Source organism: Atractosteus spatula, chromosome 2 (assembly GCF_055471065.1).
Source record: "Atractosteus spatula isolate fAtrSpa1 chromosome 2, fAtrSpa1.hap1, whole genome shotgun sequence".
Taxonomy (NCBI): domain Eukaryota; kingdom Metazoa; phylum Chordata; class Actinopteri; order Semionotiformes; family Lepisosteidae; genus Atractosteus; species Atractosteus spatula.
In genome coordinates this window covers 11,045,723-11,311,625 of record NC_142707.1, presented here as the reverse complement: position 1 = coordinate 11,311,625, position 265,903 = coordinate 11,045,723, and the positions used below count along the sequence as shown (strand labels likewise).

The window sequence follows — 265,903 nt, the reverse complement described above, 5'->3', positions numbered from 1 at the left end:
TTTTTCATATGTGCTCTCTATACTGTATGCCCATTTGTTTTCTAGCTGCTTTCTCTAATACAGGGCAGTCTGGGAGCCAGTGCCTATCCCAGCAAGCAATGTGCAGCAGTCCATCAAAGGGCTCACACAGACCCACCAGGGCCAATTTTCTCAAATGCCAGTTAACCTACTAGTATGTCTTTGCACTGTGGATGGGAACCGGAGCTTCTCTATACATCTATACATGTGTAATATAATATGGAACAAACTGGGTTCTATACTAGAATTCGGTGTTTGTTTTTCTACTACTTCCACTCATCCTGTGATAGAGTGAATGTCTATATGCATGTATACTTGAACATTTTTGTGGTAAGTCAGTGCAACAGCTGCTTGTATGAATTTTTTGCCATACTGCCTTCTGTGCAAGGTGTGTAAAGCAAGTTAAGTCTGCAACATACTGGAGCTCACACAAGAGTGGAGTAACTGCAAAAATATTACATCCAAGGGTTTAAATAGCTGGCATGATTGACTGCTGATGCTTAAAAGAATTTTCATATGGAACATGTCCTTTTCTGTTTATCTTCCTGTATTGCTAGTTTCATTGTTTAACTTCCTGAAACATTAATCATTGTTTATTTATAGAAATGATGCTTCATTATGCAGACTCATCATTTTCTATATATTTTCTATATTTTGCCTGGAATAAAAGCATCAACTAAGTACAAGAGCATTTTTTAATGAGTAGATGCAATGTGATTGCCACTGAAGACTTGCGAGCATGCTAGTCACATTTGGGAGTTAAACTGCTCTCTTTTCGGTGTACACTAATGCTTAAACTATTCTGGAAGCTGCAATATGGAAATGCATCTTAGCTGCAGTTTTAAATTACACTAGTTTTATAAACAATTTTTTTATCTGAAATTAAAGAAATGTAATTAGATAAAAATGCAAATGAATACACGGTTAAGTATAGTTTTTACAGTACTTTTTATCGGATTTTCTTTTTCATGTTTTCTCAGTGTTCTGCAGTTGTAAAAGCATATTCAGCGATGTCCTCTTTCTTATGAGATACAAATATAATATTTGAAGCCAAACACTTTCACTGATATGACTTACAGTTACTGAATTAATGTTTTTTTAAACATTTTTGAATGCAAAGAACATTAGGAAGAAGACTTCAGTCTAATAATATATGTATTTAAATAATTCTGATTATGGTTCTTTTGTTTGTGGCTTTCTTCATGATAGCTTAAAGCCTATTATGACATCATCATGACATGATCAGTTGCCACTTGGCTAAATTTACACTACTGTGTATGGCACTCTGTGATGTCATCGGTTAAAAGCAGAATATCCAGAACTGAGTCAGGCAGTGCAGGTCCAGAGAGAGAAGTGTCTTTCTTGACCTTTTTTTTTGTGGGTGGGGGCCAAAGAATGAGTGGGGTTCTGGATTTGAACCGATGCACTGCCAGGCAGCTCACACTGATGTCTGGAATTTCTGTAGAAAATGCCAGAAGGCTGGTTAGTTTTAGGAAAAGACAGCACAACAATGCTAGACAGATGGAGGCCAGGCAAACCGTATTGAAAACAAAGCGAAGACTCAAGCCAAAAGGTCAGAGAACAGCTAGAGAGAAGAAGAAATTTCAAGTTATAAAAGAATCCCCACCAACTCAGGCAGGTGATGACCATTCTCCCAAGTCTGCAGCTTTGGACCCAAATGTTAATCTTCCAAAGAGGAAGACCTTGAAGGAGGCCAAAAACTCAAATAATGAGAGACAAGACAGAGCTGCAAAATGTACAGAGGTTCTGGAAGAGGAGAAAACTTGTGGCGAAAGAGCAAGCCTCCATGGTCAAGCAGAAATGGAACGGTCTCTGGCAGTCGCAGACCCCATTCATGATCCCGATCCCTGCTTGAAAGTCTGCCTTCAGGATTCAGCCCAGCAAAGTTCCAAGATTCGGCTCAGAAGCCTCTCAAATGCACGTCTGCAGGCAACCAGTAGTGATTCAAGTCTGCAGAAGCAACGGGGTAGTTTTCGGTCTTCTCCTCACTCCAGTGCTGACCTTTCTACAATCCAGGCACCAGAAAGTTCTGCTCAGTCCTTTCTGCAACCTTTACCAGAACTCGGACATAAATGCCCTTCTGAATTGCCCTCTAAATCTTATCCTGGACTGCCCCCGCACATTAACCAGAACAGACTGCTGAAGGAAAGAGGAAAACAGGACACCTGGGAGTCATATTGCATGATTTGTGGAGCTACTGAAAAGTACAGGATGAGAAAGGGGAATGCCAAGGGGGAGGACATGGTCTGTTTTCAGAGTAATTGCAGTCCTCAGGAAAGAAAGGTAGACCACAGGAAAGGTAGGAAAAGAAGAATGAAAAGAACAGTGCCCCCGGAGCCAGAGATGGAGTGGATCCCTACTGTTAAGGAGATGGAGAAGGAGTCAGGATACTGCACCATTCTTTAATCTTGGACACCATTTGCACATCCAATCTGTGAAAGCTAATTGAAATAAACTCCAATAACATCAGAAGACCAAGGACCAAATGCAATAGAGTAGGATTGTCCCTTTCTTCAACAGTTAGAGTAATTTGTGTCATTTTGTATGTCAGCACAAAGGTGCATGTCATATAAATAGCGAGTTTGGGGCAATTAAGGCAAATGATTCACAAAATCTGCACTACAATTGGTATTCTCCAATTAAACTGGTGTGGCCAAATTATATGATGCTACACAGACTGTAAGTGAGAAAACATTTCTCCAGTGGTGTCTAAAGGATTAAAAGTTAATATATTAGTTTTGCAAAATGAGTTTTATTAACATATATAAAATATATATATCATCAAATGTTTATTATATTCTTAATATACAGTATACCACATTGCTGAAATCTAAATTGTAGAGGGGAAAAAATGCATGAATAGATGTGTACACTTATTATAAAATGTAAACAAGTGAGAACCATGTTGAGATGATGACATCAATATCACTAGATCACAGGATAACTTGACTCTTGGGTTTTTAACTTCAAGCTTCTCTAGTCTTAAAAAGGCATCTGTGGGTCTCTTGTGTGAGTGACCTTTTCAGTGTAGTGTGTGAAAAAAGATGAGACTTGGACACTACACATGCTGTACCTAAAAAGTATGAATTAAACTTAAAAGACCTAAAATGATCAAGTAATTTCATTCTTCAAAGGAAGTGCTCACAGTGTTAAACACAGTGTTTTCGGGAGTTGGATTTCCTGAAGGTATTCCAACGGTAATTCTGCTATTATAAAATCTCAACAGGATACTGAGTTTAAAAATTGCATCAATTTTCCTCAGAAACCTGTTTCTGGTGTTTTATAATATATAATCCACTTTCTTAAATACCTAAGAATAATATATAAATATAATTGAGAAAAATAAATAAATTGAAAACTAATAACCAGTACCTTTTTGTTTGTATCCCAGTTAGGACACCGCTATTCTCAAGGAGCAACATACTTCATATAAACATCTCCAGTAAATATCCTACTACATAAATTGTTTCCAGGTCATCACTGTAAATGAGAAATTTAGTAAAATACTGGAAACTGGCCAAATAAAATAACTGTTTTCTGAAAGTCATCAGATAAATGTTTTCTGGGTTGGGCATCCAAAAAATCTTCAATACTTGGAAAAAACAGAAGCACGCAGTTCAGATGTAATGAAATATGCCATAATTCATTAAAAAAACACATGGCATATTCACAATTTTCCCAAATTAAAGTGTATTAATGTATTACAGAACACCTCATTGTCTATTGAAATTTGAATCTGAGTTGTAATGTGGCACAATGTGAGTCTTCTGAAATGAAAGTGAGTTCTTCAGGGTGTGTGCTCTCTCACTATTAAAGCTGTTTCACACAGTGACAGATGTTAGCCCTCCTGCCAGTGCTAATTTAGTTCTACAAGTCATACATGGTTCTGTCTCTCTGAAGCTTTGCCAGCAAGTCTAAGTCAGACAAAGTGAGCGCAATACAGGCTGCACAAAGCATCACTTACCCATAGTTAGCTTTAATCTCTGCAGGAGGAGTGTAGTCGGGCAGCTGAACATGCTCATCATTACAACATGCATGACACAAGCTTGCTCTGTTTCATAACCACTGCTTCAAGGGAGTGTGAAGACAGTGCTGTCCAATATTAGGACCAAAGTTCAGTCAATGGTTTAATATGACGAAAGAAATGTCAGACATTTCTAGTCATTTATGTTAAAAACAAATCCTATTTTTCTTTTAAAAAGAAGCCTTACTTTCGTGCATGACTTTTTTAATTTGGTGAAAGGTCTAGGCATCTTATGCTAGATTTGCTAAATCCAGTTCCTGCTGCTAGGCAATTGCTTTAGGAAAACCCTGTATCTCTGGTAGAGAGTGTGGGCTATTTTGAGTATTCTAGAATATAGTCCAGTTTCGTACTATATTTCTTACGAAAGAATGAATATAGTGTACCTTACACTCCTCTGTGGCTATAACCCATACCAGTTTTTAAATGATTTGAATGCACATTAAAGCTAATTTCTAACTTGTTGTTAGCAATGATGCTTGAATACTGCCGTCGCATCATCCAGGTGGATGCTGCATATTGGTGGTGGTGGAGGGGAGTCCCCATAACCTGTAAAGCGCTTTGAGTGGAGTGTCCAGAAAAGAACACTTGTATATTATTTTTCATAATTTTTTTTCAGTCTACAAGTGTTCAGAGTCAGATTGCATTTTGTGATTGTATGTGTTGAGTCCGATAACAATCACTGAACACTAAGTTTACTTAAAGGGAAATGTTTTGGCCACTCCCAAATTCCCTCATGTGCTTGAGAGACATAAGAATTTGGACACCAGGTGGAGCTGCTGTATTAACAAGATTTTTTGCATATTTAATGATTTATATATGTAGAAACACATAGTCATGCATTGTTTAACAGAAAAAAATCCTTCATCTTTATTCAAAGATGATCTTTTTCACTACAGGTAGGAAAAACACAGTTTTACATATGAACCATATTAAAACAAATATTTCCAGTACACTAAATATATAATACTTTCCCTTAAATAAATCACACTTAATATTCTACGTATGTACTCTACCAATTATAGAGCTGTCCCAGAAAATTGCACTCTTTTGGTTTAACAATATAGTCTACTGCATAGTAGACTATATTAGTGGCAGTTTAGTCACATCTACTGTACATCTAGACAATGGCAATAAGATACTGTGTGTGACACTGTGACACAAAGGCTAATTTTGAAAAAGGCTGTTTATAAAAAGAAATGCCTATATATGGCATTAGAAACAGAAAAAAGGCTTTTAGGAAACAGAAAAATGAAAAAGCAAATAACAGCCAATAATGGTAAACTGTGTGCCAATGAACAAATTCATATGTCAAAGGAAATTGGAGTGTAATTTCCAAACAAGTCTTATTAGATAAAGAATACTAATGACTCAGTTTGAAAAAAAAAAGGCTGTTTAGACCTGAAAAAAGTGGAGGTTCTGAGTTACATGTGACTAATTATAGCATACCAGAGGCAGCCTGCCAATAACTGACTCATGGACATCTAAGATTATTAGCCATAGCTGCTTGTGAAGAGCTCGCTTTGAGGCATGAAAATGCTCTTGACATTGTGCAACTCAATAATCCAGGATATTGGAAAATGTACTACCGATGGTGTTGTAGATCATTTTTGAGTGTTTTCTTCTGAAGTGTGCACAACCGACAAGAGTCTTACTTTTAGATCTGTTTTCCCAAGTGTATTTCAGGAAATGAAATCACAGACTTACAAGGCTGAAATAGGTTATATTCTCTGAAGAACACGTTTAAAGCAACATATGCCTTTTTAGGAACAAGTAATAGGTGCTAAAAAGAGAAGAAAGAAAACGCAACGTTTCGGCCGTGGAGCCTTCTTCAGGCACACGTGACTTCAGACATGAACAACAGTTCCGCGGAATTGCGGAAAGAGTAAAGAGGAAAAACATTTAAAAGTGAATGTCTTTGTTTTGTGGAGTTACCAAACAACCAAAGTGTCCTCTCGTACCTTCGATGTATACATGAGACAAGAAGCCACGCTCTGTACTGTACAAGTGAGAAATCCGTGTCGGTAAAGATAACTTTCTCACAGTTGAGAAACACTAGGCGAGTCTCGTGCACAGTCATTAATAATAATAATAATAATAATAATAATAATAATAATAATAATAATAATAATAATTAATAATAATTGCTTACACTTATATAGCGCTTTTCTGGACACTCCACTCAAAGCGCTTTACAGGTAATGGGGACTCCCCTCCACCACCACCAATGTGCAGCATCCACCTGGATGATGCGACGGCAGCCATAGTGCGCCAGAACGCTCACCACACATCAGCTATCAGTGGGGAGGAGAGCAGAGTAATGAAGCCAATTCATAGAGGGGGATTGTTAGGAGGCCATGATTGATAAAGGCCGATGGGAAATTTGGCCAGGACGCCGGGGTAACACCCCTACTCTTTTCGAGAAACGCCCTGGGATTTTTAATGACCACAGAGAGTCAGGACCTCGGTTTTACGTCTCATCCGAAGGACGGCGCCTGTTTACAGTATAGTGTCCCCGTCACTACACTGGGGCATTAGGACCCACATGAGCCGCAGGGTGAGCGCCCCCTGCTGGCCCCACTAACACCTCTTCATTAGATAGCAGGTCTTGTAGCCTGCAGAGAAGAAAGGCTCAAAAGACAAAGGGCCTTGCCTTCACGGCAAGTGTTACCCCTAGTCCTGTTACTCAAGCACAGCACCAAGCAAGAAGCCATCAGGTGTTTAAGACCTTTTCCTGATTTGAAAGGAACTGAAATCCTGGGCTTCCGATCACAAAACACATACTTTAACCACTTGAATGGCTAATAGGTACTGTATATTACAATTACTCTCAACTTCAAATTGAAATGATACCGAAATCATTTGTATTTATGCTTAAAGAGCTGAAACCAGGTTACCTCTCACCAACTCCTGATTGCCGTGATTACTCCACATCCTTCTGTTTCTTCTGGGAGAGGGTTTAGCTAGAGGATGTGCTGACATGCAGGGGATCTGTGACACTGAGAAGCAGGGGGCTGCTGTGCTTTTTGGAAATGCCTTGGAAGAGGTGGACCTGAGGGAAAGGGTTCAAGGTGTGCAGCTCTGACTCCCAGGCCACCCTGCTCCACTGGTGCGCGCCATCTCCCAGCAGGCTTTGCTCACTGCGGTCCCGGAGGTGGAGCGAGTCTATGGCCGAGACTCCCACACGGGCCCGGCCTCCCAGCCTCCCCGCCAGCCAGCGTGGCCTGCCCCTCTGGAGGAAGATGGCCAGGAGGCCCTTCTTGAAGTTTTTGTTGAGGACAGCGTATACCACGGGGTTGCAGATGGAGTTGCCGAATCCCAGGATCTGGACTGCGGTGAAGACCAAAAACTCCTGATCCGGGTCCAGACTCAGTTTTCCTGTGGATCAAAGGTACTGTCATGACTGGACTACAGTAAGTACAGTTTTCCGAGTTCTAAATGCTGTGTACTATGGTTTAGGTTACACAGAACAATGTTGAAAAGAACAATTCTACCTATTTATTAAAAATTTGTATAAATAAAATAAAATACAGTATAAAGCAAATAGCCTATGCATCAGTTGGTTAACTGCAAGACTGAAAAGCAAATGTAACTGTTTCTGGGATAAGTGAGATCAACACCACCAGTAAACTGTTTGAGTGATCAATCAGCTAGGAGTCTGCAAGCTGTGGTGCTTTTTTTGTAATTGTTGTAATTTATGTGTGTTTTCAACAGAGAAATTGAATAGGCCAACAGCAAATTTAAAAGGAAATCACAAGACCAAAAAAAACACTTGTAGAAGGGTTTTAAATGGTAGAACACTGCTTATGATTGATATTAACCGTGTTAACTGAGTTTTGGTTTCTAAAAAGTTCACCCCGGTTGCGCAGCTAATATAAGGGACGGATCAGACAGCTTCAGTTTTCATGTTTACCATAGTCAGAGAGCACGGAAACCAGATGAAAAGGAGCCCAGCAGACAGCAAAGAGAAGAACGACCGTGGCCATCATTTTCACTGCACGTCTCTTCTTCCTGTGTTTGTAAAGAAAACAACCAGTGGGATTAGCGATGAGTCAGTATAATCAAGACATTCTCATCTGCAGCCTGTGAATTCAGTTCACTTCACAAGGTAAGTGACTTGTATTGCAGAGGAATGAAAACAAGTGTACTTCAAAGTATTCTAATTTATGCCAGATATAATAATGGTTATGTGAAAAGAATGGCTATGTGAAGCAGCCGCTTATTTCATACATTTCTAAAATGGAAGTAAACTGAGAAGCACAGTTATGATATCACCCAATTTGGAAAGAGCTAGAAGTTGTGCCCCTTTGTGGGCTTAAATCCAACATAAGCTTGATTTAAGTATTTTATTTAGATCGCTGCATGTGCATCCCCACTTGTATAAATAGATTTAAATGTAAATCAATAATAACATGTTTTAAAGATATTTCTGGAATGCTGGAGTACATAGTATTTATTCCTAAATTGTTTTTAGTGGTACAATGAAACTTTGACTTCTGATCTGTGGTCAGTGGGACTATGGCCTCTAGTCTAGGCTAGGACTTCTGGCCAGGGTTGTAGGACAAAATAGAAGAGACTGGAAACTATCTAGAATCAATTCAAACTTGCAAATCGTTGGATAATACCTCAAGACATAAGGATACCACAGTGGAGTATAATTTTCTTTATAAACATGACCTGCTTTGAATTCCTTTTGCTCAAGAGCTCACCTGGTGATCTTGTTTATCTCTGAGCCAGGTAGTGTCTGAAACATGACATCATGGACACGATGTTTGCCCCACAGTTCCCGCATGATTTTGCCATATAGCACACTCATAGTAACCATGGGAACCAAGAACACCAGCAACAACAAGAAAGTGGTGTATGCTTGTCGTTGCCAAGTATGAGGCCATATCTCCTGGCAGCAGGTGTAGTGCACATCAAACAGGAAGTCATACTTCACCTGCAAAAAAATCACCATGTACCTGTATGAATACCATGCAAGTTCCTGTGAAGGTATAGAATACAAGAACACAATGCAGTAGGTTTTTGGTAAGAAATGAAGAAATACAAATGTCTGAAACTGAAGAGTTTCTTTCTTGATTTTTTTAAAAACAAATCAGTCCTGAATTTTAGAAAGTAAATTAAATACATAAAAAACAACTCTTAACCTAAACATCCACCTCCCTCTTAGTCCTGTTTTAAGTTAATTTGACAAACTGTTTAAGCATGCATGACATCTTAAATAAACTATCACATTGAGCATAGCAATATAATTTACAATAAAAAGTGGTATGCATTCATCCAATGCTAAAAATCCAAAAGACATTATGACAACCCAGAGGTCTTTTATAACATTAAAATATATTTTTTATACTTTATCCTGATTTGGTTTTCAGCATTTCTGTTCTGTGTTTCTGCTCCTAACTGTGTGTAGCACATAAAAAGCAGACAGATAACAATGCAGTATTTTGATAAGAGTGCTATTCAATATGACTGAAAAGGTATTGTAACACATTCGCCTCTGTACATAACAGGGATCTTGGCTGCGCAGGCTGAGGAAGGTCTTCTTTAGCTCAGCCGGCAATACCCCTGTTGAGCAATGCCGGAGAGCTGGGTTCGTGTCCAGTGTGGTGAGGGAACAAACCCTAGAACCCGAATCTGTTACAGTACTTTGAGGCTGAACTTGTGTTTAATTTCTTTGTCGACACCATATTTTCACCATTGTGTGTCAGCAGAACTTTTAAAAGTTTTAGGGATTCTTCTTCTTAATAATCTTAATTTCTGTAAAGACTGATTCAGTGCACCATGTACTTTGAAGAGATAGTTACGACTAAGAGGACATTGCAAGTCATTTGTGCAGAAATAAAACACTATTCAAAGAATAATAATGATTCCTGAAGCCTTACTGAATGATCGGGAGCTCTTGATGTACACATGTATATTTATGTTGGCTATCTCTAAAACATACAGTACCTTTGCTTTTTCAAATTTGTGCATCACTAATTTGATTACGCTAAAGAATATTCTTTACCAGAAACATTATTTGTCTTGGTCACTGCAATTCTAAATAAGTAACAGTAAGGGAATCATAATTAAAGATTTAGGACACAAAAAAAGAGAAATGAAAAGGACAAAAAGTATAACTTGATTAATTGAATTTGAATTTAATTTAATTTGATGAATTATAACTTGAGGTTTAAAAAAGCGGGAAGTTACCTCCACTTTGTGGGCATACCACATAGGGCATGCAATAACCAGAGCTGCCAGCCAGACAGCAGCTGGAAGGAAAAAAAATGGTCATTTAAGAAACCACTTTAAAAATACATTTACAAAAAACGAGCCCCCTGTTTCTCTGTTTAATTATCTGTGCAGTTTCATTGTATCACCACGAAGTTAATAGTTAAAAAGAAAGTATACCTCAAAAGACCATTACTGTTTGGAATTGGCACTAGTGTGCCTGACCAGGGCCCTCACAAAGCACAATATGTTTGTATTTGCCCTAAAATGAAACAGATTTTGTCAAAATAATCTCATGCTTTGCATAACAATTGTCATGCAGGCATAGTTGAAATGTGCGTTACTTCAGTGCAAACAAATATTCGTGTTGTCGTTTGTAACTTCACAGTACATGACACATGTACTGTATGTAGAGAGGATGAAGTAGGAGCTGTGTCAGAGTGTGAGCTGCAAAAGAGTAAGCAAAGGTTAATTTCTTGCTAAAAAACAGAAACAAAAGTATGATTCAGCTGTTGGCTCTATTTGACTGTTACTTCTTACTCATTTAGACATTTCTGGCTATGAACACTCCAAACATATTGAAGGCTTAAAGCAATTTTCTCTTGATAAGTGAGGCTTATTAGTTACATTCTGTTTCTCTTCTTGATTTTCAACAGGTCTGATCACCTCATCCCCAGTGCCTCATCAACTTCCTGAATAATGAGGTGATTTAAAGCTTGTGCATCAGCCATCCAGGTGATTCAGGTATAACAGGGTCAGTTGTAAATGTTCAATTAATTACAATGACACCAAAACCATTATAATAAATCACCAAAATCTTCACACTGTTTTTTCCTAAAAATATACATTTATAAATAGTAATAAGTAAAAAATAAGTTATGTACTGTATATCAGAATTTTCATACAAGCCATATTGTGTAAAATTCTGTTTCCATGGATACAGTTAGCATTTCTAAATGGCACATTCCATGTTCCTGCTTAAACAACTAAGCCTATGTTAAGAAAGGAAACCTACATCTCAAGACACTGGTGTACAAAATTGTGGGGGCGCCAGGAAAATCTTAATAAAATCCACGTTAGAAAATAAGAATGAACAAATTTAACAAGGAACTAACAAAACTTTTGAGTCACAGGATGGTGTACATATCTTCCCAACAAAAAACGCATGAGTGAAAAATCAAAGGTGGTCCCCCTGACTTGGCTCTTACCCAGCATCTTGATGGCATGACTAGGGAAGTAACCATTCTGCAACTGCAGTGGGTACAAGATGCCCTGGAATCTCTCTGCTGCTATGCAGATCATGGTGAAGATGCTAGCTGAGATGGCAGTCACCTGGAGAAATGCAACCAGCTTGCACAGAAACTCTCCTGCGAGAGACAGAGAGGAACATATCACATTTTGTTGTTGACATTTTCCCTTGATTTACAGTGGTGCTAAAAAGTTTTTGAACCCTTTAGAATTTTCATGCAAGAGAAACAAACAACATCACTGAGTTGAAGCAGTTCTGTAAGGAGGAATGGGCCAAACTTCCTCCAAGTTGATGTGTGGGACTGATCAACAGTTACCGTAAACAGTTGGTTGAAGTCATTGCTGCTCAAGGGGGTCACACCACTTACTGAAAGCATAGATTCACATACTTTTTCAGACAAAGACATTTAACATTGGATCATTTTGATCAATAAATGAATGAAAAAGTATATCCTTTTGTGTGTTATTTGTTTTCTTTTATCTATTTTTATGACGTAGATGAAGATATGATCCCATTTGAGGTCAAATTTATGCAGAAATTCAGAATAATCTAAACGGTTCACAAACTTTCTATCACTACTGTATATGCAGCACAGAACACAAAACAGATTTATACACTCTGTCATTAACAACCCAATTTCACCCAGCACAACTCACCTCTTTTGCCATTTATAAAGTTTATATGTAAATCTGCACAGATGTGTTCACTGCAATTATTACACATTCAAAATAAATTACTGGCTGCAGCTTGACAGTAAAACACAAAATGAGTGAGCGCTAAACCTTCATATACACTGACAGTAAAGGTCAAGAGTTTTTTTATTAAAAGGCCAAGAAATATATAAGAATTGGACTCTTCTAGATTGTTATCCCTTTATATATCCTGTCACAGAAGTCACAAAAAAATGGAGCATTCTTCAATTTAATAATAGTAACTTCAGTCAGTCTACACTATTTTATAAAGTTATGGAATGGTATAATGTCTTGTGGTCCACTTCAGATGTCAAGAGAAAATCTAAATAAAAATTAAGTAACATTTTAAGGGTTCCTGCTATGTAACATCAGTTATGTTTCAATAAGTAACATTCTTTACAGCTTTAAAAGTAAAATGTGTAACAGCTTCTTGTGACATTAGCACTGAGTTGCTGGTCATGTAAATGCCTGTTTCTGTTATACTTTTAATATTGAGTGTACTGTTAATATATACATTTGTTAATATTAATACATATTAATTGTCTTGCAGTGTGCTTGCCATTGGGAAATAAATGTGAAGTATTTACAGTGTAATAGGCTGAAATGAAATCAAGGGTGTTTTAACACAATGGCATGTGATGGGTTTCACTGGGCCATTTGAATCCCATATTCTGTACTGTTACTCATTGAATATTATGTGGTCACTACAAAGGAACCACAAACTGGATTAGTGTCAATATCTGAGGCTTAACTGTCAGAAATGTGATGAATTTCATAAGTATGTACAGCAAGACAGGAGACCTACTGATAAACAAATGCCAAAAAGTTGTCAGGAAACAGAAATAAAAGTGCAGATCTGACACAAAAAGCCAATTGAACATAAACTGAGAAGTTGCAAATGAATCACTGCTGAAAGTTCAAAACATGTCAAACAAGTCAGGTAAAACAAGTTTGCTCAAGTACATCTAGAAATTTTGTTTTACAAAAACAGTTCAAGTTCAGCTACAGATTTCCGGCAGAAGTGCCATTTCAAATGTGAAGTTCATTTAGAAATATCAAGAACATAGTGTCACTTTAGTGTCAGAAGTTCAGTAGAAGCTCATCATACAATGTAAAGCTGATGTAAAACTGATTATAATACCTAATGTGAAGCTGAATTTCAGAACACTGAAAGCGATACCTTAATCATCGTTACAAAACTATTATCATTATTGCAAAGGAACCTGTTCCTTTGCAGCCTCTGCATGCTAATGCAGCTACTGTACCTACTTGAATTATTATCAGTGTTGCTGAGACAGGCTGTTTTTTTAATGATCTAAACAGAGTATATGACTGGTTGAAATAAAACAACTCTAATGAATGGCAGCCTTTCTAAATGATTCATGTGAATCTGTTAATATGAGAGTGCCTGGTGAGTAAATAGTCTTTAAATGTGTAAGCTATTAAACATGGAGCCACTGCATTTTAGATGCTAGGCCATTTCAGCTGGTATCAAAAAAGTTAACAGTGGCTGAGCCATTATCCCTTTTTCTCTGCCAAGCATAAGGAACGACGTCTTATGTGTAAATTGATTTGTAACCTATCCACCTAAACATAGAGAGGACATCTTAGGATCTAGACGACTAGATAATCATTGGTGTAGCATGTACTATCAGATGTTTTACTAGAATGAGTACAACAGCTTTCTTAAAGGAAATTCTTTATTATCTTGTTTTAACATGTTTGGGAAATGTGTTCAAGCTAAAATCTCTGTGGCCTTCAAAGCTTGCCAAATACTAACAGCTCCACTTCTGAAAGATATCTTAAGGCTGATTGCCAATAAATGTGATAAGTAATCATTAAAACATCAGAAGAGTGAAAAACTAGAATGAGGACGTTGGTCCATGGGTGTGCTTCATGGCCCAACAAAGGAATTGCTGGTAACAACCTGTCTCATCTCTTCTGGCAGGTCCTAGAGTACAAATTTCAGCCTCAGCCACATGGCTGGGTGTAACCTATCCACCTAAACATAGAGAGGACATCTTAGGATCTAGACAACTAGATAATTATTGGTGTAGCATGTACTATCAGATGTTTTACTAGAAAGAGGAGTCTGTCATTAACAAAAGGGGGAAGGTGTGATCCAAGTTTAAAGACAATTTTGGTTCTGGATGTCTATCTACAATAGGAGTTGCTCTGCAGAAATAGAATAAATGCACCCAGTAAAACAGACTAACTTCTCCACAAGTCCCTAAGAGGAAGGGAAGAATTGATAAGGAATATGCGAAAATGCCTAATCTGATCCATTAGGTGAATTTCTCAGATAAATGTTTTATGGTAGACAAGGTTCAAATCCTAGAGAATGCCATCGTGAAAAATTGAATTTGTGAAAGTTAAATTCATAGATGTCCCTACTGTATTTCTTTTTTTTTATTCGTAGACCCTACTGCATTTCTTTCCTTCACTGTAATTGTTACCCGTCAACAGGCTAGAATTTGTAAAGAAATGAGAAGAAATTGCTGAAATGAGAAACTTTAAGTTATTCTCATCCTCTGATTCTAGCTCAGTGTCATGTGGAACTTCCTGTCAAGGCGTCTGTCTAGCCTTTTCAACAGCTCCTTGAAAGTGTTTATGAACAATGTACCTACCTGCAAGCCAGTTTGTGAAGAAGTGCTGCAGGAGGGTAGCTGGGACACAGAAAATGGAGATCAGGAGATCGCTTAGGGCCAGTGAGCAGACGAAGAACGTGCTGGGAGCCTGAAGAGCCTTCCTCCGACAAAGCAGGAACAGCACAGCTGTGTTTCCGGCCAGTGCCAGAATGAAAATCAGTACATAGAGGATGCTAAAGATAGGCTGAAGTGCAGAAGGCAGCCGGGGCACATACACCAGTGGACTGAGCCCAAACTCCTGAATAAACTGGTGCCTAGAGACGTTGGAGGCCTCCAGCCAAAAGGTTAACATCTGGGGTGTGAAATTCATCATGTAAAAGCTGTAGGTGGGAGTTTCTCTTGGTGAGTATAGTCCTTACCTTAGAGGATAAGAAATCTAGGCTTGAGGACTTGAAAACATTCAACACAGGTTCTTCGAATTTGAGTGCTGATTCTAACTTGTTAGGGAAATTGTAAAAAGTAGCTTTAAATCATGTAGCCCTTTGGCAGAAAGCCCCATCGCCATCATAAGGGGACTCCTTGAAATTTTGAATGTCCACTTGATCGTTTTTTCCAGCTTCAGATACAACATACTGTAGGAGCTGAATACAAAAGTATAACCTTCTTAGTGTACATAAAAGGAACACTGAATCTCTTCTTATTGATCCATTTAAAATATTCAGGTGGCTCCCTTCAATACCACATGGCTCTGTTCCTAGACCTAATAACACTTGATTGAAATGGTCTGGTTATAAGTGACTGATGTTGTCTGGTGCTAGCATGACAAAAATGGCTGAAGAAAACTGTTCTGCCATTCGCGACTTATCAGGGCTCTTACCATTTGTCAGTCATAAGGACTGTTGATAAGAAATGTTGATACATGCCAAGCAAAAGGCTGTATCTGTTCACTCATATTATTCTACTAATAAACTTCTGTGACTGGGTTTATTATATTGACTTTATCACTGCACTGCATCATGGTTGCCCTGTACAATCTGCAGTTTGTGGAAATGAATCATTATCAGTGTCATTGAAACAGGATGATTTTTTGTCTCTATAGATTTTCAAGCTAAGGTAGAAATCTCCACCACAAAATAAAACTGTTATTTCAGTTACTCTCACACTGGATAAAATCCAACCTGATAAAGCTGCAAAATTTTAAAGAGGATTCCATGACACTATTTTGTTGTGCCCTCACACCTATTTTCTAGATAGCTCTTTATTTTTCATTTGGTCTTCTTTTGGTTTGTGCACAGCACACACAATGAATAGATCTCATGTAGCTCAAGAGAGTACAAGATTATTAAAAAGTCAGAAGTCCTCATCAGAAGTCCTCCTCACACAGCGGAGGTCACAATGCAGTTGACTGGTTTCTCAGACTGGCAGACTTCCTGTAAATCGTAAGGGCTGCATAAGTAGCAGTTTGGCAGATGTGAATCGATGTGGATCCTAAGGAAAGAAAATGCAAGAAAAAAACACCAGTAACTTTAATAGTTCTACTGTATATTAGCTAAATCATTGCTGTAACAAAAGAAGGAAACTTCCCTATACACTCTTTCCCTAAAATTTCCCTATACACTCTTTCCTGACATACTGTAGGCTTTGGAAAAAAACCCAACTTGGACCTAAACTATTAACATGGTCACATGTCCTTTATTTTTCCTGTGAGCCCCAATGTGATCCAACGGGATTTGACAGACCTTGCAGATTTTCATCGTCTTTGAACCATTCTATACATTGCTCAGGATAATAATATGATCCATCTAAATATAATACACACAAGGTCATCCACAACCCACCAGATCTTGCAAATATACAATAAAAGTAATGGAAATTTTATACAAATGGATATACAAGTTTAGTTTTAAAACATGACCACCAGATGACTATAGCAAAAAGAAATGAGCACATTGTCACTTAAGATTCCGTTACAGCCAATATGTAACTCTCTAAAAAGTGAACAGCTATTTATTCAAAATAAAACTGAAGAAGTTAAGGTTAATCACACACTGAAGAGTGGAAAGAAGAAACACATCTTGTCGGTTATGTTTTCTTCAGCTGCCATCCAAGAATTAACTTTTAAGTTTTCCTGTCCATTCAATTAATGCTGACACAGCTCCCCCCTCAAACCTACTCAAAAATGTTTACTAGCTTTCCAAGCATCTTAGGCCAACGGTGATTTAAATGATTTTTCTTTGCCTTGTTTTTAAAGCTTTCTTATTTTTCCCAAATTCCAGTCTGGCCCTGATTAACCCCTGATTAAACACCATGTAGCTGATCTGCTCCAAACATGGCAAGGATAGTGTTGGAGACATTATAGTTTATACAGTACAGTATGTGGACCCATACTGGATTATCAAATTATTGTCAAAACGATGCGTTAACAGTTCAAAAGTTGTTTGGCTATTTAGCTCCTTGTTTTGGTAGGTATTGTTGTGGTGGCAATAAAGTGCCCCCACAGTGGCTGTGACTAGACTGAACTCATGAGTAGCAGCATCACTCTCCAAAAAAGCCTATTAGTGTGTGTACTACATGTGTGTAGTATAGTTTAATCCAAACTGACTGTATCTGACTGATAGTAATCACACTGAAGGGAAATGTTCTAGAAAATTTCTACAAAGAATTGCTTATTGCCCCCTTGGGAGTTCTGATGGTTCTGAAAGACAAGAAGTAAACTGAAGTCATTATGTCAAGTCTTTTTATAAACTGTTAGTTGCTGCTGGCAGATTGACTATAGAACCAAACAAAGGTTTGGGAACGTATAATTAATTCAGTTTTCCCACATAATTTTTAACTCAGAGACAAAAAACATCTTTTTTTTTCAGTGATTGAGAGAATCTATGAAATTCCAATGAAGTCGGTTAACTTTTACTGGATATTTTTCTGGATATCCCATAATACAATGTATACAAACTACTGGAAAGCAGTAAAAATACAAGTCTAATTCTATAACTTGAGTATTTAACATTTTCTTGAAAGATTACAGTACGTAAAATAATTAAAGTAATGTGTGAACGTAAATTTGAACGGGCTCTTCTCCATTATTACACTACAAAAAATAATATATACCTATATTTATTGTACTTTCTGTAGGATTCTCTCCTAAATGAAAAAAAAAAATTAGTGGTTTTGTTAAATCCCCAGTTGTATAGTACAATAACGTACTTCCATCCCTCTGTATTTCGCTGTAGCATGAAATTAATCTAATAAATTCGGGAGATTTCTGTCATTTCCTGTCTAGGCATATTAATTCCATAATTTTAGGTGGTGCATAAAAATGAATTAAAAATGATAATGCAGCTACAATCGCTAATGTCACATTGTTCATTTTCTGAATACATGTGTGGCAGACAAAACCTAATTATGATATATTCTATTTGAATACATTTTCTTAAGAATAGGCTGTCTTATAACTATATACTTGTGGGAAATAATTTCTATTCCATACAAAGTAATTTATTCATATTTATCTAATTAACGGTAAGAACGATAGACGCTTTGTGAATTGTTTCTGCCGTTTCACTAGACCCTAGCCGGTGTGCCGGTATTCTGTAGTACAGCAGGCATAATTCATGGGGTATAACAATACCAGACCATCCAGATACCCTCACAATTATTAATGAATTATTGAGGTTTAAATATTAATTCCAATTCAAATCGCCATTCCAGTTTTTAAACTAAAAATCAACAGAATGTATGCGCGATTCCCCTTGAGCTTGGCTTGTTAAAATGCCATTTTTCTGGCTCTCTGAATACTTCAGTAGTAAAGCCAAATTACTCACATTTCCGTTCTTGTGAAGCTAGAAGGAAAAACGCTTCTTTCTTCAAAAGCTTTTTTAAATACACTTGTCGAAATATCTGACTTCGTCGTGTTTTCATTGTAAAATTAAGAAGAAAACCGGAATTATTTTCTTTCCAAACACGTTTCACTGGATCCAACATTCACATGATGCGCGTTAGGTGAAGCTCGCTGGAAAAGTTCTCTCATAGCTGCTCTGCTGGCAGCCAGAATTTCCTGTGCATTATATATACAGTACTGTACCCTGACTGTTTTCCCTCCAGGTCTTTCCAGGTTTGTTATGTGAAGTGTTGGGTGAGTCTCCTGTTTCATGTGTATCTTTGACTGACATTGCGAGATATATTCAATCTATTCAGACATCTTCAAGCGTGCTCTGTGTGGGTTTTGGAAAATTGCCGCGTTCTGGGCGTTTATGTAAATGGCTACCGTAATCATAATTGTGTTTTTAGATTCTCCAGGTGTCAAATGTAAACACAACCAGGTACAATATCAAACAAACATAAAGAACAATGTCAATGCCTAGAGAAGTTAACATTTATGCAGCGTAGATACACCAATAAAACTGTAGGCATTTTTACAGTACATAATATCAGATTTTGTAGCTTTTTATCACAGCGGGGTAAAACTGTAACTGTAACTGTGATAAGAAAGGGTAAAATTCTGTTTTTTTTGCTTCTTAAAAGAGCTCTGTTTTGGTCATTTAGTCTCGTGTTTTGGTGATTTCAGCTATAGGGCAGAGGAAATAATAAAAAAGGACTACGGTTAATTGTCTACAGATATTTTTTAATTAGCCGAGAAGTATAACGGTGTAGGATCCAGCAGATTCCTTTAGACAGAAACAACTACATGCCCCAGTAGAGCAGCAAATTAAAAAAAAAAAACTTTGAGAATTCTTATCATACAATATTGATTTGATGTACAGTAAGCACACTAGAATCAAAATGTTGTTATGAACCTGTGTGTGAAATAAGCAATGAACAGCTTCTTGGTCAGAAATGATAAATTAATAGATTTTAATGTATAGTAATGTTGTGAAAGAAACAACCTTTTCATTCAAGTTAGCCTTTGGAAGGAAAGGTTTTGTGGGCACAAAGGGATGATAAATACAGATATCCTCCTTCTCATTCACCCATCACATTACTTACACACCAGCTTGTGCAACCTTTATACTCAACTTTCAAAACGAAGGTGTCACCCTGTCATGATAAAAAGGGTAAAATAAAGGGTAAATTAAATTTCCTCTTAAATTGTGCTTCAAAGAGTTCGGCTTTGCTTGTCCTCCTCAGGGACTGGTTTCCAGTTGTGCAAATCCATTTATATTATCTCTGTGATTGGATTTGTTTAAAATGTACGTGCTAGAGTTTACGTCTGACATATCTCACTTGCCTAAAGTGTGGCCTGGGCAAATAACATCCCACATTTTTAGCCCAGGCAAACATCTGGGATTATCATGTCTCACGTTTCCACCCCTGACAGCAGATGGTTTTTCTGTCTCTAGCTAATAACGCTGCTGATGAGTGCTTGCTGGGCTCTAGCACTTCAAGCTTCCAAAGGAAAACACTTTCTGAAAGACTGAAATAGAGACAGCAATGCTAAATTACAATGTGTGGGAGAGTTCCATGATTTTTGAACCTGCTTCTTGTTTTTATCCTCCTTCTGTCTTTCTATTAAACCTGTCCTTACCTGTATTGCTCTTTTGCCAGGTGTTGCTGTTTTTCCACTCTTACACTAGCTGAAAGGTAGAATCATTTCAAAACATTCTATGAGTTCAGTTACTAATTTTAGTCCTACGTAGCCCCCACATTGATATTCTTGGGAAAGTTGGTTTGATCATAATGATACTGTGGTGGATACACACACACAAAATAAAGTGTGAGAAACAAACAGGGGAAAAAGAATTGATTGGATCATAGAATACAAATCCAAATTGTCAAGCACCGTGTATATTAGATTCCTGGGATCCTTCAAAAATGGGTACCATTAAGCTCTGCTTTCATCTTTATCTTTCGATGTTCTTTATTCCTTTTTACCTATGCTTTGATGTCATTGATCTTGTATATCTCTGTCTAATAATTATTGTGAAATAATCCAGTCATTTAAAAATGCTTTATTGTGGGACAGATCTTCGATATAAAAATGTATACAGCAAACTTAAGAACATGGTTAAATTAAGAACACTGTTTATCATTTTTATATATATACAGTACTGTATATACCTTCCTAAGTGATTACGTTTTTGAAGAATGGTTGAAGGTATTCATATCTTTTTTCTTTAAAGCAGTTAGGAACCCCTAGATAAGGTTAAATAGTTCAGGTTGTATAGTAGCTGAAATTAAGTCCACCATCTTTTTTCACTTGGTGTCTGGAATTTTTAACAAATTAACATGAAAGCTGAGATTGATATTTATTCATGTGTACTTGCTTTAGTGAATAATAAACAATATACATTTGAATATGAAACAAAATATTTTTTGATCATGTTGGTCACTACTGGAAGACCCACTTTGATAATTTAAAGCTCTCAAAATGCAATCACTGTGATGCTCAGTAATACCATACACACTTAAGCTTAATAATGTTTGTTCCACGAATTTTAAATGCATGATTTAATTTTAAATAGGCGATTGCTAATTATGAATACTGTTTTAGTAATCTATTTAGTTTTTCTTCAAGTGAAGCTCTCACTATTTGAAATATAGCACAATATTCACATCAACATCTGGTAGTTGCTTATTTACTAATATACAGCTTAGAAAAGGACCTTAATTCGAATTATTCATCTTAAAACAACAAGAAATACTCAAAGTAAAACAGCTGATCTCCTCAAAATGTATATAAAACATTTTTATATACATTATAATATGAGCGGGTTGGTACAGTGATTTTATCTGCTAGAGCTTTGAGCAATTAAGTATATTAGTGTTTTGAACTTGAGATACAGATTTGCTTTTATCAGACAACCTGACCAGAAAGATGAAGCAATCAGACCTTCAACCTCCCCATACCCACAGAATGCACTTTTGTTTGACAGATGATGGGAAAGAGTAAAGATTTATCTTTTGGCATTGCTGTATTCTTGTAGTGCAGATTCCTGCAATTGTAGTCTGTAAACTAAACTACTTTATTAAAGGCAACAGGGTGATATTAAGGAGTAGAATTATTTTGAAAATTATTTTGACACATGTGAACTGTTAAATTGATGAATGGTTCAGGAGTTACCTACTGACCAAATTGAAATGATTACCAATGTCCACTTATCAGTTTAAAATGATAATTTTAAAAACAGCTAAATGGACTACAGTCGCTACAATACAACCTTTAAATCCTTTACATAGTTTGAGTTAAATTAACTTTCAGTTCCATCAAGAACCTGAAGGCAGGCCAAAAGCGGTCAAAGACATACAGAATTATTCCAATTCAATTAGCACCTCTGATATAAATAGAAACATTCAAATGGTTACTAAACCTAAAGGATCTTTCCAGATTTTTAAAACAACATTTGAATGTCTCAAAACATTTGTGCCTGGGTAGAAGTATGTTATGCATTACTGCCTAAAATTGGCATTTATCAAATAGTATTTGCTCAGAATGTCAATTCCAAGTGCTGTCTGCAGCTGTCAGCTGATAAGGAGAGAAACCACAAACTGAGCAGAGATAATCGATGGATCTTCTTCAGGCCTGCTGCTCTGTATAGATGTATAATCTAAACTCCATACCACCTGGATGGATAGTGGGGAATTATGCAATTTGCAGATGGCACAAAAATTGTATGGGAAGGCAGCACGGATACCAAACACTGTGGGAAAAATGAAATATGTGACCTGTTATATTTATTGCAGACATACTGTCTGTAAATTCTAAATATCAAATGGATGGAGGTGAACTTGAAAAGAAGTAGTTTTCATTGATGATTATTAATATCTTCATCTACAGATGTCTGGAGACATTACAGACCCTAATAAATGATCTGTATATGAAATAAAAAGTTCAGAATTTGAATCAGGGCAAAACTGGCAATACACAATACACCAATAAGACCACATTTAGAATACCGTTTTATTTTTGTTTGCCATAAAATTGGTCTGCAAAATGTACCATACACGGATAGGAATTTAATGTCTTTAATCTTGAAAAGAGGAAAATACAGATGCAAGTATTTGAAACCCTGGAGAATACTGAGTCAGCAAAAGTACTGAAATACAGTAAAACACTGTACTGACCAAATTTCCAGCCTGATGAGTGGATCAGCTTTGTGGTCTCCACTCACATTGGGGCTGTTATTTTGCAAGATACATTTGCACATGTCCAGATGCCTCAATATCCTCTGTGTCTAGCAATGTCGGTCATGTTGGTGCCTGTGGTGGTGGAAGTCCATTTTGTAGGATAAGGGGCACTAATTAATACAGGCATTTTTAATACCTGTACCACAAAAGTGGAAGTTATTAACCGCAGATCGGGAGAGATAACAACGAGAAGTCAATCTCCCACAAATGTACTAGGCCCCATCATTACGTCACTAGAATACATATACTGTACTGAGCTCAGACGCCTCCCTTCGCATTTTGATCAAGCATCCCTCCACCTCATCTTCACTGTGCGGAGTGGGTTGAATATTTTGGAGCTGTAAAACTGTAGAATAGAATGCATGTGATAGAAGGTATGTGTTTCATAAATGTATTGACTGGGTTTTTAAATTAGTTAAAATAACTAAAAATATACTGATTGAAAAATAGTTTGAAATATTTTTAAAATAAAATCAGTTCAAAATATGTCCTAAGGTTTGTTGGTTACTCTGTGAAAGTATTTTTGTACTTTGGACTGATGTGAATATCTTCTACTTCATTAGATTTATTTTTAATATTTTGCTTGTATCTAACTTCTGGAGGTCTATTGGACAGCCCTCTGATGGAATTACAGTCTGGTATGTGAAGTACTTTGATTCACTACTATATGAAAACAGTAGATTTAAGACTATGAACCCTTTTCTTTGAATACTGCATCATGTCAACCAGCCACAGCCCCTCTTCCTCCATTTCAAGATAATCTGCATAGATCCTTGTTCTCCCAATGGCAAATAATCCAAAACCCTGTAGAAAAGAGTACAGTCTTCTGATGGCATATACATAAATGTGACAGCATAAACCAGGCCAACACCTTTAAATATTTTAATTTTTACATTATTTACAGGAAGTATTTTATTTTACCTGTACATTATTTAAAATTATGTGTCATGTAAGCATATATAAGATAATAGAGTTTACAACAGAAGTTTGAAAGGAAGGTTAGAGCCTAATCTCACACTCTTCTGCTTGCCTATTTATATACAGTAAATCTCACTAGTTGACTCCACAATAGTGAGGGTGGATGGGCAGTATATACTAAGGGCTAGGGTGCCATTCCCTCAGCTAGGCAAATCTCAGAAGATGACTTTACATTAGGTTAGTGACTCTGGAGAGCTTTGACAGATCAAGTAGAAGTTCATTCTTGTGCTGGAAAGTAAAAAAGTAAAAACAACGATAGGAGCACACAATTTCTTGGTTGTGGAGCCTTCTTCAGGTGTATCAGTTGAAGGATCAGTCACAGCATAAGCTTTTTGGAAAAACAGATTCTGATCCTGCACAAACCCGGTAAAAATTCCAGGTCCTTCCCTATACCTGCATATGTCTTGCATTAAGATGTCAGGCTAACAAGCCCCTCTCTTCTATTTTCATTTGTTCATCAGAGAAGAACACAGAATTCTGTGTTAAGATTGCAGGCGTTTTTTAATTTTCACTACACATCGCTTCAGAGATCCCGTGACACGATGGCCCAAACCTCTACAGAGACGGAAACCAGCAGGAAGCTGTGTCTGGTGGTGAGCATGTATTCCTTCCTGTTCTGACAGACTAGATTTTTGTACTCCTATGTCATGGTGCAGGTAGACAGATTGTTGTCTGTTTGTGTGCTTTAGGCTGGAGCTTTCCTTTAGTGTGTGCATTATGATTTGGGTTTCCATTTTTCCTTCATTGCTGGATGTTAGATTTTCTGCAGCAGGTGTCGGCTGCTCTGAAGGGTACTTCTGAGTGCCTGTATCCTCCTGATCGCTTGTGATTTGCATTTGTAAGTACTCTTCTTCACTAGGAGTGTGCAAACCTGTCTCGGGTTGTTGGATGAACGTATGTATTTCACTGCTCTGATGTTGAGATCTGAACATTCTCTTTACACAATCCTTCCGTGTTCCCCCTGAGCGGTGCCTTAGACTTCTGCAGCCTGTTTTCTGATGATGACTAGAAGTTTGAGTCCCAGAGCTGGTTTGCTGGTTGTTTCCTTGTCTCTGGATATGCTGTATCTGGTAACGGGTTTGTGTTTCTGTGTCTTGCTGGTCACCAGAGCTTTGCAGCTTGTCAGCTTTCACAGAGGAGACTGCAGTATCCTCTAGATCAGATGAATGGTTTACATCTGTTTGCTGCTGGGGATCAGCGTGTTGCACTTCTATTTTCAGGATGTGGTGATGACTTTCTTGGATCTTTCTGTTTCCACTCTTCTGTGTTTCTATGTCCTGCTCCTGGCTGAAAGAATTTGACAATCCTATGTCTTGTGTTTGGCTTGAGGTTTGTGTCAATCTACCTATAGATTGAAAGGACTTTTCTTTTGCCATTTTATGTCTGTGCCTTAAATCTTTTCTCAAACAATGCTTCCATATACCAGTTAAGCGGTGTATAAGACCCTTGCATGAGAAGATGTTAGTCGTGTTTGTATGTTTATTTTCAAAGCCGTGCTGTGCTGTATGTGATTTTCTTTCCATATGCTCTTGGAAGCTAGCCTCCTCAACACCTGAATTTAAATGTACTGACAAGGATTCTTTAGTATAATTTTGTAATGATGTACCCTGTCCTACATATTGTTGGTATATATCTGTATCTGGGACTTTACTTATAGACTTTGTATGTTGGTCCTTTTGGAATATAAAAGATACATTCTGGTTTTCTGTGCTCTGATCCTCTGTAAGAAGTGTTTGAAATTGGAATTTTCTTTGCATGAAAATACGTGATTGCTGTTGTAGAGCTTTATACTTTAATATACATCGCTTCCATGCACCTCTTTGACGATGAAACAACCCATGACATATATCAACAGGTAACTCTGTTTCTATGTTAGTTTCCTTCTCCATCTCAGGAGTCTCTGTTGGTGTTTCATCTACTTTGTTAGATATATCTTGCTCATCCTGCTGTGTTGTGTCCTCTTCTGTATTTTGATCTCCATGAGAAGAGGATTCTATTTCAGTCTTGTCCTCGGTTGTAGTGGAATCTGCTGTGTCTGCTCCTTCACTTTCAGGTTTTGACTCTTCCTGCTCCTCCTGGTTAGATATGTCTGATTCTGTTTTGTCTTCATTTTTGTCTTCACTTGTATCCTCAGCTTCTGAGAGAGTGTCTTCATTTACAACCGGAGTGTCAGTTTGTGATTCTTGATCTTTATTGCTTTCGTCTTGTGTTGTTTTCTCGTCTGTGTCCTCTGATATGGTGTGGTCTCCTGATTCTGATTTATCTCCAGTCTGACTCTCTCCAGTTAACTCACCTTCTGTGTTGCTGTCCTTTTCTATGTCAGGAGTTTCTTCTGGTGTTTCCTCTCCATTACTGGAAATATCTTGCTCATCTTTAAGTGTTGCTTCCTCTGTTGTTTTCTGGTCTTCCTCAGTAGAGCTGTCTGTTTGAGTCATGTCCTCTGTTGTTGTGTCCTCTGCAGTGTCTCCTTCTTGAATGTTATTTTTGGACTCTGCATTGTCAGTCTGGTTGGATTCCTCTGTTTCTGTACTGCTTTCGTTCTCGTTTTCATTTGAAGTTTCTTCTTCTGAGATGGCTCCTTCATTTTGAGGTAGAGTATCCGTTTGTGTTTCCTGGTCTTTGGTGCCATGTTCTTGTGTTTCTGTATTGTCTCCATTTTGAATTTCACCAGGTAACTCTGTTTCTGTGTTGGTGTCCTTCTCCATCTCAGGAGTCTCTGTTGGTGTTTCATCTACTTTGTTGTTTATATCTTGCTCATCCTGCTGTGTTGTGTCCTCTTCTGTATTTTGATCTCCATGAGAAGAGGATTCTATTTCAGTCTTGTCCTCGGTTGTAGTGGAATCTGCTGTGTCTCCCCCTTCACTTTCAGGTTTTGACTCTTCCTGCTCCTCCTGGTTGGATATGTCTGATTCTGTTTTGTCTTCACTTGTATCCTCAGCTTCTGAGAGAGTGTCTTCATTTACAACCGGGGTGTCAGTATGTGATTCTTGATCTTTATTGCTTTCGTCTTGTGTTGTTTTCTCTTCTGTGTCCTCTGATATGGTGTGGTCTCCTGATTCTGATTTATCTCCAGTCTGAATCTCTCCAGTTAACTCACCTTCTGTGTTGCTGTCCTTTTCTATGTCAGGAGTTTCTTCTGGTGTTTCCTCTCCATTACTGGAAATATCTTGCTCATCTTTAAGTGTTGCTTCCTCTGTTGTTTTCTGGTCTTCCTCAGTAGAGCTGTCTGTTTGAGTCGTGTCCTCTGTTGTTGTGTCCTCTGCAGTGTCTCCTTCTTGAATGTTATTTTTGGACTCTGCATTGTCAGTCTGGTTGGATTCCTCTGTTTCTGTACTGCTTTCGTTCTCGTTTTCATTTGAAGTTTCTTCTTCTGAGATGGCTCCTTCATTTTGAGCTAGAGAATCCGTTTGTGTTTCCTGGTCTTTGGTACCATGTTCTTGTGTTTCTGTATTGTCTCCATTTTGAATTTCACCAGGTAACTCTGTTTCTGTGTTGGTGTCCTTCTCCATCTCAGGAGTCTCTGTTGGTGTTTCATCTACTTTGTTGTTTATATCTTGCTCATCCTGCTGTGTTGTGTCCTCTTCTGTATTTTGATCTCCATGAGAAGAGGATTCTATTTCAGTCTTGTCCTCGGTTGTAGTGGAATCTGCTGTGTCTCCCCCTTCACTTTCAGGTTTTGACTCTTCCTGCTCCTCCTGGTTGGATATGTCTGATTCTGTTTTGTCTTCACTTGTATCCTCAGCTTCTGAGAGAGTGTCTTCATTTACAACCGGGGTGTCAGTATGTGATTCTTGATCTTTATTGCTTTCGTCTTGTGTTGTTTTCTCTTCTGTGTCCTCTGATATGGTGTGGTCTCCTGATTCTGATTTATCTCCAGTCTGAATCTCTCCAGTTAACTCACCTTCTGTGTTGCTGTCCTTTTCTATGTCAGGAGTTTCTTCTGGTGTTTCCTCTCCATTACTGGAAATATCTTGCTCATCTTTAAGTGTTGCTTCCTCTGTTGTTTTCTGGTCTTCCTCAGTAGAGCTGTCTGTTTGAGTCGTGTCCTCTGTTGTTGTGTCCTCTGCAGTGTCTCCTTCTTGAATGTTATTTTTGGACTCTGCATTGTCAGTCTGGTTGGATTCCTCTGTTTCTGTACTGCTTTCGTTCTCGTTTTCATTTGAAGTTTCTTCTTCTGAGATGGCTCCTTCATTTTGAGCTAGAGAATCCGTTTGTGTTTCCTGGTCTTTGGTACCATGTTCTTGTGTTTCTGTATTGTCTCCATTTTGAATTTCACCAGGTAACTGTGTTTCTGTGTTGGTGTCCTTCTCCATCTCAGGAGTCTCTATTGGTGTTTCATCTACTTTGTTGGATATATCTTGCTCATCCTGCTGTGTTGTGTCCTCTTCTGTATTTTGATCTCCATGAGAAGAGGATACTATTTCATTCTTGTCTTCGGTTGTAGTGGAATCTGCTGTGTCTCCCCCTTCACTTTCAGGTTTTGACTCTTCCTGCTCCTCCTGGTTGGATATGTCTGATTCTGTTTTGTCTTCATTTTTGTCTTCACTTGTATCCTCAGCTTCTGAGAGAGTGTCTTCATTTACAACCGGAGTGTCACTTTGTGATTCTTGATCTTTATTGCTTTCGTCTTGTATTGTTTTCTCTTCTGTGTCCTCTGATATGGTGTGGTCTCCTGATTCTGATTTATCTCCAGTCTGAATCTCTCCAGTTAACTCACCTTCTGTGTTGCTGTCCTTTTCTATGTCAGGAGTTTCTTCTGGTGTTTCCTCTCCATTACTGGAAATATCTTGCTCATCTTTAAGTGTTGCTTCCTCTGTTGTTTTCTGGTCTTCCTCAGTAGAGCTGTCTGTTTGAGTCGTGTCCTCTGTTGTTGTGTCCTCTGCAGTGTCTCCTTCTTGAATGTTATTTTTGGACTCTTCATTGTCAGTCTGGTTGGATTCCTCTGTTTCTGTACTGCTTTCGTTCTCGTTTTCATTTGAAGTTTCTTCTTCTGAGATGGCTCCTTCATTTTGAGGTAGAGTATCCGTTTGTGTTTCCTGGTCTTTGGTGCCATGTTCTTGTGTTTCTGTATTGTCTCCATTTTGAATTTCACCAGGTAACTCTATTTCTGTGTTGGTGTCCTTCTCCATCTCAGGAGTCTCTGTTGGTGTTTCATCTACTTTGTTGGTTATATCTTGCTCATCCTGCTGTGTTGTGTCCTCTTCTGTATTTTGATCTCCATGAGAAGAGGATTCTATTTCAGTCTTGTCCTCGGTTGTAGTGGAATCTGCTGTGTCTCCCCCTTCACTTTCTGGTTTTGACTCTTCCTGCTCCTCCTGGTTGGATATGTCTGATTCTGTTTTGTCTTCATTTTTGTCTTCACTTGTATCCTCACCTTCTGAGAGAGTGTCTTCATTTACAACCGGAGTGTCACTTTGTGATTCTTGATCTTTATTGCTTTCGTCTTGTGTTGTTTTCTCTTCTGTGTCCTCTGAAACGGTGTGGTCTTCTGATTCTGATTTATCTCCAGTCTGAATCTCTCCAGTTAACTCACCTTCTGTGTTGCTGTCCTTTTCTATGTCAGGAGTTTCTTCTGGTGTTTCCTCTCCATTACTGGAAATATCTTGCTCATCTTTAAGTGTTGCTTCCTCTGTTGTTTTCTGGTCTTCCTCAGTAGAGCTGTCTGTTTGAGTCGTGTCCTCTGTTGTTGTGTCCTCTGCAGTGTCTCCTTCTTGAATGTTATTTTTGGACTCTTCATTGTCAGTCTGGTTGGATTCCTCTGTTTCTGTACTGCTTTCGTTCTCGTTTTCATTTGAAGTTTCTTCTTCTGAGATGGCTCCTTCATTTTGAGGTAGAGTATCCGTTTGTGTTTCCTGGTCTTTGGTGCCATGTTCTTGTGTTTCTGTATTGTCTCCATTTTGAATTTCACCAGGTAACTCTATTTCTGTGTTGGTGTCCTTCTCCATCTCAGGAGTCTCTGTTGGTGTTTCATCTACTTTGTTGGTTATATCTTGCTCATCCTGCTGTGTTGTGTCCTCTTCTGTATTTTGATCTCCATGAGAAGAGGATTCTATTTCAGTCTTGTCTTCGGTTGTAGTGGAATCTGCTGTGTCTCCCCCTTCACTTTCAGGTTTTGACTCTTCCTGCTCCTCCTGATTGGATATGTCTGATTCTGTTTTGTCTTCATTTTTGTCTTCACTTGTATCCTCAGCTTCTGAGAGAGTGTCTTCATTTACAACAGGAGTGTCAGTTTGTGATTCTTGATCTTTATTGCTTTCATCTTGTGTTGTTTTCTCTTCTGTGTCCTCTGATATGGTGTGGTCTCCTGATTCTGATTTATCTCCAGTCTGAATCTCTCCAGTTAACTCACCTTCTGTGTTGCTGTCCTTTTCTATGTCAGGAGTTTCTTCTGGTGTTTCCTCTCCATTACTGGAAATATCTTGCTCATCTTTAAGTGTTGCTTCCTCTGTTGTTTTCTGGTCTTCCTCAGTAGAGCTGTCTGTTTGAGTCGTGTCCTCTGTTGTTGTGTCCTCTGCAGTGTCTCCTTCTTGAATGTTATTTTTGGACTCTGCATTGTCAGTCTGGTTGGATTCCTCTGTTTCTGTACTGCTTTCATTCTCGTTTTCATTTGAAGTTTCTTCTTCTGAGATGGCTCCTTCATTTTGAGGTAGAGTATCCGTTTGTGTTTCCTGGTCTTTGGTGCCAGGTTCTTGTGTTTCTGTATTGTCTCCATTTTGAATTTCACCAGGTAACTCTGTTTCTGTGTTGGTGTCCTTCTCCATCTCAGGAGTCTCTGTTGGTGTTTCATCTACTTTGTTGTTTATATCTTGCTCATCCTGCTGTGTTGTGTCCTCTTCTGTATTTTGATCTCCATGAGAAGAGGATTCTATTTCAGTCTTGTCCTCGGTTGTAGTGGAATCCGCTGTGTCTCCCCCTTCACTTTCAGGTTTTGACTCTTCCTGCTCCTCCTGGTTGGATATGTCTGATTCTGTTTTGTCTTCACTTGTATCCTCAGCTTCTGAGAGAGTGTCTTCATTTACAACCGGGGTGTCAGTTTGTGATTCTTGATCTTTATTGCTTTCGTCTTGTGTTGTTTTCTCTTCTGTGTCCTCTGATATGGTGTGGTCTCCTGATTCTGATTTATCTCCAGTCTGACTCTCTCCAGTTAACTCACCTTCTGTGTTGCTGTCCTTTTCTATGTCAGGAGTTTCTTCTGGTGTTTCCTCTCCATTACTGGAAATATCTTGCTCATCTTTAAGTGTTGCTTCCTCTGTTGTTTTCTGGTCTTCCTCAGTAGAGCTGTCTGTTTGAGTCGTGTCCTCTGTTGTTGTGTCCTCTGCAGTGTCTCCTTCTTGAATGTTATTTTTGGACTCTGCATTGTCAGTCTGGTTGGATTCCTCTGTTTCTGTACTGCTTTCGTTCTCATTTTCATTTGAAGTTTCTTCTTCTGAGATGGCTCCTTCATTTTGAGGTAGAGTATCCGTTTGTGTTTCCTGGTCTTTGGTACCATGTTCTTGTGTTTCTGTATTGTCTCCATTTTGAATTTCACCAGGTAACTCTGTTTCTGTGTTGGTGTCCTTCTCCATCTCAGGAGTCTCTATTGGTGTTTCATCTACTTTGTTGGATATATCTTGCTCATCCTGCAGTGTTGTGTCCTCTTCTGTATTTTGATCTCCATGAGAAGAGGATACTATTTCATTCTTGTCTTCGGTTGTAGTGGAATCTGCTGTGTCTCCCCCTTCACTTTCAGGTTTTGACTCTTCCTGCTCCTCCTGATTGGATATGTCTGATTCTGTTTTGTCTTCATTTTTGTCTTCACTTGTATCCTCAGCTTCTGAGAGAGTGTCTTCATTTACAACCGGAGTGTCACTTTGTGATTCTTGATCTTTATTGCTTTCGTCTTGTGTTGTTTTCTCGTCTGTGTCCTCTGATATGGTGTGGTCTTCTGATTCTGATTTATCTCCAGTCTGAATCTCTCCAGTTAACTCACCTTCTGTGTTGCTGTCCTTTTCTATGTCAGGAGTTTCTTCTGGTGTTTCCTCTCCATTACTGGAAATATCTTGCTCATCTTTAAGTGTTGCTTCCTCTGTTGTTTTCTGGTCTTCCTCAGTAGAGCTGTCTGTTTGAGTCATGTCCTCTGTTGTTGTGTCCTCTGCAGTGTCTCCTTCTTGAATGTTATTTTTGGACTCTTCATTGTCAGTCTGGTTGGATTCCTCTGTTTCTGTACTGCTTTCGTTCTCGTTTTCATTTGAAGTTTCTTCTTCTGAAATGGCTCCTTCATTTTGAGCTAAAGTATCCGTTTGTGTTTCCTGGTCTTTGGTGCCATGTTCTTGATTTTCTGTATTGTCTCCATTTTGAATTTCACCAGGTAACTCTATTTCTGTGTTGGTGTCCTTCTCCATCTCAGGAGTCTCTGTTGGTGTTTCATCTACTTTGTTGGTTATATCTTGGTCATCCTGCTGTGTTGTGTCCTCTTCTGTATTTTGATCTCCATGAGAAGAGGATTCTATTTCAGTCTTGTCCTCGGTTGTAGTGGAATCTGCTGTGTCTCCCCCTTCACTTTCAGGTTTTGACTCTTCCTGCTCCTCCTGGTTGGATATGTCTGATTCTGTTTTGTCTTCACTTGTATCCTCAGCTTCTGAGAGAGTGTCTTCATTTACAACCGGAGTGTCAGTTTGTGATTCTTGATCTTTATTGCTTTCATCTTGTGTTGTTTTCTCTTCTGTGTCCTCTGATATGGTGTGGTCTCCTGATTCTGATTTATCTCCAGTCTGAATCTCTCCAGTTAACTCACCTTCTGTGTTGCTGTCCTTTTCTATGTCAGGAGTTTCTTCTGGTGTTTCCTCTCCATTACTGGAAATATCTTGCTCATCTTTAAGTGTTGCTTCCTCTGTTGTTTTCTGGTCTTCCTCAGTAGAGCTGTCTGTTTGAGTCGTGTCCTCTGTTGTTGTGTCCTCTGCAGTGTCTCCTTCTTGAATGTTATTTTTGGACTCTGCATTGTCAGTCTGGTTGGATTCCTCTGTTTCTGTACTGCTTTCGTTCTCCTTTTCATTTGAAGTTTCTTCTTCTGAGATGGCTCCTTCATTTTGAGGTAGAGTATCCGTTTGTGTTTCCTGGTCTTTGGTGCCATGTTCTTGTGTTTCTGTATTGTCTCCATTTTGAATTTCACCAGGTAACTCTGTTTCTGTGTTGGTGTCCTTCTCCATCTCAGGAGTCTCTGTTGGTGTTTCATCTACTTTGTTGTTTATATCTTGCTCATCCTGCTGTGTTGTGTCCTCTTCTGTATTTTGATCTCCATGAGAAGAGGATTCTATTTCAGTCTTGTCCTCGGTTGTAGTGGAATCTGCTGTGTCTCCCCCTTCACTTTCAGGTTTTGACTCTTCCTGCTCCTCCTGGTTGGATATGTCTGATTCTGTTTTGTCTTCACCTGTATCCTCAGCTTCTGAGAGAGTGTCTTCACTTACAACCGGGGTGTCAGTTTGTGATTCTTGATCTTTATTGCTTTCGTCTTGTGTTGTTTTCTCTTCTGTGTCCTCTGATATGGTGTGGTCTCCTGATTCTGATTTATCTCCAGTCTGACTCTCTCCAGTTAACTCACCTTCTGTGTTGCTGTCCTTTTCTATGTCAGGAGTTTCTTCTGGTGTTTCCTCTCCATTACTGGAAATATCTTGCTCATCTTTAAGTGTTGCTTCCTCTGTTGTTTTCTGGTCTTCCTCAGTAGAGCTGTCTGTTTGAGTCATGTCCTCTGTTGTTGTGTCCTCTGCAGTGTCTCCTTCTTGAATGTTATTTTTGGACTCTTCATTGTCAGTCTGGTTGGATTCCTCTGTTTCTGTACTGCTTTCGTTCTCATTTTCATTTGAAGTTTCTTCTTCTGAAATGGCTCCTTCATTTTGAGCTAAAGTATCCGTTTGTGTTTCCTGGTCTTTGGTGCCATGTTCTTGATTTTCTGTATTGTCTCCATTTTGAATTTCACCAGGTAACTCTATTTCTGTGTTGGTGTCCTTCTCCATCTCAGGAGTCTCTGTTGGTGTTTCATCTACTTTGTTGGTTATATCTTGGTCATCCTGCTGTGTTGTGTCCTCTTCTGTATTTTGATCTCCATGAGAAGAGGATTCTATTTCAGTCTTGTCCTCGGTTGTAGTGGAATCTGCTGTGTCTCCCCCTTCACTTTCAGGTTTTGACTCTTCCTGCTCCTCCTGGTTGGATATGTCTGATTCTGTTTTGTCTTCACTTGTATCCTCAGCTTCTGAGAGAGTGTCTTCATTTACAACCGGAGTGTCAGTTTGTGATTCTTGATCTTTATTGCTTTCATCTTGTGTTGTTTTCTCTTCTGTGTCCTCTGATATGGTGTGGTCTCCTGATTCTGATTTATCTCCAGTCTGAATCTCTCCAGTTAACTCACCTTCTGTGTTGCTGTCCTTTTCTATGTCAGGAGTTTCTTCTGGTGTTTCCTCTCCATTACTGGAAATATCTTGCTCATCTTTAAGTGTTGCTTCCTCTGTTGTTTTCTGGTCTTCCTCAGTAGAGCTGTCTGTTTGAGTCGTGTCCTCTGTTGTTGTGTCCTCTGCAGTGTCTCCTTCTTGAATGTTATTTTTGGACTCTGCATTGTCAGTCTGGTTGGATTCCTCTGTTTCTGTACTGCTTTCGTTCTCGTTTTCATTTGAAGTTTCTTCTTCTGAGATGGCTCCTTCATTTTGAGGTAGAGTATCCGTTTGTGTTTCCTGGTCTTTGGTGCCATGTTCTTGTGTTTCTGTATTGTCTCCATTTTGAATTTCACCAGGTAACTGTGTTTCTGTGTTGGTGTCCTTCTCCATCTCAGGAGTCTCTGTTGGTGTTTCATCTACTTTGTTGTTTATATCTTGCTCATCCTGCTGTGTTGTGTCCTCTTCTGTATTTTGATCTCCATGAGAAGAGGATTCTATTTCAGTCTTGTCCTCGGTTGTAGTGGAATCTGCTGTGTCTCCCCCTTCACTTTCAGGTTTTGACTCTTCCTGCTCCTCCTGGTTGGATATGTCTGATTCTGTTTTGTCTTCACCTGTATCCTCAGCTTCTGAGAGAGTGTCTTCATTTACAACCGGGGTGTCAGTTTGTGATTCTTGATCTTTATTGCTTTCGTCTTGTGTTGTTTTCTCTTCTGTGTCCTCTGATATGGTGTGGTCTCCTGATTCTGATTTATCTCCAGTCTGACTCTCTCCAGTTAACTCACCTTCTGTGTTGCTGTCCTTTTCTATGTCAGGAGTTTCTTCTGGTGTTTCCTCTCCATTACTGGAAATATCTTGCTCATCTTTAAGTGTTGCTTCCTCTGTTGTTTTCTGGTCTTCCTCAGTAGAGCTGTCTGTTTGAGTCGTGTCCTCTGTTGTTGTGTCCTCTGCAGTGTCTCCTTCTTGAATGTTATTTTTGGACTCTGCATTGTCAGTCTGGTTGGATTCCTCTGTTTCTGTACTGCTTTCGTTCTCGTTTTCATTTGAAGTTTCTTCTTCTGAGATGGCTCCTTCATTTTGAGCTAGAGAATCCGTTTGTGTTTCCTGGTCTTTGGTACCATGTTCTTGTGTTTCTGTATTGTCTCCATTTTGAATTTCACCAGGTAACTGTGTTTCTGTGTTGGTGTCCTTCTCCATCTCAGGAGTCTCTATTGGTGTTTCATCTACTTTGTTGGATATATCTTGCTCATCCTGCAGTGTTGTGTCCTCTTCTGTATTTTGATCTCCATGAGAAGAGGATACTATTTCATTCTTGTTTTCGGTTGTAGTGGAATCTGCTGTGTCTCCCCCTTCACTTTCAGGTTTTGACTCTTCCTGCTCCTCCTGGTTGGATATGTCTGATTCTGTTTTGTCTTCATTTTTGTCTTCACTTGTATCCTCAGCTTCTGAGAGAGTGTCTTCATTTACAACCGGAGTGTCACTTTGTGATTCTTGATCTTTATTGCTTTCGTCTTGTGTTGTTTTCTCTTCTGTGTCCTCTGATATGGTGTGGTCTCCTGATTCTGATTTATCTCCAGTCTGAATCTCTCCAGTTAACTCACCTTCTGTGTTGCTGTCCTTTTCTATGTCAGGAGTTTCTTCTGGTGTTTCCTCTCCATTACTGGAAATATCTTGCTCATCTTTAAGTGTTCCTTCCTCTGTTGTTGTCTGGTCTTCCTCAGTAGAGCTGTCTGTTTGAGTCGTGTCCTCTGTTGTTGTGTCCTCTGCAGTGTTTCCTTCTTGAATGTTATTTTTGGACTCTGCATTGTCAGTCTGGTTGGATTCCTTTGTTTCTGTACTGCTTTCGTTCTCGTTTTCATTTGAAGTTTCTTCTTCTGAGATGGCTCCTTCATTTTGAGGTAGAGTATCCGTTTGTGTTTCCTGGTCTTTGGTACCATGTTCTTGTGTTTCTGTATTGTCTCCATTTTGAATTTCACCAGGTAACTCTATTTCTGTGTTGGTGTCCTTCTCCATCTCAGGAGTCTCTGTTGGTGTTTCATCTACTTTGTTGGTTATATCTTGGTCATCCTGCTGTGTTGTGTCCTCTTCTGTATTTTGATCTCCATGAGAAGAGGATTCTATTTCAGTCTTGTCCTCGGTTGTAGTGGAATCTGCTGTGTCTCCCCCTTCACTTTCAGGTTTTGACTCTTCCTGCTCCTCCTGGTTGGATATGTCTGATTCTGTTTTGTCTTCACTTGTATCCTCAGCTTCTGAGAGAGTGTCTTCATTTACAACCGGAGTGTCAGTTTGTGATTCTTGATCTTTATTGCTTTCATCTTGTGTTGTTTTCTCTTCTGTGTCCTCTGATATGGTGTGGTCTCCTGATTCTGATTTATCTCCAGTCTGAATCTCTCCAGTTAACTCACCTTCTGTGTTGCTGTCCTTTTCTATGTCAGGAGTTTCTTCTGGTGTTTCCTCTCCATTACTGGAAATATCTTGCTCATCTTTAAGTGTTGCTTCCTCTGTTGTTTTCTGGTCTTCCTCAGTAGAGCTGTCTGTTTGAGTCGTGTCCTCTGTTGTTGTGTCCTCTGCAGTGTCTCCTTCTTGAATGTTATTTTTGGACTCTTCATTGTCAGTCTGGTTGGATTCCTCTGTTTCTGTACTGCTTTCGTTCTCGTTTTCATTTGAAGTTTCTTCTTCTGAGATGGCTCCTTCATTTTGAGGTAGAGTATCCGTTTGTGTTTCCTGGTCTTTGGTGCCATGTTCTTGTGTTTCTGTATTGTCTCCATTTTGAATTTCACCAGGTAACTCTGTTTCTGTGTTGGTGTCCTTCTCCATCTCAGGAGTCTCTATTGGTGTTTCATCTACTTTGTTGGATATATCTTGCTCATCCTGCAGTGTTGTGTCCTCTTCTGTATTTTGATCTCCATGAGAAGAGGATACTATTTCATTCTTGTCTTCGGTTGTAGTGGAATCTGCTGTGTCTCCCCCTTCACTTTCAGGTTTTGACTCTTCCTGCTCCTCCTGATTGGATATGTCTGATTCTGTTTTGTCTTCATTTTTGTCTTCACTTGTATCCTCAGCTTCTGAGAGAGTGTCTTCATTTACAACCGGGGTGTCAGTTTGTGATTCTTGATCTTTATTGCTTTCATCTTGTGTTGTTTTCTCTTCTGTGTCCTCTGATATGGTGTGGTCTCCTGATTCTGATTTATCTCCAGTCTGACTCTCTCCAGTTAACTCACCTTCTGTGTTGCTGTCCTTTTCTATGTCAGGAGTTTCTTCTGGTGTTTCCTCTCCATTACTGGAAATATCTCGCTCATCTTTAAGTGTTGCTTCCTCTGTTGTTTTCTGGTCTTCCTCAGTAGAGCTGTCTGTTTGAGTCGTGTCCTCTGTTGTTGTGTCCTCTGCAGTGTCTCCTTCTTGAATGTTATTTTTGGACTCTGCATTGTCAGTCTGGTTGGATTCCTCTGTTTCTGTACTGCTTTCGTTCTCGTTTTCATTTGAAGTTTCTTCTTCTGAGATGGCTCCTTCATTTTGAGGTAGAGAATCCGTTTGTGTTTCCTGGTCTTTGGTACCATGTTCTTGTGTTTCTGTATTGTCTCCATTTTGAATTTCACCAGGTAACTCTGTTTCTGTGTTGGTGTCCTTCTCCATCTCAGGAGTCTCTATTGGTGTTTCATCTACTTTGTTGGATATATCTTGCTCATCCTGCAGTGTTGTGTCCTCTTCTGTGTTTTGATCTCCATGAGAAGAGGATACTATTTCATTCTTGTCTTCGGTTGTAGTGGAATCTGCTGTGTCTCCCCCTTCACTTTCAGGTTTTGACTCTTCCTGCTCCTCCTGGTTGGATATGTCTGATTCTGTTTTGTCTTCATTTTTGTCTTCACTTGTATCCTCAGCTTCTGAGAGAGTGTCTTCATTTACAACCGGAGTGTCACTTTGTGATTCTTGATCTTTATTGCTTTCGTCTTGTGTTGTTTTCTCTTCTGTGTCCTCTGATATGGTGTGGTCTCCTGATTCTGATTTATCTCCAGTCTGAATCTCTCCAGTTAACTCACCTTCTGTGTTGCTGTCCTTTTCTATGTCAGGAGTTTCTTCTGGTCTTTCCTCTCCATTACTGGAAATATCTTGCTCATCTTTAAGTGTTGCTTCCTCTGTTGTTTTCTGGTCTTCCTCAGTAGAGCTGTCTGTTTGAGTCGTGTCCTCTGTTGTTGTGTCCTCTGCAGTGTCTCCTTCTTGAATGTTATTTTTGGACTCTGCATTGTCAGTCTGGTTGGATTCCTCTGTTTCTGTACTGCTTTCGTTCTCGTTTTCATTTGAAGTTTCTTCTTCTGAGATGGCTCCTTCATTTTGAGGTAGAGTATCCGTTTGTGTTTCCTGGTCTTTGGTACCATGTTCTTGTGTTTCTGTATTGTCTCCATTTTGAATTTCACCAGGTAACTGTGTTTCTGTGTTGGTGTCCTTCTCCATCTCAGGAGTCTCTATTGGTGTTTCATCTACTTTGTTGGATATATCTTGCTCATCCTGCAGTGTTGTGTCCTCTTCTGTATTTTGATCTCCATGAGAAGAGGATACTATTTCATTCTTGTCTTCGGTTGTAGTGGAATCTGCTGTGTCTCCCCCTTCACTTTCAGGTTTTGACTCTTCCTGCTCCTCCTGATTGGATATGTCTGATTCTGTTTTGTCTTCATTTTTGTCTTCACTTGTATCCTCAGCTTCTGAGAGAGTGTCTTCATTTAAAACTGGAGTGTCGGTTTGTGATTCTTGATCTTTATTGCTTTCGTCTTGTGTTGTTTTCTCGTCTGTGTCCTCTGATATGGTGTGGTCTTCTGATTCTGATTTATCTCCAGTCTGAATCTCTTCAGTTAACTCACCTTCTGTGTTGCTGTCCTTTTCTATGTCAGGAGTTTCTTCTGGTGTTTCCTCTCCATTACTGGAAATATCTTGCTCATCTTTAAGTGTTGCTTCCTCTGTTGTTTTCTGTTCTTCCTCAGTAGAGCTGTCTGTTTGAGTCGTGTCCTCTGTTGTTGTGTCCTCTGCAGTGTCTCCTTCTTGAATGTTATTTTTGGACTCTGCATCGTCAGTCTGGTTGGATTCCTCTGTTTCTGTACTGCTTTCGTTCTCGTTTTCATTTGAAGTTTCTTCTTCTGAGATGGCTCCTTCATTTTGAGGTAGAGAATCCGTTTGTGTTTCCTGGTCTTTGGTACCATGTTCTTGTGTTTCTGTATTGTCTCCATTTTGAATTTCACCAGGTAACTCTGTTTCTGTGTTGGTGTCCTTCTCCATCTCAGGAGTCTCTGTTGGTGTTTCATCTACTTTGTTGGATATATCTTGGTCATCCTGCAGTGTTGTGTCCTCTTCTGTATTTTGATCTCCATGAGAAGAGGATACTATTTCATTCTTGTCTTCGGTTGTAGTGGAATCTGCTGTGTCTCCCCCTTCACTTTTTTTGTTGTTGGCTTGCCCATTGACAGACATTTGTGTATAGGAAGTTTGTTTTCTGACTGGAATGTTGACATTTTTTTGCTTGAAACTTTGTGTTTCAATGTTGTTCTTCTGTTCACTAGACAATATATGTCTTTGATTGATATTGCAAAAGTATATAATTTCCTTTTGAAAATCAGATTTTTGTACATGTAAATCTTGTTCCTTTCTAATACACATTTTTCTCTTTTCTGTTTTTTTCATAGTAATCTGTGCTTTATTTTCAGTTGTGGTGCATATATACACTGTCTCCTCTTCTATTCGTGATTTTGTTTTTTTTATACATTTGCTTTTTGTTTCATGTTGTTGGTTGAATGTCTGGGTCACGGAGTCAGTGTTGTCAGTGTATATTCCCTCTCCTGTCTTCTGTATTTTTCTAGTGAATGTTTTTACTGACTTGATTGTTAGGGTTTTTTGTTTCTGTTTCAAGCAGCGAAATTCTAAGTTAAACTGTTTAAATGAGGTTTTAATTTCTTTTTTGTATCTAATGCACTTCCAGACCCTGGTCCCCCATACTCTGGAGGTGTGTTTTGTTAATGTTTTGTGCTGGATGGAGGTTTCCATTATTTGCTTGCTTTTTTGGTTCTCATTCATAGTTTTACTTGAAATTTCCTCTTCGGTGTCTGGGCTGTGATCCATATAAGAGGGTTCTGTTCCTGCTTCTGTGTTGGTGTCCTTCTCCATCTCAGGAGTCTCTGTTGGTGTTTCATCTACTTTGTTAGATATATCTTGGTCATCCTTCTGTGTTGTGTCCTCTTCTGTATTTTGATCTCCATGAGAAGAGGATTTTATTTCATTCTTGTCCTCGGTTGTAGTGGAATCTGCTGTGTCTCCCCCTTCACTTTCAGGTTTTGACTCTTCCTGCTCCTCCTGATTGGATATGTCTGATTCTGTTTTGTCTTCATTTTTGTCTTCACTTGTATCCTCAGCTTCTGAGAGAGTGTCTTCATTTACAACCGGAGTGTCACTTTGTGATTCTTGATCTTTATTGCTTTCGTCTTGTGTTGTTTTCTCTTCTGTGTCCTCTGATATGGTGTGGTCTTCTGATTCTGATTTATCTCCAGTCTGAATCTCTCCAGTTAACTCACCTTCTGTGTTGCTGTCCTTTTCTATGTCAGGAGTTTCTTCTGGTGTTTCCTCTCCATTACTGGAAATATCTTGCTCATCTTTAAGTGTTGCTTCCTCTGTTGTTTTCTGGTCTTCCTCAGTAGAGCTGTCTGTTTGAGTCGTGTCCTCTGTTGTTGTGTCCTCTGCAGTGTCTCCTTCTTGAGTGTTATTTTTGGACTCTTCATTGTCAGTCTGGTTGGATTCCTCTGTTTCTGTAATGCTTTCGTTCTCGTTGTCATTTGAAGTTTCTTCTTCTGAGATGGTTCCTTCATTTTGAGCTAGAGTATCCGTTTGTGTTTCCTGGTCTTTGGTGCCATGTTCTTGTGTTTCTGTATTGTCTCCATTTGGAATTTCACCAGGTAACTGTGTTTCTGTGTTGGTGTCCTTCTCCATCTCAGGAGTCTCTGTTGGTGTTTCATCTACTTTGTTAGATATATCTTGCTCATCCTGCTGTGTTGTATCCTCTTCTGGATTTTGATCTCCATGAGAAAAGGATTCTATTTCATTCTTGTCCTCGGTTGTAGTGGAATCTGGTGTGTCTGCTCCTTCACTTTCTGGTTTTGACTCTTCCTGCTCCTCCTGGTTGGATATGTCTGATTCTGTTTTGTCTTCATTTTTGTCTTCACTTGTATCCTTAGCGTCTTTGAGAGTGTCTTCATTTAAAACCGGAGTGTCGGTTTGTGATTCTTGATCTTTATTGCTTTCGTCTTGTGTTGTTTTCTCTTCTGTGTCCTCTGATATGGTGTGGTCTTCTGATTCTGATTTATCTCCAGTCTGAATCTCTCCAGTTAACTCACCTTCTGTGTTGCTGTCCTTTTCTATGTCAGGAGTTTCTTCTGGTGTTTCCTCTCCATTACTGGAAATATCTTGCTCATCTTTAAGTGTCGCTTCCTCTGTTGTTTTCTGTTCTTCCTCAGTAGAGCTGTCTGTTTGAGTCGTGTCCTCTGTTGTTGTGTCCTCTGCAGTGTCTCCTTCTTGAGTGTTATTTTTGGACTCTTCATTGTCAGTCTGGTTGGATTCCTCTGTTTCTGTACTGCTTTCGTTCTCGTTTTCATTTGAAGTTTCTTCTTCTGAAATGGCTCCTTCATTTTGAGCTAAAGTATCCGTTTGTGTTTCCTGGTCTTTGGTGCCATGTTCTTGTGTTTCTGTATTGTCTCCATTTTGAATTTCACCAGGTAACTCTGTTTCTGTGTTGGTGTCCTTCTCCATCTCAGGAGTCTCTGTTGGTGTTTCATCTACTTTGTTAGATATATCTTGCTCATCCTGCTGTGTTGTATCCTCTTCTGTATTTTGATCTCCATGAGAAGAGGATTCTATTTCATTCTTGTCCTCGGTTGTAGTGGAATCTGCTGTGTCTGCTCCTTCACTTTCTGGTTTTGACTCTTCCTGCTCCTCCTGGTTGGATATGTCTGATTCTGTTTTGTCTTCATTTTTGTCTTCACTTGTATCCTCAGCGTCTGAGAGAGTGTCTTCATTTAAAACCGGAGTGTCGGTTTGTGATTCTTGATCTTTATTGCTTTCGTCTTGTGTTGTTTTCTCTTCTGTGTCCTCTGATATGGTGTGGTCTTCTGATTCTGATTTATCTCCAGTCTGAATCTCTCCAGTTAACTCACCTTCTGTGTTGTTGTCCTTTTCTATGTCAGGAGTTTCTTCTGGTGTTTCCTCTCCATTACTGGAAATATCTTGCTCATCTTTAAGTGTCGCTTCCTCTGTTGTTTTCTGTTCTTCCTCAGTAGAGCTGTCTGTTTGAGTCGTGTCCTCTGTTGTTGTGTCCTCTGCAGTGTCTCCTTCTTGAGTGTTATTTTTGGACTCTTCATTGTCAGTCTGGTTGGATTCCTCTGTTTCTGTACTGCTTTCGTTCTCGTTTTCATTTGAAGTTTCTTCTTCTGAAATGGCTCCTTCATTTTGAGCTAAAGTATCCGTTTGTGTTTCCTGGTCTTTGGTGCCATGTTCTTGATTTTCTGTATTGTCTCCATTTTGAATTTCACCAGGTAACTCTGTTTCTGTGTTGGTGTCCTTCTCCATCTCAGGAGTCTCTGTTGGTGTTTCATCTACTTTGTTAGATATATCTTGCTCATCCTGCTGTGTTGTATCCTCTTCTGTATTTTGATCTCCATGAGAAGAGGATTCTATTTCATTCTTGTCCTCGGTTGTAGTGGAATCTGCTGTGTCTGCTCCTTCACTTTCTGGTTTTGACTCTTCCTGCTCCTCCTGGTTGGATATGTCTGATTCTGTTTTGTCTTCATTTTTGTCTTCACTTGTATCCTCAGCGTCTGAGAGAGTGTCTTCATTTAAAACCGGAGTGTCGGTTTGTGATTCTTGATCTTTATTGCTTTCGTCTTGTGTTGTTTTCTCTTCTGTGTCCTCTGATATGGTGTGGTCTTCTGATTCTGATTTATCTCCAGTCTGAATCTCTCCAGTTATCTCACCTTCTGTGTTGTTGTCCTTTTTTATGTCAGGAGTTTCTTCTGGTGTTTCCTCTCCATTACTGGAAATATCTTGCTCATCTTTAAGTGTCGCTTCCTCTGTTGTTTTCTGTTCTTCTTCAGTAGAGCTGTCTGTTTGAGTCGTGTCCTCTGTTGTTGTGTCCTCTGCAGTGTCTCTTTCTTCAGTGTTATTTTTGGACTCTTCATTTTCAGTCTGGTTGGATTCCTCTGTTTCTGTACTGCTTTCGTTCTCGTTTTCATTTGAAGTTTCTTCTTCTGAGATGGCTCCTTCATTTTGAGCTAGAGTATCCGTTTGTGTTTCCTGGTCTTTGGTGCCATGTTCTTGTGTTTCTGTATTGTCTCCATTTTGAATTTCACCAGGTAACTCTGTTTCTGTGTTGGTGTCCTTCTCCATCTCAGGAGTCTCTGTTGGTGTTTCATCTACTTTGTTGGATATATCTTGGTCATCCTTCTGTGTTGTGTCCTCTTCTGTATTTTGATCTCCATGAGAAGAGGATTCTATTTCATTCGTGTCCTCGGTTGTAGTGGAATCTGCTGTGTCTGCTCTTTCACTTTTTTTGTTGTTGGCTTGCCCATTGACAGACATTTGTGTATAGGAAGTTTGTTTTCTGACTGGAATGTTGACATTTTTTTGCTTGAAACTTTGTGTTTCAATGTTGTTATTCTGTTCACTAGACAATATATGTCTTTGATTGATATTGCAAAAGTATATAATTTCCTTTTGAAAATCAGATTTTTGTACATGTAAATCTTGTTCCTTTCTAATACACATTCTTCTCTTTTCTGTTTTTTTCATAGGAATCTGTGCTTTATTTTCAGTTGTGGTGCATATGTACACTGTCTCCTCTTCTATTCGTGATTTTGTTTTTTTGATACATTTGATTTTTGTTTCATGTTGTTGGTTGAATGTCTGGGTCACAGAGTCAGTGTTGTCAGTGTATATTCCCTCTCCTGTCTTCTGTATTTTTCTAGTGAATGTTTTTACTGACTTGATTTTTGGGGTTTTTTGTTTCTGTTTCAGGCAGCGAAATTCTAAGTTAAACTGTTTAAATGAGGTTTTAATTTCTTTTTTGTATCTAATGCACTTCCAGACCCTGGTCCCCCATACTCTGGAGGTGTGTTTTGTTAATGTTTTGTGCTGGATGGAGGTTTCCATTATTTGCTTGCTTTTTTGGTTCTCATTCATAGTTTTACTTGAAATTTCCTCTTCGGTGTCTGGGCTGTGATCCATATAAGTGGGTCCTGTTCCTGCTTCTATCTCTTTATTATTTGTAGTGTCTTGAAATTTATTCTCTTCTACTTCATATGATGGGTTTTCACCTTCATAAGAAGATGTGTCTCTTCGTGTTGTGTTATCAAATGATGTTGTTTCACCTCCTGTTTTTAATAACTCTAATTCTGCATGGTTTTCATTTTCAATTGAAGCTTCCTCTTCTGAGGTCACGCTTTGATCCAAGGAAGGAGTGTCTGTCTGAGAGTCTTGCTCTGTGCTGCTACTGTAATGCTCCTCTTTCTCTTCTGCTTCCTCTGTTAGACTCTGATGATCAGCTGTTGAAGCTTCTGTTCTTGTTAATTTTTCTGCAGATGTTATGTCTTCTTCTGTGGTTTCAACTTTTTTCCTTTCTGTTTCTTCTAAAATTATGCGATCTTGTTTGGTAGATGCTTCTGACCCCGTCTTATCCTCTCCAGGTTTTGTTTTAATGTTTTCTAACTTAAAGTCAGGGTTTAAGTCTTCATTCTCCTGCTGATTGGGTACATCTAATTCTGTTGTGCTTTCTTTCTCGTGTTCATCTGAAGTCTCTTTATGTGATATAGTGCCTTGATTTTGAGCAGGATTATCTATGTGTGATTCCTGCTCTTTTATGCTGTGGTCTACTGGCTCTTTTTCATCTCCATTTTGAATTTTACCAGATAACTCAGTTTCTGTACTGGTGTCTGTCTCCATCTCAGGAATCTTATTCTGAGTTTTGTCTCCTTTGCTGGAAATATCTTGCTCATCCTGCAGTGTCCTGTCCTCTTGTGGATTGTGGTCTTGGTAAGAAGAGGATTCTATTTCAGCCTTGTTCTCGGTTTGAGTGGAATCTGCTGTGTCCCCTCCTTCAATTTCAGGTTTTGACTGTTTATTCTGGTTGGATATGTCTGATTCTGTTTTGTCTTCATTTTTCTCTTCACTTGCATTCTCAACTTCTGAGAGAGTGATTTCATTTACAACTGGAGTGTAAGTTTGTGATTTTTGCTCTTGATTGCTGTCATCTTGTGTTGTTTTCCCTTCTGTGTCCTCTGATATGGTGTGGTCTTCTAATTCTGATTGATCTCCGATCTGAATGTCTCCAGTTAACTCAACTTCTGTGTTGCTGTCCTTTTCTAAATCAGGAGTTTCTTCTAGTGTTGTCTCTCCTTTATTGGCAATATCATGCTCATCCTTCAATGTTGCTTCCTCTGTTGTTTTGTAGTCTTCTTCAGTAGAGGTGTCTGTTTGAGTCTTGTCCTCTGATGTTGTGTCCTCTGCACTGTCTCCTTCTTGAATGTTATTTTTTGACTCTACATTGTCACTCTGGTTGGATTCCTCTGTTTCTGTACTGCTTTCGTTCTCGTTTTCATTTGAAGTTTCTTCTTCTGAGATGGCTCCTTCATTTTGAGCTAGAGTATCCGTTTGTGTTTCCTGGTCTTTGGTGCCATGTTCTTGTGTTTCTGTATTGTCTCCATTTTGAATTTCACCAGGTAACTGTGTTTCTGTGTTGGTGTCCTTCTCCATCTCAGGAGTCTCTGTTGGTGTTTCATCTACTTTGTTGGAGATATCTTGCTCAACCTGCTGTGTTGTGTCCTCTTCTGTATTTTGATCTTCATGAGAAGAGGATTCTATTTCAGTCTTGTCTTCAGTTGGAGTAGAATCTGCTTTGTCTCCTCCTTCACTTTCAACTTTTGACTCTTCCTGCTCCGTCTGGTTGGATATGTCTGATTCTGTTTTGTCTTCATTTTTGTCTTCACTTGTATCCTCAGCTTCTGAGAGAGTGCCTTCGTTTACAACTGGAGTGTCGGTTTGTGATTCCTGATCTTTATTGCTTTCGCCTTGTGTTGTTTTCTCGTCTGTGTCCTCTGATATGGTGTGGTCTTCTGATTCTGATTTATCTCCAGTCTGAATCTCTCCAGTTAACTCACCTTCTGTGTTGCTGTCATTTTCTATGTCAGGAGTTTCTTCTGGTGTTTCCTCTCCATTACTGGAAATATCTTGCTCATCTTTAAGTGTTGCTTCCTCTGTTGTTTTCTGGTCTTCCTCAGTAGAGCTGTCTGTTTGAGTCGTGTCCTCTGTTGTTGTGTCCTCTGCAGTGTCTCCTTCTTGAATGTTATTTTTGGACTCTTCATTGTCACTCTGGTTGGATTCCTCTGTTTCTGTACTGCTTTCATTATTGTTTTCATTTGAAGTTTCTTCTTCTGAGATGGCTCCTTCATTTTGAGGTAGATTATCCGTTTGTGTTTCCTGGTCTTTGGTGCCATGTTCTTGTGTTTCTGTTTTGTCTCCATTTGGAATTTCACCAGGTAACTCTGTTTCTTTGTTGGTGTCCTTCTCCATCTCAGGAGTCTCTGTTGGTGTTTTGTCTATTTTGCTGGAAAAGTCTTGCTCATCCTGCAGTGTCGTGTCTTCTTCTAGACTGTGGTCTTTATAAATAGAGGATTTTATTTCAGTCTTGTCCTCAGTTGAAGAGGAATCTGCTGTGACTCCTTCAATTTTAGGTTTTGTCTCTTCATGCTCCTCCTGGTTAGTTATGTCTGATTCTGTTTTGTCTTCATTTTTGTCTTCACTTGAACCCTCGAGTTCTGATTGAGTGTAGTTAGTGTTTGATTCCTGCTCTTTATTGCTGTCATCTTGTGTTGTTTTCTCTTTTGTGTGCTCTGATATAGTGTGGTCTTCTGATTCTGTATTTTGTCCAGTCTGTTTGTTGCTGTTGGAGTTTGGAAAGGGGATGTGGTTTGGGTTGAAATTTTGTTTCTTAATGCTGTTTTTCTCTCTGTTGGACAATATATTTGTTTGTTTAATATTGCAAAAGTATTGCATTTGTGAGTGTTTTTCCTTTCTGATACACATTCTTCTTTTCCCTGTGTTCTTGGTAATTGTCTGTGTGTCCTTTTCTGTTGTGGTGCACAAGTACACTGTTTCCTCTTCCAGCCTTGATTTTGATTGTTTTATACAGCTGCTTTTTGTTTCATGTTGCTGGTTGGGTTTTTGGGTCACAATGTCATTGTGCTCAGTGTAGATTTCTTTTCCTGGCTCCTGTGTTTCGTCTGTGAAAGCTTTTGCTGATTTGACCATTTGGGTGTCATGTTTATGTTTTGTGCACTGAAATTCTAAGTTATATTGGTTATGTGAGGTTTTCTTTTCCGTTTTATATCTAATGCACTTCCAGACTTTGTTCCCCCCTTTTTTTTTAGATGTGTGTGTTATTAAGGTTTGGTGCTGGATGGACGATTTCTTTGTTTGCAGGCTGACAGCCTTCTTTCCTATATGCTCTTTTTTGCTCTGGGAACGTATCCTTTGACTGGGAACACCCTTTGATATTTTCATAAGTCCGCTGGAACTTTCTGTTTTAGACTCTCGTTTCTGGTAGTTCTTTTGCTTTACCAAATATCTTCTCTGCCTAAGAGTATCTTCTCCTGTGTCTTCTTGTATGGTGTATATGTTTTTATGTTGTTTTTGGGTCAGTCTTTCCATTTCCAAATCTGGCTCCCTTTTTAACATTTCTGCTTCGTACCTCATTAATTTATTAATATCATTCTTTGTGTTTGCTTGTGTTTGAAATATTTCTTTTCCTGTGACATCCTGCCAGTCAAATATGTCAGTGACTGTGTTTTTATGCTGCCTTATCAGTTCTGTTTCAAACTGTGGGTCAGCTTTAGATATACTGGTTTCTAACCCATCTTTTAGCCCTGACATTTTGCTTTTTAGCTGTTTGTAGTTGTAGGGTAATTTTCTTGAATTATCGTTATCCTTATTGGATAAATCTGTGTCCTTGTCCTCTTGCTGGCTGAATCTATCCTCTCCTTTCAACTGGTTCAAAATGGATATTTCTTTTAGAATGCTTTTAAGGCTGAGAGGAGATTTTTCCATGTCTTCTTGTCCACTGAATTTGCCTACTATTATGCCCTTCTTGTTTTTATCTATATCTGCATCCTGATACTGATCTGGGGTTTTATTTAGTTGTTGTAGTTTCTGTGTTTTTGGTCTTACCCTTTGATTGTGGTCAAAGATTTTTACAGGTTTCCCTGTGAAAAACATCTTGGTCAGAATCATTTCTAGCTCTGCAACACTTATTGGCTTCAGATCAAATGGTTCAGTGTTGCTCCGCAGGATTGCTCCTTCTTGAATTTTCTCTGTACTACTGTAGTGGTAGGCACTCCAGGAGAACTTGGGTATTTTAATGCGGTTTTCTTTACGAATCCCTGTCCACTCTTGCAAATGGCTTTTGAGATCAGAAGGAATGATTCCACTCACTACATAGGTTACTGCTTGAATGTCCGTAATTGGTCCCCTTCTGTTTTGTGCCTCGCTTAAGCCGATACTTCTTTCTTCCTTCATGTAAGTGCTTAAGAGCTTAATAAAAAAGGAAACAAATAAATAACCAAACTAAGTTTGAGTGCAATACAAATCAAATAAAAACTAATGGACATATTACACACAGGCTGTTCAGATGTAGATGATCACAAAGAAGGAATTTGCAGTGCTGGGCGAGAGGCAGGTGAAACACAGGAACCCACAGACAGCTTGCAGACTGTGTAGGCAGCACACATGCAGGGAACTGCAAAGTGCTTTGCACACACAGGCACTGTGCTGGGCGGGCAGCATGCACAGAGGGGAACTGCGGAGGCAGCTGTGCTAAGCACACAGGCATCATGATCCTGTAGCCAGCCCGGGACTCAGAAAGCACTGCAGTGTGTGCAGACAGGCAGAGAGCAGCGGCAGATTAGGAAACAAGGATATGAGCACTGTCTGATATCATGGTCGAGCAGGCTAGGGTCAAAGCTGGTGAAAGCAAACTAAGGAGAGTCAAAAGCACAAAGCATAAATCTGGGAGACAAGTTCAAAGCAAGCCAGGGTCCAAGCTAAGATACACAGTGTAGAGAAACAAAGCCAAGGGAGAGATGTGGTACAAAGCAAACAGAGATTCTAACAAAGCACTAGGGAACAAAGCTAGAGACACACAGGGGCAAGGATTCGAAAGGCAGAGAGACAAAACTAAGGAACAAGACTCAAGGGACTCAAAGTCAAAACTCAATGACTATGCCCCAAGCTCAGTCAGATCTGAGTATTTATCTTGAGAAACATCTGGAACAGGCATGGTTGTAAACCATGCCAAAGATCTGCATGGTTGTAAACCATCTCCGTTTTCTCCAGGTCTACAGTTAATTGGTTTCTGCGGTAACCAGAGCAGAGACACAGGTTGACAGTGATATAATCAGTTTCCACATCAAAGTGTTTGCACCACTGCTTGTCAGTGGAGGCAGACGTAACGTGTTCATCATCAATCATAGATTTGGGAAGCAGAGTAGAGACGGTTAAGTTTATGTGATCAGGGGCAGGTTCTGGAAAATAAGTGTAAATCTAGAACCTTTCACATTTCCACCAGTAGGGAAAGACAAGAGCTTGGAATATTGTCAGCTACAAAAAGAAAACAAACCTTTATCAACTCTATTGGATATATTGGATATTGGATAACATTTAAAGATGTTCAACATTGGAAGTTGGTCTGGTTCTTTAAGTGACGATTTTGTATGTTAGCATTTTAAATAATACTTATAAAGATTCCAGTATCCACTGGAATCTGGATTTGGCATAATAGTTAATAATTAATTTTAAACATTTAAATAGCTATATTGAACTGGTTAGTTACAATTAATGTTATGTGGCCGACCCATTTTTTTCAGTACATCAATAGCAATATTCATTATAAATGAGTTAAAATTACGAACTGTGCTTCTCCACATTATCTCCCCTGAAATTGTTTAGGCTTCTCCAAAAATTTCCCTCAAAACTTCCCCTGGGGGCAATATTGATGAAACCACCTCCTACCCAAATGAAAATGAAAAATATGCAAGATGCTTTCCCCAGAAAACAAAAGATCTGCCACCCACCACCATGCTTTTGTCAAATCAGCCTCTGCTCCCACTAAACTGTTTTGATTAAACCAAACGAAACATGGACAAATATCAACAGAGTGGTCTACTGCAAGCTCAGCAATGAAATGCAAAGCAAGGAAAGTAGCAGGAATCTCAATTTCAAATAGGGGCTGGACTAAAAAGAAGAGCCACTTCATTACTCAAGCAGCTGGAAGAATGTGGGAAAAACGACACAGCCATTTGTTTTAAGGTAGTTCCATCTGATGCATTCATAAAATGGCAGTATGAAATTTGTAGATTCAAAACAAAGTTAACAGTTTGAAGTGGGCTTAAATGATTCCCCTCATTTGAAATTCATGACTTTCTGATTTGGAAAAAAAAATATTTCTTAAAGGAAAATTCTTTAGTCCTTCGGATTGTTCTTAATTTCAATATTTTCTATTTTTTTATCATTTTAAACAAAAAGTTCAATGATTATTAACAAAGGTGGGAATTGCAATATAAACATTCTCCTAATGAAGTATTCTTAGCTATGCACAGGTCCAGTTAGTAAATTCCTGATTTCTGGTAGAGGAATAAAATTAAAACTGTGATCCATGCACCATGAGTTAATTCCAAAGCAAAATTTCCAATTCCCAACTCACAACAAAGTAATAGAAATTATATTCCCATTCCCATATTTGGCAGGTGGGTTGAAGTCTGCATTTAAACAGCAGACTGGTCATTAAAAAAAGTCCTAGAGGCCTAGAGGAGCGTCCTGAAACTCCACAGTCCGAAAATACTGTATACTGTATGAAGCTCATTTCTAACCATTTTGCTTTTAAAACTTTAAAAAAATGTTAAAAAACAAGTCTAGTCTAGGGTCTTATTAAATAGTTTGTATTTGCCCATAAGCCAGACCTAGTTACCCTGGGGTTCAATCCAATAATAAAGCTTCGTGGACAGACCAACTTCACAGAGTTCAATAATAAAAGGTAAAATGTTTACATTTCAGAAAACCATTCTATATGAATCTGAAGTACTTTTGCTTTTAATGTATTTTCCTAAAAAGCTGTCCATCATTTTGTGGTCCACATGTTCAATACATAGAATTACAGGCCTTTTAATAATCTGATTTCAGAGCCAAAACATATTATTCTACTGAAAAACGTTTTCACTTCCTAGTAAAGAATTATAAAAAATAAAAAGCTCACTGCCCCAAAAGTATGATATTCTTTGCTAACGCTCAGTTAAGCAGGAAGATAATGTACATCTGTGTATTAAGCTATTTATAAATCTATAAACATTTCAAAGTAACTTTAAATATCATTACTGAAGTGCCAGCTGTCTCTGTATTTTTTATACTCTATGTTTTTTGTGCAAAGATGTCTCTAAAACATTTAAGGCCAATAAACAGAATCAATTAAAAATGCAGCAGACAAAATAACAGAATTAGAGCAGGTGCAAAATAAATGTAACTCCAGTAATTGACCGAAATCCTAAGAAAAGTGAAAGGATGTGTTAAGAGGAAGACACAATAAATGCTGAAGAAAGTGCCAAAAGAAGGAAGGAAAAGAGAGTTTGGAGCAAAGCAACATGAGGAATGAGAGGATGTACACAGAAAGGATGAAAATTTGTTAGATGGATACAGGGAGAGAGAAATTGGAATGAAGAAACCAAACTGTGCTCCAGCCAATTAAAGTCTAACTCCATAGTCCACAGAAAAAAATGAAGTAAATATGTCTACAAAGTGCAGGATGATTTTTAGACAGGTTTTTGTCTCAGAACTTATAGCTAAGTAGTGATGGACTGAGTGATGGACCCAGGTTTTAGTCCTGTCATGCACCCAGTGTTTGGATGATAAACTCTGGGTTGCTATGACCCTAACCAGGAATAAGAGACTTTCTGATAATAGATGGATACATTGTTCAGAGTACAAGATATTTAATAATTAGATTAGCCCATTGCTATGTAGCTCTCTGCCAAAAAAGAGACTTTGGTTGTTTTCATTCATAATCCTTTTTAAGACACGTTTTCCATGATTTCCAAAAAAAAAACATATTTAACTTACCATTGGATCAATTTGCCAGTTATTGATATCTGATAGAAATTCATGACTAGTCATGACTTCAGTGCTGTGAGCAGAGTATATAGGAATACGTCTTTCTTGGTCAAACAATGCAATGTAGAAGCATTTGTTGCCAAAACACTGGCAGATGCGGTCCATTTTGTTCGCAATTTGCTCAAAGCCTGAGGGTTCCTGGCCATTGAGTAAATGTCTTTTGCAAAGATTCCTGTCCGCAGATTCCTTGATCCATTTGACCATCTTTCCTTTGAGAAGCAGGGGGAAGGAGGTGGCGAAAAACAAAGCTAGCCACCAGAACTTCATTTTCAGCCTGGACAAGTGACCCGTCAGTGCACCAAGCACAAAGGCGAAACATTCAGTTTTATCTCTGTACGCTTATGAGCCTGCTGACTTTGAATATTGAAATCAACTGTCATGAAGTTTTCCACAAGGTTTTCTTCAAAGAAACGTTTGTTATTCCAACTGTAGGTGGCCAGTTTTACCCGGACATCCACAATTTAAAGGAGCTCCACGTGTGTTATGAAGTGGAATTAATCTGTTTCAAAATTAAAGCACAGATACCAGGGTCTCCAAGTTCTGAGTCTCTGGATACAGTCTCCTCCAAATTTGAATGAGCTGAGAGATCACTGATATGTACAGTTGAAGACATAAGTATTGGTACCTTGTAGAATAAATTAGATAAATCACTAGCAGTACTACCATTTGATGAGATGAATGAGTGTTCAGTCATGTCTGAATAAGCATTACTGACTACTAAATATTAGTATGTTTTAACAAAACTACTGTATATATTACATTTATTAAATTGTTATAATTGAAATAATTGTGTTTCAGTGACAGAGTGCCACATAAAATGTAAAACTAGGTATATTTTTCAAATCTACAGTTCATGCTCATTTTTCAGGTTTTAGTGCTGATTCTCAGAACAAGTATTTTGACTTTACGGTTTCAGTTCTAGAGGACGAAATTATTTTGGTACAGAATTTCATAGCTATAGTAGTAGTATCCAAGAAATAAAATATACTAAAAAAAATTCAGATGAGAGGATATAAAAAACCTGAAATATATATAAAAGGCTAAACAAATGAAGAGAAGCTAAAGACCTCAATTCATGATGTTTATACAGTATTTTAGAGAGAGAAATGAACGTGAAAGTGAAAAGTCTCAAGTAACTTTTAAATTTCAAACTGAAAATAACCAAGCTTTGGCTTAAAACATTCCAGAATGTTTTGTGTTGTATGTTTGTGTAAAAAAGAATACAACTATGTATGTGCTCAAATCAAAAACTGGAAATTGGAATAGTATGGAATATTTCATAGGAGTTATTCACTAGGACAGCATAATCTTCTCACGAACCTTCAAAACCACATAATTTCCATGTCAAACATATCCTTATTGTATTGCTTCCAGACATGTGACATTTCATCATTTTTTTAGTTTACATAAGATTTACCTAAACTTGCCTTCTAATTAATAAGAGAATGTGCCTTTGTCTGGTATGTTGGAAGAGAAAAATACATTTAAATTTGGAAATACAAAAATACACTTTAATTCAATTAAGGTGTTGTGGCTTTATTCTGTAATGTCTTCTCAAAATGAACTGAAACTTTTCTCTCTCTTGCTGGGAATGTTTCAATACTTCGATTAATTAAACTGCAGTAAATACAGTAATGGATGAATGTTATCCATAAATCTGAAATGCATCTTATTCATGCTTAAAGGGTGCTTAATCACTGACTGAATTCAAGATGAATGAGCTAAATAATACCTATGAATGATTAATTGTATGTTTGTTGACAAAATTATCTTGTCTCTTAAATATAAATGCTGTGTATGTTTCAGTGCTACTTGTTTGTTACACATTTGTAACATGTAACACTTCAGGTAAAGTGAAAACTTCATTAGCATGTCACTTACTTTTTAAAAAATTCTGGGGTAGAAAAGGTTTTTAAAGGGGATGAAAAGGAAAAACACTGCATTCTTTATAGTTGTAGAAGAATGCCCCCAACCATTGTTCTCTAGATTGCAGGTTATTTTTGGTCAAAACTGAATTTAAAGAGGCTAAGTGTGGCTGCCAATGAGAACAACAGATTTTCCAACCTTTCCTGTGTTTCTAACCACCTCTGGTCAGAAAGTCCATTAGATGTAGTGGCCTCAATCTGGAGCCCACTCACATTTACAGTAGTCACTGCTGGGCTTTTCTGGGAAAGGAGAAATCATGACAATGTTCACACTGAGGCACTGTTTGTTCTATGAGTAAATGGAGAGCCACAGAGAACAGTGACCCTTCCATCACCTTATACAGTCTTGTCTAAAATAGCTTTTCAGATAATTATACTTGTGGCAACCGAGGACGTACTGTGCTTTGAAAGGAAAGAATATTACTTTGTAGGAGGAGTGCCATTTAACAGTTTAATTGGATAGTATTGTAAAAGTGCCAAGTTGGCACAGTGTTTAGCATTGCTGCTTCACGGTGCTGGAGTCTTGTGCTCAATTCTCAGAGCTGGGGTGCTATCTGAGTGGTGTTTGTATGTTCTACCTGTGTTCACATGGGTTTTCTCCATGTTCATCGGTTTCCTCCCACAGTCCAAAGACGAGCTGGTAGGTTAATTGGCTTCTGGGAAGACTGGCCACAGGTGTGAATGTGTGTGCCCTGCAATGGCAAGGAGGTGCTGCTCCCTGTGGGGTACTACAAAGCAGCAATAGTCCAACTACACAGCAGATCAAGAAGAAAACTGACAAGATGCTTCACTGATTGATCAAAGGGGAACTTTAGGTAGACCAAGACTGTGCAAGTACAATGTGGAAATTAGCCAGGACAGCTGCATACACCTCTTCTTTGAACTGTGCATTCAATTAATGGCATTCCAAAAGACAGCACCTCCTACAGTACAGTCGGCCCTGTTCCTATACTGAGGCACTGGTTTGAGAAACCTTATCTAGAAGGAAGAGCAGACCTGTAAGTGGCACTGACACCAATGTTAGGAACAATCTGTTTTTCCTTTACAACCCATTACAGACCAGGCACAGCCTTGCTTTGCAACGAGGTCCGAAGAGAAATTGTCACACTGCTGTCAGACACCCTGCATTAATTGAACTACTTTGTTACTTTTAAGATTGTTAAAATTATTGATTCTTTTCAGAACCAGGAACATATCATTCAAACGGTGTATTTAACCTAAAGCAGTCTGAACCTGCTGAAATAGAAGCTTACTTTTGCCCATCTGATTCCTCCATGAATGTAGGCTTTCACATGGGTAAAATAAAATGCAAAGTACATTGCTTTAGTAACTGCTCACATGTTTTATCTTCCAAACATACCACACTGCAGTTGGACAAAAGGGCTACTTAAGCCATGAATGTAATCTAAACTATGAAAAGTAGACACCACTTTTGGTTATTTACTTCCAAGAGTGTCAACTGAGGGTGTTTTACCTGTTATCTTTATCCTAACTTACAGAGTCCGTCAAATAGTGCTAGAAAACATTAGACACTATGGGTCAATTGCAATGAACTTATGATTTAGTACGGAGCTGCATACTAAGTTGAACACTAGGTAGTACGGTACTGTCTTGGGATCATTCCCTTGCACAATTGCAAGGAAATAACCTGTGGAACAGAGCTGGAGACCAGCTGATCCTATTCTTAGTGCACTACTATGAATTCAGCTGTTGTTCTGTCAAGCAGAATTTGAAGGGGGGCTCTGATCTTGAATGTTTGAGTTATTCATACCAGTAAGCTAATATGTGAACCAACATTAATATACAGTATATATATATATCACTGTCGTATAAATAACTGAATGCTCATGATAGTTTAATGTTAGTTATAAATAAATAAATGTATGTATGCTTACATACTCCAGATGAAGGTACATAACTATCTGTTCTATAAATTTTAATACGTCTTAGAAATGAATCCAGCTGCTGTTGGATGCTGTTTGAATTTGATCATATGGCATATTACAGTGGATTGGAATTTCAATGGTGAGAGAAAACATTGGTAATTCATTTTTTTATGATAGACGTGGGCTTCATTTATGTGTACAAAATATTGCAAAGGTAAACCTCATACACTAAGTTTCAAGTCCTGTTTTTGTTGCATTTCAAGAGTATTTCTTAATTTATGTCTGTGAATCTTGACATGGTTTTTATAATGAGCCTGATTTCCTGAAGTTTAAGCTACTGGAGGCTTTATTTTATATACCTGTACTGTACATTTAACTACAGAAGATAGTCTATAGCTTAGTTTATTGCAAGAAGTATAGTAACTTAGTCCTGTACATTAGTAACCTCTAGAGGGCAGCAGCTGTTACTTTAAGTTTATTGCAATTGAGTACATCTTTAGCATGGAGCTGGGGACTAATTTCAGCCAAGTCCTTTGCAATTGGTATTAACCTAGAGTTAGATCTTGAGTACTGAATATGGGATCATCCCCAGTTAGTAAGTGCTTTTCATGTGTTCCAATTTACCCTAAAAGATTAAGTGCATTATCCTTAACAATATTATTTTTTCTATACAGTTAGAAGAATTGTAATTGTTTTTTAATATAAGCAAGTAAGATCACAGTGAATATTTAAGAAAAGGATATATAAATTCTATTTTAACTGATCACATGTATCTTTCCGTTATCAGTGTCAGTTTGTTGTTTATCATACTAGATGCATCCTCTGACTTTTTGTCTTAATTACCATGTTCACTAGGAATTTCTGTACAAATGACTTCTGATTACTAATTAATACAGGAGCATACACCAGAAGCATGTCAATTTGGAAAAAGTCATTAAGTCATTTGGAAAAAGTCCTCTCACAACAATTAATTGGCATGGCCAACATCATTCTCAATAGAAAATAAACAATTACACAGAATGCAGTTTAAAGGAGATTTTAAATTATATACTGTATTATACATATACCAGTATATAAACAAGATTAATAGATTATTGAAAACCTTCCAGTTTAAATTGTATATTTAAACAATTCAATATTGTGAGTACAGTATATTTGGCAAAACTGTGCCCATTGTCTACCAAGCCTTCTGGTTTCCCATTAAATTAAAGCATTTCTAAATGGCCATTTTGTAATTCTTTTGAATCCTTACTTTACCAAATGCAGTGTGACAGATTCTACAAAGATTCTGGTAAGTGTATTCTTTACTTAGGCAGGAGCAAATAAAATTGATCAGCTCCAAATCCAGGCCCCCATGTAAAAACCTCTATGCAGCTCTGTAGGGAGTTTTTGGCAAAAATTCCATAATTTCTCTAAAAAACTTGCTTGTCAGTTCTTAATGACAGTTAGGCTTTACTTCTTGAGGAGCTAATCAGGGATTTGTATATATCGCACACTGGAATTCTCACAGCAGGATACAGCTTTACAGGTTCATGCTCTTAGATTCACGTAGCCACGGAGATTTCATTTCCGAATCATGGGACCTTGTGGTATTGATTTGTAGTTCATCTTACTCCCAGCAGGCAGCCATCTCCATTACTAAAGGTACTCAAAGGTGTTGGTGACATGCTGTTGAGCCAAAGTTTCTTTGAGGAAAACTAAACCAAGTGAGGGGTCCCTACTTTGGGTTTAAGGTCAAGGACAAGGATTTGTATGTAGAATAGCAACAGTAGGAGGGTTATTTTAGAGTGTGTACTTTGTCTATGGATTGAAAAAGTCTTTCAGTTAACCTGAAGTTCTAAACTTGAAGAAGCACTATTTTATGAAGGGATTGTGCTGCCTTGCAATAATATGCAGAAATATGTGTATTATATTTAGGTCCATTGTACATTTTTGTGTAACCTGTGTTCCTTTGTGTTCACAATTTCTGTGCCAGCAAAATGTTTCTATAAAAAAGAAATGTAAAAGGCTGCATAGTCATGTAAGGGGTTAAATTATATTGATGTAATCCTGATTTAGTAATCGTTTAACGAACTACCCAGAGATTCTTTTTACATTAGCATTTAATTTACTTTTTACTTACAGTATGTTGTCTCAGCCTTCAAGCAACTAAATCTATTGCATTTAATTTACATGTGAATTGTACAGTATTTGTTATTGTATATTGTACAGTTAAGGTTTCAGAAACATGAGCAAATGTGGGTTACATATCTTAGAGACCCAGCAAAACTAAAACAAGGTAAGCTTTTTAGTACATCTGTATTGGTACGTACAGAATATCCTAACAAAATCCCAACAAAATATTTGAACAAAACAATCTCATAAATCAGTAAACATAACATTGTTTTGCACACATCACCCTCGCTAGCCAACTACAAATTACAAAACCTTTTCCTTTATGGTTTTTTGATTTGGTTCAGTCTAATTGTCAAAACAGTACCATTTATATTTGTTAGTTTTTTTCCTGCTTGTTTCTTTTATTAAAGTGAATTATGCCAGCAAGATAAACATCCATGCTTTCGGACTTAAAGGTTAATAAGGGGGAATTCTTTTACAAGAATCTTTTACAATCTCAACAAATATTATAAACTTCTGCAAAGACTTTTTGTTTTTAAAAATGACGTTCAGTTTATCTGTGTACCAAGCAAACCAACCAAAGAGATTCTAAAAGAAGAAGCAGCTTTTATTTCTTTAGGAACACGTAATAGGTTTATTCCATGCTGAAAACAGAAGAAAGGAAGCAAACTGTTTTGGCTATGGAGCCTTTTTCTGATGTTTTATTTCTTTATTTGTAGAAGGCTGTGTGATAACTGACATAACTTTTGGCATGTCTATTTTTGTGGTGTCGGATTAATAGAATATTTAAAAATGGGAACCCCAAAGGATACAGATAAATATTTGGATGGGTGTTTCAAATATACAGTATCACATAATGTTAGTCCATCAGCCTTTTTCTCAGAGGGACAGAAATATCAAGTTACCACCTAAAAATCCTTTGAGAAATCATCCATACTTATTAGTCTCATCTACCATTCCAGTACAGTACAGTACAGTGTACAATTTACTTTTGTTTAGTCTTTATTTTTGTTTCTGTTTTATATTAGTTTAAGCAACTCAAAACCTAAATCTATAAATGAAGTGCACAGAAATTATAATTTTTTAACATGTGATAACATAATGCCTGTGGTTTTAACATAAGTATGTAACTTTGATTTTGTAAATTAAATACAAAAATAAATTCTTCATGAACTCAACTTACTGTGCTCCTAACAGTTTTTAATATAGGACTTTTATACCTCTTAGGTTTTACACATTGTTTCGATTTTCAAAAGCACTTTTATTCATATTACACTTTGAATTAACATTTTGCCCTGTTCAGTTACAAAATTTTGAGACAATGTATCTAAAGATTTGTTCATTCTTTAACTGTATCACAATAATAACCGTAATATTACATTAACAGACTATAGTCGTATAAAATCATTTCAAAGAAAGTATCAAACAACAGCTAAACAGAAAAAATATTCCAAAACATTACACATAAAAAGTCTTGTTGCTAAACTGATATAATATATCAATTTCTCTTAAAAGTTAAAAATAAGCCTTTATTTAACCTTATAATTTCCTTGAGAACAGATTATTTACAATGACAAACTGACTGAGAAGCTAACACGACTGCTGCACAGAAAAAAAATCAGTCAAAGAAAGAAAAGAATTATCATCCAACCTTCTATAATATGACGATTACTTACTCCATAGCCTATCCTGACATCAGGGGGCACAAGGCAGGAATACACCTTACATGGGTTACTGGTCCACTGCAGGGCACACACATAGTTAAATGCTTGTTAACACACTTTTCCATTTTAAAAAGGTGACACAAAATGGATATAGGTCTATAGCAGTTAGGGTATGAGTTATCATAACCTATGATAAGAACTTGCCTGCATCACTCTCAGCAGAATCAGCATTATTTTAAGTATTGTAAATAAAGTTTATATAATTTTTATAAAATTTAAGTACATTTTTAATTGTGAAAGCTAGGGACACCATTTTGCCTTGCAGGCACATGTATAAAAGTGAAATAATAAAACATCACAGTAATCAGGGAATGTTGAGTGGGGTTTCTTTTTTTCTTGGCACTACAGTACGTGGTTTTCAGATTAAATGAGATTATTGTGTAAGACACAAGCATGTGTTTATGTACACAACTAATGTAGAGAACACATGGACTATTATTTACAAATATTTACAATATGTGTGAGTACCTGTACTCAGTATTCTACACAACCAAAACGTAGACAGACAGTCCCAGTGTCATCCTAATGAGACACAAATTCAGTAGGAGACTAGTAAAGTCACTTATCAACTAAGAGGCACAAACCTCCTCTCTAAACCGATGCTAGACCAGATGGAACTTTTTTCCTTATACCAAATACACAATTCAACATAGACAGGTTTTTCTCACTTGATAAGACCCCACACAAAGATACCTGGATATCATTTAACTGACTAACTGACTTTACCAATGAGGTGCTTATCTTCCCTTGCACTTGTGTCTGGTGATCCCGCTCTTGGTGCTCTCTTTGCCACAGGAAGGGCAGGTGGCCCGGCCCGCCGCCGTGTGCATCAGGGTGTAATGCAGACTGAGTCCTCTCTGGGTGTCGAAGGAGCGACCACAGCTGCAGGTGAATGAGGAGGTGGGTATAGGCGGCCTGTAGGGCTGGACGCCTTCAGACTTCCAAGCTGTGAAGGAAAACAAAGTGACATTAAAAATGAAATCTACCTAGCCTATCTAGCCAGACCATAGGAGGAGGTGTTTCCACTGCTGGATGCACTGGCCAACCTGGCTAGCCCAACTCGTAATCTGCTATCCATTGGCCCAGCTTACAACATACAGTAGCAACTACATCAGTAACATAGCAACTATGTCGTTAACCTAGCAGGAACTAGTGTGCTGGGAAAGTAAAGCAACAGATCAACAGAGGTACAAAGTCACAACAAAATTATGATTACATAGGACATTTAAGCTTTTAAATGTAAAAGACGTCACACAGTCTAAAAGCTAATAAAGAGTTTAATAAACTCCCTTTGCTTTTTGTAGTTTTAACAAACTTTGTTGGTTTTATACATTTCTTTTTAGTTGGGTTAGTTGGCCCTGCATATAATGATTTTTAAATATTAATAGAATTTAAGAAAATAAAGAAAGGAATATTATAAAAATGCTCTTATTTCAAGTACCGTCATCAACATATGTAGGGGTTAGTTTCTTGCATTTTTATATTTTTTCTGTACTGCATACATTTAAAGCTTTCTATATGCATTAAGCCTAACACCTTTAGCATACCCAAACATTAAAGTAACAAATCAATGTGTTTATACATGCACTATACTTTGATAATGAGTCACCTTTTTCATATCTATTTAATATATAATTTTCTTCACTGCTCCAGTTTCACTTTTCACATCAAATTTACACCTGCTGGCCAAGGTTATATATAAATTTATAAGAAAAAATAAATGGGCTACAAAGAACATTAAGTTGTTCTATTACATATACTACACAAATTATTATACATGCCTCTGAACTTTTATTTTTTAAATGGGTTGCTACCTAGGGGCTACTGAGAATATGTAAACCGTGTACTATGTAATTCAGTGACTGCCTATATACTGTTACAATTCCTTTACACTGAAGTCTGTCGGTTTAGCTATTCTAGCCATGGTCCTTACATTAATTTCACTGATGATAAGCAACACTAGCATTCAAAAATCTATCATACAAAATATAGTGAATATACTAAGTATCCCGCTCTGATATTATCTACAATTAAAAGACATATTTAATTTCTTCTTGTGATTCATGTTGTAGTAAATGGTAGTAGACCACTTTCCTACACTTCAAGGACTATATGTCCCTTGTTCTCACCTTGTGGTAGAGTAAATCTTGCACTGGTCTGGTAGTTCTGTGTCCAGTCATATAAGGTGGATGTGATTTGGGAACTTGTTTGAGAATCAGCACCAACTCTAGTTGTTAGCCATGGATTTCTGCTCTGATACAACCCCAGATCTCCTTGGCAGTATGGGAGGTGTCGGGTTATCCCACTTCTAGTGCTCTCTTTGCCACACTTAGGACAGGTGTCTCTCCCTTCTTCTGTGTGCATCTGGGTGTGATGGAGCTGCAGCCCTTTCTGGGAGTCGAAAGAGCAATCGCAGCCTGGCTCAGTGCACATAAACCTGCTTGGGCCAGCAGATTGAAGGGACTGGAAACTGAATATTTTCTCGTCTGAGAAAAGACAAAAGAACCACAAAATTAGATTGTTTGTCGAATAAAAGGAATACGGATATTGGGAATGGAAGTAGTCGGATGAAATTGACGGTATGAGCTACTTCTTTAGGTTTCCTAGAGGCTCAGTCACTTGCTCATCTTAATCTGTCAATCTGTCATTGGTGACAGCGAAGAAGCCTTCTACTGCATTTTCCTATTCATTCAAAATGTATTAAAGGTTAGGAGCCCATATCAAATCCAAGAAAGAAATAATGAATCCCTCCATTCCTCTCCTCTCACCTTGTGCTTTAGAGACTATACTTGCAGGCTGAGAAGTCTGGATCCTGTTGAATAAAGTTGATGTAAACTGGGTTAACGAAGGATTTCTGCTCTGATACAACCCCAGATGTCCTTGGCAGTATGGGAGGTGTCGGGTTATCCCACTTTTAGTGCTCTCTTTGCCACACTTAGGACAGGTGTCTCTCCCTTCTTCTGTGTGCATCTGGGTGTTATGGAGCTGCAGCCCTTTCTGGGAGTCGAAAGAGCAACCACAGCCTGGCTCACTGCACATAAACCTGCTTGGGACAGCAAATTGAAGGGACCGGAAATCAACTCTCGTCTCACCAAAGAAGAGATCTGTAATAAAGCAGAAAAAACATTTGACATTTTCAAGGAAAAAAACTTAGCAAGGTCAGAAAGGTCCAGGAAAAAGCAAATACTGCATCATTGTACCATAGGATTATTGCAAGATCTTTAGGAAGTGGTTAGGAATCTAATAATGGAAAAATAGAACTTCCATTCTCACCTTCTGTCCTATGAACTCCAGTTTGTGGCTGCTGGTGAATCTGGTTCCTGTCTATTAACTGTAAGGGTATTTGGTTTGATCTTGTAGGCTCAGCCAGATATCTGGCCCTTGTTGGAATGTCTGTAGATGCTGCCTGATGATCAACCTGTGGGTATTACTTATTGAATCAGAACATACTGTAAACCATTCACTTCCTAAATGTCCTATGTACTAATTCTCAAAGTATGAGTTCAGTTCATTTAAAATTACAGAAAAATATTTATGATGAGAGGAACATGGCAATTTTCCTTTTTGTTTTTGCTAAAATGCACAAAAAAGTTTCTGGAAGTAAATACAAAGGTTCAATTATGACTATCTGGCACTTCAGAGATATAAGGAAAAGAAATTAAATTAAGTTATACTTAGCAATACTTTTGGAGAGAGGGAGAACAATGCTTTCAGTTTTCTTTAAAACATTTTAATTACAGTTAAACAAAATGTGATGATACATATCCTTGAAGGTTTCAAACTCAACATTAACTGAAACTAAAAAAGTAATGGGATACGTACAGCAGCCTTCTCTGAAATGCATTTCAGAAGTTCTGTAATGCGTTTTTGTGCCTCCAGCACTTGTCCAGATAGTCCCTCTATTGTGATAGAACTATTTCTGCAATGGAGCCTGACTCTCAGCTTTTTCTGGATGGAGGCGAGTTGCTCTGGTCTCAGCTGAGCAATCTGGGGGTCTTTTACACATTGTTGTTGTTTGGCACCCTGGAAGTCTGTTTCAATGGCTGCTCGAGCTTTCTCCACATCTGGCATCCTCCCAGTCACATGGATCTTGTGTGCTAGAAAATGAAATGTATTAAAGCTGTAGGAAACTAAGGACGATATCCAGCTTTTTGTATAACAATTACACAATAGTATACTGTACTTATATATATGGATTCAGAAGTCAATAAGAAACCCTATTTCTGTATGCTATTCACAAGGTGTGTAGTAATTATCTTACAATAGTGATAGCTAACAGACTGACTATGGATGAATAGATACATTTGTTTGTGTCTAACCAAGAAGCGTTTATACTAATAAAACGGACCTTCTCCAGGACCATTCCTGACTTCCATGATGACAAGACATCTAAGGGCTTCACAGTACTCCTCCAAGGTAGCTCTTCTTTCCTGATCCTCAAAGTAATCCTTGGTCCACGGCTCAACCAGAGTCAAGGATTTCCTCACAAGGGACTCCAGATCCTTTGTCACAGTCTCCTGGGCTCTCTGTACTTCATCTCGTGGACCAGACAGTATCACTTCCAGCTGGGATTGTGACCCAGTCTTCATCTTCACCTAATGAAGACATGCAGTCACACAGAAAGTTACAGTATGGGGCTGAAGTGAAGCAGATAAGCACCTCACCTCACTCACTGCCAGTCTTTTTAAAGCCTTGGGGTACACACCATACCGTTCCCCATAAAACAAATCTGGTTTTATACAGTATAAATTGAAGATATATATGCATCTGTTATACCAGAATATAGCTTAATAATGATTAAAAGAACATTCTAAAAACTTCTTAAGATACCACCCCTCAGAATTATATGAATTTTACCAAGTGTTAGACTTAAAGTGTCAAATAACTTTCTCACCTTAGTTTGTATTGAGCTTTCCCAGTCCATGATTTTCTGAAGTCGAATTCCTGCTTCCATTAAATGTGGCTGCCGGAATTGCAGGACTCTCCTAGCAAGAGTATTGTGGCGTAAATAGTCTTGGATGCAACAACATGCAGCTTGCAACTCTGCTGTAAATCCCACTAGCACCACCAAGTAGTTAGTGTCATTCTTATCTCTCATCATGTGGGCTTCCACCTTCTTTCCATTCACATGGAACAATAGTTCTTGCCAGCCCCTCTTTTTAGTAGCTGCTTGGTTAGCACTACTGATTCGGATGGCTTTCTCCTTAACAACATCCTTCAGGATTTTCACCACTCTCTCTGATTCATCCTCATGAATCCCTGTAACCACTAGGGTGCCATCTTGACATTTCAAAGTAGCCAGCATCCCTGTGGGGTCAAAGACTTCAGCAGAGAAAGCTTCCAGGTCCAGTCCTTTTAGGAAAGAACACTGGTACTTTGAAAGTTGGTTTTCAACTGCAACTTGGAATTTCTGTTTTGAGATTTGCCCCTTAATTAAACTCATAGCCATGTTAATGTTCTTCAATGGCCCCTTGAACACTAACCTTGGTATATCCTTAAAGCTTAAAATTGAAACATACGGGAATTGATCTGACAGCATCTGCATGAACCTCCGGATGACTCCGAAAACTGTTTCGTCCGAAGAAGGTTTCCAATTTTCAGAAGTTATCTCAATGGCTACATTCCAGTTCAGAAACTCCTCCAATTCTTTAACCCTCCCTACCAATACTTGCAGTTCTTCATAAAACCTAACAGAGGGCAATGCACTAAGTGCAGGGGCATACACTTTCCGATTTATCCAGGATGTGAGTTCTACAGTTCTCACACCATACAGTTTTCTGGCTTGCCAGTAGATATCCATGACAGACAAACTGCTCCTCCCAGAGCTATCTGGTTCCACTAGGAGGCTAGGTAGTTGTGACCCATGGAAAATGCTAAACTTTAAACTGTTGGCAAAGAGGTGTCTGGAAATATCTGTGAAAGCCTCCGCATGGTCCTGAATGTACTGTATAAAATAGAAATCGTCCATAAAGCAGGTTCCAATTATTTCTAGAAAGAAAAAAATAGATAAATACCGATAAATATTTAAAAATGAAATCAAAAGTAAAATAAGTAGTTAATGCAATTCACACTTTGACTTCTTCCTTATGCAGAGCTTTAAGTGCAACAAGTTACTCACTTATGAAAAAGAATTACAGCGGGTGTTTTCATTCGCACAGCATTGACATATTTTAGACAATGTGGGAAGTAATTGAAAAGGCACATAAAATGCAGGATATATTGTTTAAAGCATAGACATTAAATCAAAGCATGGGATGTTGAAAATGTATAATGCACAAGTGAGTGATTCTTATTTTGTCATGCCCAGTACACCTAGAGGGTGCTCTACTTTCCTCCTGTTCCTAGTTCCCTGTGATTATTCTTGTCTTTCTGGTGTGTCTTGTTGTGTAGCCTATTTATTTCCTGCTTCTGCTACTCGCTCAGCATTGACGTTCGGATGTCCTGAAACCCGCCTAGCACCAGGTCGCCCCACGTCTGCTACCTGAGGGCATAGGTTTCTATACGGCATTTCCTGAACAGCTGAGCCCGGGCTAACCCCCGTCTCGCCGCTACACATAGGGTCTTTTCGCTCTCCTGTCTTTCCACGGTTCGTCCTTTCCGACATCCGGGACATATTTTGAATAATGTCTACAAAGTGTCTTATAGGTAACATATTGTTGCTCTGGAACCAGTCTAGAGAAGAGCAACCAGATACATTCAAGGGCTCCAGGGAATACCCTGCCACTGACAGGCACTGAATCTTTTTAGTCCTCAGCAGAGAAGCATGTGAGGGTACCTGACTACAAGAATTAAAAAGTGAGTATAGTAAACATAAAGCAGAGGACACAAATGGAGACTATTGTGGAAGTGCATTTAAAACTGAGAACAGGAGGCACTTCTCTACCCAGAGCACTGAGACTATGGTACAAGTTACCCGGCCATATTGCAAAAACAGAAATGCCCTTAGAATTGGTAAGCAAATTTTCTATATATAGCTGTTCCCCCAAAAAATGAGTAGCTTTACACTTTTTTGGGATATGACTCAGGATGATAAGCAATACTGACCACATAGAAAGTGCAATAATGACAACCAATTAAAATCCTACATAATGAATTGAGTATGTTTTAAAAAGAAGTTCATACCTGAAGGCTTTTCAATGCCTTTTAACACCTGCAAAACAGAAACACAAAAAACAATCTGTCTGTTTCTTTGTTTTGATTGGGAGGTGTACAAGTATTAATTAGTAAATCATTATTTAAAATTGTTTTGGGCATTTTCAAAGTCCACATCATTATCTGGTTATAAAGAAATTATTTTAATCTGATTAATCTGCATCAATATTTGCAACTAATTTACATGACATCTCATTTTGCTATATTTTAAAATAAGTATTCCCTTAATTTAATCTAAAAGCTTTATTGATATAAATTAAGTTTTTTGCATCTAGTGTAATATTACTATACAGTTAAATGATCACAGTAAATACACTACAAATGTCATTTTGTTTATCCTTTACTTACATTACATTGCTTAATGCACTCTAAATATTGACACAAACTGGTGCATCCATAAAACGTAAGAAGACCTGAGATGAATAACTATAGTCTTTAGGCTGAATTACTATTGAGGAGATGAAAAGAGAAAAGGAAAAGGCTACAAGGTGCTAAGTATTAGGAATTAGACATACATTGGATTTCTGTAACCAACAGATATGAGAATACCAAATATAAGAGAAAAAATATAAGCGAACAACAAAAAAGTACAGAGTATTGTATTTAGGAAAACAAAATACACTCTTCTTTAAAAGCATATGAGTAGCATCCTTATTTGTGTGGGTTATAATTAGTTAACATCCACAAGGGCAATCAAAATGATTAATTGTCTACAAGAGAGAAGCAAAGAACACGGACAGTTATAAATGGAAGTGTAGGGTCCACTCACATGAAAAGGACAGAATTCAATAAACGTCCTTTATTGAAAGCAACATTGACAATGTGTTGGGCCACAGACAATGTTTTTTCAATAAAGGACTTCTATTGATTATATGCATGCTTACATGAATAACCTTTGCCCTCTGTTTAGAATACACTAGAATGTTGCATGAAGGCAATGCATCTTGAAGGGATTTAATTTTTAACAGTTTGCACAGCAAAGCAGATAGCAGGTCCCTTTAGTAATAGCCAACCTCTAAACACCCTTAATGAAAACTGGTGAGCCTCCTATCCAATGATGACATGAGATAATTAAGTTTATCTAGACGATCAAGTTTTGTTTTAAAAATAGGAATTTGATTATTTTTTCTTTTATACCCTCTAATTTTAGGGTGACATTGTGATGCAAAGTACGAGGTATTGAAATGGTCCCTGCTTACCGTAGTTTCTTCCAAAGTTCCACACACCACTTGAGTCAAGATGTCTCCTTCTGGGAAGGGAAAGCCTTCATTGGGGAGACGATCAGCCGTCTCCTTTTGTATTTCAGAGAGGGGGTGCCAGCTTGCCCCCAGGCTTCTCTGTAGCTGTATGACCCCTTCATTTTCATCAGGAAAAACCAAGTGCACAGACACAGGTGCAGGTAAAGTGGAGAGTGAAAACCTGCTGAAAACCTCTAATTCTGATATCAGAGTTTCAGCTTCAGACTGAAAGCACTGTGTATTTGTTAATGGAAGGCAAATAGCCAGAGATGCCAGGCCATGGTGCTTCACATATTTTAGTACAAGACTGATTGCACTTTGAATCAGGGACACACAACTGCTGCACTCCACAACATTCCAGTGAAAAGTGATGACCCTCTGTCTTCTCCCTTTGCTGGTCAACCGTCTGTGAACAGTTAGTGTGACTGCTTGCTCTTCATCCACCACTTGTTCAAAGGTTCCCAGGTTTGTCTTCCTGCTGCTTGGCTTTACAACTACATCAGACTCCAGATGGAGAATGTCACCCACACAGATGGAGATCTTTAGGCCTTCTGGTGTCTGATAAATCCCACAGACCTGATTAGTAGCTATACATTCCTTTGGAAAATTCTTTTTCCCATTCTCTCTGATGCTAGCTTGTTTATGCCTTATTTCTGATGCTGTCTTAGTATTTCCTAATATGGTCTCTGAAAAAACACCTCTTTCCTGTTCAATGTTTGTAACATCTGCATTAAAGACCTTTAGTATCTTCAGTTTATTCCAATCAATGGAGTCTACCACATCTGGTGGTATTTTGCATTCATTTTTCAGTACCTTGTCACTGAGGGCTTGTCTATGTGAATCAGTGTCCACTCTCATACCTCTGATTCCCAACTTGTCCAAGCTTGGGCACAAACTTTTATCTGCTAGAGGCAGGGCCATATTACAAGACAGTTGGTCCAAGAGCTGTTCTGATTACTTATTTAACTGTGCTATTCCTCCACTGACAGGATTTTCCTCTAGGAAAAGAATATACAAGAAAATGTTTAAAAGTCACCAAAATAAGTTTAACATATTTTTGTATTACTTATGATTAAATTTAAAACTACAGAAGCGCATTGCTGCCACCAATGGGAAAAATCGCCCCCTTATTATCTCGTAATTTTGAGATAGCAATGCTTACTTCGGTGTAAGTACTGTACAACCTGGTACGCTGTGCACTGAACGCATCTAGAAACTACCGTGAACTTGGCTAAATCTTTCGGTTTCATGATTGTGCCAATGTCCAGCGCTTCAGAATTTGTACGGATTTACTTCCGACTGGGGTTTAGTCATAAGTATCCGAAAATTACTATCTCGTAATTACGACATGATTTTCTCGTAATTATGAGATAACTTTGTCGTAATTACGAGATGAGGGCGAGGATTGTTTCTTTCTTGGTGGCAGCAATGCGCTTCCGTATAAAACGAATGTCTCTTGGGCATTATATTTTAGTTTTGTCATCCTAGAATATATTTTATTACAGCACAAATCGAATTAAAGATGCTTATCATTTTGAGCAAACAAATAAATTAGTAAACTATTCTAACAAATTACCTACAGTTTGTCTCAAAATACAAATATCTTAAACGTAAACGTAAACGTGAAACGCTTGCAATAACCACTGTAAATAAATTGGAATTCTTTGGAACACAAAGAATTTGAAAAAGCAAAAAGTGCCTAGTATCCAACTTCTCATTCACATATTTGCTCAATAACTATGCTATTTTCATGCACTCCGTGAATACACAAATCGATTTGTTTAGGTATTACCTAGAATTATTCATTCATTGACATACTGTACATTGAAAACATATCTAAAATCATACACAGAAAGATATTTTTCTCTTACCGTATAAGTCTTCTTTAAGCAAAAAATCGAGGTATATTATCAAATAGCACGCAGAATGGATAAGATTTCCCTCTTCATATGCCAGTACTTTCAGACTTTCAGGAACTAAATAGTAACTTTCTTTCAGTTTCGTTTCTCGGATTCGGATTGCGTAAATACATACGTACAGTACTTAAACACGAAATAGCCGACTGTCCAAGTTAGAGTAGATATTTAGATTTAGATATTTAGATTATTGTGTGAGCATGAAATGATATATTTAACAAATGTGAAAGGGGCATAAATAAATGCATTTATTTGATTTTTCCAACAAAATCAAATGATCAAGTTTCACAGATCAAAGAAATTAAGGCGTACTGTGCTACTGTATATGAATGTGTCATTCATCACATCAAATGTTAAACCAAAGTGTAGACTGCTTGGTTGTAAAAGATCCCCATGAGTAGGGGTGCTAAATCCTATTGTCCTAACTAAATTCCTGGCCTACTCTAAAGCTTGTCCTTGTTACACTTGGTGAAGTAATTTCTCACTTAGTGCTAGCTGCTGTGCATTTCACTGGTGAATGAAACTGCTTTTTCTCAGGGGTGAGGTGATGCGAACACCCTCCTCTGCCCCATTCCAGTGGTGTTTTGCAGTGGCAATGTCATCAATGCCAGCTACAGATGGGCTGTCCTCTTCTTCCAGCCTCTCTTTTTCTCTCCAGTTCTGTATCAATGGGGATACAGCATCCTGTTTGCTCAAAGGCATTCAATTATTTCCCAATAATAAGTGAAAACAGTGAAACAATTAAAATTTCCATAAACCACGTTTCATCATAATGCCAGCTGCTGCTAAACTGCAAGTTTAAAAAGCATTGTTTTTTGCCACTTTTTTTTCTACAGGATACACAGGGCGATGACATATAAAAAGATCTTGGACAAAGCGTCACGAGGATATTTGAGATCACTAAAGGTGTGGCAGCATGTGAACCCCCCAAATGTCAGCATTTTCTTAATCTTGAAACATCATCTTGGAAGTGTGCTCAAGGCTAGTGCTCTGTTGATGACTCAGACATACAGAATACAGTACATACAATTTGAGATGCCAAAACGAGCTCAGATACACTTTTGAAGTATTCCAAAAAGTGTTTATGGAGTTAGATGGACTTTATCTGTCCTGCAATGTGCAAAGACTAAAGAACAAAATGTGCAACTTGATTAAAAGTAATAGTAATCTAGTGCCTGAAAACACAATTTCATGACAATTTGCATGATTTCTTCCCAGCTTTTATTTTTATCTGCATTTCCTTATTTAAATTTTGATTTAAAACCTTGAACATCATAATGCAAAATAAAAAATACTACATACTATTTTTGCTCAATGACTGAAGTCATATTACAAGCTGCAGGGAATTATGTTTAATGCAGAGACATGTTACCCAAGAAATGTTTTGCAGCACATACAGTAGATGTTACTTCCATAACCCTGAGAGCTTGGGTTGTTCAAATCTGGTTGTGAACTATATGATTGCTGTTGAGTGGCTTTTATTTTGATAATGTTGTCTAATTCTACGAAAAAAGGTTGATATGTCAAAAAGGAAAAAAAATCATATCATGCACTAAATGTCAAGGTTTATATAAATTCAAATGTATTAGATGTTATTCCTCATTCAAACCACCAGGAAGCACTATATTCAAGTAAAGGAACAAGTAAAGGTTTACTCCATGCTGAAAAGATTATTCCTTAACTTCTGCTGCAACCCATTATGCCTTCCGTATGCTGCTAAATCTTTTTCTAGATCTCTTCGTCATTCCTTCTCCTCCTCCCTTCTCTCACCAAACCCTTTTTCAGCATGGAATAAACCTTTACTTGTTCTTTTGCAGCCTATGCACGCTGACAGAGCTACCTACTAAAACTATGTTCAAGTAAAATAACCAGCGCTCTCCTTCTATGTAATAACCAACATTCCACATGATAATAGGATGAGAAGTGGTTTGTACTGTTAAAGTAATTTGTGTTAAATGATTGTAATAAAAATTCCATACATCAATTTTCTAACTGCTCCATCCAATTCAGGGGAGAGAGAGAAAGGGAGATAGACAGAGAGGGTGGAGAGACAAGCAAGACGTGGAGAAAGAGAAGATGGCGAGACCTCCATATATAATGTAATGCAGGACGAAACAGCTAAATTCAGGGTCAAGTGTCATTGGGAAGCAGTGCAGTTCACCTCCAAGGAGGGGTGGGGGGACAAGCTAAAGCCATTCGGATTGGGAAGACTAGCTTGCCATTAATAGGGAGGTCAATGTTCCTAATCCGGTCTTTTGTTGTATTACAGGGTAAACTTGCAAGTAGTATACAGAAAAACCTATGCAAGGGATTGCTCCTTGGTAAGTGGCCAAGAAGAGTTCACTGATGGGTTTAATGAAGGACACTGGCATTATGCATGTTTAGAACATACAATTTTTATACAATGATCAAATCCACTAGGCGGGTGGCACGGGGGCCTAGCAATCATGGCTGTTGTCTCATTACTCTTGAGCCCCAGGGTTGATTCCAGATGCAGGCACTTTTCTAAGTGGAATCTCTTTTGTCTGAGTGAGCTTTTCCCCGACCTCCAAAGACATACTGCTAGGGTTTCATTGGCTATGGTAAAATGCTTCTTTTGTGGCTCTGTTATGGGCTGGTATCCCCTCCAAGAGTAGGTGCACATTGAACTCAGCTTCTGTAATATTCTCTCATTTGCTGCCAGGCGCCGAAATTCCATTCTGAAAGGTTGACTGTTTTCATTTTGCAATTAACCTCTACTTGTCCCTTTATACATAGCACTGTTTTCATAATTAACAAACCGTAAGAGAATTAACTCACTAATATATATTTGCGGTGTGGCAACGTACAGTATGTGGTCTTCCGTACACCCCCCACCCAAAAAAGTGCCGCAAACACTGCAGTTCAGGTATTTCCGGAATTCGTTTTTTTAATTCTCCACTGCAAAGACAAATTGCAGTTCCAGCTTTTATGGGGAAACTCGAGAAATGGACCCGGCGTATTCGGATCTTTATGGAATTTACTGACAGAATTAGATGAGAACCTACGACTCCGTTTAATCTGGATTGCTGTTTTATTACACTTTCATGTCAGTGAAAACAAATCAGATCTGTTTCGGGACTGAATATACCATTTCTCCAGCATCAAACAGACACAAGGTTTGAAGTGACACATAAATGATGACTATAACCGATCATAAGAGATATAATATTCCTGTATTCCTTTAACTAAAAAAGGGGAAAATACACAAAACGTCTCTTATTATTGTTACCACGTATTTTAAGTAAAACGAACAGAACTGACAAACTTGTCATACAAACGTTTGCAAAATGGATGCTTTTAATGAAAAGGAATAGCTAAAAACGAACGTGGAAGAAACGTTTTATTGCTCTCTTGGCTGTGGAAGATGAAGTTATTATTCTCATTCGTTTATTATCCTTGGTTGTGTTGTTGTATTAATCCGTCTAGACCTGCGTGCACAAACTTCCGACATGTTGAATAACTTTTTTACTCAAGCTAAGTCATAGACACGTGGTATTTTGTGACCGCCTTGCGTAAACTTGCATTCCTGTGTTTTAAAGGGGCTACGTAATTTTTACTTTGGAGTTTATACAACACTCCATCCAGCGGGTGACTGCCGTTTACGAATTGTGCAAAACAGACAGCACACCATACTGCATTTCACAGTAAGTAATCTGCTTCTGTATTGTTGATCCTGTATTTTAATTTCTGTAGCATTCTTTTTAATATTTTAGATTCTGAAAACTTAACTTCGTTACAATTGTATATTTATACAAGGGTAAAATATTGAAATCTAAAGTGATTTCCTGGAAGACTACACAACAAGACATTGAAACAAAACGAGTCATAATGTTTGTGTTTAATTTCCTAGCTGAATGACTTGCTTCCTCATTCTAGAATCAGCAGAATCATCAATATAACGTTACTGTGGAGAGGTACAGTAGTATTGCAAATTGTACAGTCTCACGGATAGCACCTTGCGCCTGGTTATCAAACACCGAGTCAGCATAGATGTGACCTGATTGGACTGGCATTTCAGTTTTGTATTATGTACTGTAGGATTAAATATAAAATTAGAGATCACAGGATATATTTCCAATGGCACTACGTTGAAACTGTGGAATAATTAACTTGCATAAATAACAGAGAAGTGATGCACTTGAAACTATTCCTCACTATCTCACTTAATTGCATTTTAAAAACTACAGACAGACAGAAAATAGAAAAAAAACATTTGACTTGGCAAAGTTTAGGTGCTAATTGTATCCTGGAAATACCTTTTGTTAGATCTTACAATGTAAAAGATGCAAGGAAAAAAAAATTGGTGGTGTTGTTTTTTTGTGTTGTTGGATGCACAGCACTGATCTATTTTGAGCTGGATCAGCTGAAAGAACTGAAGGAAACCCAAAGCCTCAAATTTGTGGAGTAATCTTGGTCAGGCATCATGTCCTGTGGTCTACTAATTATGTACTGCATTACGTAGCAGTTGCAGTTGAGTTCTGGGCAATTATAAAATGTCCTTTTATAAGTTTGTGGACTAGTATTGAGGTATATTGCCACTGAGGTTTTGCCTTTAATGTTGGAAGCCACTTTCAGCTATGTCATCTCACTAAAGTATGACTAAATGGTCTGCAGCTGCCTTTGATGCATTTTATACAATATTTTTGCAATAAACACAAAACGGGTATATCATAGATATATGGATTGTTGATGCTCTTTCGACCAACTTCAATAAAGGACTTCAGAGCATCATGTAGAATTGAAGGAGAGAGGAATTACAGAAGATAGTTCTCCATTTGGATGGTTTGTAATTTTAGTGGTTTTCAGTTAAAGGTGGTTTTACATTTGAGTTAATTTTGGAAGTGCTTTGTTGTTACAGTGTAATTTATTACCCCAGCAAGACAAAGCGAGGTAGGCTGCGTTGACAGAAGGGTTACCACTAGAGGCCGCTAAAGTGCCAGATGCCAAAGACGTATGAAATTGTAATGGGATGTTCAGATGGGGCTTGTTGAAGGTGTGCCTTTGTTTTGCTTGAGGAGTCTTTGTAGAACAACTCTGAGACAAGCACACTTGACTGTCAGCAGTGGTAGTAGCTTCCATGCTTTATTTCCGATATTTTGTACTGAGTTTAGATACTATTTATTTCAATGAGTAGACAGATGTCAAAGGAAGTTAGGTTTTTCTTTCATGTTTGTTCAGAATAATAAAACCACGAACCAAATGGACCTTGTTATATCTTTGGGTGCAGAGTGTTATGTATGTGAAGGTGTTTTTGATCTCGAGCTTAGGCCCTCTGTAATTCATCTGGCAGGAGAGACCAGGACATGTTATGCCGAGAACATGTATTGTGGGCAACATACTGTACATGGACTTTTGTGGTAATATTGTATTCAGATATGCTCAGTTTCAAGAGGTAACTGCTAGCAATTGTTTCTGGCAAGTGTACTCAACCCACAGTAAACAAGTAATATAATCATGAAAGCAAGACAAGCAATTGTCAGGTTAACTTTATTTCAGCTTTCATGGGTACACTGTTATATCACCTCTGCCCTGCTTTTTTTATTTAAGCAGAGAATGATTATTTAGTTAAGTTTGCAAAGCTTCCATCATGCAATATATTTGTGCATTTTCAGATGCCTTTTCAGAAAACATGTGGGAAATAGGTGTGCTAGCGTGGAAGGCTGAAACAACAGCTGTGCATCAAAAGGACAACATAAGAGGAATTGCAAAGAAGAAATGAAACCAGTACAATACAGCTTTGCATTAATCCTAATACCTGTTTACCTTTTTCTTTAATAGTGAGGTGATGTTCTCTGTTTTTCAGTGCAGGCGATGCTGTGGTTTTGCTGTGATCAAGTGTACAGCAGGCATCAGTGTTAGTTAACCTCTGATTATTTGTGGAGTTCCATATCAATTTAAATGTCACGAGGTTTGCCTCCACTGCCAGTAGGTTGCAACGAGGTCTTTGTGAGCTACGACTGCCACATGACTCTGCAAATACTAACCTGACCACTTTTCTACGGTGTTACTTAACTCGAAATCTTGACACTTCAGAGTATAAGAGGGTGTGCCTCCTCTGACATACTACCCTGTCATGTGATCCTGTTCATTCCATAGGGGCAGGCAGTAGTCTTAACACTTTTTCGTGGTCACCTGCTGCTGACTGTGATGTTATCCACTGCTTGTTGGAGCTTGTATCCTCCCGGCTAGGAGATAGTGACTGTAAGTAAGTAGGATAACCAGAAAGTCAGACAGTCAGCAGCACTTCCATTAGGATTGCAGCCTGACAGTTGTAAAGTGGTGATGCCTAATATGTACAATATATAATTATGTGACATAACTTGTATTTTCACTAGTCTGATGCATGCCTGGGTTGTAGAAGCAGTTATGTATTAAAAAGATCCTTTCCTTAGCCTAGTCTAAAAATAATTATTGACAGCTTTTCAACTGAGAAGGAAGGTATAGTTCAAGCATGTAGCACTTCTATAAGCTAATGCTCTGCTTTCAAATGACTTTGTGAATATATCTTTGTGAATATCTTTCCTGAGTCTCCCTCATGATCACATTACACCTGAAACATCCTCACAAAATAATGCAATAAAGTTATGAAATGCTTCCACACCTATGGATTGCCTACCAGTATAACACTCTTCTGCATATGGTTGCATGTCCTGATCCAGGAGCCTGCCCTTTTCTGAGTCAGGGCATTTTAATGGGGTGGAAAGGTTCTTTTAGGTGCATTGGTGAGTGTTAGTAAGAGAATTTGGAAGCTGAACTTGGAGCTGGACTTGTGGATCTTTAGAAGCGAAGCCAGGAAGCTGAAGATTCACTTCCGAAACACTGCTAGATGGAACAAAACCTTACAAATAGATGGCCAATATTTATATTTATTAATAATTAATAATTAATTTAAACAACCATTTTATATACTTAATTATGCATGTATAATTAAATATAAAACACGATAATATAACAATAACCAAATTATTTTTAGTTGAGCTTGCATTAATGGGTTCTTTGAATTACAGTGGCCAGGTGGCAGTCACAGTTATGCCATGTAAACAGGAAGCAGGAGGCACAACAAAAGTGAGAAGACTACTGTAGTCCCTATGGAATGAACAGGATGTGCATTTAGGTGGGGAGAGGTAGTCTTCCAGTCCAGCTGTTCTTACAGGTGAATGATTCATAATTGTTCCAGTCAAGCCAACTATCCTGTAACCTAAGATTTTAGAAGGTTGAGCAGAAACTAGAGGGCTGAGCAGCCCTTGCTGGAATTGGGCTGTGCTGTTGGTGGCACTGAGCTTTGAGAATGCATTCGTGCTTACTTGCAGTGCAATTTGCTTTCTGCGCCTCGAGTGCTGGTTGAATAACTTTCCTCCACCCCAGCCAGCCACACTGGCAGCTGCCTGAGTGAATGAGGAAGCAGAATCAAATTTCGGTTCCCCGTCACCTGCCTCCCTCTTCCCTAGCGGGCCTGTTTGACTCGAGAGTGGTTGATTTCCGCCCATTCTGTCTCTCTTCATGCATGCTTATAAAGAAGGGAGAGCAGAGACTGGAGATGTTAATAGCGGCAAAGAGCTGACAGAGTGCAGACAGGGAGAAACAGAGTCCGTGGGTGAATGCGAAAGAGGAAGGCTGTGAGAGAGGGAGGCGGATTATGGGAAATAGGAAGCACCACAGAGAAGCAGAGTGACTGAGTGAGAGCAAGCAGGGGCGTTAGAAAGCAGTACCAGATAGCAAGACAAAGACTCCCTAACCGGAGGGGAATTTGTGTTGTGGAAGAGGAAGAGAAAACCAGACAGTGAATTCCGTGCCAAGAAAGAGAAGATACTTGAATGGGAGAGAGGTCCTGTGGAGTCTGAAGGGACTCTGAATTTCAGTGGAAAAGCAGATAAACCGTGTGAGTGAACAGCTGTCTTTTCTCAGATATTAGTTCACTACAATGTCTGTTTATTCTGGGGGAAGAGAAAGATTTTGGAAGTATATTTGCCAGGTTTATCTTGTCTTCTGCCTGAAGGAGAATTGTATATTCTGTTTAGATCACTGTTTTCTGAATTAAGGATTGCTGGATTTTCATCAGAATCTGAATATGAAATAGCTGTGACAGTTAAATTATTATTGTATGGTATTCACAACTAGACCTGGGTGTAATTCCATATTTCATGTGCAATTTTAATGTTGAAGTTGAACCTTGGCATTAGTTAATGTGCAACAGTAATAGTAGATCTTGGACAGGTAAATTCCAAACAGGCCCTTTCACCTCCCTAGCTTTCCATGGGGATTAAAATGCCTAACTGTTTTGATTATAGCACATTATATGTTTATGCATCATATGATGCATATGATAGTGCATCATATGTTTACCCAATTTATTTAATCTATTTGGCATTTATTTAATCTAAATAAATTTGCATTGACAAGAAATTGACTATCCTGTAGTTCTCGTAGTCTGATGATCTTAACAATTCTGATCTGCTGTAAATTGCAGTTTGATCATACTGTTATGACTATGGCTGACTATGGAAGTGTCTCTAAGAATCTAGATATAATGGGTAATACCTGGCTAGTATCAACATTTCCAGCTTCAAAGCAAATGGATGTTTGACCAAGAGGTTTGGCTGTGTAGGGAGTCCAGATTCAGTGATCACAGCAATCATAAAGTTTACCTTGGATTACCTTAGTCAATTTAGTTCTGTGTAATTGATTAAGTGTCAGTTAACAGTACAGGAACAGAGAATAAAAGGGGGAGACAAGAGGGGGAGGAGAAAAAAGAAGATATTGAAGATGAGAGTTCTTTGTCCAGGATCACCCAGAAAAAACAGACTGGAGCTAAGTATATGAACCGTTAAGAGAGCCTGCTATTCTGTAGGTAGCTTTTAGGGAACTTTGACTTCCAGTGTTACCAATCCCTCGGTTAAAAATTGCTTCTTCTTGTTATTGGGTACATTTTTAGAACAGGGGGATAGTTTCGCAGTTTTGTGGCATCCGGTTTTACAGAGAGAGATTTCTTCTTTGGGTCTTTGTAGGCATTTTAGAAGAGTTTGAATAATTGGTAACAGTCTGGGATTTTTCTGGGTCGTTAGGCTGTTAGGTCTCCAGGATGTTTTATTTGTAAATTTGCATACTTTGTAACCTGTGTGTTGTATGTTTATGTTGTGCGTAGATTAATGTGTGTATTATTAATAAATATTTAACTAAGTGTGTCTGAATTATTACTCTTTTCACCAATGCTGTGCCAAAGAACAAAGAATATGCGTGCCTCTAACTAAACCAGCCATAGATATATTATTGGTGAAATCATTTACAAGTTGAGGGTTATGATTATTTTATGTATTGATTAATCCGCTTGGTCATTTCCTGATTCTCCCCTTTTTTGCAATACCTGATTTGTAACAATACTACAACAGTGTATTACTCTTTAGTGATTTTCTTTACTATTTAATTTACTACAGCAGTTGGATTAGCGCTAACGGTTGAAACTGAAGCCAACCCAGCCAAAGGCTGTGTGGGAAATTACTGCAGTAGTATAATAAGCCCATATTAGAAGAGCAGCATTTACTGTATATGAGACAGTACAATACAACAAAGAAAATTAAAAATTCCCCTTGGGTCGTCCACTCCTCATGTGAACGTGTACATGAAGTATTTGTTCTCTTCCAATTGTATAAACAATAGACAATAGATGTGATCATGTCATGTGGTTTTAGGCCTATTACAAGTGCTCTTATACTCTTGTAACTGTGTTTTTAATGTCTCATATGTTCTGTGCTGTATGTGTTTGTTGTTTTTTAGCAGTGGTTCCATTTTCTCGCAATGTGGACTAAGTCTTTAAGATAAGACAACTCATTTGTATTTACTATCAAGAAATGTAAAGCAGCCAATTAAAAATTGACTAATGCATTTTGGGTTATTGTATGTACAGTATGTTGTACTTAAGTAAATATAATGATTTGTATAATTAAGACCCTCAAACCTTATGAACACCTGTATCGTGGACTCATATAGGTTTTCCAGTGCAAGCAATGTGATATTAAGACATATTTAGATAAAGCAATAGCACTGATGCTCAAAGATGAAACATCATCCTCAGTCCAGATTAATATGAACTTTCCAGTAAAGCTACTGAAGAAGACTTCACCACAATGCTCTCTTCTGGAAGAATAATTCATTATTAAGGCTGGTAAGACAATTTAAACCAACATTTTGTGAAAAAGTGGATTTAAAATAACATTTTTCAAGCTGTACCATTCACTTTAACATCTAAACTATCCACCCATTATCACAGAATCTGGGTGTGCTGGGAAGGGTTGTGTCAACCTGGAGTTTATCCCAGGAGATAAGAGGTGGAACAAAGTACAAGTCTTCTCTCACCCTAGACAGGACTCCAGTGGATCACAGGGTTGTGGAGAAAGGAAAAAATTAAAACAACCAAACCAGTCCCTGGAATTGAACACAGGTTCTGAGACCCATGGGACAGCAACACTATTTACCATCCCACTGAGTATCACACTATAAAAATAATGTTGAAAAACAATGCTCAAATACTAGAGTAATTAGAGTATGAAAGTGGTGCATTGAATAATTTGTTTAATTTGCACATTTGTTTCTGACTTTTTGTCTGTAGTTGAGATCTAATTGGATTTTAAGATGCATGTTACACTGAGATCTTCAGGATTTGTCCTCAATCATGACCCTTGTCAGAATGACACAGCGATTCTTTGATGCTGAAGCCAGAGCTTTCTGACTGACCAAGGGGATTTAGGGAAATTGCCCTTACTAATCAGGGGATTTAGGGAAATTGCCCTTACTACTCAGGGCTCAAGGCTTGGCATGAACAGGCTGGTGTTTAAGCCACACACTGACTCTTAGTAACTGTCTGCTCTTGCAAAGTGTGACACAGTATTAATGGAGTTTCATGCCTGGTTTGGAAGTTATCCAGTCCTCTGAAGAAATGTACTGTATTCCTTACTCTTTTTAAGAAATGAAGTAGGAGATCCATAATGGGCCATAGCCACAGCCATAATTTTCGTTGCTTCGGGAAATAAGGATACAGATTTCATTATACAGTATGAGGATGAAGTGCAACATACATGTATATTATGGCTTGCACATATTCAAGATCACAATATTATTGCTTAATTATGTTGTGGGAAGTATTACAGTAATTGCTGGAGTATGTTAACCTAGCCAAATAAAACAACAAAATTAAAACAAGATAAAAATTATCTCTGTCAGTAGCTGCAGCAATCAATTTCCTCCTATTAGGTGTTAAGAGAAGAAGTAATAAACTTAAAGAACAGGATGAAAAACACCCGTGTGAAACAAGCCAACCTTGGTCACATACCACAAGAAGCTGTGCTGTATAAAAAGGTTGAGAATCCCTAGTGTATTGTCTATCTGGTGGGGAAGTCTTAGCACTTTATTGCTGTGCATACTGATCTCAAGTAAAGGATAAAACTTTTCGGATCATTTTCTGCACAGACCCGCTGAACCATCTACTGTGAAACGCTTAATTGACGTAAACTCTCTCCCTCTCCTTTTTCTTATTCCCTTCCAGGTGGTGCACTATGAGTTCTGTACTCTCCTTCTATGTGTCCTACCTGCTGTGTCTGTGCCTGGGTTTCTTGTGTGTGGTTTTTGTGTCCTACTGGAACTCAAAGTGGCGTGGGGGTTTCGCCTGGGATGGCTCAGGGCAGCAGTTTAATTGGCACCCTGTGCTGATGGTGACTGGGCTGGTTGTGGTATATGGCAATGGTGAGTCAAGGATGTTTAACCTTATCTTACTGTGTTCGGGAGATCGCCAAGAATACCTGATCTGGGAACAAATGCTGTCTTTAGTTGTATTAATTAGAAGAGAACTATCATGCAAGTCTCATAAAAAAATACTAATTTATGTGGTTGATGCTTTTAACCAAAGTTACATTTGCACTTATTTATACAGCTGGAAATTTAAGCAATGTTGGTGAAGTAAAGTTCAATGGCACTTGTACTTTGCCCTACTTCAAATTTGACCCATAAACCTACCAGTTATAAACAGTTTGCTGTGTATTTTATCCTAATATAATTATTGGTCGTTTATGTGAATCAGAACACTTTCTCATTCTCATTTATCACATTATTTTGTTAAAGATTAATGTATCTATTATAGCATTCTAATCTAAAACCATATATCAGTTGTACATTAAAATGAACACCCCCAAAATATCAGAATAGTTTTATTTCCCCACAGTGCTTCTGAACGTCACTGGTCTTCTCCTTGATTTTCTGCCTGACGACGGAAAGGGGTGGTGTTTTTTGCTCCAGCTTTTCAGGACTGCTTGATAATGTCAAATCATATAATCAGTTTGACTCCCACTCTCCTTGTTTGCCCTTTCCCTCTATTACTGCACTACAGCGGCAGTTCTCTACCGAATTCCCCTTACCTGGGGTGAAAATAAGTTGCCCTGGAAGCTGCTTCATGCTGTTCTGATGTTCCTGGCACTGCTCCTGGCTGTGCTGGGGCTCTGCGCGGTTTTTGACTTCCACAACAAGCAAAGTACCCCCAACCTCTACTCTGTGCACAGCTGGGTGGGCATCTGTACTGTGGTGCTTTTTGCAACTCAGGTAAGGACACTGTTACTGTCTTTGGTATACCTACAGTACAGTAGTTGCACTGTAAGTAAAGAAACCAGTTGGTCTTGATCAAAGGGATGTTATACAGTTTAAAGGACTGATTCGATTTGTGGTTAGTAAAACAAGATCAATTTATTTAAGCATTTAAAAACCTGCACCGTGCTGACTAAAGTCAACACAATGACCACATTCATGTTCAACAATGGATCAAAGAAAATATGAGGAACTTGTGATCTCTTCTTCTTTTTACTTATCTGCATTTGACATGCCTTTAAGTCCAGAAATTGAGCCATTTTGTCCTATGCAGATTTCAAGTTAATTTCCCTAACAATCTACTTTTTAAAAAATTCAATTAACAATGCCTATAAAAATATTCCTTTCAGGTACAAGTTGATCTTGTTTCTCCTTAGTCTCCTGGAAGAGAAATAACATCTTTTTGATTGAGGGTATGAGCAAAACAGAACTTAGTGTTTTAAAAGCTGTCTTGTAAATATGTGCATAATGTAATTTTTCAAAATATTTCCCTAATGATTTACTTTGCTCCAAGTTCAGGCTTTTTTTTTCTAGGTCCTCTCAAAGCCCAGTTTTAATTTTTTGACTCATTATTGTCTTAATCTTCACCAACAGTGGGCTCTGGGTCTGTGCACTTTCCTGCTGCCCTGCTCTCCCTTAGATCTCCGCAAGTTTGTCAAGCCATTGCATGTGTGGATGGGCAGTGCCATTTTCATTCTGGGTATTATTTCCTGCATCTCGGGCATCAACGAGAAGCTCATCTTTTCTCTGTAAGTGATGACTTTGCCTAGAAGCAGGAAACACCTGAAAGTCATTGTGCGACATCAGTGTTTTTATTTGTGAACTTTGCATAGTCTGATTTTGCATCTCATAGTCCTTTAAAGTAAAATTGAGAGTTACTTTGGATCTGCTCTTATTACAATCTTGGTGTGAACAATTGGCAAGCATTGCTCGGGCTTAGCAAGTTCAAAGTTGTTGTAACTTCCTCAGGTCACCATTGACAAACAATCCCTGTCCTGCGCTCAGCTCTTGTATACCCTATTAGTGAGAAATGTATCAGAATGTCTCTAGACATTGCAGATGACTGGACAATGCTTCGGAGGATTGATTGATATAAAATACATGTATCCTCCAAAACAGAAAGCAAGGAAGGTTAAAAAAAGATCCAATTCTAGTTTGGGTTTTGGGCATTAGAAAATAGGGATCAATCGGTATCAACATTAAATCTACTATCTTTATTAGATTTTTTGTTGCCAATATATTACCAATATTGTTCTACATTATTTTTTAAAAGACCAAGTACCAGGGGTCAGAAAATATCTTTCTATGCAATTGTGAAATAGATTCTAAATCCCCTGTGTGTGAAACTGAATTATATTTTGTTATCTGGGTTGACTCACTAGGAATAAGAGTGGAAACAAGACTCAGCCATACTCCACCCTGCCCCCAGAGGCTGTTTTTGCAAACTCATTGGGCATCTTGATTGTTGCTTTTGGAGTAGTGGTCCTGGGTATTCTGTTGAAACAGTCATGGCGTCGACCAGAGTCAGGGCCTGAAGATGACAGCTCAAGGGTAAGTGTGAAGTGGCCTTCTGGCTCTAAAGCACACATAGTGCCATACATCCACTTAGGCACATTGTATTGTTTGCTTTCAATTTGAATACAATTAATCTAACATTCCATTTACCGTGGATATACAATGTTTTTCCATCTATGTGCAGATCGGCTCATTCACTGTATACAAGGTAGAGCAGTTTTAAAAGGCTGTAATTATTTGCCCACTGGTATTTCCAATATAGTTAAGAATTATTACTTTTAAAGAGCAACTAATGGGGTTATGAAAAAAAGTTTTATGTATCAACACATGTGCACTTAAGATCTTGAATCTTAAATATAAGTCCATTGCACACATTTTCAAGATGCCAGCATTAGTTTGGTCTGGGACAACGCCCATGATGCAGTGAAAAATGTCTGGAGATGTGCCAGACAGGCGTCTCACACCACATGTAGCATGTCTTTCCGTTGCCCCAGTTACAAGTCAGTACCTTGACAGTAAGTGTAGCGAACTGAAATGGTGGAATTTAAAAATGTGTTACAATTACAGAAACCTTTCTTGAACAGCTGCACCACCATGTGGAGACATGCGGCGGTGTGTTTTTTGGAACACTGCTGTTTGGTCTTTGTCTGGGAATATGTTTCTTTATCAGGTTTCCGAATTCTGTTTTTAACATGATTCTAGATTTTTTTTTATTGGTCCTAAGTGTCATCTTTGCTCATTAAGGATGTTGTCCACTTTAAGTACTATAGTTTGTGACTTGTTTCTTTTCCTTCTCAGCCACTACTGCATGAAGAGAGACAATAGCTAAGGAATGGAATGAAATTATTTCCTGGACAGCTCTTACCGCACAGATGTCCCTTTTGTGAACATTGCACTCAGGTTTAGGAGCATGAATCCTTCCTTCCTACACGGTCTCCTGCCTATATACCCTCTGTTTTAATCCCATTCCCTGCTACAAGATACAGACACTGTTTTCTTCATTTTTATAAATCAAGACAGTAGGTGCTCTTAACGAGGTCATTTAAACAGAAGATAGCTGTTAATATTCGTAAGTAAATTATCACAAAACTAACGAGAAATTGGGATATCTAGCATGATATTCATAATACAGAGCTATGACAAATACAGGACAAATACACAGTTAGCAGGGTCTGGATAAATGTGTTGCTGTTGGATGAGTGAATACAGTGTATTTCTATACAGTACATGGCAAACCAGAGTAAATCTCTAAGTTAGAACCATTTTATTTTTATATAAATGATCACTAGTATATAATATATAAAGTGGCTATCAAACTTTTTCACCCCCTTGGGTTTTTTTACATTTTAATGTGTTGCAATAGGGAATCATTATGTAATTAATTAGGATGTTTTGCAAGAAGGCATTTCGGAAACTGTTAGACCAAGTGGAAGAAGATTCCATTTGATGAGACCAAAATTGACCTTTTTGGCCTAAATGCTAAGTGCAATGTTTAGTGCAAGTGTAATCCTGAGAACACCATCTCTACCATGATGACGTATGGTGGTGGTAGCTTCATGCTACGGGGATGCTTCACTGTGTCAGGGACTGGTAAACCTGTGAAGATGGAGGGCAAAATGGGAGCAGCAAAGCACAGAGAAATCCTGGAGGAAATCCTTTTGCAGTCTGCATGACATCTGGGACCTGGGAGAAGATTAACTTTCCAGCAGGGTAATCGATCTTGACAAGGTGGCACGACTCAGTCCATCTGCTCGGCTGTAACATCTTGCCAAGGTAGAAATTGCTGACTATGATTATCCCAAAACCAAGCTGCCAGAACAGCCTAGCTTAGCCTTCAACATACCAATAGTACAAAAGTATTGTTCTCTTACTTGGGGCATGTTTGTTTTTATCCATATTTTCTTTATTTATTTTCCCCATGTTTGACATTCAGCTGATTGAATTACCTTTGCCCAATCAACTCTTTCACTAATGTGGAGATTTAATGCTTACTTTAATGTATCCCGGACACCTGTAACTGATCAATTAATGCCAAAAACTGTTAATAACTAAAAATCTTGAAAAGTGTATTGATACAGGAAATGTATGGGGAAAATGTTCCAAGTCTGACTTGGAACTAAAAAGTATTTCAGTACTACTGAAAAAGGAAAGAGTGAATTGCACTTTTGAAGATAGACACCCTCTATGATGATGCAGAATTTGCTCATTAAGAAGCTTTTTACTCATGTAACATACATATATTGAAATGGTTTTTAAGTATAATTTGACTTGGTGTCATTAAAATACTGACCTCTAAATGTTCAATAAATGTATTTTGATTATAAGAAAAGACCAGTGTGCTGCTTTACTGTATCACTCTGCCTGTCTCTGACTGTTTCTTCATTTGCTTGGAGTTATGTTTTACTTGTATTGTAATGTGGTGTGTTTAATAAAATTTGATCTGCGAATAAGCTGGAGTTCAGTAATAACCACCAATCTGAACTCTAAAATAATTTAAAAGTGGTCGAGCCACTGCAATAAATATGTCTTTATCAGCGATATTAAAGAAATCAGATCATCTGAGTCTTCATCTGTTTTTTGACAGACTTCAGTTATTCATACAATGGTGAGGCACTGAGGCGGTATGAACAAAACATAAGTAGAAAAACTTTATATTAATGAAAATTGTAGTTTTTGATTGTTTTCTAGGGATATTAGAGTGAAGGAAAATTAAAAGGGTTAAATGTTAAATTGTTTAAATGCTTTTTCTTTATTCTAATATGATTTCAAGAACATAACTGCTAATCTAGAAACAACATAATTGAAAGTAACACAGCGTCATTAAAAGTATCTTATTATTATTATTATTATTAATATGGTTGAGAAAAGGGAATGAAGTGTGATTACAGAAAAAATGGGAAGTTGACATATTATGCAGTTTATACAGAGGTTTCTGAACACACATTTCATTTGGCAAACCAAATATGCTAAGAAATGTAATTTTTAGCTTTTAAATTATGCTATTGATTGATAGTGTTTAGCATTTCCAGTGGTTAAGGATTTCATCTTAATTTTGGGGACCTATCAAGCTTTTAATCAGCAGGCAGCATTCTTTCATATGTCAAAGTGTAATCATGTGTTTAGAAAATCAAGAAAAAGGAATTGGGGAAGCTCTTATAACAAAAGATGGTCTTACTTTTTTGTTCCAAAGTTACTTAAGTTCCAAAGGCTGTTTTCTGGCTGTCAAATTAAACATGCCTTTTGATTAATAAAGCAAGAGATTTCAACTTCATAGGATCTCAAAAGCAAAGAGTATCTACATTTACCCAGGCTGTCCTTACCCAGGCAAATTCTGAGAAAAGGAGTTTGTTTCTCATCTGTGAACTCTTCACCTTTCTTAACTTTCTGTCTCTGGTGTCACTGTCTTACAATAAAACAATTATACCTTCAAAATGTTCCAAACATCCAAAAATGTTTTAGTTGATACTAGATTTGATTATGATGTACTGTAATAGAGCAGATTGATCAATGTTAAGAATCATGTGGAGCTTAACTGTTTTTTTAAAAGCCTGTGCAAATGTGTTATAAACTTGGCATTATTATGAAGAAATCTGCTCAACTTAGTAATCTGTTTTTCTTTCTTTGTTTCTGGAAAGTTCCTTTTTGGTTGTTCTTAATAAAAAACAAAAAGATTAATTGTAAAAATTCAGGAGGGTAGCTGCGTCAGCATGCATAGGCTGCAAAGGAACAAGTAATAGGTTTATTCCATGCTGAAAAAAAGAAGAGAGAAAACACAACGTTTCGGCAGTGGAGCCTTCTTCAGGTGTGAGAGAGACAAGGCAGTGGGCAAAGGTAATGTAGCGGGAGAACAAAGGCTGGGAGGGAGGAGGAGTGAGAGGCGGGAGCAGGGGACAGAAAGAGAGGCCAATCAAGAGGTGTGAAGTCAAAATAGGTGTAGAAAGGTGTGAAATGAAACTTCCAATGAATGGAGAAAATTTAAAAGAAGAGTAGTCTATCGTTAAGAGAAGGGGGAATGTGTGATCCTAGCTGCAGGATAAGTTTGGTTTCGGTAGTCTTTCTGATGTATGAGTTCGAAAAACCGTCTTTGAGAACACAGATGGAGAGATTAAAGTGGTCGTGGCCGTCAGAGGTGAAATGAGAAACAATAGGCTTGGAGAGATCTTTAATCTTCACAGCCCTGGTATGTTCTCTGAAGCGGTCTCCGAGTCTCCTTCCTGTTTCTCCAATGTAGATGGCTGGGCATTTACTGCAAGAGATACAGTAAATAAGGTTGCTGGAGGTCCAAGATGCCCTCTGGGTGATGCGGAATTGTCCTGAGGGGCCTTGAATGAGTGTGGTGTTGGATGTATAGTTGCAGGTGAAATAGCGAGCTCTGTTGCAAGCGAAAGTGCCTGGTGTGGATGGTTGCTGAGGGTGGTCAAGGGAGCTGTGAACAAGAAGGTTGCGCAGATTAGGTGCTCGGCGATATGAGATGATGGGGCGGTCAGAAAAGAGGGCCCCAATGGAGGGATCATCCTGTAGGATGGAAAAGTTGTCGTTAATAGTCCTGGGAATAGGAAGTGTCAATAACACTGCTGGGGTATCCTCAAGGCTAGATTGAGGATACCCCAGGTTGATGTCTAGAAACGGAAGAGAAGTGGAAGATATGTTAACCGTATATTTGAGGGACGGGTGGAAGTTGGTGAAATGGTGCAGGAAGCACTCAAGCTGATCGTTGGAGCATGTGGCGGCACCAACGCAGTCATCAATATCTCGCTTGTAGAGGTCAGGAACCTGTTTAATGTTCAGATGAAAAAACATTGCTCAACCCTCTGTTTGCGGCACCATGTCCAGTAATTCATTGCATTATCCCTTTAAGGTTTTACAGTGACAGCCTGCAACAAGCAAAATTACATACAGTATCACACTCTGTCACCTGCTAGATAATTTATGAAACTGCAGCTAAAAGTGAATTAATTGCTTTCCAACTGTGCATTTTATTGATTAATCATGAAACATTTTATTTCATTTTTGGGAGACAGCGCAATTAATCATTTAAAAATTATTTTCATTTTCATAGGGACATTTTTTCCCCAATGAAGCAATATGTTGAAAATATGAATATTATAATAATACAGATAAAGATGTTACTGTACATAAATAAATATCAATGTAAAAACCTATGATTATAGCAAGATTACTGCATACCTAGGACTTTTTTACACCCAGAAGAAACGTTACTGGATAACAGCCACATTTGGGTTATTAACTATGTATGGAATAGTAATTTTAGCCACCAACATTAATATATAATTCTGATGTTTTTTCTCGTTCATGCAGTCTTACACGGTTTTCAGCATCAGAATGAAAATTGAGATCTTTGAGACAAAATTAGAATGCTGAAGAGGACAGTGGAAAGGATTTATCCCTGATGAATGTCAGTATGAAAATTAGCTTTCATGCATTTCTTGTTTTTCTTTTAATAGTTTTTAAATAAAGTGAAGAATAATGTCTGCATTTGGCATAAAACTGTCAAAGCAGAATAAATATTTTTTAAATATTTTTTTAAGCCTAATTCAAACCAGAGGAAGGAGTGACATAAACCATTCCCTGAAATAAGATCACCGGAAGATTCCCCATTAATGGTGATGGCTGAGCTTTAGGGTGCTATAGGATAAAAGAGCACAGCTCCAGAGAGATTAACGGCATCATATCGAATAGCTTGAGGCAGAGCAAGAAAGACTACGTACACGAGGCAATGAGAAATTCTGTCAAAGAGTTGGAGTGCACAGAGAATACTTCATTGCTTTCCCGAGTGGATTTCATGAGAGTGCTAAAAAAATCTATATTTTACTTTAATTTTCTTTGAAGTCTCTTCTCTGAGATTTATGTCAAGAACAGACCTCAGTTGTGCTCCCTGATCACCAGCAGTACTTCTCAATGCTTCATTTTGAAGTAAAACTTGAAAGAGGATGTTTTGAATTCTCATAGTTTTGGACACCTCGGCAGCATTGCCAAAGGGGCCATCAACCGTGACAAAATGGTTCTAACATGAACATCACATTTACAATATACTGTTTACTATATATAACGTATAAGTATCACTGGAGTTATTGAAACATTATGGAAAAAAGAGGTTGCAGGCTGATCATTTTCCATATAACTGGTATACAGTATTCCTAGAAGGGAAACTACTCCACTGTTGAAACACAGCTCTACCAATACAAAGCTTACACTCACAGGACAGTTTCTATGTCTTTAAAGGATGATCTCTTTGTATAGAGAGCTATGAATTTTTTAATGTTATTCTCTTAAATTCTTCAAACAGTGTGTTAGCGTACAACACTCTTGCCACAGTTGCATAGTAAGAGCCATCACGCTTGATATTGCAGTGATGGTAATGGGCTGTGATGGTGATGGTGATCATTCTTCACAAAAGCAAGAGCCTTGTTCAAAACCCCACCCTCCCAACTCTGCACTGGACAGATCACAGCCCTCTCTGGCGTGACATCTACCCAAACTGTCCCATCATTGACACAGACTACACCTGTCTTGAGTTGTACCCGCAGTATCATTAGGCCAGCCTTTGGGGATGCAAGTCTGAAGAAATTCTTGCTGATCCACATTCATAAGTATTGTAACTTTTTTATCCATTTACAAAGATGGATGCGAGCAGTTAGGAGACCTCTCACTCAGAGAGTAAGGGTTTTTGTTGTGCTATTGTGAGCTGTGAAGATTGATTAAAAAGGTTTTCAGTTTGAGAAGTAATTTATTACTTATTGATGTTTGAAATGTTTGCTCAAGTGTCACTTAAATATAAAGTGTATAAATGTATTCACATAGATTTCTATCCTGTCATTTACTGCATTTTTTGTTTCTTCCTAAAGTCTAAGTCCCAAACTTATATAAATCAAATCCACATTTCAGATTTCTGGCTACCTGGATATAGATTTTGAACAAGCAGCAGAAACCAATCCTGTCAGAATTTCTCCTAAGATACTGTATACTGTGTGTACAATACATTTTAACTCCTGTCTAGTCTTTCATATATAAATAACAGGTTCTGTTTGGTTATTCATGCTCCTTTTTTAACATGAATGTGACAATATGACATTTCAAATTATCCATGAATATTGTATTTTTTCATTTTCTAATAATGTAAGCAATCTTTTCTGGATAACCAGAGGGCTTAAGTAAAGAAGCATAGGAAATTCTATTATACTGAGCTATCCCTAACTGTGAGTTGAGATTTCCATCCGGAGTTCAGTTGGAGTCAAAAAGCTTTCTGCTGAGCTTTCTGCTGTTGCTACATTAGTAAGAAACCTTTACATTTTCTGTCCTGTTTTATTTCCAAGGTAGGCTGTATATAGCTGTCTGATGCACAGCAACTCATTGGGTTCTCAGGGGGGACCCACTAGTATGAAGATATCCTGTAATAATTTTGTACCCTCAATGTATAATAAATGGTTTTCACATAAATTGTAGTTATTCATGCAAGTCTTGCTCTTTCCCTCATGAATCCTTCATGCATGGCTTTCATTTGCTGTTTGAGTCTTTCCCAGCACATTACTGTAGTAGTATTGGTCATAACAACATTACATACATATCTTTACCAGCAAAAACAGCTTTTTTTTATCTTCTATGTACCTGAAGTTCAAGAAAACTAAGCGTGCTTATTGTTTTCAAACTTTTTTTCTCTCTAGCCAAACAAATTTAAAGTTTCAGTAATACCATAAATCTGTAATACTACTAAAACCCAGTTACTTTCAAGTTATTCCATTCACCAGTTTAATTTTAATGAGATCACAACCTTGAAGTCTGAACGCCTGTTGTCCTGATGATTGTATTGGTACTGGTATGGACTTATAAGGATTCCACTTTGACTGATGAAGAATTCATTTCTTTTTCTTTGACAATGGTAATCCCTGCTCCGATGAATTCCCACTTAAAATCTTCTAACATTTAGAATTGCCCTCAAGGCTTCCAGTTTTTTTATTATATTTCATTGGAAACTTACTGTAGTTAATGGTGTCCCAGAGAATCTCAAACAGATTAATTCAACATAGAAAAGATCATTTAATCTTTTTCCAGTAAGAACTGAGCTAGTCTGAGAATAAGATGTAAATTGGATATTAAGCAGGCCATAAAGTGTGGATTCCAGTTTCATGAAAGTGGTTTCAAAACAGAATTAAAATAGTTCTTCAGCTTCCAAAGAGTGTTGCTGCAGTTCGCTGTGCTGTTTTGACAAAATGATCTAGGAGAAGTGACATAACTCTTAACAGTCTACTCTGTTTCAAGTCTAGTATGGTACTATGTGTTTGCCAGGAGCATCTGAGATCATAAACACATTTTCCAACTAGAGAAATTGAAGAGCACACCTACAGATGTCCTAAGATTGAATTCCTCTCTTCTTCCAACAGCTATAATATAATAATAATAACAACAACAACAACAACAACAACAACAAACAATTAGACTTTTCACACATATGAGAAGTTCATAGCACACATATAGCAAGTTTAACTATAGATGTTAAAATCTTTAAAGCAGTAAGCATATTCAGTTAACTTACATAGGAATGCATCATTACACATGCTGTACAATAGGCCTGCCCAAGTGATTTGTGGATTGTCAAAATGCTCTATTCCAGTTACTGTAAAAGTAACTTCATTTACAAATGTACAATATTTCACCATATTGTCTCTTCCCCCTTCCATTTGGAGAGATTGCCTTGATTTTTTCTTGTTGGAATTTAGTCTTCTTCTCCCATTTTAACTCTTAAAAAGTTAATACAACAATTCAGTTAAAATGAATAATAAAATGATATATTTTGCATCAAACAAATGTGTTTTTGATGGAAATTGATTTATTTTTCCTATGGTTACTGCACATGATAAATTGCTTTCTGATGTCTGACTACCTGGTTTGTACCACAAACATCAGTACTCTTTTTAATTCATATACAGTAGGCCTGAAGCTTAAATGAAGTTCAGCATTATTAATCCTAGTGCAAAAGATACGCTTCTTTTTTGCAGTTCATAACACTGATGTAGAATAACAATGAGGTTCATTAGAGATGACAGGAACAAGCCCTATTCAACGATTCTTTTACTAAAGTACTGTTGGATGATGTCCTGGTGCATTGTGAATTACTAATCTTGAACATCTAATTGTAATTGACCAAATATGTTGAGCGCAGCTTGAGCTCACAGTCACAGCATGTGCCTGTCGGTAAAGGGGTTTACTGAGCATAAATTTCAATGCAAACTGGGACAGAAGCTTTCAGTCAATGATCCCTGTTGTGTTTTAATGAACTGAGACTCTGGGGCAGACAATTCAGATTGGGATAACAGATAAGTCTATGTTTACTGGCTTGGTAGATTCTGAATCCCCCCCTTAACTCCCCTGACGAAAATGTTTCCGCAAAACAATCAAGTCAAAAACTGAGATCTCCCAAACAAATCATTATTCATCCCACAGAGTGTTTATTCAAAGTAATTAATTGAGTTAATTAGGGGTGATACATGCACCAATGACTGCTGCTTCAGAGCCATTTACAACAGGGACGTTTTACATCTCAACCAAAAGACAGAGGATAAGAAGGTCACGAAAATAACTCAATTAGTGAAACAACCCAGTCATGTAAATGTGTGCAGTAAACTGTCTTACTTGAAGAACATGTCATGGGTTTACAGGGTCCTCCTGTTTTAAAGTTTTTGAGCGGCCAAGCTTGAATTCGTGCATGACTGAGTTTCAAATTAGCTTTAAGTAAGCCTCAGTAAACTTTCCATGTCTGAAGGGAACGCACTATGTGTTAAAAGAGGTAATAGTTTCATGCAGGGAACTCATAAAAAAATCTCAGTAATGTATTAAACATATCCCCCATTACATTTTCTTGTGAAGCTGATGCAGTAATAGAGACTGTCTTTATCTATGTCTCATGAGCAGCTTCTATTTCTTAACAGGATATTATGTTGAGCTACAGTATATTTTCCCAATGTCTAAGACATTTTCTAGGAGTAGTAGTGTAATTAATATTAACTTTCTCATCAAATAGTAAAAATATATCTGACAATCAATATAATCCTGGTTTATAAATTGATCATATTGTGATAAATCTAAATATGAATCCCTCGTACCCATTTGAAAGCCCATTCCATTTCTCACCTGCTCTTCAGTGGACAAGTTCCAATTCCAATTATTTCTGACTATACCAACATAGTGACCAGTTAGTTAGTTCCCCTAACATAGCACAATTTCACCCACTTATTAGTATTTATAAATTCCACAGCACTTTTCTTTTTTAAAGAAATACAAATTTCAGTTTAAAATATTAGAGTGTAGCTAGGATGATGGGTTAAGAACAGTGTTTCCCAATACACCCACACATCCCTTCTGTATCCAGCTTTTCAATTCAGTCAGAACGTAACCATGCAGTTTTACATCTATACTTGATATGCATTTTGCATAATACTCTAATATTCCCATTTATTTGAAAATGTCAAACAAAATATGTTATATGCAATTCTCCTGTTTTGTACTGTATATTGGTGCAATTAACACATTAATTGCATTTAATTCTTGCTCTTTTTTCACTCTGAAATGCACTCTTCTGCACAGATTTGTCAAAAATTAAGAAAAAAGAATAGCTGATGCCCAGTTGTTTCTAAAAGTCGCTAAGAAGAACATAAAGAAATATATGTTCTCCTGCAGTGTTGAAAAGTACACTGAAGTACTGTACACTGAAGTACTGTACACTGAAATAAATGGTTTAGTTACATTGTAGATACTGATAATGCATTTTCTTTATATACTGTAGGATCTAATCTCTGAAGGTTCATAAAATGATAATATTTCATTGGATTTTAGGAACATGACCTGCTAATATGATTGTATTGACTGATCACATGACCTCATTTATCTGCTTTCTTAAGATCTTATCTTGCACAGCTTTTGGCTATTAAGTGAGTAAAACTAGGCTACAGTATATTGTCAAACTGGGGCTATGTTTTGGTGTAGAAAATTAGAGGGTTACTGAATCCGCTACTAAGCCTAGTCATAGATGTGGTTTTGCTAGATCTGTTGTTGGGCTTGTGGACTGTTTTACTGGGGATCCAGTAATTATTTGCACAACATTTGGAGTACCTGATGCATCGCAAAGTCACAAAACACATATAATGCAAATTTTGTCAAGACTTCTGAGTTTGGAGCAACTGTAGTGGGAAAAAAAGGCTCTGTCTTCCTTGTGACTCTGAATTGGATGAAGTAGTTAGAAAATGTTCAGATGGATGCTTTCAGATGTCTTTTAATGATTGTTCTTAAAAGTAAACAAAGGGGAGCAAGTAAAACGTTTATTATGTGCTGTTGATTTTGTCCAACTCAAAATCATTGCATATTCAGATTTTGTTACATGCATGTTCGATTTTGTTTAGATTTTGTTAGATTGTATGAAAACCTTGCACACTTACTAAAATCCTTAGCTATCAGTTACCAGATTATTTCAAATTAAACAAATAAAAGCAAGTATGGGCTATTTTGCTGGTTTAAAGAGGAAACTGAGGCATGAATTGATTTATTTAAAATGATACGCTTAGATTTGAGGACATATTTCAGGGTTGACTTGTGACACGTTTTCGAGAAGTTTTGTTTCTTGCTGGCTTGAATCAGTTCTCTGAAACATAATAGGAAACATTAACCAGCGAGAGCTTATTCAGCATCAGTGGACATGATTATTGGACCTTGGTTATTCAAAATTAAAAACTCCCTGCTGGAAGCTAAATTACATTAACCGATGAACCACACAAAGTCTTAGTTCAGATGAGAAATAGTTTTTCTACAGCTAAACCAGTTGAATTTCTACAGCTGATTTTAATACAGCTTATTGTTCTTGAAAATTAAAACTGAGACATTGTTTTTTATATTAAAAAAGGTGATTACAAAAATCTTCCTTCAATTCTATTTTTAAACTTTCATTTTCAATATCTCAGTAGAATATAAAAAAGCAGAGTAGTGTAATATTACTAGTCAATAACACTATCTTTAATCATTCTTGAGAAGATGTGTATTATCTGTAGAAAGACTAAAGCAAAATTAATAATGTGAACAAACACCACATGATAAAGATAAATTTCAAATACAGTAATAGAACAAAGTAATAGTAGTATTGCAGTAATAATATGACACACCTCTTATATTGAAGGTCTTCACACTAATACAAATCACATCAAAAGTAAAACCTCAAATGTGCAGATGAGATTGCAATGCCAAAATAAAAAAGATTGTATGACTTCAGATGAACCATAAAATATTATCCATGTTACACAATTATAAAATTAAGAAAACCTGCATGCTGAGTACCAAAAAACATCTTCCAAAATAAATTGTTTTATTGAATTAAACATCATCGGTACCTGCATATGTTCATCTATGAGTCTTTTTTACCTTGCTTTACTCTTCATTCACAAGTCCTTACTATCTGTTTCATGTAGATCCACAATAAAAACTTAAAACCTGTCATGTTAAAAAAACAGCTACTTCCTTGTTGAAACCACTTTAAAAAATGGCACAGCAAACCAACTGCTCAATTCAGACTGTATAAATAAAATAAACGTATGGATGATAGAGATGAATTCACAGTAAAAATAAGTACACTACCTGTATATCACCATCACACATGAAGAATAATAATATGTAACTGACGTGTTGTTAAAAGCTTGAAAAGTACAAGACAACTGAGAACAAAGAAAACATAAACCCAGGCATTGTTCATCAGTAAGAAGTATGTAAGCTGAGTTTGCAGAATTCATTTGTAGAGTTCATTTGTAGATGCATAATCAATGTGCTGTTTATCTGTAGTCTTCCAGCACCAATGAAGCTATTTGTAAAATTGAGACTGAAGGTTTTTAATACAGGTTAACACAAGCATGATGTAATAACTTTAAATTCTCTCCACATTAAGAACTATTTGTTTGAGGATGCCTCAGTCCTTTTAAAAATTTTGGATATGCAACTGACCATGAAAGCACCATCTACAACATATTTTGCTTATAAATTATGACATTGAAGTCAAAGATGAGGCCACTAACCTTAAAATAAATTAAGCCAGTAGTCCAAACAATGTTAATGAAAAAAACTTGTGAAGTCCACTTTCTGTACAGAATTTTCAGCATTCCGCAAACCTACCAAAAGTAACACAGTCTGCACAAGCATTTTCTACATGACCGTGTACAAAGGATAGCTCTTTTTACAATATCCCGTACCTGCACCAGAACCCTCTCTCTGGGTGTGGATCATAGACTCTGTTTAAACAGAACCAAGTTAAATGGCTGATCTCCAGCTGTAAAGGGAGTGATCTTGTCCAGTGACACATCAGTATCTCCATCAGCATGGACCATAACAGGGTGACTTCCTGCCTGATCCCTGTCCCTGCGGGTTGTTTGAGAGAATTGGGACATGTCATCAAAGGACAGCTCCTTCTCGCTGGGTGGCCTAACAACATGGGGAAGGAGATAGGGATAGCTGAGTGGCTGAATCTCCTGATGGTTGGTGGTATCATGGTGGTAAGACACTAGTTCATTGCTAAAATCCACTGTCTCGACTGCATTACTAGGACACAGTCTTCCACAGCCCAGTAGTGATGCAAAGGCCCGGCGGAAATCAGCATTGAAGGCATAGACTACAGGGTTGAGAGTAGAGTTGGCCCAACCAAACCAGACAAAGACATCAAAAGTGGTCTCACTCACACAGGGCAGCTGACCTTGGTGGTGGATGCTTGGGTTACAGAAAGGGACCATACAGTTGAGGATGAAAAATGGCAGCCAGCAGCAAACAAAGACACCCATGATTATGGAAAGGGTCTTGAGGACCTTGGTTTCCTTCTTAAAAGAGTTCTTCAGGCCACCCTCAGGTAGACCTCGATTTCCATGGCAGTTCTGAGCATGCTCAGCTGCTCTCTCTTGAATGGAAATGCGCCGGATCTGCCTTTGAGCTATGCGGTAGATTCGGGTGTAAGTGACAACCATGATGATCACAGGAATGTAGAAGCTGATCAGGGAGGAGGTGATGGCATAGGTACGGTTCAGGCTGGAGTCACAGGTCTCAGAAAGCTTAGCAGAGCTTGGTGGAGGAGAGCTACCATTAGCTTTGTGCCAGCTCAGCTGCACTGGGATAAAGGAAATGAGGACAGAGAGAGTCCAAGCCACTCCAATCATGACTAATGCCGCCTGACGGGTCATTTTGCGCTCATAACGGAAAGGGTTGGCGATCGCCCAATAACGGTCCACGCTGATGATGCACAGGTTAAGGATGGAAGCTGTGGAGCACATGATATCAAAGGCCACCCAGACATTACAGAAGCTCCCAAATGGCCAGAACCCAGCCACCTCTGCCACTGCCCTCCAGGGCATAACCAGGGTAGCCACAAAAAGATCGGAAACAGCCAGGGAGACTACGAAGATATAGGTGACTTTGGAGCGGAGGTGGCGGAATTTCACCACAGCTGCACACACCAAAGCATTCCCCAGAAGCGTACTGATGACAAAGAGCAAAAGCAGGCAGGCAGTGAGGGATCGAGCCAGGAGCCCTTGAATCTTGCTGCCAGTACCGTCTTGAAGCCAGGTATCATTAGTCATGCTTCAGCTCCGCCTTGTCTTCTTTTGTTCAAGTGAGGACCTCTGGCCTCTGGATTGCCCCAGGATTGGCTTCAGAGCAAATCTTTGGAGTTGTCCATGTTGTATCTGTGCTTTCTGTCTTTAAAGTCCTTTTAGAGTGTTAGATCTGGAGGCTGTTTATTTGCTTTCCCATTTCCGCCTCACCGTATGCATCCCTGTGCAAAGCTATGAAGAAAGAATGAGTGCAGCTAAGCTAATGAACTGTCGACTTGAAAGAAAGGGAGGAGGCAGAGTTGTGAGCAACAAAGACACAGAGAGAGAGAGGGGAAAATGAGGTCTATCCCTGGTTGGTTGCTTTCAGCTCAGTGCTCAGTTCCTATCTACTCAGATTTCTTCCCCCAACATCAAGTGCTATTCCTTCCTTTTATGTAGATTCTCTTTTTTTCTGTAATATCACACCTTTCATTTTATCACCATATAACGCAATACAGAAGTGGGGTTAGGAAGTGCTACTGTACATACAGTATATGTTTCAGGTATAGATCTAGGTGTCACAGAGAAAACAATGTTATATTCCTTTTAGTTTATCTGTTTTTTAAATTACATTTATGGAATCATCTTAATCTAACACAAATCTCTGAATAAGGTCTAAACTAAATCCACACTCCAAGCAGAGTATCTGGAGTCAAAAACACTGCTTGGAGTGCAGATGTTAATCTGTGTGAAACTGAAGTCTTTCTTAAAGATTGGAATATTACTCACCGAACTGGAAAAAATCCATGACAGATGAAAAAGAAGGAAAAGTAATAGCAACTGAAAGAAATGGTTTCCTGAGTTCATAGGTCTCTGATTGACAAAATGCTTGAAATATCTATTGTGCACAAAGGAATCATACTTGTATGCTCAATATTTTAGCACGACAAATTATTTGAACAACTTAACAAGGTGTGCAGGAGCTAAAAGGCTATGATCTACCTAGGCTAATACTTCAAATGGATTTGAGCACTAGTTTGCAAAAGGGAAAGTGTATTTCAGGGAGGCTTGCAAAAAAGCTTTAGAGTGTATATTACAAAATAGAATACTTTATATATTCAGGTTGTACCATACCGCACACTTTTTACCACTGTTATAAACTTACATTTTAGATGGTGCTCCAAGTTAAAAGGCGCTAATAAAAATGTTTTAACTGATTAATAACACAAACCCGCTTTTCCTTGTTCGTGTCAGTGAAGAGAAAGTGTTCGTTTAGCAAATTTGAAACGTCTCTTAATCTTCTGTTTATACCCGTTTAAAATCCATTCTAAAATATTTGTTGTAATGTTAATTCGCGTTTCTTAAAGTGGGATGAATAATTTTAAGAGTATTTTTATAGCGTGCATTGTGTTAATCTAAAGAGTACAGGTACTGAAAATTGATGGTATTTTTAAACAAAACTAATCACCAGAAGGTATAAAATTGTTTCGACTTCAAAATTAACTTTATATAATTTATCTTGTTATTTAACTATTTAAATTGTATCACTTACTTCACAAATAAAATTCACAGGGGCTCATGCATACACAATCGGAACAAACATGGCTTTCTTAAGGTACAATTATCTCAAAATTAAATTGTAAACTGTAATCTTGAGTGAATGTTAAAAGGATACATGTGGCATATTCTTTAATTTCCCTCTTAAACGTAGCATTATAGAACCCAGATCTCCTCATAATTAGTTTCATAAACTTTTCAAAAGTCTCGTGAGCTGTCTTTCATTTTAGTATGCAACATATGTTAATTAGTATGTGTAATAATGTAAATCGCTATCAAGGATAGAGACGTTCTAGTAGAGATTGATGTGATATTTTATGGTGCACAAGGGGGCAGTAGTTTAACTTGTAGAGGAAAGTAACCCTGATTGTAACCTTATTAGCGGTTAGGACTGCCACAGATTTATATCCTGTGTTCTGGATTTTCAGCAACGTCTAGCAGGAAAAAGAGAGGCAACAGGAAGTCTTATGGAAAAGATTGTGCAGTCTGTTTCAACACAATCTTGCACCTCTGACGTCGCGATACACGGTATGCCATTATTTTTTATTATATGAACCTTTTTTAAGTGATAAGTTATGAAATAACTTTCCCGATAGTTTCAATTTAAATTTTAAATTATTTTGTTTTATTACACCTAACTTCTTCATGCTGCATCCATCAGTGGTCATACCTTTTTAAATTTTTCTGTTGTAAAATTTTACTCATATACCCCCTACAAAAAAACAGCTGCTTTTAATGTAATGCTATCTCCCAACGTAAGTGACGTGATTTTTTTTGTGAACAAAGGCAACAGGAATGATTATGAATACGCTCTACCCTCCAAAATTTGCGTAAATGTTTCACAACAGATTAATGAAATTCTAAGATCCTCTAAAAGGAGTCCTCACACAAAGTCTCTTAAAAAAGTGGAGTTCTTGTTAAAATTAGTAGCACTTAATGGCCTCTGCTGACAGCTCTGGTAATATTTTTCTTAGTATTAACTATACTAAGTAATAGTATAGTAGAAGGAAGTAGTTAGTACAGTACAGTTGTGAAATCTTCCAGTGTTTTTGCAGAAATTACCTTGTAAAGACCACTTACATCTTCAAATAGTTTACCCCAATATATGCAAACTGAGAATACACGTCATGATTTGTCTAAGCTTCGACTCATTTTATAGGTGATATGTGTGTTTAGCAAAAAAGTTCTAGCTATGAGGATTAATAGTACGATATAAAGACTGCTTCATTTAAAACGTCTTTGTCTTCGGTCTGTTACGTGTACATAAGAATCCCAGAAATATTTAGCGTTGCAAGATTTGCGTTAACGATGAGGTCATTGTTGAAATGTTGTGAGGTGGGCGTGGAGGGGCCGTTCTGAAAGGCGTGCCTTTGGCTCAGAAACCCCAGCTCTCTTGCTGGAGGTGGTGAAAGTTGTTAGAGAAGCTCTACAGAATAAAGTAAAAAGAGGTAGTAATCAGGCGTTTTCAATCTTTTTTACAGGAACACTGTCTTAAACCTTAATTTATTCTACAAAGGAAATTTAAGGAGAGACTTCCGAAAGAAAGCATCCGCCTTCAGTTGTCAAAGTAAGTATTAATGCTTTGATGTGGGATAGTCTTAAATGAAACGCTTTTTTCTGCTTATTTATTGGTCTGGAGGTACTTTGAAATGCATCACAGCAAAACAGTTAAAGTTCTCGATTGCCTGTTGGAACATACACTAAATTGAAACATAAATTGATGCCTTTTTAACAATAACTGTTTGAGCCAAGTTTGCATAATTTTCATTATTTCTTAATCATTAACGTTACTAAAAGCCACTTTGCAGTGACAGAACGTGTCAATGATAAATTATTATTAGCGAATTTGGCCGCTATTGCAATTGGGCAAGAACAGTTCATCTCGACTTGCAACAGGGTGCGTCCGCTAGAGATCATAACTGCCTAATTTCCTGTACTGCCCTGTTCTTCAGAAGCGTGGCCAGTCCAGTTAGTTTTCAATCTAGGACTCGGTGAGGAATTCTGAGATGTGCACTTGCATACAGGACTGCATTAAAGGGGCCTGGAAAAATATTTGATAGGGGGGTGTAAGGAAATTAAATTAACCTTTTGGCTATAACATTCTAAAAAAAGACATCTAGGTCCGGTGAACCTGAATTTTCCCACATAATATTTATTCTGTTATAATCCCGCAAAATCAGAAAAGGCTTACGTCTTTAACTTTTTCTATTAATTTGAAGACAAATGTGTGTTCCCCTACATCGATCCAATCCTTTGTGTGGAGTGTCTACGTTCGCTGCCCTTTTTAATTAGCAGAATTAGCTAATTAAAAAGGGAATTAGCAGAACCCCACTAGATTAAAAAATAACTTTCTGCAATTAGTTATTGGATACCATCCTTTAATTAGCATTGTTTGTCAACAGAGAAATTTGGACCGATGAATAAATTACGCTGAAAAAAAGAAACTATGATAATGACTTGCACTGTTTACGTGGTTTGAACCCTTTGCTAAATAACCCTTTTGAAAACCAGTGGGTACACTATAGATTTGAAGTTTGTGTTAGATTGTTAGTTTATACTCCTTTAAAAAATTATGCAGGCCTTTTATTGTAGCCGGTGTTGTGCATTTTTCTTCTACTTTATGTTAACCCCGATCAACGAGCACAGCAGTCTGCTTTCCCATTCAACAAAATGAAGGTGAACGTGCTGAGTTTCAGGCTTTAGCTACTTGTAATAGGTACGGAAAGTTCAACAGGGAGGTAATAGGAAGATGAACTGCTTGGCTGTAAATTTAGCAGTGAAAACCTATAATCAGCTTGTCTCCCGACCGCTAACAACCTAAGGTACGGAAACTTTTAGAAAATACTTTTTTTCTGGCACTACATAAAACAAAAGTCAGGAGCAACAATTTGCAGCACCGTATCAACATCTGTTAGATCGTTTATCGTTCACCCATCTCTTGCCAACGGAAAATCTGAATTTAAAGATTTCACCCTTACCCGCCCAAACAGACACTCACATTAGCTTGCAATGCTAAGTGCTAAACCACAACTCTGTAATTAAAGGTTACGTCTCTTTATTCCAAGAAGGAAAAATGCGAGCACAGATTTTTCCGATATCCCCACCAGAGCAATATCATTTTTAATGATTTTGTTTCGTTTAGCTGCGTGCATTTTAGTAGTTAAATCAAATGGTTAACTTTCAAACCCGATTAACGAGTTGTATAAAACAGTAACAGATATTTCACAGATATTGACTTCTGTCCAATGAACACTTTCGTTTTTGCGTATTTATTAGTATTATGATGTTGGAGGGATAGACAGCCTTAATTGGGGACTAAATCAAGTTGGTGGTTCAGCTAATAAGCTTGTTCCTGCATCACCGATAGCCCTGGAGTGCCTGGCTAGGCAGGAAGTTGCACTTTTCTATGAGGCGTAGTGCAGAAAGGCTACCAGGAGATGGTGATGCTCAGCCCTGAGATACATCAGCGTGTACATGTTTCACCGCCTTTCTCTCAACCACAGCATGCCAACACACTGCACTGCACAACTGGCTGAATGATGGAAGCCTTCTGTTTAGCTCCGGCAACAATCTAATGCTTGATGGGTTGACGGGTCGGGTCTGGGATTGAACCCTAGTCAGCGATTCAACTGGCAAGCACGTTAGGACCAGACTACACAAAGACCCAGACCACCCTGGAAAAGCGACGACTTGCTCTTTTCGATTACGTGTAGTGCACGCTGGATTCCAGCAGATGGCGATCTCCCTGCAATGCCAAAAGCGTTGTCATGCACTAATTATGTGAACCTATACGTGACAAAAGGCATGCACAGTACAATATGAAACCATGCTCTAGTGGAATAGTATAATCTGTTAGTATGCTATACATTAAAGATTTAAACAGAAAATGCTGGGGTTAAACCAGTAAAGACTGAGATTCAAGGAGCAGCTTGAGTCCTATAAGGTGTAGTTTGTGTAGATGTTTGGCTATACTTTTCAGATTTCTTGCTAAACTGCATAAACAAATAGCTTAGCTTGTTGTGAATGACATTCTTGAAGTGGCAGTGGAGCTCTGCTGGGTTAGGTGGGCTTGGGCCTCCATATTTTTGATTTGTTGCTTAACAGAAGCTAATTGGGACCTTCCAGCTGTCTCTGAGATTGGGCTTAACTAACTGGGTTTATCTCTCTGTAACTGAGAGTTGTATTGTTCCTCAAATTTGTTCTAGTGGGCACGGCGGGACTTGTAAAATATCATAATGGAGGGTTTAATAATAACAGCACAATAAGCTCAAATCAATTCAAGCAAAATGTAATCTATTCTCATGAAGCTTATCAGCGTTCTTTATTCTGCGTGGTTTCTAATAGGTGTTTGCTGCTGTGTTATTGATTAGATTCTTAATAAAGTGTAAAGTCTATAGTAAGCTATTATTTTAGATTCCTGCACTCTGTGGAGCTATTATTATTTCAGCTGCTCATGTACTTAGATCTTAATAAGCAATAATATAATAATATAATAATAATAAGGTTTCTGCAGCATAAAAGAATGATATTAAATGTCTCCCTTTTGCTCGTCATGTAATGACAGGTGCTCCTTGTAAGCTATGCACATTCGTTTTCAAGCTGGGGCATGACAAATTCAGTCTTTAATAGTGCGTGAGATCAGTTAAGGCATTTCAGAAGTGAAGTAGGCTCTAGAAAAGCAAAGCCACCTTTTATAAACAATCATCTACATAAGGCCCAAAGTGCTGAAAGAGTCATGGTAGATTTGTGGGTGTGGGTCAAAAGTGAGAAAACACAGCTACTGTGAATGAATGAGCAATATAGCTGCTATAGTAACAGAGCAGATAACTTACCCAAGTGGTCTCAATCTCATTTCCTGGAAGTTCTACTGTGTTTAAGTTGTCCTGAGTAGTCAAGTAAACTACTCAGGATCAACCAATTATTTTCTTAGACATAATATTTTTCTTAAGGTCTTTTACACTTAATTACTCGAAGCAGCCTCTTCATATTAGAGGTAAAGTTACCTACTGTACAAAACACATGAGAGCTTTAGATTATATTACTGTATGTGATCTGATGCCTTCTTTCTTGTTCTCGTAGTGGTCATTCTATGACATCTCAGGGCAATTAAGATCAACATTCCACCATTTTGGTGGTTTTAATGCTATTTGTTATCTGTGTCACTTTCCAATGGTAAATGCATAAATACAAATTACAGATCAAATAGAAATCGCAGATAAAGTCTTTTGTTTTATCAAGAATTAATTTGTGATAGCCAGGTGTGGAGAACCAAAGCGTTTAAAATTTCTGCAAGTGATAAACAGTGCTTTGAATGACCCCATACATCATCTAATTGCCCATAGCTCTTAAACTACCAGAGATCCAATGCTGTAATTTTCTGTGCTTAAAAATTAGAGTCTGTGGAACATCATACTGAAAAATAGAAAAAACAAAACAAAACATAAATGTATAAATAAAAACATGAATTGTATACATTTAAATTTTCAATTTTTAACAAAAACCTCAAAGACAATTAATCTGTTGGCATATACAAAAGTCCATTGTCATATTTTTAGCATGTGTACAGTAGATCAGAAATTACAATGTCTTCCAGGAAGCCCAGGTAGGTACAAAAATGCCACAGAACATTAAATGGCCATATCTCAGAAAGCTGTTTGAAATGTTAATATGAAATTTTTACCCCAGATAATTTCTCCACAGAACAAATATTTACACTGAATTTCAGGAAAGGGGAAAATCCGGTTGGTTTTACACACAGTGATTCCATAATGTAGACATCTTCTCTGAAACTTTTGTCACCATATTCTTTTTTGTCCACATCTTTATAAAGGGGGAAAGAGATTGGGGTTTTCAGGATCAGATGTCAGTGTTAAAGGTTATTTCTTTGTAATATAATTGTGAAGGAATTTTAATTTAATAACGTCACTGCTGTGCTCGAGTTGGCCTTATTTGTATGTGTTCCATGTGATTCCCTGTTGTTTCAGCTGTCAAGCTGGCTAAAACAGTCTGCGAACAGAACATATGGAGCTAAGTCTGTCTATTAGGTCGGAGTTGAAAATGACTTGATTGTAATTGTGTATCCGAGAATGAAATGGTCACTCTGTTAACTTCTTGCACCTGCAGTAAGTTGTTTCAGCAGATTGCATACCCTGTTTTCCTGGGAGATGCAGAATTCCTGCCCCAGCTGGAGTTGTAAATGGTTAAAGTGTGGTTGGCATAGCGATGCTTTCCTATACCAAACCCAGCTGACCTGTGAACTCCTGCCAGCTCTCCCTGTAGCTTGGTGGAGGGAATCAAGCTATTAGCAGTCCTTCTCAAGGTTGTGAGGGAAGATAATTACTGTCCCACAAACAAGAGCCCATTCTCCTTAAGTGATCACAGAGCAGTAGTGAAGAATTCTGGGGTCAGGAGAAAGTTGCTTGGAAAATTGGGACTCCCATCCAGAGGAGAAATGGGCTGTAGCATAGTGTGATGTCATAAATCTCAACTAAATGATTTTGGTTTCCCCTTCTTACCAGGGGGAGTCTGTGCTTGCTGAAGGTTTTGTGTTGCTGTGTTTTATGCCTCTGTTGCTAGGTGATTGCTCTTTAATGATTTCAGCTGTTACCAGTTGTGATGAGGGTCTTTTTTCATTGTGGTTAACTGCAGAAATATCTTACCTTGCAGTGCTTCTCAATCCTGGTTCCTAAGGATCCCAGTGTCTGCTGGTTTTTGCAGTATTCGGGCTTTTCAAAATTCTGGACTCCAATTTTGAAAATACCCTAGGTAAAGCGCATTATTTCTAATATCAGCATATAGAACTCAGTGCAGTCTCTCTTCATCTTCCTAAGATTTATTCATATATTTCTGATTAGGATTCCTAAAAGGTAACTAGTTTGTGATGATCACACATAATGTACTGTAGGTACTGTATGTGTGTATATATGACCGTATAAAACACATTCCCCATACAACTGAATGAGGGCAGTTGTGAAATCACTCATTAGTACAAGTCTGTTACCAATTACAAATCCCATTCTCCTTTATAGGAGCTGAAAGCATATTTAAAAATAGGCCTGAAATATGAAATTGATATCAACTGGCTAATGATTAAGAACTAAGCTGGAGCAAAATTAGTAGGCACAGGAGTACTGTGTCTAGGACTAGGTGTGAGAACTGGTGCATTAGACAACCTAAGTGTTTAGTCTAATGTCATATACAGTAAGTCTCATGTGTAAGCCAGTGGTATGGTGTTTCCACGAGGTAGCTTTATCAATCAAAGACATTGAATCAGTGAAAAATCATTGTAACAGCCTGTTGGGATGATAACAGCATGTCTCAGGATTTACATAAGACCCACATAAGCAAGGAAAACGTTTCCTGTGGCACATTGAGTTTTGTGGCACATCAGCTCCTCAAGTTACTGCATAAAGGCTCATTCCATATGGCCTGTTCATCTCTCTCATCTGTCAGCTCCTCAAGCTGCTTCAGTTAAAGGCTGCTCAGCTCTCCCACAGAACTCTAGTGTATGGTTGTGCTTCCTCAACTTTAAGCTGACCGTGACAGGCTCCTGGAGGCACTAAGCCCTAGTGATGTGAACTCATGACATCTTAGTGACCAAAGGTGCATTCAGAGAAAGCAGTTGACTCCAGCTCCCTTGGCTTTTGAAGGATTAACTAAAGAAATTAGGCTCGTTCTTTAGTTTTGTTGCCTTTTTCAGACTTTTGCTTTTTCCACCAGGAGAAGGTGGTTGCAGAATTAATTGTTTGTAATCACAACAAACCATAATGACTTCACTTTCCTGTCAGAATATGGGGGTCACTTCCTCTGAGACCCCAGTGTAGCCAGTGTCATGCCACAAAACACAAACGCTCTGAAGAAATAACATTGCAGATATCATTCAGCACAGACTCTAGGGGTATAAGGAGTCTGAGGTTGTGAAGATCTGAAGTGAAAGACTGAAAAGCTTGCATGGGCAAAAAATATAATATGGGCTTAAAAAATAAGTATCAGAATCATTACAGACAACATTTTGTTTCTTTTTGCAATTTGTTTTATGAGGTTTTTATTCCATTAATAGGCCAATGGGAATCATTGGAGCTAGGATATTTGGTATACATATAGTACAAATAGAACCATGAGGAGTATATCCTAATAGATAATGACAGTATACCCTAGAAGGCTCTAACATCACCAGGATGCTCTATAATTTCCACATGGTGCTCCATGGATATAAAATCAGCTGTACACCTGCAATGTAATGCCTGAAGTGTTATGTTTACTGTATGTATGACAGATGGGGTGACACTTTCTCATGCACATGATGTTTACCACATCAGCTTCCAGGCTTTTCAAGAACATATGGATCTTCTGGAACATGCATTTCAAGCTTCCATTAGCCTTGTTCAGAAAACAAATCCCACAACCTCAAGGAACAAACCTCACAATCTGTATTCTTTTAGTATTGTTTTCCAAGTTGGTTCATTGCTCCAAATGAAAAAAAACAAACAAACAATATTTGTACTGTGGCTTGTCATTGTTTTCTGATTCAATGAAAAGATTTTAAAGTTGTAAAGTAACCTGAAGTTGCAGAATAAAAGCCCATCACTTTATATAAAAAATAAAAGATTGATTTTGCTAATGGTAATAATTTAGAATAAAGGGTTCTGTAATTTGTACAGTGTTTGAGATTATCCAGTCTTTAGTGGAAACATAAGAGGGTGTGTGTGTTAAGTCATTTCTGAACTATATTTCACCCTTGATAGTGGGCTGTAGTTTGTTAGATGTTCTCTGTAGAATACTGATCAAGGGTCTGTTTGGAGCAAAACTGTGTACCTGCTTCTACTCTTTTGTTCATTGAGCAGTTCATACATGGAAAAAGTCCCCAAACTCCTTTTTTAACATTGGTGTATTTGCTTAAGGGAATGTTAAGCCCATTAGGATTCAACAGGAAGGAAGTCTTCATTTAGGATTGCTTTCATTTGTGAGAGATTGAGATTTGGAAGACTTTTTCTCCATAGGTTTAGCTTTTATACATTTTAATGTTGTTAACAGATCTGTGCTTTATGCACCCCAAGTAAACAGGCACTCACAGTTAATTTTCACATTATTTTCTGTACTATAAATCAAAACAATCATGCTGTTGTCTAGCACCACTGTGAAGTGATTCAGTTAGAAATCTTAGATCAGACATCTCTAACCCTGCTCATGGTGACTATTAAATCGCCAGTTTCTAAAGTCTTAGAACAAATTGGCTGTGATTATTTTCAGGTGTTTTGTTAAATGTAGTAATTCAGTGATCATATGGAATTTCCTTAATCAATTGCTTGCTTAATTGATCAATAAGGTATTGTACATATGTTACTACTTTTTAGGAACATGAACATTTCAGGGTGAAACCTAAAAATGTGTTGGATCCAGACTCTCCAAGAACAAGGCTGGAGATCCAAGTATTAAATGTATATTGTAGAGTTGGCTTTCTTATCACTGAAGCCAACTAAACAGTCACAGTTAAAGCTACAGATGATTGAAGGCGTCCAGATAAGCTTTATATAATGATATAGCCAGCCCAGGTCATTCTACATTTCTACACTTTTACAGTGTTGTTACCTGCAGATGAATTAGTATCAACACAGCAGGTAACAACTGCTAAGACCATTGCTGTAACTATATTTAAATCACAATATACAGTATATTGGTCCTTTTTGTTTCAAGTCAGCCTTATCTTTAACAAGCTGACATTGCTGTCAAAGATGACCTTAAAGTTTCGTAACTGTGGCGAACTGAGGCAAGTTCTCCAGGCTCCTGAAAAGCCCTGTGCTGTGACATCAAGATGTCAGACACAATTCTAATTAGGCATGCAACAACCATATATATATACAAGGGGCTTTAAATACTTAGAAAGTGATATTATTTGCCTTTTAATGCCAGCTTGTATGTGCCTGTAAATCTTAAAAAGTTTCCGTGGTAAGTTAAACAGAACAATTATTTGTATGCTTATACATCACATAGACACTAATAAAATGAGTTTAATTTAAGATACTTGCTGATACACTTTCTAGAAACACTACAAGTACCTTAATTACCACATTGTACACCTACACGGTTCACTGACAGCATCTTTTATATGTTTTTCATTTTAAGCAATTATCAAATATAAACTTACTTGTAATGTTTAAACTGGAACTGTATCCTTCTAAAAACCCTGAACCATTCTACTGGGTCATTCTGTTTTATTTAATCTAGCTATTGCCATGTGTGTTCTGTGAATTTTGTTTATTAAATGTACATTTCACAGTATATATCCTGAGTACTGTGATTTGCACAGCTAAGTCCTAGATGTTTGTAGTAACTATTTTATTAATTACATCACAGGGAGGGGTGATGGTAGGGCTGTATTACAGGGGATGGTGTCTGGTGATAAAAGGGGGAGAGGCCCTGGTCCTCACACCCCTTTAGGGACAGCCCTGACAACTGTCATGTTCTTCTGCATTTAGACTTAGATGAACATTAGATGTTTGTTTGAATCGCAGTACAGTATCTTTTTAACCAAAGGACCTCAACAAGCAGGCTTGTGAAAAAATCTAATTTTCCAATAAGTGAAACTTACTTGTTAACTCTACAATGCAGATCACTATGGAAATTTTCTGCAGTGAGATGTCTGCTGCACAACCTGTACTTATTCGCTCGTACATTGCAATACACTAGACAACATGGTGACTTACAGTACTTTCACAAAGTTCATGATTTTGTGCTTAATTAGAAATTTGTAAAATTTATCTATACCGTCAATGAATTAATTTTGTTACTGAATAAGCTTACTGTGAGGTTAATAATAGAAGATTTAAAGACAGGTAGACACTTACAAAAGTATCACCAGTCATATATCTTATTGATGAGTATTACTGATAGTTTTTTTAAAAACGTTTTTTTTTTGTTTATCTTTCAAGAAACCTCCTGTTGTTTCTCTGAAGAACATCTACAGAAGGCCACAGAGCTGCTGCCATGTCCCCCCCTGCCTGCTTGATCTGCCGCTTGGCTGCTGTCCTTTGGCTCAGCATATTGTGCCAAGCTCAATATGAGCAATGGGGCTACCCAGAGGGCTACCCAGGGCCCGCGCAAGAACACTACCAGCCCCCCCAGCTGCCTCCTGACACCCCCAAAATCCAGCTGAGGCTCACAGGTGACAAACGGAAGCACAACGAAGGGCGCTTGGAGGTGTTCTACAATGGGGAATGGGGCACCGTCTGTGACGACGACTTCTCTATTCATGCCGCCCAGGTGGTGTGCAGGGAGCTTGGGTATCTCGAAGCCATCTCATGGTCCCCAGCCTCGAAGTATGGCAAGGGAGAAGGTAAGGCCAGACATCTGTAAAGCAGTCAAAAATCAAACTGTCTGGGAGCATCAGAGAAGCTCAGCCGGTTAAAGACGTTTTCCCTTAGCAAAGGTTGGGCCACTGTACTCCAGAGATCACTGACTGGTTAGGGAATTAGCTCAGTGTGACTGGGATTCTCTAAGTGACCAGGCATATCTGCTGAAATGTTGCCGGGGTCAGAGGTGATCTGGTCACTCAGTGTGACTCACAGGAGCAGTTCCTATGGCTGGGCATGCATTTGTAAGCTTTCATTGTCACAAATGGAAGCATGTTTCAGTGGCTGCTTACACTACAGCCATAGCAGTAAGCCAAGTTGATTGTCAGCTAGCATTTTAAAACTAGCTATAAAATAAATATGGAATTTTCAAAAGAGGCAATTTTGTTACATGCACTTTGTTTTAATCTGAAATGTACTAAGCATTTCTGGATGGGCATATTCAAAATCTGTTGTGGCATAGAAAGAAAAATGTTATTTCCAAATATAGTCAGTTAATAATCTGTGTTTTGATTTGATCGCTACTAGGCAAAATTATTCTCAGGGGTCTTTCTAGATATTAAGTGGGAGCAGACTAGAAACTGGAAACCTATTCTTGCACAGTGTGGAATTTTTTTGTTTTTTTTCAAAAACCCCTTTTAGGAGTTTATAGCATCATTAAGATCCAAACAGTTAGATTAATTTGATCATCTCTTGTAATGCTAAATCATATCCTTTCATATGCCATGAAGTTTTCTTCATAATGTTTCAAATTATAGTGCCAACTATATACACATTCTTTTTATTGTGTTTTTTCTCTCATGAAATGGTTTTCTTTCACAATACAACAATTTAACTAATACCATAGTAAGGTATCAAAAAAAAATGTAAATTTGACATACAGGTAGACAGCAGGACATGCATTTTGTGCTAACTTGAGAGTATATTATGTGCTACAATTTTCCCAACTCCATAAATCACAGCAAGAGCCATAAGTACAACACATAAACTTTAAGGCCTTTAGGCTTTTTCGGTAATTATGAATCTGCATTGTAATAAAACCCAGATGCAGATTTCAGCAGTTAAACACTTTTCCTGATCGTTTTGGTTCTAATGTAAACAGGGGAGACTTTCCATATACTGTACAAGTCTGATTGAATCAGTTCACCAGCATAGATTTGGACTGTTATGTTATTGCATTTCCTTTCTGATATAACACGTTTCACTTTCAAGACGTTTGAGTGCCACTGATAACCTGATTTATAACTTTGACTGTTGATCTGGATTGTCTATTGACAGAAATATTTTCAAGATAAATTCCTAACTTGGTCCAACAGAAGTATTGGGCAGGAGAGCTATAGCTGCATGTACTGTATGTAACTGAAATACTGCCCTGACTGCTGAATATAATACCACAAGAGTTATTTTTCTCCGGGAAACTCTACAGAGCTATTCTCTTGCATTCAGCTTTGAGATGTGTATAACAGTATAGGAGCTTTGTAAGCAACTACAGTAACTGTACAACGTACAAAGTATTTTGCTCTAGAAGAAATATATTTCTACTTTTTAAAAAAAGAGAGTATTTCACAGAATTATGTTTCCGTTGTAAGATATTATTTTTGTCTTTTCTTTGCCCAGTTGTCTCTTTACAAAAATAAAAATTTTCTGTAAAGAAAGTTTGTTTCTCAACATGACATGATTAACTGTGGTGGTGTTTCTTTACAACCAGCAGCTTTGTCTTCTAAATACACTGATGAACAAAAAAAAAGCAACAGGGCAAATGGATTTAATCCAACATCTTAAACATACAGTAAATATGAAACAAACTCACAGAAAATGTGAGCAGAAGTGCAGACTATACAACCATTTTCAAGAGATAAGTCATGTGATAAGCACGTTATAAACGGACAAAATGGAAGTATGAAGTTAGCATTGGATATGACCTCCCAATCACTATCTGCGTAAATGCATAGACTTGAGTGCTGTAGGATGTTCCACGACTTTTCCTGTCCAGCTGTAGCCTGTTGCAGGTGTCTGCAGTTGGTATTGGTTAGTCTATTGGACTCTCTCAGGGGAATAATCTGGCCATGGCTAAATTTTGACACTGATTTCCTAAGAGTGTTCAATTAAAATCCCAACAATGTGTGGTCTTGCATTGTTGCTGTAAAAATGGTTGGCTCAGTGTTTGTATTACTAAGCTATGAAGTTGCTGGCAGTCTGCACTGGAGTTTTAATTCTAGTCTTAAAGGAAATTCCTCCACCACACTTCCACTGCCACAGTCTGCCTGTTTATCTCTGGACTGTTGTTAATGGAATCAGCCAAGACAATGTGCCATGTGTTCTTAAACTTTCCCTCTCTGGTAGTTGGCTTTTTTCCTGTTATTAGTTCCCAGAGACAGCTAACTCATGCCATATGTCTGGAATGTGGAATATCCCACCCAGTCTATCACATTTTTAATAACTAGGTAGTGATGATATAACAGCTTGTGATGATGACCTGGATAAGGAATGTTATCTATGAGTAACTTGGAAATCTGGGCTATGAGCCAAGGATAGCCTTCTACCTATATCAGCCATGGATTCCCATTGTCTGCCTTTCTTTGTGTTGTAGGCCGTATCTGGCTGGACAATGTTCACTGTACAGGAAAAGAGAAGAGCTTGGCTCTTTGCTCTTCCAATGGCTTTGGGGTGTCAGATTGCAAGCACACAGAAGATGTAGGTGTGGTTTGCAGTGACAAGAGGATCCCAGGCTTCAAGTTCATCAACAGTTTGACCAACAACATCGAGGTAAAGCTTTTACATTTAAAGCCATTTTCCTAATGGCATTTCTCTGCACAGGCTTAACAGGCTCTTTTCAAGGCTTAGAACTGGTACAGTGCAAGAATTACTTTTCAGTTCTATTTTTCATAAACACAGGAGAAATGCTGTTGTTGAGGGTATTTACAGAAGGACTAAACTGCTTCAGTTGGTAAACTACTTGCTTTTTTGCTCTAGAAAATAATGCGTTGTGATAGCTCTAAAATTAATGATAGAAATGTAAATGTCTGGTAACAGTATAGGTCTGGAAAAGAGAAAAAAAGTAGACATAATTGTAAATTTAGGTGTATTTTATTTAAAGTCTTGTGAGAGGATTGCGTCCAATTTTCCATTGTGAGCAAATGCTCCAGTAAGTAAATTAGATGAGTAGTTCACCCACAGTAGGAAATAGGAAACATTTCATATTTTTATGTCCAGATAAAAAATCTGTAATATGTTTTATTCTTTTTCAAGACACAAGACATTTGTAGAATTAAGTCTACTTTACACCAAAGGAAACATGACCAGAATACATCCAGATGGTTGGACAGTGTCGTCAGCTATTTAAATACCACAAAAGGGATTTTGAGGTATTTATTTTGCCACAAAAAGAAATTCCCTGTCATGTTTCACAAATATTGTATGAATAGTAACTTTTACCTGGTGGTTATATATATATGGATTTGTTTTTCTGGTCATTTTTATTACGTTACTCTTCCCTGTAGACTGACGGGGCACAGGGGAGTGATGTTAACCAAACTGAAACAGGCTCAAGCATGTTTAGAGCTGTTCTCATAACTTTCTAAGATGTGGAAGTTAGACAGAGCTGCACACTGTAGATCTTTGCTACTGATTTTACATTAAGCACTTTTCCTTTCTTTGCAAGGGGGCTGTTTTCTTTTTTCCATCTGGATAATGGACATTAAAAACAAGTACAGTAAAAGCACAGGTTCCAAAGACTGGGACAGGATATGTGGGTGGTGGAAGACTTTGTCCGCAGTTATCTTGGATCTGAGGTGTGGGGGATATTCCATGGAAATGCAGCCCTGCAGTGCTTCACTAAAATGAAATGAATGATTCATCAAAAAGTCTCAGCTTTGTGTAAAGTGCAGTGATTCATACCTTATAGATTTTTAATTGAAAGTGTTGTCAAATACTGATACATTTACATCCTATGGGGAATATTGGATCAACATCTCAGTTTTAAAACCAAGAATAAGAGGCATATCTTTGCCCACAGGGTTGTGGGAAAGTGGAACAATCTACCATACTTGTTGAAGCCGATACTTTGGCTTCCTTCAAGAAACCACTGGATGAGATTCTTGAATCTCAACTCAACTACCAAATGTCACGATCGTAATCCCTCTTCTTAAGGGCGCTCCGGCTCTTTCGTATTTTAGTTGATTACATGCACCTGCCCCTTGTTCTGTCCCTCCTTACTTAAGCCTGGCACTCTCACTATTCTGGGCTCAGCATTCTGTAACAGGAAGCGGTCCAGGCTCCCGCGAAGCGTAGTTCAGGACCCTATGCAGACGGTATAATCCGGAAGTAAGTGGAGAAGGACAACAGGGAGGAGGCGACGAGGATCAGGACAGGTTGACAGACAGTTGACCAAATCCGGGGCGCAGTCCAAAGTCCAAAACCGGGTGAACCATCCAAGACGAGACAAAACATGATAAAAATTCAGAACGGGATCTGGAACAGGGCCAGGGAATAAAACCAGGGTAACGAGGCCAGGCGCTCCGAGCCCTGGACTCAGATGTTCAGGACACCGTGATGAAGCCTATGCCGTCATGTCTCTCCTGGACCCACTGGTAGGCAGGCTTCCGGGCATCCATCTCCCAATGCTGAGCCAGGAATAGCGAGAGCGCCAGGCTTAAATTAGGAGGGACAGAACAGGGGGCAGGAGCATGTAATCAGCTAAAATATGAAAAGGCTGGAGCGCCCTTAAGAGGAGGGATTACGATCGTGACACCAAACAGGCACGATGAGCCAACTGACCTTCTCCTCTTGTGTGTAACCTTTCTTATGTTCTTCCGATATATTTAATCAGAAGACCCAGGACAATGTGATGTGTAACAAACTATATAAATAACACATATTCTTGAATGACAGCACAGTCCAGTCCCATGGTATCTACCAGTCTTTCTGAATGAGTTTTTCAAGCTAATTAAACTTCAATAGTGAGTTATCATGGAGATGAGAAATATAAGAAAAAACAGAAATGAAAGTCTTGAGCACATTGCAGCACATGTACACTTCGTAAGAAGTGAAATGAGAGGTTAAACTGTTTATATAGCAGCACACTCAAGTGTATTTCAAATGTATGCAGCTGGATGTAGATAAAACAGGGAGACTTTATGGTAGGCTGAAAAACACAGAGTTTAAGGTTAAGTCTAGACATGGGGCAGCCACTGATGTCTACAGCTAAGGTATTTAGTGAGAACACGAAGCTCAGCTTTTCCATTTCCCCATGTGAACTGTGGGCTTTCCTAATGGCTTAAACAAACCAAGATTTGCCAGTCTTGTCCACGTTAGACATGTCTCACATGTTCTGGGAATTTTAATAAGATGAATTACAGCTGCATATCTTGCCTTACTGTCTTACTGTCTAATGGAACTAATGACAACAGAGTTCTGTGGTCTGTTGAGTGTAGAGGATAGGGAAACCCTGAGATTATAAAACCCCTGCCTACATTTTTTTTTTATCATGATTATTCAGACTTTGGGACTAAGGTAACATATGGAAGTAATTTAACAGTCTATACTGTACATAATCCATCAAGGAAGTTAGTCTTATATAGCCCTGGAATAGTTTATGGTATATAAAAAAATGTAACTGTGCTAAAATGTTTAAGAAGAATTATCAGACCACATTACATTAGATGTTTTTTTAGAAATGGTTCACTAATATAAAACAAAATGTTTAATCATGAAAGGATACGTTAAACTTTAGCAGTGATAAACATTTCACTCTAGAGTATAATATGATTTATTTAGGTTTATACTTAAATATGTTTTCCAAACAGAAAATTTGTATTTTGGTTTAAGCAAAGATTATCAAAACAATAACAAAACCAAGAATGTTGCAACAAATAAAAGAAACATTCTTAAAACATGTAAAGTAAAACCTTGTGCAAATGAAGAAGCCTGTAGTCCGTTTTACTCTTACTGCAGTATGTATGAAGTGAGCTATGCAGACGTATTGCAGAAACACCTCTTTTAATATTCTGTTGTCTTAGATGAATTTGAGGTGAGACTTCAGTCTAGAAAAGCCTCTTTGATGAGCTGTAAGTTCAGGATCTATTGCAAATTTGCTTTCAATTTGTGAAGTTCAGAAACACATGTAGTGTCCTGCAAGAAAGTAAAGGCAAAATAAAGAATTGCTCAGCACACTTTGTGGATTTTAAATCTTTGTGGATGTGACAGTTCTCTGGTGGTATGCTCTTCATATCACAGGGAGTATTAAGCATATTATAAAGGAACTACTGCAGTGACGTGCTTCTTTGAAAAAGAGTTTAGCATTATGAGTCCCCAAAGGAAGGGGCCCCTACTTTAGCAGTTCGCTTTCTTGATGAACATCCAAGAGGCTCCAATTGGGAAAAAATGAAGACTTACAGGGAGAGGAGACATGCCGACCACAGTTATTTTCACAGGCTGCATTCATTTTAATGTAAAAGGGGGAAATCTAAATATATATAGCTATTTTTTCAACTCTAATGCAGGATAAAATATGTCCCAAAGAGGGTATAAACATATAATTTTTAGCATCTAAATTTGTAATCTAAAGTTTCACCACAGGAGAACATGTTTTAAAAGCAGATGTGAAAGGCATCTCAACCATCTAAAATTTCAATTGTGGATTTAAAATGGTGCAGGACGCAGATCAGACCCTGCCGTAGATATTTTTTCCTTGTCAGATTATATACAATGTGTCTATATTAAACCTCACTTTCCCTGTTTATATTTGTATCAATATTTATGTCTCACAGCAGTTGTTTCAAATGGCTGCATTCCTGAGTTCAGTAAATATTTTCTCTTATTAATTTGAGGCTTTCAAGTATTGAGGGAGCAGGATACAGAGTGGATAATTTCTTTTTAGTACAGGTTGACCTGCGAAAGAGCACATACATAGCATTCTTTTGTAACCAGACTGAGGTTAGCATGAGAGGTGAACAAGAAAGGCTCTCTTTTCCTGAATTCATGAAATAGCTACATTTTTGGAAGGGCATATTTCCAAGCATACTAACCAGGTTGGATCACAGGTCTATCAATACATGGCTTTATGTAGATATACCCCTGCTTCAGTCTGGAGTAATTTAATCATCCATGTAGTCATACAAATGATATGTTTGTCTTTTCTGCACTTGGTTAAACATACCAAAAAAGAATTTCTTTTCTCAGCTTGTCTAATAAAGTGTCTGCACAGGAGCAGGAAGTATTTAAGATTTTAATTTTTAGAAGTCAGTTTTTCCCCATGGTTTATGAGTGTGTTACATTTCCATGTCTTTCCTGGCTCAGAGAGAGAACTTCTAGTTTTTTCAGTGTTTCTTCTAATTAGGGATATTTTATTTTTTTATTTAATCATCTGTTAAATCAGATTAAGGACAAAATATTTTTTTTACAACTATGACCTGTCCAAGACTTTTAATCTACTGTTCCACAGAAACACTTAATTAAAAGAAAGAAATAATGTTAACAAGCTGTTAACATAATGAGACAAGTTAATGTTAATTATACCAGTCGTTAGCAACAGTAGATCAATCATTAGGGGCTCTCAGATGTTTCAATTTTGATAAAAATTCTGCATCTTAAATTGTAAGATGGCGCAGAGCACTATAGTAAATAATAAAGACAAGAAGGTGTTTTTTCCAGTTCAATATCTGTAAAGTAACTTAATCCAGTGAATCATTCATCTAGAACACATAAGGTATTGGTGGTGGTTTAATAGGATTTTATGAACAGGATATCAAAATATGTTAAAACAATTAGGTAATTGTGGTGGGTGTTCAAAACCTAACTATGCCAGTAAATAGATTGTTAAGGTTTGTGGATCAGTGCTTAAAAAGCAATCAAACAAAGGAAATGACACATGTAGCTTTTTCACATTTGTAGTATATATATATTTTTTATTTTATGACCAAAGGTTACAGAACAACTACCATGACAACAAATCATTTAACTTGCATAGATGAGTCAAATACCACCTATGTACAGAATATATATTTCACATAACAAGGACATGATGTGCAGACTCAATACTGTATGTTGATAATTTGTATGAAGATCTGTTCTCAATCGATAAACAATGTAATCTACAAAGGATACTATATACACCAAAATGTAGTGATGGAATTCTGTGAATATCATATTTTAAGTATTGTTTGTGTAATTCTTATTCATGGGGTAAGACCTTTCATATAAAAATGTCTTTCAGCACATGAAATGCACATATCTTTAGATACATTAAAATATACATTAAATGAAGCCAATGCATATTTGAACTGGTAGCATTTGTTGTGTTTATAATGCCTCTCAGTTTACATGCGTGTTTTGCAAGTCTAGAAATTGATAGTATATTTTACCATAGTGTCCTATGACCTTAAATTTCAGAGGAATAAGAACTCTTTAAAATAAAATGGTTTGCCACACACATGGCCAGTCTATCAGTGTTTGACTCAGTTGCTATGCAGGAAAAATGCCCATACTCCCTCATAAACAAACATGAGAGGAAGCGTCTTACTTCAAGGGATGACACACTGTAGGGGATGGAAGGTCATTCTCTCTGGGAGTTTGGTTTCTATACCTTCTCTGTTCTGTTGCTCTGGGAGAGTGCTTGCTCATTCGGTCAATGGCTGTTAACCTTTACCCTGGTCAGAATGGAAAACCCAGAAATATCTTGTTGCCTAGCCTGTTTTAGCAAGAGAAGAGAGTGAGGTTTCTTGTAATCAAAAGGACTTCCTCCTGCACTCAGACTAAATTATAAAAAAACGATTTACATCTAAATGCTTACTGTTTTTCTCATGTTGTAGTCAGTCGCTGCTTATGTCTGTCTTTTTTACATCGTCTTGGATGAATTCAAAATTCACAATGGAAAATGTATGCAATGCCCACATCCCACCCCTAATATAGGGATTCAGATAAACCTTCACATAATTTGGGGTAACTGAGTTTTCCATTGGAGGGCTCTGTAAGCTGAAATCTTTTAAATGTTCTCATAGACCAAGAACAGCTCAAGAAGCTCCAAATTTATCTTTCTGCAACTTCACTGTCAATGTACCTTAGCCTCCCTGCCCTGGAGGGACCATTCTTTTTAGGAATGAGAGTGTCTTGGTCTCCAGATTCATCAACCTTTGACCTTCTGCCTGTATAGCAATTGTCAGGAGGTGGTGTAGATTCAAGTGATAGTGTGATGGTGTGGTTCAACCAAGGTGTCCTGGGCTAAGAAACCTACAAGTCTACTGTACAATATGTGGAATTATCAGCATGATCACTGTAACTGCATCCTAGGACACAAAACTGCTGCTATTTAATGAGTAGGGTGCCAGTGTGAATACAAGTGGAAAGCGTAAGGTACATGTACTGTAAGTGGGTTTCTTGTGTCCCTTGCATATGCAGGGATTGTAACGTTGATTTTGAGTGTTGGACGACCACATTCACAGCACTTCCTTCAATTTTGGATACTATTCTAGAAGTCAAGATCTTGTTCATGGATACACTTAGAGGTCAAGGAAAAGTATATTTGGGACAAAAAATAAGTCAGTTCTAGAGTCAGCCCTTTGACTCCAGAGTTGTTGGTGTCTTGAAGAAACTATGCAGTTGAATTTTGGAAACTCATTAGCTAAATCCTTGATCAGGCTTTTGGATTGTTAGTTTTCTAGCAACCAAACAATTACATTGGGCCCAATGGTCTGTCTTGTTTACTTGTAAAATGTTACATGCCTATGAAGTTTACAGAGACGCACCAGACTGTCAAGAGTCTGTATCTTTATTGTAATGTTAACAGATTTTGATGAATTAGAAGAACATTGTTGAAATATAACTTAGGAATTTTGTCACAAAGATATTTGGTATTCCCTTATAGTCTTTGAACAAAAATGGGTCATTTGCTTACACCGAAAAGCCAATCTGTAGCTCTCTGGGTTGTGTACGATGTTTTTTGTTTTAGTTACAAAAAGTGTTTTCAATACACCACTTAACAAATCGTGTCATCTACACTGTTGTTTTGATATTCCATTAAGTTATTGGAAAATAACAACCTTTGGCAACATGTCCACAAAATCAACAGTCTCTTAAACATTAGTTTACATTTTTACCATCTAACTGCTAAGTAAACATAATTTAATGATGTCAAGTCAAGCAGCATCTACTTATGACTGGGCCTAGTGGAAATGATAGCTCAGAACTCATCGACTTAATGCAGTTTCTCAGTCACCCACCTATGATATGAGCTTAACTTCCTACACCTTTTCCTGTCCATTGATCTGATTTGTTGCTATTTGTGATATACATGCTTTTTGTGGTTTCTTTTTGCAAAGATTATTTTCATATGCTGCATATGACCAACAGAATAATGAATAATAAAACATTATGATAAAGTAAGTGTCTGAGGGACAAAAATGGTGCAGCATCAAGGTTTTAAAGTTGTGGTCAGTGCACTGTGGATACATGGTACTGTAGCATTTCTTGTCCTTATGTATAGAAAGTGTGTCCTGACACTGGTTTTATTAATCAGAGAAATGTGAATAGTCTACTGAGCTTCCATTCCTACATGTGTCATGTGAGTAGCATTCCTAATCGTGTTTTTTAAGTTCTAGCATTTATTTCTTGGAAATATCCTGATTTTATAAGGCTGCAGTGGTAGAATGTAATAAAGATAAACTCTTTAACTCTTTAAGAGATTGTTAGTAACATTAATAAAGTAATACGAACACTTATGACACTGTCAGAGGGTATGGGCTTGGAAAACAAGTTGCGTCTCATTCATTCTTCAATGGCCAGGTTGCATCAATAACTTCCTTTCCTTGTACACTTCCAGACAATACTTCATAAGAAGTCTCTTATATTCCCTTCAAGGCTTCAATCAATAAGACTTGTGATCTTGTAATGCATTATGGCCCAGGAGACAAAGCCTACAAAACAGCAGGAAACCTGTTTTTAGATTTATCATTTCCTATTAGTTAGTCTCTTTTAAGTTTTTCAAAGGTTTATGTACTGTACATTAGAAATTGTGCATGTCTGGGGCAATGTTCCATTTCCATCCTGTGTTCATGGTAATCCCACTCCTATTAGTGTGATCAAGATGATGTTTTCCAGCTGGTAGCAACTAGTTTTATAACATTTGCTGTTTTCTAGGAAAGTACAAATGACATTATCAGGTCAAATGTGTATGGTAAGTATGTGCACTATCAAACAATCCAGTTCACAGGCTTATCCTTTGGTTCAATGCCAAGTTTTGTAGAGATTTAAACATAAAAGATCATCTTGAATAAACATTTTAAGACTTTGTAATGAGGGTAACTTCTGTCTCTGTGCCTCTGTGCACTTTTGGATTCAATACAACATGTACAGATAATATACTGCACATATTCCACAAAGGGTTTCAGAGGATTTCAATCCTTTGTTCTACATTACTCATTTGTCATCTGCTTTTTACTGAGCTTGAAATCACTTCATCTTATTAAATCCTTAATTGGGCTAGCTATTTTCAAAGACTTTTCAGAGCTCAAGTTATTGGTTTTGGAAATTGCTGCTTCTTTTAGAGTTTAAAATTGAGAAAACAACACTCTGAATACTCTGTCCTCAACTTGTGCTGCTAATTGTTGCTGTTTTATACTCTAGGACGTCTAACAATACAGTAGATCTAAGACATTGGCATGCAGGCACATTATCAAATACTCAAACGATAAGCTTTACTAGATTTTGTAGGGCCTAACTGCCACATGAATGGTCAATAAGATAGTATATTGAAATGAGAGGAGGGCCGAAAACTTGTACAGGGTTAATGCTAATGTATTTCTAACCATGCCCAGCTATTTATGAGCTGACAGCTGGTCTTATGAAGTAAATAGCTCTATAAAAAGTTCAGGTGGAATGAAAACTAGACAAGGAAAAGATACTCCAGGACCAGAGTTCAATATTCCTGGTCCACGGAGTCAGGTACACATGATGTTGACCTATTATTTGATTTTGTTGTTTGCCTTAGGTCCTTGGAATATATTATTTGTTTGTGGGACTAGCAGGGTTAAAGGATACCATTCATTGTGAAATTGCTGTCATTACACAGGACATGCTTTCTGCAGCTGTTCTTTAGCCTTCACCTTGAGGCTATGGTTTAAGTTGTATTTTTCTTGCTACTATATATTAATGCATACAAGCTGAAGCACCAGACTTATTTAACATGATGATGTTGATGCTTCTGATATCCTGTAATTATGACAGTCCTATACTTCTTCCTCCTGTTCCTCCTAATTCCAGATTTCAGAAACATCAGTTCTTATGTTATGTATCTAAATTCATTGGTAGAACTGGTAATTGGGTCCTTTATTTTTTTTTCTTCTGTTGTGCAACAAAAGAAGTTGTCTTCTGAAAATCCAAGCTTTCTGTCTGTGTTACATGGAGAGATTGAGCTGATTATGTGTAAACATAGTTTTTAGACAGCTGAGGAGGATCTGGACAGTATACATTTTGTCCTTCTGAACCCTAAAATGATTATAAGACCTGAAATGGCTTAAGTGGGTTAATATTCTTCACACCTGAAAAAAAGAACATAGCTTTTGTGTTCTTTTTCTTTTTTTCTAGTGGAGAATTAATCCAATTCTGTTCCTTGGAAGCTCAAATGTTTCTCTAGATTTTTGCAGTGAAGGTCTTGAACGTGAAGAGGGCTTCTTCTTTAAACCTGCTTTTATTTTGTTTTCAGGTTTAGAATGCCAGTTATCTTTCTTTATATAATCTCCCCAATGTAGAATTGACAATTCTTGATTTGCTTACGTCTATGCTGTAACCCTGGATTCTGTCAAAGGTGTCACTATTGCATGGCAACCCAGCCACTCTCTGAAGCACTCAGATGCCTGTTCTTGGCGAATCTTGCCCACAGCGCCCAGGTTCACACCTGTGATTCCTGGACTGTGTCACATATGTCCCTTCACTTGTTGATGCACTTGAGACCCTGTTTCATCAAGAACAAACATAAGTGAAATTTCCTGTTGAGGAAAGGAAAAAGAATGCGTGGAAAGTCTGTAGAACATAAACCATTTGCCTACGGCTAAATGCATTAGCTAAAGTAAACGTCCAGACCATCAGTCAGCTGGTGGTCATAATCAAGAGCGAGTTACCCCTGTCAGCTTTCTGCTTTGTGGAGCACAAAGGTTAAATATTTTTCTGACCGAGAGACTCAGTTTTCACTTCTGGATTCCTAACCAAGAGCATAATAGAAAGCAACCTGAGCTTTCTAAATTCTGTTTGCTTTCCAGCACGTGTTAAACACAGTGCAGTCATATGAGTCTCTAGATACTTGACCATATGGAGTAACTACATTAATCTCCCACTGAGGTGTGTGTGAAGGATACAGAAGTTTGTCTGTTTATCGGCAGCTGCCAAGCTGTCCTGTAGAAAAATTAAAAGCATCAAGTTCTGGTTTACGTCTTTAAATGTTCAAGGTTTGAAATGTAAAGATTTGATTAAATCATTGTAATTTTAAACTCTGCATATTTCTTTTTGCTTTGCCATCCACTTATGAAATCTTTGTCAATGTGATGATAGTTCCACTTATTTTCCTTTACTTTTGTGATACATATTGTGAAAGATTATGTGGTGTGTTTCTACATGTGCTAAAAGCAGTAGCCCACACAAGCTTGACTCGTAGGATTAGGGAGAAACTTTCACAGGTAAGATCCTTGATGACTCCCAGGCATTTCCTAGGGAAAAAAATAAGACTACAAAAGAAGTCCTGCTTTATACAGATCTCTTAAGAATTTCACCCTAAAATTGTTTAACATTTATGTGTCTGTTTCGATGATATTGTGAAATAGTCACACATTTTTTCATGATATTTCACTTTTTCAAGTTCTTGTAATATATTTCTCAGCTTTTGCTAGGTTTAAGAAGTGCCTAATGTACTGTAATACTGTGCCATTTGCTGAATTTGTGAGATTATACCAATGGAAAGGTAAGGTCAGATGGGAATTATTGATGACAGCAGGAAGGGCTGAGCCTTTCCCCCCAAAAAAGATCTTGTTAAATGGACATCTTCATGATTCTGCTGTGTTTATGATGTAACAGATGATTTTTTACCGAATACAGTACGGAACTATGGTAATGAAAGTCGGCATCATTAAAGTCAAGAATTATTCTATATTTTTTTCCTTTTATTTCCTTCATTCTATCTGAATTGTGGGCAACAATCATGTAAGGTTCTACTACACTTATAGTACAGTTAAAAAGTTGTCACAATATTATGATTATTTTATGATTATTATGGTTATATAAACAAGTGAAATTTACTGGAATTTTTTTGCATTTGATTAGAACCAACATGTAAAACCTGAAAATATAGTGTGCTGATTTCCTTTCCTCTTCTGCAAATATATTTTTTATCTTGACCATCGGATTGCCAATGAGTCAAGGAATCCTGCAGCTGTTCTTCTGTGTTGGTTACTATACACTGTGCTGTCATAACTCCTCCCCTAAAAACACAACCCAGTTAATCATATGGGTTTTTACGATTCTAATTACTGTATACAGATGTCTCCCTTTTCTTTGATTCTATTCTTTGTAGTTCTATTTGCATTCTACCAGTTACCCAGTTTTCCATTTGCTATAGTTTCCTCAGTATCTTCTGTTTTAGCAGTTCACTTCATATCGTAGGAATAATTGTATAGTACTTACAGTATGTAGACCTGTATCCACCTGGTTCACAGTGAGATTACCAGTGGGGTTCTCTCTTTGAAAGCCTGACATGAAATCCACAGTGCTTCTGCTTGTAAAACATTTCAGCAGAGCAATTTTGCCTGAACCTACCTGCATCTTAATTAAAATGTAAGGTTCCTGTGCAGCAATAAAGACAGCTTCCTATTTTTAAGTGTGTTCTGGAAACCAAGTGGCATCATACTGTATATAAAACTGTACATTGGCAAAGATGATATTATCTTTTGAGGAACTGACGATTTCTGAGAAAGGTTAAGATGAGAATTGTGATGTACTGTGCATGGTAAAATGTAGTAAAACAGACAAGGCAATAATAAAAGAATATAAAAGCAAGCATTTTGCCTGACTGCATGTTTATCTTTAATTGCCATACAAATTTGAAAACCAAATTTAAAGATTTTTGTTTTGGTGGAAATACATACTCCATGCTTTCTAACAACAAATAAACTCCGTTCACTTTCCTAAGCTGTGTTTACAGAGGAGGAATATTACATTCTTCCTTTTCTTGCATGAAAATTGCAGATTTTCACATTAATACTGTAGTTTCTTTCACAGATTGAGAGTATCATTTCCTCAGGAAGTTAAAAATGTTTTGAAAATCACTGTCAATAAACAAAAAGGCTTCCGAAAAGTCGCCCTGAAGCTGGATGCAGATCAGTGTGAATGTGGAGGAAAAGTCAGTGTTCCACAGAAAGCTAAAGCAATAAGCCTGTGTTATGCTGATAAAGTTCTCTTTCCATGAGACCTCAATCATATAATGAAATCATAGTCTGAGTGAAGGGAAAATAGCAACAAAGTTACATCTCCTTGCAAAATTGTAACATTCAGGCCCTCCCATAGTAATACAATTCTCTTAGTAACACAGTTGCTGTGAAATAAACCAAAATAAACCAGCAAATCAGTGCTTGCAATGAAACTTGCAAAGACATCTACTGAAAATTAAGAAAGTATATACAGTGAATTTCCTGACTTTTCAGGGTATAGCGGGAATAACTTTAATTGTTCGTTGCACAGCGTGAATACTTAGATCCCAAAACGGTTATGCTTGACATTTCCGCTGAAATGTTTAAGTGTGTTACCACTTGCTCCTGTGGGTCCTTCTGGATTTTGTTTTGGTGTGTGTTGGTGAGGGGGTTTGTCAGCTCATCTTGTACCTCTGCCCCTTTGAGAGCTGTCCGTATTGGAATAGGTTTTGCAGCTGCAGGTTTGTCTCCTAAGCAGTCGCAATCTTTTCCCTTTGGAGAGGAAAAGAACGGCGCAGATGTTACGTCTGCAGCAGACTCTTCCTCAGAAGTCTCACGTGCAGCCAGAACGTGAACTGTACAGCCAGAAGGTTTAGAAGAGGAATAAAGCATGTCTGGTAGCTAGGGGAAAAATAATCTTAAAGGGGCTGTGATATACTGCATGAGTCACTGGTGAGACAAGGTTTGCCTCACGTTCATGCTGAATTCTTCAAAAAAACAGATTGTTCGTTAAATGTTACACAAGATCTCCCCAGCTGGCTGCTGAGCCAATGGAAAACGCAGAATTGAACGTTTCTTCTAGCGAAGGAATTTGGTGGGTGAGCAAAGTTCTGCTTTACAGCTCTCTGGAGTACATTATTAGCTTTACTATTTTCACTCCCAAACCGCATGTTGTTGTTACAGGGGGATTTTGCCAGTGTGGATGGAAAATGACTGAGGGCTTTCCTCGTTCTCTGTCATTGCTTTGCCTTAAGTGCCACGATTATAAAGAATTTTATCAGATTTGGACCATAATTGAAGCCATGCAATCATTAAACAAATGCAGAAGTCATCATTAATAGCTATAGTAACAGTTAAACACAGATGTATGTATTTTCTCTACTAATAGCAATTATTTAATTCTATTTTGGAATTATATTGTAAACCTAAATCTTTCCAGACTCGACAAGAAGCATGTAGCAAAGATCCCCTATTTCTGTTTACTGAAAGGGTATTTATAACTTGGCGCCACATTAATAAAACTTTCAGCACCACTGTACAGATATAGCTTTTTATGTTTGTTTTTAAATTTGTTTTTATTTTTTCCTAAAGAAATAAAATACTGAACAAGGAGTGGTGGAATATGCCTGTATACCGCTCTTTGGTGCTTAAAGTCAACATTATCTGCATGTCACATAGAATTCCTGTTCCAGATACTCTCCAGTGTAATACAAATATAATGAACTGAAAATAAACTGAAATACCATCGTAGATTGAATATTTTTAATATTCACTGTATCAAGAACATTTTGTTAAACATCTATTTGTTTTAGAAAGTATTAGAATAGATTCAATTGAATTCAATTTTATTCTCCTCTGCGGTAAATTTGTTTCATGGCACAGTCTAATACAGTACATGAATTAAGACATTACTAATGTTACAATAGAGGGGGTGAGATACACACTCAATATTGCTCTTGGCCGATCTGAATAGATACCTAAATTGTCATCCCTGTTTTTTCATGTGGTTGTCTCATAGTGGGATTGCTATTCCAGATGCTAGTATCTGCCAACAGAAGTGTATTATTACGTGTGAAAAAGTCACAATTCTAAATGTACTAAATCTGCAGTGCTATGAGGATGTTTGTTTTCAGAAACAAAGTACAAAGAAGAACAAATTATAGAGATGACTTATTGTATGAGTGCAGCTTAATAACTTGCTGCATTATAACTCATACTTTCTATACTACTAATGTTTCACTGTATGTCAGTCCTTTACAGTTTATACCAATTTGATTCAAAGTGCTTGTACTATATGCATACCCTCTACATGTATTTTTGTTTTCATTAACACAGAATAAAACATGCACTTGCACATGAATTTGGTGAAATTACATATTTGATAACATTTTGCTTGACTTAAATACTAAAATTTCCATAGGACATTTCCATCAGAAACCACTTCTCCTATAAACTAATTTTCAATGTGACATTAAAAACTATGAAAAAATATGAAAATTACTAATATGGTTTTGTGGTAGTTAGGGTTTCTTCCTTGAGTCTCTCATGTTTGGAAGTCTTGGGTGTCTGTCCCTGTGGAGTTTTCATCTTCTCCTGGTTTTTGGTTTTCTCCTGGGGTTGTTTCTGGCGTGCTCCAGTTTCCACCCACTTTCTAAAGACATTCGGGTTAGGGGTCATTGACTACTTTACATTTTTCCTGTAGGGTTTACCTAGTCCCCATTACCCCACTAAACATTGCATGATATTTACATATGTACATTATAAACCTTTACATCATGTGAGCAAAAAAACAAAAAACTGTGAACACTAGCTTTTGACTGTTTAGATGTCTGTCAATGTTCACTTACTGTTCAGTAAATATAGATATTATAATAATAATAATTGCTTACACTTATATAGCGCTTTTCTGGACAGTCCACTCAAAGCGCTTTACAGGTATTGGGGACTCCCCTCCATATTACTTGTCTCTTGGGGTGGCATGATGACAGAGTGGTTAGCATCGCTGCCTTGCAGAGCTGGGGCCCTTGGGTCAAGTCCTGCGGTGCTATCTGTGTGGGATTTGTATGCTCTCCCTGTGTCTGTATGGGTTATGTCTGGGAGCTCCAGTTTCCTTCCACAGTCCAAAGTTTTATAGGTAAGAAAATTGGCCCTGATGAGAGTGTGTGCGTGTCTGTCTGCGTGTGCCCTGTGATGGACTGGTGTCCTGTCCAGGGTGGTCCTGCCTTGTGCCTGTTGCTTGCTGGGATGAGCTTTGGCTTTCCAGGGATTCTTTTGTGCTTAAAAATCTTTTCAGTAGAGCTAGTGTTGGGCTAGTTGTTTTTTTAAGGAAATGAATCCATATAGCAGGGCATAATGTGTGGCAGTTTGGAAATGGAAAGCTCACTGATTTTAACAAGTGAGCCAAAAACAGAAGTACTCTGTTATCCCCAGACATCTGGGAATACTTCTATGATCATATACAATCTACAATCATACAGTCTAGAAGTCCGGTAATCCAGTTTTCGGTTAGCCAAAATCACTCCAAGTTTTTGTTTTAACTTATTTTTAAGAAAGTTGGATTAGTTTCTGTTACAGATCATAAAGCCTAATATAGTGTGCCTTTGGTACTGTATTTGCTCTTTTTAACTGGAGTCTGTCATAGCGAACGTACAGTATATAAGCCCCAAATAAAATCTCAAAACTACAAAAGAAGCTTGCATTTGTAGAGGGAGAAAGAGTCTAACAAGCAAAAAGTACAAAATGTAATTTAAATGATGGACGGGAAGACCTTACAGTACACACCTTACAGTATATGCATGCACTAACACAGTTAAAGACATCTTGCCCCTTGTGAGGTCACAATGTGTGAAAGAGCTAAATCAAATACTATATTACCTACTGGTTTTCTAATGAAGTTGCTGTTTAGTGAAACACTGCCTGCATTATCTCTAAAGACCTGACTTCTGAATCCAATAAAGATCTTTTATGCATTAGTGTTCACTATCCTGTCAGTGCATGTCTGTGTTCAATTTAGAAAATGTGGATTAAACCCCAGGCTTTGCTGCCTCTGGTAACCCAAAACAAAGTCCTGACAGAATAAGTGTTGATTAGACGGTTGCTTGTGGCTACCTTAATTCAGTATGTGTGAAGGGTAGTTATAATTGAGAACAGACTTGATGTATCATACAGTATGTAAGTTTGCTGTGGTGAATGTGTATGTTTTTTTTTACACTTTTTTTATAACTTGCTTTCATTTAACCATGCATCCGTCCGGAGATTTTCTCATAGTTGCACCTTTGCATTCTGAACTATGATGAAAGATGATGATTTTTCTATACTGAATTCTTCCTTAAGGATTGTGTTGCACAGCAGTTAAAAGCTTTTAGAATGGAAATCATAGCATGATCAGTATGAAAAAGAGGAGTGGAAGTAATGAAAACTATTGGAAAATATAAGCAAAGTAGTTTAATATGAATCTAAAGGAAAGCCGTGAAAAATGGTCCCCTATATGTCTTTTTTCGCTCTGATTTTTCCTTACTTTGCTCTTTATTTGGAAAATATGAAAATAAGAGACAGGATTGCAGGAGAAAATTCAGAACTAGTAGAGGGCACCTCCTTTACAGACTGGACTACAGAACCTCCGGGTACCTTGAACATTGAAAAGGCAGACTTTAGAATTAACAGAATGGACTGTTGACTTATAATTGTAGAAATACTGATTTCCTACTAGTGGTATCCACCAGGCTAGAGAAATACTGCACATGTTTATTGATGCATTTTTTTGTAAAAGGAAAAAAATCCCATTTGTTTAGCATCTAGTTTTGTAAATATTTTATTTTCCTTATTAAATAAAGTGGGAACTTTATTTTAAAAGGAACAGGTTCCCTCTTTTCCTTATATAGTATTTTTGCCTCAGCTGCAGTGTGGAGTCATGTTTTTAGAAGTCTGTAAAATGCAGTACTTCCAGATTTGTAAATATGTGTAAAAAATGGTCTTGTACAGTTTTTGGAAATTATTGTAAATATTTGTCTATTTCAATTGCTGCCTTCTTATTAGTTTGTTACCACAGTGTTCTGGAGAACATGAAAAACACATGCTGTGTTATACCTCTTTGGTGTTCGGGTGTTCAATGGTTAACTTTTGTATAGATTGGCTTCCACAGCAAGCTGATGTGAGGGTTTGATTTGTGTTCTTATAGAAGTGTATCCTGAGTTAGAAACAATCTATGCAGAAAGAGCTGACAGAGGCTCATTAGTGGGTCTCTAAGCACTGTGCAGCTTTTACTGTAGGTGTTTCCTCAAGGCTCATTTTTCTATTTGTTCAGGACAGCTAGTCTGCTCACAGATGCTTCTGCAGGGCAGGAATGATCAATGTTTGTGTGGAAGATACGAGTTTGGAAGTGAAATTAGATTTTTAAACCGGTTGCTGGTTGCCAGCAGACACAAATACATTGGAAGCGCTGTAGCTTGCTGTTTTTTTCATGTGCTACAATGTTTGCTTAAGAGAAAAATATATTGCCGGGTCTTCCATATATTCAAAGTTTACTTTATTTCGTGATTTTCAGGAAAATAGGCTTCTTAAATACGATTGCCATCAAAACAATCCAACTGGAGAATGACTGACATTGTTTATAAAATATCTCAGGTAAAAAAAATTGTTATAAATCTAGGTAAATCCTTTGATAAAACAGATCTTTTTCACATGGCACGTGTACCATGATAAATACAGTGATAAATCAAGTATTATGGTACAAATGATGATATATACTGCATACCACGATTCATACTGGTAAATGATTCATGGCAAAATATGTGGTATATCCTGGTTAAACTTGTCAACCAAAAATATTTACTTAGGTATTCAACAATGTACTATTGTATTGTAAGTACAACATACTGTGGTAAGATGGCTTTTTTTTTGCACTTTTTTACCTTTAAAGCTGAAGAAGAAAAAAAAGTATTTCAAACAGCCAATATAAATAAGGAAGAAATGATATAACGTATCATTCAGGTAAGAAATCAGCCTTTCTCAGTGCTGGAGCATTGTGGATGTTATGCGAATTTTTATTTTCAGATGTTAGCAGTTTTTCCCATTAATCTTGTCGTTGGCTTGGCTGGTCATTGGCTGCCAAATCAGAGAGCTACTCTTGGTTCGTACTTTTCCACTAATAACTCCCATCCAGAGAGGATTATGAAGTGGTTTAACCGAAAGTGATGTCACGCGTGCCATACTCGTGGATTATATGCTTGGCCCTACTAGTATGCCGGACTGGTTAGAATTTTATTGCCATGAGGGAATGCTGGAGGTTTGCTTATTTGCCTGCTTTGGTTTTACTGTCTTTCTCTGGTGTCCTCCATATACTTATAAATACAGCTGGGATGCTAATGACATTCCATTTGCCCAGTAGTTTGAATCATTTCAGGATTTACCAGCTGAAAGTTCTTGAGTGTAAACCAGCACCATCATATTTGTTAGTCAAACATGATAAACAGACATGAGGTTACATACACATTGGAAAGGAGCCTGCAGCTCTTTAATCTTAAAATTTGAAATGGATCAGACTGCAAAGGGAGTCTTGTTTCCTTCTGTTGTATAGTATTGAAGAAAGTTTCATGCTGACCAATTTCTGATGGCAAATTTGAATTTCCAGCTAAAGGGTTCTGACATATAATGACATATAATAGACATTAGAAGTGTGTTTTTATGTCTTAATTAAATTAAGGCTGCAGTATGGGGTGATATTTAGATCTCTGGCTGTGAACAGGATGGACACTGGTTCACGTCCTGATTGGGATGCTGCTTTTGTACCCTTGACCAAAGTACTTTACGAAAATTGCTCCTGTACATGCCTTGCTTTGCAGATTATTATCATAAATTATATTATTTAGACATTGAAATTTGAAAATGATTTGATTTGAAAAAGTGTTCTCGGTGGAATTGTTTGATAAATAAAGGATTAAATGAGTGGGGATTATGTTATTAATGCATTCGTCTACTGTTTGAGAAACATGTAGAACCTTAAACAGATTAGACATGGAATCTAAAATTGCACAGTATTTCAAATTTTACAAAGGGTGATCGTATTACTGGGGTTTGGTCCTGTTTATCTGGCACTGATCCGTTTTTCTTTTCACACAGTTCTTGTTATTATTGTTGTATTGTGCTTGGTGTACAGTATATTTAAACAGTGGGTATTTGTCCATATCTTCCGGGACCCCTGTTTCTGCTAGTTTTTGATTCAGCTTAGCTCTAATCACTGGTGCTAATTTACTCCTTTAAGTAATCTGCTTGACTTATTTTGTGCACTCAGCACTTGGTTTCAGAAATACCTGTAAAGCATATTATTTCTAGCACCTTCAACATTTAGAACATATGCTTTCTGTCCTCAAATTGCTTATCAAAAGTATTCCCCCAACTTTCCCTCTAAACATCTCTTAATAGATTATGTTGATTTAAAAATATAATTTATAAAACATGCCTTGAATTGACACTTGAAAGCAATTATCCTGCATTGAAGAATTCAACACAAACAAAAACCAGCAGACACAGGGGACCCCTGGGACCAGGATTGAGAAACATCACACTAGAACATTAAGTACTCATAGACAACTGGAATTAAATTGCGTAGAGTAATTAGGAAAGTTCTCTAACAAACTACAGAATACAAAGCAATACACTTCTCAATACATTAAGGTGCGGTACCATTCAGCAGTGAACAAGCCAATCGTGAGCGAGGGAAGAGTCAATCATAATTATTATTAATTAAAATCTAAGAAGTCAGAATATTTTCAGATACACAGAAATGTTGCTGGAATTAGTAATGCACCTACTGTACATTCATAGGACAAAGGTTAGACAAGGGGTTTCTAACGCTGGTCCTGGGAGACCACTCTGTCTTCAGGTTTGTTATCCATCAGAGTTAATCATATAGGCTAGTTTGTTTAACTTTATAATTCCCCACATAATACGTTGGCTCTTTAAAATTTGAATGGGAGCGGTAGTTGGTATCACTACCAATTAATGAGATTCAGATCTCCCCTGTGTCAGTTGTGTATCTGAAATGTATCCGATCGGATCTCTGCAGAAAAGAAAATAATTCTCTTTGGAGATGCTGTTGAAAGTTCAATATGCAAAAGCTGCTAGAAACAGTACCCTTGAAGTACCCTTCAAACTGGGGTATTATTGAAACTCAGGACTGAGAGCAGATAAAAGTAAAAAAAAAGCTGATCATTTAAAAGCATCACAGTGGGGTGAATACAGGTGGAATGAAAACTTGCTACAGTGGTCCTCCAGAACCATGGGTAGGAAACACTTAGATAGTATAAGCACTGATGCTGAAATTAGACATCTTTTCCACATCTGGCTTTATTGGTGGAGTGGTGGCACTATGGCTAAGGATCTGCACCTGTGGCTAGAAGGTTACCAGTTCAAATCCTGTGGCCGGCAGAGGACTCCTACTCCATTGGGCCCCTGAGCAAGGCCCTTAACCCCAGCTGCTCCAGGGGTGCTGTATAAATTGCTGACCCTGCGCTCTAACCCCAAGCTTCTCTCCCTGTCTGTGTGTCTCATGGAGAGCAAGCTGGGGTCTGTGAAAAGACAAATTCCTAATGCAGTAAATTGTATATGGCCAATAAAGTGATCTTATTTAATTTATTTTAATTAATCTTTATTTATCTGAAAGTAAACAAAAATGTCAGTCTGACAGCTTTTCAGGACTATAATATCTCATCTGTCTTTCCTTTCTTCACGCTAAACCCGTGCCCTGTTTGTCTAGTGAAAACTGATCAGGAGAAAATCAAGTTGTGCAACTGATTTCAGTTAAGACTACTTCCTCCCCCTTCATTACGGTTATTGTGGTCATTTCTTGTAAAGAAAGTCAAGGCTTCTCTGTGCCGTTCAGATGTTTTGGTGTGGTGGGTGGTGTACATTCCACAGCTCTGAAGTCATGGCAAAAAAACATCCTCCAGCTTATCCAGTCATTTCACAGGACTCATGGAAAGGTTTTGGTGGGAAAGCCTGACTGAAGCTCCCTTCAAACACGTGAAGCCCAAGTGCTCACTCCAGCTCCTTTCTCTCCCAAGAGAAGGAGTTCAAAGCTGACACTGTGAGCTGCTCTCCACCACTGTGGCTTGTGCTGTCATGCACGGGAGGAATGTGGGCTTGGTCTCAGAAGTCTTAACAGGAGACTCAGAGAATCGTTACGTAGAGGAATCAGTCTGTGAGCTAAGGTCAACCTTGTCAAGCCCAACAGTGTCAGGGAGAGAATGAGGTTTTAACAGCTTATTAAAGTGTTATCATCTTAATAGTCTAGGAGGTATGGCTGCATTTGGCTTGTCTTCGTTGTTACTATGCTCATTTTTCCTGGCAGAGTGGTTTTCCTTAGAACAGTACACAGAGTCCACTCCAGTTTGAGTGAAATGCTGCTTGCCTGTTAGATTTCTCAGCATAAGTTGGCCCTTTGCTGGAACAGCCAACTGGGATCATTGGATGTTTTTAAATCGAAATGTGTTTATCTGATGCTTTTATCCAAAGTAACTTTCTTTTAACAGAAGCAATCTTAACAACGTACTTGGCTCAAGGGCTACTACTAAAATCCCAGTGAGAATAAAAAGTTAAGTACATCATTGTTGTTGCCTTGAATTTGGTATATGGTATGTGGTAAAACCTTGATTTTTTCCCACATTGAAAAGAAGACTTCTGATCTAAATAGACCCAAATAATCAATAAAACTGGGACAGAAATTAAATGACCAAAACAAAAGTCAAATTCATGTTCATGTTTTAGCAAGTAACTCCTCAGTAACACAAATTCAAATCCCAGTTGCATGTTTTATCTGCCTGCTCACAAAAAATCTTATGCATACTTCAAAGAAACAGCAGCCTCGAGGGGAGTTTGGAGAAAAATCAGTCTTGCCCCCTAACATTGTGTAATCTTGTCCTTGTCATGTAAAGAACTGTCAGCTCTGTTAACTCAGGAAATAAAACCATGCTACATTTAAAGATTCTCCAAAGATACCATAGTGAATGCAATAGTTCACAAAGGTCCAGAAAAGATAAGCCAGTGATGTTCTCCATTGTAATTTGCTTCAGTTGATTTTTATATAGCTTACCCTATGGTAAGACTTAACATTGGAAAAATTTACAGTTAGCGTTTCCATATACTCAGATTAACACTCTGATAGAGCTGTACTTAAACTGCCCAATATGTCTTTACGTACAACGTTTCCAACTGCACTTGCGGTTTTTAAATTAATATTAAGGTTTTTGCTTATACTTTATTTTGGATTAAATATGCAGTTTTTGTAAAAATTGTTTAATACTCTCATATGTTTTTCCCCTCTGAATCATCAGCGTGTTTAATCTGAGCTTTATATTATTAATGATAATAACACCAAAAATATTTTTTTACAAGAATTAAGCATTCAGCACTAATGTCTCAGTCTTCTATACAAACGTTTACTGGTTGTCTTGCTCAGAACAATAAATATTGCCTAGTTTTGTCTGAGGCTCATTTTCTATTAGGATGAAAAACAGAAATCTGCAAAGTGTTCTGTTGAGGGTTGGAGTACATGTTGAACTCAAGACCACATCACAGGAATAAAGTTCTATATTTTTGGTAGCATCTTGAAACATAGTTATTTTGTATGTCTAGTCCTGTAACAGCGATATTTTGGAGCATAGTTTTCTTTCAAAAATATACTATCAAAGGAAGGGAGTGTACTCAATGCAAGAGTGTGGTGTCACATGTCTGTGATCATCTTATACATTATGAGTTAATATCTGGTAGAGTACTGCAATCCTTCAGTGTGCACTGTTGTTACATATATATATATAGCATTTAAATTATACCATGCAGCTGTCTGTATAAGATATAACTTGGCAATGAAAACTTGTCTACAAAATAATAACACCGATTAACTTACCAAATTTAGCGCTAATCTACATGTCTACTACACTAATTTTACACAAGACTCTACATATCGTGACATCTTTCCAAAGTAAAAATGGCATAAAATTGCAAATAAAGGATTGTTTGGCATGCTTTACCTTTGGAAAGTCAATTGTTCTCCAGTACGGTGTCTTTATATCTTCCAAGTGAGATGCTGATGAAGATTGCCAGACATATTCAAGATATCAGCCAGTCCTAACCAATACAATATGTGTGGAGAAAGAAAGAATTTGTAAAAAATGTTTCATCTTTCATCTGCTACTGGGTATCAATTAACATTTGAGCTCATACCTTCCTCAAAGTTATGCCTCGTCAAATACAGTAGCTTCACTGTCCGTACAGTAAGAAGCCAATTATCAAAACCACTTTCTAGTAAGCAATTAACATACATAAATGCACAAGGGACAAATTATTTATCACCTTGTAAACTCTTCAGATCTTAGAAGTTAGGCAAGGTTGAGCCTGATATGTACTTTGATGGGAGACCTCTAAGGAAAACCAGGTTGCACTGTACAGTATGTGGTGTTTGTAGACCATTAATTAGAACAGTGTCAGTTTTCCCTCTGGACAAAATTACCACACCAGAGCTCCATTACAGTGATGGGGGACACTTTGCTTTCCTTTGTGTGGGAAATTAACTCTAAGTAGTTTTGACGACTTAGTCATTAAATATCTTACAGCTCACATCATAAGAGTAGGAGTGCTGACTCCGTAGTCTTGACTTATTTCTACTTTGGGCATTCAAGCGGTGAAGCAATTTCTCTGTTCTCCATACTGTATGTCCTATCCTGCAATGGGGCTGCTGGCGTGCAATGAGTGCTACACTTCAGTGGGTCGCCTTCTATGTACAAAATGCTTTGGATCCTTGTGATGTGATGACAAGCAGCTTACAAATGCAAAGAACATTTAATTATTCACTCCAAATGAAGCATATGATAACTGTTTGCACTCCTACATTTACAGTATACATGCTTATGAAAACCTCTGGATATTTCTTAGTATTAAATGTTTTTGCATCCATCCTTGGTAGTATGGTTCTTAATAAGTGTATGTGTTTGCGTTTAACAGTTATAACAGTAATTCAATTCACTTTGTAGGTACAGTATCTCCATTAATAAAGGAAATTAATTCAAATACTATTTGAAGTACCTATGGGATAGTAATAGCACAACAATTATAGCAAGGGTGAGTGGAAGTAGTTCTGTTCCTTGCTTTGATGCTTTCTGATTCACAATTCCAGAGTCTCATCTTCGACAATGTGGCTCTGTAGATTGTCCAAGACACTCTTAGCTTGTTTGTTATTTAAAAAGGTATCTTCAGTTTCATTCCTAAATACACCTGTTTCAGATGTCCTTTTCTGGATTTAAATGCCAGTTTTTTGAGCTTACAGCAACCCTTTGAAAAAATTGTTGGCCAATAACACTACATCCAGTAATTAAACTGATATCCAATACAGATGTTGTAGCAAGCCATATGCGAGTCAAACGTCAGGAAAATAAAAATAACCCAAAATGTTAATTACCTTCTGTGTACCTCTTTAGCACTTAAATTCTAAAACTGAACACCTGCTTTGCTTTTGACCTTCTTTATGGAGCTAAATCAAATTTGTTCAGAATAGTATTTTATGCTTGTATTTTTAAGAAAGGAAGGTTTTTCATTTTTATTGGATATAGCAATTGACCAAAGTCTAGAAGATAAATAGCGTATATTTACAAGGAAAGGCTGAATCATAGTTTGTTAAATCTCCAGAGTAATAATATTCGGCAATGTTAAAGGGGAACTGATAGGCAGTTTGCTTAGAACTGATGGCTTTGTGTGAAGATTTTATATCACACATGCAGAAAGAATGTAAAAGATTACCAGCTGCTTCTTAGGGAGGCTTGAAAGCCAATTTTTTTATGGTGACATTATGAAGCGAGTCTCAGTTTTGATCAAACTTAATTTGAAGGAAAAATGCCTGAGGCCAAGAAGGGGAGACCATACAAGGTTATCTAATATTTTCACATTCCTTTGGAAGAGACACTTTTTCTGCAGGCAGAAACTTATACTTTACCTAGAGTTCTGTTGATCTTTAACTGATAGCAGGAGATTTGCTGTGGTAGCTAAAATGCAGAATGTAGTTTTGATTAAGTTTTTCTACTACTTGCACGTAGCATTCACCGCTAATTATTATAGTCAAGACCACTAGTGAATTTTGGAATTTACATTAGTAAATTTTTACTATCAAAATAATAAATAACATGTTGTCCTTGTTTGACCCTTCTTGAGAATTACAACATTTAAGTTCTTCTAAGTTCAATTTTTGCTATTGTTTTCTGTTTTTGTTTTTTGGTGCCTTTTCCTATTTTTAATAATCAAATTGCATCATGTATATCATGGAGTATTACAAAGTACCGCTTCATATGTAAATATGTTACATACTGCAATACTAAACAGATTGCAGTCTGACAGTCAGTCAGACACAGAACAAAACAGCACAAAATAAGTCAAGCAGTGGGGCAAAACAGCAACAAACAGTGATCTACTTTTAGAAATTAAGCAGATTACCATAAAATACCCTTAAACTGTGAGAAAAAAAGTAAATACAAATTGAGCACAAATAAATACTTGAATGAACAGTTAAAAACAAAGAGTTTGTGGTTAAGTGTTCTGGAGTTTCAGAAAGGACAGTACTGGTGATAGCAGTTTATAGGGCAAGATATAGAGAGTTTATAGGATCTACAGGTACAGTATGACTAGATGAATGCGTGGTGCTTTTCCAGATTCTTTTTCAAGGCCACATCTCTGTTAATCACAGTGGTTTTGTTCCGTCATTAGTTCCATGTAATTCTGTCAATTTTATGTGAGGGAAAATCATATCTCTTGCTTTATTGCTCCCCCCAGAGCTTGAATATCCAAGTGGAAGATGTACGAATCCGAGCAATCCTGGCCACCTATCGCAAACGCATCCCAGTGACAGAGGGCTACGTGGAGGTGAAGGACGGTGGGAAGTGGAAGCAGATTTGCAATGAAGACTGGACTCAGATGAACAGCAGGGTTATCTGTGGAATGTTTGGGTTCCCTGGCGAAAGAAAATACAATGCCAGAGTCTACAAGTAAGGTGGACACTTCACACACTCTGATATTCTGATTTAAAGGGCATATTAGACATACTGTAAGAAAGGTTAACAATGAGATGAGGCCATTTGACCTTTCTAGGTCATTTTGTTGTTAGGAGCTAAGTGATCTCACCCAGGGTCTCACCCAGCTGTTTATTAAAACAACATTTGACACCCCTTATTTGCACTCTGTTGTCCATTAGCCATTATTAATCCAAGGGCATGCATTACCTTAAATGCCAGCTTCATGCAATACAGAAATTCATCTTTTATGAGAATATTTATCCAAATCTTTCCGAAAGTTTAAATATACATATCCCGTAAGCTCCGGTTGTACAGTATGTAACTGTTGCTGCGAGTTCAGAGAACTCCAGCATGTTAAACAAAATGTGCCTTTAATTAATCCATGTTGACTAACTTGCCATAAAAATGATACAATAGTATATTGAAAGATGAAGGGAGAAGAACATTTATATCCCCTCACATACCTTAAAAGGAGTTTGCAATTGGCGTGATCTTAAAGTAACTGGGATATAGACCCATATCTGAAGAGTTTAATAAGTTGACAAAGAGCTGATGCCGTTCAGTGTGTACTGAATGTCCCCTTTGTTTAGCAATCTGTCTGTTGTTTAAAGGTTAGATTGAGAGGCTCACAGTGTGAGTTAAAACAATGTGAAGAATGTAGCAGGCAAAGGACATTAAGATTTAAGATTTTCTAGATTGTTGTTTCCCAGTCCCCCACAGGGTTGAAGTTTGGCCTTCATCACAATTATCATCTTCATTATCATCACCAGAACCATCATAGTTTTGAAAGAAATGTGAAAGAAGCTTTAATTGTATTATTTGAGATTATCTGGAAGCCACAGTGAAATGGCTTCAGGGAGATGCAGGCCTGAAGAACTCTGAATGAAACAGATTTTCCTGAAAAGGGTTCAAGAACCTGAGATCTGTTTAATAAAATTCTTGCTCGTACAAAGTTAATTTGACTTCAGACTGCATATTGCATTAGACCAATTCCAGGAGACTGTTCCAGAAGTGATGTTTTTTTTCTTTCAAAATTGAGAACATCCAAATGCTGCTCCAAGTACGGCTGCAGTGGTAGAAAATTTGCACATCAAACCTTTGACAATTTGACAATTGATTGATATACAGTATTGCTCATTCAAATGTTCTGAGCAATTGAAGAGAAGATGCTTGCTTTGTCGGAGGTGGCAGAAAACTGGCAAGTTTATGAAGTGTACAGTAACTGTCATCTCACATTTACCCAGTTTTAACAGAGACTTAATTCAAGTGTAATGAATGAGGTTACAGAAGAATATTTCAGTGCTTTTCCTTTAACTCACTTCAATTTGAATGAATACAACTAAATAGCATTAGAATACATTTCACGTTAATAACTTGCTTTCTTAATTCTCTGGTTATTTGTAATTCATTAAGAGAAAGAATCTTTTGAGAAATAATATGGATGACAGGAAAGATCAGGTTACCTTTACCTTATTTGTGGATGCTCTGTTTTAACAATCAGTTCTGCCTGTATGTAATGTTAGTATCTATATTGCACAGTGTTTTGGAAGAAATGTTTCACATATCTGTGTGTGTGTGTGTTCAGGATGTTTTCCAGGAAACGGAAGCACACCTACTGGGATTACTCTGTGAACTGTACTGGAAACGAGGCACACTTGTCCAGCTGTAAGATGGGCAATTCCATGGTGGAGAAGGGGAACAGCACATGCCAGCAGGGAATGCCCGTGGTGGTCAGCTGTGTCGCAGGCCGAGCGTTCGCCCCTAGCACCATGATAGGCTACAGAAAGGCATTCAGACAGGAGGTAGGCCTCACACACAGTAACAGACACTTGCTTTTAAGTTCATAACAGCATTACTAATTGCTGACTGTCAGGGATGACATTAGGAGCACCTGGTTAGACCCGATCAGCGTCCAAATCCCAAAGACAAAAGGCAAAATTCGTAATCGAAGTAGAAGAGCTAGGTCGGGTATCACAGGAGTCAGGTCTAGAGCATCCAAATCCAAAACGAGAAGCGAGGCGAAGTCGAAGCAAGGTTGGGTAGCCAGAAATCAGGTCGAGAGTAGTTTACGCACACAAGAGAAAGCCAAGGGTTATTCTCTATAGTGAGCGGGGGCTGAGTGGAGTGAGAGGGTATAAATAGGGAAGAGCATGAGGGATGACGATTAATTAATTAGTGCGCAGGTGTTGACGGTGAGAGGTGCTCGTAGGAATGCGGTTTGTGACAGTGACTCTCCTTTACATCTTATTTAAAATGTGATTTTTCTCAAAAATCAGCTTTCACCTTAGAAAGAATGTTTTGTTTGTTAAAATAAAATGTTGCCAAAATTGAAAGTGACTCAATTCATTCAGAGTAGTGTAACTAGAATTGTGAGATACAGCTGTTATGCTTGGACTGACAAAGCATGGAAATTATTTTTGAGTGAATTTGTAAAGGTCTGGGCCCAGAATGTTCACCATTCACCATTCACAAATACCACACAGCCCTCGTGTTTGTCAGAAGATGCCTTCATGTATTACATTTTGAACGTTTTTTTTTTACGATTGGAGGGTTGCTACAAGTCTTTGCTCAAGACACAGATCTTTGATTTCACAGCAAATTCCAAGTCATTGCTAGAGCACACACTGTAAATTAAAATCAGTGCTTGGGTGAATCTTTGTAGTGCGGAGGTTAAGATTAGTTGAGGTTTGCTTGGATCATTGATTATTCTGTCTGAGAAAGTGAAACTTCTGAAACAAATGAGAAGGGATGTTAAAATAAAAGGGAGCCTTATATATGTTATTTTTATGTCGTCTGCTGTTTTTAATAAGATCGTAAGGTTTCTCATAACGAGAACTGTAAAGTGAAGTGAAAAGATTGAAAATCAGTCTAATGTCCTAGGCATAGGTTTTTTCCTTTCATCTTGAAAACCATGCTATCACCTGTCAAGTTTGTGATTTCATTACACAATGTTAAATGTCATATGGGTTATACTGTATCTACGCATAAAGCATAATGGGTAAGTCTCTGGACTCATGACTGGAGAGTTGTGGGTTCAATTCCCCGCTACAGATACTGCTGTTGTACCTTGAGTGAAGTACACCCCACTTTACTCCAGTTGTTCAAGTCCACCCATCTCTATAAGCAGGAACCTACATTGGTGGGGAATAATCCCTGTAATGAACCAGTGTCCCAGCCAGGTGAGGGTCATGGTTTCTTTAACACTGAAGAAACCAAAGTGAGCTCTGGCCTGGTGAGCCTGGTGTACTAGTAGTCTAGACTTTACCACTTTTACGTATATCTGCACGCATTCTTGATGTACTTCCTTACTACCATCTTGGTTTTTATAAACTGCATTTTACATGAAATGCATATGTTATTGTCTGGAAATTTTTGAAGAGCTTTGGAGAGGCAAGGACACTTGAAAAGAATTGCCAATCAATCAAAGGAGGCAGCAGGGCTGGCTCACAGAGAAGTTCAAAAACCCATGAAAATGCTAAGTCCAGAATAGCAGGGCCTAACGGGCCTCCAACAGCATTAAGGTTTACACGCCACAAACTGGCTAGGCTTTTAATTCTTGTGCATTGAAAAGCTTGATCTCTTCCTATTCAGTGCATGATGCTGTCATACACTTGTCTTAATTTTGATTTTGATTGCACCCTGAAAGCCTTTTAAATAAGGGATACTATATGAAGGTTTTGAAAGATCAATTCAGGAGTTCCAACAAAGTGATGGTTTTGTATCTTATTAACAGAAATATGATAAAGCTTCTGATGCCCAGTAAAAAGGAACCAGTCAAAATGATCTGAGTGGGTTTGGAAAGGGTTTTATGGTTCATTACATTCTAATTCCCAGTTTTCCATGTTTTAATTATGTAAAGAGTCCATTTGTGTCTGTAATTACACAGGACACTAATACCAAGCAGTTAAATTGGTTATACAGTAGGTCCTGTTTTATAATAAGATGCTTACCCACTTACCAAAACATTTAATGAAAAACTTGAAAATACTTGAATATAGAACCTTCCTGCACTATAGTTATCTGGTGTCTTCTAGAGTCTAGGATGGAAAGTCATTGCTAATGTTGGATTAATTTTCCTAGTCTGGCAGTGAAACAATAGTGGGTCCTACAGTAGTTATGTCACATCTGCTTGATGTTATTATAAAAGACATTTATGTACATGGCTTGCTCACAGTTTTTTTTTAATCCAAGTCCTGCTTTTATTTTGACATAAATATGAAGAGGAAGACCTTTCACACACACAATTAAGAACATTTTAAGCATATCATACCCTTTTTATATTAATATACATCCTGTTTCTGTAATATTTCTTCCTGACTTCCACTTAAACTCCAGCTCATTTGCATTGTTCTATTCCCACCCTTGGTATTTTGGCTGGCCTGTTGTTGACTTGTTCGACTGACTCAGAATGTCTCAAAGCTCTCTAAAGGAAGCACAGGATCACTCTATTATCATTAACAGAGGCACATTATTTCATAAAGACTTTAAATGATAGCAATTTCACAGTTTTTACTAGTAATCCAATGTTAGAAGTTACCAAAAATTTATTTTTTATAATTTTTATTTGTATCTTAATTTTTGGTATATTTTCAATGTCAGTTCAGGGCAGTTTCGCTTGAAATCTATAATATATATTATTGGGAATATTTTGTTTAATGGCACATACAATTTAAAATATTTAAAATTTCTAAAACTGAACTGGAACTCGTATATAGTTCTGAGCATGTAGAGTTGAAAATGGTATTTGACATTTGCTAGGGATACAGATTCTGAACAAAGAAGAGCTTTAGACTGTGAGATTGAGGAAATGGCTGAATACAGTACATACTGTAAAGTATTCACATTAGGAAAATAGCTGCTCAGGTGGCAAAATTCCTAGGTTATAACCCCATATTTATGCTGCTGTAAGTAAATTCAGGTTTAAATTCAGATTTACTTACAGTCTAAAACTGAGTGGCTGAGATCCAAACTTGAAGTGGTCGTCTCTGTGCATTGATGATAAATTTTGGATGGTGGTTTAAATTGTAAAGTTACTTTACGCATTTGCATATTTTTAATTCTTGCTACAGGTGTTAAATATGCATACTTAGTGGAATTAAATGTTAGTTGAAATACAGTCACATTGCTTTTTACCAGTGGAAGCTGTGACACTATTGCATCATCTTCTCTGTTGGTAATGTTTGCCTTGTTGTTTTGCTGTATTGGACTGTGCTGTAAAACAGATTTCCCCCAGAGGACAATAAAGCTTGAATTGAATTGAAATTGTAAAGGATGGACATCACCTTATACTTTGTTGTGTAACATCTAACATTTTTTCTTATATACTGTACATAGGGTTGCAGAGCTGTCAAGATGTGTCCTTTTGCTATGATCATGTAGCAATTGTGAAGTCTTCCTAGCAATGAATAAAGAGGTATACAACTGTAGAATTAGCCATTCTATACACACACTCATTGGCTGAAATATGTCAAGTTTTACACAAACCCATTATATTGATCTATATTGACTGATTCCTGTTGAGGTTGCATTAAAGGTGATGCCATGTGGAAATGAGGCAAACAATCCACTGGTTTCCATGAATTTTTAGTAAGATTGAGGTGTGGGAATTGTTTTTTAGCTAGGGAACATGATGAAAGTTTGACTCAGTCTCTTCAAGCTGATCATGCCTTCCTTGCAACTGAAAAGGTTTGTTCATCTTACTGAGGGGTATCGTAATATTTTGGCCAGTAAATGTATAAAGCACTGCTACATTCCTACTGCTCAGCAGCACTTAGTTTGTACAGCAGGACACTCTTCTGTCACAGATGATAGAGTGCATTGTGAAACTGAGATGTTGGAAGCCATACAAGATAAACAATTAGTTTAAGAAGCCGGAAAGAAATAGACAACAGGAGATTCTTGAGGCTGGTATGTAGCAGACAGACTGAACAGTAAAGGATGCTTACCACTCGGTTCTGTCATTTTGTCCAGCAGATGCTAATCTTCCCTACTTCATGTTTATGTTCTTGTGTCCTTTGCAACTGGGTGACTCATTATTCCAAATGCCAGGAATATTTCTCTTTGGGGTTTATTATGAAGGCAGTGGGAAAGCAGGCAGAGTCTGACCAGACCAGTCATAGATAAACGCTTAAGTTTTCTTTTTAAGTTTTGTTTTAAAGTCTGTCTCTTCTTCTTTTTTCCCTATGGAGCACTTTTAGCCTCACTACTTTTCTTCAGTTTTCCTCTGGTCAGTTTTATAAACAGGGTTTGATTTCCTTTTAAGACCATATACTGTAATATGGTACTCATTACAATGACGTTAGGGCGTTGTGCAAAGGTTCTATGTGTTGAGAAGCACACTGAGAATCTGATTGTAATAAAAGGAATTATATTAGTCAAAGTAGTTTACTGTTGTTGTGGCCACCACAGAAGTGCAGAGCTTTTGAATCTCCTTAACATGGATGAAAAGCACAATATATACAGTATATCATTAAGGCTATCACTACTATGGCCTTTTCTACTTGTCAAAGTGGTCATAGAACAGCCTGTTCCGTGGCGGCTCTCTCTCTGAGTGTGAAGGTTTGGGTTTTTGTTCATGTCCTCTGTGCAGCCAGGATGCAAACTTAATTTTGAAATCATTTAAAATTGAAATGGATTTTTTTTTTGGCTTGATCCCGAGACTTTAAAATGAAGTGCAGTGCCCACCTGTATTTTTTTTTCCTCCAAGCAACCTCTGGTGCGTCTGAAGGGTGGTGCAATCGTTGGCGAGGGGCGTGTGGAGGTCCTGAAGAATGGGGAGTGGGGCACCATCTGTGACGATAACTGGAACCTCCTTACTGCCACTGTGGTGTGTCGAGAGCTGGGGTTCGGGAGTGCCAAGGAGGCCCTGTCCGGTGCCAGGCTTGGGCAAGGTAAGTCAAATCAGGTTTCAGTCTTTGTCATCCCTCTTTTATTGTTTCTCTTTCAACATACTGTAGATCATATATTTTCACGTTTGCTAGGTTTTCTGTTGAACTTGTCTAAGGAAACACATATTGTGAAAAAATATATATTTTTAGAAGCCAGCAGGAAGGAGGCATATTTTTTTTGCCAGAACATTCTAATATTTAAAAAGAAATGTACTCATTTCTCTAAATTATTGTAATTACTTTAGTAATGAATAACTTAAAAATCCATTGTAAACCAAAGCTCCAGTTGTACGTTTGTTTTTGCCTGTGGTTTACAGTATATGACACAAACTGCAACAACAGTAGGTCTTAGCTACTTAGAAAGCTAATAAAAACAGTTATGTTCAGCATACGCCTTAAAATTATATTGTACATTATTTTATTAATAATGGCTTTCATCATTAACAATATCTTTGTATTGTTAACTACAATGATAAAATTAGACTGTGAACCAAAATTCTATGGCAAACTACTGTAGTATTCTTTTTTGGAGACATCTGATTCATGTGCTTTCTGCACTGAAGCTAATGCAACACGTTTTGTTCCTCACATCATTTCCTCATATTGGACTATGAGGAATATTTTCAGAAACCCAATACCAAAGTTCATAAAGTTAAAGGAACAAAGGGAACTCTTCATGTTCTGAATGTGTATTAAATTCACATGCAAATTATTTTTAATTTAAGTGTGCCTCAAAAGCAAAGGTTATTTCCACTCTAAAAAATAAAAAAGAAACAGGACAAAATGCAGTCTTTCAGCTGTGGAACCTGCTCTGGTTAAATAATTCCAATGGCCCCAGTCAACCTTGATGCCATCCAGTTTGTGTTTAGTGTTTTTGTGTTGAGTAAATCTGGGTTTGTCAACTTGTACAATCCTCACAGTCTGGCAGTAGTAACAGGTAGTCAAATGAAGCAAAGTGTTAAACTAATGTAAATGTACAGTATGTTAAGAACTATTCTATTTGTAATCACGGACCAGGTCCCTAGCATCTGTCCTTTTCTATTTTGCTTTATTCATGATTGTGGACTACATTGTACATAACTACTTTTTTACTTGACATAGTGATTCTGTTTATTTGTTAAGAAGATTTTCATGAGAACGTTAAGGAAGTTTCTGAACAATAGGACATTCTTGTTTGTGTGTTTGCTGGTAGTTGATCAATACAAGAGTCTCATGTATCCTTGAAGGTTTCCGAGTCAGTGAGCTTCAATAGCATATGTGGGCAATTTGCTCCAGACAGTTAAAGTGCTCTTTTAAACAGGATGTTCTTACTTTTTCTTCTAAATGCATTTGAGGGATCTTGTTATTTTCCCTGTTCTGTACTGCACTATTTAAAAAACAAAGTGAAGTGAATCAGTGAATTAGAAGTCACAATCAGTGCAATATTAAAAGCAATACAGTACAATTATAAACTAGGTCATTTAAAGCAAACTAAGTCCAGCCCAGAGTCATTCAGTATTATTGCAAAATTGCAGTGGTATGGTGGCTTCACCTCACTTCTTCTGACAAACACTATTTATGTTCAGAAACAGAAACATCTATATAGAGATCTATGCATTCTGCAGCTGTTAGGCCAACAATCAGTCACTTAGTGGATAAAAGTGAGCTAACTAGCTGAGGATCTGACCTTTGGCTTTGTTGAACGAAGAAAAAAAGACTTTGATCTGGCACCTCAGTGCCACAGATGCTAACATCTGCTGTCCAAATGCCACTCGGGGATTGAGAAATTCATTACATGTGTCAGAGAAAAGCAGCTAATGTTCAATGCCTGTGCATTGTGATTTATACATTTTCAGCATAACCTCTCTTGACTTGCAACACTCTTTGATACACTCTACACTATACTCTTTGATATGTTCATATGCATGTTTGCCTTTTTGTTGTTTCTGTGCACTGCCTAAAAGCTGAGTACAGAGAGTTTATTAATACATCTTTTTTCTACTGTGTACTTTCTAATTTTGCCTCCCATAGTGTAATTATATTTGACTTTTTGTTTCCTAAAATGTTAATTTTTTTTCATACATGTGGCATACATTGTCCCAAAGCTTGATATCACCAAATGTTGACTAATTTGTTATTAACACTTTGATTGACATCTATGTATATAGATAGCAGTGTGTGTATATAACAGCAGCTGTATGAACACTAGGTATGATTCCACTTGGAACACAAGCTTAAGTTTGGCATGGTCATGTAGGTATTTTAAATTAGAACCATTAAAGGCAAGTTAACTGAAGCTACATTTGAAATCTCACACAAAACAAATCCATTATTTAAGAGGTGGTTATTAGATTGCATGAAATAAGGACATCTTGTGTGGGATTTGAATTAAACATTATAAATTCTTTTTTCATATCCATGTAGAACTGTGTGCTGTAATTACACATGGGTAATTACATATACTATACAGTAGTGCAAGGTATACAGTATGTATGAGCATTTTCTGGACATTTCTCTGTGAAAAAAGTAGATATTAATATAGTCATGAGAAATAGCTAACAGATTTATAAAATAAATGTAAAATTTTAAGTGAGCTTTGAAGGAATTACATCTGTTAAACATGTGTATTTGAATCTTGAATAGAAATCGTAGTCTTCGCTCATGTGTTATGCTCTCTTGTTGTCAGCCCACACACAGAGGTCATACCCAAGAACAATCAGAAATTGCTGAACCCTCAGCTATGTCCCCAATTTTAAGATACCAGATCAAAGAACATTAAAATGGAATACAGTTTGTTTATTGTCAGACAGTTCTGGGTACTGCCTAGACAAAGCTTTTAGCTCTTGTGCACAAAATTCTCCCTCCTCCCTCCAAAATTCTTCTCCCTCCTGCCTAATTAAAATTTGTTCTTTACTGTTAAAATACAGTCTTGTATATAAGAATTATTTCACAACCGGGAGTTGATGTTAATGGAAGGAACAGATACTTATTGTCAGCTATATTGGCTTTTGTGTGTTTTACTAAATCTTTGTACTTTGAGTTTTTTCTTTCTTAATTTGATTTTAATTACTCAATCACATACCTCTCACCACAGACCCACTGCCACAAACCCATTGAAAAAATATCCTTTCATTTAAACATTTTTTATGAGCTTCATAGCATTAGCAAAAAACTGTTGGATATTCCAGTACGGGAGCAGACAGGGGAAAACATGCTAGCAGAGTTATGGAAAATCAGTCATTTGTCTCACTTTATTTTTTTCTGACAACAGGGAAAAAAGCGTTTTGTAACCAAATGCTCTGGGTTAATGCCAAGCAAGCAGTGTTCCTGTAACAACAAGAGCAGATGAAAAATCCCTGCAATCCTTATATAACCTGACTGAGTACGCTAGTCCTGAGTTAAGGATTTCCAGGAGAATAAATCATGAGATCATAGTGAGCTTGGATGGATCAAAGGAGAAGACTACGAGATTACCTTTCCTGTTATTGTGGTTTTTAGTTAGTTGTTGACTCTTTCAAGGGTTATTTTTTAGCTATGTTTCTAAAATGTAGCAGATTTGGATAAATCTTTACTTGAATGTTGCTGCATGATGGCTTTATAATCCTTTCATAACTGCTACACATGATGTCGTAATCACATGTATAATGTCTTATAGGGACATTCAAAAATGAAATAATGTGTGCATGAGGTTACATTAAAAAAAAAAAATATTTTAGCATCATTTCTAGCTCTTGGTATAAACTATGCTAAAATGAATGGCATAACGCTTCCTAGTACAGCGTTACTCATATTTCTTTGAGTGTAAGTGCCACTGTGTGTTTTTATATTGGCTGTCAGGTATGGGTCCTGTCCACATGAATGAGGTGGAGTGCTCAGGGTTTGAGAAGTCCATCACTGAGTGCTTCTTTAACAAAGACTCGCTGGGCTGCAGCCATGAAGAGGATGCTGGTGTGAGGTGTAATGTTCCTGCCATGGGTTTTGAGGGCCGGGTAAGTGGAGATCCCTGAAATTTCCTGAGAGATCCATGTGAAACTGCCACTTTATTTTCCTAAAGTTGTCCTATGAAAATAGTACATACAGTAAGTATAGTATTTAGCCTTTGCTTTTTTAACAAATAATAATAATATAAACATTATATCAAATTATTTACAGTAAGTTATATGTAGAACCATTCCTGCTACCACAGTCTAAGTTTTCAGTTTCACTAGTTTCATCAAGGAGAAGAAGAACAAACTGGGGAGATAAAATAAGATTAATAAAGCCAAGATGAATATTCAATTTAAAAAAAATGTTCTGTTCTTAAAATTGTAAAATATAATCAAATTTCATGATGCATTTTCATGGTCATGATTTGTCTTTGTAATTCAGAATATAGTAAAATAAAAACTACTGAAACTGATATGTATATAATTATATCATGTGAGTTGGAACCATGCAGGAATCTGAGAACACAATGTAGCTCTGATTTCATTGTATACAGGTATGTACATGTACTGTTTATACCTATGCATGTATGTGGATCAAGGATAATAAAAAATAAAATAGAAGTACACAAGCAAGACAAAACAACTTTTTACCTCCGCAAGCCTTTTGTCATCAAGTAAACTAAAATGTTAAGCCAAGTGGAATCAGAGCTGTGTATTTGACCACAATACACAAAGACAACTTAATTGGATCCTGAGCATTATTTGTTTATTGTTTAGACTTGTCCCACCATATTTGTAAGACAGAACTTCAAGCATACTGACTACTGCACATATGATTTGATTGTGTATATTTTAGTATATGGTACTACAGTACATAGTATTATATAATTTACTTCTATGGTATTGCATGTACAGTAAATGGCATTTTAATTCATCTTTATAAACAGCATGAGTTTATAAGGCTCAGGATCATGCTATCAATAATATGTGTCCATGACTCATTTTTTTTAACATGTATGGCTTTGGCTCACCACACAAGAGTATAATCTAGCCCTGCAGCAAGAACCTAATTACAGAAATCATTACATAGTCTATCCAGCTGCAGCTGTTCTTTCTATGGCATACTGAATAGGGATAGTACTACACTGCTGTCTACTACTCAGCAGATTTGGTTAGGTAATATTTGAGGCATCTACAATGGACAGACATAAATTCTTAAGCCTTTTTATTTTCTTAGTCATTATGTGCAGGATTTCCTTGATTTATTACAACCGAGAAAGCCACAAAACATTTGTTTATTTTCAAAAGCAAGAATACAGTGTGCTTTTTCATTCTTCATGGGTAGAAAAAAAACCATATTGGTTCTTATGCTGCAATAACTATTGTAAGTTTTGTGAAGACACTATGACAGTATTTTTCAGTATTGGTGCACCAAGCTGTTTGAAGTTCCAAGTGATTCATTGCAGAGAAACGTGTGAAAGCAGGTCATGGCAACATATGTAAAAAGAAAAATATTGTGTTTGCACATGGTCTTTTCCTGTTATTCCAAAACCTCGCTAGCATCAGATCATTGATGATTTTCATATGGGTTTTATTGGTTTAAGGTCTGAAACACTGTCTTGTGTGCAGTTGTTCAGAACAAAAATAGATCTGAAATGCTTATAGTGTAATGATTCTAATGATACAAATGGGAACATTTAATGGACATGATTCCCAACATTGTATGCATTTATTTTCCATGCTTAAATTGTCTCCTATGGAATTTACAGCTTCAAACTTTCTAAATTACAATGGTACAAGGCAAACCCCACTTTTGAAACTCCACTTGCAAACATTTTACCTGATGGCAGTTTTTTGTTCATCAGAACAAACCTGGTCAAACCTGCAGTCAAATTGAGGGTTTTGGAATTTTCACCTGGGCCGAGGGCCGTCTAACCAAAAAGCATGAACATGATGCATTGTGCCATTGCGGGTGGTTTTCAAGGGACCTTCCTCTTGCTGTGTTTGGTCAGCTGCGCCTGAGCGGTGGCCGGAACCCTTTTGAAGGCCGTGTGGAGGTCCTGGCAGAGAGGAACGGCTCTCTGGTGTGGGGCACTGTGTGCAGCGATGGATGGGGCACTATGGAGGCCATGGTGGTGTGTCGTCAGCTGGGACTAGGCTTTGCCAACCACGCCTTTCAGGTAATCCTCTTCAGTGCCAGGGTGCACAAGTTCCAACCTACCCATCATAGTGCTACATTAGACTATATTAGTGGTGACTTCTTGCATCTACCTACTGTAATTCAAACTCACTACTGGCATCACATCCTGGGTTTGGGTACATTGAGATTAAATTTTAAGCCAGGTCTAACCACCCTAGCACAGGTCAGAGATATCTGTGCTGTGCTGTCATTGTGTGATGGAAGAGTTGGAGAGAGAGGAGCATTTCCCCTTATCCACTTTTAAACATACTGCAATAAAACATCATTTTTACCATTCCTGAGCCATGACTTAGTTTGCCCTCCTGTCCGAAATAAACATATTGATCTTGCTATACAATAATATATCATGTTCCTTATACTTATGTAGTGCATTTCTGGACACTCCACTCAAGGTGCTTTACAGGTAATGGGGAAACCCCTCCTCCACTACCAATGTGCAGCACCCACCTGGATACTAGGTGTCTTTAAACCCTGCAGCAACCCAGTGTTCAAGTATCGGAGTTGCCTAACCTTGGGCTAAACACTCTGAACTGGAGTCAGTCAGCTCAGACTCTTAATGACGGAGAAGGTGAGGAGGTCGAGTTTCTTCAAGAAGGACAAAGAGAGGTAGTAATTTGTAATAGAAAGAGGATGGTATATTATGGCTTACTTTACAGCGGTTATGCAACTGAAAGGAACATTTGCCAAAACCACAATGAAGTTTCACATAAATAATTCAAGCTGCTAATATACGAGTTGAAACATTTCTCCTTTAATTTTGGAACATGGTGAAATTGTTTTAGAACATACAATGGTGAGAAAGGTTACAAAGCGGAGCACTTTCCAGCTCTTCTTTTACATTTGGTTGCTATTAGCCATTTCTTTCTTGCAAAAGTGCCTTAAACTTAGCATGTCAGAAAACACTTGAGAAATATGACTCTTTGTTCTGCAAAAAAAAGAACTAACAGCAGTAACTGAACTGAAGTTATTCTAACAGATGGTGTACAACTATATATTTGAGCATTACTTCCTTGACATTTTATGTAAGCAAGATATTTTTTAACTTAAGTGCTCCAGCAGACATGGGAATGAAATGGAAAATTTGACTAGGAACTTTACTTTCCCCACCTTCTCTCATGTCAAACATACACGAAATCCAGCAACAAGCACATGGAAACAAAGGCCATTCCTTCTGACTTCCTGACACACTACAGAGGCTGTAACTGCCAGCAAATGGAGAATGGCTAGGCTCCACAAAAACAAACTTTACACAAGGAAAACATGGTCAAATGTACTCTCCGTGTGGAGATAGTACTGCACTTTGAAATACATTATTGCCAATTCAGGTACAACTGAAACTAAGAACAATGAAATGAGAATCCACTCAATGGATGTGTTTTTAACAAAGAGAATGTATGGCCTGGTATTTGGAGCATGAGGCTCTTTTGTTTTTTAATCTTCTTCTCTGAGGTTCAGCGATCCCTAGCTGGAGATTTTTAGCTTTAGGATTTAGCTTGATTAAAACCTTGATTGTGTATAATTTAAAATGTTGGATAGGATTAGAAATAAGTATAGTAACAAGTAGTTTCAGTGTTTCCATGAACAGGTTCCTGAATCCATGCCGAATAAAGGATGCTTGTTATTGGAGTGTTTGATATAATCTACTGTAATCCCCACACGTCTGAGCACCCTTAGCAGAACAACAGTGTACCTCACACTTTGAGAATAAACTAAACAGATCTACGGTATATTTGATGAGATTGTTGCAACCATACACCTCTGTAATACAATGGAGTTTCTGCATGTAAATTAGAAACCAACAGTTTAATTAAGGATTATATCAGATTTAGGCTTTGTTAAGTAAAGCCTTAAGTAATTAGGCTGAACAAAGATGACAATATGGTACTGTATGTACTATGTATGTAGTATGTTTAGAATATTACAGACTCGATTACTGTATATAGACCATTTCAAAATGGAGTGTATTCAGAAGGGCAAAGTACTGCTACTATTAACAAGAACAAGAACAAAAAAGTTTAAATGTGTTAGTCTGAAGATTTCCAAGAGCTTCTTTCTCAGTTTTCTGTCAGTTTGTAATAAAGTATGATAAGTTGAAAGCATAGGTAAATTAAAAAGATGGTAAAGCAATATTGCAGAATTAGTATTCAACACACAAAAGCAGGCTAGCCTCTACTTGCTACTGAAAGTCCTCTGCTTCAAAATAACCGATTTTGAAAAAAGACACTATTAATCAAGAATTGTGCTTACAAGTAAATAACAAGAGCATTTAATTTGAACAAATCCTGCCCAAATCGTATTTAGCTAAATTATTAAGGATGTTTGGGTTCATGACTTCACAACACGAACACAGCACTTTGTCCCAAATTGGTAAAAGCTGGTGTAGAAAAAATGGGTTTGATTAAACTAAAAAAACACAAAATTGCACAACCCTTAACAATAATAAAGTAGTTCTAAATAACAATAAGGAATAGAAGAATTAATGTACCACCATCTGGCGGACAACAATTGCAGGCTTGCCTCAAACTTGATTCAGTTCAGATTGAATATAAAAATAAAAGAGTACAGAATACTTTTAATTTTACGATACTTTTAAGTTAGCCGCTGCATTGCGTCCCTTGGCATCATTGTATCTGTCCTAACTAAATATGATTTACATGAAGGTTGACACTGCTTGGATACATTGTGTGTGGGGGTCAGGTTTGAAGTGCTGCTCCAGAGGGTGGTACAACTTTGAGGGGACTGGGGTGTTGTTTTGTCTTGTTTTCAAAAAACGTTAAAGTTGAGAAAAAAATATTTATATTTCTGCTGTTGCCTTACATTATAATGCTAACTACTTTTATGTGCTAAGAGTTTCAACTTCTTTTGCTCTGGGAAAGAATAATTCCAAACACCCCCCAAAAAACTAAACAGTGATGTCATTGTTATTGGATGTCTTTGTAATTCAGAGACTCACTTCCCACTCAATGACAATGGCAGAAATCAGGGATAGGTAGTTTATTGTGTGAACTGGGTTCTATTAAAGTGATTCATGTGTCTTTTTCTGTGTGCTTCTAACATTTGAAGGTTTGTCCAGTTTATTTTCCCAGTTTGTCTGGTGTTGACACAAGCTCTTGTCACAACAACCCTCTCAAATATCTTATTATTTAGGAAACGTGGTACTGGCCAGGGGAGGTCAGTGCGGATGATGTGGTGATGAGTGGGGTGAAGTGCTCGGGGACAGAGATGTCCCTCTCTCATTGCCTTCACGATGGACAAAACCTCAACTGTCCCAAAGGAGGGGCCCGCTTCGCTGCTGGAGTCTCGTGTTCGGAGAGTAAGTCCTCCTGCCATGGCTTCACCCTTGACCTTCCCACAGTGTGCACACTTAGCCACTTGTCATTGAAGGACATCCTGCCAATGTACACTGTGCTCCTAAATCCTGTCCAAAGTTGTGAGAAGGTCTGTCCCATGCTCACTGAAGACTGTAATGAAATAGCAGACCAGGTCTTTGCCTCAATATTCTTTGTTGAGAAAACCAAGGCAGATATGCAGTAAGTAAGCTCATATAAGACATGATTTTTGGTGGACCTGTATTGTACCAAAATGTATTGTTGACGGCAACAGCAGATCTGGCCAATGTGTCTTTTCAGACATGCTCAAGGGATTACAGGCATTGAGTAAAAATAAACATCAACAGGAAGTACAATGCAGGTTGCAAGAAACTGCTAAACATCTAATACTGTTGGCTGAGTGGTCCCATGTTCCTATGGACATTTGTGAAAATGTATACTGAACTGATGTAGTCAAAGCGGAACATGGACAAAATTAGGAATATTCTCTAATTTTGTGGTAGCAGAATATACAGCATATAATTATGTCTCAAGAGCTAAAACCATCAACGACATCTCGTGCTATGGTTTGCTTTTGCCCAAGTGAACAGTTTTTTGCTTACTGTGACATTTTCCATTTAACTGATGTCACTCGGGGGGTCATATCCATAATTGTACAGTAGTTCTCAAAACCGACATACAATACAGTATTTTCTCATGCCTGCTCCAGGCGCCTCAGCCAGGCGCCTCTAGAGGAATTTTCACTCAAGAGGGTTTTCTGTTGTTCCCTCCCAGCTGCCCCTGACCTGGTGCTGAACCCCCAAGCAGTGGAACAGACCACCTACCTGGAAGACAGGCCCATGTTCATGCTGCAGTGTGCCCATGAGGAGAACTGCCTGGCCAGCTCTGCCAACAACGCACCCGCTAACGCCTACCGACGCCTGCTGCGCTTCTCCTCACAGATCCATAACAACGGCCAATCGGACTTCCGTCCCAAGGCTGGGCGCCACTCCTGGATCTGGCACGACTGCCATCGGCAAGTACCCGCCCTCAATGTACATGAGGTCTTCTTTTTTTCCCTGGAATAACCATTAGACCCCACAATCCCTGGGGCATTTTGAGACAGGACAGGTTGGCACCAAAGAAATGAACAAAAATGCAATGTTTAAGTCGTTTAGAAATGAATCCTTATTCTTTGTCAGGATTGTAATACAGTAGACTATTGGGGAACATTTTGCAGTTTCCCACATTTTTGCATTTGCTGTTCAACTTCTACTAATTAATGGAAGATGATCATTTTATATGGGAGCCCTAATTTCATCAGGCTCTCAAATCAAACATTTGTCCAGTCTGATTGGCAAATTAAAATGCTGTCAATATTAGTGTATATATAAATGAGGATAACAATTTACTTAACAGTTTAACTTGTTGTACACATGTGATCGATACAGTAAATGTCACATAAGTATTGTAAAATCCCCTCAAAGGTGCATCTGCTAAGCAAATAGAAACACTAAAAATAGCATAAGAACATTTAGTCCTCAAAATTAAAGAAAGAAAAACTTTATGAAATTAATTCCGTGATGCATTACAAAATGATGTGTATTAGGCTCTACAATGCTGATCATGTCTAATTTCATTTTAAGTTCAATATAAATGTATAGTTAATTGGAGAACATTTTGATCAACTTACACTTTAATTAGTTTCACCTTTAAGGCAACCTGTTCCATCTGTAAGTGACCCAGAGGTTCTAGGAATGTGCTCTCTTTTATTCTCTAATACATTTTAACCAGTTACTGACTTATATTATTGACAATATGATACTGAGCCACTAATTGGAAGGCACCTCTATTACCTGAAAGCATCTGGGACTCTAGGACTAGGGCAGGTGAGGATTGCTGTACTCTAGGTTTCAGAACCACAGGTTTTTAATCAGACTGGATCGGGTGATAAAACAAAGGATAGGATGCAACATCAAGAGAATTGGTATTAGGTCTAGAAGTCTAACAATGATTCTAAACATAGTTCAGCTATCAACTCCACTTCTTTATTTGTATTTTTTACTGTATGTTTCATTTATGAGACTCATTTTGAAGTTAATATGCACATATCACACATGATTATCATGTTTAATTAAGCAATGCAAATACTGGGAAATCTATCTGGAATATAATCAGACTTATTCTTAGATACAGATTTCACTATCAAGGATATTGGCTTTTTTATACACCATTCTGCTCTTTAATTATATAAGTGTGCACGTATATTTTCATACATGTATTTGAGGTTGTGACACAGGCTCTGTTTGATGGTCAGGTGTGAGTTTTTAGGTACTGGCAATCATATTCAGATTTAAAGCTTGAGAGACAGATTCGATGCTTCCATCTAATGTGTTTTTTTTTCTCTAGAGTGAAATATAACTCAGTTTTGTTTTGTGCCTTGTGGGATTAAGTAGAAAACTTAAGTATCATTTAGCATAAAAGTTTATTTTTGATGGTGAATCTTTTAACTATTTCCATATATTTTATGGAGCTTTATATATTTTATGGAGCTTTGCTTATGATTTTGACGTATCCTAACATTGTTACTGTAGGTGCTAATGGTGCCACAAAAAGGAGCCATGTAGAAACACTATGTCTGAATTTCCTGAATTAAAAAAGTACATTACCTGAAAGAACATAAAGTGATTCAATATACAGTATAGTGTGATGTTGTATAGCCCAGAACACTGTGTGGAAGTGTGGGGTTTCATCATCCAGGAAGTGGCTAATTCATTTACATGATCTAGTTCTCCAGTTCTACCACATTAATAGACTTACTAACAGAAAAGAGATGTTTGCCATTGTGACATAATAACTTCTTTTATAGAGCATGTTTAGAGGCTGGGGTCTGGCTAGGGTGAAAACGGGGAGGAGGTGGGGGCAGAGCAGAGGAAACAAAGTGTAAACTGAGAGGATTTGGCTACAGTGTGATATTTCTGAGCCAGAACAGCCAAAGGAATATTCACATTCATTTGGAAAACAGTCCCAGTATTGCTTGTGACAGCATTGTTTAATGTCTGATGGAAAAATACATTATGCTTGTGCTAAATAATGGAGTAAAGGGTTGGAGTGGCCATGGAGACACACAAAGCAAGCATTGATTGCCGACCTATGGAAAGGGGAAGTAATTATGGAAACTCAATTTTTACAACTTTATACACAAAAGAAAAAATTAAAATCCAGTGCTGAAAGTAATATTTTAAGTGCAGTGCTCACATTCCATCTGATTTTCAAACTTGAAAGTCCAATGTACCGACATTGAAACTCTTGATTTGCAATGATGCCATAGAATTGTGTTCATGAAGCTGCTGTCTAAAGGTTGCTCTAACCTACTAAATTCCCATACAGTGACTATATTTTGTCATTTGTTCAGCTGTTGCAAATCCTTAACTGAATAGTTTTTCTGATCTAGTATTTCTAAGCTCTTAGACCATGGCCGTCCGTGACCTAGATGGTCTATTACAATTTAATAAATATAACTCACTTTATCAAAGCTAAATAAATTGTTACGCTCCCTTTTGACTTTCTAGCCAACACTTGTAATCCATAGAGCAAAATTATTTTTAAAGCAGAGAAAAAATGATTTAAAACTGAAATCTGTGTATTTTATGCTACATCATTAATAGTAATTGCTGCATCATTAATAACTAGTTACAAATTAGAGGAGACTTACTGAAAACAATTACTCATTCAACAAATGTTATTTTGTTGTAAGTCAAGAGAAAAACATATGACTTATTGTAGTTACAATGACGGCACAAGTAGCACAGAGATCAGAAAACTGTCTCATGGTTGTCCAGGTTCTAGATATAAATGGGACAGAATTCTACAAGACATCTTCTATCTATAATCTGAAGCAAAGCACACATCTCAGATTTATAGAATCTATTGTTTCCAATGGTGGCCACAGCTATGAGAGGGTAACTTTCACAGTAGACCTCCAGTTAATCGATCCAGTTGAAGGCCCATCTTAACCAGCATAATAAAATTGTGTAATTTTTAAATGTCACTTCACCTACTACATTTCTTTGTGAGTTTGTTGCAGTTGTAACTGGAAAATATTTTGATACTGAGTATACAAAATAAAATACAAGGTTTTAAATAAGTAATTAGTAACTGATATAAAAGCAATACAACACAAGGTACTGAAAATCACTGTGTTAAATCATACTATCAGATCAGGTGGATCAATGGAGCTAATAACTGGATAATAATTTCAAGAGTGAAGAGTGAAGGGAAGGAAAAACTAAATGGCCAATAGAAGAAGAGGAAGAGGGGCTACAAGAAACAACTGCAGTCAATTACTTATAGCTGCAAAGATAGCTGGGCTAACCCCATATGTACATATTGTATATGAAGACTATGTTCCCTTTGAAATCTTGAACCTATGATATTTGTCCTAAAAAAGTGGCTGGGAAGTTGCAGACTTGGAATCTTTAATAAAAATGCCTGGGTACATGCAGGGGCCTACCTTAAGTGCTTCTTCTTATTCTTTTGGTTTCATCTAATTAAAGAACACATTATATCTCCTTCTCAGGCATTACCACAGCATGGAAGTCTTCACACACTATGATCTACTTAGCCTTAATGGCACTAAAGTCGCTGAAGGACATAAAGCCAGCTTCTGTCTGGAGGACTCCGAGTGCGAGGAAGGTGAGAACCTTCTCTAACTTACCTCACTGAAACATTAATATTCAGTCATAGTACAGGTCGCTGCATAAAATCTTATCTGAGACTTCAAACCATCTTGACAAAGCATTTTGAAACCACCTCCTAAAGAAGCAAAACTACTTGCCATTTGCAATTCCTGTTTGGTCGATGCATGTTCCTTATTTTATGTCACTGGTTGGCTCTTAAAAATGAATCCACATGAAACATGGAACTATTTTTTCTTTAATTATTTTACATAATAACATTAAAGATTTTTATAATTCCCTCTCCCCTTTTCTTTCCCCTTGTGTTTGAAAGGGATTCATAAACGGTATGAGTGTGCTAATTTTGGCGAACAAGGAATTACAGTGGGCTGCTGGGACACCTACAGGCATGATATTGACTGTCAGTGGGTAGATATCACAGACGTCAAGCCCGGAGATTACATTTTCCAGGTGAGATTATGCTGCTTCATTCCACCATGATATCTGTAGTGTTATAAACTATGCCTTTCCTTTTCAACCGGTGGTGACAATGTGAAAAAATAGTATATTTGAAATTTAAATTATTTGTTATCGGGTTACTTGACCACATCTTTTTTGTATACAAATGGAATTAGAAAATAAATGACCTCACATTATATGAACTGATTGTTCAAATAGCCTTAGTGATTATTCCCAAGAACTTGAAATGAACCAGGGAGATACTTGCCTGTGATCTTGATTGGCGGGTCTCAAACTTGTGAAATGTTACTGTATAAGTACAACCTCAGACATGGTCCCTCATACCACAGCACCTCTTTCAGCAATATTATGGCTTTTGGAATTTTGTTCATGTGCGCCATCTGCTGTAAAAAACTTTTAAAGATTCAACACTAGGTTGTTTTTACACAATGATACATTATCATTTGAAGAGTTTTAAAAATCTTACCATCAGTAAAATAACTGGATCCATTTATGATATTTTACTTGTATTGTCTTTCAGTGTATTGAGATATTGTAGCAATATTGGTCTTTGTAAAGTAAAATTAATAAAATAGTGACTTGATTTTTTTCCATTAGGTTGTAATTAATCCCAATTATGAAGTGGCTGAATCCGATTTCACCAACAACATCATGAAATGCCGATGTCGGTACGATGGACACAGAATATGGATGTACAGCTGTCATATAGGTAAGAGTTTAGACACTAAAAAAAACTCAATTTTTCTTTGGGTTATATTTCTTCCTATTTTTATATTATTATATTAAATATAATATAAATTATTATATTTTAATAATTTTTTGTTTACCAAGCTGTATAATGTACAGGAAAAAAAATCAATATCTGGATTATGTGGATTGGTGATGTGGGAGTAAATAGAAATCGCAACAGATTTTTGTACAGTACTTGCAATATAAAATTATCATGACTTGCAGTCTTATTACATATTATATCCGATAAATGGTAGCTGGGCTCAGAATTTGACTTCACTCCTCCGGCACAAAACAGCAGCACCAAACTCAAATTGGTTTCTGTATTGTACTTTTCTTAAATATGGACCAAACTTATGTCCTACAATAAGAGGAGCAGAGATAGGGATGAAATCCAGTGTTAAAAAAAAGAGATTTTGTAGAAATGGTGTTTATTAGAGGTTCGGGAGGAGGTAAAATCTTAACGTTGCCTTCTGCACTCTGATGTATAAATGCTCCCTCACTGCACAAAACTCTACATGCATGTTTTCTAGCTCCTCAACTTTACCATTGCAGCATTTTCTCCCTAGTTCTCATTCTACAGTCTCAAAGTTAACAGCTCTGATGGCTTCCACTGCCTTTTGCAAGAGATTATTAAATCATGAGTGGATTAATGTATTTTTAGGATTAGTACGTAAGTGGTTTTGAAGCATGCAGTGGCTATTTTGACAATTTTAGAAGTCACTTTAGCATGCACAATGTAAAAATGACTGGAAAGACTGCATCAGGTTATCTGCATTTCAAACCCTTGTGCTTTGAAAGGTAAGAATAATTTGCCTGAGTGAAAAGCTAATTAAAGAGCTTGTATCAGCGCACAGACATTCAGGAATTGGTTTAACAACTGTTTCGTGCACAAAGTGGAACACTACTTTAGTTAAAAGAATTTGGTCTTCATACTGTAGTTCTGTTAATCCTAATTAATTTAAATGTATATAAATATATAAAGTTATATATTTTTCTTTCCAGATTTTTGATGGGCAAAAAACAATTGTTTAATACTAACAAGTATGTTAAATATTTTTGTATGTGGAAAACATGTAACACCCTATTCATTTGTTAAAAAAATACTATGGCATAGAAGAAAGTACTAATACATTTTTCTAAATTAAGGAACCAAACCCTATTTTTTCCATAAGGTCTTATATTTGCATACTGTGGATCCACCCTTAGAGGGGCTGTCAAGAAAGGAACCCCCCATGATAAAAGTTCCTGTTGTTCAATATATGCTCTTGTTCTGCATTATTGCTGTTGAAACAGTCAGGTATTCATTAGAAGAAAAGAAGTTCTCAGTATTATTTGGAATTGTCAATCCAATTATGTGTGACAAATTATTTTCATAAGACACTACAATTGTAAAAAGCCTCAGTCCTGGAATAGTGTTTTTTTCCAGAAGGATAATTAAAACAACAACAATAGCTGTTTTTTTTGTCCTTTTTGTGTCAAAGCCAAATTCACACAAAAGATTTCAGCTAAGGTTATAACTTTAAAAGGCAAAAATGTCTCTCAAGAAAACTAGACAGGTAAAACTTTTTAGTCACCCTTTTTCCAAAGAACACATCTGACCAACACTTTAAAGATAAAAATGTAATCTGAACATTGAAAAAGTAATAGACATTACTCTTCCCAACTCTTTAAAGGTTTTATAAAGTACACAGGTACTTTATAGCTTACAATGAAAATAATAAACTGTACATGAGTAATGTATCATACATTGGAGTTGGGGTTCATAGTTGCAAGCTGAGTTGTGAAAAATATACAGTTGACTTCCAAAATTGTGTTGGTAAAAATAATTAGTGATTCTGTGATTCATGTAGTGATATCTGTGATTTTAATCTAGTGATTTATAGAAGAAAAGTGAGTCATAACATTATTGTGGAGTTTGGTATGTCAAGGGTGCTTTTGAAGATGACATCAGAGAAAATCAAGAATAGATGAAACTTCTTCATTAGGCTACTTTCAAAATATTTGGTTATCCGTCTGAACAACTGTTATTATTACTGTAAAATTAACTAACACTGCAAAGCCAATATCTTGTGAGGCAGGGCAAAGACCACTAAAAACTGTAAATATTTGTAAAGCTAAAGATATACCACTGTTGTAATTTCAAATCCTGTCAATTTCAGTTATTTAATAGATCCTTACTGCACCAGTCAAGGCCAAAACACAAAAACTAAGACTTTGCATTAGTGGGTAAACCATAACATTCCTAAAATATCAGTTTAGACTTCAGAAAAATGTTGCTTACATGAACAAAAAGTTGCATTCATTTAATAGGCAAAAATACTCACTTTTGAAAAAATCTACAGGGAGTTTTTATTGATGTTTCTTTAGGATTGAAAAAAAACAGTTTAGATGAGAGGAAGAACTCTTCTGAATGGTCAAAATCTTCGTGGTATTGTCAGTGGTTAAATCTTCAGTCAGTTTTCTCTGGAACAAAAAAATATAATTGTATTTGTGAGTGCTTTTGAAGAAACAAACATATGTGGCAGTACTACTGGTTTCACAGTTTGGGAAGTTATTACTCAAAATGTGCATGAACAACAACACAAACTAAAATACTGAGACGTTTCATAAATGGCAAGTAGGTTCAGAATGCAAAACAGACGGTGCTCATTTTCACAAGACGTTGCAGCCTGTGGAACAAACTGGCAGTGGTTCCAAAGCTAATTCCTTAGGAATTCCTCAAAACCTTTTTTGGTCAGGAGCTTGAATGTGTAAGCTACAGCTTGATCTTATTTTATCTCCTTGTGTTCTTCTCTTTTCCAGGTGGTTCATTTAGCGCAGAGACAGAAAACACCTTCCCAGGACTCATTAATAACCAGATATCCCACAGGTAAAGGGGACAAAAGAGCAGGAACCGGACATTAGATATACCCAGCAATCCAAGACATGTGCCAGTCAACCCAACCACTAGGAGATGGTAAACTTACTTCTGTCCACTCCCTGGTGCTGCCCAGTTCCTTTTTCTTACTTGTCTGAATGTCCAAGGTGCTCATTCGATGTGTGCCAAACAGTATTAAAGAACCCAATCACATTTCCAATTGTTTTAGAAGCACATCATGGTCTCTAAAACTTTTTGCTTTGCAATTTAACATAACTATTTACTAATGGTTCTCTTAATTCTTGAATGTTTACCTGATAAATGTCCTACAATGAGTTAAGTACCACCACATGTAAAAGTAGTTATTTAACTCTCTTTTGCCTTTAAAATTGTGCACTATTGACTTTTTCTTTAAGTTACATTAAAAAGCAAAGATTATAAAATTAATGGGCATTTTACAATTTTTAATTTACATGCTCAATTGATTTGAAATCAGTATAATCAACCTGGACTCATTTTGGGTTAATTTTAATACAGAAGATTAAAGTTAATAGTGCCGACGAATAAGACAGAATTTAATGTTAACTGTTGTTTTTACAAATTTTCCTTATTCCCCAAAGTTCCAAATGTTGCAAAAGATCAGGTAGCAAAGATCTTACATGAATGAAATTATAAACTACATATGGTTTTAGGATGTAAGATTTGAACTATAATCTAGCCTTCTGCTTTGAGCTTTTCTACTACTCTAATTCTTAGAAATAAACTCTAATTTCATGTATTAAGGTACTTTGGCTAATATAGTTACATTAATGCACATGTAGACTTAGCACTATTTGATAAGTAAATGTTTCTACTAACTCTAAAAAGCATTATGCAGATTACAACAAAAAATAAGGCCACTGCAGATTATATTTCAGTACAATCATTGCAAGACTATGAAGCTCAATAGTTCTATAAATTTATTTAGCTTTTCAATGGACAAACAAAAAAAAATAAAAAGGTATCTGCAAAATTCTGTTTTGGTTTTTGTTGGCACTACATTTTCAGAAGCAGCGCCTAATTATTTATTGATTTTAAGAAGCATGTTTGTGCATTTTTTTAATGCCACTAATGCTACTTGTTCCTGCTACAAGTACTACAAAGGACTCCATTGTAGCAACGTACCAATGGACTGGTTACACAAGTTTGAAACTGCCACTGCTGTATGAGCTAAAGTGAATGCTTGTTGTACAACACAATCAATTTGCCATTGAAAACAAAAGCAATACTTCCTCAGCTTAAGCAGCCCAAGATTTAAAAAGATGTGCTCTGAAAAATAGCATTCTCCAGTCCTATGCCCCCTTACTAATGCAGTACCTTCTACCTTTCCTATATTTGGATGTTGCTGCTGCAAAAAATATTTTAAATATTTTAGGAGTGACAGGTCAACATGTGCTTATGCAATACATTTTTTCTTAAGAACCACATCTTATAATGGCTTTTCTTTTCCTACTTTCAATAAACTCATCTGTTTAAGCAAGCATCTTAAGTAACTTATTTTTGTAAGTCAGGGATTTCAATCTATTGATTTGTATTAATGTATCATTTTCAAAGCCTCTGCCAGTGTGAGTGTTTCTTTGTTCATTATTTTGTGAAATTTGTTTTTGTTATGGTGCTAATAAACTGTGTTCCTCTGTTTTTTGAGGGTACACATTGCCAGCTGAATGGTTATGTATGCATATACTTGAAAGAAAAAAATCCATATTTTGCTTCTTTTTTTTGGTTTCCATAATAAAGGTATGATTTATTAAGCATACTGTTTTGGTTTTTCATTTATTAACCACTAATCTTCACCTTCTAGTTGGTTTTTATTTCAAAATACACTTACATTTGAAGGATTTAATGAAACATAGTGCCAATGAAAAGGTTAGTTTACAGTTTTAAAATTGAACCTATAAAATGTACTGTTCTCAAATTGTCTCAATTTAGAAACGGCAGAAGAGTTCAGAAACATGCACCATACATGAATGCATGATCTTCTTGACTGGGTTCTTCTTTCAGTAAAACTGAGGGGCAAGCGACAAAGTAGGATCTAACATTTACAGTTCCTTACCAAAGTACTCAGACCCATGGACGGTTTTCACATTTTGTTGCATTTGCACAAAGGTCAAAACAAGCACAATTCGAAAGAGCTTCAGCAAAATTCCCAAGAAGAATGGATAAAAATTGCACCAAGCTGGTGTGTAAAGTCGGTACTTATCCAAAAACACTATTTACTGTAACTTACATTATCCTTAGAAGTCTTCAGTTTGAGTATATTGGATTTGAACAAAAGTACTGTATGAAGTTTAGAAAAATGTGTATGTGTCATTTTGTCATTTCACAAAATTGGACTCCATAAGAAGGATCTGAATACTTTTGCAAAGGTACCAACAGTAAGAAAGAAATAAGCCAACAGTAGTTAAATAGTGCCATATGATTTCCTATTTAAGTCCTATTTAATTTCTAAATTTCAATGTTGTATTGACTAGTCATAAATCAATAAGCTCCAAGTATTTAAAGATGCGTTTAAGTGTGAGGGAGTTGTGTAACATGAAGGTATAATCAGATATAGACGAAAAAGATTAGATCTAAAAGTGTTTCTACACTTTCCATCTTCTACATGCTGTCAAACTCACAATTCCAGCATCTTGATCTTGTATGATAACTTCAGCAAACGTCAGCGGTGCTAGCTGCGGACACTTCGTTTCTGTAAGCCCAGTGCTCTGGTCACCATCCTTCTGGCTGCTTCAGTGTCTGTGCGTGGTCTTTCCTTCACTGGCTGGATAAACTCTACACAAACACAACAAAGAATAGCATTCAGCCTCTCTGCTGTACAGTCTGTACTTGTTCATCAAGCTTTGTCTACTTGTCAGAACTTGTTTACATTTGACTTAGTCAGGTTATGATCTATACTCAACATATAAAAAAATGTAAATCTCTTGTATAACCTATTTTCTTAACAGCACAGAATTGTACTGAGCTTGTCATGAAAATTCATGAGAAATGACAGCAACCAAGTCCCCCTTTATCTGTGCTGATCTTACTTGTAATCCTCTCTTAGTACTCAGCCAAGCAGGCTATGCCAAAACTCTTCATGCTCATCTTTTTCTTTCTTTTTGTGATTGGGTATCATTATTCCTCACAAAGGGATACAAAATAGTGTCTACACGATCTCCACATTTCCGTATGTATTCTACTTATTTAGGGATAGACTTTTTGTATTTAAAGCACTAAAGGTATTAGCCTACAATGATAGAGCAAACTACAGTATGCATCAGCTCTTCCTTACTGCTATAAAGGCAAGGTTACATTGCAGTCATACATTTATTTAGAGAATTAAATACATTATGTACAGAAGATTGGAGCTTATTAAAGGAGATACAAAGTTAAAAAGCACTTTTCAGCTCAAAAATAGCATAAAGGGCTTAAATTGTTAGAATTTTCAGACGTGCAGCATTCCTTATATCTACATTAGCAAGATTTCAGATTTTAAGGTTTCTATTTAACTAGATTCAAAGTAGTAGTAAAAGTAGGCAGACAATCATGTAGAGTTAAAACATTCACCATGCACAGGTAGGTTTATGTAGTTCAGGTGGGTAGCTGCGTCAGCAAGAGTAGGCTGCAAAGAAACAAGTAATAGGTTGTGGAGCCTTCTTCAGGTGTAAGAAAGATAGGGCACTCAGCAAAGATAATATAGCATGGGAAAACAAAAGCCAGGAGAGAGGAGGAGGCGGGAGCAGGGGCGAGGCAGAGTGGCCAATCAAGTGGTGCGAGGTCGAGAGAGGTGAGGAGAGGTGTGAATCGAAACCTACAAATGAATAGAGAGAATGAGAAGAAAACAAGTCTGTCGTTGAGAGAAGGGAGAAGGTGTGAATCGAGTTTCAGGATAATTTTAGTTTCTGATGTCTTTCTGCTATAGGAGTTAAGAAACCCTACTTTGAGACCGCAGGCAGAGAGATCAGTGTGATCATGGCCGTCAGAGGTGAAATGAGAAACTACGGGCTTAGAGACATCTTTAATCTTGACAGCCCTAACATGTTCTCTGAAGCGGTCTCCAAATCTCCTTCCTGTTTCCCCAATGTAGATGGAAGGGCATTTACTGCAAGAGATACAGTAAATAAGGTTGCCGGAGGTACAAGATGTCATCTGAGTAATCTGGAATTGTCCTGAGGGGCCTTGAATGAGCGTGGTGTTAGATAAGTACTTGCAGGTGATACAGCAAGCTCTGTTGCAGGGGAAAGTGCCTGGTGTGGATGATTGCTGAGGGCGGTCAAGGGAGCTGTGAACAAGAAGGTTATGCAGATTAGGTGGTTGGCGATATGAGATGATAGGGCTGTCAGGAAAGAGCGCCCCAATGGAGGGATCATCCTGTAGAATAGGAAAGTTGTCATTAACGGTCCTGGGGATAGAGAGTGTGTTCATTGGTGCTTCCTTACACACTGGATGGTAAGGAAGCACCAAAGGAATGTGGTTGTCAGGCCGGGAGGTATGGTAGGTTACATAAAAAGACCTACAAATGTTGAATGTTCTCACATCTACTCTTCTTCCATGTAAGTAAACACTTTTTAATGAAAACAGTTAAATGTATATTTCATACCTGCGCCCCTTAAAGCCTTCCCTTTCGACTTCTTGGATGCTTCAGACAAAGCACGTGTCTTCAACAAAGGATGCTGAATGGTGAGAGCCTGCAAGGCTGAACATAAAAGTACAGAGTGAGACATGTCAACTGTTAAAAACTGAAGTACTGTTCCCCTTCTAACGAAGCACACTTGTGACCCCTCGGGAAAATGACAAATCTAAGCCCTCCAATTGGAACCTGCCACAACATTTAGCACCTTTCATCTGGCCAACTTTCTTCTCTTACCAGGCAGCGTGGACAGAGTAGCTCACCGCTATTTTTTATCTCATAGCTGGCCTGACAGAGTAACTTCACTCAGCTGAGCTTGACATGCTCTGCCCATTGCAGAAGATCTTTCTGAAGAAGGCCAGCCCACCTCTCAATCGCACTGCAATGATCTACTTATTTATTTCTCATTTCCACAGGGAAAGGTTGGAGTGTTTGGAACTGCAGCCCAGGATGCAGCACACTCCTACCTTCTCAGATTTTTAATGCAATTTTTACTAGTTCCCATACAGACCCAGCTACCAGTCATTATCTTCTAGGAATATTTAGATCCACTGGTTTGCTTTGGCAAACTTCTACATTCTTGTAAGTCCTGAAAGACTTACAGCACCTTTACTCTGGAACACTTCTCTTTTAACACTTCCATGTATACTTTTTTTTGCTCCTTCCCAGAATTAATGAGCGTCTCAATAATATAAATCTCAAGGCTCAAGGTACTGTGTACTGACACATGGTCTTAACCACTAAAGCAGTCTCAAGGCACATTAATCTGAGCTAGAGAGTTTAAACAGGGTCTCTTCCTCAACCTCAAGCTTTTTCTTGTCCTTTCAATACCTTTTCTTTCTTTTCCATTTGTTTTTCTCTTCCACATCTCTGGTTTCCTTTTTTCTGCTCCTTTATTTTTTTATATTATTGTTTGGATTTACACAGTTTGTTTAGGTACCAAGTCTGTCATACCATGATGTTTGTTCACATTATTGTACAGTATATGGTACCACGTAATATTTTTTTTTTCCCTAAAAACCAATAAACAAATTAAACATAAACACGATCGTTCAACAGTGCTTTCTATGGAAGCACTGCCATAGAGGTTGTGCCTTCATATTTGAGTGTCCTTCACATCAATATTGGCTACTGCCACTTCCAACCCAAAGAATTTATTTTTCCAGATCACTGCAGTTAGACTCTGCCTCAAACCTGAAGCCTTTGTATGGGTGACTGCAATGCAGTTACGAACTCCTGGTTACAGACTTTCATGACCTTTCTCTCCGTTGCACGGACCTAGAATAGACCTCTAGTGTACTGGAAACCTGGAAGGCTGTTGTTCTTGCCATGGGTTTATGGCTAATTCTTACCATACAGAGAGGAAACACAGAGCTACTAGAGTCCAGTGATAAACTGTGAGAATCATGCCTTGCATCATCATGCCGGTGACCCACGGCAAGCCACTTCTCATAAGAAAAAGGATTATCTGAAGCAGCCCACAGCCCCAAACTCCACTGTGGTCTCCCTTCACTCTTCTGCAACAGGGGCAGAAAAAACAGAAGAGGAAAATCCCCTTCATGTTCTTCATCTTCATCTAACGAGAGCCCTTCTCTCTGGCACCCACCCTCCTTTTTTGTGTGTGATGGAGTGGGGATGCTTTGCTGCCTCAGGACCTGGATGATAATTGAAGGAACCATGAATTCTGCTCTGTATCAGAAAATTCTTAAGGAGAATGTCCAGTCATCTGTCTGTGAGCTGAAGCTCAAGCTTAGTTAGGTCATGCAGCAAGACAATGATCCAAAACACAAAAGCAAATCCACATCAGAATGGCTGAAAAGAAGCAAAATTAAAGTTTTGGAGTGGCCTAGTCAAAGACCAGACCTAAACCCAATAGAAATGCTGTGGCAGGACCTGAAATGATCAGTTCATGCTTGAAAACCTGAATTAAAGCAGTTCTGTGAGGATGAGTGGGCTAAAACTCCTTCACAACGATGTGAAAGACTGATATTGAATTATACGAAGCGTTTGGTTGCAGTTATTGCAGCTAAAGGTGGCGCAACCAGTTATCAAGTGTACTTTTGATAATGTGTCAATTACTTTTTCACACAGGGGATATGGGTGTTGGATAAATGAAAATAAAATGAAATAATCATAATAAAAAAGTGTTATTAGTTCACTCAGGTTCCCTTTATCTAATATTAGATTTTGTCTAAAGATCTTAAAACATCCAGTGTGACAAATATGCAATAACCTAGAGGAGAGGTCAGTAAAGTGGCACTTTAAAGACAGTAAGGAGGTAAGATCCATTTTTTTCATCAATTCCTTCCTCTCAGTTGATATTTTTCATTCCAGTAAATGGTATGTAATATTTCCGTGTAAATTAACTTGTAATAGTTTAAGGGTGCCAGATTCTCTGCAAGGCTATAAATGTTTGTTATGCAGGGTGCTGGAAAATTTACAGCTTTGATTTATCAAATTATTAGGGAAATAAGTACATGCGTTGGCAAAAATACAATCAATTCCTAATAAGACTTGAAGAATTCACAGCCGAAACGTTGTATTTTCTCTCTTCTTTTCAGCATAGAATTGTTCCTTGTTCCTTTGTAAATTCCTAATTATATCTGAAAGTCAATCATGGGCATTACATGTGGTTAAGGTGTTTAATTCTTTATTGTATGACTAGTGCAAATCTCTCTCGAAAGTAAAAAGACAATGAAAGAAAATCAGTAACATTTCAGTACAGGCACTGACCTCCATGCCTGGTTATCATTCTTCTCTGTACTCTTACATTACTATTTCAATCAATAGTTCACTCAGTGGTCTATATAATTACTGTTTCTTTTTTTTTTACTCATTGACTATTATAAATTCCTGGTAACACTTGGTAAAAGCCAATCCATACACAAAACTATGAAGTCAGATCACACTTCATTAATCCTTTATCAGTGGATAATTGCCTCTGTGTGTATGTTTTTATAAAGTGTGATTTTTATCCCCTGTACTGAAGTGTCACCAAAAAAATCTCTTCTGCCTAAATTATAGAATATTACCTGCTGACTGGCTTGAAAAAACACCAAGTGCATGAGTGTTATCAACCCATTTGATCTTCAGGCCTCCCTTGCTGTAAAGAGATAACAAATGATGCAGTTCATTTTCAAACATGCAACAGATAAAATAAGGCAAAAAAAGTGGAAAACTACATTTAGAAATATTTTCCCCAATTACTTCTAATTTCTTTCTGCGAGAGACATAATTTAGCAATCAAAGTTTTTGCAGAGCAAAACATGTACTAAAATGTTAAAATTAATATTATTTTAATAAACTTATAGATTTAGGCAACACAATCCTAGTTGTGGAAAATGTTTTGTTCACTTCTTAAAAAATAGCTTTGCACTTTGCATTGGAGTAGAAAACCCTGAAAATGATCTGAAGTTATTTTTCTTTAACAGCTATCTCATTGTAACTGAAATAGCAAAATCAATGTAAAGATCACCTGAATTCTGCAAATGCGTCTAGCAGGTCCTCAGTGGTCAGTACTGCTGGGAAGTCGTATATTTCTATTACATGACCAAATTCTTCTGGGTCAATCCACACATTTGTGTAACAAGAGTATTCATTCTGGGCACTCTCGATGGTTATGTCTGGTTCTTTCAGGTTTGCAGTGATCTGAGAGCAGGCATGAAATATGGTTACCAACATGGATCCAAATGGGAAAGATGGGCCAAATGGCATCACCTCATTTCTGTTCTTATTACATGACTTACCAACAGGTGGGTTCCTAAATCTGCACTCTATTCCAAGTGGTGGTTTTAGCCTTTCATTTCTCACTCTCAACATAATGCTACACACCTTGGAATCAAGCTCATAAAGGAATTTTACAAAACAACGTGAAATTAGGCATTTAATGCCATACTTAACAACGATTTACTGTTATATCAGTCAAAATAGGAGACTGAATTTAAAATAAAAATGATTTTGGAATGGATTTAAATAAAAAATAATTTAAACATTACATTGGTTGAAATCCATTAGATGCATTTGTATTCATCTTACCGAAACAGACTACAGTAAAATGTCAGCCTTTAAATATTCGCATAAAACAAATAAGAGGCAGTATTACAGTATTAGAGTCTGGTAGCTTCCAAAACTGTGCATCTGATCTTCATGCATTGATGTATTGGAAAATGTTGACTGATGTACCTCTATCTCAACATTGTAAGCACCTTTTTTAACACTCTGAAAATAAGACCAAGAAACATCTGCACTACTGTACCTCATTTATAACAACTCTGAAGTCTTCTGTGGTTTCCACTTGTGGCTTACAAGTAGGGTGAGATGTTGTGTTGCTTCTGTCTTCTTGCTGGTCATCTATAGACAATGCAACAAAATAGGAAACAGTCTGATCCCAAGCAGGAACCCAGTTTTTGTGATTCAGTCTGGCAGAGGGAAGAAGTGCCTCCAGCTCACTGGGTGATTTGTCAATGCCGGCAGATGCCGCATCATGACTGGTCTTCGCTATGTTTTCGGTATGGGCATTTCTGTTGCAGTCTGCTGTGCATTTCAACCCATGATCCGGGAGCCCCTCTGTTTCAGCAAAGGAGTCCTCAGAAGTGCTCAAACTGGCACCAGAAGAGTCCAGCTTATTCTTGCTCACAGCTTTGGCACCATCACTCTGGATCCCCTGGGCTGTTTTATCACGCATGGCCTTGCAAATGTAGACGGCCTTGTCCGGCCGTTTCTTGCGCCTGGTCTGTCTTCCCTCAAGAAGCTGATTATTTTTCAGAGGATCCGCAGATTTAGTTGCTACTGGGGATCTGTCATATAAACTGGAGTCTGTGTCGACAGAATCATCCAGTACTAACCTAGAAAATAAAAGGGTCAAATTTTAAGCAGAGTATTCACAACAATATTCTGAAATGAGCCAGGTCCCCTGCAAACAAGGCTGATAGTTAAGTAATTAAAAAACAAGCAGGCTTCACTGAAGATCTTGTGATATTTAACAGTTTTATAATTTTTTCCGTTTTCTATCCAATGAAACCTTAGCACTGGATGGTCCTGAGTCATGCTGTTGCAATTCCTGACTTTGTGACGAACTGGCACTCATCTAGAAGATTTTATTTTAAAAAAACACTAATAATTGAGATCTCACCCTGTGGTGTGGTCAGACGTAACCTTCAGTCTAGCCAGAGCTGGATTTTTTTTTAAATTGTGCCATGCTAAAGTTTATTTTGTGGGAGCTGCTCAGACCATATCATGATGAAGAGGCAACATGTTCATAAACCCTCTTGAAACATTACGAGTGTTTGACATATCTGGTGCCATATTTATGCAATCTTCACCAGTCACTCTTTAAAACAGTGATTTACAGTTACCACTAAGGGGAGGAAAAGGGGATTTAAACGCCTTAATTGCAGTCAGTCGTGGAATGAGAGGAACTCAACTTGCGTCATATTCCCTAAAGACTGAAGGGTTAAACTGATAAGGAGCTGAACTGTGAATTGTGATTTGTGAATTGCCTTTGCTGTATTTTTAAGATAAATTATTTCCTGTTAGTTTTTGTGGCCACTTTTTTTTGGAACAAAGTGCGTTTGAGACAATTTTTAAGAGAATTGTTCTTTCTTCAATTTTTCACCATTTTATAATATTTTTTACTTCTTCCCCTACATAATTTTGTGGGATTCTCCACCTCAGTTTGACAATGGGGTTAATTTTTTCCTATGAGTCTATTACCCTCAACTCCTGTTGGGGGACACCACCCTCACATTCGCCCATTCCAGTTTGAAGTTTTTCTTCCGCTTGCTGTTTTTTTAAGGTCACTGTCTCTTAATAACACAGGGTACCTGAGGTGAGCGTGACAGACAACAGCTCTGCGGCTCCAGCCCTCCCCCACTGAGAACGTGCTCAGGGAATCAAAGCTCTCTGCAGTTCTGTGAATCAGGTAACGAAGACGGCTGGGAAGAGGTGGAAAAAGAAGTACCCTGGAAAGGATAAGATGAGATCACAGATGATTGACAACCCAGTTCAAGCTCATTAACTCACTTTTTTTCATTTAAAGCTGTCAGTGTCTTGAGCATTTGTCTACCTTGTAAAGGTGCTCCAAGTAAAATGCTCAATTAAATTCTACACCAACACAAAAAGTATCTTAAGGAAAAATAACTAACGAGTAAATACCCTGTTCATTTCCAAAGCTGTACAGCTACTTTCTGAATATATTTTAACTACAGAACAACCAGAATAAGTCTAGTCTTTGTGTGTATCTGAGAATATAGCTCTATGTGTGCATATATAACTTGTACCTATTTATTTATGTACATGACCAAAATTTAACTAATTTAAAAGAAACAGAGCACACAAATTTTGTATTTCCACACAGATTTCATTGCCAAACCCAGTAACTGTCTTGAGATGCAACATAGACCTAACCCTTACGTTTTCTCGTCACTCTTCTGTAGAAATGCTTCCAGTTCCTCCATAATTTTGTGAGCAAATTCATTTTCTTGCTTCGGAAGGTAGACGCCATTAAACCAAGGTAACTCCAGGCTGCCTAGAAGATTGGCTATCCCAACTGCACTGGTGAAGATTCGTCAGGCCTTTACATGTTACAGAAAAGAGCAAATGTCCATTTTGACTCATAGAGTGATCCAAATTAATTTGCAAAACAATACTGAGGAAATGGGAACAACAACCAAAAACTCTTTTTTCAAGTTTTAGTGACAGTCCACAACAATTCAGGCTTCAAACACAGTGCCCTAATGAAAAATATATTTGATTACTGTGTGAAAACTCCAGTTTCAAGTTACAAATGGTAAAACATTTAAAGTTGTACACACATCCAAAAACATTCAAATTGCTTTTATTTAGCATCACTCTGAAATTGAGATGGCTATACTAATTTAACTCCTAAGGAACAGATACAGCTTCCTAGCCAGCAGCTTTATCACCATGCATCTCAAAACTAACCACCCACTGATGCTAAGCATGTGTGAGCCTGGCCAGTACCTGCATGGGAGACCTCCTGGGAAAACTAAGAATGCTGCTTGAAGAAGTGGGGCCAGCAGGGGGTGCTCACCCTGTGGTCTGAGTGGGTCCTAATGCCCCAGTATAGTGATGGGGACACTACAGGGTATATTGTAAAATTTAATGTCCTTTGGATGAGATGTTAAACTGAGGTCCTCACTCTCCATGGTCATTAAAAACCCCCAAGACATTTCTCAAAATGAGCAGGGGTGTTAACCCCAGTGTCCTTGCCAAATTTCCCCCTGGCCTTGACTAATTATGGCACCCTAATAATCCCCATCTATGAACTGTCTTCCTCACTCTGTTCTCCTCCCCACTGATATCTGATGTGAGGTGAGCGTCACATCATCCAGGTGGGTGCTACAGATTGGTGGTGGTGGTGGGGGGTGTCCCCGTCCCCACTTCCTGTAAAGTGTTGAGTGGAGTGTCCAGAAAAGCGCTATATAAGTGTCATGATTACTATTTATTCCCTGCTGAAAGGTAAACAAAACAACGCTTCGACTGTGGAGCCCTCTTCAGGTGTCAAGAAGAACCTCATTTAATTGTTGTTTGTTAAACTATACACAGTAAATTATATAATTAAACTATTAGTTCCTTATTAACCTTAAGTGGGCGGTCGGTACCTGATTTTACTTCATTACTGTATTATCAATAAGTTTTGTGGGAGTCTCAACTTCAAGAAATATACCTTTTATTTCCCTTATTAGTCGCCCTTAATAGTACTGATATAATATTGTAATACATATACCCTAGTCGTGTCATTACCATTATCTAACGCAGTAATCGATAAATCGGTAATCGATACGACCGAAAACGAAATTAAGTACAGACAGAACAAATTTACTGTAGCTATGGGTTTATTAAACATATCGTCAAACATGCCTGAGAGTTTTTGTTTTACTAGTGTAAATGAACCGAGTAAGCATGGATTTACATTTTAAAAGTACTCAACATTCTAAATGTATTGAGCATAACGCAAGAACCGCTGAAAAGCTTTATTAAGCGTTATTATTTAGCATAAAGTACTGCCTAACCACACGCCACAAAATGCTGCAACAACAGTATTTTCAGTACGTTCAAGACGCTTCCAAGTGGCCAAGCCTTCATCGATTAATCATTTCAGGTCAACACATACTATTAAATCAAGCATCTTCACAAAAAGTCTCCAGAAATAACCACGTTAGCTTTCCCACCTTACCTGTCGACGTATGACGTAGCTGTTAAAAACAAACCAGCACCACAGAATAGGAACATGCTAGAGCAGTCTTATGTTTCTAATATTCAATCTCTCTCGGCGCCGGTAGTCCCCCTGCTGTACAGGCGGAGTCAAAACAATTAAGAGAATGGAGACCTTCCCGTTGTACTGTATGATCATTTTAAGTTGTGTCGTCCGTCTAGAACAAACATTAAAAATACTGCATCTAATGAAGTAGTTTAACCAAATAATAATAATAATAATAATAATAATAATTATTATTATTATTATTATTATTATTTACCTTCAGATAGGTGCTTATCAAGTAATGGGAATTCGCAGGATTTCTATCATTACAGGCTGAAGATAGGGCCATTTTAAATCACTGACTTGTATTGATATTGGAACGAGTTGAACTTGTAACATCAAGAATTGCATGAAGGTAGCATGAAAGTGAGTGAAAATAAGTACCTTTTCAAGAAATGTCAATTGATATTTAAGTTCTTGTTTGACGCCAAGATTACTTGAAAAAACACAAATCTTTATAAACATGAATGAATGACAGTAGATAAACGAAATAAAAGAAATAGAAAAACGGTTCACTAATAAAATTAGAGTCTCCGTAACGGAAGGGTCTTAATTACGTTAATTGAGGACCTTTGTTTTGCAATATAATTTCTAATATTATATAAACATCCATATAAAGTCGCAGAGGATCCCCATTTAGAGCTTAAAATTAAAAGAGTTTCTGCTAGGTAAAGGCATGGCAGAGTATCACGCCTGATGATCAAAGTTCAATGCCAGTTATCGGGATCATCAGTTATGTTATAAATGTAACCCTAGATATACTAGAATGATACAAAATACACAAAGTACAAATCAATGTGATATGTAAGAACAGCTTCTCAGAAGAGGTATTGAAAATTTTAATATTTGCGGTTTAGAAAACGGGAAGGAATCAGATTTAAATGTCTGAAGTAACGTAAAAATTACTGCAGATGGCGACCTTCACCTACTGTTAATCTCTTGGAAAACTGCAGGGAGTCTTCTTGTTCTGACAGTTTAAAAATGTACTATTCCAGCAGCGTAGGAAATAAAAAATGTAATTTACTTATTTATATTTATATGAACAAGTTATGAAATAATATAATTTTAACTTATAATACATATCCTGTCGAAATGATGTATTTTCTTTTGGATATTATTTCAAATTCAAAATTCAAAATCAACAGCAGCTGGAAAGGACGTTTAACATAAATGAACATTAGATTTTATTACTAACATTTACTACATACTATTTATTTAATTAAATACACATTTTTCTTAACCAAGATGAACTGCACAAAACCGCTAAACAGTATAATCCATTTACTGTAGGTATGGTATTGATAGTTTCCATATGCTCTTATTGCATATGTACTGTATGTATAATTCATAGTGAAAATGAGTATCAAAACGATCTTGTTTAGCAAAGAGGTGTTTAATACTTACACTTACTTCATAAGTACTCTAATAAATCTAAGGCATCAGAAATTAAATTTGATAATATATCAAATCTAATACTGTTTTTCAAGCTTTAATGATGGTACCTTTTTTGAATTTACTGACATTTAAGATGCTTTAGAAAATTGGCATCTAGTTTCAGATACAGCCTCTCGACACTTATCTATGATACTTATGATAATGAGAACAGGACATTAATTTGAAGACAATCTGTGCTTTCTTATGTCAGACATGTACTATATATGTTTTCTGGCTATTTAATTAGGTGTATTACTATGTTGAAAAGCAATCCTCTCAAATATCATGCATTTGTATTTCCAAGTCACAATTCAAAAGAAACTGCAAGTATCCTAGGGGGTTGGTAGAGTCATCTGCTTTGAATTTCTAAAGAGAGTGAAAAGAATATGAAAAAGAAGAGTGGTGAGTGTCCTACATGTCAAAAGTGTGTTGTGATCTGGCTGATGCTGAGTGCGGAAGGTAAAGAGATGAATTGCATTTCTGCCCGATTTGACATCCACCTGTGGTCAGAGCAAAAAGAATGGGGCAAATGAATTGCTTAAGCATGGGAGGCGAGATTGTGGTTCGGTGGGATCCTCGTGCGTAGTGCTCAGAGCCAGCGGGTTCCAGGTTTGTGTTTGGGAAGGAATGGGAAAGCTGAAAGAGGAGAGCTGAGGGACTGGGAAGCAGGAAGAAAAGGCAGACAATGTGGTCAAGTCTTTTCATCTGAGGACACTCTGGTCTCTCCTGGCGTCCTTTACACCTGAGCTCTCAGTGCCTTAATTGGTTTGTTTAATTCATTGGACAGACTAACACTTATACAAGCTGTACCTGGAATTACATGCAGCTCAAAGACCATGAAAAATAAAATGATCTAACTGACCACATAATGGGATCTTCGGCTGGAAAGCCATTTGGTCCTCAAAGTTTGGAGTTTGATACCCTTGCTCTGTATACTTTCAAAATATCTTGACATTTGGGCAGCTGAGTTATATTCCTATTATAATCCAGTTTCATTAAGGATTTTTTTCATAGCTTACTGCTCTTCACTTTGAAAAATGTGCTTAGATACACTTTTGAATTAAAATGACTTGTGGTAAATTTCCTCCATTTAAACAAATGAATCAATCCATCAGCCATAAATCAAGTGCTACAATGCTACCACTGGTTTGAAGTGCAGACCAAAGAGTCAAGATGAAGGTATATACAGTATGTGATGAGGATATTACAGGTATGCTCACTGCTTTCAGAAAAAGTGTTTACGGTCTGGATCTGTCAGTATTTTCTAATAAAACATTCAGAGTGCAGTTCATGAGTGCCAGGGTCTTTACCACACTGTTGAGTTAGAGCATTAGTAAAATGGCGAATGGAGCTTTCCCCTGAGTAAACTTGATAATGGAGAGAAAAAGCTGACAAAATCCTTTCTCCCCCAAAATGATTACATTTTTTCACATTAAAACGGTGATTTGCAAAGTAGTCATGGCAGACGCAAAACAAGTTCACTGACCCGCTGTTAAGCAAACATGTGAGACCCTAGTTGCAAGGTACTGTAAATTTGTAAAATCCTATGATTCAACTCTTCAATGTGCAATTGAAAACTCCAACACAGCTTTGGAAAAGCTTGGGCTTGGATTTAGTTGGATTAACAAAAAGTCTGGTTGATTACAAATGGTTTGACTTATTCTCTTAAATCACATGGTCAAAATGTGTTTTGTTTGCTTTTTCAAAAGCAAAATATTTCCTCACTATAATCCCTTGATAGAAGAAGCCAATAAAAACACCAAAAAGCGCAGTGCAGTTCTGTGAACTGAGATCCTATATCGTATGCAAAGTGCACAGAAAGGCATGTGTTTTCAGAAAGTCTTAACCCTGGCATAGCACTGTAGGAAGTTTTATTGCAAGATGATAGACAGTGTTAATAGAAGCCCATGTTTACACAAAGGGTTGTCAGACATGTAAAAAGCTGATAACTTGACTCTCTTCAAAAACAGGCTGGAAAAGAACCTCGAATCAGTTACCTAATGGCAGACAAAAGAGATTTCTGTTCTCATCTGTAAATCTTATTATGGTTATTATGTACATCCTACCTGAACTAATCCCCAGAGATACACTGTAATACTGAGCCTCTCCAATTTTCCATTGCACTTTTCATTCTTTTAAGAGACCTATGTCCTTTCATAGTCTACTGACAGCTCTCTGTTATCTGGTGGTTAATTTCACCAGTAACTTAAGATCATCCAGTAAGTAAAACTAATATTGTATTTGAACTTGTGTTTAATATTAGCCGATATCTTAAGGGAAAATGCATTTTTTGCAGTTTTGACAGAACAACAGTGTTCAGTTGTTTAGAGAGACAAGTTCCACAAAATGAATAACAGTGATCTCATGTCTTATTTCCCCAATACTATGCACTGAGATGCTGAATTAATACAGTACATTTGTAGACTATTACTGTATATTTCATGATATTAGGCAAATGTGGTTTTAAAGTGTAAAAATCTGTAGATCACAGGTGTCAGTAGGTTCAGTATGTCTTATAGCTTTGTAACTGCATTAGTTTAGGTAACATTCTCCTTTTAGAACTTTGAAGAGTTAATTCACCATTAAGTCTTTTTTTTTGTTGAATACCAAACTTATTGATTTCTTCTATTCTTTTGTGTGACATAGTGTACAATTTAAATTAGTAAAAAAATCATATGGTAAAGACAATGTTCTCAATGTAAAAAAACAAATGTTACAAGATAAAGATAATTCTACTTCACGCTATGAATTCAATTATAAATTAGTTGTAAGAGCTGTGCTACTGGAAATTAACAAAACCCCCTCTCTCTGTTGATTTGTATTTAAAGTGTAACTACACAAATTCATTTCAAATCCTTTAAAAACCACAACCTCCTGCACTGACAGACTCCTTAGGTGGACATCTTGTCATCAAGTGAGGTTGACTATGTCAAAACATGATTATAAAGGTCATTCCATCACTTCAAAGTTTATCTTTTTAAGTCTAAAAGATAAATCTCACAGTACTGTCTAATGTAAAGAAGCGATGATCAGGCTTAAACATTTGTTGTCACTTTCTGCAAGATGATATCAGCACTATTTCCAGGAGATGTTTTCATATCAAGTCATGCCATAGCACGCAACACTAGTTCAAGTTCCATAATAAGTAGTTACTGTTATCACTGCCATCATCTTCCTCATCGCTCCTGTTCAGCAGTAATAATTAATATTGCTTGTGATTAAAACAATTTACATCAACTGATGATAATAATAATAATAATAATAATAATAATAATTGCTTACATTTATATAGCGCTTTTCTGGACACTCCACTCAAAGCACTTTACAGGTAATGGGGACTCCCCTCCACCACCACCAATGTGCAGCCCCACCTGGATGATGCGATGGCAGCCATAGTGCGCCAGAACGCTCACCACACACCAGCTATCAGTGGGGAGGAGAGCAGAGTAATTAAACCAATTCATAGATGGGGATTATAAGGATTATGATGATCAAAGAAATCATCTATTTAAAAAATACAGGTGGCTTATGGAGTTACTGCACTATTTTGACCAGTGTGCAGTACAGTAATGGCAAAAAACAATACACACATCAGATACGTGTATATGGTATCTATATTTATTTATATATTTCAAGCAGGGTTTGACAGGTTCAAAAGCGAAGGCACATTTTTCAAAGGCCGTCATAAATACATGTCAAAGTTTAAGCTCAAACATTTATTTTCATTCAAAGATATGGTTGGGTGAAACACTGCAAACCAGGCAGCCCAATTGCTATCTACCTGGTCATATTCTTTATTTTCCCAACACAAACTCAAAAAGCTTCAACTCAGTTGAGAGAAACATTATACAGTTCTGGAATAAGGCATTACTTGGTCTGAAATTTAGAAAGAATTTCCAATGTCAAGGTTACAGATCACCCTGTAAAAATAATGGTGTGCAAAAGGCACAATGACTTAGGTATACTCCTTAAACTAGCCTATCCTCTCAATACATTGTAAACTCATCAAAATCAATACGTGCAAATGATATTTTTGATATCAAATAATAATAAATTCTAAATGACATACACTGAAAATAGGAAAATAATTATCCTTTATTCAGTCTATTAATATTCTAACTTATACAAATAAGGCATTTGTAAAGTTTTATAGCAAACATACTGTACAGTATAAGGATACCCTTTGTTCTGTGCATGAAACAGAACAATCTTGACAAATATTTTGAATTCACTCTTCTCAACATTAACAGCTACTTCTGTTTTCAGAAAACTGAGTGAGCCAAGCTCTCTGTGAGAGGCTTTCAGGATCCACTCATGCCATCAAGGAAATGTTGCCTTTCCTTTTGACAATAATATGATTTAATCCTAAGTATCCCAGGAGAAATCATTCTGTATGGAAGCAGGCTGATGAAGGTTGCACTTTGCATGCCTGTAAAATTATGTCCTCACAGTTCATTACCAGTGGCCAACAGCCAACTCTTCAACCAAGGAGGAAAAAGTGTTCCCTATTGACACATCTCTTAATAGATCTAATTGACCAGTCAAAGACATTCTCTTGAGCAAAGCAATCCACATAAGTGGAAAGTTAAACCCCCCTTTTTATTTTCCAGCTCTTATTTATTCAATTTAATGACATGATGAAAAAGCTCACTGGGTTCACTGGGATTAGAGCTCAGGCCAGACAAATGGGAAGAGAGGATGCCCATCCATGTTTTCGTGGCTTCTTCCAAATCAGGGTTGCAGGGGAGCCAGAAGCAAGCAATAGGTGCAAGCAAGGTACACCCTAGACATAATGCCAGTCTACCGCTGGGCAGTTGCACAGGCACAAACTCAGACACAGGCACGCACACACTCACACCTTAGGGCCAACGTTCCCAGAAGTCAATTAACCTACCAGAATGTTTTTGTAGGAGGAAACCAGAGCACCAGAGGAAATGCATGCAAACACAAGGAGAACATACTAACTCCATGCTGAAAGCATCCCAAGTCTGGAATTGGACCCAGGCCCCCAGCACTGCGAGGCAGCAATGCTAACCACTGTGCCACAATGCCACCCAGATGCCCATCCATTACCGTTTACTCCTTATGCATGTTGAAAACTGCCCTAGAAAAATACATCAAAAGCTGTTTGGATTTAAACACTGCTAATTAAAGAAGCCACTATTCTCACTATCAAAGTCCTATGAAATTCAATGATGAATTAGTTCATTGAAGTACAAGAAAAATGTTACATTAGGAAATAAGTTTTTATTTTTCCGTCTCTTGGATAGTTGTTTGTTTTTAGAATTATACACCAACTTTTCAAACTGTACATGAAGATTTTTAGAAAAAAAATACCCTGACTGAAACAAGGTAGAAAACTGTCCTCAAAATGATAAAATGCAACCTAACCTGAGGTTTATACTAGTGGGCTTTGTAGTTATCCATCCAATACCAATCAATTCAGTAGAGGCCAGATGTGATTAAGGATTGTCCACAGATCTATGTCAAGCCATTCGAGTTAGTAGACCAGACACTGTCTCTTTTCCTTCTGAAACAGAAATTACAAAGCAATACTCAAGCATGGTGACAGAGTTCACACTCATACAGGATGGGATATCTTTCAAGCAATCATGTTAAACCGAGATCCTTCACTAGCTAAAGACATTAAGGCTCCATTCAGAAGAGCCTGGGGTGTTAATGATGAATATACAGTCAAATCCAGAAAAAAATTAAAATCTATGATAAAATGTACAGATCTAATATCTAGCTCATCTAAAATCTCTCACATTTTAACTAAATATATTATTGATTCTGGGATTAAGAAAACAAGACATCTCCACTCATTTCGCTTGCCTTCACTGAATGTTTAGTGATAATACTTCCATGCAGTGCAGCAGGGTTTCCCCTTCTTTTCAATAAACAAAATATACTGAACTACCTGTCCAAGAAACCCTGATCATCTCTAAACATCATTCAGTAAAGGTAAGCCACTGTGGATCCTCCACTTCACGCTGTATTAAACTATGAAACATTTTGGCATCATGCTTGTAGTCCTGGTAGGGCTAATAAACCAGTATTGTTATTTAATTTGAGGTAAATCTCTGTTACCTGTACCCCAAGGGTGGCTTTAGTCTCCAGAATTATTGCAAGCAGTATCTGCCATCAAAAATGCTGCCAAGCGTTTTTCTATTATCCACCTGCCAATTCATTCCTGGCAATTACTTTCAGCAATTTAACAGTAATTCTGGATTTTTAACCAGGAAAGAAAGACTTTTTCAATTTAAATCCTCCATCTCAGAAAATTGAGATTGAGGATTTAAATAATGATTACAGCATGTGTAGAATAAATATCAATAATGTCTTCAATTTTCTTACCAATATGGCAATATGGTTGTAATCTTTCCAGCTAAGTTACACACAGAAATTCACTAACAATTTCCAAATGTAAATCCATCCTTAGTCCCAAGTCACACAAAGGCCAGTACAATGGCTCCCAGAAGATATAAATAGGAGCTTTATTTAACTTATTTCAATACAAGTTAACTTTTTACACAAGAACGCAGGATATGATAATGTACATCCCACAACATTATATGAATGATCTCAACCTGGTGTCATCTTATTCTACAGCACTACATATACTACACTTACAGTTCAACAATTTCAATTATTTTATTCTTTAAAGGTGCTTGCAATCCTCCTGATGTTTTCTGCTCTAAACATTGAAAGTAATGTGGTGAATTATTACTTTCAGAAAATTACAGTGGAGTATGGAATAGAGGTCAGGGATGTTAATTTACTAACACTATTGTTCATGTACTGCAGCATCATCCCATGGCCAAATATCCATGTGCTTCAGCTAAATCTGAAAATAAACAGCCAAGATAAAAATTCTGAAGATTTTGTGCAACTCTCTCATTGTTTTTCATTGTTATTTTTTTGAGAAAATACAATGTCATTATTCACTGAAACGATTCACATTATTTCAAAACTGAAATGTTTTGTTCAAAAGACAAGGTACAGTATATTAAGATTTACACATGGTATTGTAAGCTAAAGGGTGTTAGAAAATGCAATATATCATTGAAGATACTTTTAAAAAATCTCATATTGCTTTAGTTTGATGCCCAGATTGAGCAGCATTTTTGTTTAAGAGATTAACATTTATTAGATCAGGAAGGTGCATATTTTAACAGAAAACGCAGGAAGGCTGCAAACACATTTGAGAAACCGGAGTGTATAAACAGCATGAGAATATGTAAATCCCTTTCTTCTCACTTTTTCCTTATCATTTAAGGCAACCTGCTGATTCAGGTTGAATGAATCACAGGGAATTATACATAAAGAAAACAAACTTGCTTACAATAGGTAATATAATCATATGGCTTCTCTAGCCTTAAATATGACAATTGGAATTTTGTTCAACATTTTAGATTTAACAGTGATGAAGTCAACACATGATGTAGCCCACTGCTAGCCATATTGTGCTTCACTATTAGTTAAATTCACCAAACCAACTGGTAAACTGTTTTATGATCATGGCTGTATTTCATGTTACAGAATTCAAATTACAGTATATATTAAAAACTCCTACTGGATCCTTCTAACAGAAATATTAAGGCATGCCAACAAGATGCATTAGGTTGAATATTCTTTCAGAAAAGTACACATTTGAATGCTACAATACACATGATTAGAAATAACATCGTTTGGAAAAAAGAAACTGAAAAATCCAAAGTATAAAAAAAATATTCACTCCTAAGATATGAACAGAAAGATGAGACATTTAGCTCACAACCAAGGGGCTGCAGGTTCTGTTTTATTTGCATGATTATTACCTGAGCAGATCCATACATTAAAAAAGCTTCATTTTCTTTTTTTGCAGCATGACAAACTGTTAACCACTTATCCATATAGGTTTGTAGTGTTATGCATTTTAGTGATGATTTTTCATTTTTCTCCAATTTTTCATTTTCAAGTCATACAGTTTTCATGCAAAACATACATAACTACATAACACTTGATGAAATTTTCAATGGTTTATCAGATAGAGTATAAAAAAATCTATTTGTGTTAAAGCCAGGCTTCTGCTATTTAAGAACTGTCTTAATTGACATATATTGGTTGAGATGCCCTGACATTAATCATTAATCACCTGAGCAGACCACAGGAATGATATAATTAGATAAACACAGGGATCTACATGATCTGCTTTCTCCTAGATACAGTCCTGAACATCATGATACTCATCACAAAGGACAGAGAGCAACTGATGTCACAATTAGAAGACTACACTAAAGACAGCTTTTGTCTGACCTTTCTGTTCAAAACAACGAAAGGAAATAGTAAGACTAAATATTAGTAAAAAAACCCAACATATGGCACAGCATTTACAAAACAAACCTGTGGTTGAAGAGAAAAATAAACAACGTGTATTCAATTTTGACACCTAATTTTAAAAGATGCCTTAATTCTATGGAAAACAGAATTACCCTGCCTTCCCCGTGGAGCTTAACTTATAAATAACTTGTCACAAAAGTTCTGAAAAGAAAGAGAAAGACACCCAGATACACACACATTACCTATGCATGGTACAAGGGGGAAACAGAGACTGAAGAAAGAGCTTTGGGTAGGAGTGAGGGGCTGCACCAGGTGAGAGGCTGAACAGGTTGGCACATTGGTCAATCAGGTAAAAGGTAGGAAAGGTGATCTCTGCAGAGATTAAAATTCATATCCAACCAGCCAGCTGCAGTTTCAACACAACGAGAGCTGCAAGACAACAAAACACACAAGTTTCACTCACATATTTAATAAAGGCAGCAGTTCATACAGTGGAAGAGTATAAGCTTCATGACAAAGTTTAAAAAAATCTTTGATTCTGGAGAACTGTTTGCAGCTGTATGTCATCACACCACAAATGCACTGCAATTTTTCTTGAAACAGATACTTTTTTCTGATACCCTTACTTAATTTCAAATGAGATATACAGAAATTAAAACAGAAAACATTTTATTACAAAAAATCGTATAATCATTACAAACTGAGTCTAAGCCTCTGCTGTTTACATTAATGTTTTCTTGCTTGTTAGAATAATAAATTATTATTATTATTATTAGATGTGTTTGAATTTACAGAGCTTCCTCAAATGTGGTTATTAAGCTACTGTGTATATTTATAAAGGTAGTCGTGAAGTTCTGAAAAAAAGTTATAAAAAATAATGACAATTTATGTGCTAGATCTGGTAATGCTTGGCAGTATATGTCTTTACATCCCAACAAGTCTTGATTGCGTGCCATCAACATGGAATGTTTTTATCGATCCCAGCTGGCTGTACTTGGCAAAAACTTTGTCATGACTCATTTCATGGCCATCATTGCTAAATAGCATGTTTTCCTATGTGCTGTGGTTTAAGCAATTACACATAAGAGGCTAATCTATCACAAAAACTAACCTATACTGTGAAATTCCAAACTGATTCCTCCATAAGAAGAACGATTAGGAACCTTCTCTACAATATCAAACACCAAGAGAGATAAAAAAAAGACACTGTAGTTTCTTTTTTTAAAAAAACTGAAAGTCCAAAACTATAACAAATACTCAGATTTTGGGGTCTTTCAACACAAGCTGTTGAAATGCATTTAGATGCTATGGCAAATTTGTGATTTTTTTTATAATTTTATTACAATAACTGCAGTAGAAAATTACAGCATTATAAACTTATGCATAATACTTAAATATTAAGCAGAGGCTTGTCCCATCAAATAACACAAACTTGAGTTTCCTATACTTTTTTTTGCATGTAAATCCATACTACTGGTCAAATTGATTTCCACAATGGATTTTGCCAAGATATTCATATGTATATTTCAAGGCATTTGCCAAGCAGTGCATGCTCCTATTTGTCATATGTAACTTCTGAATACATAAAGCAAGATATCTTAAGGTTGACAGTGACAGTGGTAATTTAATCCTTGCATTTATATTGCATCTTTCATCCAGAATGACCCAAAAGCACATAACATACGTAAGGGACCTTAATTCATCCACAGCTGAAGTGCAGAGACTGCATGTCAGCAGCTCCACTGTATAGCAGGCGAGTTGGAGAAGAGAGAAATTGCTTCACCACTTGAATTTAGGAGGAACCTTAAACAGGCCAGATTGTGCATACCCACAAAAGAACTGCTCTAAGTTCACACCCCATATGTTGATGACTTACTCTTTGACTCTTCTGTTGCTGCCAACATTTGGTATTTACTCCTGAACCTCTAAATTCATGACATTCCCTTTAACTGCTCCCTAATGTAAGATAACATGAGGATTTTCAAAGAAATATTACTACAACACCTCACTTTTATTTGTTCACAGTGGCACTGATCCAAACACACTTTTAGTGTTTGCATTTCATATTCAGAACACTCGGCCAAAATTCTGAATGCATAAAAATTGAAAAGAATTCTGTACATCAGAATGAATTGTTTCATGTATTTCATTTCCTTCAGTGCAGTGTATTATTTTTCCAAAATGGATTACAATTGTCAGTTTCTTTGTAAGCATAACATTCAGGGAGTCATTTTTGGCTCCTTGACTGTAATATCTTTTGAAAAAGAAATTGGAATTCACTTTTGGGCTGGTAATGCCTTTCAGCACCTTCCAATGATTTGTCTAAAAATCATGTGAAATTATTTGTGCCAGATAGAAGTCCAGAATTATCCTTTTTAAAATGCAAAATTATAGTTTCTTTGATAGAAAAAACTTCTGCTTGGTAGTACAGTAAGTACTTCGGTAGGTCTTGTGGTGTGGATTAAAAAAAAAAAGCTAACAGTCCCCCCCCCCCCCCCTTGTTCTGAATTAGTTAATGTCAATACTTTTTTTAGCTTCTGCTCTGTGATTTATGCTTGTCTAGCAAGGCGCTGGTATTTGTTTTCAAGACTGATTTTGAAACTACATAGATACTTTAAAACACAAAAGCGTGGTAAAAATGTAAAACACCCAGAACAAAGCAGAATAATGACAGCAGTCAAACAGGTATGTTTTGCAGATGAAACAATAGAAATAGAAGCATTTTGGACTGGAGACTAACCTTCTGTGTGGAGCTGGTATGTTCTCCCTTGTTTATATGAGTTTTCTTCTTGGTGATCTGGTTTCCTCCCAGATCACCAAGACATGCCTGCTGGTAGGTGAAGTGGTGTCTCTAAATGGTCCTTGAGTGTGCATGTCCAGGGTGTAACCCCACCTTATACCCAGTATATGCAAAGTTAAGACCCCAGCACTCCACAACCTTCTATTGGATGAAGTGGCTTTGGATAATGGGTCCATTTAATTCATTGCAATAGTAAGCAGTATATTGTATGCTTTAAACATAGCACACTTAAGTGCAACTTACAAAAATGCACAATTCATCAAAACGAAAAGGATCGTTATACAAAACATCAGTTAAGTCTGCATTAGCGCATGGTTTGTCTGAGCTTGTTGAATAAAGCCAGTTATACTTTCAAAGATCTCCTGCATACAATTGTTATTCAACATGTGATTCATTTAGAAACTTCAAAGATTTGGGGTTTAAGATATATCAGATCCCTTCTCTTGTCAAACTTGACAACTCTCAAAATATCCTTATATAAAATATTTTAAAAAGTCTGATCATGTTTTGACAGCAATTATCTTATTTAACCCCTAATCTGTTTTAGTTGAACTGAACATTTTATGTCACCGATCATCTCTCATTGTTCTTGTTCTAAAAATTCCATTAAAAAGGACAAAACACAGATTACTGCAGTGTATCATCTGAATTCAAGTGTTAGGGGGATTTGTGCCTGCTGGAAGGACATAAAAGTTTTTAGGCAATTCAAAGCAGATACAAAATACCTCAAACTTCCTTTACTTAGTGGATTATACATGTCATGACTGTATGCATTCTATCCACTATATCTGATACAGTAATGTTATTTGGAAATGTTAATCAAAGGAAGAGACTTTGATTTAAATGTTCACCTTTGGTAACTTTTATCTTCCTGCGCCAGTGCTTCTGTCTTCATAGATGGTGATTTCAACCTGAAGAACACATTGTTAAGGAAACATTTCACCTTGAGTACTGAAGCCTCTTAAATCATTTTCAAGAAATGAAACAAGTACAAAGTGGTGATACAACATTGTATGCCTTTTCCTAAGTGCCTTCTTGAGTAAGCAGCTGACAATGCATTATATGAACACTGTCACAGAACCGTTGTTTCATACCTAATTTAAGTTCTGACCAGGTAGTTAAGTGCTTAAATGTTACAAGTATCAAAAATAAAATGCATGAAGTTTAATCTTCTACACTAACAGGTGATTATGATGAACTGCAATCACAGAAACAGAGGGATGCTGAACTACAGCACATGACAGATAGGTAAATACACAGTATTTCAGAAAGGCAGGAAAGAAACAAGAGGGTCATCTTTAGCACTATAAATTAAAATCTGTATGCAGACACCCAAGCTTCTCTCCCTGTCTGTGTGTCTCATGGAGAGCAAGTTGGGGTATGCGAAAAGACAAATTCTGAACGCAAGAAATTGAATATGGCCAATAAAGCTATCTTAAAGTGATCTTAAATGAACCTAGATTGGTCAGAGATATAAAAAAAAATTCATAATGTACTATAACTCAACATTGTCTAATTAAAGTAGGAACATATGTGTAAAAGAAGAAGTGTTTTTGTAGGCAAACTTTTCTCACATAGAAGCTCAGCCGCAGAAAATAAAATGGTACACATGACAAATGACTGCTCTTCGGACAGCTCTTCGGACCACTTACAAGAAGGAATGTCCTTAATGATCTTAAACAATCAATGAATGAATGAGAAATCCAGACGTGAGAAAACCAGAAGGGAACTGTGATCATAATGGAGTATTCTTTGAAGTGTACTTTGTGACTGTACAGGTAGAGTCCAAAACAAAGGTTTACAATATCAGGAAAGCAGAATATAAAAGAATGACAAAGACCTTAAAGAAAGTAGAACAGGACAGGATGGATATGAAATCAGTGGAGAATGAATAGAAACAGTTTAAGAATGGAAACATGAAATTTAATGTACCCTAAGACTAAGTAAATCAAAGGTTAGAAAGTAACGGTCCAAAAAGCTTAATAAATCAATGAAGACAAATGAAGAAAGAACTTTATAAAATGAGCAAAAAAGCATGGATCCTTAAATCAAAGAAATCAAATATGAGGAATTGCATTGAGCATTGACAGGAACACTGGAAAAGAGGCTTAAATATTTTTTCAGTATTACATAGCTAGTAATGTACAGCATGTAGTATCCATCCATTCATTTGTATTCATTCTTTTTTAGAATTATATACCAATAGGTTTTACTTCTATTATGCTTGGAATTATGGAAACAATTCTAAGAACTAAACTAGATGATTTTACGTGTCGCCTTATGATTCTGACAGTCTGCACAGATATAGAAAAGCCAAGTTGTATTTAATTTACTAGTTCTTAAAACAGGCAACAACAGTTGCTTGTTCAAAGAACTAGTAAATTAAATAAGACTTGAGTAGTAAGCCTCATAAAGATGAATTCGCAAATTGCAGATAGCAGGCATTCAAGGAAATGCATGTGCTCGGATGAAGAAATTGTTAATGCATTGAAAACAGTACAGATAAAAAATGTTCAAACTAGGGAGATGTCTGAGAGCCACTCTTCTTCCTAATTATATCAATTACCTAGATTTTAGTATGCTTCAATTTTACAAGATTGCTGATTATAAAAAATAAGAGGATTAGAAAACAGTAGAAGCTGCAAAGGAAATTCAAAAAGCCTTAAACAGAATACAAGATTGGCCAATCATCAGACATTTAATTTAGAAAAATGCAGAAAATAACATTCAGGCGGCAAAACAAATTTTCTTACATAAAATGGGAAATGGGAAACAATGAGCTTAAAGAAGCTGCTTATGAAAAAGATTTCAGTGTCTACACCATTTAAATCTTCTAGACAGTGTGGAAACACAATAAGGTAAACAATGTTAGGATAAGTAAATAAAAGTGTAGAATGTAAAGGTGCATTACAATTGTACAATGTACGTATAAGACCTCATTGAAAAATACTGTATACAATTTTGATTACTGCATTACAAAAAGATATTGCTGCTATGTAGACAATCCAGATACATTTCCCAGATTACAGAATGTCTTATTGACAAGATAAAAGTACTGAACATTTTAAGTTGTGAACAGAGAACGCTTTTAGAGAACCTCAATCATGTATTCCCAATTTTCAAAGGCAGTGTGCAAAGTCATCCAAACTGACATCTTCAAAATCAACCCAGAAGGGTTGTGTGAAACACAACCCAGAAGACAAGTGGAAACTATGACTTAGTGCATTCAAAATGGAAAACAGGAGGTACTTTTTGGTACCTAGGCTTCTTTCCACAAAACAGCTGGATGAATCCCCAGATGAATTACTTACTAGCAATTAAATGAGACAAATGGGCCAAATGACCTCCTATCCTAGGATTTGTAACCGTCCATATATTATTATGTTTCCTGCTGCTCTCAAGATTCTGAAACAACCTGATAGTGTGAATAGATACTGCATGAACTGGACAAAGTGAATCCTTCTTGTATTTCCAACTTGTTAATATACAATAAGTCATTATCTCAGAACAATACATTGTCAAAGATATTATCATGTTTGTGAATGTTGCCTTAAGTATCTAGGATAACACAATATGCCTGAATATGTACATTTTTAGCACAGAAAATATCTCAATATATCCAGTTTTTGCCTGATACCTGACAGAGCAAATAGAATATCAGAGATGAAACAAAACATATAGTACTCAGGGACTCATTTCTGTCTCTGCTTTACTCACTGGGTGAACATGACCAGGACTGGCAACTGACACAGATGTTCTCATGAATTACCCAGTTACCCATGAAGGCCAATAAAATAATACATAAAACTTGGCAACAGTTGTGAACAGTTTCAGCTATACTCAGCAGAGCCGGCACTACTGCAATTAATCTGGATGTCAAGTGTACCACACACTTGTAGACAGATGCATTTAAAGAGCTTTCGTTGATTTTATGCAGATGAAACATATTAATTTTGTTTTCTTTCTATTACTACATGGTCCCCACTTCCCATTCTCCCTTTCCTTAGCAATCAAGCAACCAGAGGATCTCTGTTTTCCATTAAAATTGTTATCCCTATAACTTGGCTACACATAGTTCATCAGATCTCAAATAGCGAAGCATTACTTAACACTACATTCAATCTGACACATATTGTGTCTGTAATAAAATTATCACGCAATCCCAAGAGTTGCTGTGAAGAAAGAAAAGAATTTTAACAGAACTAGTTGAAATATTTTTGCTATAAATGTAATCATCCATAATAAAAAACTGCAGGTGATTTTCAGCACATGTATTCACTATTTGAAAACCAAATATTTTTTCTTGTGTTCTGGAAGGGCTTCCTGGTAAAATTTGTTGAGCTATATTGAGTCATTTGGTCTGCATCTTCCATTTGCATTTCCATCTCACTGTTGAGCTGTTTCAAGATACTTTAGTGCTTTTGAATACACTTTTACTAGTTTCCCTTTACTTACAACTTCCCATATTCACCTCTTGAACATTAAGCAGTTTTAGTTTAAGACTACAAAATTCTTCGATTGAGGTCTTAATTGATTTAGCAATCGGTTTTATGTCTTGTATATTCACTTGCACAACGTTATTTACACAACTCCATATTGTAGCATATTCCTGTAAACAGTTGAAGACAAAAATGCACAGAAGACTATGCAGTACATTGTCTAAGCAGACTAATCACAAAGGAGTGATCAAGGCTCTTGGTTCAAGCACTGGCTCTGCCCCTGGCTCCCCATTTCCTACCTTGAGCCTGTTACTTAACTCTTTGTGCTCCATCCTTGGGATGAGACATAAAGCATGTGCTTAATAAAAATGGCAGCATCTGATGATGTGTATTTCACCCTTCATCTCTGTTTGTTGCTATGGATGAAACCATCTGCTAATTCTTAATTTTTACTAATAATGCTGAAAGAATTAGCCATGCATTTTCTATTCTGTCTCAGTTGTGTTTCTTTTGGAATGACCCCCAGCTGGTCTCCCCACATCCCTACCCTCACAGAATGGAAACAATTTCTATGCACCAAACATGGCCAGAGCCAAAGATGAGTCACTCAAAATGACGCAGTGGTTCATTTTAGTGAGGTGCAGCATGAATGATCATGTTCTGACAAGGACTAGCTGCAGTGATAAATTAAAGGATACTACTCGCAGTCCTCGCTCTATAGGGTCTGTGAGAAGCAGGCCGCGGGGTGCGTAGATCTTGTCGTTCTGTTCTTGGATGTACTTGGCAATCTTCTTCAGAACCTTCAAGAGAAATGGAAATTTGTTAGAAACAGCCTTTCCTTCCAGTCTACACTGTCCCTAATTATTGAGAGAAAATGGGAGATCTTCTCTTGGAAGCCTTTTATTTTTAGGTAACTATACCCGACCACGTTCATGTATCCCTATTTATTACATATCATGTTGAGTTCCTCCAATGTGGATTTAATGCATCACTTTCCCCTACGCTGGACAGGTTTCTACTGGATACATTTATATGTTCTTCTCACCTTACATGTAAATGTTTTCTACATAAAACTGATGCTAGCTTGGCCTGTCAAGAACAAATTAATCTCCATATTTCTAAATGGCTGACATGTAAAAAGTATGGGTCTGTACCTCCAGAAATTAATTACAACTACAGTCTAATTTGTCACTGCCTATAAAACAAAATGGAAAACCAGTGCTTGGTTCTTTAATAATACAATGTTCATGACATCAACCTTTTCAACTTTCAAAGGATTAGTGTTCTAAATCCATATTTAAAAAAAAACACACATCTTCTACATCCACAGTAGTAAACAAATTCCCATATAGCAGATTTTTGATTGTGAAGTAAAAAGTCTAATGCATGCTATTCACTCAGTTGTCATATTTTTATTAAAAGAATAAAAAGTGAACTTTATTTATTTTAAGAAATACTGCAATTAAGAATGTTAAGTATCTAGTATATGAAGGTACCCTGCCTTGAAAAATCAACACTAAAAAAACATTTGTTTTAAAATTGCAGTTAGTGTACCTTGTTTAACTTTGAGTAAGTGGACACTAGTTTTTTATTACTTGTCAGTTTTTTATTCCTTATAAACATATAGTGGTCTCTTTGCAATTAGTTAGTATGAAGGGTAACAGTGGCACTAAAGAAAGATCACTTATATTGATGCCAGTTTAGCATGCCATTAACTATACTCCTATTTTTGCATGGGTATATGCTGGTCACAATCTGTTGTAGGTAAACATACCACAATTTTAAAAACCCTTTAATTAATATGGCATGTCAACTTAGAACAAGTAACTGATAACTTGATAACAATGGTGACCTCGGCAGTATCATGTATACAGCAGGTGTTTTAATGGAACTATCCAAGTGATACATTAGTCACACATACAGTGCCAGTGCCCCACTCATTTTGAACACACAACACTCCAGATGTAAGTCCAAATCCCTAATCATTACCCCTAAACTGCTGCATAATATTCATATATTGTCTGCACTGAAAAGTGTTTTAATCCCAACCCACAAAAGGGTCACAAAGTACATATTGTTAATATGCAAAGCTAGAAACACACGTCATATCAGCACACATGTATACCAGAAGAAACATTATGCCAAACTTTTAAGTCTCGACTAGACCAAGATTGTAAGTATTAATGTTTCTCCTTTATAAATTAAGCATTGTGTTAAGTCACCATCCAACAGATGGTGCCCAATAATACTCCAATTTCTCAAAGGAGCTCTGAAATCACTTTTGTATAAAATGCAAGGATGAAAAAGTGGAAAAAAGAAAAAAAATATTCACAAAAGACTAAGCATCCAGATTAATTAAACCTTGGTTGAAAATGTTTATAAGGAAATCTGATGCTTCCAAAATCCAGATTTAGGTCTTAATTCTTGACACCCACGTCGTCAATATCCACCCACCTGCTAGTAATAGCCTTTTAAAGGTGGAGGGTTTTCAGTTACAGCAGCCTCTAAATTGCTTAATATTAGACCTCCATTAAGAATCCGAGCTGCAGTAATGCTGGTTATCTTTCCATCAGCATGTTGTCAATCATTTGAAACCAAGACGACATCTGGGAGGTAGCCAAGAGCAACGTCTGGACTCAGTGTTGCACTCCAGTGCACCTCCCACAACCTGACCGCCATGAGAGAAACGTGATAGGTCAGGTCTCTGCTAACAAGCCAATCACTGAAAGATCTTCGCATTGCCCAGACTGGATGACTACTCATGAATAAAGAGCTTCTGTGCCCAGCCTCTGGCAACTGGCACTGTGAGACCAGAACAATCTGTGTATCACCACTCCCTACGAAAGTTCATTCCAGTTTCAGCTTAAATGTCATCTTAAATTTAATGAGGAGGACAATGGATTGTCAAGGTCCACGTTGCACATTAAATTTCTTGCTGGTAAAAAGGTACACTCAAGCATCTGATTTCTTGACAGGATATTTTTAGTGAACACGGCTTCAAAAGAAAATAAAGCCCAGGTCTTTTTTATGCAGAGCATCTAAATTTGTTTTATAAATTTAAGGTCCATCTATGCCGAGTTTGAGACTTACGCTTTGGGTCTTACAATTCATCCAACAACTCACGGAGAAAACAAGAAATTACATACCATAATTTTCTAGGACTTTCATAACATTTTGTTATTGCAGCACATATCTAAAAAAAGCTCATCGGTAAATCTATGATTATTTGAAATAGAAACAGAAAGATCTTTCATTTTAATAAAATACGGCATCTACTGATCTATTTTCACAATGGGAGAGGAAAAATATTAGGAAAGGTTTTAAATAAATCTAAAAGAGGATCCAACAAAACAATTACAACATAACTACCATTATGACTACAATATAAATGTATGTAAAAAAATATATTTTTTAAAATAAATGCAGTTATGACATATGTAAATTCATTACACTGACTAACATTTGTCTTTGGAGGTTATTCTTGCTGATGATTAATATTATAAAATGTTTCAGCAAAGGAGTTCCAAGGACCTGTGCCATTCCCCAGACCAGCAGGTGTGAAACTCAAAAGCTTCATTCATCACTAAACAGGACTCGGCACTACTGTTGACAAGTCCACCTGAGGTGATATTCATACCTCCTTATTCTGTCATTTCTATGAACATTATTGAGCCCTGGGCCTCGTGTGGTCATCATGCCTGCAAAGAATAACTTTTTTAGCGAACGACAGTGTGCTGACTTCATCCAGCCTCCAACATACCAATGGCATGAACGTATTGTTTTCTTGATAAACAGGGTAGATTAGTTCCTCTCTGTGTTCTCCCTTCTTGATTTTAACCAGGCTTGACATGATGTCATATGTATGATACGTTTCTTGGTTCATAACACAAAACTACTTCACGCTTTTTAAATCTCTGAAATTTGTGCAGTGGTAAATCTCTAGCACAGCTGCACCTACCTTTTCGTAATGTGTCTCTATGCAGAGGAAGATAGTGTAGGCTGTGAGGCAGGCCAGACAGCCCTCCAGGTATGACTGGCCTCCTAGTTTTTCTGCCTCAGCATACAGATTATTCAGTGTTCTTACTGTCTCCTCAAACTGCTGCTTGTCAATCTAAAATCACACAAAGCACACATCAAAATATCACAATGGAAACAATGCATACACTGGAATGCAAGGAGTAAACTACATTTAGTAGAAACAAATCTGATCTACACTATATACAGACTAAGATAAGGTTCATGGTTCCATCTTAAACCTTTTCTTTTATACTTATATTCAGGAATCCATTTTTAGACAAAATATGTTATATACTCTCATGCCTTTAATAAAAATGCTGATCTGTATGAAACATAAGAGGAGAGGAGCATTAAGATATGTTACATTTACTTTAATTTGATTACACTGAGAACCATATGAAAGTTAGGCATTTCACAACAAATGCCAACAAATTATTTTCTTTTTTCTTTTTTGGGGGGTAACAATACAGGTCAGATGACAGCAATTCAAGAATCGAAAAACAAGATGCTGTATTGAAATAATCCCACACTGGCTGTGAAATAATGAGGATGCCTTGGCAGTTTCTTCACTGCATGTTTTCACTTTATTCTCTGTGTTTTGGCAAAGCTGTTAAAATATTTTTAGGGGAGGGAGGAAGGGGTTTTACAGTGTACTGGCTTGCTTGTTAAGAAAAAAAAACAGAGTCCTTATCGACAAAGAAGTGATTGTTTTACTGAAATTGATTCAAAGAGCATCATGGCACAGACACTGAAGAACACAAGGATAAAATAATCGCTTCCGCGCTTGCTTGGGAAATAAAAGCCTGGAAAATTAAAACCAGTAATTTTCTTTTGCTTCAAGTAATGCCAACTTTTGGGATGAGACGTTGGCTAAAGGAATTGACATTTTAAGATATGAACCTTTGGGAGTGTTTTGACTGGGTGTTAGCTGTAGTCTCCTCTTTTGATCTGTGTGAACGCTGCCGCTGCAATATAAGAGAGCATTTCTGGAATCTACAAATCAGAAAGATGCACCAGTTTTCCTTGGCTTCTTAAGAACCCAGGGCTAAAACTGAATATTTGAATCCAGAATACTTACGAAGAATAAAGAAAAAATAAGTTTTCAAAGTGTACACAATGCCAGCAAATAATATAAAGTCTCTGCTCATAACTTATGTATAAAAGAATCATAAAAGAACATTTTAGTATTTCGTCAAAACCATTCCATAACATTTAAATGATCACTAAATGATTTAAATGATCACTAATAATCATAAATGTTAAATTATGATTTCACTGCTTATTGATTAGGGTGCTGTGGTGGCTCTGTGGCTAAGGACTTGCGCCTGTGGCTGGAAGGTTGCCGGTTCGTATCTTGTGGCCAGCAGAGGAATCCTACTCCGTTTTGCCCCTGAACAAGGCTCTTAACCCCAACTGCTCCTGGGGCGCCATATAAATGGCTGACCCTGTGCTCTGCTCCCAAGCTTCTCTCCCTGTCTGTATGTCTAATGGAGAGCAAGTTGGGGTTTGCAAAATTACAAATTCCTAATACAAGAAATTGTATATGGCCAGTAAAGTGAAATTGTATATGGCCAGGTAGGAATGAGACTTTTTCTAAAACTATCATGGCTACTTAAGTGTGTGAAAATGTAAACAAAATTAATATAGTTGCAAGAGTGTTAAGTGAATTTAATCTTTTCTATATTTATTACAGCTTCAATTGCGGTCATATAAACACTGCATATTTGCCTTTACTTCTGGTAACACATTTAGATTATGGAAGCTCCCCCTCTTGTTTAATAAAGCATATAAATACAAGAACATTATATCAAAGATTACAAAACTAAACAAAAACACGAATGCCAGCTGAAGAGACGAGTGGGTGTCAACTCAAGGTCCAGGATGTTGCAACCAAACGTTTTTTAAATTTTAATCAAAAACTGGTTTCTATTACAACCCATTTGTAACTTGCACTTCTAGACTTTTGCCTGTGGTAGGTATTTTAAGTCATGTTATTGTTTTATCTATTCATTTTTAAATGTTTAAAAGTTTTGCTAAAACAAAAGTCCTACAGTGGTGACATTCCTGCAAAGTGAAGAAAGTCCAGACTAGACAGCCTTCTGGTTTCCTCTCCATTTGTGCTCTCAGGTATTAATCAAAACTCAAGCCATATTTTACTTTAATGAACTCAAAATACTGCAGATTCACTGTTCTTATAAGGAGCAGAAATAATTTAGAAAATACAGGTTCAGCTAGTAATAGTCTTATATGTGCAAACTGAACACAGAAAATAAAAAAAACATTGTATGGTTTTTAGTATGTTTAGAGTTTTTGAGCCCATGATTTAAAAATTCATAGACTATTGTGCTTGTAAGCAGATGAGATCTCTGACGGCTGCCCTGAATATTCTGATAGCCCTTGTTGCTTTTGCTGGACTTGAGCCAGTGGGTTTAACTAAAAAAAATACTTTCTATTTCTACAAAGATCAAATGAGACAGGACATAAAAAAAATAAATATTAAGGTAAAAATCTGCAAACACTAAACATATCCAATGGAAAAGCAATCTTTTAAGATTCCAAAGTACATTAGTTCTTAAGAGAGGGAAAAAGGTGATTAAAATATAGTTTTTTACATATTAAGTATATTAATCACTAATTAAACCATCATTTGGACTTGAAAACACCATACTGTAAAATGACCTTAATATGGAATATATAACGGTTAAGAATATTTTATGATGGAGTCCTACATTTGGGAATGAAAAGTACTTGCAATGGTGTGTACAGGGAAAATAACCTCTTCTTAGAGAAAAATGCAGCTATATTAATGCTTCCTGTTTGCAATACTGTTTTAGGTCTGTGTACAGTTCTCAGGGTTCATTTTTCTATGCTGTTGAACAGTACTTGTCAAACAACTCTAGAAACTCATCATTTAAACACTGAGCAGGTATCCCTGCAGCCCTTATGTGAACTTCCCCAATATTGCTCTCCTTCTGGAGAGACCACCCACACAGGGGATGGGAACAGCATTTCATGTTTTATCTTTGCTAGTGCTGAAGAATACAGATCTTCTAATATTTAATAATATGCACTGAGGACCTGCGTCTAACCCTTTTGATTCCTTTGAAGGCAGTTCTAAGCTTTTGCATTATCATATGAACTCATCAGATGGCACTGCCTTGGCTGGAATTACCAATCTCCAAGACATGGGAATTTTTCAATTTTGTCAGCTTTTCTTCTATTAATTGCTCAAGGTACATGAAAGTTTTGAATTATCTATTTTAACTAAATATTTTTAGAACTGTTTTCTGTGTTCCTTAGTTCCTGAAATATCCTGCTTTGTATATACTGTTGCCAAGATATTTAGCAAACAGTGCTCCATCTGTCCTTGACTTGTCCGATAAACTGGTGCTCCTTAATACAGCACTCTAAACAACTCTGAAAAGGTACTCGTTCAACGATGTACAGATGTAGGTGGGTGTTACGCTGCATCAAGCCGTCCCATAATGAGCATTCGTGGTATTACAAAAGTTCAGTTAATTCAACTTACGAATTTATAGCCAGCAGCCACATCAGTCTGCAACTCACAACTGGTAGCTCACTAAAGCTAAACAGGTGTGAGCCTGGTCAGTACCTGGATGGGAGACCTCCTGAGAAAGCTAAGGTTGCTGCTTAAAAGTGGTGTTAGTGAGACCTGTAGGGAGCGCTCACCCTTCAGTCTGTGTGGGTCCTAATGCCCCAGTATAGTGATGGGGACACTATACTATAACATGATGCCGTCCTTCAGATGAGATGTAAAACCGAGGTCCTGACTCTCCGCGGTCATAAAAAATTCCAGGGCACTTCTCGAAAAGAGTAGGGGTGTTAACCCCAGTGTCCTGGACAAATTTCCCTCTGGCCTTTACCAATCATGGCATCCTAATAAACCCCATTTATGAATTGGCTTCATTACTCTGTTCTCGTCCCCATTGAGAGTCAAAATATGATGAGCATAATGTGCGTACTTTGGCTGCCGTTGCATCATCAAGGTGGGTGCTACAGATTGGTGGTGGTGGTGGTGGTGGAGGGGAGTCCTCATTACCTGTAAAGGGCTTTGAGTGGGGTGTTCAGAAAAGTGCTATTTAAGTGTAAGGATTATTATAGTTTCAGATAATTGGTTATTGAAGCAATACCAAAACAGGAAATTCTGAAACCCACCACATTATAGAGATAAACTCATCTTTTAGTTAGAACATAAGAACATAAAGGTCATAATCAAGAAGAGGCCATTTAGCTCATCTAACCCATTTGGTAGTTGACTGATCCAAAGATCTCCTCCAGCCAATCCTTGAAAGAAGCTAGGGTATCGGCTTCAGAAACATGGCTGGGTAGCACTCCTATTCTTCCTGCGTCCGTGTGGCTTTTCACTGGGTAATATACATTCCATCCAAGGTGACGTTCTGCCTTGAGCTCTGTACGTACTGGGTTAGACTGTGGCTCAATGTGACTGTCTGAGGATAAAGTGGTTACTGTAAATTGAAGAATGGATGTTTATTTTTCTAAATACCTTCTTGATTTGCAGTTTTTTTTTTACATACATGCTCATAACACAATGATTAGTGTTCTCCTACCCTGTTTTCCAGCTCAGTGGGAAACTTGGTCTGAAACTGGCACAGGGTGCCATTCGTGTAGTCCCTCTGGATGAACACCTTGGCAGCAATGGCTGCTTGTTGCCTCATGTCCTGCAGACTGTGAGTCTGAAAAAGCAAAAAGAGCAGTAAGCATCTTATAAGATGAGAGTTCATCTGATTAGTCAGTAGAATGCGATGATGAGCGGCCAGCAGAATACTGACGAGACATCCAAGAGCAATGCCAGTGTGTAGAAGAGACACTGTAAGGATGTGAACTTAGAATATATGCATGATGTATTTATTTTTAGCTATAGGAACTGTGAATTGCTTACTTTCATTGCCTTTTGAAGGACAAATGAAGGAATTTAAATTCTTAAATGTGTAACTGCTAGAACACTGAAACCATTCTTTGTTTGTGTACAGACTGAAATTCAATCCATTTTTAAAGTAGCCTAGGCCAGAGATTAGAGATATCTTAATTATAAAACACACCTAGGCCAGGATTCCTAGGATTTCCTAGGATTAGGTTTATGGGCTATATTAGAGATGAACTGGATTTTCATATTGTGTGCCATCTCTTTCCCATTACAAAAAAAATGCTCTTCATACAGTTTCACAGTCTCATTCTTCTCTGTACGTTCAATATTTTGACTTTTTGCGGAGCACTCTCTAACTTTGTACAGAAGGAATTACATACACCATTTAAAAGCTAGTGTTGTACAAATTGATTGAAATTAATCAATTTCATCAATAAAATTGTTTAATTTACATATACTTGTATCAGAGAACAGAACTGAAGATCTTTTTGTAGGTTTATTCTTTTCTTGGTCATGCCTCCACTTATCAAGTACTTAATCTTTTTAAAGTTCTTGCCAAATACATTGATTAATTTATCATAGTAATTACTATAGCCAGACAACATGTTCACTATATGCTTTTTTATGTTTCTATGTTTAATGAAATTGCTGTGAAAAAATGCAGCCTTTAAACAAGTCTCTGTAAAGAAGTCAGTAGATTAGAACAAAAGTCTTGCCAGGCAACTACTTGGTACTCTCTCACTGTTTGTTTACAAGGGGGAAAGCAAAGAAGAAAAATTCAACCACCCAGCATTTCTGCTCATTAGTGCAGTCATCTTGTAACCGTGTTATTGTCAAGATTAAAGTTTTCATGCTTGTTCTCTTGTAATCAGTGGTCTTTTTGAAGAAGACAGCTTACCATACAAACACAAGGTCCACAGCTAGGTACAACAAAGGACAATTCGCTTACATAGCACCCAAACAGCCTCAAGCACTTACAACCCAGAAACTATACCGCAATCCTAAAATCTAAAAGAGGGCTGCTAAAATAAAACTTTTAACAACTGATTTAAAAAGCCAAAAAAACTGTGGGGATGTGTTGTGTACTTATAGAACAGAATATTTGATCTCCACCACTTAACACATTCTGCGGGTATTCAGATAATAACATAGTCCAGTGTTATTTGGAATGTGAGGTACTTCCTAATGTAATCTCTCCGTAAACCTAACTTTTCTGATTGAACATGCTTAAGGAATTTCGAAGGTTAAAGCTGATGATGTCCAAAATGCCTCCTTCTTTTGTAATCTTTCCTGTGCAATTCAACAAAATGGAATATCACTGGGGGACAGTACAAGAGACTATATATAAAGCTGTATACACCTAAACTACTTCCTAGCAAAAAAAACTGCTTCATATTATAATGAGTAAGAGGTTACATCTGACTAACGGTAGAGTAGGGAGGAAATCTAAGCTAAATCAACACAAATATTCAGAAAAACCATGATCCCATCACAGCAAATCTTCTAATGTCTGGCCATAGGGAGCTACAGTTACCAGGAAACTCGAAGGAGCACTGAACAACCACTGACTCACAAAGCAATTCAAGACTCAACACTGTCTGGTCTTTGCACTGACGCATACAAAGGAATATCTAGCTAAGCCAGCTCCTGTTCGGCTCAATTAGATGAGGATTCCATTTAGAGCACAGGTTGGATCCAAAGATCCAGAGATCACAAGTTTCAAATTTGGCTTATGGATTCCTCAATAGAATTTCAAGGATTATTTCAACCTTAAGTCATTGAATTGAATTTCAATGACAAAGTTATGTCTACAAGGTTAAGTTGGTTTGAATACAAGCAAGATTTTCATGATTTTCAGCATAGCACCAACTCTCTAATTAAAAGGAATCCATTCACATCCAGATGCCCAGATGCACATCCAGATGCCCACTTGCCCACTGAGGTCAATTCTTCAAAGCACAGTTTAGGTACTAAAGCCCAGAGATCCTTGGTTTAAAATTTGAACAAAAAAATCTGATTTACCACTACACTCAGGATTCGCCAAAACAGCAGCACACAACTGGGGTTGGGTGGATTGGGCTTTCCACATAACATGCAAGTCCTGTAGCTTCGTCACCCGAAGTAGGCTCCCAGACAAAATATTGTTTTCTTTCTTCTCTTTTCAGCATGGAATAAACCTTTACTTGTTCCTTTGCAGCCTACGCATGCTGACGCAGCTACCCACCTGAACTACATGAAATAAACCTTTACTTGTAGCTTGCCAAGCACCTGAGAAATCAATGTTTTTTTTTGGCAATTTGCATCTGTAAAACAACCAGACGCCTCTCTGACACTATAGGTTCACAGTTTTGATAAGAATTAGATGACCTGACAAGAAGTGCCCTCTAAAGAGGATGCAGGCACCATCTTCAACATTCCTGTACTAAGTACGATGAAGTGATGAACTGCAATTAATAACTTCCAAATATGAGGAAACATTTTTTTTTAAAAGGTCAAGACCTTACCAAGCAAATCTCTCTTAAATATTTCAATCAGACAAATTTTGAAATAGCTTATGTAGGTAGCTGTGTCAGCATGCGTAGGCTGCAAAGGAACAAGTAAAGGTTTATTCCATGCTGTAAACAGAAGAAAAGAAACAACATTTTGGCTGTGGAGCCTTCTTTGGGTGTCAAATTTTGGAATGCTCATTTAAGCTGAAGTCCGAAACTCACTGCAAACCTTGAGGAAAAGGATAGACCAATTCTGCCCTAGAACATTTTTCTTTTGAAGTCCTGAAGCACCTAAAAAGCCATCAAAGACTATCCTTCTAAACAGACGTGGCAACCTAAATGACACAATAATGTGATACAGTGGATTAACAATAGCACCAGTTGACCCAGGTACTGGAAAGATTGCAAACATAAGCAGGCCATTTGATCTAGCTAAGGATATCACGCAGCTGTTTCTTGAAAAAAAAAAAAACAGGACACTGGCTAAGACAATATGGCTGGTAGCTTGAAATTCACACAATCCTTTGTGCAAAGTAATTGCACCTGTTCTCACTTTGACATACACTTTGCTTTAGTTTCCATTTGTTCCCCATGGTTCATCTTTTACTGTTGATTCTGACTAAATCCATAAGGTTGACTTTGTGGAAGAGTTTTGAGGAACTCTTTTTAAGGCTAAAAAGAATCGGGCTTAGATATTTTATCTTGTCTCCTTAAGACATTCCTTTGATCTCAGAAATGTTCCTAGCTGCTCTTCTCTAAATGGATTCTGAAGCAGCAAGATACTTTTTTGCACTGTGAGGACCAAAACTGAACACTATTTTAAAAGGAAAGACTTTCAGCTCTATAACCTTAAACGGGCGTTGAATTCTAATGCATGATGCCACGTCACTGTAACTGTTTATTTTTACAAAAATAAAACAATATCAACAATGGTGCTTTTATCCAAGTACAGTATGCACTGGAAAAGCCTTACAAAGAGACTTTAAGAAAGCATACAATGTGTCAGTGTACTGAGTAAAGATCTAGTACATCTAATTTTACATGTCTGAAGACTGGAATGACATTTTATCTAAAAACAGGCAAAGAATTTAAGTGTTTTTCTTCTAATACAAATTCCAGTGTTGAAATTCGTAGCACACATTTAAAACCACATTTAGTAGAATCCATACATTTACAGTACATGCCCCCCGTAACGTTTCTACATTGTGTGTAATCTAAGCCTGCAATCATGACACTTTCAAACAGTACTTTGAGAATATTAGTCTCAAATATTTGAGAAATTGAGAATCTGTGCACAATCCATCCCAACTGATTAAGCTACAAAATATTGTTATATGTAAATAGAATTAGATTTTCCAAGAAAATAGGAAGATTCTCAAATGTGTAAGTATTCAAAATATTTTCTATGATAAACGGCAATGAATTCAGGTTCTAACAATTAGTCAGAAAATTCAGAAAATCAGTGTAATGGTGGTTTAATTTGACTTCAGAGTTATTGCATCAGTCTCTGCAGATTTAGATATTGAATTTCAAGCACTTTTCAATACACTGCATCAAATCAACCATGAAGACCAAGGTCTTTTCCAAACAAGTCAAGAATAAAGTAGAAGAAAAGATCGGGAAAGTTTTACCAAAAAAATCGAAGTTGCTAATAATCACAAAGTGGAATGCGTTTCATACCATTGGACCTTAGTTGCATACTGGTTAGAGATGCTGCTTTGAAACAAACACTGACTTTAAATGGTTTACAAACTTCTGTGTATGAACACCAACTTTACATATTGACAATATACCAGATTCTATATAAAGCTGTCCTGTATTGGCGAGTGAAAAGAAAGACATCATTACAGAAAAAAGTCTGCAACAATGACCCCGAGTTGAATCAGAAAATATATAGCAAAACTTGAAGATTGTGCTCCATCAACAAACCCCAGTAATACTGTCAAACTGGAGCAATTTTTCTTGAAGAGTGGGCAAACAGGACCGAACAAAGCAGTCAAGACTTATCCAAAAAGTCATGGCAACAATTACTTCTAAAGCTACTTCCAGCAAGTACTGACTTAGGAGAGTCTAAGCACTTCTGCACTAGTTTTTCAATGTGTGTATTTTCTTTGAATTTGTACACGCATTTTGCTGACAAAACCTTTCTTTGTTCATTATTCTGAGATAACAGGGTTTAGTTTGATCATCACATGCTATTTTTCCACGATTACAAAGCTCCCAGAGAGTACCTATTAATTCCCTGCTGCTTGTGCAGGATACCACAGATACCTCAGCTTCAGATTTTCCCCGCTAACAGTGATATACAGTATCTGCACACATTAAGAAGCCTGCTAAGCAAGTCATTATGCTTTAGCAAGCACTTAAATGTGTGTATCTAAATGCCAGAAGAAAGTATTGGTCAGGCCAATTATGCACCACAGAGTATACAGGATTAATAAAAATGCTTTGCCCAAGATCTCATGTCAGTCAATACAACTTTAGTCACTGACTCATCAGTATTACCTTTGCTGAAGCTGAGTGACGACTAAGAGCATAATGAACAAGGCAGACGTCCTGTGCATTGCCAGAGAGGATGTAACACAATCTGTATAATACCGCAATAGACTTTTGTTCCAATTCACAAGAGACATTTTAAGATTGTCTTCTAAGGAGAAGATAGTGTCACAAAACTATCCCATCTAGAATACGGCAATGATTCATGTTGTTTGTTATTAAGACGTAATTAAAAACTGAAAACACAAGAATTAGACATTCACTGAACATTATTAAAATGTATGTTCATTTTAAAATATTTCATTCTGATTGACTGATTTTGTTTGTGGACAGATAAGAGAACTGATATAAAAAACTGTATAATCTTTAAACAAACTCAAACATAAACCCCACAACACTTCAACTAGCTAAAAATAAAATAACGCGGATTGTAACTAATCGAAACGACAAAAAAAAAACACCTGTAAACATTTAAGCAGGTTTTAATTTGTCCTACTAATACATTCACGATTTTTCTTAAATTCTTCCATACTAAAATGTCCTGTAGCAGGTACTTTTAAAATAAGACACTTTTAGTCTAAGTCGATTGAATCAATATTGTTTTAAAAACAAACGGTTTCTCTGTTTAAATTTGTTTAGCTTTTAGTAAATTGTTAATTTAGCTTCACTTTTCGGCTCCTCATTCATACTTCCCACTGTTACTCGACTCATTTAAAAACGTTAGTTGTCTAAAGAAGAAATGCATTTTAAAATTTCATTTTTGTATTTAAAAATTCTGTCATTACCCTCCAAGCAAATACATTTAAACAATGACGTAGTTGAAAAGCATGCATTTAACACTATAAAATGCTGTCCATTTGTTTTGATTAAATACTATCAAGAAGAAACAAGGCGAATTCTCTCTTGGACAAAGCAGTTACTGAAGAGCTGTGTTGAACTGATCGCAGACAGCTTTTGTCTTAATGAAATATCCTAACCGACCTTCCTTACAATAATTTATAGGAGCTGAACAGTAAAGTTGTAGATTGTTACAGAAACTGTCAAGTGTTTCTCCCCCACTTTATCGATTACAAGATTTGTGCTTTGTTTTTTCAAAAGCAAGTAACATTGTAAACACGCTGCAGCATAAAACGCTGTACTGACACATCACACAAAAACTTTAACATGTCACATGGATATTTTAAAAATATACTGTATCTTTAAGGGTTTCTCTATTTTTTTATTCGCAACCGTTCTAACCAAATAAAATAAACTAAGACCAAAATTAGAACCCTCCCTTACCTCCGCCATGTTGAAACCCCTTTAATTTCTTACTTCCGTACTTCCGCCTTGTCTGGTGCACTTACATTACAAGTCCGACTGAAAATGCTATTTTTGGAATTTTAAAAACATGTTCCGCTTGAAGGCCATTATTTTATTAACTCCTTTTTTCAGCAACTGTACAGAATTTAAATTTACTAATGAATTTATTTCGTTTCAGTCTTGTTTCTAAGAGTGGCTTATTTCTTAAAGTGTTTCTAGAAATTAGAAAATGACTTTTAACGCGGAAAAGCAATCCCGACGATTGCAGAATTATTCGTTTCACTGATTCAAATTTGAGAGGCCAAAAACATTTGTATAAAGCTGCACGTGAGTTAACTCATTGGAACTTCTGGAACTTTTTTTAATTGTCTATCACTCCGCATGAATAGAGCCAGAACTAGATCCCATCAAACTACACCATCTCCTGGTATTTACAGGCAGGGGATTTCCAGGTCATAGGAGCAATACCTTATTGACATTTCTGTACAAGAACAGCAATAAAAACATACAGTACAGCTAGCTGACATTTAGCAACAAGATGTGCGCTAAGGCTTCAAAGAAAAACTGGACTCTGTCCACCCTAGAGAGCAAGCAGGATTCAGTGCTGGATATAACACACTGAGCTGTCAGCAAGTTGGACAATCATTGAAACACTGGCATTTATTGAATCAACTGCATATGAGAAAGCATTTCACACTCTGTACACAGCACCTGCTTTAGATGTTTAAAAAACAGACATCGATAAAGCCTAAATTAACCTAATCAGCACCATTTATAAGAATTCAAGAGTGCTCAAAAGTGTTCGCTCTGATATCACCAAACAACACACAATTAACACTTTATGCTTGGGTCAGAACACCCAAAAAGGGCATGTGACATCAGGAAAACAATGAATTGGCAATGGGTAGGACACATAAAACATAGAACAGACATTCTCTGGACCAAGGAAATACTGAGCTAGTTTCCAAGAGGCATAAAATAACAAGGACACATGTAAAATTAAAAGGTGAAATCATTATGTTTGCAATAGCAAGTTGGACAAAGATAGCTGTAGGCAAATGTTCATGGAAGAGTCTTAGGGAAGAATTCATCCAGAAGTGGATCAACAAAGTCTCCTACTGTATATGCAGTACTGTATCTCTGTTTCGTTAATTATTAGAGTTATTGCTGTTTCTAGTGAGTTCCCAGCTCACTTGGGTTACTTTGCCTTTTTAAATGTTTTATTGATGTTTTATTGTCAGTACATTTTTTCCCCATTAAAAAACTAGGCAAACTGGGAATCTCACCAGGATTTCTAGAAATGTAAGGCATTCAGTCCATTAATCATGAAAATCTGTTTTTTTTTTTGCATGGAGCACATTTCTTTTTGCTTTGCTCTAATTGTGTGTCTAAATGGCCATGCTTTTGTGCAAGCTCCAATTCGATCTCCAAAAGCATTTTTGATATGACAAAACCCATCAAAATGAGTGACAGGAGTTGGTATTACCACATAATTAAGTGTGGGAGAGAAAATAAACAGATTTAAAGTTTAAAAGGCTTAATAATTTATCCAGAAAAAACATGAAGTTCAGTATCCCAGATTCCTCATTGCAAAAAGACAGATTCATGGCATATCTTCTTTTGCATTGAAACCTCCTCTTTAGCGAGGTCAGATGTATATTGTGACCACTGTAGCTGCAACTAGTAGTGTTATGAGCTTGAGTGGGGGTGTAAAGATGCTGATAACTTTACAGCAATGGGGAATTAGCTCCCAAGCCCATCCTAGCCCCTGTACCCACCATTCCTGAAATGAGTGACCCCACCTGCTATAATATAGTAAAAACTTCTGGTGGTAGACATATTTCATTTAGAAAAAAAAAGTATTCATGTACCTTGGTTTTCACGTTTCAGGTGCAGGTAATTAAAAGCAGTGGAGGTAGGACTAGGTAGCTAATCTGCCCTAGTGGGAGAAGATTTTCAGTACCATAAGTAAATACTAGGTTTTCCCAATGGAAAGAAGAGCAATTTAAAATAAAAATCTTTACATTCTACCTTTTTCCTTTTCCTTTCATGAATAGGCAAATTTGTTCAGTCACCTATTTCACAGAGAAATTGTATATTGAATAATACCTCTGTTTAATTTTAGTCTTGGCAGTTAGCATTTAACATCCAATTGGATAAAGACAAAGCACCAATAAGGCTATATAGCATATAATAAGGATTTATAAAGATCATTAATAAAGTTAATAATACACTTGTAAAAACATAATTCTGCAAAAGATTCTGTGGACTGACATAGCTGAAAGTAGTCAGAATAAAGTATAACTGTTGTGATATCATGGCATTTAAATTCTGAAAGAAGGAGCATCATAGATTTGTAAGATTTATTACTGACATGTTAATGACAAAAGACTAAATTAGAAATTAGATACTTTAGCTCAAATCACTGACTCTATATGCAATTTGTCACAAAACTACAGGTAGACAACTAGACTTATTAACCCTTTCAGACAGCCTGTGTGTGCATTTGTCTGTGTGTTGGGTGGGTTCTCAAGGCCTCATGGGAAAGGGGAACATTAAATGGAGAGCACTGGGGAGGTCACAGTCTGGCAGATCTGTTCATTCTGTATTCATCTGATACCTTTACCCAGCACATTCAAAAAACGGAGAAGAAAGAAAGTTGGGTTCAAAGTGTAGTTCAGGGTGCAGTTCCACTAGACTAGCTTTTCTGGTTCATGAACCCATCATGACTTTCTTCCTGTTTGTATAGAAACTCAAGCCACTGAGAATGGGCTGACCTTTTCACTTGCGAAACGGTGAGTTTATTTGAATGGCAAGTACATTATCTGCATGAACCAATTACCCCGTCGACCCCTGGCTTCCTACAAAAGGAGGGGAAAGTTAAAAACCGACGAGAAATGTTAAACGAGTGCTGAGGAGCATTCCAGTGAACCCAAAAAATTGCATAGAGACCTGTTAATGACACGGTCTGATTTATATGAACATGGTAAGGCCAGGGGGTGCAATAATTTAAAAACATGGGTATTTCCTTCCCATATTGATTCAAGCAGTCTATTCAGCTAAGGAAATTAATCCCTAACAAATGGATTATTGCAGTGTATACAAAGAAACACTTGTATTTTAATGCTATGGATTTAAAAAAAATATCTCCATTTGTTATGTTACTGTAGGTATTGTTCTATAAGAAAATTACAATAAGAATACACATTTTATTATTTTAAAAGTTATCATATTGAAGCCTCAGTGTTTTAAAATAAACTAATAAACAACTCAGCTAAATAATGAGCAGTTTCAATATATTTGTGTATTGTATGATAAAGAGATGTATTGTTTTATTTGTTCCTTATATATTTCTTTAATTACATTAGAAACATATCACATAAAACATTTACTTCATTTATTTTCCCACTTTCAGCAAACACTGATTAAATTCACTGCGTGAATTAAAAAAAATAGTTTAGAATCTAAAATGAATGTAAGACATTCTGCACAAAATTCACTTTAGAAATGTAGTACATTCAGTTTCTGCTTCATTTGTTGAGTTTATCCTTTTTAGTAAGTAAGCAGTATAGATTCTACTGTATTTACAGTGCTGTAGCCCTGATTAAATAAACTCTGTAATAAAGAGAAATTGCTGTGCCAAGATTATCAAAGGGTCAGATGTGGCTATTGTTTAAAAATGTTTAGAAAGGTATTTACTAATTAATGTCCAAAACATCTTATTAAATCAATTTTAAGCATTTTGTCTGCCTTTGATGGTGCTGAAAACATTTATTTCACTCATGCTCTGTGACACATAGTTACTACATAAGATAAAATAACTGTTGCCAAGCTGTTGTGCTTATGTATCCGTTAGATACTGTACCTCAATCCAACTATATTTTAAATATGGATGGATCATACAGTGCACAGTTTGAATTAACATAAACAGTTATAGTAAACATGAAAATCATTACTTCTTGTGTGGGAATAACACAAAAACAAACTTGAAATGCAGCGCTTGATCAATACCTTTCTGTTTTTCAGTTTGTGTATCCAATGAAAGCTGCTCTATAAAGTTGTGGGCTTTGAATTTTCTGTTTGTGGTTGGACTGAAGTTTTAATTTAATCCATCCTTAACTGCAAAAACAGTGTAACACAGGAGAGCTTTATTGATTAAATGTTTAGAAAGTATTGAGTAAGAAGTATTGTATGAGTGGGAAGATTAACTGATTTATGCATAAAACAAATGCTTTTAATGATTATGCCAGTTTGTTTGTCTACTGTATAGGCTGAATACTGTATTTACCCTTAGACTTTAGTACCCTTAGACCCTTAGAGCTGCCTTAGTGTGATGTAAAAAAAGACCAGATTGTCATGTTTGAAGTTAAAGGTTGATACCTAAAAACATAATTGAGAAACAGCTCCTCTAAATGAAAAAAATATCCTTTCATAGGCAGTGATGGTACATTATCTTTATTTTGTAGTTTCGTTCTTTTAGATTAAAGGAGGACAATCTGAATTATGAAGGGCTCTGATTTGTGCCCTGCAACATGCCTCTAACATTACAATCTGTCCCTAAGAAGTGACTGCAAAACCATAGCCATCCTGAATTCATTTGAGTAATTCATTTGAGTAAGTCAGTGAAAAAACTGCAAGTTTATCAAGTAGCTAGTAGTAATGTCTCACCTGGTTACATTGTCGGCATATCCTCTCTAAAAATACTAAAAGGTTTAACTGGAATAAATGGTCAAGTTTCAAAAGTTTCTTCTCCAGCATAAAATGAATATACTACATTTTTTTTTTATGGGAACAGGATTTTAAGAAAGGTTACAAATGAGGGAAGCTGTTTGACTCATCTCATCTTTGGATTGCTAGTATCTAATTATTCTGAAGATATAATTCAGTTGTTTCTTCAAGGAAGCCAGGGAATCGCATTCAACAACATAATTAAGTTTGTAATCAGATGAAGTACTATTACTGTACATTCTGTGATCATACTAAGCATCAGTACTAGATTTTCTCTTTCCTGCCAATTGTCTCTTGCTAGATTTTCACCTTTAAAGTGATATGAATACCTCCACAAAATGCTTTGAAAACAGTCCTGTTCATTTGTATGGCATTGGGTATTACCAGATCTTAGAATAAAATTCCCTGCAAGTAAAGCAGAAATCCAAATTTTATATTTTAGCTTATTTTATATTAGTAACAATATTTACTATTAAGTGTTGCTAATATCAGTTCCATGACATGTTGAGCACTGGAATGGGTTTTACTGCCTCAACAGTACTCAGATTTATCCATTCTTGTATTTTCAGGCTCTTTTTTAAATATTTGTGTGTGTCTGTTTTAGTTTTACAAGCAATGTCTAGAACACTGACATGATCAGCACTTGATTCTTTATACAAAGATCTTCCAGGAAACAAATGTGTTTTTAAGCCGCTCTGGGAGCATATATTTTGAACTGCCCCAACTTTTGGAACATTTGTATTGGATTAACTGATCCTTCAGAAACACAAAGCAGATCACTGAATCATCTGACCTCGCCAAACATGTGCATGTTTATGATTTAGGTGTTAGTTCTCTTAAAGTATGCTGAAGTAAGGTTTCACAAATTGAAGGCTGAACACTGTGCTTTGCTCACTGTTTTAACTGTTCATTCTCTAAAACTTAAATCCTATATTCAAGAGACTTTGCATATCACCAAAATAAAATATAAATAAAGTAAATACTGACTACACCACAATTATGTCTTAGATATATATAGTCACATTGAAAATGTAATTGTGACTGAAACTACAGTTATAAATTAATATATTTTAAAAATAATCTCATTATATATTCATTTTTATTTCCATTTATTTTTCAGGTCTGTTTTTTTTTATATTGAATTATAGTTTAAATATACTTAGGATATAGATTTTTATTAAAAATAAAACAAAAGAACATTTTCAGTACAAATCAAACTCAACAGAAAAAAAAGTTTCAACTGGTGCCGATAGAAACATTTACACAGTGTATGAAGTATGAGAAGAAATGGAAGAAAAAACAAAAATGTTTTTGTTTAAAAGGTACAAAAGTTGAAGAAAGAAAGAAAAACAAATAGGAGAACACAGAAGTGATACACATCTTAAGTTACGCAAGATGGCTTTAAAGCATTGTTGATCATTTGTAAAATGCAAAACATGCATGTAACCATGGCAGCTTAATGTTTACTTTCTTGACTTCTGCTTTTTTACATTAACTGAGCTATAATATTTTTCTGTTTTGCAACTTGCATAAGCACACACAGATTTTGCAAGGCATTTCCTCTTTTTCTTGAGACAAATATTCATTAAAAACAACTTGACAGTACTCCATGTGTGTTCAAGGGACACACCATGGTGTCATTAATTAAGGATTATAACTATTTCTAGATCAAGGGACACACCATGGTGTCATTGATTAAGGATTATAACTATTTCTAGATCTTTACTTTGGCTATATGAAGGGTGACCACCAGGCCATAAGGATAAGGAAATAGGCCAGGGGCTACCACAGGATCCATGAAGCAGAGGAGGGAGCAGGTGATTTCTTAAATCCTCCCAAACTTTTGTTGTCAACTCAACCTCTTTAATTACAAATCTGTAATCAGTTCAGGTATAACTGGATATTGATATTAGTCAATAAAAGCCAAGTTTTAATCCTTCATTCGGTATTAATTAGTTATGATTTAAAACTATAATGGAAAACTAACATTGTTCCATTTTTATTGGAAATGTAGATATTCAGGACCATGAAAAAATATATTTTGTGGCATCATCTGTTAATATGGGTTAATGCACAAATATTTTTGTGTGACACATTTCTGTTTGTTTTTTTCACATTTTTATAACAATAACACTGATACTCCTGAATGTGCACACATTTGTGTATATTGTAAAGAGTTACAATAGATCTGGATATTTTATACAGTGTAGTTTTAATTCCAAATTCCATACACTACATATTGTTCCAAATGAACTAAATGGCAAAACCATTACCTGTCAAACATTTTTTATACAGTCTTAAAAAAGCTACCTCTGAGGAGACCTTAGGTAAACCCAGTTTCTGTGCATTGCATAAGAGGTCATAACAAGGTTAAGTCCAGTTAATTTTTTTTTCACAAGAACAAAATTGGTTCTTTTTTGTGAATAAATCCAAGATCCCATTAAAGGTCTCTAAATCATGGAAGGTACAGTAGTGTTTGGTTTTGACCTCTTCTTGTGTGCTTTGCCTATAAATTATGCTGTTGCCTTTCCTTCTAAGTAGAAGAGTTTTCTGAAAAGGACTGTTCTTCACTTGTTATGTGCTCACCACACAGTGTCCCATTCATCTGCAAAGACATCGCTTTTTTGGCAATAAACTCCATTAGCCAGTCCTGTGTTCTTAAGAATGGAGCCATAATAAGTTATTGCCTTCAAAAACATCTGGTAGCTCACAGAGAGATCATTTCCCTCCTTCCCCCTGCCAACGTTTGAAGAATTTGAAGAGAGGCCTGCAGGAGCCCACCTGGCTAAGCTCCTGGCACAGTGTGTGCAGCAGTGTGCAACAGTGATGAAGTGCTGGCATACTGTAGGTCTGGGGTGAAAGCTGTCCAGCTTCTGTCAGCTTATAAATGTGTATGAAATGTTCTGTGGAACTGTACTTTTAAAACATATGTTGCAAATTGTGATCTTTAACTCAAAACTATATTGAAAAGCATTCATTTTGTGTGAAAACTAGAACACGGGGACTGCTAAATTCTGCAGATGCAGTAAATCCTCAAAAAGAATTTTTAGTTTAACTCTTCAGATTGTGAAACAAAAGATACACCATATGATAAGTAACTACAGAGCCTGAAAATAATGTTGTAACCGAAAATAACAGTAAATACATATTCTAAAACATTTAAAAAATGGTTTATTAGTGATACAAAATATAATGATTTCAAGGTAATTTAAAACAAAAAACACAAGACAAATAGCTCAAGCAATTATGTGGAATTTTCCAAATACAGAATGTTGTTTTAAATTGAAATTGTATTTTATCTGTTCCCTTGTTATACAATGTACACCAGCCTCAGAATCTAGTGTTTAATTTGGCCAAATAAATTAAAGTCTGTGTGGATATGTTTCAGTCCGTCTCTTGATTTTCACAGCTTTTATGACTGAGTATTAGAATTTATAGGTGCATCTCGGTAATTTACCTTAGTGGACATTTATAAGAGAACAGCATTAGAAGGACCTGCCAGGTTCTTTCATAAACAGCAGGGAATGCATGCTTCAGACACAGTTAAACCCTTCAGACACTGCAATTACTGAAAGTGTTTTTTTTATTTTCATTAATCTTGTCTATTACAGAGAAACACAATGTGCAAATAGCACATAGTGGAAAACTATGTAAATATATTATTTGAACCATTCTCTCTGATTTTTGTTCGTAGGATCCTAAATTTTCAGCCATTCAATAGAATTTAAGACAATAAAGTATAGTGACTTATTTTTGCATTATTTTTGCTATAGGTGATTAAAATAGCCACAGTCTGCCTCTAAACAATGCTAAGAATGTCTAAAACAAAAAGAATGGAGCTTTGTTGAGTTTTTTTTCTACAGTGCAGGATTCAACCAGTTGTGAAATAATTACTCTTTAAATATCATTCATTTATATTGCCTAGTTGGATAAATGCTGATTAAAACCAAACTCAATCATTCATTATTATATTGAAAAAAGTTTCTAGACTTTTAGAAACAGGACATTTCAGCTAACCACGGAACATTTATTATTCAAGGCTAATAGATTTCTATTTTTTATGTTTTGCCACATTAAAAGCTGAAAACAGGTGGGCACAGTGGGATGGCAGTTAACACTGCTGCCTCATAGCTCTTGGGTAGTGGGATGGATTCTGAACAGAGGCACTTTTTTGTGAGGAGACTGCATGTTTTCCCTGTGTTCCTGTTTTTTTTCAGGTCCTGTGGCTTTCTCACACCTTCCAAAAACAGGCTGGCGAAGTAAATTGATATCTGTTAATTGTCTTTGGGTGTCTGTAAACGTACGTAACATGCGGTTCCACTTCCTTGCCATCAGATGGCAAGTCAAGCACTGGTTGCTGGCCTGGCTGTGCAGCCGAGGCTCAGACTATGCAGACGGCTGCGTTAAGCCTCAGCCAATCACAAACTGACCAGTGTTCCTAGGACTCCACATTTCTCTCCCTCAGGTCTATATAATCAATACTCCTATTCACTTCAGTATAATTTTTTTCTTCTTTCTTCCATTGTTTTCTCCTGGTTCCTCTGTGTTTCAGTTCGTCCGCTTTTTGTGTTATTTTTCCTCGGATTGCAATCCTGGTTTCTGACTTCTGCCTATTCTTGGACATTGTCTGTGGATTTAGTCACTTGGTTGTCACTTTAGTTCCTAGTCTGTTGGATCATGTACAGGGTCCACTTCACTGGTCATTTGGCTGCCTAGGCAGATCTTACATTGCGATGGACTGGTGTCTTGTGCAAAATGTTGTCTCATCTTGTGTCCTATGCTTCCAGGATAGTCTTTGGATTTCCATGATGCATACCAGGAATAAGTTGCTTTCTGATAATAAATGAATGCATAAGATACGATCACTTTATTAGCCATATACAATTTCTTGCATTAGGAATTTTTCACATACCCCAGCTTGCTCTCCATGAGACAGAGACAGGATGAGAGAGGCTTGGGGTCACAACGCAGGGTCATCCATTGTACAGCACCCCTGGAGCAGCTGGGGTTAAGGGCCTTGCTCAGGAGCCCAACAGAGTGGGATTCCTCTGCCAGCTGCGGGATTTGAACTGGCAACCACAGGCACAGATCCACCGCTCCACCGCCCTGGATAGAAATGCTACAAACTTTATAGAACAACAAATACAGCCAAACAGCCATTGACTTCAAACTTGTGTAAACCTGTGGATTTTCATAGTTGTTTTTTTCAGACTTTCAGAATATGTTCAGCGACAGCACTGTCATATGTATCTATTGCCCCCCTTAAATTAATTTAATCACAAATTGAGAATCTCAAAAATGTGATATGACTTAGATCTCTTAGTTGAAACCACATGAAAATAAAATAACTGCTGAGGATTCTGGAAAGGGCTGAAGTCTTCTCAGGCTGGAATGAAATTACAAACAGTTGCTTTTCAAGGTTAGAATGACCAACAATTTGGATGGATTTCTAATTTGTTTAATCTTTGAATGAATACAGCCTGTTGTTCAAGTGGCCCACAGCCATTTTCACATTATACCAACTGATCATTGGTCTGTTTTAACTACAGTCCTCCATAACTCAGCTATAAGTCCTTCTGTTTATGCACATTGAAAGTCTTGAAAGCACAAATCAACCCTCCTGTTTACTTACATTTTAGTGGAATTAATGCTTCTCTTCCATGTATGAAGTGATCTCTAGGATGGCAGAATGCAGCCATTTTGTTTTAGAAACTCTCCTCACAAGAGAAACATTGGAAAAGAGAAGAATCATTTAGCCAATTAAACTAGAATGAGAATATAAGCAGGAAATCTAAGAAATCTTCTGAAAGATGGTGCCTCCTACACCCTTTGCCTCCATAATCAGACATTGGTTTATGATTTAATTGAAGCAATATTTTAGTAAACCCTAATTTTAAATTTAAACTAAAGAAAGAATTATCAAGAATTTCATTATCTGCAACATCGCTTTTCAATATCCTTGTCAGCTGGGGGAGAAAGGTGTGTTGGTGATTATTTTCACTTTAGTCAGTTAAGAAATATATACATACTCTATACATATTATGTAAACTAATTATATTTAATATATTGGAAATCACATTTATTTAACTCTATATTTTGTGATTGACATTTCTGTGGCATGTACATAAAACTTCCAAGATTATTTGTTTGGCTAAAATGTAGATTTTTTCCCCATTTTAACCATGGGAAAATGTATTAAATGTAATACAGTACTCTCAAATGAGTCAAAAACAGTGACTAGGGTTGGAGTATGAAGCCCTTTTTCAAGTAGGTGATACTTTTTTGTTTAGGTCTTGTGTTTTAAACACTTTTTCAGATGCTACATCTGTCAGTGACTTAGCTTTTTCTTCTAGTTTGACATTTATTGTGTATCCTAATAAAACTGCACATTCCTTAAGATGTAAGTATAATATGAACTACTAAAAGACTGATTTACCCGTTGCAGTTTTGATGTGGTAAACCCATTCAAGGCACTGGTGGTCAGTTCTGTAGATTGTACAGTTTCTGTCAGAGATCTCTGGCTGTGGTTGTTGTGGGGGGCTGAACTCCAGTAAAGGATGGCTTTGGGCTATAAATCTGCATGTGTTTTTAACGAGGGGTCCAAATGGTGCTCATTAGTGCTCTCCTGGGCTCTGATTCTTCTGGATGGTAGGTGTTCTGAAGACTGGCTTTCTGACTCTGGGACAGAAATGAGCTTGGCGAGGAATGACAAAGGAATTTATACAACCTTCCAGATCCTTTGCTAATTAACTAAAAAGACATGCGCAATCCCTGCAACATATAATATCGGCTAACCACATCAATCAATCTGTGTGTAGTGTGGTGAAGAATATCTGCAAGAAACAATTTTAAATGTTATTTGGCCCTGTAAACCTCAACACCAAGGGCTTTGCCAAGCCTATTACCTTAGCATTATCACTTCTAGCATGATCTAATCAGAAACTAAGCAAAACTGGGCCTGGTCAGTATTGGGATGGGGGAAAAGAAAAGACAGGTTATTAGTGTTGGTAGACCAGTATTTCCAAGCCAATGACCCAATATATCCACCAGGAACAGTGTACTGTGGGATGTTCTGTCTTTCAGATTAAATGTTAAACAAAAGTCCTAACTGCTTTGTCATTTAATGTCCCACGGCAGTGTTTGTAAGAGTATAGGTGTTAAAGACATAGTCCTTGCTCTTTTCCACTCTGGGTCTACATAATCTAGTCTCCCTAAAGTTCCTCTGGAGAACTTCAGTTGGCGAAGTAATTTCTCACTTTTCCATTTGATCTGCTGTACTGTATATTGATTGCTACTTTGTCAATCAGGCTGCTGCTGTACTTGAGTGGTGGTTGAAGTGGGTCTTATACTGTACAGTGTATGTGACGCACCTTGGGATCCTCTGGAAAGTACTGTACTATACTAACTACAAGAAATGAACCACAATTCCACTACAAACAAGTTGAACTTCTCAAAAGTAGTTTCTGACAAGTTAGTATAAGCAGTCATAACTTTTAAGATTAAGATGTCTATAAGCCCTCAGGAAATGTGGCACTCTGGGATCAGTATTATAAGTTGAGAACTTCCTGTTGACTTCCACCTTGTAAAACAGAATCATGAGAAAATAAACATGTAAAAAAAAACACTGGGTCATTCGAAACAATGCTTCTGACTCTTCTGATTCCTAGAATTTTCTTAATATAAGAACCTTGTCAAGCTACTTGTCAAGTTTGTTGAAGGATTCCTGAGCTACAAAAAAACTTTGATCTGTTACAGTATCTATCTTGAATTTTGCATAAGCTTCTGACTTGTTTGTGCTATGCTGATCTTCCTCAGTCGTTTGGGTTGACTTTTCCAGAAGTATTCAGGATTCTGAATTTTGAATTGAGACATGAGATCTTGATTCATGTATTCCAGTCCAGTCTCTGCTAAAGGTCCCGTCTCTGCTGAATGTATCTGATCTCTGTTGAAGTAGGGACACCTAGATTATTTAAAATGAGACTGGATGCTTTAATTAACTGAAATATATTTCTGTAAGCACTTCAAAACATTCAGCAGGCCTATCTTGAGGTAGTTGGAACCATCCATCTATTGCTTTCCAGTGTACATCTCTCTAATTATCTCTAAGAGTTTTTTTTTCTCTGTCTTGTGTGGATTTGCAATATATTATGCTTCTAAGAAAAGGAATTGCGGGCTCGCATCAAAGCAAACGAAACTTCTGTAGGTGGGCCAAATGTCATTTCCTTATTCTCTGCTTTTACAAAAGAAAAAAGATGCATTTCAATATATAAAGCAATAAATAGTACTTGTTGAAACAGTTTTGCTGAGAATTGGAACCTACATTTTGGAAACCACCGAGGGTCTTAGAAATATTTAAGTGGAGCTGCTTGTGGAAGAGAAGTGTTGCTGCTAAACTGGAACCAGTTAAGAAGTTTCTTTGCATGAGAAGACACTTGTGGTAAAAAGATGCCTTTTGCTCTCCATAACATCATACTGCCAAAGTCTGCTTTAATATTATTTATGTGTCTCAAAACATTTCAACCAAATCACTAGACTGCATGAGGTGTTGTTTTTGAAATCTTTCTTGCCCCTAACACTTGGAAAAGATAGGCTGCAGCCAATATTAGGGTAGTGTGGGGAGGTGTCTGTGATTCTCAACACATGTGGCAAGATTCATTGATATGTATTTAAATTCTTTCTCCAAAATTTCCTTTGATGAAAGAATGATCACAACAGATTCCAACGTTATGATGTGGTCTTGAAAGACACAGATGCAGAAACAGATATTTACATGTGTGAGATTCTCATTGCGTATAATGGTTTCATGATGTCACTCCATGTAGACTGAAGAGTATACAATACTGAGACAAGAATAGTTTATAAAAATAAATTTGAGTGATTTTCAGATTCAGTGATTTGGAATCTTGAAAAACAATAGTGGGAAAAGGGGGGTAGAATATAGATGTTGAGACGGATGTTGCATCATTACCTTAAATCTGAAAGAATGGTTAATGAAAGTCAATCAGGTCCATTAAAGAGAGAGAGATGGTTCTGGTAGTATCCAAAAAATATACAGACTACTGTAAAATTAATCTCACTTTGTTTTTCTTTTCAATGTAAAATGCTAAACATCAATTGTCTGCTGAACGGCCAATCTAAATTAGGTAATGCAGAAGGAAAAACATTTCATTCAGTCATGAAAGTGTTTGCCTTAAAAGGATGACTTCAGGAATTTGTTTTTTTTTACTCAATAGATCAAAGTAAGTTAAATAAAATACAGGATTCCTTGAGAAGATTTAACAAGTAGTAAGGATTCCCACAGAACAAACTCCTAGTCTACAGTACATGACAGTAATATACAGTACAAGCAGTATCAGACCTGAAACAAACTGTACAAGTATGGAATATCAGAGCAGTGTGTTGTGGCCCTGTTGCGACATCCTATGGTATTTTAACTGGATCTGCTCCAGCTGTAAGAGGAACTATGTAGTTTTTATTGTTCTGTAACTTGGCTACATTCTCAAAGTTGTTTTATGTGATTTTACAGAATTTCAAAAGAATTCCACAAAGAAAAAGCTAGTTATTTGTTATGTGGATTTCATCATGCAATTCTGAACCTTACATCTTTAAATAATTCCCCTACTGAAAATAATATAAATATTATTGATCTAGGATGTTTAGTGTGTATACACTAAACACATGTCTTTTATGCATTTAGTTTATATTGAATACTTTTCACTTTACACAAATAAACATGAGTTTATTTTCCTCACTTTCTGAAGTGCTGAAACTGTAGCCTTGCTACAGCATATTTACCATTCTGAATGCAAATATCCACCTTTCTAAATCATAAAAGTTAGCCTAGTGAATTAGATTAATTCATTCAGTTTTTCATATGTAGGTTCAACAACTGTAGATTGATGTAATTCTTGTAAGAACATGTTACATAGCAGAAGCTGCACAGTGTTTTTTTTAAACCATTAATCCATGTGCAGCAGAATTTAGGCACTGAATCCAAGTTTTCTTAAGTGCCAATCAAGACATTAATTCACCAATATGTCTACGTCTATTGGGTAACACTCACTCACCTAAGAACTGCAGGCAAACTGCATCTGCTGTTCAGCAGACTAGTCATTGATGCAGTAAATGGAAACCAATGGAGATCCTAAAGCAGAAAAGTAATGCTTATTTGCTGAATTACTTGACGCACAACATCTCATGAGGCACCACATTGTGTGGTACAGTAGCTACTTTTAGGGTAGGTCTTGCACTGAATTTTTATTCTTGCTATAGCTTTAGCTTCTCATGCTTTAGAAACCCTTTACTCTTTACCAAAAGAACTGTTTGAAATTATAAATTGTACCATCCTGTCATGAACACTTCCTCAATGTGTGTTGGGAGGTACACCAAAGTATGGATTTAGGTTCTCTATGGGTGGCCTCTAGATTAAACAGCAGCAGATTTTGTGCAGGTCCAGAAATTGGGCATGATGAACTGTTGATTGCACTAGCAGCCTCACTGTGTCTCAATTGAGTTGACAGCCTCACACTGTGTGTTGTTTTATTGGATTAACTGTGTCTAATAGTAAACAGAAAAATAGCTAACACTTCACTATATTCCATTCTCTCTAGCTCAGGATCAGATTGCCAGACTAACAAAACAGGCACTGGGATCTATGTCCCACATTTGATACACGGCTGCATTTCCATTAGACATCTAACAGAAATGCCCCATTGGAAGAACAGAGCCAATTGTAATAAAGCAAACAATAAATTGTATTTCTCTCCTCTGCTTTCTATCTGGACCTCATCGTTACATTAAGCTGAAAGAGAAGAAATGCAAAAATTCACTGACAAGTTTCGTTTCATACACAGAAAAGGCATATGGAGGATGCTTTCAAGAAGTGAAAATATTAATTTGTAAGTAACATTGTTTGTCATCCTTTCCATGAAAATGTGTTTAATTTTTGGAAAATCATGCGCAATGTGTGACTTGCCATATTACTAATCCTACATTTTTGTGACATTTTAGTAACACAAGGCAAATGAAAAAGCACTCTCTCTGAAAGAAGTACTGTATAACAATTTTAATGAAAATTTCAGGGTCAAGTTGCTTGATATGTTCAGGAAGATTAACAAGGAGAGTAACTTTGGCTTCCTCTTGGTCATATAATACAGGGAGGTAGGTAGACAGAAACAGAGGAGATTATCTCTGACTTTGCTCTGACTTTTTTTCTTTTTCATTGGTATCACCTTACTTAGTGTTCATTCTCTTTTACACCACTGTCGCTGGCACCTTTTAGTTTCCACTAAAATCCAATGAAAAGAGTCTAAATAGCATACTTAAATGGCAGTTTTCTTGCATTTTTACATACTGTGTGTGGTATATAAAAATGTCTGCAGAGTAGTGTGCTCCAGATGGCAATTTTGAAAGATGTACTGTATAAATACTGTAGGCCCATACACTGTATATCTATCTTCAGGATTGCAGTCAAGCAGATTGCTTCTTGAAGCCATCTGTGGACTCAGAATGCTGACTTACCAATTTTAAAGCCAACATGGTCAGTGATTGAATACCAAAGCAGGTTACTCACTGACATAGTGCTAAACTGAATCTTAGTCTTAGAAAGTCTTAGTAGTTTCTTAGTCTACTAACATTTCTTAATAGCAATACTCTTAATTGTATACTTTACTTACATGTACAATACACTTCTGGAAAGAGGCACATTTGGATAACTCCTTCAATATTGCATAAACATTAAAACACCAAAAGGTATTTGTTTTCTAACTTTTTACATGGGGTAAGCAACTGACCTTTAACTTGTGTTCACTTACATCATTCAGGATGGAGAGTGTTAATGAATTTCCATAAGTGAATAAGTTCAGGTGTCAATTTCTACTGTTAGTGTGTGCTCTATAAGGGATATAACAAATGTCAGTAACATTGAACACGAGAGTTGGAAAGCCTGTCAAAGTTCTGTACCATTGTCACACTTCAGTTTCATACCCCACTTTCTTTGCACATACAGTATTTCCATTCAGTTTCTTGCAAAGTAATGGAAAATATGTGTTAACTAATTACAATGTCCTAGTTTCCATAACCAAGACACCTGAAAGCCCAGTAGAACTCCTTATTTGACTAATTAAGCTAAGTGAAACAATATTATCTGATGTTTTTTAAGTCCATAAATATCTCTGAATATGTCTAATAGGTGATTACAAGTGTGACCCTTTAATTACATTTTTGTTACATTTAAATAGGAATACTGTTTCCATTCATTCCAGTCTAGATTTACTGGTAGAGACCCTATTTTGCTCTGATACTACAGCATTAGGACCAGGCGTGGCAGTAGTAGCTGCAGTTGCAGTATAATGTTCTGTTATAGCTCTATTACAGTTCTATTAATATTATTATGAAATTAGTTATCAATACAGCCTTCAACAACTTGGCATTTATAGGTAATAGAACTAGAACATTTTTACTTGTTAAAGAATGAAAAGACAGAAAAATAGAAAGAAAATAATAATAAACTTTTTATTAAGAAAATTATTGTTATTAATAATAAGAAGAAGAAAAGACCATTTAGAGACACACAAAAGGGCCCAGTATTAAAACTCTACACAGGTAATGGAGAGACACCAACATTAAATTACAACCTGTAATTAATAACATTAGTTAACTTGTAATAATTTAATTAAAAATGAATAATCACCATACTCTCTTGTACTAAATTGTAACTTCACTTTGACTTAGTGCATTAGCTTTATGCTCTGTGCTACAGATCTACTGAATACTGCATGATTTAACTCATTTATATGAGTTTCTGATGTTCTAAAAGCTCAAATGCTGTGGTATTAGTAATTAGTAAGGCAATAAATTGCCTTAGATTATGACATTATCTAACTGAACTAAAATAATAATTATAATAGTGCTCATGTAGTTGATCATAGCTGGCTTTTTGAATTAAGTCCTATATCTATTCAGTTTTGATTGAAAAGTTTTTCTCATAGTCTTCAGAAAGTTTTGAAATTTAGAAAACATTTCACATTGTAATTGTAAATCTATATAATCCATTGTAAAACAACCTCAAAGCACTCTACAGCATGTTCTTCCTTAATGCTCTCTCCATAACTCTGCCACTGTTACATAATGCAATTTACAGTACATGGACCTGTTTAAAAATACAATACAAGCAAAAAAAGCATTTGATATGGTAAATGGTATCCTTAAATGTATTTAATATTGTCCACTATTATGCAGATTCTTTGTATGGATTTTTAACATTTTGTTGCTGATATGTTATTTTATATAAGAATATTTTAAGTTGTGCACAATAAAAATAGGATAATGAGCCACATAGTGAGCCACATAGCTCACATAATGAGCCACTTTTGTCACGCAGAAAACTTCAGTCAGCACACACAGCCCTGGTGCGGCTATGACCAGCTAATAATACTGTATAGGCTTATTCTGCATGGAGAAAGAAGCTGCTATGAACCGATAAATAACAGAAAGTAGCAAATTAAGAGAAACTATAAAGAACAGATGTGTTTAGATGATTAGATATGAACAAAGATGAGGCAGAATGCCCCCCAAAGGCAACTAGCAGATTTCCAGTTCTAAGGTGTGAAACATGCACACCCCAGAAGCAGCCCTCTGAAGCAAAGAAAGTAACAAGAGAGCCAGAAACAAACAAACTCAGATCCTGTAGAGGAATATAATGACTCAACAGAGCACAGAGGTAATTGGGATCAGTGCTGCGCCGGGTGTGATCAGGTAGCAGAAGGATCATGAGTCAGCATTTGATGGATACCCAACCTGGGTGAGCTGCGACTCCATGAATATGTTTGTGCGCTTTGCTTTTAAGTGGAATTTGTGTTTACTGCTTTGTTTTCCCAGTTGTGGTTCTTTTCTAGGGGGGAAATAGAAATATCCTGAGCACTGTGCTGCTTTGGATAGACAGAAGAAGACAAAGGCAGACAGATCATGTGCCTTTTAGCTTGTGTGCTACTACAAGCAAAAATGGGAGGTGGTGAGGGTGCGCAGGCAGAAGGCATGGCCCTAAATGCTGCAGAATACAACTGACGACTCCAGAGCATGACCAAAATGTACAGTGTTTCAAAGCTGGAAAATTCCTTAATTACAGATTCGTTTGGAGTGGCTTATTATATAGTGTGCCTAGGAGAATCAGAAATGCTATAAATAATTTCTACCTTTGTGACATGAAGTTTTAATGGGGACTAGACTAGCTTCCACAGAACAGTAGTTTAAGTTTTCTGGTTTGGCCATGTTCTGTTTCAATTGAACTGTCTCTCAATCCATTTTGTCTCTTTACAGGTTAATTTGAAATTTTGCTCATGGCACATATTAAATCACAGAGAGTTGCAGCTGTAGGAAATAAACGAGGGCTTTTGCAGTTTCATGGAGGTACTATAAAAAGAAACGTTTGGACAAAGATTTTCCAAAGATACCTGCAACAAACCATCATCAGGTGAAATCAATGTAACTGGCTCCCAAGGGCAACAGGAAGCCCTTTTAACTTTACAAGTGAGCCAGTTAGCATGGGCACTTAATTATTTTAATGCAGCCATAAAAACACATATCAGGAATGTGAAGACCTTTAATTACAGTACACAGTCAAGTCTACCACGATTCATACAACCACACAGATGCACAATTATAATGTTGCCTGTATACTGTGTTGTTGATGACATCTGGGTCAACAAGATTCACTTAAATACATTGTCAATTATGTTCTTGCACTCTGGATATGATCTATTTTTACTGTCACAGATTAATGTGCCAAATCTGCACAGCTCAAAGAAACATGTAGTGCATTACATCAAAACTCCCGAGGCAGCAATATAAGCACCCTTCACAACCTAGGGGTATGATGTTACCATAACAGAGTCAGTGTAATGCACAATGCCTCATACAATAATAAGCAAGGTATTTTAAATAGATATTTATCACCAGTTTTTGTTCATCTGCTGCTCAGGGGAGAACGAGATGGAGACCTGCCATGTCCACCTGCAGAACATTTCCAAATCCACAGCTCCAGATAGGAGAGGAACAGTGCATCTCTCATTGATGGCACAGCAAGGTAATTGCAAGGTAATATTCAGTATATCTGTGTTCATGCATTGAAGAAGTATAGTAGAAGTCATGTTTACGCCTTTATGGGGAATCAAGGTTTCAGTTCTTTCCCTCGAAGCCCAAGCACAATTATCAGAGCTCCCAGAATCCTAAGCTAGATACCAGCACATTAACTCTTAACCAAACCCTAACTGTGACCCTCTTTGTGTTTCAGGATTTTATTATTTCACTGGTACGATGAGGCCTTGTAATACCTAGTATATGTATATAAATTGCAAGAAAATCAGTAAAGGTGATTTTCTGTGGAAGGCAGGTAATCCTGTTCAGTTTGACACTAGGTCAAGTTGCAATGGGTACTTTCTGCCTTTTGCTGTTTCTGACTGGGGGCTATTCCATCTTAGTAAAGTCTGAGCTTTAAAAGAGACAAGAATGGCATTTAGTATTTCAGGCTGTTAGTGGACTTACACAACTTGGTCTAAATTTTTAGATTTTTTAATAAAACCATTCTTGGTTCTTGTTTGTCCTTAATGGATGCTGTGCAGAAAAAGCATGTAAATTATGTCAGTTTCATCACTAATATGTTTTTCAATTGGAATTTAGGCACAATATTTTCTCAGATAGCAATGTAATTCATAAACAGGCATCAGGGGCAAACACCATAAAAAGCTAATACCCTAACTGAAAAACCTTCCCAACGGTATTAGTTTTGCAATAAAAGACTTTTGAAATGTCATATATGTAAATTAATATGTAAACAAGGCTGCTGAATCTAAGTGGAGAAAGCCCCGAAATGTTTTATATCCCATTAAAGTGGTCTCCTCTTGGAAAACTGTAAAAAAAACTGTTATCACCCATGGGCAAAGGGACAATTACGAGGTTTGGATGTTCATTCTGGCTGGAAAACTTGTGTATGAACTTTATTAAAGTCTGTGTGTTACTGTCCGCCCTGAACAAAACAAAACCGTGATGGAGGCTATGAAATTTCACTTTCTACAGCACTATTTCACCACTAAAGACCACATCAAAACCATGCAGGATGACCCTTGACAGAATGCGGTTAAAGTAGACAGTTTATCAGGAATAAGAAGTGGTGGGACTATGGCAGTGCAGACTGAAATGTTTGTTTTCCTCAAGTGTCCTTTTAAAGCAAGCATCCATTTTTCCTTTTATTGTTTTCTTAGGTCACATCATACGTTTGATTCTAGTAGTTCACATTATTTATATGGATTTTGTAAATAATTTTTATTAAATGTCCTATGAAATGGTTTTTGCAAGACAAATTGAGCATAAGGATATTAAGTCTGAATAATATCTAATATTCCTAAAGAATGGAGATGTGTTACTACTGTAGAAAATGTGTCACCAGAGAGCATCTTTCTGAATTCCTTAATTAAAGGTAATAAAAGACTAGGGCTAGAAAAATAAACAGACACAGACCACAGGAATTCTGCAAGATGGTCCTGAATGAGCTCACAGGACCACAGACAGCCTCATCAACTTCAGCTTAACCTCTGAACTATTGCTGGTGTTCCATGATCACCTTGGCAAAACAAACTTTTCCCTGGGTTTTCACGTGCTGTCATCTGAATGTCAGCTATCATGGTTAGGTGAGAAATTCCAGTCCTTCTCAAAGAGCAGAATGTCAGTGCACTTAATATCAGAGTGCACTTAATAACTTAAAGACATAAAAAATGAATTATTTTCATCATCTGGCCTCCATTTTTGTTCTTAAGAGAGTTTGGGAGCTGTCTGGTAATACTTGGAAGCCTTGGTAATACTTGGAAGGTGTTGCATCCTCAAATGTTTTAAACTTTGCCAGATACCTTATGGTGTCTTTGGGCATTAAAACCATGCAGTTTGCTCAACATTTTTATTTATGCTGATTTCCATGAATCTGTTCTGATTTGTACACACTTCTGTCATTAGCTACAAATCTGTCTATGAGACAGCTTTCAAAATAAAAATTCAATAATATGTTATTCTTTCCTTTTTTCTTTTCCATCAGAAAATAATTTTCAGGCCTATTGCATGCTGCAGACCATCACGTCTGGAATACAGTGGTATGAGAGAGCTGGTCTGTGTTCACCAGTTCCATGATTTGTAAGATACAATACAAATACAGGCTAATAATTAATTCTTAACCAAAGTAATTTATAAAAGAAATAGCCCATCCTATTATCTGTTTTCCTCTTTGGTGTACAGCTATGAAGAGGTGTCTGTTTCATTCTATAAAGAATTTAGCTATGTGAAATCAATCAGTCATCCAGTGAAGAAAAACACATTTCTGAATCTGTTTCTAAAGTTCTGAACCATTTACTCCAAGCTCAAACTGTTTTATGGGGAAAGGGATTTGCAGAACTTTAGGAAAGCATTCCTCTATAAAACAAGGAAGTGTAACAAAAGCCCTTTGGAGTTTCACTTTATTGACCAACTATTACGAGAGACCTTTGGAATAAAATAGGCAACATTGAATTGCTCAGGATTTTATAGAAGACTTTCTTAAGTCTACCTTTGGATGAACAAAGGAACGAGATCATGTTTTACAAGGACTTCACAGGCTCATGATGGCTTTGTAGTTAGACTAAAGGCTGGGAGGCTTTTTTCTTCTTCTACTGCTATTGCAAAATGGCATTTAGTGCATGAGATGCTCACTATTGCTTTTCATTGAAAGTAATTAGTAATATACAGTAGATGTGCTGAGATAAAAATAACTAAAGACTATAAATGACAAATTAATAAATTATACTAATAAACTTTATTATAATTTAACACCTCAGAAATAATTTCAGTAATAGTCCAGATGAGAATTCATCCAGAGTACTTTTACAGGTATAATGTAATTGGAAATGTTATTTTTAATATAGTGCCATCAAGTTTAATATAGAAAATGAGTCAAGGCAACAAGGTATTAACTTTATGTATATATGTGACTATCAGGGTCCAAATCATCTGCACATATGAAAACTCACAATGTCCAACCACCAAAGTCTAGATGATTTTATTGTATACTATTTCAGGCCACCCAAAATAAAATCCAACCACCACCATATAGCCCTCTGCATGATCTTTAAAAACCAAAGAAAGCCTAATTGCATCCATGTGAGAATGTGAAATTCTCAACATTTTACCAATTATTCAATAATTAAGTCAATCACCTCTAGTGTAGCTATTTACAAGTAATTAAAGGCCAGATAGTGGCCACTAATGGCAGGTCATCTGTAACTGTAGCCCTTTCTTAAGACACTCTGTAACAGCGCACTTGATAAGATAAGATCACTTTATTAGCCATATGCAATTTTTTTTGGTTAGGAATTAGTCTTTTGACATACCCCAGCTCGCTCTTCATGAGACACACAGGCACGTAGCCAGGGAGAGAGAAGCTTGGGGTCAGAGCGCAGGGTCAGCCGTTTATACGGCACCCCTGGAGCAGTTGGGGTTAAGGGCCTCGCTCAGGGGCCCAATGGAGCAGGATTCCTCTGCCAGCCGTGGGATTTGAACCGGCAACCTTCCAGTCACAGGCGCAGATACTTCTGCATTATAACATGGCTAAAATGAAAGAAGGCATGGCATAACAGAAACAGGAACTAAATACTCTGCTTACACCATTTTACTACAGTTAATGTAAACCAATATTGTTATTTCTTATAACACACTGGTAAAGAACCCATGTCTTTTAATCCATAGGTCCAGGAAGAGGCCATCCAGAATATTCCAATAATAGGATCTGTGCTTTAGAACTATCAGAAAAAAAGGAAGCTCAACATACGGTAAATCTTCTCCAGACATAATAAAAGGAGACACAATGCTATATTAAAGCGGCTATTAATGCTAATACTTTCATTTATAATTTGCTGTTCAATGGCACAATTCTTGTTTAGATAAAAGACATGACACATAAAAGTCACTGACACAAACTGAACTAGTTTTATTTTCAACAGACACACAGAAACTTCTCAAGGGCTCAACATGTAATATCCGGTCTTCTTGTGCATACCCTGTAGGCACCTGAGCACTCTACAGTGACTCTGTGAATACCACATTCAAACATAACAATAATCTTAAAACATTTCACAAGTAACAGGAGCCTCGCTTTGTGGCAGTAGCACCTGAAACAGATAATAATGTGGAAAAGAGTGATGTGACTTAACCAGCTGCACTAGGGGGTTAATGAAGTAATGCTGGAGTGAAGAAGCCTGAACTGGAATTTAGCCAGCGTCAGGGTTACCCCTTCTGTTTTTAATGATCGTGGTCTATAATTATATGTCTATTGATTAAAATATGAGACAAGATTAATGCAATAAAATTCTTCATGAATCGACAGAAAGATTAAAGATTTTTTTAAATGCTTCATAATCTTTGAATCACAGATGTAGGTAGTTAATGCAAAGTGTAACTGCTTAGGTAGATGCTGCATTATACCAAATTAAGCATCTCATTAAACAAGAATTAAAGGCTTACTGTTCTTCACTGTAAATAAGTGGTTATCAAATGTGGCTGCCTGCAGTTTTCTAGCATAACCTTTAAAAATTCCAACACTGTGCTCTTGAAGAAACAGCCTGGTAAACATTTAAAGGGTTACAATATATGAGCTAAATGTTCTGAGCATTTATTTTATTAGCTGTTTAATATCCTGTTGTGAACTCCTTTTATCATTTGGTGTTTTTTTGGCTGAAACACCATTTCACAAAACTACTAACTTTTACAGTACATCTTAAATAGAAGTTGCTTCTTCACTTTAAAAACATAATTTCTTCAATGACACTTTTGTGAATGAAATGGCCCCTCCAATCTATTTTTTATCGTATTTATTGATTTTGGCTTGAATTCTCTCTTCTTTTTTCCCCAACTTCAACTATTCATTTCACATTTAGTCCCCAGTTAAATAAATATTTCGACCCACCACATTCCAGCCGTGTCACTTGAAAATAGCTTTCATCTGCCAGAGATTTCTTGTATCTACCCAGTGGAAAGTTACCATCAAGTGCTGGATTTGGAACTTCTGATTGTCGGATGGGTTAAATTTTTCTTTCATTAGGACTCTCATCTGTTTACAACAACTTTTCCTGTTTACAGGAACTTTTTTCTTCTAACTTTAAAATGTTTCCTAGGTATAGTAAATCATTTTTGCACTTTTTGAAAGCAGTTTTTTTATGTGTCACTATCCTACAAAATATTTTTTTAAGCAGCCTCTACGGAACCACATTAAGCTTGTTTAAAAACTGCTATGGAGTATAATTGTACAGTATCCAACAATATTTGACATTTCTGTGTTTTCAAATGTATGAAAAACAAATCAGAATGTTTTGCAAAAGTGCTTTAACAGTGATTCGTTGCTCATCTCTTTCTGACCAAGTCACATGACATCTGAAGTAAATTCATATCCAGCACAGCGGTTAGCATTGCTGCTTCGCAGTGCTTCTGCTTCTGGACCTGAAACTGCATGGAGTTTATATGTTTGTGTGGGTTTTTTCTGGGTGCTCTGGTTTTCACCCACAGTCCAAAACCATCCTGGTAGGTTAATTGGCTTCTGGGAAAACTGGCCCGATGTGTGAGTGTGTGTGTCTCTGTGTTTGTGTCTGGGTTTCACCCTGGACTGGCGTCTTGTCCAGAGTGTATCTTGCCTTGCACCTTTTGCTTGCTGGGATAGGCTCTGGCTCCCTTGTGACCCTGAATTGGAAGAAGCAGTTAGAAAATAAATTACATTCCATCAGCTATGAATGGGAATCCTATTATTGAACCTTATTGAACCAAGAACCTTATCTGCTTATTACTAAAAAGATTAAGCTTACACAACAAGACTGGATAGGTTGTTAAGTATACAAATTTGTTGCCTAAAACAACACTTCCTATTTTCCTATATATATATTTTTTACTTTCAAGTTGGAACTTTGAGTCCTTATTCCATGTTGTCCAAAACTGCAACTCACAAAAATAAAGATTAAAACCTGTATTAGAAGTGGAACATGGATTTTAAAAAATAAAAAAACAAATGCCAACTCATGGATCCAAATATAGGATGAATTCCAATGAAAGAGCAAGCTAGGTTCATCTTTTAAGACACAGTATCAGGCTGAAAACCTTGGAATGAGTGTTTTACATTCCACTGATAGTAAACTGTCCAGTTAAGGTTTTTATACAGATGTAGAAAACCCAGAAGCTCTGAGTCTCAAGAATTATACAAAGACCCCCATAAAGATATGTGTTTCGAATTGAGGCCTGGAGAGGTTGTTACTGTGTTTTAACACCAATTGTGTACTTCATGTTTTTGAACCTTAATGAGATATATACTTTAAACATGCAAATGTGACTCACTGTATCAAGAGTGATGGAGTCACATGCTAGCTGAAATGTAAGGTTGCAGATGGGGAGGAATAAATATTAACAGGCTGTGTCATTTTTCTTCAAATGTTTCTGCATGTCTGATTGTACATTTGTTTCTGCTTTGATTTACTATTTTAATATTTTAAATATATTTGAATCAAAATCACTAGTTTATGCATTATGCTTCATATTTGGTACGTTTATAGTTTCAGTGATGAATCCAGACATATTGTTTACAAATACAAACCCACATTTATGTGGAAATTCATAAAGCCAATAAATTGAAAAGTGAGGTTATGAATGTTTTTTTTAAAAGAAAATGGAAATATGATACAGTTTTAAAAGCTGTCAAAACTTGGACAGAAATCTGAGTTTAATTTATAGGCTCATAAGAATGCTTAGTTTTACAAGATTAACATTTTTCTTTTTCTATTTATAAAAACAAATGTTGCAATTGGCATTTTGGGATAGAGTATTTTGTAAATTCAAACCTTATGTTTTTGATATAAAACTACATATTTTGTTTCTCCTGAAGAAATTGCCTTCTACAAAGTTTTTCAAGAAACAAGGAAGAAGAAAAATGGCATTTGTGTTATTGATAGTTTTTCAAAGCAAACTGTGTTCCAGTGAACACTCAGGTCTGAGGTCATATAAACAAATGATTCTTCAAACCAACCAGATTCTACTCATTTAGCAAAGATCAGATCTTCCCAACACTGACAGGACTACAGACCTCAAGCATTCTTTGGTGTAGTTTGAGGAGGGCGATAGTAAATCTTGAAAATAAACTGAGACAGTTTTACGATTTGATGAAATGATCAACATTGTGTATTTTCTGAACCACAGAGCTCCACAACACACAAAAGCCTTATTTACTCAAATGTCAAACTTAGAAGAATTCTCTACTCCCCATTATAAACTTTATTGCCTTTAGTTGTGATAAGAATGATCCTGACTTAAAAAAGCATTTAGAACTTGTGCAGCAATGCAAAGTCTCATACAGAATGCAGATTGTTAATAATAATGTCTGTGAAGTTTGTTTTTATTGGATCCTAAATTAATTAATATATCTGTTTACAGTACGTCCAAGCCGGATGTCTGTTAAAGTTCTGTAAAGTGAGTAATATTCACAAACTACAATACATGTAGTTCAAGGGAAAGCTATTACATAAACAATTAAATAAATTTACATTTGATTTTCTTATGAAATCAATAGGAAATATTTCAAAAGGTTTTACTAAAAACAACCAAGATATGCAACAGGGTGGCCAGCATGGGACTGTAGAAATGGGGTTGAACCACCAGAGGGTGCCATTGAGACAGACCCAAAACACATTCCTCGTATTCTCATGATTGGCTGCACCTGGGGACTCCAGGTTTCTAAAAAAGCACTCACTGAGGTGCCAGAGATTTAACCAGACCCTCACAGACCCTTTGTTACAGTAAGATCAGGGGTGAGATCCTTTTGGGAAAAAGGTGATAAGGTTTACAAATCTCTCCGGTGGGGGTAAGAGCAAAGTCACCGAGAGTTAATCTTCAATTAACTCTCGGCCAATCAGAACGCAGATTATTCAGTATATTAGTTGAGGGTTTTCAGAAGGAAGGGGCCTTTCGTTTGACTTCGGTCCCGCTTGGCTAGGATTTGGCTTCGCTTCGCTTTGCATGTTTTCGTATAGCTTTGGCTTTGTTGGTTTGTTGGTTTGTTGGTTTGTAGGTTTGTTGGTTTGTTGGTTTGTTGGTTTGTAGGTTTGTAGGTTTGTAGGTTTGTTGGTTTGTTGGTTTGTGTTCGTCTCCTCGTACTTTCGTTTGTTTGTGTGTTTATCCTTGTTTCGCCATTACCTTGTCCAAACATATTGTATCTACCTCTGTGTTCTTTTGTACGCTGTTACTTGTCTACTCTTAGTTTGTATTCGTACTGTAGCTCACTTGTGTATTTGTGTGAACTTTTGTGTATAGGGTTAGTTTAGGTTGTTGGGTACATTCTGCACACATAGTTTAGTACGGGTGAGTGCCTTTCTGTCTTGAATGGTTTTGGGTAGTCAGTGAAGGTTAGCTAGGGCGTTTGAAGACACCGAAGACTGTGTGTTTCAGGTTTTCTTTTGTAGTTAGGTCAGCTTCCCTCACTTTCTTAGCCAGCTCCATTTTGTTTGTTGTTTTCTTTTCTTTGGCACCGATCTAGTTCCCTTTCCTTGCGTGTTATTGTGTCCTGTTTACGTACCGGTCACTTATTCACTTTAAAATAATAACTTTTGCACCCACACGTGTTATCACACTTCCTAAGTCCCTCACCAGAACCCACCTGCATCCAAAAACTATCCTAAATGTTACACCCCTTTACGCCTAGACACTTGGAGTCGTAACACTACCTAACACAGGTTTTACATTCTTTTCTGATAGACATAATTTTTTCCCCTTGGATTCATTTAATTTTCAAATTAAATAAGAACTTGCAAATGTTCCAAATAAAGTCACATGATGACACTTCAACACAGCTCTGCTATTAAACTCACATTTCAATAAAAGCTTCATAAATGTATAATTTCTTCTAGAATGCAATAAAGAGCATCATTAGCAGTACTGCTACATTATTTGCCTCTAATCTTAACAATTGCTGTTTGTGGAAAATTAAAGATTTGAGTGACCAGAATGATTTTTGACCAGTTAGGAAAAATGCAAGATGAAAGAACTTCATAAAATGATTAAAAAGAATGGTTAGAATTAATGGAATGGAGAACAAAAAATTGTAGGTACAGGCTAAAATTCATGTAAGAAAACATACTGTAAGAGACTGACAAAAAAAGAGAAAAATAAGTTATTTTAATTAATATTTTTTTTTCAGTATTGTAGCTCTAAAATAGAAAAGGATGAAGTACAGAAATAAGTTATCGAAGATCTTAGACCTTTTCAATAACTGCTTGAAACAATACACAACTGCTGTGAGTCAGCATACAGCAAACCTTGCGAACAATGGATTTATGACAGGATATACTCTGTGTTACGTCCCTGTACGTGTTTGTGTGTAGTGGTTTCCTTCCGTTTCTCTCTCTCCCCTTCACTTTCTCTGTACAGGTACCCCGATCGTCATTGGTACATCTTTCTGCCATTCTTCATTAGCGATGCCGTCACCTTACCCCTGGCCAATCAGAACCTCGACCACAAGTTTAAAAAAACAGAAGAAGTTTTGACCCCCCCCCCTTCATCTTTTTGCACTCTTCTCTTCGTTTTCTTGGCTTTTCGCTAATTATTGCTATTTTTTTTTTGTATGTCAGTGGGTAACCCCGTCACTGTAAATATTAGTCACTTGTCATTTTGTTGCTGGTATGTATTTGTTGCATATACTTTGCATACACATCGGCTTGGTTTCGACTCTCTAGACACACTAGGTTAGGGGCGAGTGCCACTCTTGTGTTTAGGTTTTGCTAGCTAGTGTAGGTTAGATAGGGCGTCTCAAGATGATGAAGACTTTTTTTGTTTGATTTAGCTTTAGTTTTGATATTTTCTTTTTTTTGGCACCACTCGTGTTCCTTTTCCCCATGTTTCTTCATGTGTTTGTATGTAAATATTGTAAATAGTCTCATATTCCACACATTCACTTATCGGAGTATATAGTAAATCACGCTTGCACCTGATTTTTGTTGTTTTTGCCGTTATTTTGTTCCCTTCCAAATTCCTCCAGTGTCCAAATAGTTTTAATGTTACACCCCTATACCTAGACAACCTGGGTTCGTAACACCCTGGAACAGGACACCAATCAATCTTAAGATACATAGCGTGGGACAATTTAAAGATGCCAGTCAAACTAGGCAGCAAGTCTTAGGATTGTAGGAGACACTGGAACACCCAGAGCAAATCCACATAGGGAAGTAGAAAGCAGGCAAACTCCACAAAGAAGGAGTTCAAGTCAAAACTGAACACAATATTCTACCATTAAAGAGTATTAACATGGAAGACAGGTCTCTAGTTGTTAATATAGAAAGAGTTCTGTATTTCCTGGGGCACACTCCAAAGCTGTCCTTTCACACTTTTGTCCCTGTTGCAACTCACTGACCTCTGATGATATCCTGACATTTGGATAATGATATCATACCCACTTACTTTTTATCAGTTGACCTTTTCAATATTTTGTGATACTTTTTGGACATAAAATGAACTGGTCTGCCATTCATTTCTTCACTAACAAACATGGTTTTATCACCAAAACGCTCCAAAGCATATTACTATAGGTAGCAATGCATTCTTTCTTGATTTCAACATCAAAATATTTAAATCTACCCATCATTACACACAGTTGTACTAGTTAATTTTAATACCATTTACTTTCTTTACTTTTTTTTCATCTCAATACCGAGATGCTTATAAAAACCTTCAGTGATCAGTCTGGATAGGGACACTGTCCTTTCCTGGGATACTGTTCAGAATAAGTGGAAATTGGCTTCCAATCACCTCAACCATGGTCAATCCATTGCTATTTTATCTATAGAATTTAGCTGACTACTTGTAGATGCTTTCTAATAGGATTTACATAAGCCTGCAATGTGCCCTCAAGGCGCAAGAGGCACCTTTTCTTAAATGATGTAGGAATGTCCAAATGTGGTTGTGCTCTGGGGCAGGTGTCTTCAAGTTTCTCTACTGTTCTGAAGAAGAATTTCCCTTGTTCTCTAGTGTTCCTTTTGTTGAATAATGACTCATCACCCACATTGTCTGTGCAGCAGAGGCGGATTCAGCTGGATGATATTACTGTTGTGAAAGGATGGTTAATCTGTGCTGGTGGTCTCCACATTTCTGTCCCTGGCACCAGCAGGCCCTTGCTTTTTTTTTCAGTGTGGTACATATGGAGCTCTCCATTACTCTGATCCAAGGGGCCAGGAGGGGACTGTTTAAGATTAGGGAGCAGTAACGATCGCCATTAGAATTTTGTTAAACCTAACCTTAAATATTGATGTGTTATGGGAATTGCTAAGGTGCTCTGTGAGTTGGGGGGGAGAAGTGCATCCTGGCAGGGATGGTGATGACCATTTGGCGAGGAGATAGGGGAGAGGAACTTGGGAGAATATGGAATCATTCCTCTTTGTTATTTTAAGATTGTTTGCTTCCCCAAAAAGTACTTAGGTGAAATGTTTCCACAGTAAACAGATTTGAATGATAAATTCAGTGTGGTGCAATTCAAGTGGTGCACAGTTAAGAGACAGAAAAGTAACATTTATTATTAAACATTATTTTATCTTACACTCACAATGGCAGTGTTTCAAAATAAAAAAAATATTTTTCAACATGTTAATAGGTCTAAACTCATAGCCAGATTAAATCAACTTGATCTAAATAAGAAGGAAAAGCAACAAGTTTGACAGTTAAAGAGCAAGATTATCTTGCCTTTCCTACTGTTAAACTGTTTTGAACATGATGAAATTAATAATGAAAATAAAGAGAGCATGAATATGTTCTGGAAGATGATTATGGCCAAATCACAGAATGATTGTACAGTAGTATGTGTAACTTTGACAGCTAACAAAGGGAGGGGTTTTTAAGCTTCTAAGGGGTTTAACTGGTAAAGGATCTCTATGGTGTGGACATCATGGGTTTGAGCCCAGGTAATGTCTCTAGCTAACTGTCACTGTAATTTTTCAAGAGGCAATACACAACTGGTACAGTGCCACTGGGGGTGTGGCTGCGATTAATCAATCAGGTCTCAGTTTTTTGTCAAACAGGAACTCCTGTGAATTCATGGGCACTAACATCAGTGAAAGATGTGCCATGCACCACTACTCTAATGGAAGTCAACTCTTGTTTTAGGCACTGTGGTGTTTGAAGTTTATTAAAAGATGAATCGAGGGGTAGGTGAGACATAAGAGCTCTCTTCCCATTCTCATTCACCCTGTGCAGCACAAGAGCCATTATTGAGAGCCAAATCACAAGAGGACAATAAGCAATTCTTAGACTGGCTGCATATAAAATTAACACTACAAAAATTGATCAAGAAAGAAAGAATTTTTAAAATAAAGTCTGAAGTAAAATAAGAGCAAAATGTCTTCTGTTGTGTTTTATTCTGTGAACAATCAAATGTACCTGTTTATTTCAGTAATATTACTCAGAAGCAGCTAGAATTTTTGACCATATATATTTCACATCTTCTTATGTTATATTTCATTTTCTTTAATAATTCCATTTGTGTAATTGATGTGTAGTCCAGAATTAAATGGATCATAAATACTGCGGTGTTGAGACTGTCAAAAACACAGCTAGATGCTTATCTCTAAAGGACTTTCTTGGATCTTAGCCTTATCACCCATTCAGTGCAATGCTAATGTAGAGATAGATAAGCTCTGGAAGAGACACCATTGTGAAGCAGTTTTTGAGGAAAGATGGAGCCACGTCAACATCTTATACTGTATATGAACAACAGAATTAAAAAATCAGACCTACATTTTACAATCTACCAATGTTTTTGAAGTTATTGTTTATTGTTATGAGTTAATTTCCCAAAGCCTAAAATACCTCACAATACCAACAGAATTAGTAATCAATTGTCCCTCAGTACATTTTTAATCAATCAAAACCAATTGTGTGTATTGTTTTTGTTTCTTGTAACAATCCCATCGTTCATAAAAAAACATGATAAAAGCTAATGAAAACTAATGGGTTGCACAAAGCAAATGGGAGGAATAATCATTGTGTTTACTTCCACAAACCACCTTAAATTAAACAGTCCTAATTCAAAACATCTTTGGGATCTTCTGGCTTTTATTAAGGTTGAAGGAATGTATTAGACCATACTGTTTATTGTGGTCAGAGACTAGGAAACTGAACTTTTTTTATGTTTTGCCTTAATTTATCAAAAAAATACCATGCAACATTAATTATCTCAAACCTCAACAGTACAAATATCTGTTTTGGAGATGTCCCCATAACCCTTAGTACAATAAATTCAAGTGTAAGTTACCAAATGTGCAAGCCGTTTAACTAGTGGTTCAGAATGAATGTTTATGAATGCAGGGATTGGACACTTAATTAGTGTAGACAACTGCTAATACTGTTACATAAATGTGTAGATTTCACCCCTTGGAACAAATCTGCAAATTTGTAAATCTCTACTTTTGTAAAATTTGAAACTACTACGTCTGTCGTGATTTCAAATATGGAATCAACAATTGCTAATTAACACCCGCTTTTCAAGCATGGAAAGAAAGATAGAGTTTACTCTTCCTTTGAAATGCCCATCCATCTTATTCACACTCTGATTACATCAGAAAAACACAACACCATGAAATATAAACAGATAATAGAATAAGATATTCAAAGCAACTACAGTATGAATACAATATGATGGTATTTTGCATACAGAGGCAAAACAATTTTACTGAACAGGATTGCTAATTGCTAATCCTTAAACTACACCTTATTTTTCATTAAAGACAGAAGTCAATCTGACAGATCTTTGATACATTCTTACACCAAAGGTCCTTATAATTAGATGGAAACATTTTAAAGCAAATTGCACGGTGAGCTCTTAAAGTCATCATCGTATCACAGCCACCACAGTTAAAATTACCAGGAGAAAGTGGTCTTAACCTCTGGAATCTGTTAAGTGATGAAACCCTAAACCAGAATGTCTGGGCAGATAAAAGTAAGTTAGGGTTTGAGGATTTCTTCCAGACACAAAGCATGTTCTTCACTTACTCATGGAAGAGAGTCAACAGTGCTCCTCTGGTATGAAAGACGCATTTTTTTCTTTTGTCTTTTACACACCTGCCCTCAAGGTTAAAAGCTGTAAATTTCTGTTCAATCAGTGATTAAATTTACAAAGTCATTGCTTGTCAAAAGCTTCCCAAAAGGTTGAAATGCTAATAAATCATGTCTCAGATTGTAACTCAGATTGTGAGGACTTGATTGACACCCTTCTACATCACTGAAGGGAATCATTCTCCTTTTCATTATTTAATACTCCACAAATGGCACACTTTTATTCATCAAATTATAGACGCTTTGATATATGTCTATACAAAAAATTGTGGTATCTCTTTATATCCTTATTAAAAAGACTGTAGAAAAGTCAGGAGGTATACAGACAGCCTTGGGGAGGATGCATATTATGCCACTATTTATTTTATAAAAATATATCGTCTTTCTTTTATTACTCACAGTTTGGACTCGGGTTGTGTTAATCAATTTGGCTATGACCCCACCTCAAACATGGAAATGGTGAGAGCTATGATCACTGCCTGCTGCTATTTTGAAAACTCCAAATCTCACGGTGCCTGCAGCAGACTTTGTACTGACTAAAGGAACTATATGGTTTTCCATTACAGTACTGCTCCAAGGCACATGACAATTCATGGGTGTTGATGATCTACAGTATGCTGGTCTCTCCATTCAGCCAACCCTAAACGCACCAAACTCTTTTGGGATGAGCATGATGGAAAAGTACAAATAAGAGTGTAACATATGTAAATATGCTCTGATGTACTGTAACATTCAGACTGAAAGAAATTTGAAAGAAGACAAGTAAAATACACAAGTTATTTTTCTAAATCATTAATATATGCATTTGTTTATTTTTGACATTTCTGCAAATTTGTATCAAAGCTTTATTAAAAGACATTTCTGTAAGCAAGTTAAAAAGGTGCTTTTACATCTGCAGCAATAACTACCTGTTAGTAGATTCAACTATCTAAAAGAGATAAAATATGGATATCATGTAAATATTATATAAGACAAATGGGGAAAAAAGTGGGAGAAAATGGATGTAAATTACCTGAGATCACAGTTATGCTGTTGGAAGAGGAGGCGAGAATATTACATAGGTTTTGTTGGGAATTACAAAATATGTTTAAGAATTTATTGACTGCATCTGTTTGTGGAAGGGTACTTTTTATGTGGTGGTGTGAATGCATAAAGTACATTTCGATCTTTAATTGCTAAATTTCCTCACTGGAGTATATATTTTTTCATTTCTCAACAAAGAAGTGGAAAAAATCAAAGTGAACGTCTGCTCCATGGAACTTGTAACAAACAACAAGACAAAGAAGCTACACTGATATCAGGTGGAGAAATCATCAGACCTCCTGATTGTGCTGTGTTGTGCTAGCCAGGACAGTATGGTGTTAGTGACGTTGGAAAGATATCATTGCTGTTTGGTATTGCCATCCACTTGAAATCAATTAACTTAATTTTTAGATGACTTGCTTTCAAAAGGGAGTCAGCTTTATTCTTTTGCCATTTAATTTGAGCATAATTAGAAGCATATTAGGAAACGATGCATTCTTTCTTGATTTGTGCAGGCCTCATATAAAACAGTAATCATGGTTCATGTTTTCTTGGTCAATCGGAGTAGTTGTTGTCCTTGGACGTCTTTAGAGCCATTCTATGTGACAACCATCTTTCTATAGAAGAAACAGATTTTGGGCTTGTAGCTTTGTGATTACCTTTTCAATTACCAATCAATTCCTTCCAATTAGCAATTTCTGACATTGATTTCATAAACCAATGTTTGAAACAGTACCATATCAAAAAGAGCTGTCTATACTAAAATAACTTCTTGGACTTGTACTGCAATATTGTCCCCATGCTTGAGTGTTTTTTTCCGGGACCTCCAGTTTCCTCCCACCTCCCAAATATGCAGGATAGGTGTAATTGGCTTCTGGGCTTAATCCCTGGTTCCCATGAGGAAGTGAGCTGGACACTTCACCTCTGTACTTTGCCATTACAAGAGCACCTGTGGTGGCGATCTGCCCTTATGTTAAGTGTTAAAAACTGGTTTAATATTAAAAGTGTCTCAGTATCAGTGAGTGCCCGGAATATATTTTAGAATTTCTGTATCTTCCCTTTTATTAAAAAAAAAACAATTACAAAATCTACATTTTTAAAACCACCCCAGTTTGGGATCTATAACTGTTAATCAGCACAACTCAATGATATGTTCCTTATACCAGCAACAGAGACAAGAAGACAACATGCATGCCTCACAGAAATGTTTCACTTATTTTCACTCTGCCAGCCCCACAGTCAGATGCCTGTTTCAGCTCTTGTTTATAATACTAAAAGGTCACATTTGCCCTGCATGGATCCCACCCAGGTCTGGCTGTGCTGGCCAAGTTACACGGGCAATCTGGATCACAGTCAGCTAATACCATTGTACAGAATCTCTTCATGTTGATTTTTGTATAACTCATTACAGTACATGTTGAAGGACAATTTACATATGCTTCCAGACATTTTTATACAGTGACATATGTCTAAATTTCTTGAATACATCTCTATTGCTAATGAAGTAATTCCAGATTTGTTTCCAACTGTTTAAGTGATTTAATTTCATAGGCACAGCTGTTTATTCTGAAAGACTATTCTCTGTATTGAGAGAAACACATTCATTACTTTCATATCTTCTTTATAATTTTCCAGTTTTATAGTTTCTCACTGTAGTGAAATTATTTTAAAATAAGAATAGTTCATATGTATTTACACAGGACCACATGACAACATGGATTTCAGTTGAGCTCTTTGTGATGGAGCTTTAAACCTTTACTAAACAAATATTTTGCTACTGATAGTAAGGCAACATTATAACAGACCTTTTTTTTTGTCAAATCAAAAAAAGCTTTCTATTAATTCCATTATGTTTTTGATAAGTAAAAATGACCAACTGTGCTACCAATCAGAATGAGTGGTGATTAGGTGATTTGTGGACATATTTTCATATAAGGTTGTGTATTAATTAACAACAGAAAGATCAGATTTGTAATGTGGTAAACAACATAAATATATTTCCAGGTTTTATCTTCCTGCATTCCATAAATAAACTGTTTTTATAATACGATGCCACATGGCAGCTCTATTTTAGCAAATGTTTAATGCTCATTTTAGACATTGTTTTATTTACTTAATCAAAGACATATCCTGCTCAGAGTGGTAGAGTTGGCAACCTTTACTCTTAGTGTTCAGTGTCTATTGTATATACTGTACCTATCACCCAAAACCTAGGATCCCCAATGCTCCTAAATCAACAATGGTTAACTTGTGGAATCACTGGAACATGTATTTCAGTCCTACACACCATTATCCTCATCAAAGCCTTAGCTGAAAGCCATCACTCTGGAAAGATGAGTTAAGATAACTATTCATATTTTAGAACCTTATGGAATATACAATAAATGTCAGACCTTGGTCGAGCTTCTTGCATGGGCCCAACAAATTTGTTGGAGGCTTCAATAAAAAGGTCACTATAATTTTCAACAAAATGGTCTAATGGTCTCTTCTCCATGTATACTGAGTGTATGAGCCCATTCATAATGCTTGTATTTTTTAACTTATAAAATCATTTTTGACAAGTGTAATTGTTGTTTAGGTTACATATTAGAAATAGTCACAAAACTTGTAAATTGTTGGTACAGTGTTTTATCTGCAAATTTATGAAAAAAAAATACAGAATTTCCATAAAATACTATTTTTTTAAGGGAATTTCCATGTAAAAACGGTAGATTAAACAAGTAGGCAACAGACTCTTCAAGGAAGGCTACAATCAATCATGTAATTCAGTCTAACCATTTGGAAAATTGAATATGGAAGCACTGAAGTGTTATTTACTGACTTACAAAAGAGTTGTGAGACATTTGACCCTTGTGTTGTTCCTGTCTGGATTGTATTTAAAACTTATTTATTTTGAAATTTGCTTGCATTTTATTTTTCTTTAATTTAATGAGTCAATGTGAGTGGTACAGTACCTCTACTGGAAATACAGATATAAAGTTAGGTAGCTACAATAGATAAACAGAAGCATAAATCTGTAGGTTACTGAAATGTTTTATTAAGCAAGTTTCCCTTGCCATGGAATATTTTCCCTTTATTCAAATTTTTTAAAGTGTGGTTGCAATAATTTTCTTTTATTATTAAAGTAACTTAGTGCATTATTATGTAAGAAGATTACTCATGACAAACACATGCTACTGAGACCAGAGGAATACTTGAATATTTCTTTTTTATTTTAATTAAAACCTTATTGTAAAAACATGAACTTCATTCCAGAATGGTTAAATGACTGTGACCCATGTATTGCCTGGAGTTTTAAATATAAATATAGTAAGATATGATTTTAAGGGGGACATACATTTCTGATTTTTTTTTTGAGTGAAAAAAGGAGACGGTATTCTAATTCCGCTGCTTATAGAAACAGCACAAGCCCTGCAACTGTTTCTTAAGCCACAGAAACCAGCTTACAAATGAGCCTTCACTATTCCACCCCACTCATTGGGGGTAAATAAATAGAAAGGCCTAATTAATTTGTATTTTGGCCTGGAAACCCAGGCTACAATGACCCTGGGATCAGGCCCCTTCAGGCCTTTTACTCAGATGAAGCCACAGCTACAGAACAAGTCTGAAGACTGAAGGGAGAGTGGGATAGCTGGTGGGGGTGGGGTCACCTTGTGAAAAAGGGGCTAACAAAGACACCATTTTTCTGTGGCTAATGCGACCAGACAGTTGAGCGACAACCCCCTCTCAAAGAAAAATAAATAAATAAAAATAAATGGAATGATATACGCCTGCTGAAAAGAGCCAAGGGAGTGAGTGACAGACAATTGAAAAGACAAATTGTTTAATTGTCTTTTGACTCGGGGAGTTGGGTAAGGTAATTATGAGGAAAACGTGAAGCAGCAGTTCAAGGGTCAGACACCATGTCTGACCCCATTTTTTTAATTCCTGAGAGGATGGAAAAAATCATGAATTGGTGGACAAGCTCGAGTTTTATAATGGCCTACTACGTTTCTGGCATTCTGGTTGTCCAGAGATGCGGAATGTATATAAAAGCCACTATTTTTTGTTTTGGATTTTATTTTCTTTCTTTCACTGCCCTTCCTTAAGTAAGCACATTGGCCTTTCTCCTGTGTGTTTTGAGAAATGCTGACTAGGCATTTGTCCATCAGCTTGTCACCCAGGTTTAATTTAATTGCTTTTCCAGCCCTGGTGCAGTGTCTCCTAGCATTTCGTCCTGAATGAAATTTTTCAGAGTCTGCCAGGAAGGTGCTATTATTTTGACTGTCAGGCGACTAGACAAGGTTGACACATCCTAACCCTTTGCAGGATTTCTCACGATGTGAAGGATTGAATAGAGGATTACTTCTTTTATTTTCTTTCTCAGCTGTCACATTTTCTGGAGACTGCTGGCTCTTTTTGCTACTACAACACATGACAGTCTTGTTCCAGAGAACCTAACTCTGCTTCAGGTAAGTCCCATTATGTCTATTAGTCAAAATGACTGTTACCTTGACTGTGGTTGAAGAGAGCCCAGGAAGCCTTTAGCCTTCCATGTAACAAAACAATTATGCAACAAAACAATAACAATTATGTCACAGCCAACCCCCCCCCCCCCAAAAAAAAAAAAAACCAACAACAACATTAAACTCCTTTTAGCAAGATTTTAAACCATTTATGCCAATTAATTCTAGGTTTTTGAACATATGAATTTTAATGTTTTCTCTAGTGTGAATATATGTAAATATGTACATTTTAACATAGAAAGTATAGAAAGCAGATAGGCAAGCAATAGTAAGCACTACATTCATGTGTTACAATTTATACAGGATTTTTGGTGTCTCTGTTCTTGATTCTTCATATATATGTTAATGTAAGGAAGTGAAACAGAAATCTGTTTGTCACAAAGCAATTGGTTTATTGGACCGCATAATGTCAAGAGAGAAATATTTCAATAAAAGTGCAAACTGAGAAGTTTGGAAGAAATTCAGACAAAACCTTTTCCACAGCAAGAACCAATGAAAGTTTATTAAAAAAAAGTCCTGAATACTTATCATCTGGATGACTATTAAGTAAGCGTTCCATTTCAATATGTAAATGCACAATTTCTGTGAATTTGGCAACAGATGATCTGCACTTACTAAAACAGTAAATTCACTTTTAATGGTTTCCAACTGATAACACAGAAAGCTTAATAAAAGGTATTTAGTTTTTTTTTACCAGAATAAGCATCCATAAGGTGATCCATAAGGTCCTTTGCATTTCAGTGTTCCTGGCCAACACATTTTTATTGTTCTGTAGAATATACAGTATGTAGTATACAGTATGTAAAGTGTTTAAATGATGCCATTACCTTTCTCTTTTCCATCTCATGTTAACCTGTAGGATCTAAAACTCTTAAATCACCTCGAAATACCCAAAGCCAGATTACAGATTTGTAAGTAGACCTCCAAATGAAGTTGTTTTCTGATTCATTTGGTCAAACCACAGTACAAAGGGAACCTTAATCAACAGCATAGACAAACTTCACAATAATCAAAACAAACCTCATCCCACCCAATAGTACAGGCTCAGTCAAGTCAGAGGGGGGCAATGTCCGGTACTAGCATGCATTTAACTTACACAATGACCACCACAATCATGACCGAGAGACATTCCACAGATTTCACATGGGTCCTCTGCACCACACTTCGACTCCAAGTTCTGGTTCAGTACCGTGAGGTTGTTTTCTCCAGAGCTGGAGGAAAGTATTCAGTGGTTAGAATGACTAAACACAAGGCAACATGCCTTACTCATTAACGGCAATGAGTTCCTCATGAAACCGCGTTGGGTACTTTGGAAAAGCCACAAAGCTGGAGGGCTGCCCATTGCCTGAGTGAGCACCAGGAGATGTGCTTTGAAACTCTCCTCACACTTTTGATTCTTAACAGGGCTCTGCAGTGTTCACCTGGCTAAAATGGCTTGCTACATATTTTTAAAAGTGACCTTTGAGTGTTGGAGGATGCAAGTTTGGATTGTGTTGTCATTTACCAGCATTCGTCACTTATTATGACTGTAAAAAAAGATAATTTGACAGGGTTCTCAGGAGTATTCAGATTTCCCTTGTTTATCTGCAGGTGAGATGCACTGCTCAAGTGATCAGAACTGAGGAGGGCAGGAGACTGCTGGGGAAGGGGCAACATCACACACCACAGTCAGTTATCAAGCCTATGTAAAAATGTAACAGCTTTCCATTTATATTTCCATCCCCTATTTTAAGAACACATTTTGTAACAATACTCAATGACATCTCTGCTTGAACACTGACACGTGCAGGGTAAAGAGAATCATTTTTAAATAATTAATACAACTATTTAATCTAATCATTGCAATTCAAACCTTTCACAAAAGGTACTTTTTAGTTATCCCCTATCTAAATCTATCTGATGTTATACTGAGACAGCTTAAACCATAATGAAACACTGAAAATGATGTTTCCAGAAATATTATTGTGGCACCAAAGTTCTATGTTCCTGCTTCTTGTAACCACAGTTATCTGTTTATGTACAGTACTTTGCCTTGGTTACTTTAGATTGTGTGACTGCCAACTGCTCCTCTAGCCCTATAACAAGAGTGAAAATGAATCTTTTATAATACATAGTTTGATCATTTTGAGGCTTATGAACTGCAGGCTTTTATATGAATTTTACAGGTGAAGCAAAAGTATGATTTACAGTGGATACATTTTAACAGAGCATGGCTGTATTCAAATTCATTCAAACCAAGTTAACAAGCATGAAATGTGCAGCACCTGTGTTGTCTTGTATACAAAGGCCTGTAGGTCATAAAAACATGAAACATTTACATTTTAAAACAACATAGAAAATTGAAATAATTTCAATCCCTGCTGTTGCTGGGGAACTGGGTGGCTTAGTTGGTTTTTGTGTAGCATTGGGATTTTCAATGTTAATAGGCTCAGCCCCTCTCTGTACTTGTCCATTAGTGGTTCTGATGCTTCTCTCCCCTCTGTCTTCCACAGGGTATTGCTTTGCACAGACTCAAGGTATGTGAAAACATGCAAAATACCAATTGGCTTCAAATTAGAAAAAGTTAATGTAAAGAAACACGAGGAAAATTCAAAGTGTGGTGCTTTTCGTTTACATTTGGATTGCATTTCAATCCAGTAATTGCTAAATGAAAGTTAAATAAATAATTGTAATAAAAAGACAATTGTGATTAATGTCCAGTCTAAAGTTGTGAGTAATATTTCTGAAGTATAAACACTCACTTTGTCAAATCCATATGCTCCTCTTCTTATATTTTAATCATTTAGGTAGCTGTGTAGCTTTTAAGCCATAGCAATACAAAAAATAAAACAAAACTTTGGAGAGGCACCTCTGTTTGAACTGGCATAGGATTTTACAGTTTCCTGGTTAATACTAAAAAATGTCAATTTAAGTTACATAATCTCTAGTGGGAAACTCTATTTCAGTTCCAAGCTGACATTACAAAAGAGTCACTTTCTTCACATTGTGTGGGTTGGAAAATAACTTCAGCAGTAAAACAGCCTGACCTATTTTCGCTCGATAAACAATTTACATATTTATTTTCATTTTATTCTGTTAAGACGGCTGTTTAAAAGAGGACATACTGTATAGAACTATACACTTATAAAAACAATATGATATTTCTACCTTAACCTATTACCCCCTAAACAATGTTAAATAGAGCTCTTAATGTAAGTTTGAGAGAGAGGTCAAACCTTAACATGACCTGATTGTGATAAAAGGGGAACTGCAACGCTATTTATATATTTCAGGGTTAGAAAGAATCAGCATTGATGAGTGCATTTCAAACCACATTTTATAAAAGTAAAATGTACACAGTAGCTTGTAAAACCTCCAATTTCCATTACAAAATAGACTAAACTTCCAGATGTGCGGCACCATATTCTGCGATTCAGAATGAGGCAACACAACTTCCGGCAACGTGATGTGGACTTATTCTGAGAAACTGGAACTGCAGTTCCCCTTTAACTATAGGTATCTACCTTGCCTATCCCAGAATTCTGTTTCTTCCCTGCCCATTATCACCTTCACTGCAGCGTTTTGATTTATTACACCTAGTGAGAAGTTGCCTTAGCCTCAACCTCATAGCCAGGCATTTGTTCCTTCCATTGTAACAACCAGTACCACATTTGAACCTAATTATCTCTCGGTAGGTCACATATTGTAGGGTTGGTTTAAAATAAAAACTTAGTTTTATCATTGTTCTATCACTTCCGTGCCACTTTAGCTGTATTTATGGGCATTGTATTGTCAGAGGACAGAAGGAACGGATAAATGCAGTTTCCCCTTTTCACATGATTTCGTCTGAGGAATGTTTGGGAAGAGACTTATTTGCATGTTTTGTAAATTATTCAAGATTGCAAAATACAATGCAGAGTTCTTGAATGAATTGGGATGTCCAAATAAATAAGAAGAGCAAACAAATTATACTTATTTTATTTGCCAGCGTTAGTCATAAGGTACTGTAGATACAATGTCTCTTTTCCCCACTTCCTTTCTCACCCGAGGTTATAACTAGCTGATTGAAGATAATACTTTCTAACTTACGTTGTCATTTTGCATCTTTTCAAAATTTAGGAAGGAACTAAAACAATACATTTCCAGGGGAGAAGATTATCTGCATTGCTCTTGGAACTGTATATTTTAATTGTAGGTTACATACTATGTGAAAATACTACGACGATAGTATTTGTTGCTTCTAAATAAACTCAGGTTTTGAAATTTAACTCTATCGTTAAGCCTTTTATTTCACTTAAGACAGACAGAACGTTTTAGGCCAATACTAAAAAAACAAAAGTTAATTACATGGGTTTCTGTCTAGACATCACCAGTCTAAAACTAAGATATCTTTTGGGCCAAATGTTACTGGGATTCCCTAACTGGCACCACATAATTGGCCTAGAGCTGGACTTGGGTTTGGTGTCCACATTTCAGACAACACATCTTCGGGTAGCTGGAGAGCAGAAAGCCTTGTAATTAGCATTTGAGCTTGGAATCTTGTCACTAAGAGACACATAACTCCTTACAGTACTAGAGGTTCTTCAAAGCACTGTGGGTTTATTGCAATGTAAAATAGTGAATGGCTTGGCAGTGCACATTCTAGGAGAAAAAGCCTCATTCAGGGTTTTCCAAAAAAGCACTTGACCAGATTTCAGGCTAGAACTTTGACAGTGAGTCTCCTGGACATAGCTACTGTTTGGCACTTTGTTTACTACACAAATTCCATTTTAAATCAATGGTATTCTATTTTGTAACCTGTGCTTTAGCTAGCTGTTGTTTTGTTAAGTCATGTCCTTGAGGCCTGCACTGAGTATTGTTTATTTTCTCTTAACTTCTGTTAATCCTGCTATAGTCTTTTTCACTGTGATTTCTACAATCTATGGCAACATTGACTTTAATCATTTTTAAGAGTGTTAGAGTTCCTTATATTTTACACGCATTTCATATAGTATATCAGGGAAATGTAAGTATTATTTTAAATGCTGCAATTAAAATAATCGGTTCGTATTTAAAATACAATAGGAATCTGTAATTATATTTTCGTGTAATAGTCTTCCTCTGTGAGCAAAATGTAAAAAAAAATAGACTAGTTTAATTGCCCAAGATGCAGGAGCTCACAATGGAAGCAGTGTTTGGAGTCCCTCCAGGGCATGGAAGAGGTAGTTCAAGCCCTGCAAAAAGTGTTTTTGAGGAACTTGTTTAAAAGGAGAAAGTGGGCAGATTTAAAATGGGACAACAGACAGAGACAGAAACCGGACTCAGATTTGGTTCTCCTTATGTTCCTGTGGGTTTCCTCTGGATGTTCCAGTTTTCTCCCACAGTCCAAAAATATACTGGTACTGTAGGTTATTTGGGTTCTGGGAAAATTGGCATTGCTGCCTCACAGTGCTATGTTGCAGACCTGGTGCTATGTGCTTGGAGTTTGTAGGTTCACCCCATGCTCACACGGATTTTCTCTGAGTGTCTGAGTCTCTGAGTTCCCCCATAGTCCATAAACGTACTGGTAGATTCGTTGGCTTCTAGGAATATTGGCCCTGATGTGAGTGTGCACATGTCTGTGTTTGTGTCTTTGTGTGCCCTGTAACAGGCTGGTTTCCTATCCAGGGTGTATCCTGCCTTGCGCCTGTTGCTTGCCAGGGTAGGCTATAGCTCCCCCTGCAATCCTGTACCAGATAAAGTGGACAGAAAACGGAAGGATAGATGTTGTGGTGCTGAGTAACATTTACCTTTGTCTTAAGTGTCTCCTACAGGTCAAGTAAGGACATGATAATTAAGCTATTGAATAAAGACTTCCAGACCAAAAATAAAATATGCAAGGGTGTGCTTTTCCATGTCTGCTTAGTGTGTCTGATTTAAATCATTTGACTCAGGCCAAATAAAGGTTTCTAGTTCAGGTGCTTTTAGCTTTTTGATGAGGTTGAAATTTGACATTGCTTTAGGAGGTTGCAGTGTATAATTTAGGATAACTGCCACATGTAGAAAAAATGGGTAATGTTTTAACCTTACTTTCTTATTAGCACACACTAAGATTCTTTGATGGACATGGCATAATGTGAGGGAAAAGAAATTTGTGGTGAGGGATCTACAGCACATTTTCCCTCTCCACTAAAAAAAAGGATACAAGTGCCAAATTCTCCACTCAACACACCCCACAGGTTGTGGGAAACCAAGCAAACACAAAATTTCTGCTATCTCTCTGTCAGCCTAGTCTACAAAAGAGTGAGAATTATTTTCATGTGGGCTCACTGTGGGAAAGAAAAAATATCCCGCTTTTTATTTTTTGACCTGTGAAATTTTTTAAAAGTAAAACACACCATGTAATTTTGTTAGGTGCGACATTTATATGTGAGCTCTGTTCTCATCAAATGAACATATTCTGGCATGGGATGGATTAACATAAACACTTCTGTGAAGCTATTACATTTCATTTCTTTTGCCACTTATTTCCTACATTTCAAACTGCACTAAAAGTATTTGTTCCTATACGGCTGACTTTAAAGTTTTGAACAAGACAGTGAGACATTAACCAATTTGTTGTGTTTAATACGTACACAATGATGACTTGGAAGTGCCAAAGTATTCCTAAGGGATGTGTTAAAGATTTGAGTGCAATGCTAACGGTTTCCTTCCTCCTTGTACAGTACCAGCCTTCAAAATTGAAAATAGTTCAGGAAAAGCTGACCAAATGTGTTGATGGCACCTGTACTAGTTCTCAGTTATAAGCAAGCCAAATGAAATTTTAATCTAAATAGATCCTCATTCCTTTCGTTAAAAAAAAGCTTAATGAAAGAATGGGTTTCCATGCTTATATGGTTTCAATTGCAGTGTGCATTTTTTCTGACCTAAAACTACAGGAATTGTGTTGCTTGTTTCATTAAGTTGACTCTGCAAACAGTCCAGAGAATCTGTTCTGCTCATGTTTTCTGTTTAACACCTCTCTCAGTGAAGCCTTTGTATTAGCTTATTGAAATGCAGTGATTGCAGGTTAACATTCTTTACATGGATATTAAAGACTACTGGTAACCACCATGCCTCTCACCGCACATTTTAATGCTGAATGTGAAAGTGCAATTAATGTTTAAAAACAAATACAGCCTTGCATATTTCCTTCAAGTGTTCAAGTAAAATGTCTACTTTTGCCTTTTAATCTTACACATACTGTATTGGGTAGTTTTCAAATTTAAAAGTTAAAGCTCATTGCATTGAGTTCCCGTTTGAGTTTGATGTGAGTGTATGTTCACACGGCTGCTTTCTAACACCACTTGCTGTTTTCAGATTTTGCTGTTGGGAGCATTAAAATTGAAGACCATCTGTAATTGCCCATTGTAATTTTGCATTCTTTACTGTATTTGTACCACATGGTACCTATGTAAGTTACCTTACATATTGCACAAGGTTTATGCTTTAACTTATATTTTGTTGGAACATTCCATTTGAATTTTAATGATAGACATTTAGATTACGCACCATCTATGTAATGTAACTTATAGTTACATACAATAACATATAAATAGCTGAAATTTAAAATCCCTTATGTTTTTAAATAGTGTCAGCTGATACACTTTGGAATGCAGTGATAAGAGAATGTGCAATCTTCACCACAGTGGATTGGTAATGTATGTTGTTTTAAAAAATAGGGAAAAGAAAAAAGAGAAAGAACTTGTCATTTGACAAATTGAGCTGACACTTTTGGCTCTGGATAGACAACACAGTGTGATGGGCCTAGAGAAATGCTTGAAAACCTGGCCTTGGTTTTGGCAGGACTGCAGTGCCTGCTGTGTAGTGTGCCTGACAGATACTCAGTCTGTCTTTCAAGCCAGAGTCCCTGGGCTGTTTTTCATATGTGCCATGAGCAGGGGTTTGGCTCAACTTTTGGCGTTTAAATGCCATGGACTCAATTGAAAATGATATGGTCATTGGAATACATCACATTTAGTAGTTAACGACAGACTTGGAGATGTACAATCCTGCAGGTTTTCTAGTTACCGCTACCTCCTCAGTTGTTTGGAAGACTTTGAAGAAGACTTTGGGCAGAGGGATAATTAGTTTTAATGCACAAACACAGAACACAGATGTGATGAAAACCAGAAACTCCTGTTCTTCATGAGGACTGGCGTTGAGTACTTCTGGTATTGAAACAGCATCTGTAACTCTTAACTGTTGAGTGGACTTCCCTGAACTGAGAGCAACACAGCAAAAAAAAAAAACCCAACAAACTGTGGATGTCCACAGTCACAGCAGTCTCAAGATCATTCATTATCCTGAGAACAGGTGATCATGAAAAAAACACTATACCACCTAGCACTCCAATCCAGAATTTCCCATCTCTGGCTCCATCAAATCACGAGAAATCATAATTAATCTTTTGGCAACTGCATTGTGCATGACCTTGCTTGATAAAATATACATAAACAGCATATTTCCACACAGAAAATATCTCCTAAATCCCTTCATCCAGAAACCTGGGCATTATGACTTATATGAAAACTATTTTTAGTTTAATCTCCTATGGAATCACAAGCTTAGGCTGTCTTTTATTCCTTCCCATATGAAACAAAAAATTACCTGAATTAGTCACAATACACTTCCATGAGACGAGCTCTTACAGGATTGTTGACACCTGAGGTTGTGTGTGCTGCAAATTTCCTCTAGGAGCCTGTGAAATATTGACAGTTGTTAAGAGTTCCTGCTTAATTCTAATCGTAATGTGTTTTACAATACGCAGTCCTGTGTCCAACACTACAAAAAAGAAAAATCTTATATGGAAAGATATATATCCATATCTTATATGGATATGGAAAATCTTAAATTATAAAGCCATTAGTTAAAAAAAAACCTTTGTAACATTTAAAAAAAGGTATTGTTTTGGATTTGTTCATGTTTAACATTTAAAAACTGACCACATTTAAAGAGGACAGTAACTAATTTACATTCTTATCTTCAGTGATGAAAATGTGCAAGAGTTTAAAATTTTTAACATTTGGCATTGCATGCCTTTCTTTGCTATAATTTTTTTTTGTTTTCAGATAGAAAAAAATCTATTGCTCCAGAGGAAGGAAAAAAATATTCTGATTGCATCTGAGATAACATTCAATCTAACAGTCCCTCATTTTCTCCTTTTAAATTTTGCCAGAATCTTATCTGGGCACCAGCGGTGTTTGCTAACAGATAGTAATTGACATCTTCTTGACTTAAATGTCAGGTCTTGATAAGCATCTCTACTTTCTTTCACACAATAGCCCTTCATTAAAATAAATGGCCCACTGACACTGACTTGTCTTGTTCATCTTAAATTCAAATGCGAATTTAGGAAGCCTGTAAAGAAACTCAAGATTGCTCTCTAGCTAGTACATGATAAGTCAATTACACAAATTGTGAGGATTATGCAGCGTGAGATTTCTCTAATCATCCTCAACAGCTTCATTTAACAGCCTGGGGTTCTTTAATGTATTGTGATGAGTTAGCACCAAATCCAATGGAAGAGGTTAAAATGGAGAAAAGCAAGCCTACAATGAGCTTCATTTAGTCATTGCGTTAAATATTACTTCTTAATTTTCTCAAAAGAAGACATGTCACAGTTTCAAGTTATACCTGCTGTTCACAATAATCACAATTCTGTCTGAATAAAAATTATAGCCAGAATATTTCTTACTCTGGAATCATAAACTGTTTGGAGAATTTAGGTGTTTATGTATTATTTCATCACTGTTGTGCTAAAGCATACCTAATATACCTAAGTATATTATTCTGCTACAAAGCATGTAACAATTCAACACAACACAATATTATTATTTTGGCTAATGCCATCTTTTTATGTTTGCAACTGAATTCTCTTTGCTATTGGGATGTTATAATCTCTCACATTGCAATGTGTGGCAATTTTTCTTAAATCTGTCGTCGTTTTATTCACACTGAGCCTTTGCTTTCTATGAGCAGATGAAGTTTGCCTGTGGTTGACAGATGTTAAACTGAACACATGCTATAACTGGTGTATGAAATGCCCTTTCATGGGGTTCTCTTGTATGTATGGTGAGGTACATATTTATACATTGCTGGATATAAATAGAACTTGGTAAACCCAAATGGATAACCGCATCCATTTTTCAGACCTCCTAAACTCTAAATATTTAGTCTTTGTCTATTGTTAAACCAAAGATGAAGAACCTACCAAAGTGCTCAAGGTTTAACAATCTGCTTTAAAAGGAAACATTTTCTCCTGACAACTGTACAGATGTGTCTTCTTGAATTTGTGTGTGACACCCAGGTTATAAACCCAATGAAAAGGCATCTCTTCTCCAAAGGAGGTGTGTGAAAGTTTTCTTCTATGTCATTTCAAAATGAATTAACTTTAATCAAGCTTTAATACCAGAGGGAAAGAACAGCCATCTTATAACATGAGTGGATCTTCATTTAATGTGCTAAAAAGCCCTTAGCAGATTTTATTTATCTTCTCCAACTGCTTTAATTATAAATGGGTTTAAAAGAATCTGTTTAAATTCATCGAGTGTCATAAGCCTGCTACATGACACTGTCCTTTTATATGATCCAAATATCCTTTTCCTGGCATTACAAATAATTATAGTTTGCTCACAAAAAGAGAAAAAAGGTTCACCAGAAAAATGAAAACATTTAGAGCTTTGGCATAAAACAACATTCACTGTATTCTGTACAGTACCTGCAACCATCAACATTTATCTTTATTCTTTTATGTTTATATCACCAAGAGCTTTGTGAGTGGAACAGGGTGTGATCTGCACATTGTGAGATTCTGGGATATGAAGGATGATGTCCTGTTTATGTTGAGTATTGTTAAGGGGGAGGGTTATACATCCTGTCCCTTCTCTAAACTTATATTATCTTTTCTACAGTGATTTCTCCTAAATTTCAGTGTTTGTAAGTCCCTGCAATGTGTCTAATTATACCCCTTATTTCTTTTCTTTGCAAAATTCTGGGTAAATTGGATTTTTTTATTACTTAATTTGGTCATTATTTCTGTTTTTTTTTTTTACTTTTTTGGCTTCAGATATCAACCTCCATGTGGTTTATGACAGTTGCAGACCATTGTGACAATGTGTTTCAAACAAATATTATCCAAATCCTGGCCATTTTCTCATCATTCAGGGGAAACTGAAGTTCAGCAAAACAGCAGAATTAGTCCTTTCTGCTCTCACCTTCTCTTTCCAAATACTGGCAAGGTTTGTTTTAGCAACGGTCCTTCCCAAATCATTCATTGCTATCACTTCATAAAACTGTCTAAATACTAAACTTATGTGACACCCCCTTGTATGTTTTATATACAATATGCTGCCTAATAGTATCACATAACTCAGTTCAAATACTAAAATTGGTGCAGTCTGAATTAAAGTTGTGTGTCTCTACTTAAGAAACAGTTCTTTTCAGTACAGTTCAATTACTGTGTAGTTCAATTACAGTCTGAAAAGTGCATAAAAGTGATTACCATTTCTTATGCAAAGATTTACCTTACCTTTTAGTTTAAATAGCATGGTGAGGCACAAATAAAAAACAAATATGTTTCAGACATAAAGAGAAAATGTTTTTAGAATCAAAGAAACCACCTTATAACACAAAGCATTACATTAGTTAAATGTTTCATAGCGTGAGTAGCTACTTGTATAATACTACTACTAATCATTATTTTTTTAAAATTATACTGTATGTCTCTAAGAATGTAAAGTGTAGATTTAAGCCTATCAACATAGGTTTAATACTACATACAGTAATACTTTGGTTAGTAATATGCTTAAGACAGAATTGCTTTATGTTCTTCCATTCTTCCACTGCAATATTGTAGACAAATCTTCATTTGGGGTTCAAACATCCATCTCAGCACATGTGTGTTTAATAAGATCTTCACAGTAATAACTGATGGCTTCAATCAGTTAACATCAACCAACCTTTGAACTACAGAGCTTGTAGTCAAATATGGAAACCCAATTAAAAATGGATGAAATTTTGTGGGTCAAAAAGGTAAAAAAATAATTTATGAAATACATAAATATATAAGATTATCATATAAAAAATAAGTCACATATGGCTCTGTTCCAAAACCTGTTTATAGAAACAAAAAATCATACCTAGAACATCAGGTCACATAGTACAGTATACACACCATAGTTTATTTATAATAGAATCTCTTATCCATTAAATGTAAACAGAATGTTCAAATAGCAGAACTTTAACAAATCTAAAGTCATTAAAGTCATCAATATGACTTTAATGACAAGAATTTATACCAGACAGGTGGGTTTTCTTCAAGAGTAATATGAAAATCAATAATGAATATAATACATATTTTCACGTCATTTTCTCATTGGTCACATCTATAGGTGTGTTTGAACAATTAGTTTACTCTATTGACACAATACATGGTATCCATTATTACCATGTTTTATAGTTCCTATATAAGATTGCCATTTGTGGAAATAATGTGGCATTGGTATTGTCGTCAAAAACTTGTTATAGATATGCAATGATCAATTACCTTTGTGCCCAGTTGTCTCACATTGACCCAACTGTAACACAGCAGCAGATCACAAAGACTACAATTTACAGTCTACTAAATTTAGAAGCCATTAATGTATTTGGAAAAACACAAATCCTTGTTTTTGGATGGGGTTGGATGGGGTTGGGGCAAAACATAATGGTATTTTAACATATCACATATTAACTGTGTAAAGCAGAACTTCAGGTGACATGCCTCCGTCACATGTCAGGAGATCATGAAAAGTATATACTACACTATCCAGTACATACAGTTATAAAACCACTGTACTGTTTGGCATTTTTTAACTTGTTGTCATCATGAACATTTTGCAGAATAACTATTCTTTCATTATTTTTAAAATACACCTTTTGAAAGCAAATAGACGTTTTGCATTTTTATCAAATTAACTGATATAAAACGTGTAAAACAACGCTAGATTCACAAAATATTGAACGAAGCCACCACGAGGTAACGTGGAAGGTGACAATTAAAGTAATTTCATGATTGCAGCATTGTAAATTTCAGATGTAATCGCAGTGTTTGTGGAAAAACGGATTCCAAACAACTTATTCGAAAGCTTTTTCAAACAATTCTATGATCGAAAACGGATCTAGAAATGAACTGACACGCAATTTCAGCTTTTAAGGCAATAGACTGTATAATAATTTTATCGATAATAATGTCACTATAAACTCGAATGTTATATTTTAATTAGCATATTACGTCAGCAATGGAAATTATCTGACTTTCAGTGTATATATACTATATGCTTTAGTACCTTAATGTATGCTTTAGTTCCTATGAACAAAAAGGCCTACTGCGTTTACCATTGGTTAAATGGATTAATTTAACTTCATTGACCTTACTCGATAATACATTTTAAGCGTCCTTCTTTGAAATTCTATTTAAAAAGGAGATTATGGACATCTTCCGAAACACCTTTATTCTCTTTTAAACTCTTTAAACAAGTCCTGCTGATTTTCTAATTAGCGCCCGAGCATTGAGGGTTAAAAGCGGAGTAAATTAGCAAAGACAAATCTTGTTGCAACTCATCATTACCATAATGTAATGGTCTTTTAACTGCTTAACATGGTAATTTATTTGGGTAACTGTCAACATCAGTGAGACGAGGATAAATACGTTAGAAGTCACCATAATATAGCAGACCGTTTTAAATGTACAGTGATGTAATGCATAAATCTCATTGATAATTTTAAAGAAAAATAGCTAACCATTCATTTAAAATGAAAATACTTGAAACAAGTAATTTTTCGTGTTCGCTAGACACGGGTTAAGGTCGATTTGATTAATTTTAGAATGATCGAATAAGAATTTTCGTACTAAAAAAAAGACAATGGTACGAAGTTAAAAACGTGTAACAATGATCCATTTCAGTGCGCTTTTCATAGTGAGTGTTGCCGATGCAAGTGTATCGTGGACAAAATCCGACTTCAAAAAACTACTCGGCTTTTCAGACTGGAGTTAAGAAGCATTTATTAACCCCTCGCTGCGTGCTTTTATGAGGGGACGTGTTAGAACTATTAGCTCACAAACTCTTCTCACCAAGTCCATTTGTGGATTCCTGTGTTTTTAGAAGATGTGCCTTCAATCACGTAAAAAATAAAGACAGTGACAGCTATTTGGTAAAAAGCTGTAATAAGTTCGCGTTCCTAAAAAGATGAAGCAAGCTGCATTTTCATTACTGTCATCATAAAGTCAAGCGGATACACAATACTTAATTAAAGCATAATGGAACGAATCTGAATCTTACACTGAAAAACGTATTTCCCTCTTTTCTTCTTCACAGTGCTTTTCAGAATCCTCCGCATCCTTTTAAAGATGGAAACAATTAGGTAGGTTTCAGTACCTGCCTCTTCCCAGAAGCGGCAGTAAGTCATTTCCTTTTCGTTTTGCTGCATACCAGCTCAAATAAATCATAAGCTGTTCATAGTTCAGCCCTAAAAAATACTCTCAGGGGGTCTCAGCAGCTATTAAGAAGCAATTCTTAGGTATTTACATAGAATTAACCTTGAGAGAATGACAGTGATGAGCGAAAACAGTGTCTTTAACATATGTTGTTTCGTGAAAATGGAGATTTTTTATATGGCTTTAAAATATTTTTTCACTACTGAACCATGAAAACACGCGACGATCTTGTCCAAGACAAATCTCACCTTTTATCTCGTGACTGCAGTAAATGTGTTCCAGTGCATACCTACAATTTAGTGAACGGAAATACTAAAAAAGAAATTGCATTGAAGCTTCGGGATCCCCTTAATAAACGCATAGCTAAAACATGGTCTCCTACAAATGTGCATTGTGATGCAACTTCTGTGAATTACACTTTTCTCTTATTTATGTATATACAGAATAGCGCAACTCGCAGCACCCGTCCTGTCGTCCATTATCATAAATACGCTTTTAGGGGTCTAAACATTTTTTTAGGCAGCGACTTAAATATTATTTAAAATTTGGATGTG

At 36.9% G+C, this 265,903-nt stretch overlaps 7 protein-coding genes across 10 annotated transcripts; 2 read left to right on the top strand and 5 right to left on the bottom strand.

Moving 5' to 3' along the window:
• Positions 1 to 7,019: 7,019 nt before the first annotated feature.
• Positions 7,020 to 15,181, bottom strand: LOC148839227 (pyroglutamylated RF-amide peptide receptor). The gene is made up of 6 exons (XM_088930966.1): positions 14,848 to 15,181; positions 11,488 to 11,646; positions 10,259 to 10,320; positions 8,770 to 9,002; positions 7,974 to 8,071; positions 7,020 to 7,438 (listed from the first exon to the last, which is right to left on the bottom strand). Exons 1-6 carry the CDS (start codon positions 15,179 to 15,181, stop codon positions 7,020 to 7,022), a joined length of 1,305 nt encoding a protein of 434 aa, XP_088787092.1.
• Positions 15,182 to 58,630: 43,449 nt separating this feature from the next.
• LOC148839226 (uncharacterized) lies at positions 58,631 to 70,546 on the bottom strand. The gene is made up of 10 exons (XM_088930537.1): positions 70,447 to 70,546; positions 68,537 to 69,573; positions 67,308 to 67,335; positions 65,080 to 66,173; positions 64,534 to 64,780; positions 64,008 to 64,282; positions 63,459 to 63,603; positions 62,954 to 63,289; positions 62,315 to 62,671; positions 58,631 to 61,131 (listed from the first exon to the last, which is right to left on the bottom strand). Exons 2-10 carry the CDS (start codon positions 69,494 to 69,496, stop codon positions 60,923 to 60,925), a joined length of 3,651 nt encoding a protein of 1,216 aa, XP_088786663.1. The 5' UTR covers positions 69,497 to 69,573; positions 70,447 to 70,546; the 3' UTR covers positions 58,631 to 60,922.
• A 3,061-nt stretch (positions 70,547 to 73,607) lies between these two features.
• Positions 73,608 to 87,001, top strand: LOC148839225 (lysosomal membrane ascorbate-dependent ferrireductase CYB561A3-like). 3 transcript variants are annotated; one of them, XM_088931088.1, is made up of 7 exons: positions 73,608 to 73,628; positions 74,052 to 74,156; positions 82,049 to 82,245; positions 82,886 to 83,094; positions 83,731 to 83,885; positions 84,519 to 84,687; positions 85,450 to 87,001. In XM_088931088.1, the coding sequence occupies exons 3-7, from the start codon at positions 82,059 to 82,061 to the stop codon at positions 85,474 to 85,476; spliced, it is 747 nt and encodes a 248-aa protein (XP_088787214.1). In that variant the 5' UTR covers positions 73,608 to 73,628; positions 74,052 to 74,156; positions 82,049 to 82,058; the 3' UTR covers positions 85,477 to 87,001. The 3 variants fall into 3 exon arrangements, with proteins under 3 accessions (XP_088787214.1, XP_088787230.1, XP_088787222.1); XM_088931104.1 differs by lacking the exons at positions 73,608 to 73,628; positions 74,052 to 74,156 and adding an exon at positions 77,868 to 78,389; XM_088931096.1 differs by lacking the exons at positions 73,608 to 73,628; positions 74,052 to 74,156 and adding an exon at positions 77,868 to 80,671.
• Positions 87,002 to 97,919: 10,918 nt separating this feature from the next.
• On the bottom strand, positions 97,920 to 99,260 carry drd7 (dopamine receptor D7). The gene has a single exon (XM_088935571.1). The coding sequence runs from the start codon at positions 99,258 to 99,260 to the stop codon at positions 97,920 to 97,922; it is 1,341 nt and encodes a 446-aa protein (XP_088791697.1).
• Positions 99,261 to 101,220: 1,960 nt separating this feature from the next.
• Positions 101,221 to 168,168, top strand: loxl2a (lysyl oxidase-like 2a). 2 transcript variants are annotated; one of them, XM_088930636.1, is made up of 15 exons: positions 101,221 to 101,297; positions 102,251 to 102,336; positions 111,698 to 112,101; positions 114,708 to 114,883; positions 141,091 to 141,302; positions 142,915 to 143,131; positions 148,036 to 148,219; positions 152,033 to 152,184; positions 154,134 to 154,301; positions 157,469 to 157,634; positions 158,425 to 158,665; positions 162,209 to 162,324; positions 162,640 to 162,776; positions 163,383 to 163,494; positions 166,320 to 168,168. In XM_088930636.1, exons 3-15 carry the CDS (start codon positions 111,753 to 111,755, stop codon positions 166,388 to 166,390), a joined length of 2,301 nt encoding a protein of 766 aa, XP_088786762.1. In that variant the 5' UTR covers positions 101,221 to 101,297; positions 102,251 to 102,336; positions 111,698 to 111,752; the 3' UTR covers positions 166,391 to 168,168. The 2 variants fall into 2 exon arrangements, with proteins under 2 accessions (XP_088786762.1, XP_088786754.1); XM_088930628.1 differs by lacking the exon at positions 101,221 to 101,297 and having other exon boundaries at positions 102,197 to 102,336.
• On the bottom strand, positions 165,842 to 179,269 carry r3hcc1 (R3H domain and coiled-coil containing 1). The gene is made up of 9 exons (XM_088930954.1): positions 179,220 to 179,269; positions 177,434 to 177,594; positions 176,845 to 176,982; positions 175,278 to 175,866; positions 174,498 to 174,670; positions 174,055 to 174,125; positions 170,993 to 171,088; positions 169,032 to 169,185; positions 165,842 to 165,980 (listed from the first exon to the last, which is right to left on the bottom strand). Exons 2-8 carry the CDS (start codon positions 177,475 to 177,477, stop codon positions 169,082 to 169,084), a joined length of 1,215 nt encoding a protein of 404 aa, XP_088787080.1. The 5' UTR covers positions 177,478 to 177,594; positions 179,220 to 179,269; the 3' UTR covers positions 165,842 to 165,980; positions 169,032 to 169,081.
• A 7,941-nt stretch (positions 179,270 to 187,210) lies between these two features.
• golga7 (golgin A7) lies at positions 187,211 to 211,548 on the bottom strand. The gene is made up of 6 exons (XM_088905920.1): positions 211,488 to 211,548; positions 204,905 to 205,030; positions 200,257 to 200,409; positions 196,997 to 197,098; positions 192,711 to 192,770; positions 187,211 to 189,488 (listed from the first exon to the last, which is right to left on the bottom strand). Exons 1-5 carry the CDS (start codon positions 211,494 to 211,496, stop codon positions 192,723 to 192,725), a joined length of 438 nt encoding a protein of 145 aa, XP_088762046.1. The 5' UTR covers positions 211,497 to 211,548; the 3' UTR covers positions 187,211 to 189,488; positions 192,711 to 192,722.
• Between the last annotated feature and the right edge of the window lie 54,355 nt (positions 211,549 to 265,903).

Coding starts and splice junctions, on each gene's coding strand:
- drd7 (XM_088935571.1), bottom strand. CDS start 99,260: ATGACTAATGATACCTGGCTTCAAGACGGTACTGGCAGCAAGATTCAA.
- r3hcc1 (XM_088930954.1), bottom strand. CDS start 177,477: ATGGAGGAACTGGAAGCATTTCTACAGAAGAGTGACGAGAAAAC. Junction 174,126..174,497: donor GACGCATTTGCAGAATTCAG/GTGATCTTTACA, acceptor ATCTCTTTACAG/CAAGGGAGGCCTGAAGATCA. Junction 171,089..174,054: donor TTTTTCAAGCCAGTCAGCAG/GTAATATTCTAT, acceptor TTTTATGTTCAG/CCTTGCAGGCTCTCACCATT.
- LOC148839226 (XM_088930537.1), bottom strand. CDS start 69,496: ATGGCCCTGCCTCTAGCAGATAAAAGTTTGTGCCCAAGCTTGGACAAG. Junction 67,336..68,536: donor GAACTTTGGAAGAAACTACG/GTAAGCAGGGAC, acceptor TCTGTTTTGCAG/GTGTTAAAAGGCATTGAAAA. Junction 64,781..65,079: donor AAAGCTCAATACAAACTAAG/GTGAGAAAGTTA, acceptor TGTCTTCATTAG/GTGAAGATGAAGACTGGGTC.
- LOC148839225 (XM_088931088.1), top strand. CDS start 82,059: ATGAGTTCTGTACTCTCCTTCTATGTGTCCTACCTGCTGTGTCTGTGC. Junction 82,246..82,885: donor GGTTGTGGTATATGGCAATG/GTGAGTCAAGGA, acceptor ACTGCACTACAG/CGGCAGTTCTCTACCGAATT. Junction 83,886..84,518: donor GAGAAGCTCATCTTTTCTCT/GTAAGTGATGAC, acceptor TTGACTCACTAG/GAATAAGAGTGGAAACAAGA.
- LOC148839227 (XM_088930966.1), bottom strand. CDS start 15,181: ATGATGAATTTCACACCCCAGATGTTAACCTTTTGGCTGGAGGCCTCC. Junction 10,321..11,487: donor TCATGCCATCAAGATGCTGG/GTAAGAGCCAAG, acceptor TTTTCCTTCCAG/CTGCTGTCTGGCTGGCAGCT. Junction 8,072..8,769: donor GAGATAAACAAGATCACCAG/GTGAGCTCTTGA, acceptor TTACAAACACAG/GAAGAAGAGACGTGCAGTGA.
- golga7 (XM_088905920.1), bottom strand. Junction 200,410..204,904: donor CCACTGAGCTGGAAAACAGG/GTAGGAGAACAC, acceptor GTGTGATTTTAG/ATTGACAAGCAGCAGTTTGA. Junction 192,771..196,996: donor TAGAGCGAGGACTGCGAGTA/GTATCCTTTAAT, acceptor TGTGTTCTTCAG/GTTGAAATCACCATCTATGA.
- loxl2a (XM_088930636.1), top strand. CDS start 111,753: ATGTCCCCCCCTGCCTGCTTGATCTGCCGCTTGGCTGCTGTCCTTTGG. Junction 157,635..158,424: donor TGGAGTCTCGTGTTCGGAGA/GTAAGTCCTCCT, acceptor GTTCCCTCCCAG/CTGCCCCTGACCTGGTGCTG. Junction 163,495..166,319: donor GATGTACAGCTGTCATATAG/GTAAGAGTTTAG, acceptor TCTCTTTTCCAG/GTGGTTCATTTAGCGCAGAG.